Source organism: Pelodiscus sinensis, chromosome 11 (assembly GCF_052426305.1).
Source record: "Pelodiscus sinensis isolate ZL-2025 chromosome 11, ASM5242630v1, whole genome shotgun sequence".
Taxonomy (NCBI): domain Eukaryota; kingdom Metazoa; phylum Chordata; order Testudines; family Trionychidae; genus Pelodiscus; species Pelodiscus sinensis.
This window is the reverse complement of record NC_143062.1, coordinates 43,088,492-43,376,849: the sequence shown is the minus strand read 5'-3', so window position 1 is coordinate 43,376,849 and position 288,358 is coordinate 43,088,492. Positions and strand designations below refer to the sequence as shown.

Sequence of the window (288,358 nt, the reverse complement as noted above, 5' to 3'; positions counted from 1 at the left end):
TCGCGGGTGCTCTGCTGGTCATCTGGGTGACATTTGAATCTCTTTCTTGAGCAGCTGCATAAATGTACAGCTTACAGAGCTCACAGGTCACAACCTTTGATTCCTGTACAGCCTCTCCCCCATTTCATTGTTCTTCTGATCCTGGGCATGGGTTCTGGCCCTTCTCTAAATTACAATGGCCTGTTGAGCTCATGCCATTTCATGTCAGTGTTCAAATCTTCGTGTGTCTTATTTGATGTAGCCGAATAGCTTCTTTGCCAGGTTTATCCTTCACATCTATACCAGGCGTGGGCTGGTCAAAGCAGCATCTTTGAGATGCACCATTTCAGAGCCTTAGGGTCACTGCATGATATTTACCGTGACTGTCCTTTATTAGTTCCTCCTCCTGTGCTTGATGTACCACTGGGAAGACAAATCAGCTTGCCAGGGGCGGATATAGGGCAGGGCAAGCGGGCTGTGGCACCACCACGCATGCGCTGTTTCAAAGGGGGGGCCCCGCGAAATTGTACTGCCCTGGGCCCCACAAAATCCTCATCTGCCCCTGCAGCTCGCTATCCAGGTAGTGTGTGTGATCACACAAGCACTACACCCTTTTGAGTGCAATAGCTACTAGCCTGAGTTCCTGCTAGCTCTCATCTACTTACCTCACTTATTCCCTGTACTGATTAGTCAGTTTCTTCTTTACTTGTAGGTGGTTCCATTCTTATTAGATTCCCCCAGGACTGCAATATCACTCCTAGATGCATCATCTCCTGGCTACAGAGGTTGGATCATGATGGCTTTAGACTTCCTTGTGTTAATATTCCAATTGTTTGTCTAGTTTGTGACATACTTTAATTTGACCATAATCTTTACCAATACAGTGCAGCTCTTGATTTTGTGCTCTCACGTAACACGCGGTTGCTTAACTAAATGACTCACAGCTCCTAAGAACAATCAACTCCAGTGATGGGCAACCAAGACTAGTGAGTAGGCTGCATGAGTGACCTTCCTGTGTCTCAGTGGGCCGCATGATTGCCTGACACTAGGATTCTAGAGTGCCAAACATCCTACCCTGACTCCTCTCCCTCCCTCCCTCTCAGTACTTTCAGGGCGCAAATCAGCAGATTCATGGCACTCTGAAAGTGCTGGGAGGCAGGAGGTGAAGTAGGAAGTGTGGGGCTCCCAAGCCCCAGTGTACAAAAAGGCATGTAGGGGAAGGGCCACACGGGGGGTTTGTGGGCTCCTGGTGGAACCTCAGTGGGTCACACGAGGCCAGTGGCCCACAGGTTGCCCACCAGTGATCTGCTCAAAGCACTGCACCCATGCGGAACAGAAACTCCCCTTTTCCGAAGGTGTGGAGATACCTGGAATGCTGCCGAAAGACCGAGCCATCTGTTCCCTGAATGTTTGTATGTTTTAGGCCTCATTTCCAGCTAAGGAAAGGAACTACAGATCACAGACATTCAAGTGAGATGGAGATAAAAATCTCTCGGGAATCATCGTTTTGATGAGCTCTGCTTTCCCCCCATGATGCCAGCTGTAGTCTAACGCTGACCAAATCTCTGTGCAAACTCCCTTCATTGCCAAGGAGGAATAGTAATGATAAAAAAATGCTTTGCCTCTCTGCTGAGACCTACATCCCAGGTTTTAATTTAAACAGATTGCTGGGGTAGGTGGTGTCTGTTATTTGGAAATTCACATGCACAGGATAGAATGGACCTAAGTTCAGATCCTCAAAAGGATCTAGGTCAGTGTTTCTTAAACATTTTAAGACCGAGGAATGCCAAACAATAATTTTTTTTATGAGGAACACCAAGTATTTTTTTTGTTAAGCAAAAAAAAAAAAAAACGTTGCCTGCCCCTTTAAGGGTGGCCATTTTTAACTCTGTTGTTCTCCGCAGCACAACAGGTGGTGGGAAGCTTCCACCACACCTACTGAGGGCATCCCTTTTTGGTGGGTAAATAAAGAACTGGCTTTTAAGTGTTCTCGTGTGACCCCTTGTTGATCACTAAGGGTATGTCTACACTACCACCCTAGTTCGAACTAGGGTGGTTAATGTAGTCAACCGGAGTTGCAAATGAAGCCCATGATTTGAATTTCCCAGGCTTCATTTGCATGTTGCCGGGCGCCGTCATTTTTAAATGTCTGCTAGTTCAGACTCCATGCCCGCGGCTACACGCGGCATGAACTAGGTAGTTCGGACTAGGCTTCCTATTCCGATCTACCTGTACTCCTCGTGGAAGCCTAGTCCGAACTACCTAGTTCATGCCGCGTGTAGCCGCGGGCACGGAGTCCGAACTAGCGGACATTTAAAAATGACGGCGCCTGGCAACATGCAAATGAAGCCCGGGAAATTCAAATCACGGGCTTCATTTGCAACTCTGGTTGACTACATTACCACCCTAGTTCGAACTGTGTGAAGGCAGGTCAGCCTAAATTCTGTGTGAAGGCAGGTCAGCACCAGTGTTAGGGATAGCAAAGCCCTGATTGCTCTTCAGGAAGCTATTGTGCCCTCACTGCTCAAGAACGGCTTGATGCAGATAAGCTGGTTGTTGTCTAGTACACTATCATCTGTTCTATTATAGGAGCAGCTGAATGCCACGCAGTTTGGAAACCTAATTTCCTTCTTCCTCCTTCTCCAAAATAGCCTGGATCTGCTTGTGGCTGATATTACAACTGTATGAAGTATTTTGGGGAGGCCATGCTGTCTTGAATTCAGGGATCCCTGTCGGATAGGGATTGTCCGTCTCATTGTCCTCTGTTTAGTAGGGGAGGGTTACCATAGCTGCTTCATAAACAATGAGAAGTCCTGTGGCACCTTATAGACTAACAGATTTATTGGAGCATAAGCTTTCATGGGCAAAGACCCACTTCGTCAGATGCACATAGTGGAAATTCCATAGGCAGGTATAAATATACAGGCATATGAAAAGTACCAATCAAGAATAAAGCCAGAGATAACGAGGTCAATTCTGTCAGGGAGGATGAGGCCCGCTTCTAGCAGCTGATGTGGAGGTGTACACTACATGCAACTGAGAAAGTGGGTCTTTGCCCATGAAAGCTTATGCTCCAATACATCTGTTGGTCTATAAGGTGCCACAGGACTTCTCATGCAGATTCAGACTAACACGGCTACCCCTCTGATACATAGCTCCTTCAGGAGCTTAAAACAGTGTGCAGGGAGTGGGAGGAGTTAAGATTCACATCTACTGATTGAAACTGGGTTTCCAGAGGCTCAGAAAACAAAGCAAGGACTTTTACCTTTAAAAGTCCGCATTTGAACCGACACAGGGCCTTCTTTCTGCTCCACCAAGTAGATAGGACCTTCTGCCCACAAGGATCCGAACCTTCGGGGAGTGTTGGAAAGACTTTGCCCCTCTTGAAACTAGAGCCCCATAAGACTGATGGTAAGCTTTAGCATGCATGTAGGGCCTTATATTGTTTTTATGTTTTCTCTGTAATGCTATTACCTTAAGAATAAAAGTGCTTGCTTAGAAAGAGCTGTACAGTAACACATAGCTGCTGCCAACACTGTGTCGCCACCCCTGGGAGAGAAAATTTAGGCAGATGAGCTTTACCGGGATGTTACAATGTGAGGAAGAGAGCAGCGCAGCCTTAACTCCTCTTCCCTCTGCCCCAGATGAGAAGACAGTGGAACAAGGGTCCCTAACAAGAAATAGGTGATAGCAGGAGTTCTGAAACCTCATTGGGCGCTACTGGAGTAGACTGGGGGGTGCTACTGTACAAATGCACTTGCCCCGGAAATGGTGACAGTTAACTTTCATAGCATGCTGCAAAGATTCTCTATTAATTTGGGAGGGCTGGTGGTGGAATGGGAGGCTATGGTAAGCTGAGGTTTTGTGCATGTGGTCAGGGTGGAGTGCGAGTGTTGTGGTGAGGTAGTGGGGTCAACTTTTTGGTTGTAGTTTGTTTGTTTAATGTTGTTGTTGCCAGAGGTGCCTGCAGTGCTACATGAGCACCTTTTGTACATTTGTAGGAAAGGAATTAGGAAAACAAAATAAAATGGTGGAAAAGAGGGGAAATTCAATGATTTTGCCAAATTTTATATTGTCAGTCCCCTCCCCGACTCCTGGCTATGAACATAAAACTCAGTGGCAGATTTAAACCCTAGGGCTGCGTCTACACTGGCATGATTTTGCGCAAATGCTTTTAACGGAAGAGTTTTTCCGTTAAAAGTATTTGCGCAAGAGAGCGTCTATACTGGCATGTGCCTTTGCGCAAAGATTTGCTTTTGTGCAAAAGCATCCGTGCTAGTGTAGACGCTCTCTTGCGCAAGAAAGCTCCAATGGGCATTTTAGCCATCGAGCTTTCTTGCGCAAGAAATTGATGTTACCTGTCTACACTCGCCTCTTGTGCAAGAACACTTGCGCAAGAGGACTTATCCCTGAGCGGGAGTGTCAGAGTATTTGCACAAGAAGCACTGATTTTGTACATTACAACATCAGTGTTCTTGCGCAAATACTCGCGGCCAGTGTAGACAGGCGGCAAGATTTTGTGCAAAAGCAGTCACTTTTGCACAAAACCTTGCCAATGTAGACACAGCCTAGAAGCCAGGTAGGTAGTTGATGAAAGTGAGAATTCAAGTCTCAGGCACTCATTCAGCAAACATGTTCATACCTGTTTAATTTTTTCCCATTGGATTGGGGGGGGAGGGGAGAGAGGGGCAGCATTGAAGCTGTTATACAGTGCTGAAGTCCCGTCTCTCTGTTCTTCCATATCTGTTACAAATGTGCTATATTTTGTATTCCATTGTCATTTTGACTCTTCCAACATAATCAGCTGTGGTTTCCTCTCTAATTGGCTGCCTTCAGCCTGGCTAGAGAGGGTAGTGAAGTTTAAGCAAAGAATGGGTGTGAAAGGAACTTAATAGTTTGTGTTTCTACGTAACAGAAAACTTCTAATATCAGCACTGCTTCTAAGTATGGTTTTCTCTTCCATTTTCTTGCCAATGTGGTTGGGTAGTAGGTTTTTCGAGGTGGCAATTTTTTTTTTTCCAGCAAAGCCAACTCTGTGTTCCCCTCATTAGTTTCAATAATACATGCTGTGATTGCCTTTAGCCAGAAGAAGTGCCTAAGCAATAGATGATTAACAACATGACATGAAAGACCTGCTGCCATGGCAAGACATGGCATATATAGATTAGGGAGATGTCTTGCCAGTACTTGCACTTTAGCAATGATCTCATGGACTGAAAATGTAGGAACTTTTTAAAGGCAAAACAGCTTTGTTCCAAAAAAATTAAACGTCCCTCCAGAGATGCCATTCCACGAAGCTAATGTGCAATGTGATTCTGGTGTGGGAAAAAATAGCCTCACTAATTGTATCTCATCAAAAAGTAATCTCTTAGATAATATTGGTTTGCAATGATCTTTTTTCCCCCTTTAAATGTGGCCTTGTCAATTGCTAGTCTCATAAAAGAATATTAATGCTAATGGAGTTGATAATGATTGCAGACTCCTCTGGTGTTGATAATCTTTCCTTTTTATTTCCTGCACTACATGTGGGTGAATTGAATGCTGATGAGTCCTGTTTCCTGCTCTGTTGCAGATTCCCTGTGAAACATCCGTCCACTGCCCTCCCATTACTGTAGTTTCTGAGCACTTCATAATCTTTCATGCATTTATTTTCACAAGTGCCTGACGAGGCTGGGAAATGACATTTTCTCCACTTTGTTGATAGGGACCTGAGGTACAGCTGGATGAAGTAATGTGCCCAAGGTCATACAGAAAGCCTGTGGCAAATAGGGAACTGCATCGAGGTCTCCTAAGTATCATGCTAATGCCCCAACCAATGAAACCTCTTTCTCCTCTACACTATAGATCTGTGCTGGGGAAGCTGCAGCTGACGGTCCACATGCAGCCCATTGGGGTTCTGCGTGTGGCCTATGAGACATTTTGTTTAGTTTTGCCCAAATGCAGGGCTGCCAGATTCCACTGGTTTTCATCTGCAGGGGCGTTTTTTCCTACCCGGTATTACTAACGTGGTACACCCGTAAAGCAAGGGCACAGGAAGTGAGGTGTGTGCTGATTGCACACAGCACTGACTGTGAGAGCCGTGTGCTCCCTCTGCATCCAGTTAAAGTGCTACTCTATGATTCAGCTGGCACATCCCGCAAATTCTAGGTACGCAGGTGCAGTTAGCAAAACGACCCTGTCCCAGGGTCATCTTGTGGCTCACTGGAGGGCCTCTCCTGAGGCCCACTCACTAGCCTAGCTTGCCCATCGCTGCTATAGATGAAGTTGCTCAATCCTTCACTTTCCTCAGCTGCAAAATGGAAGAAAATCTTCCTTTCCCCATTTAGAATGTAAGTGCTGCCGGGCATGGGATTGTCTCTTATTACGTGTGCAGGCAGCGCCTAGCAAACAGGCCTCAGCATGAGAGAGAAATAATAACAGGTACAACCTACTACTGCAACAGCTTGGGCAAGCAGGCGGGAGCACTGAACGACCCTGAGCAGGAGCAGGCAGGAGATGAAGAAGGGATCAGGAGGACATGGGTAAGGATCACGTCCTGCATTCCTCATGCACCCTGTAATCAGCGGGTGTTTTACTGGGTAATTAAACAGGCATGCAGCGCCAGGCCTTAAAGGCAGTCTCAGAGAACTTCCCTTCTTTCACCCCATGTAGATGTCCACCAGTAACAACAAGGAACCAGCCTAAAACTCTCGCAACTCTCCTGGCAATGGAGGGGTTGATAGTACAATAGTCTCTGCTTCGTTATAGTTCATGTTCTTGTTCAGTGTGTTCAGGAGGCATAAAGCCAATGACAAACCACAGATTCATAGAAATGTAAATTCCAAATGGACCATTATGGTCCTCTGCTCTCCTGAATTGCACAGGCCACCAAATTTCACCCTCTGATCTCTGCTTCAGGAGTAACTTCTTCTTGAGCTACAGCAAGGGTCTCAAACTCCTGGCTCGTGGGCCATCCACGACCAGCATAATTGTGCAATCCGGCCCAGAATTCCCAGGGGGAGAGTTCTGTTTGTTACCATTCACCAAGCCCCACCCTTCCTGCCACTGCTCCCCTTCCCCACCATGGCACCTCATCCCCTGAGGATGTGGCTTTGGGATTTACCAGGGGGTCTGGCACAGCAGCAGTAGTTGGGACCGCCCCTGCACTCCAGGCAGCGGCGGGAGCCATGGGGAAGTGGAGCGCAGCAAGCAAGTGTGGGAATGTGTGGGGGGGGGGCGATTGCTGCTGCCATCCTGCAACAAATTCCGCCCCCACCCCAATAATCCCCAAGGCTGCATCCCTTGAGAGATGGGGTGCCATGGGGAAGGAGTGGGGCTTGGGGAATGATAATGGATAGTCCTCTGCCCCTGGCCTGCTGAGACTCCCAGGCCAAATTGTGCAATTGCTCCGGCTCAGGCTAGTCCATGGGCCAGGAGTTTGAAACTCCGGAGCTACAGCCTAGATTTTAGAAAGACACCCAGTCTTAAAATAGTTTGTCTTGTTGAGATTTGGAGGGAACCCCACTTTTCCATTACCTGTGCTTGTTTCTGGAGGCCTGTTTGCTCCTACTTCAACGCAGATGTTTTCACTCTGCCATGTCCCTGCCTCCCAAAACTATTAGGGCCTGACCATATTGTAATACTAATAATACCTACCACTTTTCACTGGTAGAGCTCAAAGCACATGACAAAGGAGGTCCGTATCATTTTTTTACTGGTGGAGAAACCGAGGCACAGAGGGATGAAGTGACTTACGTACGCTCACCCAGCAAGTCAGTAACTGGTCTAGAAGTAAAATCCTGGTCTTCTGAGCTCCAGGATAGTGTGCTGGCCACTAGGCAGCAGTCAGCATTGTATTAATTGCCTAAACTTTGGGCAATTTAAAATAAATTCATATCAAATAGAATTTTAAACAACTTCTTATTTCTGGAAAAGGTGTTGCTAAACACGTCCACTCAACTCCAGCTTGGACACAAACAGCAAGCACAAATGATGGAGTCCCCAGCAACTGCCAGCCTGGAGAAGCTGTGTTGTCTCTGGTTGAAATGCCCCCAGTGGCATGAGAGCTGTAAACAGCTCTGCCTTGCCGTGGGTAACTCCTTCCACCCATCTGAGCTCTACTCCAGATATGCATAGGCCAGCATTAGGCAAGGACATGGACCCGATAAGGGTCAAAGGAAGTGTATGCATGACTGCATGGAACCAGTGACCATAAGGCTACGTCTACACTGGCCCCTAATCACGGAAAAGCTATGCAAAAGAGGTAAGTCAGGATAGGGAAATCCGCGGGGGAAGTAGGAATAAGACATCCTCCGGAAAAGGGCTTTATTCCGGAGGATCGCGCCAGTCTAGACGCTTTTTTTCCGGCTTTTCTCCAAGCCAGAAAAAAAGCGGCGGACATCTTTATTTAAATCCATGGGGGATATTTAAATCGCCCGCGGATTTCCCTATCCTGACTTACCTCTTTTGCATAGCTTTTCCGTGATTAGGGGCCAGTGTAGACGTAGCCTAAATGTAGGGGTCACAGGAAGGCCTGGAAGGTATAGCTCCTATCACGAGCTATTCAAGTCAACAGAAATGTTGCCATTCACTCAGCTGGAGGAAAAAAAAAAGAGGTTTACAGGATCTTTCGAAAAAGGCTTCTATTTTCAAAAGAACCGCGTCTAGACTGCGGTTTTACTTTTGAAATAGTGCTTTTTCGAAAGAGTGCCATGATGCGATTATGCAAATGAAGGGCGGGAAATTCAAATCCTGGCTTCATTTGCAATTTCGAAGTGCCTAATTTACATCCCTCTGCCGACAGAGGCACTCAGAGGAACTCATTGAATTGATAAGTGCTCTCAGCTTTCAGAACTCTCCTCATGTGTAATGAGTTCTGGTGACTGAGAGAACGATAGCGTTTACATTTATCGAGAGCTTTAGCCTGCGAATCAGGAGCAGACCCTAAAAGAGCATATTCTGGGGTTCAATGAACAAGGTCCTTTATACCCATGGGCTGCGTCTACACTGGCCCCCTTTTCCGGAAATGCTTAAAACGGAACAGTTTTCCCTTATAAATATTTCCGGAAAAAGTGCTTCTACATTGGCAGGATGCTTTTCCGGAAAAAACCCTGATCGTCATTTTCGCGATTGGGGCTTTTTTGTGGAAAAGTCTACTGGGCTGTCTACACTGGCCCTTTTCTGGAACAGTTTTTCCGGAAAAGGACTTTTGCCCGAACGGGAGCAGCATAGTTTTTCCGGAAAAACACTGACAATTTTACAGTAGATCGTCATTGCTTTTCTGGAAAAGCAAGCGGCCAGTGTAGACAGCTGGCAAGTTATTCCGGAAAAGTGGCTGCTTTTCCGGAATAAGTGGCCCAGTGTAGACACAGCCGTGAAGTCTTATATGATAATACAGGTTGAAACCCTCTTAACCAGGATTCTCTGAACCGGCAACATCCATGGTCTGATAGGACCACAGATGTAACAGGACTAGATTGTCCCATTGGAGGGCTAGAACCTAGGAGAGGCCAAAAAACTGGCCTGCCAGAGGATTACTAAGTAGAGTACAAAAGTTTAGCAGTTGGGATCCTATTTAAATACATATTTAAATAAAGAAGACTCTCTCTCTTCAGGTAATCAGACATTAAACAAATAGGAAGTGACTAAACGTTGTGATAGTTTTGTTCCTGTGATGAATGATACGTCATACTCTAAGAATGACTAGTGAATTCCTTTAGCTGATACGTTACCCAAACAGACCTATGAACCAACATGATACTACAGAAGGCAAGTTGACTGCTATTCTATAGTTTGGATGATTCTTTTGCACTCAGCTAAGAAGACAAAGGTTAAAAAAAATGTTTAAAAGTGACGTGAATGGGTTTGGCCTTCAGAATCCATGAATCATTCTGTAGGAGAGAGGGCCATGTCATCTATGCGAAAGCTGAGTCCAGTAAACCTGACGCATTCCCATTTTTCATCATTCTCTTGCAAGACTCTGCAATTTCACCTCCTGTTGCTGCCATGATGGCTAGCTCAGCTCCATGCACAATACCGTGAGGCCTATTCCTGCTATCCATTCCAGCTGCATCGTATTTTATGCGGTTGATTTATCTATCCATTCTCACCGACTTATTGAACTTAAATTGGCTTGCCTGCTTGTGCTTCCCCCAGCCATATACTAAATTCTCCAACAGGTCATTTTTCACTTTGCGTTCTCTGGTCACACAAACATAACTCTCCACTTACACTTTTCTGGCTTAACTCCTCAAGTTCCAACAGACGCCCAGTCATCACTCAGTGAAGTACTTGCTCATACAAGACTCCACTATGTACTGTTCCTAAAATGTATCCTCCCTGAAAAATATACCTATAACACATGGGCTGTGTTTAGACTGGCAAGTTTTTCTGCAAAAGCAAGTGCTTTTGCGGAAAAACTTGCCAGCTGTCTACACTGGCCGCTTGAATTTCCGCAAGAACACTGACGATCTCATGTAAGAAATCAGTGCTTCTTGCGGAAATACTATGCTGCTCCCGTTCGGGCAAAAGTCCTTTTGTGCAAAAGCTTTTGTTCAAAAGGGCCAGCGTAGACAGCTCAGATTTGTTTTGCGCAAAAGCGCATCTAGATTGGCACGGACACATTTCTGCAAAAAGTGCTTTTGTGGAAAAGTGTCCGTGCCAATCTAGACGCTCTTTTCCGCAAATGCTTTTAACGGAAAACTTTTCCGTTAACAGCATTTGCGGAAAATCATGCCAGTCTAGACGTAGCCATGCAGTAAACTGTCTAATTTTTCCCCCTGGTGCTAAGAAGCACTCAGCCTGTAGTAAGGCCCTTGTAAAGGTTATGTCCTTTGTTGAGACTGTTCTCTGGAACAGGATTTTATCATTTCACAAGAGCCCCTTGATTTTCATTGTGGTTTGTAAAGGAGGACTTGGAGTGCTGAGCAGCCAAGTGACTGGAGTGCTTGACTTCCAGCCCTGTGCTTGGTCGTGGTGCCTCAGTCTTTAAGGTTGGGGGGAGGGTGCCCAGGCCTTCCCACTCCACTGGGTCCCAGTCTCTGGGCCTGTGTATGCATCAGCTCCTGAGTAGGAAACCTCCCAGCAGGGAGTGTATATCTGCTGCCCTGGGCTACTTGCTACCATGTCCCTTCAGTTTGGAGCATGGTCCCAGGGCCGGCCCACAACATTTGGGCACCTGAGGTGGGGAGCTCAAATGACACCCCCTGGACTCCTCGCTGCATCAGCAGCAGACACAATTTTCTACACTCTGGGTCCTAGTGGCACCTCCCCACAGTCTGGCACCTGAGGCGGCTTCCTCAGTTGGCCCCCTATAGTCCTTGTCTCTTGTAGCACTCCCTTGAGTTGTGGACCTTGGCCTGTGGCACTGGAACGAGGGGGGGCACTTTTTGCTGTCCAGAAGGGTGAGTGAGGTGGGGAGGAGCAGGGAAGAGCAAGGCGAGGCCGGACCTCGGGAGAAGGGACAGCGCAGGAGATGTGTGTGGTGCGGGGCGGGGGGCTCAGCCATGGTTTGAGCACCCATGGGGCTCTCCCACTGTGAGGGCCCTTTTGCCACTTCTGCCTTCGGCTCCTCCATGCCGGGCAGCCATAAGTTTGGTGGGGTCAGATCCCCACAAGGTCTCTGTGCTCTACGTCACTTCCTCAGACTTGTTTAGCACAGGCGGTGATTCTTATTCCTGGTGACTGCTTTGGCTACAAGGCTAGTGCAGGGGCAGCTGGCTCCAGCCTCTGCACCAGTCAGCTTGTCTCCTTTTCTCCCTCCTCCAGGCCTGCCATTGGCCGCAGGTGTCGCAAGATAGGGTGAGCTGGGCCCAAAGGTTCTCTTTAACCTCATCTGCACCAGCTTCATTGCACTATTGCTGACTTTCCTGGCAGTTTTATTTGCAACCCGACTCCATGGGTGCTTGTAGCCAGACACAAACCCCATCTTGTTCCCCCCCCCCAGAGAGCAAGAGAAAGGCAGTCAGCCTTTGATGCCCTGGGAACGCAGGTGTGGTGCCTGTCCCTGACTCTACCATAAACAGAAACCAGACAGTAAATGGGCTAGCTGACGACTGGGAGGCCTCCCGTCGCCGTGATGGCTAGTATCAGTAATTGACACGCCTGCACTGTCTCAGGAGAGGAATCTTCGCCCATCACATACCAGAGGTGCCCATTGTCTGCATCTTCCCAGGTGTGAATTATGCTTTGCACCCTTCGTGGGAAACTTGGCATTCAAAGCCATTTTTTCCCTAATTGGCCACTTGAAACCAGGAAGAAGCCCATGTGACCCAAGGGGTATAAAGAGGGTTGAGTTGCCCACCCAATTTGAGCTCCAATCACCTACACCTGCTGGCAGGTATTGATTGTCTCCCGAGGTCCGTGGGAGTAGCCCAACCTCGCCCTACTTCTTCCCGAGGGATTGAGAGAAAGACGCTGGCTATGCCAAGTCTGGAACGCAGGGGTGAGAATTGTACTTGCAATGTGTTTTCTTTATGTGTACACTCTAATTGTCTCTCTGTTGTAAGTTAGTTACTTTATTATAGTTTTCTTAAGTCAAACTGCTTCATTTCTATTGTAAACTGCCTTTGGTAAGGTGATTTAGCTATAAACTTTGGGAATAAGTGGGGTGCCCCCATTCACTTATAAATATATATATATATATATATATACACTGAACCAAGTTTCTTTATTTCTTTTTCTCTTTCTTTCTCCTATAAATAAGCCAGTGCGTGTCAAGCTTCTGACTTGAACCCGTGCTGCTGTACCCGAACCGAACACAAACAAAAGAACTTCAGCCGGTCATAAAGGGACAGTTATAGGAAGAGCTTGGGCGTTTGGATCTGTGTCACTCCCAGGTGACAGGGTCCACTGGGGCACTTCTCAGCCTTTCCTGGCTGCCCGCTGCGAAGGAATTATGAATTATAGCAGCTAAAATCTGAAGTGTAATAAGCTCTTCCTGTACACACTGGGGCGTCTGTTAGCCTGTTTGGCTACCCTCTGCGACAGGACCTCGGTCCTAGCAGTAAAGTCACGGACGTTAAACTACTTTTCGGGGTGCCCTCCAGTCTCCTAGGCTGCCCGCTGCAACAAGACTTTGTGTCTCAGCAGTTGAAGACTTGGGTGTAACACACACGCACACACTGCCCTGACCGTCGGCTGACAGTGCTCCAGTTAGGTTTGTGTTTCTACTGGTGGTGCACGTTCACACATGCCTCAGTGCACATAACATTTATTCTGCACGTGTGTGGAAAAAATCTGTACATGCATGGGAACAATTAGCCGGAACATTGGGTGGGGGTAGGAGTGGGACAGAGCTGAGCAGGAAGAGGCAGAGCATGGTGAGGGCTTGAGGGAAGAGGTATGGTGGGGGTGGTGGCTGGGGCAGACCAGGGAAGGATGTTAAGGACACCCAGGTCCGCAGGAATCCGGCACTTCTGGATACACTGTCCAAATAAGATATTTCTCTGTTGATCATGGTTAATGGTCCAAAACAACAATATAGATGTTAAATAGGGTGGGCCGCTAAATAAAATCCACAGCAAGATTCCTAACGGGCTTGGTTCAGTAATCACTGAGACTTAATAGGATTTGTAGCACTTTTAAGGGAACGTTAGCTCAGATCACTACCTGCTGCAACCTGAGCCTTTCCTTTCAGCGTTTTTCCTCTTGAATTACATGGACCACGATAACTAGCTGTATTGAAAACACATATCCCACCTCGTTCCCTGCTAAAAGATTTATGCTACAATTCACTGATCACTTGGGATGACAACTGTTTTTGAGAACCAGGGCAGTTTGTTACGTTTGTCGCTGTAATAAATACTTTGCTGGGATAAACATCTCAGTCATGGGACTTGTCCACCACTGACCATCCCTCCAACACCACTTCTCCCCAAAGGGTTTAGAGACAATGGGCCAGATCCTTAACTGGTGTGGAGTGGAACGGAGCAGGATTAGTTAACAATGCTAGAGAATCTGGCCTGGTGTGTGTGCATTGGACGTGTCTGTTATCTAGTATCTGAAAAGAATTAAAAAACCCATGAGTGGTCCTGTAGCACCTGAGAGTATGTCTACACTATGCGCTGATTTCAAAATAAACTACATTGGAATAATAACTCCTAAAATAAGGTGCCACAGGACTCCTCGCCGCTATTTCGGAATAATAACTCCTAACATAGCTATTTTGAAATAATGCGTCCACACTACAAATGCTCATCAAAATAGCACAGATCTGTATCGAAACAGCGCGTCCACACTGATGGGAGGCTGAATCGCATTTAAGGCCCACCGGAAGTAGTCCAGGCAGGGCATCAGGACAGCAGCCGCTTCCTGTAGCTGCTGCCTGAGGCTAGCTGAGGCTCCTGACTCAGGCTCTTCACCTTTGCCTAGCTCCTCGAGGGACAACAAACTCATCTCACTGCCTGCTCTGGCAGGAGCGGCCTGAGGCCGGCTGCGGCAGCTGGCGCCCCGGGTGGAAGGCGCGATGGGCGCCCCCACCTGCACGGCCGTCAATGGCTGTGACATCATCATCGGGTGCCCAGGCTGGCGGCGCCCTAGGCAACTGCCTAGTTTGCCTAGGCTCACGGGCCACCCCGGTGCTCTGGTTGCCTTTGCGGACCCCGCAGCACTCCAGCCATGGTGCCAGACCTGCTGCAAAAGACTCGCCCACTCTTAGACCTCATGCCGCACCTCCTGGTGCAGTCACTGCAGGCTGCTCATGTGGCCCTGCAGGAAAAAACCTGCCGCTCATTGCAAGGCAGCTCCTCACCTTTCTCCTCTGGCAGGTTCCCATGCAGGGACTCGGTGTCCTCCACCTTGCCACACTTGCCTGGTAGTGGATGATGCCTGAGAATGCAGGGATACGCCTGTGCTGTGTGTGTCCATGACCCCATCCTCCTTCGTGGTGGCTTGTGGTGTCCCACCAGGGGTGGGGAGTAAGGCAGACCTGATGGGCCTTCCCTGCCTTGTCCAAGCTCTGGGTGACATCCTGGGGGGAGAGAGGGGTACTAGCTCCAGGGACAGGCTGACCTCCTGGCTGGTCTCATTTTCCACCTCCTCCTCCTCCTTGTCTTCCTCATCCACAGTCCTCCCCTCCAGGAGGCTGATGACAGGCATCTCCAATCCAGAGTCCACAATCAGGAATGGGGGGGAAAAGATTGACCCCACCCCCGGGAAGCGGTGGAGCTGTTCATAATAGGGGCACGAATGGGGTGTCGCCCCTGAATGGGAGCTCTGCTGCCTGTCCTTTGTGTAGGACTGCCTCAGCTCCCACTTTCATGTGCCCCTGCTCCTGTGTGCGCATGTGCCCCTTCCGGCCCAGGCTGTCAGCTATCCAGCTGTAAATATCAGCGTTTCTGTGCCTGGTGCAGAGATCCTGGAGGTTTGCCTCCTCTCTCCAGACTTCAGTGAGATCCAGGATCTCTGCACCAACCCAGGATGGTGCCCTCCTTTTCCACCTCCAGCCAAGGGGTTGCGAGCTGGCTACCGGCTCACAGCCATGGAGAGCTCGGTAGGATCGTGGGGCTCTGCCATGTCAGCAGGGAAGGCAGAGCAGGGCTCGCATTGTGCCACAAGCTGTTTCCCCTGTGGCTGCAGCTTTAAAGGCAGCAGAGGAAGAGGAACTATAGAGTTCTGATGGGTATGGACAGAGTGCTTACCCATGAGAAGGCCTGGAGGCCAGTTATTTCAAAATAACCACAGCTGTGCCGTCTACACACACCCGATTTCAAAATAACTATTTCAAAATAGGCATTATTCCTTGTGAAATGAGGGTTTACTGTTCCAGAATAAGAAGCCCATTATTTCAAAATTATTTAGAAATAACAGGCTTGCGGTGTAGACACTTACCTTGTTATTTCAAAATAACATTAGTTATTTTGAAATAATGCTGTAGTGTAGACATCCATTTCACGAGGCATACCGGGGCGGTCGACAAAGGCTTCCCTTGTCGACTGTGGCACGTCCAGACTGCCCCGCTGTGCCGCCAAACAGCTGATCCGCACAGTGCGGTGGCCATTTTGATGTAAATGAAGTGGTGATTATTTAAATCACCGCTTCATTTCCCTATGGCTAGTAAACTCATCTACATGGCTCTGTTGATGGAGCCATGTAGTCTAGACATACCCTCAGAGATTAACTGTGTGTGTGTGTGTGTGTGTGTGTGTGTGTGTGTGTGTGTGTGTGTACAGGGCTCGCCGAGCCACGGTGAGCCCCGCTCGCCAGCAGCGCTGTCCGGTGATCTGCGCATATGCAGATCACCCGAACCCGGCTCTTCCGGGTTGCAATCTGCTTGCCATGGGCAAGTAGATTGCATTATTTGTCGAGCCCTGTGTGTGTATATACATATATATATTTGTGACCGTCCCACTCCCACATTTTATGAAATTGACTTATGGATACCAATATGCATAACTTGAAGATGCTTTGGACAAAATACCTCATGTATCCTATCAATCTTAATGTCTCCGTCTTCTGGATCTGTATATCTTATTTTGGTGTGTGTATCATTCCTGTGTGGAAAGTTAGACATATAGAGCATGGAGTGGTTTATGGTTTTAAATGTGCAAATGAAAGCCATCGAGGGTGTTTCCCTCAATGTCTGGGTGATCACCTGTAAACATTCTCTTTTATCCTTTGAGTCTAAGCAGTGATTGGTCTTAGGAAGTCATGTGACCACCCCAACTGGTAGGATCTGACCAGGTAATTTTCCCTGGAAGGGTGGAATGTAGAAACAGAATTTCTGCCTTAAGTGGAATCTATAAATTAAACAAGGAGAAGCGAGCAGTCTCTTTGTCTTTGGCTGGCAAGTCACTCCCAGGAGAATGAACCACAGATCCCAGGGAAAAAGGAACTTCATGGTTTGGAGGCTTAGCTGGAATAAGAATAGTTTTAAGGTAAGTTTGTAATACGTGTGAGCACTAGCGATGTGTTTTTTGTTGTTTTAAATTTGTAATCCACTTTGCTCTGCCTGTTTTCACTTGCAACCACTTAAATCCTACTTCTTGTTCTTAATAAGATACTTTCATTTACTATCAAGCCTAGTGTAAATAAGTGTTACCTTTTGGGAGCAATCAGTGTGTACATTTTCCTTGCATTGTTAAAGGGGGCTTACCTGAATAATTTATTTGGGGCTCTGATTCCATTTGGGGAGTGATATCTCTGGGCCCCAAACTGCAATTTCCTCAAACCTGAAGCAAAATGCAGGACAATGTAGCACTTTAAAGACTTAACAAGATGGTTTATTAGATGATGAGCTTTCGTGGGCCAGACCCACTTCCTCAGACCTGAAGACTTTCAGTGTCTATATTGCTCCCCGGGGGGAGGGGCAGAGGCAGGGAGTGGGTGATCTTAGATCTGTGTCTTGGCCGAGGGACACCAGGAGATCTGGCCCAGCAGAACAGGGTGGTGAAAAGCCCCAAGGAGCAAAAAGGCAAGTGTCAGTGGCTTTGTCAGCTCTCTGGAAAGCACACGTAAGGAGTTTTTTGTGATCACCCCCCATCACAATAATATCCTGAGCTTTCCTGGGCATTACAGTGGGTTGTGCCCTATGGCGGCGCATCGGGGTTCCCCAACTCCTGCCCCCCGTAGTGGCACGAACAGACTCTGCCAGCCAATAGAATAGAGGGCGTTTATTGCTTCTCCAGGATAGAGCACAGCATAGATGTAATCTGGTTACAGGGCAGGCCTAGGATGCCTCAGCCCCCCTTGAGATGGGGGAGACGGGGCCCTTAAATCCCAGCCCCCTTGCTTAGGCTGCTTCCTCCATGATTCCAGACAGAAACTAAAAACTCTCTTCCTGCCCTCCCCCCCAGCCAGGTGTTGGTCTCCGCCCTCCTTCCTTTGTCTCCCTCCCTGGGAGGCTGAGCCTGGGTGTCTGGGTTAATACACATTTGGGAGAGTCAGTGAGAATCTCCCATCACAGTGCAGGGGACCCCAGGTCACAGAGCAGACAGCCCCCCACTACACCACATGCCCACGAAAGCTCATGAAACTATATATATGTTAGTCTCTACAAGACCACTCCTTTGAGTTACAGACTAACACAACTACCTCTCTAGTATCTGCTTAGCAAAATATCTGGCTAGAAATCCATGATAGGGCTCCAGCTGTCATGCCTCCATTCCTCTCATTCATCCATGAAACACTGTTTTCAAGGTGGTTTAGGAGCTCTGTTATCTCCTTTGCTTTCACTTTCTTACTCATTCTTGATAGAAATGTAGCCGTGTTAGTCTGGGGTAGTTGAAGCAAAATGCAGCTACATTGTCCTGCATTTTACTCATTCTTATCTGCCTCAGCGCCAGCTGTCTCACTTCCTTGACAGTCCCGCAAGCTTTTGTTAATATAATTTAAACACTCACCCACTCCAGTCTGTTTTCTATCTTCAGTTGCTGTCTTCTGTCTTATCGCCAAAGCCTTTTCATTCCACCCTTATTTCCTCACTCTCTGCTTCTATAATTCAGTTAGCGCAAAGGCTTTGTGTGACTGCCATTTGCAGTTTGCTCTGTAGATAGTACCAATATTTTTATTCCTTCACCCAGAGCACCAGCCAATATCTTTCCTTCCTCACGGCCCAACTTTATCCAGGACATGTCATCATGTCCTATTTCAGACCTTCTCTATTTCCCTTCTCCTCCCCCACACGCCCTCCTTTCTTTTGTTCAAGGCAGTTGAAAGGCTTTGCTAAGAGTGCACTCCAATTTCTTTCCAAGAGAGAATCTTTGTTGTGATTTGCAGCACTTTCCAGATTAAGTGCTTGAATCAAAAGTAGCCTGACTGCCTTTTACCAATGAAAACCAAACACTTGAGAGGGTAAACATGCTGAACAGCATAACAGCTACCAGGTTTCATCCTGTTCTGGGTTTTGCTTTTAAAAAAACTGCAATTCGGACTAGTGAACAGAATTCCAAGAATGGGTCAAAAAGATACAAAGGAGGAATTTCTAGGTCCAATAGCAAACTGCACAATTCAAACCTTTTAAAACCAGGTCTGTTTAATGTGTTGATTTGAGGCAACTTGAAAGTCTGATGCTGTACACAGACTTCCTAGAGAACCCTGATTGGCACTTGCTAATTAAAGTGTCTTTACAAGGACACAGACTATAGCCACACATCAAATATTAGGGGGTTTCATTCAAAACAAAGTTCAAAATGTACTTGTCATTTCAAGTTTTTTCCTCCTCCAAATTTAACTCCCTAGCTACAAAGAATGCTGATGTAAGGCAAGGAGACTACATGGATGTAGGAAAGAGAGCTGAAGTAGTTCTGATGTCGTATAATGACAATCCGCTTTCCTTTTCAGTAATGCATTAACAACAACTGTTTGCTAGCTTGGTAGGCACAAAGACTGGAACATCTGGTAGTAGCAGCGGTGTGATGAATGCTTAAATGGCACTGTGTGTTATGCTCACTGGCTTTTTGCAAACTGTATATATGACAGGCGAGCTGGGTGAATACTGTGAGAGGTACAATCATGAATATTCATTTGAATTTTTAAAACAATTTTTCTTTTATTGTGTTGTATCCCTTTGGGCTTGCTGTTGAGGGAATGCTTTAGCAAATGAGTTTCTTGACAGGATTGTTTTCTTTAACAGTGCACATTATTGCAGAATATTGAGGGGAAATGAACTTCAAGTGTATGACTGTGAACATTTGCACCAGAAACTCGGCGCTAAGAGTTATGCTCATCCAATCTGGAAACAAGAACATACATGGGATCTCCGTCCAAGGAAAACAGCACCAAATTTGAATGTCAAATATTAAGTAGTTGCATCTGTTCAGAAGAAATCTAGAGACCAAGAAAGATTTGCAGTAAGTTTTTGGCATGAATGGTTGGTAAATTTGAGATCTGAAGAAGAACTGTTATAAGTCTAAAAGCTTGTCGCTTTCACCAACACAGATGGGTTCAATAATATCTCACCCACTTTGACTCTCTAATAGCCTGAGATAAACACAACTACAATGATGCTGCAAACAGTAAATTTGAGTAAAAAAAAATATTTTCCTGGACACTTTGCAAACAGAAAGATAAAATCTGAATAAATTACTTATTGTGTATTATTTACCTTGCACTAGCAGACAGCAACTTAGCTGAATTCTCAAACCCCTGATTTTAACATCCTACACACGCACAAAAATACCCAAGTCAGCACGGCTGTCACTAGAATGTATGCTATATGATCTGCCACTTTACTGGAAAGACTGTGATTTGCCTTCTGTGCATGGTCTTAGACATGATAAGTAGTGCTGCTTCCCAGCTAAAACTACTGCATCCCCCCTACTGACATAAACAGCAGTTTCCTAATTATAAGAAGCCCGGGGAAGAATTTTGCTTGAATGGTATATGTGTGGGGTTAGCAAACTGGTGATGGATTTTTTTTATCTGCACCAAACCCTTTTCTTCCAGTAATACTTGTTATTTAGAAGGTCTTGAAAGAAGCAATTATTTAATACAGTCACAAAGAGGAAGGGGCCAACGACTGACAGAGTGGAAATTTCCACCGTAAGTAAGACCTAGTCAGGGTCCGAGGGACAGCACAGAAGATGGCAACGTGAGGGTGTGATTTGTGGCTTGCTGAACCGGGAGGCATCATTAAAGCTTTTAGCTTGCATGCTCCTGGAGCTGAAACTCCCTCTGTACATTGTAAGTGTTTAATTTAAAAGGTCCTCAAGGGGTCTGGCCTCTGGCAGCATGACTAAAACGAAATGTTCTGGATTAAACCGAATGGGGAGGGGCAATAAACAAAGCACCTAAAACCCCCCTGAGGGGACGTACACCCGATCTGTCTGTCACCACTGCAGCCTGAAGAACTCCGGCAACTAATTAACAGTCGACTCAAATAATTAACGTCTGTGAAAACAGGCAGCTTTGCCTTAGGACCATTGAGAAACAAATTCAAAGCAGAATGGTACAGTGTGTAAGCCGCCGACAAATGCTCATTATCAAATGATTAAGCTCAGTTATTATGCATGTGGGTATTTATTTCACCTTTGGATACCAGTGTGATTTTTTTTTTTTTTAAACATTGCCATCAGATAAAATCTGAGACGTTCTGTTGAGGATGCTAGTAAGTATTTCAGGCCACCAATTAATAACAAAGAGATGAGTGTTACTCTGTGTTGACTTCTGTTGTGTAAACAGAACTGGATTCTGATGATCGCGTGGAAACACAACGTGCAGCAGAAGTGACTCGCAGAAAGCAAACAGTCATTGTACATAAATATGTATGTAGGAAGTTTATTTAAAGGACTCCTCACTGCTGCATCTGGGACTTCCCAGGGAATAATCAATAGTAATCAATATAACCGTTTGCTCCATTGGATTAATGGTTTAACCCACATGGTCAATCGCCTTGCCACCTCTGTGGATCCAATCCTGAACTTGCACAAAACTCACATTGGGACTGGGCTGTTCATTAAGAAAAGCCTGATAAGAAACATGCGTAGCTTATGCTGTGCCAGAAGTCTGTCAAAAGTGGACTCTAGTGAGTGCAGGGATATGCGGTATGTAGCTCTGTTTAGTCTACCTCAGCACGTTACTGTGAGGAGATCCTACCGCTATGCTGATGGGTGATTTAGATATTGGGAGTCAGTAAAATCCCTGAAAGGGGACAAAGCAGAAGGAAAACCCCAAGTTCTCCCCCATAGAATTCCTCCTGAATCATTCTGTCAAGGGATGAGGTTTCTTTCCACAAAACACGTCCTAAATCTAGTTCCCGGACCTGGCAGATTACAGAGAACTGTGCGGTGGCCTAGTAACCTCATGACAATTCTCAGACCTCAGCGCTTCTCTTCACTTCCTAGAGGGGTGGCTCTGGCGGTCTTTGCAATTCCCCACGTCCAGAGGGTGAGGGGTGCCACAGGAATGGTTCGTATTCCCAGGCGCACTCTGTGGGGTGGTGAGAGGATGAGTTGCCTCCCTAGCTCAAGCACAGCCCTGCTCCCCTCCCCACTTCTGCTGCACAGGTCCCAGCCCTGACAAAAGTGCAAGGGATGTGCCCGTGTGATGGATAGAGGAGTGCTGGCCAGCACCTGGTGACCAAGGGGTTAAACTCAGGTAGCTACAAGAGTGTTGGCCGGGGCGGGGGGGGGGGGGGGGGGGGGGAGGAGAACCAATCGAGATAGAGGGTTGAAACTTGAATTGGATATACCTTGCCTGCTTTCTTTGTGTGTGTTGGTTAACTCAGGAATTGAGAGACACAGAATATTTAAACCCAGGCAGGACTACCATGCCTCCAAGGAATTCAGGGCATGGAAGTGGCCTGAATAAAAAGAAAATCATGAGTAAATAAAGGGAAGCAAAGTGAATCTAGTTGCGATCAGGGTATTTTTCTTTATTTTGTGGTTTGGTTTGAACTGCTCTGTGTAAATCTATGTCTCCCCTCCCCGTTTACCATCTAAGCATTGTGCCCAGAGATTTTCTGTGTTTTAATTTTTTTCCTTAGTTGCTCTGTAACATCTAGCAACCAAGTATGCTTTATCAAGTATATCTTTTGTTTTGTATTAAAAATCACTTTTTTAAGGTGATGATTTGATTCTTGTGTCCTGGAAGGTACAGGAGGTCTGTCTGTATGTATGTGTCTTCATGCCTCAGACTGAGAGGTCAGCTACCAAGACTGCAGCTTGTTTTTCTCTTTTATTTTTTCAAGCTTTCTTGTGGCAGAGGAGCTTGAGGTACCTCTAGGGAAGGAAGTCCAAATGTTTTCTTCCTGGGTACAAAAAGAAAGGGGGTTGTTTCACTTGGTGGTGGCAGCTTTTTTTTGTTTATTTCTCAGAGCCAGTGTATCTGTGACTCTGGGGTGGGGGGTGGGGTTTGTAAGCAGAGCCTGAAGAGGCAAGGTATTTAAACTCTTTGTGGGTCCCCACTTTTTGCACTCAGAGTGCCAGAGTGGGGAATTGAGCCCTGACACCCTGAAACAATGCCTGCCACAGAGCCATCAGCCTCCTTGTCCAAAAAGTGGACACACCTCAAGGGGCGCTAATGGCTCTCAGAGGCATGAACTCTGCGTGCCCCAAGACAGGCAGCTAAACTAGCAGCTTGTTTTTCTGTGCTGCTGTGCACCGGTGCCAGGACTTGCATGAGGTTTTAATGAAAGAGAGGAAGCTTAAAAAATAATAGATTTTAACTGGACAAGAAACTACTACTTTAAGAAATGTCCTGAGATTAATTTAAACTATGGGCGTCTTCTTTCATTTAAGAGCAACATGGCAAGCCAGGAGATAATCTACCCAATGAGGAAGCAGTGTTCACGCCTTCATGATCTAGCCTGAGCCAAGAACGGTAGACATGACTCTTGTAGCAGGTACAACTGGATATTGAGTCTCAGAGAATATCCATATTAGTCTGTATCTTCAAAAACAATAAGGAATCTGGTGGCACCTTAATGACTAAGGCTATGTCTAAACAATTCTACATCTTTAAACACTCCCATTAGTTCAAAATATATCCCGTGTGGGTTAAGGGACTTTTCAGAATTGCACTTTATTTCAAAATTTGGTGCTGCCAAATTTCGAAATAAGCTATTTTGAAATAACCTTGAAATATGCTATGCAATTTACTTAATGCAAATTGCGTAGCTTATTTTGAGGTAAGGGTGCTGTGTAGATTTGTTTGGGCATAAGCTTTTGCATAAAACACTTCGTCATATGCATGGAGTCTACATGCCTCTGTTGTATCCATGCACCTGATGAAGTGGTTAGTCTTTAAAGTGCCACATTGTTTTTCATGGGTTCTGAGTCTCACAGAGGGTATGTCTAATTAAGCTACTCAATTTCATCTTAAATTGAAATTGCTTAATTTGGCTTTTGGTGCTGTCTACACATCAGGAAATATAAGGAAGAACACTCTTCCTTTAACTTCCCTTACTCCTCGTGAAATGAAGATTACCATGATCAGAGTAAGAAGTCTTCCAGCTTAACATTATTTATGTTATTTTGGAATAACGGCTGTATAGACGTATCCAGAATGAGTAGGTCTGAAAAATAAAGCCTTTAAATCTTAAACTTTAACTACAGAGTAGACTAGTAGAAGTACAAATTGCTCTTCGCATGCCTCATGATCGTGTAACTCAGAGTTTATTTTCATTAGTTTCTAAGTGGTTTATGAGATTAGACAAATCATTGTTTTTTCCTTAGCATAGGGAACACTTCAAATGTTTGCATAGTTAGGTAATGACGCTACTTTTTTATTCTGGAGACTTGCTGGGGAGGGGGGGAGGACGGGAGGAGCAGGTTAACAATTTATAATAAGCTTCATCACCTTATGGTCCTCCCAAAATGCAACGTTCTTCATTTTTTAAAGTCATGTGCGTGCATCTGCAATTCATTCACATAACACGTTTTCCATCTCCTAGTAGCTGTCTGCGTATGACCTGTTTGGTCTGATGACTCAAACATTTTTAATAAAGTATTAACAATAAGCCTGTGAGACTGCTTTACTGCGAGCAGAGCTCTGTAAATAGTCGAAAATTAATTTGAAACTGGGGTGTGAAAGGTCTTTAGAATTCTGAGTAGGGGACTTACAAGCTGTAGTGACAAGAAAACATCTCCAGAGAAAGGAAGGCAGATTGTTTCCAATCAGAAACAAGACTAAAAGATTGTTGATGATAATTCATTTTGCAGATTTTAGCAGCCATTTATTTCCCACTTAGCCTTACCCCTGTCCAGAATGGTGCAGTCAATACTACGCTGTACCAGGCACTGGGGAACCTGTTTCTGCCACCAACTTGCTCTGTGACCATAAGCAAGTAACATTGTGTCTTTGCATTTCCGTTTCCCATGTGTGAAATGGGCATACTTTTCCTGTGTGAAGCACTTTGGGATTGGCAATGCTGGGGGCTGTACACGTGTTAGGTATTATTTGTTTAAACAGTGATATGCCTGAGATACATCAATGATACTTTCCTCCTATAGATAAATGATTTAAACTCCTTCATAGATTTCCACCGCAATTTCTGCAATCCCCAACCATCCATTACACTTGTTACCGCCCCACGCTAGTAGGACTATTCCTAGAGGGGTGGGGTCCTGGAGCAAACCCCTCCCTGTCCCAGGCCTACCTCCACCACACTTCTTTCTGCCCCCACTCCATCCCTTTGCTCAAGTCCCACCCCTGCTCCACCCCACCCCACCTCTTCCCACCCCTACTCTGCCCTGTTGCACCCCTTGCTCAAAGCCCCCTCCCCTGAGAAACACAACCTGGGGAATTACTGGGGGGCCTGGTGTGGGGCGGCACCAGAGGTTGTCACCCTGCACTCACTACTCTGCTCTGCTGCCGTGTCCCAGCGGGGTTGCTCTGCTTCACTGTGGTGGCGGAAAGTGGGGGTGTCCTGCCTGGCCCCAGCTCGCTCCACTCCCGCGAGCTACACATACTTTCTCCTTCGTCCAGAGTAGTCTTCTTCACCATTATGGAGCTTTTGTGGGCTCTTCAAGCGTAACACAGCTCAGTCGCTTGAATCAAGCCTAGTGGGTATATTTGGGAAGGGAAAAATAAACCACCATAATCCAGTAATTCTATGGATGTATTCAGAAATGTCTTGGATTCAGTCACACTCATTCACCATAGCTATTCTGTGGCCTAGTGTGGGGGAAATCTCGTTCCCCTGGGGTACAGAGCCCCCAGAAGGGTCCGAGGCCGGAGGTCAAATCAGTGAGGCAGGAGAGAAACCTAGAAGGAAAAACTTTATGATGCATGCATGCAGGCTGTCACACCAAGAGTGAAAGCAGCCCTGAGAGACAGATTCAGGGATTCTTTATACAGTATGTTCAGACAGTTCAGTTGTTGATTGTTTTTCTTTAACATATCAAAGTCTCAGCAGAAGTACTCTGAGATGTTTCTGTTCACACCAGGAGTGCTAGAAGTAAGTTTTACAGTACAAAGCCACATCAGAACTTGAGTGGAGAAGTCTACAAGGCAAACTGTGACAAAGATAAGGGTTTACATGACAAATTGTGACAGACTAGGAGTATCCATGAACTTGAGATAGGCATTGTAAGGGTCTTGATTAGAGTTAATTTGATTTCTCTCTGTTACAGGGAGAGAGGCCTGGAAAACTTTTTAACCCTTACAGCAGTTTTCTTTTAGAGAATTTTGATTTCCTGCACAGTCCCCCCTATAGACACAATTGGAGTTATTTGATTTTTCTCCCACACTAGCAACGTGTCTTCTGATGGCAGCAGAACCAGGCTTCTCCATTCTTTGAGGTGGAAGGGATAAATTGGCCAACACCGCAACATAAAAAATATATTTGAAAGGTTAATAACAAAAATATCCCAGAATTACTAAATTTACCTTTGACCTTCCAGATCTATGACATTGGTCTGTCTCTGGGCCTCAGTATATGTAAATAGTGACTATAAAAGGTTCCAGAAGATGAGGCTCGTGAATAAATCACACATTTACGAGTTCAGTAGGCACAATAAAGTTCATTATTGTTGCACTGCTTAAGGCCATCTCTTTGCAGCTCTCTACCCAAGCTCTGAACAGCTGTATTTCATGAGCACTCCAATATTTACAACAGGAAAAGGAAGTTTTGGCACTGTACATCAGTTGCTTATTGAGGAAATAATAATAAATAGCTTGTGGGATGAAGGGGGATTCTGTTTGCTCTGTTATGTGGCGTGGGAGTCTGCTGTCCTGCAGTGACCTTGTGTGGGTGCCTCAATTTCCCTGGGCACTGCAACAATAGTGAGATGATGGTGGGAATTTGATGTGATAGCCTCCTGCATGTACAAAATGGCTGATGCTTTCTGTAACCTGAACCTGGGAGGGAGAGTGTGACCAGGTGACACTGTTTGCCCAGAAAGTAGGACAAAGTCAGAAGGCGGGGCTGCTAGGTGAGTGAATGAGTCTCGTTGGCATGGAGGTGCAGAAATGGGGGAGCAGGGCCCTTGGCTCTGAGCCCCCTCTCCCCAAGGTGGATGGTACTGGCTGCTTCGGGTTCCTGTGCTAACAAGGCTGTTCTACCCTGTATCCCTGGGGACTAATCAACCTTCCATTTTACCTACTGGCTGAGAGTCCCATCTGGCTGCGGATGGGGGTGAAGGGCCCGGGGACTCCCCACACCTCGGTGACACCTTGCATAAATAAAGCAGGCATTTCTGATTACCAGCTGTGATGGCTAGTTCAATGATAATGGATCTGTGATCTGAGCAATTCTCCTATTAGCATGGTCAGCTACTACACTAAGGCTACGTCTACACTGCAGGCTTCTTGCGCAAGAAGGCTCCATCTAGACTGGCAAGTTTAGCTGTCTACACTGGCCGCTTGATTTTGCACAAAAGCACTGACGTTCTACTGTCCGAAATCAGTGCTTCTTGTGCAAATGCTTTGACGTTTCCGTTCGGGCAAAAGCCCTTTTCCAGAAATGTTTTTGCGCTAGAGGGCCAGTGTAGACAGCTAAAAACTGTTTTGCGCAAAAAAGCCCCGATAGCGAAAATGGCGATCGGGGCTTTCTTGCGCAAAACCGCATCTAGATTGGCACGGACGCTTTTCTGCTTTTGCAGAAAAGCGTCCGTGCCAATCTAGACCCTCCTTTCCACAAATGCTTTTAATGGAAAAACTTTTCCGTTAAAAACACTTGCAGAAAATCATGCCAGTCTAGACGTAGCCAAACTGTTTTGCACAAAAGATCTTGCGCAAGAGCGTGTCCACACTGCCATCTGCTTTTGTGCAAGAGATGTGCTTTTGCACAAGAGCATCCATGGCAGTGTGGACGCTCTCTTGTGCAAGAAAGCTCTGATGGCCATTTTAGCCATAGGGATTTCTTGCGCAAGAAACGCCTGTTGCCCATCCACACTACCTTCTTGTGCAAGAGCTCTTGCGCAAGAGGGCTTATTTCTTGTGGGGAGAGGAATAACTCTTGCACAAGAAGCCCTCTTTTCTGATGCTTTACTGTAAATTTACTTGTGCAAGAATGCATGTGCAGTGTAGACACTCCTCAAGTTTTTGTGCAAGAACAGCTATTCTTGCGCAAAAAGCCTGCAGTGTAGACATAGCCTCTGGAAAAGGCAAGTAGCATGGTGACCACATATGCCTAATGGTGTATGTCCTATTTAATGTTCCAGTATTTTAACATTTTATATAGTTTGGGCCTTTCCGCTATCTCCTGGCAGAGTTCTACAAGTTGACCGTGAAAAAATAATTTATTTTGTTTGTTTTACATTTTCTGCCTATAAATTTAATTGGGTCATCTTCTTGTGTTATGTTAGTGAACAAATGAATAACATTTCCTTATTCTATTTTTCCACACCATTCATGATTTTCTAGACTTCTAACATATCCCCAATGGTCCTTCTAGCCCTGACAGTGGCCAATACCAGGTACTTCAGAAAGCATAAACAGATGAGGCAATCATCATGATACATCCCCTGTCACCTATTTGTTTTAAATCTGCTGCCTATACATTTAAATGTGTCATCTTCTTTATGTTATGTTGGTGAAGGAAAGAATAACATTTCCTTATTCTATGTTTCCATGTCATTCATGCTTTTCTAGACCTCTAACATATTCTCCCTACCCTTTAGTCATTTCTTTTCCAAGCTGAAAAGTCCCAGTCTTGTTAATCTCTCCTCATATGGAAGTTGTACCTTGTCCCTAATCATTTCTGTTGCCCTTTCTGTGGGTGTGTCTAGACTACCTAGTTTTGTCAACAAAAGTGGACTTTTGTTGACAAAACTCTACCAGCGTCTACACTACCACTGAGTTCTGTCGACATAACGTCGACAGAACTCAGCAGTTTTGTCGACGCTGGTATACCTCATTTTATGAGGCATAACACCTTCTGTCGACAGAACTCTGTCGACAGAAGGTGTTATTGCCTGTAACATTGCGTCCAGACTACGGAGTTCTGTCGACAAAGCAGCTTGCTTTGTTGACAGAACTCAATGTGTCTGGACGCTCTTTGTCGACGGAAGTTTTGTCGACAGTATCTGTCGACAAAATTTCCGTCGACAAAACGCGGTAGTCTAGACGTTCCCTGTACCTTTTTCCAAATCCAATATATCTTTTTTTTTAGATGGGGTGACCAGATCTGCATACGGCATTCAAGATGTGTACGTACAATGATTTTATATAGTGGCAATATGGTATTTTGTCTTATTATCTATTACTTTTCCTAACGATTCCCAATATTCGGTTAGCTTTTTAGTTTTCAAACTGCCACTACACGTTGAGCAGATGTTTTCAAGGAACTATCCACAAGGATTCCAAAATCTCTTTCTTGAGCGGTAACAGCTATTTTAGACTCCATCGTTTTGGGTTCTATAGTTAGGGTTGTATTTTCCCATGTGCATTACTTTGCACTTATTGACATTGAATTCCATCTGCCTTTGTATTGTCCAATCACCCAGTTTTATGAGATCCCTTTGTAACTCTTTGCAGTCACTGAAGAAGTGGGCTGTGCCCACGAAAGCTAATGGTACCATCTACATGTTTTATTAGTCTTTAAAGTGCTACCAGACTATTGGTTGTTTTTTAAGTTTTTCCTGTTACAGACTAACTGGGCTACCCTCTGAAGCTTTGGAGTAGTCACTCTTTACCCCTTTTCCAAGAACATTTATGAGAAGTTTAACAGCAGTGATCTAAATGCAGACCCCTGCAGCTCAACACTTTCCCCCTTCTGTCTTTTAAGTGGAGTACCCGGCACTGTTTTCATGATGATCTAAGGATCCTTCAATTACCTGAATAACCAGCCTTTTGTTGTTCTTAATCCTCTTCCCCTTCCCACTTTCTATAACAAACTCCCTGCCCCAAAGGCAAAGCTGCAAGTAGCCTGAACTGTTGCATTTGAGAACTGCCTCTGGAGTCAGGGCGCGGCTTTAAGCAGACCCCAAGCATGAAATCCAGGGGTCCAAACTTGGAAGCGGGGGCTACTGCTCCCCCAATACCCTCTCTAAATGATGCCCCTGATGGTTACTGCTTTATCATTTGGTTTGTTTTAGGAGTTAGTGCTTTGCCAGCCTTTCCTAATTCACAGGGTAGTGGCCTCTGAAAAGGCTGTGCTGCATGCACAATTCCTGTTGAAATTATTGGGAGCGCCAAATATTGAACAAGTGCCAATACGGATGCGCAGAGAACCTATTAGTTGCAGTGAAGAAGATGAATTAGGTTTTCAGGTTCATCTCTGTACTAGGCTGAGGTTATTCCCTATGGTATATTTTCTTCCGCTTTGCCTTGTTCAGTTAAGTATACGCGAATATACTTGGTTTCAGAGACCCATCTTAAAACAAATCAGTTGCTCTTCAGTCTTAAACAAATAAAATATAATTAGTGTTCTGATACATGGTAACGAGTGTTGCAGACAAAGCATCTTCTTCTAATTCATGGAGGGTCCTGGTTTCAATCATATTTGTTACTTTCATAGCACTCTTAGCTTTTTTCTATACTATGTAATGGCATTTTAATCAATACAGTGAAATATTACAGGATTCCTTGCCCATAATTAATAGCTTGCATGACTTACAGTCTTGCATTCTGAGATTTATGCAAATGATTACATTCAGGAAACAGCCATGCTCATGTTTCTGAGAGACCTTCACTATGAGGCTCATGATTTATTTGTGATAGTATCGCTCTACTATGCAGTTGCTGCACCCTTTAGCACCTAGTGAGGGCAGTGAAGTGTTACGTCCATTTTCCAGATGGGAAAATTGAAGCAAAGATTAAGAACAGCATTTTACAAAGTGTCCACTACTTTCGGATGACTTTCTTGGGTGTCCAACTTCAGATATCTGTGTCTAGGTCAGTTCTCAAAGGTATTTAGGCATTTAATGAGCATTCGATACTGAGATGGGGTGGATTAGACCCTGCGGCCCTCTGCTGGAAGCCTTGTGGTCCTGCCACACCTTGCCCCAGAAAAGGGCAGTAGATAGGTCCGCCAACCTGTCTAGAGCAGTTCTTTGGGAAGCAGCCAATCAGGGTCCAGAAAGCTAATATAAAGTGAGTTGCTGGGCCAGAGTATGTTTAGTTTTTTGCTGGAGTGGGAGGAGACTAGGTGGTGTTCTGGGCTAGCTGCTGGCATGCCACCAGGACAAGGGCCTGAGAGCAGGGTGAAGAAGGTGCTAGAGCCCAGGAGATGTAGCCCAGGGAATTATAGTAGCAATGCAGTTATTGAAAGAGACATTGCAGACAGCTGTTATCTATAGGGTTCCTGGGCTAGGACCTGGACTAAAGAGTGGCCTGGGTCCCTGCAATCCCCCATTAACTACGGGGCTGAAATGAGGGAGAAGAATGGCCTAGATAGTGAAGCACCCCAGAATGGGGAACTGAATTATAGTGACTCAGTTGAAGGGATGGGATCAAAAAGGCCCTAAGAGGGCAAAGATTTTGCTTCCAGAGAAGAAGCCTTAGGGCACTGCTCTATCCAGAGCAGGAGCAAACAAGGAGAGACATTACCAAGGGCATGGAGAGAGGCCCCTGTTGGACTTGTACCCTGGAAGGAGTTTGCCTTGTTCTAATCCCGATTGTAGGTGTCTTGGCCAGAGCGCCGTGTGTCTGAGGAGCTGCCAGAGTAACAGAGGGCAGGCACAAGCCGTCCCATAGGGGGCACTTGCAAGAGGGGAGGGCTTCCTGTTACACTGGTACCTAAATACCTTTGAGGGTCTAGGCCAGGGGTTGATCCTGGAGCCTCTGCCAGTGGATTGCAATCTATGGGCCGTTAAAAGTCCAGCAGCACAGCAGGGCTCAGGCAGGTTGCCTGCATGTCACAACTCCACGCCTCTCCTGAAAACAGCCGGCTGCCGGCTCATCTCTACGCACCCCTGGCAGAGGTGGAGGTGGCTCTGTGCACTGTCCCCGCCGCCCCCAGCACCATCTTCACAGCTTCCATTGGCTGGGTGGTGCTTGCGACATGGCTCTGTCAACGGAGCCATGTAGATGAGTTTACTAGTCATAGGAAAATGAAGCGGTGATTTAAATAATCACCGCTTCATTTACATCAAAATGGCCACCGCACTGTGCCGATCTGCTGTTTGGCGGCACAGCGGGGAAGTCTGGACGTGCCAAGGTCGACAAGGGAAACCTTTGTCAACCATTCCAGTATGCCTCGTGAAATGAGGTTTACTGGAGCGGTCGACAAAGGCTTCTCTTGTCAACCACGGCGCGTCCAGACTGCCCTGCTGTGCCACCAAACAGCTGATCGGCACAGCGCGGCGGCCATTTTGATGTAAATGAAGTGACGATTATTTAAATCACCTTCATTTTCCTATGTCTAGTAAACTCATCTACATGGCTCCGTCGACGGAGCCATGTAGTCTAGACATACCCAGAGTGTAGAAAATTGTGTCTGCTGCTGGTGCATATGTATTCTCTCTGCTCTAGATGCACAGAGATGGTGGAGTGCCATGAGAGGAGTAGAACAGGAAGAAGGCAGAATTGAGACCTTTCAAAGTTTTGGCCCAAGCAAGGGAGCATGGGGGCATCATTTGAGCTCCCCGCCTTAGCTGCCAAAATGCTGTGGGCCGGCCCTGACCCAGAAGCTTTTGAGCTTTTTGGATTTGATATTTGGAGACTGAGAAATACATATACAAGGTCCAGTGTTAGCTATATGTGTTTTGAAGAATGATAGTTGGACAGAAGAGTAAATGTATGTAATCTACTGATATGAGTGAGAGCCACTTGCCTCCAAGAACAGCACTCGGTCTTAAATCCATACTTTTGTTTCCTGAGCCCTGGTTTGACAAACCCTTATGCACATAAGGTACCTTAAATGTATGTTAAGTATCAGAGGGGTAGCCGTGTTAGTCTGGATCTGCAAAAGCAACAAGGAGTCTTTTGGCATCTTATAGACTCACAGATTTATAGGAGCATAAGCTTTTGTGGGCAAAGGCCCACTTGGTGAGATGCATGTAGTGGAAATACCAGGGGCAGGTATAAATATACAGGCATAAAAAAAGAGTTCCAATCAAGAGCAAGGCTGGAGATAACGAGGTCAATTCAGTAAGGGAAGATGAGGCCCACTTCTAGCAGTTGATGTGGAGGTGTGAACACCAAGAGAGGAGAAACTGCTTTTGTATTTGGCTAGCCATTCACAGTCTTTGTTTAATCCTAAACTAATCGTGTCAAATTTGCAGATGAATTGTAGCTCAGCAGTTAATGTAGCTCAGCACATTAAATGTATGTTGTTATCAAACATCATGGGGAAAATCTTGGCCCAGATCAAGTTTGTGGGGGTGTTGCTGTTTCACCCCATAAACGAAAATGATTGCACGGACCATGGTTTTTCCTGTGCAGAAAAGCTTCGATTTGGTACAAAAAAATTAATCATGTAGTTTCAGGAAGGGGCCCTTCACGTCTTCAGAACATGATAATACGAGTCAGTGTTTGGAGGATATGTACCAAACAGTGCCATTATTCTGATGATCTGATTTAGTTCTGGAAATGTCCAGTGTCACCACGTAACAAAGCAATCCATCATTATGAGCTATACAACATCTTCATGTCCTGCTCTAAAAACTCCTCGGCTACGTCTACACTGGCCCCTTCTCTGGAAGAGGCATGCTAATTTCTAACTTTGGAATAGAGAAATCCGCGGGGGATTTAAATATCCCCCGCGGGATTTAAATAAATATGGCCGCCGCTTTTTTTTCCGGCTTGGGGAAAAGCCGGAAAAGAGCGTCTAGACTGGCTCGATCCTCCGGAATAAAGCCCTTTTCCGGAGGATCTCTTATTCCTACTTCCAAGTAGAATGTAGGCGTCATTGACTGCTTTGATATAGGATAAACTTAGTAAGTTTTTCCAGTTACAGACTAACTGGGCTCTCCCTCTGCAGCTTTTGCTATAGACTATGCTGACATTACTACAGTATTTTAAAGCCTTCAATGAAAGCTATATAGCTCCCGTATTTCTTCTGTTTGTATGCTGGTGTTTCATTTTTGAAAGGAATGCTGGTACTTACTCCTCATCGAGTAAACAAAAATCTCTGTTGTAAAGGGGATGCACATTAGCCTACCGCCTTAGGGTCCTTACTGCAAATGACTATAATTCATGCTGCATCATATGGCACGGAGACTGCATTTATAGTAGGAAAAATGTCCATGGTATTTTGGTCTTAAAAGATTGCCTCTCAGAATGTTCTGGGGAAGTTTAAAGGCAGACCTCAAAGCTAGGGCTGGTCAAATAATTTCCATCAAAATTACTTTTCAGTAAAAGAACTGAATTTTCAACTTAAACTTTTTTTTGCCGAAGTGTCTCCCCTTTCTGCAGAGAATTTCAATTTTGCTTTAATACTCCAAATCATTTCAGCTGAAAACCCAACTATTTGGATCCTGTAATGCACCCACAGTGCCTCGTAGGTTGTTGTTTGAGGGAGCTTGTGTTCTCATTTTCTTCTGTGAGCCAACCTTCCCCACCAGAGTTCGTCGCAGCTGCATTTCAGAATCAAAATATTTCTGATTTGGGCCAACATATTTCAATGTTCAACTTTTTGCAGAAAACCCAACATTTTCCACTCATGGGTTTGGGTGGTGTCATGATCATGAGCGTTAGCCAGCAGCCTGGGGACTAAGAGGTTAACTATGTCCCTTACCTAGCCAGGTGGAGTGGCCAATAGGAATATAGGTAGGAATTTCAAACTGGGACAAAGGCATTTTTGGTTTTTCCCTCCTTTGTTTTGAGAGTTCTCTCCAGCTTCTGAGGGAGACAGACATGTCTCTTTCTCTCCAAGGAACAATTCTTCACTTTCTGTAAGTAGGGTAAAGTTTAGATAAATCCGTTAAGTTTTATTGTTTTATGGGGTGGGTTTGGGATCTGCTGTCTGTGCACTTTTTAAAAGACGTTTGGCTTTTCTTTGTAACTAAGTTCTAGGCCCATGGAGTTTCTCTATGGCTGTGTCTAGACCGCATCCCTTTTCCGCAAAAGGGATGCAAATTAGACACATCGCAATTGCAAATGAAGCGGAGATTTAAATCCTTCCCGCTTCATTTGCATAAACATGGCCGCTGCTTTTTTTCCGGCTCGGAGCTTTGCCGGAAAAAAGCGCCAGTCTAGAAGCAGATCTTTCGGAAAATAAAGCCTTTTCCGAAAGATCCCTTATTCCGTATTTTAAGAGGAATAAGGGATCTTTCGGAAAAGGGTTTATTTTTCGAAAGATCCACGTCTAGATTGGCGCTTTTTTCCGGCAAAGCTCCGAGCCGGAAAAAAGCGGTGGCCATGTTTATGCAAATGAAGCGGGAAGGATTTAAATCTCCGCTTCATTTGCAATTGCGATGTGTCTAATTTGCATCCCTTTTGCGGAAAAGGGATGCGGTCTAGACACAGCCTATGAGCATATTATTTGTTACTTTTCCATCTAGTTATTATGCTTGCAACAGGAATATTGTGGTGATAATAAACGTTTTCTCTTTTCTTTTCTTAACCTGGTATTGTCCTGCTTTGTACTTTAGGGCTGAGATTTCCCAAGTGATCTCTCCCTTGATTTTTCACATCAATACTTGGATGGTGACAGCGGAAGTTTTATTCCCAAAATCTAGGGTTTTAAGATTTTGGGGGGAAGTTTTGTACCAAAGCCTAGTAGATAAGGTTTTGGGGTACTTGCTGGCCCCCACTTCTGCATTTATCATGCCAGAGTGGGGAAGGAGCCATGACAGGTGGGAAGGAATTTCTTATGTTTGGCCTCTGCTGGAAATCTCTGAACTTTTCACCAACCACGAAAAGTTGTGCTTGACAGTGGGATGCCATTGTTACACTTCTTAATGTGTTACAACATCATCTTGCTTCAGCTTCTTTTCAAACTACATTTTACTCTCTGATACGTAAGGTCCCCTCCACTCCCATTGGCCTCACTGATAGCAGCATGTACATGGCAAAATCAATGTTCCCTTTCATTTTTCCCACCCCGTAAGTGGAATGAATTTTCTTATGTGCACCAACATGGAGGTGATCTGCCACAAAGGAGATGTGCAACACATCACCTTCATATTGGTGCACATAACAAAATTAATGTGGTGGGGGTGGGGCCAAGGGGCTCGTAGTGTGGGAGGAGGCTCAGACCTGAGGCAGGAGGTTGGGTTGCCAGGCTGTGAGGACTCTGGCTTGGGTTGGGACAGTGAATGAGGAACTCAGAGCTGGGGCAGAGGGTTGGGGTGCAAGGGCTCTGACTGGAGGTGCGAGGATCTAGGGTGGGGGCTAAGGATGAGGGGCTTTGGGCTGGAGCAGAAGGTTGGGAGGCAGGGGTGTGAGGGCTCCCGCTGGGATACAGGCTATGGGGTGGGACTGAGTTTGGGGTGAAGGAGGGTGCTTCGGGGCTACTGCAAGGAGAGAGGACCCCCCCTCCCAGCTCGCTGTCTCCTCACAGCCACACCTGAGTATGGGGGAACACCCAGGAGCTGGATGGGGGCCAGGCCAGGATGGAATGGGGGCCATGGCCAGATGGGGGCCAGAGATGAGGCTGGATGGTTGTTAAGGCTGGCTGGGGAGTCAAGCCAGATGGCTGGGGCTGGGCTGTGGGGTGTGCTGCAGGATCAGGGCCGGGGACAGGCTGTGGCAGCCAGATGGCGATGGGCAGCCACGGTCAGACAGGGGCCCAAGCCTAGAGGGTCCGATTCTACACCCTCCCCTGCAGTCGCAGCCCGAGTGAGGCTGGGACCAGGCTGCCACAGCCAAATGGCCGGGCCCACAGTGGGGCAGCCATGACCAGATGGGGGCTGGGGCCAGGCCCCCACAGGAGGACTGGGTTGGGCTGTTGTGGCAGGAGCCAGTTCAGGGCTACACTGCTTGTGTCAGGGTCCATTCTGGAGCCCAGCGGCCCAGCTGGTTGGAGGGTGGGCTAGTTGATGCTGGGGGGAGAGGGCAGCCCTTCCCTGGCTGCCATAGAACCCTGGCCTGTGCGGCTTAATTAAATGCCTACACAGCGCTAAATAGGCAGCCGTGTGACTGCCCAACCATGCAGCTTACAGGATCTTAGAGCAGATTGCACAGTTTGACTCAGCCCTGCAAAAGGCAGGAATGGACTAGTTCAAATGCCTTGATAAAGGATGTGCTGGCAGCTCTGTATCAACAAATGGAATCTGGTGGCGGATCTTACATCCGGCATAGCTTTTAACTGAACCGAAGTTGTCAGTTCGTTGTGCTCCCTTGGAAACAGCCAGTGGTTCAAATGTGCTATTCTGCAAACTCAGCAATGATAATTTAAGCCAGGGGCACCACACAACACCCACAGAAATCAATGTTGCAATTGATGGGTAGCGAAAGGCCTTTTTGGTTTACAACATTATTTTAAATCCTGTCAAATGGAGTCAAAAAAAATGTAAAGGATTGCAGAGACGTGTCATAAGGCTGCGATTTGCAACCCAGCCGATTGTATACCACCTATTTCATTTTGGTTATATATTATTCATTGCTTTACGATTATTCTAGCCTGTTGGCATTTGGGCAAATTTTATATTTAAGCAAAAGGGTATATTTTATATTCGGACTTTGTAGGCTTTGACATATGAAGAGAAAATTGTGTCATTTTAAGGGCTCTTGCATAATGCGACAACCCAGATGAAAAATGAGCCAGCTTGTCACGACGTAGTCAGCAGATTCATGTTTTGCTCTGAAAACCAATTGTGTGGCTAATTTTAAAGTAAATTGCCCTGGCTTCTGATGAGAAGATATTTTGACATTTACACCAGCATGTCCCCACTGAGATGGGACAATTTTGGTGGTATTTGAGGGTAAACCAACCCAAGGATTTCAATGGCCTTCGAAATCTAATTTCCACTAACATGTTTTTTTACACAGCTAGTGTGGTTCTTTCATCTTTGGGCATCGACCCAGAAGTAACTCATTAGTTTTGGATTAGTCTGCTTCCAATACCAACATCAGCTTGTGGAGTTGCCAGAGGCAGAATGTAACGTGCCTCATAAAAAAAATTAGATACCCTTGGAGAAAAGGTTTTTTGCGTTGACTATAATCTTTTTTGCTATTGACAAAAGACGATTCTTAAACACTTGAGGGGGAATTTTCAAAAGCTCATCACTGACCTAAATCTGCTCCCATTGACGTCAATAGGGGGCTTTGCCCTTGACTTAAATGGGAGCACAGTTAGAGGCTGCTTTAGAAATTCCTACCCTCCTGTTGTTGTTGTTGGGTTTTTTTTGTCAACCCATAGCATTGAATGGAGACCTGAGTTCAAATGAGTTTTGACTTTGAAGTATAGACACTAGTGTGGAATCTGACAAACCACAAAATAAAACCGTGGTGATGGCAATGGGAGGTTTATTCTCTTAGACTAGGGCTACTCAACTTTGGAAGCCCCGGGGGCCACAACGATACTCACAGCACATGCCGAGGGCTTAAGTGTGGTTGCTTATATATGCAAATATGTGCAAATAGCTTCTTTCACACTAATGGGCATGAATACAAAGATTAAGGCAAGCCTATACGACACACAGGCCCCATTTAAGTCAGTTCTGCTGATATTAATAAAATGCAATATTTACCTGATTTCCACCCATAGGACAGCACTTTTAATGAGCAATGACAGTCCAGGAATTTAACTACTATAATGCATCTCAATAAAAGACCATTACCTTGAATCACTGTTGTGGAGCTTGTTCCGAGTGGAGGCCATGTTGAAAGGATCCCACCTGCGAGCTGCGTGTTGAGCACCGCATAAACCCAAACTGCAATGCGGGCCGCAAACAAACGGGCCGCATGTTGAATAACCCTGTCTTAGACCAAGACTGAATTTGTCCTGTGCATTGTAAGATTCATAGCGTCAATCTGCATTCCAGAGATAATTGGCTGTATTAAAGGAAGGGTTGGTCTTCAGATTTTGCACTTGATTCTGCCTTGTCTCCCTACGAGGCTGTTGCTTCTGTTTTCAAAAAAGAGAGTTCTTAGGTTTGTGTGGGAAATACGTGCACACAACCGGCACTAACAAAGGCTGTCTCCTGTGAGACTGTTGTGAAAATGTACCTGGCAATACTCACACAACTTTGGTGTCTCCTTAATGAGCATGGTCCCGCTTTTTGACTGAACTATAACAATAGACGGAATGTTATTTTATGTGAGCGACAACTACCAGGAAAAAAAATCTGGTTCATGTTCTCTTTCTCCTTCAAACAGCAAGGTATATATGCATGGCTCAATGAAAGTTAATTTAGTAGCCTGCTTCGCTGTCGTGAAGCAGGCTATTGGTCCACTGTTGCCTGGAAGGTGATATTCAAGGCACGCTGCAGGTCTGTGTCATGCTTTGTACACGTTTGCAGGGTCAGGTGTGAGGTAAATCTCACTCAGCTACAGTGACTCGCCCGTCACACAAAGCCTGCAGTGACCCATCCCTCAGGCAATGCTGCAGCAGCCTATCCCAGGCAGCACCCAGGTCAGGTGACCCCAGCCACACGTATTTCACTCTGAGCACCAGCACCACGTGGCTAGAAACTTTCTGCAGCCTAGCGGTGTTACAGACTCCCTAGGCTTCCTGCCCCTGCTCCTGTCCTTGTTCCTGCTTTGGTTGTTCCAGCCCACTCCAGCCTAGTCTGTACTTTATGCTGACCTTACTCCAGCCCTATTCCTTCTCTCTCCAGCCCTGAACTCACCTCCTGACCTCAGACCCTTGGACTGATTCCAAACTGGCTTGAACCTTCAGTCTGCTCTTGGGCTCTAGTTCTGACCCTGATTTGGTTTATCTACAGACTCTGACCCAGAATATGAGCCACAGTCTGGCCCAGGATACAGCACTGCCCTTGACCCAGTCCTGCATCCACATCAGGGGTGGGCAGTAATTTTTAATGGGAGGCTACTCCAAAATTTTGGCAAGTGGTTAAGGGCTGTACTTCTATGGAGGGGATTCATGGTCCGGGATGGAAATTAGGTGCAGAAGGGAGCTTGGAGTAGGGGACTGGGGTGCAGGAGGAGGTGTGGGGTCTAAGAGGGAAGGAGTTTGGGTGAAGGAGAGGTTTGTGATCTGGGGCAGAGGCTTGGGGGGCAGGGGCAGGGAGGGAGCATGGTTGCAGGAGAGGATTCTGGCCTGAACAAGGGGTATAGAACTGGGTGCAAGGTCTGGGAGGGAACTGTGACCTCATAGACTCATAGACTCATAGACTTTAAGGTCAGAAGGGACCATTATGATCATCTAGTCTGACCCCCTGCACAGTGCAGGCCACAGAATCTCGCCCACCCCTCTTAGAATAATCCTCTCACCTATCTCTCAGATATTGAAGCCTTCAAATACTTTGAAGGCCCCAACATGCAGAGAGTCCTCCAGCTGTGATCTGTGCCCAATGCTACAGAGGAAGGCGAAAAACCTCCAGGGCCTCTGCCAATCTACCCTGGAGGAAAATTCCTTCCTGGCCCCAAATATGGCGATCTGCTAAATCCTGAGCATGTGGGCAAGACTCACCAGCCAGACACCCAGAAAGTTCCCTATAGCAACTCCTATCATCCCTCCATTGACCTATTTCCAACTGGTAATGAATGGTCAATTAGTTACCAAGATCATGTTATTTCATCCAACCATCCCCTTATCATAGAATCATAGAACTGGAAGAGACTTCAGAAGGTCGTCAAGTCCAGCCCCCCGCTCTAGGCAGGACCAATCCCTTCTAAATCAACCCGGCCAGGGCTTTGTCAAGCCGAGACTTAAACACCTCTAGGGATGGAGACTCCACTACTTCCCTAGGTAACCCATTCCAATGCTTCACCACCCTCCTAGTGAAATAGTTTTTCCTAATATCCAATCTGGACCTCTCCCACCACAACTTGAGACCATTGCTCCTTGTTCTGCCATCTGTCACTACTGAGAACAGCCTCTCTCCATCCTCTTTGGAACCTCCCTTCAGGAAGTTGAAGGCTGCTATCAAATCCCCCCTCACTCTTCGCTTCTGCAGACTAAACAGACCCAAGTCCCTCAGCCTCTCCTCGTAGGTCATATGCTCCAGACCCCTAATCATTTTGGTTGCCCTCCGCTGGACCCTCTCCAATGCTTCCGCATCCTTTTTGTAGTGGGGGGCCCAGAACTGGACACAATACTCCAGATGTGGCCTCACCAAAGCTGAATAAAGGGGAATAATGACATCTCTGGATCTGCTGGCAATGCTCCTCTTAATGCATCCTAATATGCCATTAGCCTTCTTGGCAACAAGGGCACACTGTTGACTCATATCTAGCTTCTCATCCACTGTAACCCCCAGGTCCTTTTCTGCAGAACTACTACTTAACTGGTTGGTCCCCAGCCTGTAACTATGCTTGGGATTCTTCCGTCCCAAGTGCAGGACTCTACACTTGTCTTTGTTGAATCTCATGAGATTTCTAGTGGCCCAATCCTCCAATTTGTCTAAGTCACTCTGGACCCTATCTCTGCCCTTAAGCGTATCTACCTCTCCCCCTAGCTTAGTGTCATCTGCAAACTTGCTGAGGGTGCAATCTATCCCCTCATCCAGGTCATTAATAAAGATATTGAACAAAACCAGTCCTAGAACCGAACCTTGGGGCACTCCACTAGAAACCGACCGCCATCCTGACATCGAACCGTTGATCACTACCCACTGGGCCCGGCCTTCTAGCCATCTTTCTATCCATCTTACCGTCCATTTATCCAATCCACATTCCCTTAACTTGCTGGCAAGAATAGTGTGGGAGACCGTATCAAAAGCCTTGCTAAAGTCAAGGTATATAACATCCACTGACTTTCCCATGTCCACCGAGCCAGTTACCTCATCATAGAAGCTAATCAGATTGGTCAAGCACGACTTGCCCTTTGTGAATCCATGCTGACTATTCCTGATCACTTTCCTCTCATCCAAGTGTCTCAAAATGGATTCCTTTAGGATCCCTTCCATGATTTTTCCAGGAACCGAGGTAAGACTGACCGGCCTATAGTTCCCTGGATCGTCCTTCTTCCCTTTTTTCGTCCTTCTTCCCTTCCCTGGAAGAAGGGGGGGAAGGGGTACAAAGGGTTTGGGTGATAGCTTGGGGTAGGTAGTTGGGGGGGAAAGAAAGGGTGGGGGGGCCAGAGGCAGGCTCTGGCTGGGAGGCACTTACCTAGGCAGCTCTGAGCCAGCAGCCCTGAAGGAACCTGAGACAGGCTGTGTGCTGCAGTCCCATGCTGGCTGGCTGCTACACATGGCTCTGCTCCAGGCATGGGGGAATGGGGGAGGCTCTGCTTGCTGCCCCTACCTCCAGAAAAATTTCTCAGCTTCTATTGGCCAGAAACTGGCCAATGGGAGCTGAGAGATTTTACTGGTGAGGGGGCAGGACAGCACAGAGCAGCCAGCCTTTAAAGTGTCTACAGCTGCTCTCTGGTAAGGATCCTGATGAGATGACCGTGGGCCAGATCCGGCGGCGTGGTAGGCTGGAACCGGCCTTCTGGCCACCTTTTGCCCACCCCTCATCTACATCCAGCTTCAACCCTTATTCCCTGTTCTCTACCACTGCTCCAAGCCCCAGGCCTGACTGCCTTGATCCCAGAGCCTGACATGAGGGCCTTAGTATGCGGATGTTTCACATTGTGCAGTTAATTACCATACAGTCTGATGTTAAATATTCATAACAAACAGTTTGTGAGCAACTCAGCAGACAAGAAATACTTTCTGAAGATTTTCATGCATCAGACAATAAATTATTTGTGTTATTTGTATGGAAATAGCACCCGCCAATCCCACTATGCAAACAGGTAAGAGACCGTGCATCAGAGTTAACATTCTAAACAGAAATGGCAGATAAAGATGGGAAACAGGAAACACTGGCCTTGTTTTACAGAGGATTGGGGCATGGAAAGATCAAGAACCTTGCCCATGGCTACACATGGAGTCTGGGTACAGCTGGGACCTAAACTCAGGTCTCCTGAGTCCTACTCCAGTGCCTTAGCCACAACATCCTTCCCCTCAGTCAAGTTTGCAATCTCTCAGGCCAGGCTTACACTAAAGGGGAAGGGCAAATCAAAATATGCAACATTCCTTGATTTGAGTTTCCCAGCCGTCCCCACAGCGGGAGGCCGATGGGAGCAAACACTCCTGACGGTTTCCCTTGCTCCTTGCAGGGACCCTGGGGGCACCTTCTCGGTTCGATTTAGTGAGTCTTAACTAGACCCTCTAAGTTGAACTCTGGAAGATCGATCATGGCAGCGTTGATCTTCCCCATAGTGTAGACATATTCTCAGTGAATAATTCACAACCAAAGCCAACATTCATCAAAAGACAGTGCTTCACCTGCTATGCTCTGTTATCAGGGTTTTCAATATTGTCTCCTTTCTGTATTTTTTGGTTTCTTGAGGGCACTTTCGTATGAGAGCTACATAAGGGACTTGACCTTTCAGAGACACATTTGTGCCGAAAGTACCTCCTGATGCAGATTAGAGCACTTAATTTCTAATTTAGCAAAGACCCATTACAACTCTGGATGAAACATATGTTTTTCATTTGGCTTCATTTGCCAGCATTAATGAGGCAACAGTTAAAGGCTTGCTGCTGTGTCTGCTGGGAATATGTGGTAATGTGAAGACTCAATTTTCCTGCTGAACTGATGGATTGTGGATGCTTGTCCTGGTCAGTTAAGCCATTAACATTAAATCTGAGAGACTGGAGTGGAGGGGGAAGTAGCAAAAAATCTAGAGCCCTGGATTAAGATGTTTCCTGCTGCAACTTTTACTGAAGAGCTGCTCCCGTCAATTAGGGCCAAATTCTCTCAACTCCCCCCACCCCATATAAAGGCTGAGTAAACATGCTGAGCATGGAAGAGCTACAATCTACATAGAAGCTGGTAGAGATGAAATCGCCTCTCCCAGTCTGGAGATAATATAGTACACAACAGCCTCTGGGCTAGAAGGACCATGGTCTGCTACACTATTGGCACTGCAGTTTGGCCTGTGGATCTTTATAGTTTATGGATCCCCCTCATAATGAAAGAACTGTCCTGGAGCAATGCTTCTTGGTACACAGATAAATAGAACCTCCCCCACTTGCCCCTGCATTGCCTTTCTTTGCTGTGCCTCACCTAAATGCAGGGAAAATGCAACAGAAATGTTTCTAAGGGCTTTTCTTCATGACACAGAAGATCTCTGCTGTTGCAATTGATTTTCCAGTGTTCAACTTAGTGAGTCTAGTTAAGACTTGCTAAATCAAACTCAGAGGGCGCCCTCACCGGCATCTGGTACTCCTTTTGCAAGGAATAAGAGAAACCGATGGGAGCATTTGCTGCTGTTGGCCTCCCACTGTGGGGATGCCGGCAAGCTTGGCTTAAGATAAGCCAACTCCAGCTACATATTCAACCTGGCCTAAGTATAGATTGGAATCTGGTTCTTTGAGTTCTAATGCTTGCTGTACAGTTAACTTCCTAGGTGACCATGGGCAGGATGTCTGTGTGTGCCATTTCCTGCTCTCTAAAATGAGGGTAATAATGCTTCCCTATCTCAGGGAGAACTTGATTGGTGTCACTGGTGTTTATAAGATCCTCGAGTGGAAGGTGCTGTTCGAGTGCAAGAACCAGAAAGAGAGCTGGTTAGTCTCAAAAGCTTGTCTCTCACGCCAGCCGAACTTGAGTCCATAAAAGACATTACCTCGTCCGCCTGGTCTCATACAGCTGCAAGACATTTTATGGAGGAGGGGAAGGAGCACATATATATTTATATGCAAGAGGAGGCAAAATCTGTGCCTGAATTTGAAATTCCTTTGATACACTCAGATCACTCTTTGACCTCCTGAAGAATGTGTAGAGAAAGCTCAAAGACGATTTAACAATCCACTGTTGAATGGCAAGGAATGGACTAAACCTTGTCAGGCTTTTGCCCCATTGGGTTAACATTTTACTGATATTAAATCTATAATGCTGTGAGCCTTTCACATTCAGGTATTAATCGTCAACACTTTTCCATAAACAAGAGACGTTCCTGGAAGGGCTATATGTCTGCTGATCTCTCTAATCACTTCTTGGAGCTACTCCAACTTGCTTTTCTACAGTAATGTCACCCAGAGTAAATAGCATCATCCACAGAAGAACAAAGGCAAGGATGAACAAATAATGTACTATTTAAAACAGGTGAGAGAAGTTGTTGTTTTTTCCTTGGCATGTTAAAACAGTCAGATCCTTTAGGGAATCTATGGGTACGTCTAGACTACAGGCTTTTGTCAACAGAAGTTTTGTCGACAGATACTGTCGACAAAGCTTCTGTCGACAAAGAGCGTCTAGACTACATTCAGTTCTGTAGACAAAGCAAGCTGTTTTGTCGACAAAACCCTGTAGTCTAGACACAACCCTAGATGCAATAACACCTTCTGTCGACAGAACTCTGTCGACAAAAGGTGTTATGCCTCGTAAAATGAGGTTTACCAGCATCGACAAAACTGCTGAGTTCTGTCGACGTTATGTCGACAGAACTCAGCGGTAGTGTAGACGCAGGTATAGTTTTGTCGACAAAACTCCACTTTTGTCGACAAAACTCTGTAGTCTAGACACACCCTATCAGTCCACCAGTCTTAATCGAAACCTTTTTGTATATAAAATGAAAATATAAGACCTTGTCATCACAAAGATCTGAGATGGTTCTATACATGACAAACTGAGACCTAGCTCCTTAAGCGTATTTATGTGCCTAACTCCCGCTGCAGATGAACAGGGTTGTACGACAGGAAGGTATTAGTGTGAGTAATGATTGCGCAGTCTGACCCCCAAACTTTGGGCCCAAATTGACAAGACATAAAGTCTCTTCACCAGGGTGATAATGGGGAGGTGCAAAGATTAGTCACAGTTGTGCTAGAGGAGGCAACGGTGCATGGTAATGGTAGGAACAGTCAGAGCTATTCCAGCTGAGGAGGAGGAATCAGACACAAGGCCTCCAGGAGCCTGTGGCCAGAGAGCCTGAGGAAGAAACCCTGAGATGGGCCAGGAGGAAATATTGACCAATCAGGAGTCAGCAGGCTGATTAAAAAGGCTTGCTTGTTTCTTCTCAGTGACAGAGATTAGGAAGTCTGGGAGGGACCAGAACTTCCAACTCAAGTGCCTCAGCGTTAGGCAAGAATCTGGACAGGGCTTTGCCTTTAAGCTTCATTTCTGGTTGTTTATTTTAAGGCGCAGACAGCCGAGCTCTGAGTGTTTTGTGTCATCTCTCTGTTTCGAGACTGACTCTGAGCTTACAGCTCAGTCCACCCTGTTTCAAGCAAGCAGCTCAAAATCTACAGAGTAAGGCAGGAAATGCCCACTGTCCAAACTTGCTCCCAGAGAGTCCCACCACCTGCCCCATGAGAGCAAAAAGAGTGTTGCTAGAGTAAGGGAGATACAATCAGCTCTATCCTGCCAAGTAACTGAACTTGGCAAAACCTGTCCATGTTGAGACTTTTAAATCTGCTACTAAGTTCCAAGAACAGGCAAGAATGGAAAAGAAAAGGAAGAGGATGAAGGTGGGGAAGGGGAATTAACTACAAAAATGAGCAAGTGGCCAAATGGATGACAAAATTATACTGTAAAAAGCAACACATGGCAAAGGCTAATTCATAGCTTTCGATATTGTTTTCATTTCTATGGAAGCCCTCCATCATTTATCTTAACTGGATCATATCTTCTTTCAAGCCATTCTGTCTTAGCAATGCTGCCCAAGGTAACTGGAATACTTCTGGCAGAAGTACAATGTAATGAAATGGCAAATATTGCATTAGTAACCCCAATAATGGAAGAAAACATATTTCTCTTGTGCAAGCAGAAAGCAATATAACACAGAAATTTCCCCCTAGGAATAGCTCACCTTTTTGCAATGCAAAGTATTTTGAAAGCATTCATTTTGATCTCCAGGGATTTTTTTGTGGCACAAAACGTAAATCAGACACTTAGCAGAGTCTGTATATCTGTTTAATATTGGTTATTTTAATAGAGTCTGAATTTTTAAAAAATTGCAACATTTTGAAAAACACAAACCTTACATATTTTTAAGAAAAGTAAACAGAGATTTGCAGCATGTTCACAAAATACATATTTTGGGGTCTAATCCAGCAGCACTTTAATTTGGTGGAAAACCTCTAATTTACTTCAACTGCAGTTGGAATTTTTTTGAAAGACTTTAATAGCCTTAACCCTCTTTTGACAAGGGGATGTAGGATCCTAACTCACTTAGGAACTTTTGGAAATTATCCTGTGCCATTTAACTTGATGATTACCAGTGTCTGCTATGTACTCCAGGGTAGGGTAACCATATTTCCCTAGGCTGAATACAGGACACCTAGTAAAATGACTCATATTCAGGTGAGTTCAATGGCAATCACCAGTAGCTCAGTTAAGAGAGAGGCTCCGAGTAAGTGTGAGGGTATGTCTACACTACAGTTTTGTTGGAAAAACAGCCGTTTTTCCAACAAAACCTGAGTAACATCCACGCTGCAATCGCGTTCTTTTGAAAGTAAATTGAAAGCACAGAGGGGTTTTTCTGGTGTTGGTAAACCTCTTTCTATGAGGAAGAAGCCTTTCTTTCAGAAATAGGCGTGTGTGGATGGGGAAGAGGGAGTTTTTGCAAGAAGAGGAAAGGGGAAAAAGCACAGGTGTCCTGGTGGCTATTCCACCCATAGTAATCACAGCTTACATGCGAGATAGCGAGATAGCATCCATTCAATGTGGCCGCTATCTGTTGAAAAAGCAGAACACTTTTTTTATGCGCTTTTGCTGTGTAGACACTCTCTTTCGGAAGAAGTTTTTTTGGAAGATCTCTTCCGGAAAAGCTTTTTCTGAAAGAAGCCTGCAGTCTCGACACAGCCTGAGTGGTGCCCTAGTTCCCCAGCACACGGTCTGAGGAAGGAGATAAGCAGGTGCCAGCTGGGGATGCTACCCCTGAGGGATCTTGGATAGAGGGTTTATCGGTGAAGCTGGAGGAAGGTTTGTGGAAGAAGAGGACTTGCTTTGGGGTAAGCCAAAGCACAGGGCAAGGGCTTAGGGTGCTATTTGTCAGATAGCTGGGGTGGATCCCTAGTGGAGTGCGATGTTTTGTTTCTTTATCTTTCGGTGCAGACGTTCAAGCTCTGAGTTTGTTATTTTATTATCTCTGTTTAGAGGCGAACTCTGAGGAATTCTGTTGACAGGGGGATGCAGAGTAGTTGGAGCCCAGAAGGCTGAAAGGCTGAGCCGAGAGGAAGGTCTGGAAAAGCTTAACATGGAAGATAATTGACTTGTATCCCTTGATCTGTGCACAACGCTTGTGCTACTATTTATTCAGCTCCCAGAGAACTGAACTCTGTTGGCTGGAGGGAGGGCTAAGTCACTTCAGCGATGTACCACACTGATGGCTCCTGTATAAGAGCACCAGAGGCCTATCATCCTGGGATCGAGATGCTGAATGAGGGAATTTGGGGCAACAATAGATCTGCTGCCAGTCAAGGCAAGTCCTGTTGCTCTCCACACAATCAGCAGGAAATCGGCTTATGTTGTCTCTGTAGGAAATGTGCCGTGTTTCCATGTTTATACCTGTACGGCACATTAATAAAAGATGATCAAGCTGAGTGATCACATTTTTAAACACTGCTCTTGCAGCTACTTCCCTAGGACTCACCAGGCCTGAGTTTGATTCCTGACTCTGTCAAATTCCCTGACTGATTTTAGGCTAGGATTTTCAAAGGAGCCTAAGGGAGTTAGGTCAGCAACCCCCACTGAATGGCAATGGGAGTTGGGTGCCTAACTCCTTCTAATCTTTCTAGCCCCAGCACAAAAGCGCAATGAAGCATATACTTAAACCCATCACTATTCAGGGCGGCACATGAGCACATCTCTAACTTTCATGCAACATGAAAGTTAGACCTGATTAGTGTTATGTCCATGAATCAATTTATGAGGAGAGGCTGAGGGATTTGGGTCTGTTTAGTCTGCAGAAGAGAAGAGTGAGGGGGGATTTGATAGAAGCCTTCAACTTCCTGAAGGGAGGTTCCAAAGAGGATGGAGAGAGGCTGTTCTCAGTAGTGACGGATGGCAGAACAAGGAGCAATGGTCTCAAGTTGTGGTGGGAGAGGTCCAGGTTGGATATTAGGAAAAACTATTTCACTGGGAGAGTAGTGAAGCACTAGAATGGGTTACCTAGGGAAGTAGTGGAGTCTCCATCCTTAGAGGTGTTTAAGTCTCTGCTTGACAAAGCCCTGGCTGGGTTGATTTAGTTGGAATTGGTCCTGCCTAGAGCAGGAGGCTGGACTTGATGACCTTCTGAGGTCTCTTCCAGCTCTATGATTCTATGATCAGGGCCTTAGTGCCTCAATTTCCATGTAAAAGCGGGACGATAGAACTCTCCGACATCACTGCAGAATCATGAGTACAGGAAACCCTCGCCATTCATGGCGGATGCATTCCTGGCACCACTGCAAATGGCGAAATTCACAAATATGGGAGCTTCAGCTCCTGGCCCCCTGCAGTGAGTTCTCCATGGCTCCCAAACACACTGCGGGACTATGAGGACCAGTAGCCATGGGGAACTCACTGCAGCTGCCCGGAGCTGTGGGGAACTCACTGCAGCTCTTGGTAGCCGTGGTAAGTTCTCCACAGATCCTGGCAGCCACGGTGAACTCACCATGGCTTGGGCAGCCACAGGGCACTCACCGTCGCTGATGGGAGCTCCTGGCAGCTGCAGTGAGTTCCCTGTGGCTCCTGGCCCTTGCTGCCCATGCCAGGTTGGGACAGGAGACCCCCACAAATACACAGAACCATGAATAGTGATTCTGCAAAGCACAGAGTTCCCCTGTATATATTCACGCATGATTGTGAGATGCTCAGATCTGGCAGAACTAGGAGCTCTGACAAGTACCTAGGTTAACCTAGTTTCCTTGCTGTGGAAAGATCATAGACCAGACATCTGTAAAACACTTAGAACTGGGGATTTGCCTGAATAGAAAAAGATGAATGAGGACACTAATGTCGATACATAGAGTTAAATGTCATTCATCTACAGCGATTACACTTGTCATGCCAGGTTTTGCTCTTTCCTTTAAGAGCACAATTGTTGAGAGGGATATTTTATAACTAGCAGTGCAATGGTGATTACATGTATTAGCTCACAATGTGCAAGGCCTGGAAGTCATAGAGGTTATGAACGATTCCTGACAAGATTCCTGAACTCAAGTGAGGCATTTCGAGCACACAAAGACCTACCAGTTTGAACACATCCCCTTGCGAATACACCCATCAATGAATGGGATGGCAAAGAAGGCTAGTAAGACAATGACTAATGTCCTAAAGAAAGCACAATATGATAAAGATTCATATCCAGACCGATTAGATATTGGAAATATATTAAGAGATGAATTGCTAATGGACAGTTGGGCATGAACTTTCTTTCCCTATACCTTAGAAACTCAAACCTAAGCAAATACCAGACTTAAGCATCACTGGAGGAAAGGCAAAACAACAAGACAGACATACTGACAGCCAGGTAGCCAGAATCCCTGAGACCTGGCTCCCATCTGGAAGGAAGCCTGCATTATTACCAGCATAGCCTGGATTTAGAGTGTGGATGTAGTCACAGCGGTACCGAGAAATAACTGAGATTTAATTGAGGGATCCCAGATTCCTGCTGATAGAGGGGTAAAAGGTGAAAATTCCACTAATGAAGAAGACGATGAGGGAGCAAAGGCTTTTGGGTCTGTGCCAGCAGAATCACCACAGGCAATCATGGTGACCAGCTTTCACGATGTGCATAAACAGAACTAGTAAAACTCAGGTCACCCAAATCCAGTAGCCCAATTACTGAAACCACAAAACAATTGCTCTCTTGAGTGGGATAGACAGAGACAAGGATCTAGCATATTCTTTCCAATGGAGATATTGCTTCCTTTAAGAAACTAGGATATGGTGACAAAATATCTTTGGGATCTGTGGTAGAGCAGATGACCACAATGGCAGAAGAAATGTTAAAGCAGCCTTAGGGAGGCTGCACAGAATTCAGCCAATTATAAGCGGGCTTACTGAATCAACCAATAGGGGAAGATTTACTGAAGCAGCCAATCAGGGCCAGGTTGGCCCATATAAAAAGGGTTGCTGAGCAGAGCAGGGTCAGTCTCTCCCTGGAGCTCAAGGGAGGAGACTGGTCTACTCTGTAGGGGGGGTTCAGAGAGACAACATCATAGACCAAACAGTGTTAGGCAGTGTCCAGGGAGCAAGAGGCAGCTACAGCCTGACAGCTGCCAGATGGAGGCCCTCATATCAAAGCAGAGGTGGTACGGTGGGGGTTGGAGGTGATTCTCATTCCCTGGTTTGGAACCTGGCATAGTGGGTGGCTATGGAGCCCCCCCCTTTTACCCTCACTTGCCATTGAGGGAATGGCTAGTGCATGGACTGCAGTTTGCCACCACGGCAAGTGGCTGGACTGAGGACTGTCAGGTGCCTGGAAGAAGGGAGAGAACTGAGTGGAGCACAGCCAGAGGGCTATATCCAAAGGAGGATGCCATGGTCCGGGCAGTGCCATGGGTCCTAGAGGGAGCGTGACGATGGCTGAGACACCACTAGTTGAGGGAATCAAGAGAAAATTCCCAACAAGGCCAGCAAAGGTGCCCTGGTGGTGAGTCACACCCCACTTAAAGGTCCCCAAAGGCCTGTCCTACTTGCAAAGCTAGTGAGTGTAACTGTGATGTTAAATCTCAGACAGCACATACTTATAACCCAGTAATAAAGTACTCCAGAGGGAGGATGCAAGGATAGGGCTGCTTTTGCTCGTTTGGTCATTACTATGCTAATGCATGTTTTGTGCCCCTGGGCGTGTTCACTGTGAAGAAGGGATCCGATTCCCCACAAGACACAGCCGCCCCAGGAAGGGGGCAGAAGTGGATTTACTCCTCCTCCATTTCTGGGTTGTTCTGGGAGGCTGGCAGCTCCTATTTTTGCATCCTAGTCCAGAATCAGCACACCAGCAATCACTGCATCCATTCCACCTTTCACACATGCTGCTCTGGGAGGCAGGGTAGGGCTGTTTGTGCACAGAGCAAGTACTCTGGCCACAGGTGGCTTTTGGCCATCCCATCCCAGTACTCTGGCCAGAGGTGGGGTACAAACAGCTCCTATAAGCTGCTGGAGCAAGTGGCATTATCTATCCGTCAATGATTCTGGAAGCCGGGAGAGACTTCTATCTAGCTGAGTGATCACACAGTTAATTAGAAAGGGCCGTGCCTTCTCTCCTGATAAAACTGATACCCAATTGCTTATTAAATACCCCAGAGAACAGCAAGGCAGACAGTCAGCAGGCTACATAGCAATACGTCAGGCCTTCGGGGCAAAGACCCACAGCACAGAGCGGATTTTCTTATTTCCAGCAAAACTGCATGGAGCTCACTAATGTGTCTTGGAAGGGGAAAGTGAGTGCAGAAGATGAGCTAAGTAGATCGAGCTGGTATTCCAGCCCTTGTGCCCAGGCAGGGGTTGTCTCAAAGCCAGCACTCAGACTGCAAAACCAGCCCCTGAAGTGGCAGCATTTCTCTATTAATAGCACTGACTTAACTGTAATGAGGAGATGGTGAACAATCTGGTTTTTAACTCTCTGGGGCCTGGCCATTGTATGAACCTTGCCAATGTTAGCAGGAGACAAAGGACACTTTCCCAAATCGCAGTGATGATTTAAAATATCACAGCTCCCTCAGTTCTGAGAAATTCTAACCCAAGGACCTGGAGAGCTGGCTTTGTCAAACATGACATATGACATGAGGATAGTTTTCTTGTCCTATTGTTTACACAGCCATTTTACTTCTTAGCCCCCTTCTCCCTTAGGCTACGTCTAGACTGCAGAGTTAAACTGGAAAAAGATACACAATTTGCGTGCCGATTTACTTTAGAATGAGGCTTTTCCAAAATTTGGCGCATCTACATGGAGCCAGATTTTGGAAAAGAGTGCTTTTTTGACACATCCCTTAGGCCTTGTGGAATGATGTTGACCGGGATGGCAAAAGAGCGCATCCGCTTTTTCTACATTTTTTTCAGAAAAGTGACTCATTCCTTGGAAGTGGCATTGCTTTTCTGGGATACCTCTGGCAACTCAGACATACCTCTGGTATCCCAGAAAAACAATGCAGTCTAGACATACCCTAACTCCTGCCTTTCCTTGGGGCTTGGGACAAAGCCTGCTCAAGTCAATGAGAACCTTTCCACTGCTCCAAAGGGTTTTGGATAAGGTCCTTAGTCTATGATATCCTGAAGCCAGCAATTGTGTTGTCTTCTGTTTAGAGAACACCCAACTCACAAGGGTATTACAGGAAATAATTAATGACCTACACTGCCTGTATCAGTTCCACACTTCTCAGCGTCCTGCTGGAAACGACTCAGTTTTTGTAAGTTTTCACATGGCATGTCCCAATAAATACCTTTCTGATCCCATATTTAACAATAAAAAATGTCTGCCTCATTTCTGTCAGGAAGATTTAGAACCTCCATTACCAGGGTTTGACAAATGGTGGTGAAATCTACTTGCCAGCTGTGCATGCGCAAGACCTGCATTGCGCATGCGCGTGCAGCTAGTGAACGGGGCAACCAACTGAAATCTACTCACCACGAGCAAGTAGAAACAGCGATTTGTTGAGCCCTGTCCATGACATTAACACCTTCCCCCAGCATACGATCTTGTCTCCATAAATGTCACCTCCCTACATATCAGCATCCCTCATCAGCACAGCATTGCTGCTTGCCCTACAGTACCTATGAGATAATGAACAATGCTTGGAAATCCGTTCTAAACTCACCCATTTCCTCACCCACAAAAGCTCCACATTTAACTATAAACACTTTGGCCAAACCATGGGAATTTTTGGCAAATGCAGCACAAAACCAGCGATATTTACCTGAGGCACACCAATGGTGTTTTTATCCTCTGGACAGATGAGCTAAATTCTTTCAAAGATTTCCACCACAACTTCAGCAACTTCCCTCAAACTCTCCCTAGAACACTTCCACAGAACCATCCATTTCTTGGACACCACGATTAACTTTATAGTGACTTTATACAGATGACTATATACATGCCCCTCCACAGTTCCAGCAACAACTCAGATGTACCAAAAAGTTGGTTATCTTCAGCCCGGCACTGAGATCCCACTGAATTTGCTCTGAAGAGAAAAATCTAGGATACACATAAACACTCTTAAAACCACCATCACTTAACAAGGACACTCCACCACACAAGTAGGATTACCTTATAGAACAGATCACTCAAATACTTTGGGAAAAGATTCTTCAGTACAGAAACCCTCCCCTCCCCTGTCACTCCTTGTCACCTTCTGGCCCACACTAGAACAGGGTACCATCAAATAATTAAAACCCACACTTGATAGGGGGCACATCTTGAAAGAAACCCCCTCTTCTGGCCTTCAAACAACCCCCCTCACCTCACTCAGCTCATCAACAGAAGCAAGCTCCAAACTGATCAGGACATATCAACTCAAAGCAGCATCAGACCCTGTCAGAACAGCCAATGTAAATCCTGAAGACATATCTCTATTGCCTTAACTATCAACAGACCCCTGGTGGTCCTCTGCCACTATAATTACCTTTACCTCCACTGGCATGGGTGATCGCAGCTCCCATTGGCTGGGAATGGTGACCCATGGCCAATGGGAGCTATGATCCCTATACCTTTGGAGGCACAGGTAAATACAGCAGTGTGGTGGCCTGCCAGAGACTAGCCCCGGCAGACCGGATCCAGCTCATTGGCTGATATTTGCCCACTCCTGCTCTAATGCTTAACAATCTCTCCTGCCTTGTATTTAGCTTGGATGCTCTGGCCAGAACGGAGGAAGCGTTCTATAAAGCCCAAAAGCGCCTCCTTTCCACCAACAAAGTTAGGCTTATAAAATAAATAAATATATCTTGTCTCTCTCTTATGTGTCAGTCAGTTTATTTCCATGACACTGTCTAAGATAATTGCAGATAGCTGCATATGTTCTGTGCCTTATCTCTCTCGCTAATAACCACCGTGCTCTGATGATTTAAATTTTCCAGGATGAATGGCATGGAGCTAGGACTCGTTAGAAGTGCCATCTATAGTGTTGTTCTGACCATCAATAGGTTTGTACTGTGCTCACAGGGGGCTTCATCTTGTAGAGTGCTGAACCTCTTAACTCCCATTGTAGTAAGGGAATTCTCCCATTGATCTTGTTGGCAAGATCGCTGTGGCTGATCTCTTCTCCCTGACAGAGCAGAAAGTCATCCTTTATCACAAGTACTAAAGGCATCTTTGTTATATGTAAGAGGGAACATTGACTCTTTCTACCCCTTTTCATAATATTGTTCAGTTTGCTTTTACAAATAATAGTTTTGTGGACTTAAACATGGTGTCAACATCGTGAAACTTATCAGCTACACCATACACAAACACAGGCGACCAGACATCCCACTGTTATTGGGACAGTCTCAATATTAGGGGTGGGTTTTGTGTTATAGAAAACTCTGTTCTTCCTTGTCCCACCCCATCCCAATTTTTCATCTTTGCTCTCTAGTCACCTTAAAACTTCCCTACCTCCTGGGACTCAGAATGGAATAGCATATACCAGCTGAGTTAACAAACTATGGGGATTTAGACTTTGTTAAGCTATAGGCCATACTCAGGAAATTACCTTGCAAACAGCTCAGTGAGTATTTCCATATTTGGTATTTTATAATTGTTGCAACGAATGAATTCATGAGAAATTTAATTAAGTTCTCAAAATGAAACAAATGGCTTTTTATCTATTAAGCACAGTGACCAAGTTTATTTCTGGCATATTTCCTCATTGCGTAAAGGTTTTCAGTATATTGTTTGACCCTGAATAATCTTGTTACTAAATTAAGCTTGAAGTCTACATTAGCTCACTGTGTACCATAGAAAATGTTGATAACTTGCCTTGCACCTGCTACAAGGGATGCTTTAAATAATAAAGGCCTGGTTCTCAAATAACAGTTGCAGAGAGAAATCTATCTATCTATCTATCTATCCAATCATCTACACACTGAAATAGATTTATCTGAATTATGCAGCCAGAAACATGCATCTGGGCAGCTTCTTCTGTATACAAAATGTTCTTGGAAAGAAATTCCTGAAATAAAGTTTGGACTAGAATGGAACAAGTAACAATAACTATCAATAAGACAGGGCAAGACAAGACACATCAATTGGCCATAGAATGCATACTATCTCCTTATGCAATACAGTGACATGTAAAAAAGTATCATACAAGATACAGGATAGGATGGACCTATTTTGATAATATGTTCACTTCTCTTCTGCTTATTTAGGTATGGATAGAGCACAGTCAGGAATCTAGAAGAGTTGAGTTGTTTGGGAAAGACAAGCAAGAGTGATACATCTAATGCTTTTTAAAACATCTTTGTGCATATGCATACAGTATATAATCTGACTGGAAGAGACAAGAGGTTAATTTGATTTAGTAACATCAAAGTGTATGATTTAGTTTGATTTAGTGTATTAAAGTTTGATTTAGTGTATCAAGATGGCACTATACACTCAAAGAGGAGTCCTGTGGCACCTTAAAGATTAACAAATTTAGTTGGCCATAAGCTTTCATGAACTAGATGAAAGCTTTGTACCCAAATACATTTGTTAGTCTTTAAGGTGCCACAGGACTCTGTTGTTTTTTGCAGATACAGATTAACATGGCTATCCCTCTGAAACTGTACACACAGGGAATATTGCTGCACAGTTCTAATGCGGGCCAACAATGTCCTGTTCCTTTGATCATACAAACGAAGCCCTAATATTGCTAGCTGCTCTGCATGGGAAAATCCCCCTGGGGTTCCACAAGAGCCATAGAAGTTCACACACAGAGAGATCAGCTTGCTGGGTTGCGACTTACTTTAGCACAGCTTTACCCCAAATGAATGCTGGTCTGGTATGTAAAGTTGTAACGTTGTGTAATGGATGGGAACTGGTCAATTTCAGAGTGTCTTCTGGGAGAAGAGGCTCCTGATAATACTATGTGTGCTGCACCTGACACCTTTAAAACCACACAGAAACTAAAGGCATGATGGTTGGACAGTATCAGATACTGGTCCCTCACAGGCACTCTTCCCAGTCACATAAAATGGCTGCCTGCTTGGTGGGTGGAGTATCCTGCTCTGAGTATGTTAAACCAGTGTCCTATGACCTGTGTTGGCTGCTGCTGAGCTTCCAAGTGCATTTTAAGGTGCAAGATTTGACCATTATAACCCTCAATGGCTTAGGTCCTTACTAATTGAGACCTGTGCAAACAGCCACAGCTGAGACCAGGGGATGTGCCTGAGTTGAAGTCCTATTACTGTAGTGTAAATAAAGGAGCTTCTGCCGGGGGATATTTTTGTTTGCTTATTGTTAGGGCCTTGCTGAATGGCAATTCAATCCCTACCCTTCATCCTTTTGGTCTAAAATAGCCCCAAACTGATGATCTTTCAGGGACTTTGCAAAGCACATCCTTCTCCTCAGGCAATTCAGAATGAAAGAGAAAAGGGCTGTTTTAGACAAATGCACTGTATCACCAGGTCATGTCATCATATGATTGTATCAGAGGTCTCGTGGAATGAGCAGTAACGGTAGTTCGAACTAGGAAGCCTAGTTCGAACTACCTAGTTCATGCCGTGTGTAGCCGCGCGGCATGGGGTTCGAACGAGCGGGGATTTAAAAATGGCGGCGCCCCGCTTATGCAAATGAAGCCTGGGAAATTCAAATCCCGGGCTTCATTTGCAATTGCGGTATGCCTACATTACCCTCCTATTTCGAAATAGGAGGGTAGTGTAGACATACCCTAAAGGACTAGCAGAACAGTAGATGTTTGAAAATATATACCCTTACAGAATTTTGGAAGGCCCTGTTAAGTTCAGAACTATCTGACAGACTCTGAGCTATTTACTGAAAGCTAAGATTCCTTCTACGAATTCAGTAGTTCTTGTTAATTCCCAGTGGGCATTCCCATGTTTTACTTCTTTGGTTTTTCCAACACAGATATATGTTTTTGACCCATCTATTGTTCATAGTTAAAGTGTTGCTTTGTGTGGTGAGGACTTCATGCTAAAAGTAACTGACTTGGCCTAAATCATGGCTATTTTTATTGTTTCTATTTAAGTGTGGATAAATTAGCCAAACATCAGCTGTACAGCCTTTACCAGGCAGGCAGCTTGATTCAGAACAAGGCCTTACAATGAAGATAATGACACAGCTGAAAAGATCAGGGTACAACAAGGCTAATTCCTGGCAGAGAAGGAGCTCCTCTAACATTTCTGGTCCATTTAAGTCCTTGCTCTTTTAGGACAAAATAATTACCTATTGAAATGGGAATGTGAACTCCTGGTAAAAATCTCAGATTATAGACTATGATTTGGAAAATGCTAAACCAACACTGATTGTGAGGCTAGCTCCCAATATATTCAGTCACATGCAAGAAAATCCAGTGTTGGGCTGCCCACAATCTATCATATGTAATTATTTTTGCAAACATCTGGAAGATAATAAGGTGATAAGTAACAGCCAGCATAGATTTGTAAAGAATAAATCATGTCAAACTAACCTGATTGGGTTTTTTTTGATAGGATAACAACCCTTGTGAATAAGGCAGAAGCGGTAGACATGCTATATCTAGACTTTAGTAAAGCATTTGATATAGTCTTGCATGACCTTCTTATAAATAAGGAGGGAAATACAACCTAGATGGGGCTACTATAATGATGGGTGCATAACTGGTTGGATAACCATTCCCAGAGAGTAGTTATTAATGGTTTACAGTCATACTGGAAGGGGTTCCACAAGGATCAGTTTTAGGACCAGCTTTGTTTAGTATCTTCACCAACAATGTAGATAATGGCATAGAGACTACACTTATAAAGTTTGTGGATGATACCAAGCTGGGAGGGGTTTCAAGTTTTTATCCTCTATTGGAGGATAGAACTAAAATTCAAAATGATCTGGACAAACTGGAGAAATGATCTGGGATAAATAGGATAAAATTCAATAAGGACAAATGCGAAGTACTCCACTTAGGAAGAAAGAATTGTTTCACACATACAGAACAGGAAGTGACTGACTAGGAAGGAGTACTGCAGAAAGGGATCTAGGGGTCATAGTGAATCACAAGCTAAATATGAGTCAACCGTGTGACACTGTTGCAAAAAAGCAAATATCATTCTGGGATGTATTAACAGGAGTGTTGTAAGCAAGATATGAGAAGTCATTCTTCCACTTTACTCTGCACTGATTAGGCCTCAATAAGAGTTTTGTGTCCATTTTTGGGCACCACATTCCAGGAAAGATGTGGAGAAATTGGAGAAGGTCTAGAGAAGAGGAACAAAATGATTAAAGGTCCAGAAAACATGACCTATGAGGGAAGACAGAAAGAACTGAGTTTGTTTAATCTAGAAAAGAGAAGACTGAGAGGGGTCATGATAACAATTTTCAAGAACCTAATAGGTTGTTACAGAGAGGAGGAAAATAAATTATTCTCCTTATCCTATGAGGATAGGACAAGAAGCAATGGGCTTAAATTGCAGCAAGGAGGTTTAGACTGTACATGAGGAAAAACTTTCTGCCTGTCAGGGTGGTTAAACACTGGAATAAATTGCCTAGGGAGTTTGTTGAATCCTACCGTGAGTGCAGGAGACTGGACTTATTGATTTCTTGAGGTCCCTTCCAGTTCCAGTATTCTCTGATTTATGATTACTTAGTTTGAAAACATTTTGTTTGACGTTCCATTCTGTCACTCTCTTGGTTATTTTACACATTAGTTGATATTTTCAAAACTATTTGCTCAGAGCTGGAAAACTGTTTGAAAAGTGATTTAGACAGAAAGCAAAGGGTGCAAATATGTTGGGCTTTGTTTTGTTTTTCTGTTTTTTTAACCTGAAATCACTGGTAGATATTGCGGATAGATTTTTCCTGAGCTGTGCCCTACTGACAGAGTAGTCACACTGAACAAATCTTTAGTATGTGCTGCCCTCTGCTGCTACTATCTCCACATGGCAATTATTTCCATGGATGTAATGTAGATTACATGTTTTTCACGACTCCTTGCCGCTTTTGCAGATTCAGACTAACAAGACTACCTCTCTTATATCCAGAACAGTGGTTCCTAGATTATCGGGTGGGGCACATTTGTTGGCTGGCTATATTGTGCTGGCTACGTCTATGTGTTTGCATTAGAAGTCAGCTAAAATGATATTGAATACGTTCCTACTATACTTTTCCAAGTAGTTGACATATGGATGTCACTCCGTCATCCTTGGGAATGGAGGTAGTCATGCAATCCCAAATGAGAGGAAGGAGAGGCAGCTGCTGGCAAACAGTCCGTTCAGTGACTGTGACCTGTGAAAAGCTTGGGAAACCCAGGCATAGAACATACATGATATTAGTATTTAAGTGATCATGTTCTAATTTAAGGCAGGTGAAAGATAGAATCTAAGGCCAAATCTTAACTACCAGTGGCAGTCTGGGCTAACTAAGGACTATAGGATTTGTACGCTGATATACAAACGACGTCCCAAATCCTGCAAACATTTAGATTACGAATACACAGAACATAAAACCCCTGTAGCCACAAGTCTCAGGGCTTGGGGCAACCGACTCAGGTTTGTGGGTCTTGGATTATAGAGTTAATAAAGCCATGGAGAGGTTTTATCGCAGACTGGAATCCATGCTCTGAAACCTGGGGACAGTGAAAGGGTCTCAAAACCCTGGATCCAGCCCCAGTGGGAACATCTACATGGCTATTTTTAGCCCTGTAGCTTGAGTCCTGTGAACCCAAGTCGGTCGTTGAATGGAGCCAGGCTCATTTGCATGTGTGTGTGCACATGGTGTGTCTTGAAGAACTGAGACTTATCTCCTTTCCGTGTACTCTTTGTGGCACTTTTAGTGCAAGGAAGGGATGGGGTGGGGTGGTGTGTGGAGGGGTAACATCTAAAGAGAGAACTTAAAACCTCAGCACTGAGTAGCCTAGAAAGTAGGCCAGTTCAGACATGAACCTCTGGATTTGTTACGCTGTAGGTCCTCTAATGGCCCTTGAAATGGTTCTAACTGAAAAGAATGGTATTTCTGTATTTGAGTTGAAAGTCATTTTCGAGCCCCTACACAACCCGGCTCTGCCCTTTAATTGTCTGGTTTTATTCAGAAGAGTAGAAAATTGAGCAATTCAGTGAGGGCCAGACCCAAAGCCCGTTGACTTCAAAAGCCTGATTTGATTTTACCCGGCTTTGGATCAGAGATATCTGCACCTGAAATGACTGCACCCAAATCCATCTTTCAGTAAAGAGAATCAGCTGCCACAGGACTGGGATGCTAATTTTTTAACTACACACGGGCAATTTGGGGATGGAGCCTGGGACAAATACAAACAAAAGTAAATGTGATGTGGAGATGATTAGGGGGCTGGAGCACATGACCTATGAGGAGAGGCTGAGGGATTTGGGTTTGTTTAGTCTGCAGAAGAGAAGAGTGAGGGGGGATTTGACAGCAGCCTTCAATTTCCTGAAGGGAAGTTCCAAAGAGGATGGAGAGAGGCTGTTCACAGTAGTGACGGATGGCAGAACAAGGAGCAATGGTCTCAAGTTACAGTGGGGGAGATCTAGATTGGATATTAGGAAAAAACTATTTCGCTAGGAGGGTGGTGAAGCTCTGGAATTGGTTACCTAGAGAGGTGGTGGAATCTCCATCCCTAGAGGTTTTTAACTCTCAGCTTGACAAAGCCCTGGCTGGGTTGATTTAGTTGGGATTGGTCCTGCCTTGGGTAGGGGCTTGACTTGATGACTTTCTCAGCTCTATGATTCTATGATGCCTTGGGAAAGAAATGGGGCCATTTATATAAATCAGAGCTTCAGGCACATGACAAATCTTAAAAACTGCAGACAGGGTTCCTCTAAAGACCAATAAAAGGAGAAATGTTAAAAAGGGGATGGCACGTGAAAGAGATCCAAGTCCAACCCTCTCTTAGAAGAATAAACAGCAGTGAACATCTGATGATGAATTGCACATGAATAGAGAAATGTTTTCTGTGTGGTTGCCAAGGTTTTCATGCTCTCTTGCACACATTCTCTTTGATATGAACAGCCCGGTTATTCCTCTAGGAGCAGAATGGGTTCTGTGTTTGGGTTACTCCTCAGCTACCGAACAGATCAAGTGCTTGTGGTAAACTATCTTCCTGGCAGGCTGGCAGCCCCAAAACTGCAGGCACTCAAATGCACTTGGCCCAAATCCATTATGCATGTTGCCTGACATTGATAGTGGAGCTTGCTTCAAGCGTTTTCCCCCAAAGCTTGTGCAGCAAACACACCTGCCAGTCTGGTGACTGTTTAGTGTTGCTCTTTACCTTGGACTGTTTAGGAACAGTCTTTCCAAGGAGTGTCCCCATGGAACGAGGTCTTGGGATCTTGTTTCTTCATCTCTCAGCAATAACTCTCATTCTAGGATTTTTGTCAGACGCCATGAGGTAGACAGAGGATGTTGGGAATGTAGGATATTGTGGGGCACGACTTCATCAGATCCTAGAAGGCAGGGTGGGTAAAGCCAACTAAGTACCAGCAGGGGAAAGTCCTAGCCCCCAGCACCCTAGGAAAAAGCAACAAGAAAGGGGTTTTTAAACAGGCTGTTCTTCCAACTCAGCTGTTCTCAAAATTCACTGCACTGTGACCCCCTTCTGGCAACAAAAATGACGGCCTGACCCTGCAGGAGAGACGCCCTGGGCTGAAGTCCTTGAGCTTCAGCTTTAGCCTCAGGTGGTGGGGCTCAAGCGTGGGCTTCAGCCGCAGGCCCCAGTGGGTTTAACGCTGAGGTGGGTGGCCTCGTTAAAACGGGGTTGTGACCCACTCTTCTTGTCCAGTTGTTCTAATATTTAGAAAGATGTAGGCAATAAATGTCTGCTATCGAAGGACCTGCGGTTAAGTGTACAATTCTGCCCTCGCTTACCTTCTCTGCAACCTCATTGATTTCAGAGGACAGTTTTAGCCCATCATGTTTCCCTTCTACCTGCATCTTGGTCTGCCCCAGCGAGCCTGCTAGACAATCGAGCCTGGGCAGGCCTGCCGATGGGGGAGGGAGCAAAGGGAACAATTGCCCTGGGGTCCACTAATTCAAAGGGGCTTGGGGCTCCACTGTTGCTGCTGTATCTGGAGCCCAGAGCCCCAGGTGGCATGTTGGGGGGCGCTCTTACAGCTGCCTGGGGAGGCAGGGGTGCTGACCTTGGCCCCAAGCCTTCCACCTGTGGCCCTGCCCCTTCTGGGAACATGGAGCCGGGTCTTCCCCCAACTTGCCCAGGGGCCTGGCATGGCTGTCAGCTCCCCTGAGCACGGGGACTCTGCCTGTCACCTTTTGAACGCTCGTAGCACTTTGTGGGTGCAACCCAACTCCCCTCCCCCAATTGTACCTAGTCATAATGTTTACTTTTGTGGGCACTGTAGAAAGAGGAGCTAGTGTGCTGACCTACTGTTACATCAGCTTGTTCAGCTTCAGCCCCCAGAGCATGTGGATATTAGTAATCTGGTGAACAACAAAACAAAGTTTGCTTAAAAATAAAAAAAAGGAAGTGCAAGAAATAAACTGCCTGGGAAGAAGGCAATAAAAGATCTCTGGTTGGAATCAGTGCTCAGTTTAAAAACAAGTGGGTCCAAAACGGGACATATTTAATATTTTCCTTAATCTGTTGTGCCCTTAAAGCTTCCCTGGAGGAAAGCTGTAGGAAAGCAAAATGATTGCAATAAAAGAGCACATCATTAGACAAGAAATCTCAACGTAGTGTCACCTCATTGCTTCTGCCCACACGACTTCCCTTTCTTAAGTCACAATGTTGATGGAGATTTTTTTTCTTCCACTTTCTCAATAGGTCATAGTGAGCTCATGAACAGGAGATTTTGCTCTGGTGGACTATGGACATTTGAACACAAGCGAGACTTGATGTGTGTCTTCATTTGTGCTTCCTTCAACAGGTTCCACAAAGAGTGTCCCTCTCTGCGAAGCTAATCTATACCGGTTTACAATTCTCCTTGCTGGAAAAGTTGTTACGCTGGAGGCTGGTCATGAAAAACACAGCCCTCACTAAAAGTCCTTACTCATATGAGTAATCACATTGGCTTCACTGAACTCCAGGGAGATCAGCAGCTCGCAAGATCAGGCTGAAAATTTGGAATGATTTTGTGTTGTATTGAAAATTGTGTGAAATAAGAGAAGATAATGCCAAAAGCCCAGAAGGCTGTTTATAGCAACAATCATATCCATACCTGCTTAGAAGCTCCTCCTTTGGAATAAAAGAGCCCAAGCAGAACTTTCTATATCCAATGAAGAGATATGAGTCAGAGACTCCATGAAGTCCCCAAATGTTGCAATGGCCAATCTATTAGTCGGAGGTTGCCCAGAGGCAGTTAATAAACAAACCGTAAGAGAATGTCTATGCTAGGAAATGACTTCAAAATAACCGATATTGAAATAACTCCCAAAATAACTTTTTCAAAATAGTGTGTCCACACTACATGGTAACCTTGAAATTAGTCTGAGCCAGGTTCTTTTAATGTAGATCCTCTACCTCTCCTTAGAGCTCATGAAGCATTGGGGAATACTTACTTTGAAGACTCTCTGGGGAGTAGTTATTTCAAAATAGCAGCAGCGGAGTGTCTACACTACCACTATTTGGAAATAACATTTCAAAATAAGCGTTATTCCGTGTGGCAAGCAGGAGTTATTATTTCAAAATAACCATCCCCTTACTTCAAAATAACAGGCTCAGTATTGCGGATGCTCTGCTTGTTATTTCAAAATAAGGGGAGTTATTTTGAAATAATGCCTTGGTGTAGACCAGGGCTAAGAGAGAACTTGCCAAGGACAGATTCTTTCAGGACAAGATTCCAGATAATTCCCCACATATCATTCATCACCTCTAATTTTTCTGATGTCCTTAGAAATGCCAGAATGGAGAGGATATGAGGTATCACATCACAGATGTCTCCAAGTGAAAAAGTAGAGCAGTTTAGTCCAAAATATGACTGGTGGGAGAGCCAGAATAAACTTGACTCAGAAAGGAAATTCTCTAAATGAATCTCTTAAAGATGCTGGAAAAAACATCCAAACATATAGAACGTCAGTATGAATGAGAACATGGACAATTAAACGGAGCTGTTATGGCCATCAAAGAAAATATTTATGAAATGGAAGAAAATGAAAGTCAGATGAGCTAAACTGCTAAGCAAACCAATACACAACTCATAAAAACAGAAAAAAACAGAGAAACATCCAAATAAAACAAGTTTCACCACCTTCGGGCTCATTCCAATGTGTAAATTCATGGCTTTTCAACCCACTCACAATAGCTGCAGGTTCTGAATACTAGCTTCATGGCAGGCTGGCCTCATTCCGTAGAAAAGTCTGCTTGCCACAAAAGGCAAAGAGGCTTTTTTTGTTTGTTTTCTTTTTAAAGCTCCAATGGGGAGACACAGGGCTGCTATGAGGAGATATTCATCGAATGGGGTGCTCCTGCAGGTCCTGATTCTTGGCTTCTCCAGATACCGCCTCACCTATGCTGTTGATGCCATGCAGTCTAGGAATTACACCAGTTCTAAGGTTTTTATGTGGCGGGAGGGGCTGGACTGAATGCTCAGAAACTAATTTGATAATCCCTTATGAAGCCTGAGAGCTCTGAAACAAACTGGGAATTTGGGAAAAGGAAAACTTAAGTTGTGGTGGTGGGAATTCTTGTTCTCTATTCATCATCCAGCAGCGTCTGGAGGTTGTGCCCTGCATTATTGTGATGTTCATGAGGCTGCCAGTCTCACATTACTCCTGTTTGGAGGTTCTCTGGTGTTAAAATCTGGAGGGACACCCATCTCTCCATCCTCAGTGACCTTATTGTGGTGGGCCAAGTAACCTTTTAGAAAACACAGCATTCTACTTCCATCTGCCTGCTCTTGAAATAGAGCTATGAGCCAGTGAGATCCTGGAACCTTCAGGTTGGGACCTATTTTAGAATTCTTCCCAGCGTCACTGAAGGTCCTATCCTTGGTGGAAGTTTCTTCTGTCAGTCCCAAGAAGTTACTCTTGTAAGGACTGTTACTGCAGGTATAAAGAGATTGGCTATAATTCCACCTCTTGGAAGGGAGCCATAACAGCCTTCCACTGGTGCTAGAGGGAAATGTCTCCCCTCGCCCTCTAAGAATATAAAGCAGTCACAGGCAAGCGTTCAGGGACCAGAAGCCACAAGCATGATAGAATCATAGAAAGGTAAGGCTGGAAAGGATCTGGAAAAGTCATCAAGTCAAGCCCCCTGCACTGGGCAGGGCTATGTAAATCTAAATCATCCCAGACAGGTGTTCAACTTCTTTTGAAAAGCTTCTAATGATGGAGATGCCATGACCACCCAGGAAAGTCTATTCCAAAGTTTAATGACTCCTATAGTTAGAAAGCTTTTCCTAATATCTAACCTAAATCTCCCTTTCAGCAGATTAAGCCCATTACTTCTTGTCCTCCCTTTGGGGGACATGGAGAACGACTGATCAATCTTCTGTATAACTACCCTTAATGTATTGGAAGACTGTTACCAGGTGATTAGCAGGGCCGACAGCCTCATTGGGCTCCTAGGCAAGGCAGGACGGGGGAGGGGAAGTGTCCTGATTCACACCTGCAGAAGGGGCGTGGCCTCAGGCAGAAGGGGCAGGGCTGTGGCCTGGCGGCTCACAGTGCCACCCAGAGAACACTGCACCTCCCCCAGACTGCCCAGAGTACACGACCTAGTGCTCTGCCAGTGAGTTAAGGGCCTGGGACTCTATCTGTGAAAGATGCTGCAGAATTGACGGTGAAAGCAGGGAGCTCCGGGCCCTTTTGTATTGCCAGCCCCTGGGACAATTGCTCCCTTGACCCCACAGTCAGAAGGCTCACATGTGATCTTACATAGCATATCCCGGCTGTAATTCCTGCAAGTAATATTGACTGTGAATTTCCTTGCTTCTGTGTTCTTGTACCGTAGCTAGATGGGGATTTGAAGACGGCGCTGCTAGAGATGTAAGCAAGCTTACTGGATAGTCGACTAGTGATGTGACTAGTCGCTTCCCCATCCTTGCTGCCTCTATCAGACAGAGGCAGCAAGGGGAGGAGCAGGAGCCAGTGTTGGCAGAGAGCTTGCTTAAAAGCCAGTTCTCCCCTGCACCATCTCCGTGGGGGGGGCAGGGGAGGTAAACTCACAGCAGGAAACAGTGCCAGCGGGGACTGAAGCCGTCTCCGCTCCTGCCGCTTCTGCTGTGATTCTGCTTTTGAAATGTACAAGAGCCCCAGTGGGGAGCCCCAGGGAGCAGGAGGCCAATGGGGACTGCTGGCCCCATGTTCCCTGCAGGGCTTCCTTTTGAAATGTACAAGAGTCCCATGGGGGCTCTTGTACATTTCAAAGGCCGAGGTGCCACCATGAGTGCTGGCTCTGTGCTTCTTGCCAGGCTTCTGCCTTTGAAACGTATAAGAGCACCACGGAGGTTCTTGTACATTTCAAAGGCTCAGGCACTGCAGGGAGTATGGGGCCAGTCCCCCGCTGGGCCTGCGCTCCATGCGGGGCTTCTGCTTTTGAACTGTAGCAAGAGTCGGACAGGGCTCTTGCTACAGTGCAAAGGCGGAGGTGCCCTTATAGACTAATCAAATAGTTGATGGAAATCCCATCAACTATTCTATTAGTTAATGAATCTAAATTTAACATCCCTTGTCACTGAACTGTGAAATGGGTACAATACACTATGATCTATGGAAGAGTCTAATGTCCTCAAGGACTGCATGTAGTATAGACTATCAACACATCAAAGCACTTACATTTAATTTGTGTTTTTATACTATTATAATGCAATTGCTTATACAAATCCACACCAGTTTTTAGGAGAAGAAAATTCTACTTGTCTTTTTTTCTACTGTTTGGTTATTACTGGGTTATATTAAAAAACACTTTAATTTATCCAAGTAATGTCATAGCAAAAGTGATGCATCAATGTAAGGAATATGTTGTGGAGGTGGTAGGGATGATGTCTAATGGGATGTAATAATGCATCTGAAACAGCTTAATGTTTGGTAGGTTAAAGTGATCTGCAAGTGGTAAGACATTTAAAAATAAAGCTGAAATAATATCTCCAAAATATCTACGGCAATCAATTATTTATTTATTTTGTCACGGTCCAAATTTCTTGCCCAAGGTACAGTCCAGATCCAGACTCCAGAGAAAATAATTTAAAAATTAACAGTTATAATAATAAGCAAATAAAAAGATTTCTGAGTCCATTCAAATGCGTCTGGTGGTCTGGAATTGGCCTGGGGTCCACCTAGCGACTACCCCTAGTCCGGGGGGGAATTTGATCCTATATGATTTGCCCTCATTAATTGCAGATGGAAACACTCCAGTTCATCTTCCTACAATGTGACATTGCATAACTAGAGGCTGGCGTCAATCCGTGTCACATGAATTGTATTTAAACAGGGCAATATCTGGCAACGAGGACTGCAAGCCTCCTGATCAAAAACTCAGCGTAAAGAGGAAACGGAGTGGTTTTGTTGTCTCCTCAGTGCCTTCTTAAAAAAAACCCAGAGACTATGACTCAGGAACAAACTATTTCTTTAATAAGTGCTGCGCAAGCTTTCCAATGTTCACACTTTGCAATGATCTCAGTAAGACTCTCCCCTGGGCTCTTTAGTGGGGTTTAAAGTGTATTTATAGTCAGCATAGGACCATGAGCCTAATCTGGCAAAAACCCCACTGACTTGGAAGGGAGTAAGACTGGCCCAGTGGTTTCCATTCAGCAAAGTATTTAAGCAAGTGTTTAACTGTAAAATGCATTGAAATGTCTGAAACCCATAGGATATGAGCACATGTTGAAAGTTAACCATATGCTTAAATGTTTGTCTGAATAAAGATGAGCTGCTCATTTGGGGCCAATAAGAATAATAGGGCAAGCTTCCATGTTTTCATTCAGTTATTTCTGGGTCGCATGTATTGATTTATTTTTCCCTAAGGTGTCTGAGGATCTGAAGTCCACCAATGCCATGCCTCCTTATGCCATAGTTATTAATGAAAAACCGGTAATCAGTTTTGTTGATTACTTGTTGGTAATGCAGGAACCAGAAAATAATTCTGCTCACTCCTTATTAATGGGCCTATGTGTTACTGTAATAGAAATAATTGATAATCATAGTTTGTTTCTCCACTGTATGAAAAAGGTGCCATTTTTACATTAGTTTAATTTTCTGGCCATACCTATGTTTTTAACAGAAAATAAATTTGTGGGTTTTTTTTGCATTTGGGGTTTTGTATCATTTTCAGTAGAAAAGTGACGTTGCCAACACTTTTCTGCTGTTATGAGCCCTTGGACGAATAGAGTGAAAAGTTCTGATTATTTGCTGTGTGTCTTATGCAGAGTTTTTGTACCAATTCAATGAAACCATTTAGAACACAAGTGTGATACCTAGATGGTTATCTGAATCCCAAGAAGTGCCAACCACAGCAAAGTTTGCAAAGTATGCACAGTGCATAGAATTTCGTTTATTTTCTACTGGTCTAAAATGTGACATAATCTCTTCAGGACCTCTACAACAGCCCCTACAATAGCTCATGGACCTATGTTGACTATCAATATAGTTAGTAACCACTACATCTGTTACCCCAATACGCACAGTCAGCACGCTGGGATCGGGAGCACTCAGGCAATTAATGTGTAGTCCTGTTTCCCACTGTAACCAACTGGTAAAAAGAAAATACAGGGATAGGAGGATGGAGGAAAAAGGTTGCAGCTGGATTCAATGCCTTATTATGGAAATGGCTGTTGTATATTTTCTATGATCTCTAGCTTTCATTCACAGTGTACTCTTTTATCCCGTCCTGCTATGTTAATGGTGTTAACTTATTGGAGACCAAACAGCATAAACCCCAAAAGTTCTTTACTCATGTAGCTCCTGAAGATAATTCACCTTATCCCACATATCCAAACAAGCTACCAAGTCAAACAATCCAGCCCATTCCAAGCATTTTGATTGTCTCATTTTCACAGGCTGCCTCATCAAGACAGGTGTGGACGGTGACTCATGTACACTTATTTACTGTATTCATTCAGCTATTCAAAATCTTGCCTGTGATGTGCTCTTCTTTAGTGTGCAAAAAGAAGCCTTCATAGCAGGGCTTATATTTCTGCCAAAGAAAATCGGATAGGCTAAGCCAGTGTTCCTCAAATTGGGCCACAGGCCTGCTTTGGGAAAGCCACTTGCAGGCCTGTTCCACTTTGTTTACCTAAAGAGTCCATCGTCATGGCGCCTCATGGCTCCCATTGGCTCTGTGGTTTGCCATTTCCAACCAAGGAGAGCCAGGAGAAGCGGCGTGCCAGAGCCAATGGGAGCTGTGAGCTTCTGTGTCTATGGACTCTTTAGGTAAACAAAGTGGTGCAGGCCTGCTAGTGGGTTTGCTAACGCAGGTCTGCGGCCCAATTTAAGAAACACTGGTCTAAGCAAGCGAGAGAGATAATTGGTCATCAGAGCTAAGTTTATATTAGCCATTGTCCAAGGTTTGGAGAGACCTTTACATACTAGATGACAGGATAAGAAGCAGTAGCTTCATTCTCAAAATACCCAAAGGCTCTGCAGCAAATATTGTGAAAATTAGGGTTCAAACCCCAGTGTGGAAACTCAGGCTATGTCTAAACTACATCCCGCTTTCAAAAGAGGGATGTAAATTAGCCAGATCGAAAGTGCAAATGAAGCGAGGATTTAAATATCCTGCGCTTCATTTGCATAATCACGTCATGGCGTTCTTTTAAAAAAGGGTATTTTGAAAGTAAAACTGCCATCTAGAAATACTCCAAAATAGCTTATTTTGATATAGTGCGTCTACACTACAGGGAAGGCTTGAAATTAGTCCGAGGCAGGCTCCCCGAATGTGGATGATCTACCCCAATTTAGAGCCCCAGGAAGCACTAGGCAGCAATTACTTTGAATGGCCCTTGGGAAGAGCTATTTTGAAATAGCAGCAGTAGAGCGTCCACAGGTATTTTTAAATAGCAATTTCAGAAGAGATGTTATTCCTCATGAAATGAGGTTTACAGAAGTCGGAATAAGCTGTCCATTTATTTGAATTTATTTTGAAATAATGGAATTGCTGTGTAGACGCTCACATTGTTATTTCAGAATAACAGCCGTTATTCTGAAATAATGCTGCTGTATAGACGCACCCTCGGAGACTGCATTTTAGGCTCCGTTCAGTTTCTAACTAAGCTGCAGCTGAGTACTGTTACTATTTTTATTTATTATTTGTTTTGCAGTAGCTTCTTGGAGCCCTAGTCATGGTCCAAGACACTATTGCACTAGGCGCGATACAAACAGAGAAAATAAAGACAGTCTCTGCCCCAAAGAACTTACTAAGTATAAGACAAAGGACGGCAAATAGATACAGACAGACAGAGGAGTTCTAGGAAAACGTGGTCTAGGTGCACCTGCTGTCTAGCTGTTGGCAGGAGTTTTGTAGGCACATTTTTGTACTGAATATTCAAACTCATCACTAGAGATTGAGGAAAGGAGTGTTCTTTATTCATGGCATTGTGAATTCTCCCACTTGTATTCTGGTTCACTGGACTGGTACCACACAAATGGATCTGCCTTGTGAAACTGGTGCCTTCCTTCACAAATTGCTGTGGGGATAACATAAAGCTACCTCTAGTATTCAAGTAGCCTGTAAGTCTCTCATTGTTTTTTTTTTCTTTCTTACTGTCAAATCCTTTTGTCTTAGAAACAAAACTCTTGTAAATATTTCATTCCAGGTAGACAGAATTGCCAGAGGCTTCTATCACCGCCTGTCAGATCAAACAGAAGCCTGCTGAGAGGAGAGTAAATATGTGTTCAATCTAGACATTTTCCTGACCTAGAAATGTATTATAAGTAAAAACACTCCCTTGACCCCTTTGAAAATAATTCTCTGTATAGATAATTGCACTTATAAATCTTGGGCCAGAGCCTTGCCATTGTATGCTCGTTTACACCCAAGCAATGTGAATGTAAAATGCTACTAGCCTCTTCTTTTGGGTCTCATTTGCAGCTTTAAAAAATACCCAAATGTACGGAGCTGTGACTGGGGTCCCTGGGGAGCTAACTGAGGTGACTTAATTGGGGCCAAACTGCAAAGAATGGGACAGGTAACCTCCAAATCTGGTGGTTATTTCAATACTTAGATTTACCAAGCTAGAGCAAAATAGCTTCTGTAATATGTTACTGGTTACCTAGCAGTCAACAGCAAAGTTCCCTTAAAGAAAACCAGCCTTAGTTCTCTACCAAGACACCTGAGTCAATTATGATGAGGATCACTACATTTTTTTGTTAGTCTCTAAGGTGCTATAGGACTGTTCGCTATTTAAATTTTTTTTCAGTTACAGACTAACATGGCTACCCCTCTAAAACAGAAGATCTTATTAATCATATGAGAAAGTTCTACCAATCCCCAGGGATCGGACACATCACCTCCCAGGTTAATGAATATTTTAGATCGTACCTCAAATTCACACTCACAGCCAATTCTTATTAATTACACTAAAATGTGTTTTAAAAAGAGAAGAAAGTGCAAATTGGTTAAAAGATCAGTATACATACAAACATGAGTACAGCGCTGAGACCGGATTCATAGTAGAGCTGGTGAGTTTTGTAGTTCCAAGAGTTCTTTCAGAATTAGTCCATAGGTTATAGTCTGATGTCTATATTCAGGGAAAATACAAATCTTGCAATTCAAACTTCCCCCGATGAAGCTTAGACAGATCTGAGAGAGAAAGAATCAAGTTCCCAGGGTCTTTATATAGTTGCATGATTCCCTTCACAGTTCAGAATCTTTAGGTGAACAGTAGACAATCCTGCAGACTTCCAAACAGACCTAGTTCCAAAGCATCACTGGTAATTATATACAGACTAACATAAGGTAATTGATTTCTAGCATTCATAGATAATTTGCTATATGCTTCAAAGAGAGCTAACTACAACGTACACAGGAACCATTTGGTTAAATTGTTGACCTCTAACAATATTTGTAAGCACACAACAACACAAATATTATCTACTAGTATGTCCCTAACGGTCGAATTTGGGCCATTTGTCCTGCAGATTGCTTAATCTGCTTAATTGCTTAATGGCCAGGTATCACAGGATTGTTGTATCTTAGGATTTCTGCTGCCCTTCCTGTGTACCTCTCATCTCAAGGTAAATTCCTTGGGTGGTGACATCACAATGAGTTGCTGTGGAGATTTTGAAGAGAGAACAATGAATGGGATTATGACTGCAGGTGTGCAATGAGGATCTTGATCTATAGAGACCCTCAAAGCTATTTGGGCACCTAACTTCCATTGATTTCAATGTGTGTAGGTGTCTAAATACCTTTGAGGATCTAGGCCTTAGACTTTTAGGAAGGGTTCAGCTTCAGTCTGTGCATGTACAAGACAATGCTCAGTGGGGACCTGCAATCCAAAGAATATAGTTATTATTTATTATTTCAAATGCAAATAAACAAAAATGCTGTTTACCTCTGTCACTAGTAATGAAACACAAGTTATGAAGCACAGAGCATATACACTCTATGCAAAACACTGCTTCTAAGTAGAAGCCTTTTCAAAGTTTTCACTGAAAACATCCTTGGTTCTTCATCCAAAACTGTACTGGAGCGGGTCTCACCTTCTGCAAATAGATTTTCAGGTACAGATTTAGACCTAAGTGTTGTTGATGTTAAAATGACACAGTTTATCATGAGAGCTAAGAATAAATCATTTGAGAAAAGAACTCCATAGGATGATTGGGATAAACCTGATACAGCTGGCTGCTGTTGGCATGTTGCTATAAAACAGCTGGCCAGTCAGCTCTGTCATTGGAAACACTGAGTTAAAGCTTCATTTCTCTGTGCACTTTGCTTGTTACTTGGAGTTCTTACAGTTTATGAAGGCCTTTCTTCTGTTTTACTTACACTGGTTTAATGCAATGAATTTAAAATTGGCAGAATTGTATTGCTGTTTGCTTATTTAATCCACATAAAATAGTGCAAACACATAATATAGACACACTTAACTTAGTTTATCTCTTTCTTAAATTGGTTTATCTTAAATTGGTAAGTTTCAGAGCTAGCAAGACCAACTTAAGCAAGGGTTAAACAGTGTTAAATGTGTATATGCTAGACATATACACCAGTTTAATTAGAATGGTTTGAAAACAAGTAATAGCAATGAATAGGATAAAAACCGTTATAGCAGAGTTGTATGGCTATCTGTGTTTCAGAGCCTGAAGAAGTCTCTTCTCCTTGGATAATGGCTTACAGGCAGAGATTCTCTATATTTTCAATATAGATATCTCTTTTTACGCTGGGAACTTGGTTCCCTCATCAGGATCTAGCTCTGGAACCCACTTCTTTAAGTATAATTGGAAGAGCAGAGAACAAACTCAAAGATTCTCTCTCTCATTACAGTCAGAATATAATCCTTTATGTTACTCTGGCTAATACAGTAGAACCTCAGAGTTACAAACCCTAGAATTATGAACTGACCAGTCAACCACACACCGCGGGTGCATCTAGACTGGCATGATTTTCCGCAAATGCTTTTAACGGAAAAGTTTTTCCGTTAAAAGCATTTGCAGAAAAGAGCGTCTAGATTGGCACGGATGCTTTTCCGCAAAAGCACTTTTTACGGAAAAGTATCCGTGCCAATCTAGACGCGGTTTTGCACAAGAAAGCCCCGATCGCCATTTTCGCCATCGGGGCCTTTTTGCACAAAACAGTTTTTAGCTGTCTACACTGGTCCTCTTGCGCAAAAACATTTCTGGAAAAGGGCTTTTGCCCGAACGGGAACGTCAAAGCATTTGCACAAGAAGCACTGATTTCGGACAGTAGAACGTCAGTGCTTTTGCGCAAAATCAAGCGGCCAGAGTAGACAAAACTTGCCAGTCTAGACGCAGCCCTCATGTGGAACTGAAAGTATGTAATTATCAACAGCAGAGGCAACTAAAAACCTACAGTACTATGTTAAATGTAAACTATGAAAAAGAGAAAGTTTAAACAAAAAGATTTGACAAGGCAAGTGTTTCTGTTTTTATTTCATTTAAACAAAGGTGGTTAAAAGCAGCAATTTTCTTCTTCATAGTGAAGATTCAAAGCTGGATTAAGTCAGTGTTCATTTGTGAACTTTTGAAAGAACAACCACAATGTTTCGTTCAGTATTACAAACATTTCAGAGTTACGGATAACCTTCACTCCCGGGGTGTTCGTAACTCTGCGGTTCTGCTATATTTGTTTGAAATCAATAATGATTTTGAGGCCAGTCAAAAAGCAACCAATTGTCTCACTCATGTCCATGAATCTGTTCAGGTGGAGACACAAGTAACTAAAGAATTAACCCTGGCTCCAGCTAGCACGTAGTCTTTAAACATGGCTGCAGGAACAGTAGTGAAGATGTTTATTTTTACACCGGACGATATGCAAGTTTTTCGGGGGGGATGCAAGCTGTGGGAGGAGATGGTGGCTGTCCTGCCCCCATAGTCCAGACCCACCCACGGCCTCGCTCCTGGGTGGGAGAGGGCAGCAATATGCCCGGAGCATGGGAGGAGGGAGGCTGGGGCAATACACCGCCCCAGTCTGATGCTTACTTGGAGGACCGGGGGGATGCTTTCACAACCTTCACCTCCCCTCCCCCATGTATGTGCCTGTTACATATGACATTCCATGTATACAATGCAGGATTGATACAATTTCTACATAAAACTTGACAACGATCTGTTGATACCACTATTTATCACGCTAACCAGTGTTGTCTCATTGTTCCTTTGTGGTCCCCAGTTCGTCCGTCTGTTTCCACTTGTCCAATAGATTGTAAGGTCTTGAGGTGAGGACTGTCTGTTTGTTCTCTGAGCACCACGGGGTCCGGGTTGAGCCATAAGCTGGGCTCCTAGGCACTGATGCATTTCATTTAACACTGTAATGCCTGGGGTGCTGGTACAATTTTTACAGTGGGGGTGCTAAGAGCCATTGAACCAAACTGTAAACTGTATATAGTGGAAACTACATCAAGCCAGGAAGTGCTGCAGCACCCCTCCCCCTAGCTCCAGCATCTATGCTAATACTGCAACAGCCTCAAAGATGCTTTTATTTTTTATGCAGCAGATGTCCCCTCCTCCCCTGGACCACTGGAAAAGGACATGGTCTTGTGGGCTGACCATTGAACTCAGAGCCAAGAATACCACAGGCCTTTATGATGCCTCTGACGATGACTCTCTTTAATGGCCTTGAACAATTGGATGCACTTCTGTCTTGGTTTCCCCATTGGGAAAATGCTTCACAGACTGTTGTGAGAATTATTCTTTGTAACACACTTTAGCCCAAGCCTGCGAACAGTTAAGCATGTTCGCTACTTGGGAGCATGGCTATTGTTTTCAGTTGGGGACTTATGCAATTAAAATAGCACACAGGCTTAAGTGTTTACAGGGTCGGGTCTATAGTGCAACCTCTGCATTAAGCATCAGGGCTATGTCTACACTGCATCATTTCTGCAGAAGAGGAAATGCAAATGAAGTGCTCATTAGCATTTCTCGTGCTCTGATTTGCATAGTCTCTACTGATCCTTTTTGCAGATGAGGATTTTGAGGAAAAAAATACAGTGTGGATGAGGCCATTTTTTGCAAAAAAAAAACAAAAACCCTTTTGTGCAAGATCCCTTATTCCTCAAAAAATGAAGTTTACAGGATCTTGCACAAAAGGGGTTTTTTTTTAGAAAAATGGCCCTGTCTACACTGTGTTTTTTCCGCCAAAACCTCTTCTACAAAAAGGATTGGAAAAGACTATGCAAATGAGAGCTTGAGAAATGCTAATGAGCGCTTTGTTTGCATTTCCTCTTCTGCAAAAATGATACAGTGTAGATGTAGCCCAAGAGATTAGTGTTTTATTCCCAGTTAGGGCACTGATTTACTGCTAGACACTGGGCAAATCAAGTATACTCCTGGTTCCTTTCTGTCCATTTAGGGTAATAATTCACCTTCATAAACATTTTGAGATCTATGGCTGATAAGCCCTCAGCATTAGATTGTGACGAGTACATCCAATTAATAACAATATGTCAATAGTTAATTCTTTGCATCTGTATCACCACCTACTATATACCTATTGTTAAAAATAATTCCAGGTATTTTATGCATCTAACTGCATTGTTGTCAGAGCATATAATTCAGTGTTTGTTCAGTGGTCTGCTCAGGTGTAAACAACCCGCTCGGACACAGGAGAAGCATTGTGCCTTTCCCCTGAAGGCTAACTACAAGCGAACTCTAAAACAAATAACACCTGCTAGATGAAGGAACACGACTCAGCAAAACAGCACAGAGATTTCTGATTATCCAGGTGCAATGAAAAATTGCCACGTCTTCTGAAGGTAAAATCGAAACCACTGTATTATAAGTAGCAGAGAAGAACATCCTGTTTGTGCACCTGAGTATATAAGAATACGCTTCCTATGGCATTATGAAGAGTCCTGATTGTTTCCTTACCACGGCATGGAGCCTCTTCTCCCCTGGAACAACAGTGACGTAGAAACTGTTGATAAAATGAACCAGCACTCTCTGGGTGACTCAGATGGTAAATGTTACGCGTGGTTCAATAATAGGCTGTGTTGTATGTGTTGGAATGTTTTTGTGTTCTTTGCACTTTTTGTGGAAAAGCGTCCATGCCAATCTAGAAGCGGTTTTGTGCAAGAAAGCCCTGATTGTCATTTTCACCATCGGGGCTTTTTTGCGCAAAACGGTTCTCAGCTGTCTACACTGGCCCTCTTGTGCAAAAGCATTTGTGCAAGAGGGCTTTTTCCCGAACGGGAGAGTCATTGTATTTGCGGAAGAACACTGACAATCTTACATTAGATCATCAGTGTTCTTGTGCAAATTCAAAGTGGCCAGTGTAGACAGCTGGCAAGTTTTTCCACAAAAGCGGCCGTTTTTGCAGAAAAACTTGCCAGTCTAGACGCAGCCTATGAGTTTTCTTGACAAAAAATATGCTAATGAGGAACTTATTTGCAAGAGTCGATATTTCATTTGCATATTTTCTGCCGATCTGTTTTTTTGCTAGGGTTTTTGCTCAAAAACAAGCAGTGTGGACGTTTTCTTTTTGCGCAAAAACCCCTTTTTCTGCAAAATCGGTAACCTCCTTTTCGGGAACAAAGGGATCTTTCCGGAAAAGGGGTTTTTGCGCAAAAAGGAAATGTCCAACCAACCAATCATATTACTAATGTGGGAAAGCTCTTTTAGACGGTCTTGTAGCATGCTCAATCGTGGCCAAGCTGATATCCACTTTCCTCTGGAAACCTTTTTCACAGCTAGCCACTTGAGTGAGAATGTTTCGTCTCTGCTCTCACATACGATATCATGATCATTGTAAGCTACAAAGAAGCAGCAGAAGGCAGCTTTCTTGGAGATTCATGAATGGAGATGTGTAGGGCCCTACCAAATTCACAGTCCGTTTTGGTCAATTTCACGTTTAAGATTTATAAAATCTAGTCTATGTAGATTGTAAGCGCATTGGGAAAGGGACCTTGTTTTCATACATGTATAGCACTATACACACCACCACCACCGTTATATAAAAGAAAACCAGTCATTATGTTGGGCCTCAGTAGGTTGACAGTGTGAAAATAGGTAGCATGAAAAATATCCACTCTAAATAATGAAAAGCTAGTTGTTTCCCAAAGGTTTATGTAATTTTAAAGCACTGCTCTTAAAACTATGGCAAGCTTTGGTTTCAATCTACACCTGTGGTCACCAACCAGTAGATTGCGAGCTACCGGTAGATCTCAGGGGCTCTAAGAGTAGCTCTTGAGCCCTCTCTGAACTGCGCACTTGCGCAGTACATTTACATTAGATTTCCTCATTTGAGGAGCAGCTACTCACCGAGCAACAACACAGGTGAGTAGCTGCGAGGAATGGTGGGAGCTGGGAGGTCGGGAGGGCTGAAACACCCCAGCCACCTGACTGTGGCTTTCAGCTGAAAGAGGCTGCTCTGCGCTCCAGCTCATCGGGCAGCTTCCCCTCCGCGCCTGCCCACATGGAGCTTGGTGCACCCTGGCTGAGCGCCATGGCCAGCTGGCAGGGCAGCCGCTTCTCTTCACTCCAGCCTGGCTGCCCTGCAGTCAGTCCGGAGGGAGCGCGGGTCGGAGGCTTCCCTCCATGGCTGGTGTAGGGAACTCCCTGCCCTCAACCTTGTTCCCTCTCCTCTGCAAAACCTGTCCCCTGCCCTCCTGGCCCCTTGTTCCCTCTCCCTTGCCCCCCACCCCGCTGCACAAACCTGCCCCCCCTCTGCAGAAACCTGCCCCCTGGCACCCTGCTTCCCCCTGCAGAAACCAGTTCCCTCTGGCACCCTGTCTCCTATTGCAGAAACCTGTTCCCCTGCGTTCCCCACTACAGAAACCTGTCCCTCTGCTCCCCTCTGCAGAAATCTGTCCCCGCCAGCACCCTGTCCCCTGCTGCAGAAACCTGTCCTGGCACCCTGCCCCCTCTTCCCTGCCCCCCACTGGCATCCTGTTCCCTGCCCCAGAACCCACTAGCACCCCTCCTCAGTACTGTGTCCCCTGCTCCCAAATGTCTTTTTTATGGGTCAGTGACCCCTGACTCAAGGCAGGTTCCCTGCCATTCTCATAAATAAAGACAATGCAGAAACTTTTTGTGTTTAACATAGTATTTTATTAAAAAATGAAGCCTGGCCAACAAACCCCCAATTGGGGCCAATCCCCCATCTGGCCACAACCACTCCTGCACTCCCCCTTCCCCAGACCCTAGATCTGAGCCTATCAAACACTGGAACCCCCGCCCTGAGCCCCTCACATACCCCAACCCAAATTCCTGCACCCTCACATCCACAAGCCTGTGGCTTGCTTAGTATCCCAACACTGCCCAGCCTGGAGCCCCCTCCCCGAACCAGTGTTCCCTTCTCCACCTCCTCCTGCATCCAGATTTCCTCCCAGAGCTTGCACCTCTCACCCCTTCCCACACCCAAATCCCTCATTCCCACCCCAGAGACTAGACATCCTGTCTCAACACAGGAAGGGTCCAGCTAGACTGCAGGAGTTTTTCAGGATTCTGGAGAGATCCCAGAAAAACTCTTCTGCATCCAGGGTTGCGTTTGTTCTTCCGCTTTTTTAGTGGAAGAGCAAACAGGCTCATTCGGTCACCCCTAAATTCCTCTTTCCACAAGGAATAAGGTGGCTTCCAAAAGAAGGGTTTTTTTTCTGACATTTGGTCCAGTCTAGACAGGCCAAATGTTGGAAAAACCTCTTCCTACAGAAGAATTAAAAAAAGCAGCAGTATAAGGATTGGGGATAGCAAGTGATGGAGAGGAGGAGCATAGAGAGGGCGGGGCTTCAAGGAAGGGGCGGGGCTTCAAGGAAGGGGTGGGGCGGTAGATCTTGGCTTGGTCTGTCATTTAAAAAGTGATCTTGGGTGTAAAAAGGTTGGAGACCACTGCTCTACACGTATGTGAGCTGTTATACTGTTTTTTATGAGGAATTTCTCAACTGTGTAAACTTTATTATTGACCCTATCATGGCAACCACAAACACTTGTGCTATGTTTACACTGCCCCCATTTTGTGCAAAAGATATGCAAATGAGGCAAAGCATGGAATATCGCCGTGCCTCATTTGCATAATAAACAAGGCTCCGTTTTTGCACAAGAGGCTTTTGCGCAAAAATGGAGCCTCGTTAATTATGCAAATGAGGCACGGCGATATTCCATGCTTCTCCTCATTTGCATGTTTTTTGGGTGCAAAATGGGGGCACGTAGACATAGCCTTGCTGAGAAAGGTAACTTACACCTTGTTCTGAACAAGCCTCAGGACCTCTGGGGGGCATAAGCGAGTTTCAGAGGGCTGCCAAAATAAACCAGAGAGCAGGGCCAGTGTTAGACTCATTGAGGCTGAATCTTGAGCAACTTAGCTTAGTGGGGTCCCTGTGGTGTGAGACCCTTGGCAATTGTCCAGCTTGCTAGCCCCTAATGCGGGCCAGTCAGAAAAAACCAGTTGCTGTGGCACAGGTGGGCTGTGGAATTTTTATAGCATGTTGAGGTGGAGGGAAGGCTCGGAAAGAACAGGGTCGAGAACTCCTGACCTACACTATAGACAAATTTGTTACTGCATACAATTTAGCTGTCATCACCTCCCGCTTTCCTTTCTTGTTTTATGCCTTTGTTCAGTTAGGACTTTGGCTATTACACCCCCATCATATCCACCAACAAGCTCCTATAAACTAGCATGCCTGATAAAGGAGATTTCCTGTAGTCCAGCAGGAGCTACTGGACTCACTCTTCCTGGATGCCACAGCTCACAAGGGAACATTGACAGTTGTAGTTGCAACTTACAGCTGAATCACAGCCTGAACAGCAGGAAGCAAGAAAGATGCTTAAAAGTACCTTTACCCCAGTCTCCATTTCTTCCCTGAATGTACTTTGGTCGGAGGGAAGAGCTAGGCAGCTAGCCATCACACACGAATAGCCCTTTTTTCTTCATCATTTACAATTGTTGACACTTGTGCTAGGGTGGCATTGCATGCAATGAAAGCCACTGGGAGAACTTTTGTGAGCCTGAAATGAGTGTTTCATTGAGCTTAATTGAACATTAACCACATTGTACTGCAACACAATGCTTTATTTTTGATCAAAACCCCTTGCTAAGCTAGCTAACTAGGTATGCACCTGACATACGGATTTTGCCTTTCGTTTTTGCTAGCCCATTCATGATCTCAGTGTGATATGCTGTACATTTTTGCCTAAAAATCCAGATAAAATATTTTACAAAATTCTAACAGCTTAAAACCCAAGAAGTTTGTGCATTAGCCTGGCTGTAGCGCACACAACCTAAAAGCCAGAATGAATGCATGCAATACAGGTTCTAATGGCATATTGTTTAGGATGACATAGGTAGCTCATTGGTGCTTGCACTCCTCATGACTAAAGGAAGGCCCCCAAAATCCCAGGGATCTGACCTTTATAACAACACCAGAAGGCGCAGTCAGTTGCTGGCCAACAGGCCAGGCTAGGGTGCCATAAGTAGGCAACTTGAAACTGCCTTGGACTAATGTCGAAGCTTTTCTGTGATGTGGGCATGCTCTTTCAAAATACAGTAGACTTCCAATAATCCAGCACCTTTGGGACCTAGGTGATGCCAGATTATTGGATATGCCGGAGTACCAGGAGGTACTGTAAGAGGGCATACTCCCAACCCAATTCCCCTCTCCCCCCCACACCTTATGCTTGGGTGCTGGAGCTGCTGGTATAGCCGCACGTCTCCCGCCAGGCGCTGGGGCACGTGCGCTGAGTGGCCGACTTTTCAATGAGTTGGCCAGGATGCCGTGTGCAACTCAATACCCCTCCTCGCCCCTCCCCTGCCCCAGAGCCAAACACCTCCCCTCCCTGCTGTCACCCAATCCCCCTTCTCCCCCAAATTTACATCCGGGTTCCGAAGCAGCTGCCAGTGCTCAGCACCGGCTGTTAGCATGTGCAGGCTGGACGCTGTGTGCGCTGGGGACCGTGAGCAGAACGGTGCAGGCTGTGAGCATGCATGCAGCTCCCAGCAGCCCGACCATGAGAGCGGCTGACCTGAGCAGTTCCAGGTTCCAGCTGATGCCAGACTATCTGGAGTGCCGGACAACTGGATGCTGGACTATTGGAGTTTTATTGTAGTTGTTTCGGGAGTTATTATTTCAAAATAAGTTATTTTGAAATAATTTCCAAGTGTAGATATGCCCTTAGTCTCTTAAGGGTACATCTACATAGCAGTGCAAAAGTCGAATTAAGCTACGCAACTTCAGCTATGTCAACTGTGTAGCTGAAATCAAACTACCTTAATTCGGCTGTTGGCGCTGTCTACACAGTGGGAAGTGGAAGGAAGAACATTCTTCCTTCGCCTTCCCTTACGCCTGGGCTGTGTCTAGACTGGCCAGTTTTTCCGGAAAATCAGCCGCTTTTCCGGAAAAACTTGCCAGCTGTCTACACTGGCCGCTTGAATTTCCGCAAAAGCACTGACGATCTCATGTAAGATTGTCACTGCTTTTGCGGAAATACTATGCTGATCCCGTTCGGGCAAAAGTCTTTTTCCGAAAAACTTTTGCACAAAAGGGCCAGTGTAGACAGCAGAGATTTATTTTCTGCAAAAAAGCCCCGATCGTGAAAATGGCGATCGGGGCTTTTTTGTGGAAAAGTGCTTCTAGATTGGCCATGGATGCTTTTCCGCAAAAAGTGCTTTTGCGGAAAAGCATCCTGCCAATCTAGACGCGCTTTTCCGAAAATGCTTTTAACGGAAAACTTTTCCGTTAAAAGCATTTCCGGAAAATCATGCCAGTGTAGACGTAGCCCTGGTAAGATGAGAGTTACAGGAGTTGGAGAAAAAAGTCCTCCAGCTCGCCATTATTTTGAAACGAAGGCTTGCTGTGCTGACCCGCACTGTGTTATTTCGGAACGTCAGTTATTCCGCACTAACGCTGCTGCGGGGACGTACCCACAGGCCTCCGCCTTGCTTTGGCAGCTCCAGACCCCTCTGCGGCTTTTTCCCCAAGACCTTTTGTGGCATCACCATCCCAGCTGGGCACCCTCGCCTCCCACCCCTTAGCACCCTTGTCTTGTGAGGCAAGGACAACCCCCTCAGGGGTAAGGCTGCCAGACGGTTTCCACAAAACTAGGGGACACACTTGACATGACGTCACAATCGACATTCCATCTGAGTTGGAGAACACCGGACATTTCTATTGTCTCCCTTTGTTTCCCGAAGAGAAAGATCGAATACTGGACTCAAAACCAGACACCAGGCAACCCTACTCAGGGGTCTTTTCCAGGGGCCCCCCAATGCGACCGGGGCATCCCTCCCCATCCAGGGCAGACCACCCCATGGGTCCTGGGGGGTGTCAGTGACTTGGGGGGCCGGTGACTGGGGGGGCAGCACATGGTGATCTAGGGGGCCGTCCCAGGACACTTGGTTTGCCCAGCGCTGAAGGGCTTCGGGGGGACGCGCCCCTGGTCCAGCGGCTGCGGAGCGGCCGGGGCTGGGGGGCGCAGACACGTTGCCCGAACGGGGGCTCCCCGCCCCGGCAGCCGCCCGCCGCTTCCTCCTGCCGGGCCTGGCGGGAGTTGTAGTGCGCCGGCCGGGCGGAGGCGGGCAGCCCGGCCCCCTGGCGGACTACAAGTCCCAGGCAGGGCGCGGGGCGGCGGCCGGGGGGCGCTGCGGGCCGCGCACTCGCACACGCCGACGGGGGGGACGCGGCGCCGCTCGCTGCCGGAGTCGGGGACGATGCAGGCGGAGTCGGGGATCGTGCCGGACTTCGAGGTGGGCGAGGAGTTCCACGAGGAGCCCAAGACCTACTATGAGCTGAAGAGCCAGCCCCTGAAAAGCAGGTGGGTCCGGGGGCACTGCCAGGGCAGCGCGGTGCCCCTTCCTCCGCCGCCCGGCTCCCTGCCCTGCCCCCTGGCATGTCCCCCGCTCTCTGCCCCTGCGCCTCCTGGCCTTTGCCCCCGTTCTAGTCTCCCTACCCCTCTCCCTTCCTCTGCCCCATCTCCGTTCCTTGCCCCTGCCTCCTGCCCCCGCTCCTTGCCCCCTTCATCAGTCTCCTGTCTCCTTTCCGTTCCCTTTCCTCTGCCTCCTGCCCCCTTTCCTTTGCCCCCTTCATCAGTCTCCTGTCTCCTTTCCGTTCCCTTTCCTCTGCCTCCTTCCCCCTTTCCTTTGCCCCCTTCATCAGTCTCCTGTCTCCTTTCCGTTCCCTTTCCTCTGCCTCCTTCCCCCTTTCCTTTGCCCCCTTCATCAGTCTCCTGTCTCCTTTCCGTTCCCTTTCCTCTGCCTCCTGCCCCCTTTCCTTTGCCCCCTTCATCAGTCTCCTGTCTCCTTTCCATTCCCTTTCCTCTGCCTCCTGCCCCCTTTCCTTTGCCCCCTTCATCAGTCTCCTGTCTCCTTTCCATTCCCTTTCCTCTGCCTCCTGCCCCCTTTCCTTTGCCCCCTTCATCAGTCTCCTGTCTCCTTTCCATTCCCTTTCCTCTGCCTCCTGCCCCCTTTCCTTTGCCCCCTTCATCAGTCTCCTGTCTCCTGTCTCCTTTCTATTCTTTTCCCTCTGCCTCCCTCCCCCTTTCCTTTGCCCCCTTCATTAGCCTCCTGCCTCCTTTCCATTCCCTTTCCTCTGCCTCCTTTGCCCCCCTCCATTCCCCATTCATCAGCTTCCTGCCCCCTTTCGATTCCCCTGCCCTTCTTCCGTCCTTTGCCCCTTTTCCATCCGTCCCCTTCTTTGCCCCTGCTCTTCTGTCATTCTGTCCCTCTTTTATTCTCCTCTCCTCCCATCCTTCCCTCTGCATCTTTCCTGTCTTCCCTACTTTTAGGAGAGGACCCTTTCCTCCCCCCTGCCCTGGTCCAGATAGGAATGGGGAAAGTCTTTCCCTTCCTCACCCCTGGCAGTGGCACTCTGATGCTGCCTGTGCCCTGAAGCCACAGGGCCTGCCCACGTTTGGGCGCACAGGAGCTGGGGGCAGGAATGCGTAGGCTGTCACTGACACACAGCATGGAACAGTGTGTCAAAGCAGGGGAAATGTTGCAAAGAGCAGCCTGGTAACTTAGGGGCAAAGAGGGTTGGTTGGTGTCACAATCTGAGGAGGCTGTTTGGTATGGGGTGATGGTGATGGGGGTTTGCCGGTGCTTAAACCATGTCTTTGATTGAAAAAAAATGCTACAGAGGGAATAATAGGGCGGCCATGTGTCTGCTGTTTGTATTCTGTACTGCTGAATCAGCCCATTTGTAAACGTTAAACAAAATATATTGAAAGGCAACATCCTATGCAGTTGGGGACCATAAAAGCAGCCATTTAGTTAGTGTTTCCTGTAATAATAGCAGTTTTGTTTGACGTGTGTTTGGGGGAGAGGGGGGGCCCAAGTTCTGTGTGGTATTATATAAAGGGTATTGTTGGGTATTATCCAGCCTTGGCCAAAGGCTATTGCCGTCCTTCTTGGAGAGGCCCAGACTACAACTAATGCTTGACTGTGCATAAAGACTATAGAAAACAAAGTGAGAGAGACCAGCACCTTTTCATTCAGGGAATGCAGTGCTCTAAATGTGTGACTAAGCTGGATCCGTAGAGTGTTCTGATGAGCTCACCTACATAAAATTGGATTAGTTGTGGAAAAATGAGGGGAAACTCCATCAGGTAAAATCAATGATCACACACAATGATGATGGAGAATAGCTGTTTCTGCTGTTTTAAAATTTGCAATATCTATTTTTGGGGTGTGAAAGCCATCGTGCTAGCTGGATAAATGCTAGCTAGTCAAAAAACCCTTTTTGTATTTTGTAATACACCGTTTTACACTTTTACATGGAAACAGGTGCAGGGCAGAATCTGGGAGTTAATTAATGCTAAATTAAACAAGTGTTGGAATACTTTATGGTTTTGTTGTCATTTTTAGCAGGACCATGATACCTGAAATCAATGAATGAATTAAAAGTTGTGAATTGATATGTCAAGTTCTTGCAGTGGGGTTTAGCACAGTTACCTGCTATATTATACTCTCAATCTGCTGTTATTTAGACAGGTTGCCAGCTTGTTCAGCGTATTTCCAGTCCTCTTAGACTGTATTAGAACATTTGTTTCTTTTGGGAACTGCAGGAAGAAGAAAGCAAATGCATTTAGCAGTTAAAGTCATCTGTGTCTTGTAAGCCCTGCATGTTTTTACTCTGTCAGCAAAGTCGTCTTGTTTCTTCTCTGGACTTTCTTCCAAGGTGCTTTGTCAACAACAAACCTTCCATCCTCATCACAATGCTCCCTAATGAAATGTTTTTGCCATCTGTATCTCACTTATAATAAAACCTGTTGATAGCGTATCTTGTTTTAAGTTGTTTTCAGATTTTAGGCATATGTACCTAATTTAAAAGAGCACACGGTGAATTTGGCAAATATTAAGTAAATTCATCGCAACTTTAGTAAGTCTATAAATATGTTCCCCAGACCTCAAACAGAAGTCAAAGTATATGTTAGATATTGTACTTTGCCCTTCTGGCTTCAGAAAAAAATCAAGCTCTTTCAGATCGGTGAAGGCCCTACTACTAACACCCAAGCTTTCAAATCTGGGGATGCTTAGGGCTTGTGTTCATTGCAGTTAATTTGAGTTGTAACTCAATTGTTGCCCTGTCTACACACAATCCCGTAACTCAGTGTGATGATGCTTTTAAATCTTGTTGACTTGCCTGTCAGAGGATACATGCAGTAGCTTGAGTTAGCCTAACATCCTCAACTGCTAATTCATCCACTGTGTGCAGCTTCTGTTATTTTGCAGTGTAGCTGCTTTCAGTTGAGCTAAGCGAACTAGAGAGGAGTGTTCGCTCTGCAGTGAAGTTGTACCTGTCGGGCAAGCACTTTGGCGTAGATCCACTGCAGTCGTAGTGCGTGTGGAGAGAAGTGTTTCTCGTGTAGCTAGAACCCAAACAATGTAGGGAGTCAAAGTTCAATGTCCACACTTTAAATTGCACCTGGAAACTGTGCGGCCTGTACGGACCTGGTGTTTCTTATGGTCCGTCTTCTTCAGCAATCAAATACCCAGCTGTAGATTCTGGTTGGTTGTCATGAGTTCTGTTCTGTGTGCTTTACAGTAATGTAGTCCATACGAGCAAGGAGACTAGGATCCAGGCCCTCATTTGAGGTGAATGATTGTCACCACCCCATCTTACTCCCCCAGGCACAGATAAAAATCCTTTAGGGATCTAAATGCACCCCTATGTCGTGAAGCTCTGTGAAGCTGAAGTGGGCAAACCTACACAAGAATGATAACCATATTCAGGGTCTTCCTGAAACAAACCAGCATTATTTCCAGCATACCTGCACTGAGCCACAGCCAGCTTGCTGTCACCTGAGTACTTACGTCATCTGAGCCAAGCACCCAGAATGCAAACACAGGCTCTTTTCATGTCCAAAGTAACAGAGCTCGAGTCATCAGATTGCAGTCTGGACCACATCCCCATGTTCCCCAGCAGTTTCATGTCCATATCAAGCAGGAAGAGTCTCTTACACCCACTCTACATCCCTCCAGTAAGAGAGCCCCCTGAGGTAGAATAACAATTCCCTAAACTGCTTAGGATCTTTCTGACAGAAGAGAATAGATACTGTTGACATTGATGTAACTGGCCCAGCATGTGTAGTCCTTGATTTCTGCAATGTGCTGAGTCCACAGCAGACTGGGCTGAGGCAGGGAGCCCATTTCCTGGTGGACTAAAAGTACAGCCCAGTAGGGTTCACAGCCAGGTTAATGAAACTTAGTGGATGATAGCAACAAGGGCTGCTGCTATCATGGGTGGAGACCTGACCTATTTCCATCAATAGAGGGAGATCAGCCAATGGGATACTGTACTGTTGCTCTACTCGGCTTCTGCTTGAAACTTGGCTTGTGGGTGTCAAGAATATCTGAGAACGACAAGGGTCCGATTCTGTTTTCTTGATCATATTGGTGTAAATCAGGAGTAACTGCCCCTTCCTGGAGCTTCTCAGCCACCATACCCCAAAAGGCATTTGAGGAACCGAGTGGTAATGAGATGATGATAAACATCAGGAGCTGGTTTGTTGAACAAGGATCTACATGGCCACTTGGTTGAGCAGTGCTGGCATGCTGCCTTTCCTTGCTAATCTCCACTAGCGGGACTCAATTTCTTCTGTAATTTTTATTTATTTTTTTTACCAGCAATGAGGGGCACAGAATACTTTCAACCTGTAAGCAATCTGAAGTTCCCCTGGCACAATTGGAGGAGTGAAATAATAATGCTTTTCAGTGAGTCGATTTCAAAGCTTCTGCCAAAGGAGGCATTATCCACATCTTAAAGATGGGGAAACCAAGGCACAGAAAGCGATAAAAATAAAATATCACCAATAACCCACTTCTTGGTTGTTTAGTTTAGCTCAGTAATTGCAATATTGATCTCCCTTCTTAAGAGCCTCCTTTTCTACTGCCTCTTCCACCCAATTCACCTTTTCCCCAGCTTATGACATCTAGTTAATATATCTTTTTTTAATGCACACTCCCATTTGATAATTGGACTAAGATGCATTTGATTCCAACCTAAAGTCTTAGGGGAACTCATAAGAACTTAGCCTCTCACAGTGGGAAGTGCTAGACATGTTTTAATGGTTCTCTAGAATTTGCTGTGGTTGATCGTAAGCCTTTGAAAACAAAATAGGTCTTGCATGCCCCAGAGTTTCTGCACAGACACTTTTAAGTGAGAGGGGGAGACCTGGAAGCTGTGAATAAATATGACAAAGGTTTTTTTTCATAGCTTTCATTTTATTTATTACTGAGTAGCTACTAAACTACAGAATGCAAGATGAAATCCTGTCCTCCTAGCATATACACAAACCCTGTCAGTGAGCATTACACATGCATTACTGAAAACAGATTTGACCATTTACTGTCACTGGGAGGCTCTGCATTTAAATTGACTCCCTTGGCATGGTAGTCTAAGTTTACTGTTAATACAGAGGTGCTAAGAACAGCAAAAATTGTTTGGGTTGCTCTATTTGCTTCTCCTTTTTCCTCCCAGTTAAAATAAACCCATTTGGCTTGTACCCATTTAATGTAGTAAAGCACTGCAAATTGTCAACTATATTGTAGCTGACCATTTTAATTTTACAAAAACTGCATTCAGCAAGAATTACAAGCTATTTTTATTTACCATTTATGCTACTGCACTGCTGATCTTTTTCAGCTTAAATTTAATATCCCATGAATGACTCTGCCATGAAAGTTGTATTTTAAATGGAAAAAGTTAATAGAAACTGTGTGCATGATACTTTTAAAAAAGAAGCTTATGGTTATTTTATTAGTAATAACTTTGACATGTAATTTGTAACATCACTGAAGTAGTTTCTACAAAACTCATTGCTCTAGATATTCAAGGCTATATATACGATTTAGTCCTATATATTTCACTAATGCAAATCAGTATCGCGTATATAGCCAGCACTCAAATCTTCACTTGTTTTATGTCATCGTGTGCTGATCTAAGTGTTGGCAGTTGGTGACTGGTTACATTAATTTTCCTTCTCTTAGAAGACCATATATTAACAAGGATAGTAACTAATGGGGAAAAAATGGGTGCATAAGCTTTTTTGCAGAGAATACTAAGTCTCAGACCAAACTGGACTGTTATAAAGTTCTTTACCATTCCTATAATCAGCTCCAGTTTTGTAAAATCATTTTGCAGTGTGATTTAGATGTAAACTCCATTATATTAGTATTTTCAATATTGTGTTTATTCTTTTTTCAGATTACTGCTATTTATGGAATTTATTCAAATGTTTTATATTATCATTGAGTTCTGCAGTGCAGTTTGTTCAGACTGTTTATATCTGTTCCAGTTGTGCAAGAAGTGGAAAATATCCTTTATTTAGAACAAGTCACATGTGCTTACATCCAGGAGCAGTCTCAGTGTTGAAAAAAAATGTATCTTAGAGGAACAAATTTAAAACAGTTTCTGAAAGATTTTTTCCTTCTCTAAAAGATAAACATTAACATAGTTTTAACAACAAGAAAATATAGCAACTGAGTAAGTATAGTAAAACACCCAGGGTGAGATTTTGAAAGCACTGAACATTGGAGTAACTGGTCGTATTGATCTTAATGGGAGTGGAGTTATGCCAGTACTATGTATCTTTGCAGATCCATCCCATAACATTTTTGTGAGTGAATAAACTATCTGCTGTGTGTTGCTGTGTTCTTATAATTTTTTATGGAAATGTATTTTTGAATATGCATCACTAAAATGTTTTATGCAAATTGGGGCAAGTAACCTATCCTTTGTAGAACTTGTAATCCCCCTGAATGTGCATATTCTGTTTGTGTGCCTGTATCATTCTTGTATATGAAGCTAGACTTATGAAGTATAAGCCTATTTATATAACTAGATGTGCTAATGAAGGCCATTAGCAGTGCTCAAGGAACTGCATGGCCCGGTGCTCAAGGCGATGATCTGTGAATAGTCTTGTTTTTCCTGTAAGCCTGCATTGCTTTTGGTTCTGCAAAGACAGGTGACTATGTCACCTGGTGCTGGAATCAATCTTGAATTTTATACTTCTCCACAGGGGTGGGGAGAATGGATCAAAGACTATCTACCCTGGGGAAATTCTAGAACAGGAATGGAAAGCAAACGATGGTCTTCAGCTGGCTTCACAGACTGCACCCCACCCCGAGAGGATACATGAAAACACTTGAAACAAAAAGAACTCTAAGGACAGGGGTGGAGAGAAGCCAGTAGACCCAGGTCAGAAAAAAAATCAGCTCTGGTCTGAGAAGTACTTTACCTGAAATAAGAACTAGGGTGAGAAATTATGATTTGTATCAACTTTTCTTAGTGTATTAGGATTTGCTGGTGTGTTTTGTTTTACTTTAGCTTAATAACGTACTTTGATCTGTGTCTTGTCACTTGCACCCACTTTATATCTAATAAAAACACTTTTGTTTATTATCAAGTCTAGTTGTATATAATTATCGGGGTGGGGAGGGAACAGCAGCTGTGCATATCTTTCATCGATAAAGGGAGTGAACATCTTACGAGCTCATTCTGTATAAACTTTCTGCAGCGAGACAGATTTATTTGGGGTTTTGGTCCCATTGGGGCCATGCACCAGTGTGCTGTGTCATGTTGCTGTGACTGAGCCTTCCCAAAGCTGAGCTTTTCAGCCAGTGTTGCCTTGCTGGGGACTGTTACTCCAATTCTTGTTCTTTGCTGGGGGAGATCAGAGCTTGTAGCTCAGCAGGACAGGGTGGTGGGGCACCCCACAGAGCAGGCAGGTAGCCTCCGTGGTTTAATCAACCCACCAGGTGACAGCCTTAAGGGAATTTCTATGACCCAACCCATCACATGATGTTTATACTACATCTCAAATTCACATTACTACAGAGAGAACCCTAGCTACAGATAATTGCCTGAAATATTACTTATTTGTTATGTAAACCCAACAAAATAAATGTACTCTAATAATAATAATAATAATAACAATATAGTGCCTAGTTTTATATAGTGCTTTTCATCAGTAGATCTCAAAATGATTTACAAAGATGAGTGATGGTAATTGGGATATGAAAATGTGGCGGAAAATAAATATTCAAAATATTTCCTGTATAGAGAGCTGATGGTCACACTTCTGTTTAAGTTGCCTAATATTTTCCATTGTCAAAGATTCCTGGCCTTCTTTCTGAGAAACTCTCAGACCTCCATTGTTTGTTGCAGCCCTTGATATTTGGCAGGGGGAACACCTTTGGGATACTAAAGTGCCTTTTCTTTTTCCCGTGAAATTCTATTCAGATTTTTCCATGATGTAACTCTTAAAGATCAACATTTCATTTCTCTTACTTGCATTTCTCAGGCAGCCTGCCAAATTAGTGACAAAATATTTTAAGAACAGGCTGATACCCCAGAGCTAGTAGGAGAGAGAATCGGGCAGGGCTTTATATTATGTAAGATAGTCTTTAATTAATGTCCACATCCTGGTTCCCTCCCCCTCCCCCCCCCCCCGCCCAGATACTAATAACTTGCACAGAATCTTAAATTTTCATAAAACCCCCTCAACCAAACAAACATTCCCCTGATAAGAATCTGGTCTGATGTATCAGAAAGTTTCTATTACTCTTCCTTGCCTCTATTTGGATTCCAATCAAGTAGCAGCAACATGAAATCGACCAGATTCTAGTCGATTTCACAGCAGCCAAGGGGCTTTTGCCCAGTCTTGACAATGTCTAAAGCTGCTGAGGAAGATCTGAGTGGAAGCAATGGCACTACAGCTGTTTGCGTATTGCAGAGTGCATCAGTTTATGTTCGCTCACATTATAGAAAGTCATGTTCACCACCCATGGGGGGGGATGAAATTTTTTTAAAGTTTTTGTTTATATTTGACATATAAATATGGCTTCTCATCAGACGCTCCTGTAATTAAAACTTTAATAGGGAAAAGGTTAGAGACTTGTAGAGCACCTCTGTTCAAAATATACCTGCTCTTTGGATGTGAATAATAGAGAGAGAAAGCTATAGGTTTTGAATAGGACAGTTTGAATATAACTTTTTGGGGGAAATGCTACGTTTGTCGCTGCATTTCAGAGCAAAATTTTGGAAAAAAAATGAGCCAGTTGTTTTTCATTTATTATTTTTTAAATTCCAAAACACTGGATTTGCATGTTCATTGACGACAGACATTTTAATTACTAGTTTGACATTTCAATGCTAGAAAGAACATTAGAACTTGTTTACAGCTCCCCATCAGCACCTTGTCCATAGGTGGTGCTTTTTCCTACTTTAGATTTTAACACGCTTTAACATGCAAAGTAATGGCTTTACTCATTTATCTTTGTTGATTTAAACTCATGCTGACTAAAGTATTTTTGCCAGAATAAAGCTGAATGCTGTAACAGAAGTAACTGTACACTGAAACCTGTCACCTTACATTATATTATTATTCTACTTGATTATTGACTTTTTCTTTCTTACTGGTTAACATGGTAAAACCAGAATGATTACAGGGCAATAAATACCATGCATACTCTTGTGGTTTCCATTTTATATTTGAAGTATAGGAGCAATGCAAGTAAACTGAAAACATTTTGTTTTGCTCTGCTGTGTATTCATAGCGTACTATTGCTTGGTTTGCATATATCCATGGGTTACTGAGCTAAGCATCTGGTTTGAAATATGTAGACTCTCTGGAATCAAAGAAGAGATCCTGGCAGAGTCAGTGCAGCCTGTCATCCTTTTCTGGTAGTTAAAATGAGTGTTTTGCAATTTACTGTTAGCAGGTCTTTCAGACAACTCCCTGAGGGTGCGTCTACACTGCAACACTATTTCGGGATACTTGAGTATCCCCAATAGCTATCCTGCATCCTCACAGCAAGCCTGTTATTTCAAAATATAACAGGCTCGCTGCTCTGATGTCCCTGTAAACCTCATTCCATGATATGTAAGAGACATTTTGGAATAGCGGATTATTTTGAAATTTGGCACTGTGCCAAATTATGGAATAAGCTATTTTGAAATAAGATGGAAATAAGATACACAATTTGCAATACCAGATGTAGCTTATTTTGAGCTACGGTGCAGAGTAGATGCACCCTAAAAGACCGACAGCGTATCTGCATTGGGAAAGCATTAAAGATTCCAAGGGGCCTTTTGTCTGTGTCCGTGGCCAGATTTTCACCTTTTGCCTCACACCAATGTTGTGAAGGATTCTCCACCCAAAAGTGTGTGCATGGAGAAGTGATTCTTTTACATGTACAGACCCAGTCCTGTGAAGAAGTTCAGGACCATAAATTGGTCATTGAGTCCTAGAGACATAATTGAATCAGATTTTGCGCTTATAAATTCCTCTCCTTTTCAGAACATTTTAGGATCCTTTTGGGTGAAAGGCTCTATTCTGCTAAGGAGAGATGTATCCTCAGTCTAAACTTTGTTCCTTTTACTGTAATAGTACTGCTAGGTGTGTGAACTAATATTAGAACATTCTCATGTGTAATGCTAGATGCCACAGGAGTTCAGCTGCCCTTTAATATCTTCACTAACCAGCTTTAATAGCTTGTTATCTCTAGTTTGTTATTGCCATAAATGGTGTCTTTACTGTGTAACTTTTTCTCATATTTGTATCTTTCCAACCATCTTTCTGACAAAGATTCAAGATGGAGTCCAGTAGTTTGTATTTGTCTTAATTGATAACTAATTATACAGAAACAGTCTATAGAACTTTTTACCACATCGCAAGCTGCCACTGTGACAGGTCGAGGGACAGAAATGTGTTGCTGCCTGATCAAATTACTTTTTCAAGCATGAACCAACAGGAATGGGTGAGATTGTTACATTTAACACAGTGTAAAGGAAAATAGAAGTTTACTATAGGAGTTCGCATTAGTATTTTAATACAGCTTAAATCTCTGAAGTCTGACACTCTCTGGTCTGGCAACATCCAGGGTCCGGCATGATTTTAGTTTGCCAGATGTCCACTTATCATGGATACAGGCTCTGTATCAGAGGCATCAAGGCTGGGAGGAGGTAGGAGCTGGTGTTGAGGTAGCGTCACAGGGGGGATGCTGCTGCAAAGCAACCCCTGTCTGCGGTGGCCCGGGCTGGTCACAAACCCAGGCTGCTCCCAGCTCCCCGCTGGTATCTCTCTGTGGTCAAGGCATAAGCTGGGACTGAGCAATTCCAGTTCAGTCCCAGCTCGTGCCAGGCCTGGGAACTATCCCCGCTGTGGCTCTGCATTTTAAATGTAATAATAGCCGGAGGGCTCTTACTACATTTACAATGCAAAGCTGCAGCAGGAGCAGATTCTGCACCTGGTGCGAGTTGGGACACAGCGCCTTCCCTTACCGACTAATCATGTAGTGGATACAAATTGCATCGACTATTCGATTAGCCAGTTACCTGCCTCTTAACATCCTTATCTCCTGCAGTCCCAAAGTTTGTTTATGGCCACTAGTCCTGCCTCTGTGTTCTGTGCTGTATTTAGCACTACTTTACCCCTAAATGTCTTCTAAGAGTCCAGCAAGCAGTGGAAGTGTTGGTAATGCTGCTAGACGATACTGACCTTCCGTGGTTTGGCAAATCATAGAATCATAGAATACTAGGACTGGAAGCGACCTCGAGGGGTCATCGAGTCCAGTCCCCTGCCCTCATGGCAGGACCAAATACTGTCTAGACCATCCCTGATAGACATTTATCTAACCTATTCTTAAATATCTCCAGAGGTGGGGATTCCACAACCTCCCTGGGCAATTTATTCCAGTGTTTGACTACCCTGACAGTTAGGAACTTTTTCCTAATGTCCAACCTAAACCTCCCTTGCTGCAGTTTAAGCCCACTGCTTCTTGTTCTATCCTCAGAGGCCAAGATGAACACGTTTTCTCCCTCCTCCTTATGACACCCTCTGGTTCAGCACAGGTCAGGTCCCAAGAGTGTCAGACTAGAGAGGTTCAACCTATACTGCAATTAGCAGCCTTTAACAGTAAGATTTTTTTTTTAAAACCCAATTCCTATCAAGAATTTGCCTGTAAGGTATAACCAGACAGTAGGACAAAGATGGGTTCATGTAAGTATATACTGTAATATGTTATGCTGGGAAAATAACATGGAGGAAAAACCCAAACACCCCACGAGGTGGAGGGGCAGGGGAGTATCAAACACAGTGTGGCACTATGGGTTGGATACAATTTAAAGGTTCGAACCTGCAACTCGTATTCCACATAAATAGTCTTTGCTCACATGAACAGTCACGTTCAAGTCAATGCGACTGTTCTCTGAGCAGGGACTGCTGGATCCCATCTCAGTTTTGAAAAGCCTTTCATAATATCCATGAGCCAGGTTATCAGTCTGCTCTGGTGACTCAACATAGCTGCAAACTTGGTTTAACCAGCTAGTTAGGTTGGCTGTATGGGTACTTTGCACAGGTGTGATAATGCACATCAGCCAGTACATGCTGGGGAATCTGGCTCTGTTACCAATCACTCCAGAGAATTAAACCGAATAACAGAGCTAATTAATGGAACTGGGAGAAAGAAATAGAGATATGGACCAGGAAGAAAGCTCATATCGGGCCAAATGTTCAAAGGCACCTGTAGTGACCCTTAACTTGTATATATGCAAAGGTGCATGCACAATTTTTGTTGGCCCAGTCTCACTTTCACAAAGAATGATAGTTTATACGCACAGAAATCCTATTTAAATGTGTCGATTTAGGGAAATGGGCCTTACATGTGCAAATGCAGCATTTTATGTGCAGGGAAATCTTTGACAAACTCTGTCAGGCTTCTGTTTGTCTTGACGTCATTCAAGGACACATCTGTTTTAGTCTTTGATGGCTGCCAAGGTGCCATGCGTATCACTAGGGATTAGTTAAAAATCTTGTCTATTTATGTGTCAATCTATCAAAACTCACCTGTCAGACTTGGGATGGTGAGGCAGCTTTTACCTGATCATCTATACTGATCCACATTGCTACGTAAACAACAAGGAGACTTGAGGCATGTTAAAGACTAACAACTTTATTAGGGCAATGTTTCCCCATTTTATTTGGCCATGGAACCCTTTTAAACTTGAAAGAATTTTGCGGAATCCCTAATAACAATCTTGCACATGGAGCTGAAAAAGTAGACCACACATAAATAAGGAGAATAATAAACAATTGCTAAACAAGGTCATGAGATCGACGTTTAGTTTAACTGCACATATTTAAAAACAAAAATCACATTTAACGTGTACAAACTGTTAACAGTGGTATATAACAGGCGATCGCACAACTGACTGCGTGCGCAGCGCTGAGTAGTCATATCATCGTCCCCGCTCTCTGGCTAAGCTGGCATTACACAGGGACACTTATCGTGGCAAACACAAATGAAAATTGTTTTCAATAAAATTCATAAATGCTTAAATATTTATTCGTTTTGTATATCATAAAACGTCGTTGTAATGGAATTTTCTCACAAAACCCTTATTTTCACTAGCGGAATCCCGGTGTGCCGCAGAACACCATTTGAGAGATGCTGTATTAGGGCATAAGCTTTCATGAGCTGCTACCCACAAAAGCTTATAACCTTATAAAATTGTTAGTCTTTAAGGTGCCAGACGACTCCTAGTCTGTTTCTGTAAAACCCATGAAAAGGGCTACCTCTCTGAAAATTGCTACATAGCAAGTCTCAGTCTAGCCAAGTATAGTGTGGTTCAAGTTGGGACACTGGGGAATTGTGGATCTGATAGGCAGGAATGGAAGCCAGTTGATTGGAGGAATGCAGCTGGAATAAAGACATAGGAACGTTGGAATGTCCTGGATTAAGGAGACAGAAGACTAGGAAAGGAATTAATATTTACTGTATGTGTTATAGTAGTGCCTAAAGGGCTCATCCAACACAGAACCCTGATGTTCTTGCTATTGTAAAGTCGTATGGAAATGGGAATGGTAGATATTCCCTCTTGGGGTGGGTGGGGAAGCACACCAAAGGAGGTGGGGTGGAACCAAAGCAAACAGGGAGTTGTTTCAGAGCAGGAAGACTGCAGCAGGAGCTGGGACCATACGGCTTTGTGGGGTCAGGAGGAAAGGGGGTATAGGAATTCTTGGTGGTTTCAAGCTAAGGGGAGAAGCAATAATGCTAGTGGGGGAGATAAAAGGTTTGTGTTTTCGGCAGAAAGGGAATGATTGAAGCAGCACAGCCTGGCTAAACCTGTCTCATGCGTTGTATGTATTTTAGTATCTTGACTTTCCTTTCCTTTGAAAGTTTTTTTTTTTTAAATGAAGAAAGAACATTTTTACATGAGTGCTCAACCCAAGGAAAATTTCCAAAGCAAATAGCCTTGAAGAACACTATAATGCAATATACAGCAGAAATTCAGAACAGAAAACAATACCACCCCAACTCCTTTGTTTGTCAAAAAAGTTCAGCCTGCCCTAATCAAACAGATACAACCGGCGAGAGTTTTGATGTGAAACAGGGTGACCAAGAGGGTGCTGGATTGTACAGAAGAGCAAAAATGCTTTCTTTTTAGGCTGCTCATTTGCAGCCTTCACCTTACAGGAGGTCAGTGGGAACACAGTAGCCCAGTAATATGATTCCCTGGATAAGTAACTTTTTTTTTTTATTTCTGCTCACTCTAGAGGGCATACTTGTGTTCTTTATTCATTGAGACTAGGGAATTTGCCTTTCGGAAAACCTTAGCCAGACTAGGGGCACACCCTTGCTGTCAGTTTATCTGATGAAGATATTGTTAAGAACAGTTTCTGGGTATTTTTTTGCTTGTAAAAAGCAGCCTGCAGTGTGATATTTTTTTTCAGCTCTGAAAAAGGCAAGGTATTAATCCACTATGCTGCTGCTTCTCTTTGTTAAACTTGTGCAGAGTGGCTTTGGAATTCAAGCTAACCAGTGTGATGTGTAGCTATTAATTTTGTTTCCTTATATTCCCAGACCTCTGTCTGTGTTGTCCACTTGTCTGACACTTAGACTGTGAGGGCGCATCTACCCACTGCACCCTTACCTCAAAATAAGCTATTGCATAGCTTTGTTTCAAGTTAATGTCAAAATAAAGTGCTATTCCAAAATGTCTCTTAAACCTCATGGGAACGAGGTTTACAGGGACGTCGGAATAGTGAGCCTGTTATATTTCGAAATAACGGGTGAGCTCAAAAGATGCGGAATAGTTATTTCAGGATACTTCCGGTATCCCAAAATAGCTCTGCAATGCAGACATAGCCTAAGTGAGGAGCTGTTCATCTGTATAGCTCGTAGCACAATGAAGCTCTGAATGCGTGTGAACAATACCAAGAAAAACGATTGTAATTGCCAGAGGTCTCTCTTATGCACAAGAAGAGTCCTAAAAAAGATGAATGAAGCAGTGCTTCTCTCTCTGAAGTAACTGGTGAGCCAAAAGGATATTTCTTCCTTGCAGTACAGTTTTCTCCCAGATTAGATTAGATCTTGTGGAGCAGGTGACTTTTTCAGTCGCATGGAGTACGGGTCATTTGCTAGAATTTTTTGGGTACATCGCACTTAACCAGTTCCCTGCTATTGCCTTTGGTGCACATTGTCTCTCCTGTTTTTTGCCTGTGCCATGTTGATTTAATCTCCAGTGGGCTGTACAATTTTGGGCTGATTTTGATTGTTGGGTTCAATGTTGATTGTGGGATGGGTTGGTGATGGTCAGGCTAGATCAGGGCTGGGCAAGATGTGGCCCAGGAGGTTAGCTCTGGCCTGCTTAACACTTTGATCCAGCGTGTGGACTGCATCTGGCCGCTTTCTATTTAAATAGTGCTGCCCATGCTGCCGAATTCGCAGGTGGCGGCTTAGGCAGCAGGATCCCATTTAAAGGGTTCACAGTCACGGCACTACCCCAGCAGGGTCCAGAACTGTGAGCCTTTTGACGGTAACACGGTAGCAACAGGGCTGGGAGCTTCAAGCCCTTGGCTGTGTTTTTAATTCAGAACCTCTGGCCCAGGCAACCCTGGGGGAAGGCTAGTCCCCAGCCCTTCCTTCCCAAGCCCTGTCCTTCCCAGGGGTAGAGCTGGCTGGTGACCATGTACCAAAATTCATTAAGTGGCTTCACTGCAAAAATGATTGCCCACTCCTGGACTAGATGATTTGGTGTTGCCTTCTGATCTTAAACTCTTTGACCATCTGTTATAAAAAGGCAACTGTCCAGAACAGGTGGGTAACGTATGGCTTGTGGGCTGGATCCGACCACCATCTTACTGTGACGTGACCCGCAGCAAGACTCAGGCCTTTCCCCCACAGCGGGACAAGCTGGCACTTGTGCTCCAGCCATGCAGTAAGTCTCTGAGCCTTGGTGTTCTCCCTGCAGGGCTGGCGAGTGAGCGAAGCCTCAGTTCTCTGAGTCACAGGTGAGTGAGATGAGTGTCTCTTTTTTGTGCCTCTCACTTCTGTGTGGCCCCCAACCAAGGTTCCCTCTAATCTTCCAGCCATTTGTGGATATTTTTCCATCCATGTTCAGAATAATTTTTTTTATGTGCACTGAGGCATATGTGAATGTGCACCACCAGTAGGAACCACAGTAGCTGTGGGTGCTCTGCTAATCATCTGGGTGGCATTTTAGTCTCTCCTGAGCAAGCACGCAGCTTACAGGGAACGCTGCCCTGACTGATAATGTTTTTATATGTCTCAGTGGCCCCCAGCTGAAAAAAGTTTCCTCACCTCTGGATCCAGAACTTTGAGGATGCCCTCTAGGAGGTGCAGTAAATGATGGGTTCCCTCTTGAAATAAGAATTCAAATATTTGAGGGTCAAGTTTGCCCAAGGAACCGAGAGCCAAGAGGCCTAAATGGTGTTGAGGAGAAGGTAAGTTGTGTTAGTGCAGGTGTGAATTTTGACACATCCACTATTTGGCAATCAACGGTTCTTTCCAGCATAGTGAATGTAAATCCAGGAAGCCATCGAGAGGAAAGAAAATCTAAAAGCTGGTGAAGGGTTTAAATTTGCTCTTTGAGAGGACTTCATTTTTAGTGATGTGGAATGCTAGAGAGTTGGATAGAATAAGAGAGGCTTAGGATGCCCAGAGGTGAGTGGATTATTTCTGCTGAGTTGCTGCCATTACATTCCAAAGATGGGATTGAAGTAGAAGAGGGTCTTGAACTTTTGTAAATGAAAGAAATCTTCTTTCATGCTTGAAGTGTGACTGTGAAGAGCATTGGTTGGTATCAAATGTTATTTTGAAACTAATATAATGACTGGTTTGATGCTGATGGTTAAACAAATTACAATTTCAGCACAGCTGTAACACTGCACTGCCAGTGATAAGCTGGTACCTGGGTACTGTGGTGGCACCTTGATGCTGTGGCAGTGAATGTGTTAGCATTGTACAGAGAGCCCAATCTGTAGTTGATTGCAATCGACGAATCCCATTGACTTGAAAGGGCTTTGGTCATGGCCACAGAGAGGCAATTTATTTTACAGCAAAAAGCTGTATAGTCAGACCCATTCATCTGAATCTCTGTAAAGCAGGGATGTGAAAGGTTAACCAGGTAACTGGTAAGCATCACCTTAAATAGGTAATGCTTACTGGCTCTGGTTAACCACATGGGACTGGAGCAGCTCCCCAGGTAGGGGACTGTGCTAGCCCCCTGGGGGCCACCGCCACTCCCGGGGCAGCCAACTATAGAGCCCGCAGCAAAGCCTCCCAGGGAGAGGGACTGGCAGCCCTTGTCAAATACGCTCCCGGGGAAGCGGCAGCAAAGGAGATGAGTAAACGAGCTCATCTCATGAACCAGGTCCTGCCTGACGGCCCCACCCTTGGGGACTATAGAACAGTTGACTAACCGATAAGAATTCATGAGGTTATGCGACTATTCAGTTAACCGATATTTAACATCCCTAGTCTGTCCCGTGGACGGAAGTTCTTTTTCTGAGATGTTTCAAACTCTTTTTCTGAGATGTTTCATGTCTTTGATGCAGGCCATGTTGGCTCTGCAATGGTGAGTGTGTGCATTGACCTCGGTCTGCCTCACTGACTCTGGCATGGTGTCTGTTCTAATTTAGTTAGACCTCCAGTGACTTGGGTTTGATACTGTTGGTCAAATGATCTTTAGCCTCACTTGAACCTTCCAGGTGCAGAGTTAAATTAGTCTGTCAATAGACCAGTAGCGAAACAGATCCAGCCATCGTGTGATTCTAAACGCTGTGGTTGGTTCAGTGTGTTGAACTGAACATGTCATAGTAAGTTATGGGGGATCCTCAGAGATTGGTTTTGTGCCCCATTCCCTTCATCACACTTCAGTGTCAAGTCTTACATGCTTTCTTTTGGAAACAGCTTGGTAGATATGGGCCAAAGCCAAGGCTCTTTGACATTCAGATTTGTATTTTGTCCCTCCTTCCTTTTCTGTGCCCTTTTACTTATCAGGATGTTTTGTTCTCATGTGTGGCATTGCAGTCTAGTCTCAGTGAAGGGAAGATGGTGCAAAAAGAGAAAGCACAATGCAAGTGCTCATTCTGAAAGTCTGAAGATGTCTTTGGTGTATCCTCTTCCCTCCCCCTTTTCCCCTGTCCCCTGAAGAGTTGCACCTTTGCATCCCTGTTGCATTGGTCTTTCATGATGTGGTATAGAAAAAGAGGCTTTCTTCAAGATCTGAAGTTTGATTCCTGCTGTTAGTAGCCACATAAATGTATGGTCTTCTATGAGATGATCTGCCTTGGCTCTGTCATCTTGACTAGCTGAAATGCAAAGCTGAATCTGAAGCGGAAATGAACAGAATTGCTTCATGACTTCGGAAAGGTTCCTCTCTATTACAGGCTATTTTGGTCATCACTTTTTCTCATCTGTTACCCCCAAGTTCGCAAGCTACGAGGGAGGTAGAAGAGGAAGAGAGATGTGCCACTTTACACTGAAGGTACTAATACTATTGTTCTTTCCCTTTTGCTTTCTTGTAGCTATTGCCTGACTGCTGTAAAATGTTTCCACGTGAATTGTCATGTAAACTGGTGAAATATATACTTGTATCCTTGAGGGTGTTTTATTGTAGCTCTTATCTGACTGGCCGTTCTAGGCAGGGTTTCTGGTAGGGGTATTAAATATCAGTCAATTGAATAGTTGATTACCTCATGAATTCTTATCATTTGCTCGACTATTCTGTAGTCCCTGGGGGTGGGGCCAGCAGCCAGTGTACTCCAGCCCTGCTCCCGAGGAGCAGTGTGGGGTGCCAGGTGGGAACTGGTCCATGAGGGGAGCCAGTCTTAAAAACCTGCTCCTCTTGTGGACCAGCTGCCTGTCGCCCCACGCTGCTGCCCCTGATACAGAGGCAGCAGTGTGGAATGGCAGCAGCCTCTGGCCAGTGGGGTAGGGGTGGTCTGAACTCCTACACCCAATGCAAGCCAGAACTGAGCTGGGCTGCCTACCTGCCTGGCTCCTAATACACTTGAAATGCAGAGCCGCAGCAGGGGTAGGTCCCAGACCTGGCGCAAGCCGGGACTGAGCTGGGCTGTTGGCCAGCCTGCTAAAAAATGTCCGGGCAAGTGTGGGGTGGTGGTGGTGTGTGTAGTTGATAGCATTAACCTATAAGCTTTTGCTTGCAAGTTAATCGACTACACTATGACATCCCTGGTGTCTGGTATCTATCAATGTGAATTGAATGCTCAGGTGAGGTTCTTACATTGACATCATTATCTGACCAATATTCTCCCCCCCTCTCCTCCCCAGCACCCTGCCCAACCTGCCATGGACTCTCACACTTCCCTGACTTTCTGCTGAGGAATAACATGTTGGTAAAATAGCTCCATTTATACAATTTCAGTACCTCTCTTTGCTCTCCATTTCTCAATGGGTTAATTTGCTCAATGTGTACCTTTTTAAAAGCTCTTTCTGGAAATCTCAATTCTGGAGCCCTTAATTGGTCAGAGTTTTGTCTTCACATAGGAGCTTTGCTTGAGGAAATGCTACCGAACCCAAAGCCTGAGCTGTTAAGTCAGGGGTGGGGAATCTCAGGCTTGCTTGGATCTGGTTCCTTCAGGCTCAGGACACCCCCTACCCCCACATTGGGGAAACTACATTTGTGTTCCAGCCCCACCACTGCCTCACTGCAGGACTGGAGCATACAAAATCTGCTAGATTGGGCCCCCCGGTTTCTGGTGTGCGAGGGGATTGTGGGGAGTGTCTTTCTCCTTTTCAGTGGGCGGCCACGTTAGTGAAGGTTTTTCTTCTCACTTGTGTGCGGTCCCCGGCTGATTTTTTTTTCCTGAGAATTAGTGGCCCCTGACCTGCATAATTTTGCTTAATGCAGCAAGAACTGTTTGGACTGCTGGGACTTTGAAATGGAAAATTAATTGGTAGTTTCTCCTTTTTTTTTTTAAAGTGATGCTTTTAGGAACTATGTGCATATAAGTGTTTGTTTGGACTCATAACTGCAGAGGACCTTGGGCGGTATAAGGAAGATGCTAAGAAATGCAAGATTGTACTAATTGTATTTCAGTTCTGTTGGATCAAAAATATGTGCTCAGCATTTGTACTTGTGTATTGTTTTCTCATTTATTTTGCGTATTTAGAAAATGCCATGCTCTGCAAACTGCTGACTCTGTGTTTTCTGTGGAATGAAAACCATCTGGACAACTTGACTGAATTTTATCTAAGTTCGTAGTACTGTGACAAGCTCTGTTTTGTTTTCTAGTTAGATCAAGATCAGAATTTCAACGTAATTTTATGAAGTGACCACAAATTTAAATATTGCCTAGTCTCTAGAATTTTAATAGCAACTTGAAAGTTTTAGTGAGCTTTTAAAAAATAGATGTTGATGTCCCATAAACATTTGTCTTTTCAATAGCATTTATAATTTGCCATTACTATACAATTAGTCTGAGTTGCCCCAGTTCAGCAAAGTATTTAAGCACATGCTTAAGTCTCGTTGAAATTTATGGGATTTAAACACTTACTTAAAATTAAGCAACACTTAAAGCCTTTCCTGGATCAAATCCTAAGGGTGAATCAGATCCCAGTCCATCAAAGGACTTAAACAGGTTCTTAACTTTAAGCAAGTGAGTAGTAGCATTGTTTTAGTGAGACTATTCATTGGTTTAATGTTAAAGTGTGCTTAAATATTTTGCTGGATTGTGTCCTTAGGGTTAGATTCTGCAATGTGCTGAGCACTCTGTCATTGATCCAGCAAGAACTGAAACATATACGTCACTCTTAAGTGGATAAAATGTCTTCCTCATGTATTTAACTTTAAGCATGTATTTGAGGGCTTTGTTAGTTTGGGGTAGGGATAGTTGACTAGTTGAGTAGTTGACTACCCGATAAGCATGTGCTTATTAGGTAGTTAAGCGACTACTCAATTAGTCGCTTCCCTCCCATCTTGCTGCCTCTGTCAGCCTCTTTTCAAGCAGAGGTGCAGCATCTGAGACCGGGAATGAGCTGGGACAGTTGATTCCCAGTTTGCACCAGGTCCCCTGCTGCACCTCTGCATTTTAAATGTATTAAGAGCCAGACAGCTGTTACTACATTTAAAAGGCATGGCCTCAGCGGGGTTAGCTCCTGGAGCTGGGAGCTAACCCCGTTGTGGCTCTGCAGTTCCCCCTAATCGACGAATCAAGTAATTGATGGAAATTCCATCGACTATTCAATTAGCTGATTAAATGAAATTTAACATCTCTCATCTGAGGCAGGCATGTTTTCGGTACTTGCCAGAAAAGAATAAGAAATACTATTGAAGTTGACCTTTCTGACTCTAGAATATTCCATTTTCACTGATGCATTCGAATTCAAATTCAAAACAAAATTGCTTTTGAATGACCGTGAGATTTAAAAAAAGAAAAGGTAAGAAATTCTTCCAAAACCACGGAAGTGTAATCTTTTACTAACACTGGATACAAATATAACAGAGCATTTGTTCAGTCTGTTTTAGGACAGCCAGTGTGCTACAAACCAACTGTTCAAAAACCCTTTGAGCCTCAGTAGTCTTCAGTGAGGAAAGTATCTTTTGCTTTGATTGAGGGAAGAAAAAGTAGTCGAAGAGGGTGCATTCTCAACACGGGGGAGTTTCATATATTCTGGAGAAGTGTAATTAGATTTGTGCATACTAAAATTGGTAAACTCTGATTCTCTGGCCTGCTAATAAGCGTATAAAATGGACAGTGCATTTATTCTTTGCAGTCTTGTGCTGTTATTTTCAAAGTCAAAAGCTATGTTAGCAATAGGACATTAGGCTTGATGGTATAGCTGTGCAAAGGTCAGGAAATTCAAAGTCAAGTTTCCCAAGGCAATTTTAACTTTTGTCCCACTTTGAATATGTATTGCTATTTATGTCTTCCATTCAGAGAGATCGTAACACAGAATGATTCAGGACAGTCTCTTTTGCTGTTGAAATATAACAGTACAGAACTGTGTTGCTCGGTTTTCATGATTGCTCTTCTAAGAAGGCTGTTTCAGTAAGTTGATTTTTCTATGGTTTCTTGTCAAAACTGCAGTCGTCTGTCTGAAAAATTGGATATTAGCCAGATATTACATGGGCTCTTTCAGGACAGGGTCTTGATATATATACATAGTAGGCAGGAGATTTTTCTTGAAGCCTGTCTCACCTTTTCTCTGTGCTTGCAGAGATTCCCTTGTTTTTTGACATTTACCTATGGCTTCAAATCTTTCTGCTCCAGATGGTAGTTCAGGGCTTGCCAAACTGATTAGTTTGTTGCTCTAGTGTCTCACATTGTGATAGAAAGTGTGACACAATATGTGTGACCCTTTTAGTGCATTGTGGAGGACAGTGCTTCAATGCTTTGTTCAATTTCTTTGCCAAAACCTTATTATTTGTGATCTTATCTTCCTGCTCAGTATGTATAATAACTCAACGCTGTTGATTAAAATGTTGCAGTTGTTTGATGCACCAGTGCTACCTTGTCTGTTACACATCTGTACAGGAAAGCAGGAATTGCTTTTAAAACAACCAACATGGAGGTTGGCCATTTGTGTCTAGTGTTAGATCTAGACCGGTGATGCTCAGGAGCCAAATCAGCAATTAACATTACCCAGGAAGACCTACTCTAGAGTGAATTCAGAAGGGGTGGGGCCTAAACAGGAAGGGGCTGGGCTACTCCACCCCCAGACCATGATTAGTCTGGGGGTGGGGGAGCCCCTTTGCCCTGGAAAAGGCACCCATGTCCTGGAAAAGGCTTGGCACATTCCCACACCCCCAGGCCAATCGGGGGCTAGGGAGCACGAGAAGCCTCCTCTTGCCCTGCGAGGAGCATGTAGTACTTTGAAGTGCTGTGGGCTCCTTGCAGGGCTGGGGCAGGTGAAGGAAGCTTCATGCAGCTCCCCCACCCCCAGGCCCTGATTGGCCTGGGGGGTGGGGGAGCACACAAAGCCTCCTCCGCTCTCCACCCCGCCCTGTGAGCAGCGCGCGGCCCTTCGAAGTGCAACATGCTCCTGGCAGGGCAGGAGGAGGTTTCATGCGCTCCCCCGCCCCTAGGCCCTAATTGGCTTGAGCAGGGCCTCCGCGGGCTGGATCCACCCACTTGGCGGGCCGAATCCGGCCCATGGAGGTCATTTTGCCCCCCAACCCCCCGTTCTAGTCTCAGTATGGCAGTGTAGTGTCAACAAAACATGCCTCTTTGTAACTCAGGCAACAATTTCTAAGTCAGATGGGACAATGTGTGACAAAGCTGCTTTGAGTTAGCAAAATCCATCCCCACAGCACTAGAGTAGGACCAGTCTTACACATTTTTTTCCCCACGTGCAGACCTACACAGGACTTCACCTCAACTTTTTTCAGACTGAGGGTAAATTTCTAGTTTTCTGCTGCTTCAATGCGGTGTGAACTAGAGGCTGTCCAGCACGTGTTCAAAAAAAAATTGTTCAGTTACTTTTGGGGTGGCTTCAGTCTTTCCAAGTAACATCACGTGCCAGATCTTAGAAATTCAATACAGATTTCTGGTGGCTTTCTCTGTTATTCCTGCAAAGAAAAATCCAAAGAAACTCTATGCCAAAGTGCAGTCTTGTTTGATACTAGAAATGAATATGAAAGTAGGGATCTGCCTGGCATTCTGTTAGATATCTCATTGATCAGCACGAATTTTTCTGTATAATCAAGCTCTGACATGTTTTTTTGATAGTCCTGGTCAGCTGACTAGTGTCTGCTATGGAAAACAAGCATCATATACAGATCCAAGGTTTTGTTCCCTAAGGTTTGCCAATAACTATTGAGAAACAAGCAGAAAGCTAAAGGCATTTTGTTTTCTCCTTTAACACAGTTCTGTTTTGGGGAGGACTTAACTCGTCATCGAGAAACTCCCAGCAACAGTTGAGGACAGTGGGGATTCTGCAATCTTTCTTCGTTTTGTGTTTCTACCGTGTGTCAGTCCTTGATCTGCTGGACTGTTTCCTTTGCCTATGTTTCTAAACAGTAGTGTAGCTGTGGATGGTAAGCATAAAGCCACAGGATCTGTAGGTTCTACTTCCTACTCACAGGAGTATTGTGGGCCTTAGTTGTAAGGTGCATTGGAGATGTAAAGTCCTGCTATATACATGATAAACACTAGAAATAGGCTATTATGTTGTATCCTTCCTGCACGTCATTAGATTTAATGAGGATCTTGTTTTCTCTGAGTTGTGCTTCTAGTCTCTCTCCCCATAGCCCCAGCCTCAGCAATATGTATAAAAGAGATGGTGTTTGAATGTTCAAACACACTGCAAGGCCCTTGATGGGTGCCACCCAGGAGCACTTCTCTCTAAACAAAAGGCTTTGGGACTCAGGAGTTCATGGGACTGTCTGGACTCTAATGTTCTCTACCTAAAGGAAGTTATGAATCTATGCCACAATGGGCGTGTGGCTGGCAGGTCTGAGGGAACATCCATGCGTGTAATGGAGAGTCTGTGTGTTGCGTGCATCTCCAGGGTCCAGTGATCCTCTGAGATTCCCTACACTTTACCTAATCCTGCCAGAGAGCTCTCTCGCTTTCCAAACTGTGAGGGGGCACTATCCGGACCCCTCTCCTCTGACCACTGACATGGCTGCAGGCCTAGCTGGAAGCAACCAACCTTTCTGTTAGGGGATTATGAACAGCTTTCCTGTTTAAATTCTCATTGAATTTGAGTTGCTGCTCCAAACTAGCACCTTATGAACTACAGAATAAAAGTGACATTAATTACATCACCATTTGTGTTTATTATCAAGCCCAGTGTAAATAATTGCTACCTGGGGGAGCAACCACTGTGCATCTCTCTTTCATTGATAAAGGGGGCTGCCCTTATGAGCTTTCCCTGCGTAAAAGATTTACACAGAGTAAGATGGATTTGTTTGGGGTTCTGGTCCCTTTTGGGGGTTGGTTCCCTGGGTGCTGAGCCCTTGTAACTGAGCTAGTTCAGTGTCTGTGTTGCTGTGAAAGGGGGTACTAATCTCACCTCTGTACCTTGGCTGGGAGAAACAAGAGAATTGGGCCCAGCAGGACAGGATGGTGGGAAACCCCAGAGAGTAGACCAAGGGACATCCTTAAGGGGACTTTTGTGATTCAGCCCATAACAAGGGGTATATGCATGTAAAGGCCTGTTTTTGTTTTTATTCTTTACTGTTCCATCTTCATTCCTCAGGGGAGTGAATAAATATTGTTTTGTTTTCAAGGTGGAAGTTTTAAATTGCTTTAAGCAGATTGCTGGTCACTGGCCTGCAGAGCGAAAGAGTTGTCAAGTGCTTACCACACTTGGGGCTGTTGTGTTAACAGGGTAGAGCCCAGAGATCTACTTGGAGGGTTGGACCGTACGGTTCCACCTTGAGGAGGTGCAGGGAGCCAAGCCAAGGGCCTGAGAGGAACTAAGACGATTCTGAACTGCCGTTGGCCCTCGATCTGCAACACAGAGCAACTTGTGCTTGCACATTTGTGTGATGTTTGCCTGTAGCGCACTGTAAGCTTTTCAGTTTCTTTTCCTTGAGTGGACAGTAATTCCCTAGCTAGAGACCTGCAAATTTGACTAGTGCTTTACAGATCAATAAAAGTTCATGGGTGAAATTCTGGTTCCCCTGAAGGGAATTGTGCTGTTGATATTAGCTTCAAATGACCAGGATTTCACTCCATATCCTAAGAGCTTAAAATTTCCTGATCCTACATAATTGCAAGTCAATTGCAATGCATGTAGGTGTAGAGAGCCATGCTAGCAGATCCTAATGCAGGACTGGGGCTTACATTAAGATGCAACATGACAAGAGAGTAGTGTCCTCGGTAGTAGAGAAGAGACAAGAGTCCATTGTAATGAAGATAAAGAAGAATCTTTATGGAAACTGCTGGACATAGACAGGGCCTTTGAGCTTCCTCTGATTTCAAAGCTCCCAAACTATCTGAACATAACAACTGTCTAGTGTTGCCTCATGGATCTCCCTGAATCCAAAGAGAGCACAAGGCTTACAGAAATATGATCACGTTGTTTGTGCTCATTACTCATGTACGTGACTGAGGATTGAGGGGAAAAAAATAAGGTAGTGTTACTATGATGGGAAGACTAAGGCTTATTCTGTTGTCAAATATACTGTTTTGTATGTTTTGTTCTGCCCAGATGCGGTATGATGGAGGAAAAATTATAAAACGAAAAGCAATGAAAAAAGAATAATTTGTTAAAAACATTCAGTATGTTAAGGGGTGGATTTTCAGGCATGAACCTGCATTGGGTGTGTCTAGCCCAAATGCTTGCCCACAATGGAATCCCATTTTCCACCTGCAATCCATTTGGGATGGACACAGTGCTGTATGAAATCAACAAGAGCTGCAAGAGATCCGCAGCCTTCAGGGATACAGTCCCAAAAGTGTAATCGGGAGAGAGAAACTATACAGAATATATCAGTGCTTGTACCCGCACATCAGATATCTTATGACAACAGCACAGCAAGTTTTATAAACTTTTCCCAACCCATTTGTTCTTTCCCAGATGGAAAATTCATGGCAAGCAGTGGTTATATATCTTACTGGAGAACTATTAAATGTAGGATAGCTTTTAGGAGATACTTAAGTCAGACTATACAGTAGTCCATTGATATTAAATGTAAGTTGCCCCAAAAAACCCCAACCCCCCTCCAGACACATTGCACAACTCTCCCCCCCCCTTCAAAATCCACCCACTTGGAGGGTGGGGACAGGGAGGGCATCCCACAACAGAAAACAGTATTCATTTTAAAGGAAATAGAAAACATCTTGGATTTGTTAAATACAAAAAAAAAAAAAAAAAAAAAAGAGCGAGAGAGTGAAATGATGGCAAGGTTTTTAGTAATTAAAGTTAGGATAGGATTGAATATAGATGTTAAAACATACAGAAAACAAGAACAGACAAGATATCTGCTTTAAGACCTATAGATGACAATCATGATATAATATATAGATATTATCATCATTCTTATTTCCTTGATTCAGCTGGTACAGGTTGAACCTCTCTAGTCTGTCACTCTCTGGTGCAGCAGCATCCATAGTTTGGCATGATTTTAGTTAGCTGGATGACCACTTGTCATGGGTGTGGCCAAGTTTCCCGTGGTCCCATCAAGTTTGTTTTCAGCCACCAGTCCTGGCTCTCAGTGTTCTGTGCTTCTGTTTAGCTCGAATTTACCTCTAAATATCTTTGAAGAGCTCAGTAAGCAGTGGAAGTGTTGGTAATGCTGCTAAGCAATGTTGATCTCCTAAGGTCTGGCAAATACTCTGGTTCTGCACCAGTCAGGTCCTGAGGATGCTGGACTTAGAGAGGTACTACCTGTGAGTTGTATTCTGTCCTCCCCACCCGATCTCATTTCTTTAGATAAAGTGTGTGTGAAGATTGGAAGCTCTTTGGAGCAATGACAAAATGCAGGACTATGTAGCACTTTAAAGACTAACAAGATGGTTTATTAGGTGATGAGCTTTCGTGGGCCAGACCCACTTCCTCAGATCAAATAGTGGCCCACGAAAGCTCATCATCTAATAAACCATCTTGTTAGTCTTTAAAGTGCTACATAGTCCTGCATTTTGTTTCAGCTACACCAGACTAACACGGCTACATTTCTATCACTTTGGAGCAATGGACTGTCTTACTCCGTCTCTTTCTATAGTACCTAGTGCTAGCACAAAGGAGCTTCTTGCTGAAAGGGACATTTGGATGGTAGCTTAATAAAAATAACAAGGAAGTTAGGGCGGATTTGACACATCTAGATCCTTCTCATTATTCTGGTTTTAAAGCCAGATCTTGAATAGGTTTTATTAGACCTTTGAACAGCTCCTCGGGGCTAGGGTAATGAATCATAGCAAATGCTCAGTGTGTTGGCAGCAACATGACAACCTGTTTCACATTCTGTTCTCCTGCCATACATTTAAGAAACTATTGGGACGGTGCCTGCAGAATCTTTCCAAGATTCTTGGGAACTGATATATAACTGTCCGTCTCTCTGTTTACGTGTGTTGGGTTATTTGGATGGTCTTTTGATATGCACTGTAGTTGCAAAGCAGGTTTTCATTAAGAAATCTAAAGCTATATGCACTTGCGCTGTTGGGGTAAATGAGCCATCTAATGCAAAGCTGATGGAAGAATTGACATTAGTGGGAAGTGTTGTTCTAAGAAATGTAACTCAGTTTTGAAGGAATGTGAAAGAATTATATGATAGCTCACTTCAGATGTGCCATTAGTTACCCTGTCATAGCTGCTTGCTTTGATCTGGCATTTGTCTAGGTATGTCACATGCCAAAATCACCATTAATTGTTCTTTACATGCAATAGGAAGATTTTTAGTGCATACAACTCAACATACAAAAGTATTAAGTATTTGTTAAGTAATTTGTACCTTCATCCAACATTCATGATCTTTCTTGGGCTCAGGAAGGTGTTTTGTTTTGGATTAAGTGATTTTCTTTTTCTTACCCCCATACTCATGGAACTTTTTTTAAAGTGCTTTTCTTCCTTTTTGAGCTGGAGGAGGGAACAGCGTTACAGGGAGTACCTCCAAAATCTGGGACTCTCTGGTCTGGACCATGGATACTCCTGTAGCAGAGAACTTGGGAGCCAAAGGGCAGGAGGGCCAGCTGGGTGGGACATCAGAGTTGGCAAGCCAGCTGGGGGCAGCATGGGACCAGGGCTGGAGCCCTCCAGCAGCCCCCAGGAGCACAGGGCCGGAGCCCCACAACTTTCCCTGGCTGCACAGGAATGGGGCCAGAGCCCCGCGGCTTCCCCGGCTGTGTGGGGCTGGAGCTGCGCTGGCCCAGGACTGGAGCCCTGCAGCTTCCCTTGGTTGTGTGGGAACGGGGCTGGAGCCCTTTGGCTTCCTCGGGCTTTGCGGCTGCTCCCGGCTGCACAGGAACGGAGCCCCACAGCAGGAGCCAGAGACTGGGCTGCCCAGGGAGCCAGCAGTAGCTGGGCAAGCAGCCCAGCCAGGTTGTGGGTGGGGAGGAAGATAAGGCAGGGTTGCCTGCTGGGGCTACCTGCCAGCAGCGGGTTATGGGCTTGGGGGCCTTTGGCAGGAAGCCTCCGCTGGTCCGGCAAATTCTCTTGTTCGGGACTGGGTCAGGTCCTGATGATGCTGGACTAGAGAAGTCCAACCTGTATTTACAAGCACTGTCTGATCTTTTCAGTGCTCCTCTGTGGCAGATGGTGGGTAATATTCAAATTGTTTTATGGGGGAAACTGAGGCAGAAGATACCTAACTTGGTTGATTCCATAAAGGGAAGTCAGTCTGAGCTGTGATAACTGTAGCTCCTGGCTCCCGGTCTTGGCTCAGATGACTTGAACATGTCTTTCTCCTTACCCTTCATTAATGTTGTCTTAATCTAATGACTGGGTGAAAACAAAGGAAAGTTAGAGAGTAAACAGAACCCCTCTTACGACGCTCTGGAAATGTTCCTTCATGTCCACGATAATGTACAAACATTCCATGAAACATAACATTCCGTTTGTCCGAGATCCTCAGTCCTTTATTGACATAACCAAGTTAAAGCTCACAAACATGTGATCTTGGTATGTTACAGCATTTACGCTTAAGGGAGAGGGGAGGGGAGGGAAGCACAGAGCAGAGTGATTTTTAGCATAGAATCCTAAACCAAGCCCTTCCTCTCAGTACGAGGATACTCTCCCATCTTCCAAGAACATAACCTTTTCCATTGTTTCATTTTTGACAGGCTGCCTGATGGTCTATGGTAATACAGCTTTTTTTAATTTGTGCAGTGTCAGGAAGAAAAAGGTAAATCTGTAACCCAAGTAATGCTCTAAATTTAGAAGTGTTAAGTTTCCAATGTGAAAGATTTCTGAGGGCTCTAACGTTGGTTTTGTAATCAAAGAAAATGTATTTGCCAGAATGTGCTATCCCGCCAGAGGCTTGTGAAATAACTGTTACACCAAACATTCTGGGCTGAAATGAAGCTTGCTGACACATGCGGGTTATTGAAGGGTATTTTTGACTGTTGTCATGAGGATGGATTAGCGGGAGGAAATATTTTCTGTTTCCCTGATACAGGACGATATTGGTGCCATGAGCTTTTAAACAGAACTCAACGCTGACTGTGGTGGGTTTTGTGCTCAGAAGTGGGTGCTGTGATGCGGCTTACAGGCTCCAGAGAAGGACATGAATGTTCTCTGTTCTACATGACAGTGGACTGTTGAATTGACTAGAAGAGTGTGTTTCTTCAGTTCCCTGAGACATGCAGGCTGCCGCAAGCTAGTAGAGTGGAGGAGAACGCCTGCGTTCAAATGAGTAGGATCTGGCCAGTCCATGAGAATTAATCCTTTCAAGCCAGGAACAGCCTCCTCATCAGACTGGTTCTTCTCCAGACCACTCAGTTTTTAAGACATTAGCAGAGCTGTCCTGTCCATAGGATGATTCAGGGTGGCTGCCCCAGGCCTTGTGATGGAGGGGCCTTCAGCAGCTGCCTGAAGCATCCTATGGATGCAAGGGACCGGAGGATTACGGGGCCCTGGTGCGGGTCTGCACTCACCGCAGTGGAGGGGCTTGGTGTACCTCCGCCACAGCAAGTGCAGGAGGTAACACCTGCTGCCAACACGCCAGGCAGTTGTAATTCCCTGGATGCATTGCTCTGGGGAGGGGGCCAGAGGGCGATGCAGAGACTAGGCCGGGGCAGAGCCTGTGCCAGAGGTGTTGCCCTGGATCCTGCACCTAGGGCACTGGGGGGAGAGGGTTGCCCCCAGGCCCCGTGCATTTCCCCTCGCCCCGGGATGGCCCTGGACATTAGTTACAGTTTCAGGGCAATTATTAAAACATTAATTAGTGATGGTGAAAGCTGGGTTGCCAGAACAGTAAGTTCTGTCTCTGTGCCTAGAACTTGTGTATCTTGGACACAGCAGTGGTGTCTTCAGGCTTGATCATCGGTAGGGATGAGAGTAGTTCATCCTCCATGTCCAACCCCTTCTTGGCTTCTCTGATGCTGTGCCAGGCATGCTAGTGGTTTTCTGAGGTGGATGCCTGTCTGCTAGGGGTTAGACTGAAATTCACTGATATTGTAAATAATGATAAATAAATGTTGAGTCACTGAAAGTTAGGTCTGAACCATTGATCTAAGTGTGAAAGTCTCCTTTACTACGGTGAGCTGTTTTTTATTATACTCTTATCAAGCATTGCATATTGTTGTGTGCTGTAGGCAGCATCCTTCCTCTGTTTGGCATGACTGTTTGCACTAAAATAGTTCTGTTACGGTTGTACCCAAAGGTCTCAGTCGAGACTGGGGCCCAGTGTGCTTGGTGCTGTACATATTTAGCCGTGATAAGTTTACCATCCAAAGAATGTGCTTTTCCATTGATGGCTGAGCCTAGCTAGTGCCTTAGGTCACTGACAGTGCTTCCAGAGTGCTCTGAGGAACCCCAGGGTCACATAGTAGCATTTTCTCTTTGGGATGAGAGTCTTTTTTTATAACCTTTTAAAACTCTTGTGTCTACACTTGGCTATCATGTAAATTGGTCTCTCTAAGGTTTGCTAATATTTGATCTATGTACCAAGTCTTTGGCCTCCACTGTGGTCATATTTCGTCTAGGGTTATCAGTGGTTAATCAGTAAGCATCACCCTTTCTGGTGATGCTTACTTTTTAGTGGTTAATGGATGGCCAGGGCAACACCCCTCTTGACATGGGTGGGGGAGCTGCTCCAGCACAGCCGGGCTTGCCATGCTGCAGCTGGGCTGAAGCAGCACTCCACCCACCCCACTTGTGGAAAAGAGCGTCTAGATTGGCACGGACGCTTTTGCACAAAAGCACATTTTGCAGAAAAGCGTCTGTGCCAATCTAGACGCGGTTTTGCGCAAGAAAGCCCTGATCGCCATTTTCTCCATCGGGGCTTTTTTGCGCAAAATGGTTCTCAGCATTTGCGCAAGAGGGGTTTTCCCGAATGGGAGAGTCATTGTATTTGCGGAAGAACACTGACAATCTTACATTAGATCGTCAGGGTTCTTTCGCAAATTCAAAGCGGCCAGTGTAGACAGCTGGCAAGTTTTTCCGCAAAAACTTGCCAGTCTAGACGCAGCCAAAGTGTAGCCAGTAAACTGATTAAATGGGATTTTACATCCCTCATTCCATCCATAATCTTTGCAAGGGCCCTCGTATTGATGTAGCTCTCTGGTCTCCTCTGAGCATGTCCATACTGGTGTGACCTTATCTTCCCTCGTCTTGTCTTCAGTTGACGTAATACACAGTAGGCCCCATACAACTTCATGGAGTGTCCAGCCATTTGGCCATTACAACATCTTTATTTCCATAGTGGAAAGCATACTGATTTATGTTTTTGTGAGTGGCCTAATCTGTGTTCAGTACGTTAGCATGGGTCAAATTACAATTTTATGTATTCTACCTTTTAATTTGATGGGCATCTTTTTATCGCAGCTTTGGTTTGTTTGAGCACCATTGTTAGCAACCACTGATTCCAGGTATTTAAAGTCTTTCACTCTTCTAAGCTCTCTACCGATAATATCCTTGATGTTGGGTCTTTCTCCCTCACAGCCTCAGTCTTACCAATGTTCATACTAAATCCTGCCTGCTCAAAATTCAGTTGCCACTGTTCAGAGTTGGTTGGGAGGGTCTCATAATCTTCCATACGTATCACTAAATCATCAGTTAACGTCAGTCTAAGGCAGCTTACTCATAAGTGCTCCCTTATCACACCCATGTTGATGACAGTCATAAAAAGGTTCACTGCTGATCCATGATTCAGGTAAAAATTTAGTGGAAATTCTCTGCTGGAGCCCCATATCGTTTTGATGAAGGTGGGCATTCCATTATACATATCTTGGTTAAGATGAATATGTACTTCTGGCATACTTTTAGTTTGGTGGAACTTGGAGTCTCAGCTTTCTCCAGGTCCACAAATACCATACCAGTTACCACCTCTTTGTTCTCTGATCTTCTTTCTGAGGATCTGTAGAGTAACTATCACATCAGTTGTACTCCTTCCCAGCATAAATCCATACTGACCTTTCCAAATTCCAGCAGTCCCCTGCAGATGCTCTTCAGTGATCTGTCATACTTTCCTAACATGCAATGTCCATTTTATTGGGCAATAATTAGCACATAGTATAATCTCCTTTATGTTTAAAAATGGGAACCACAAACTTTTTACACCAATAACATTTATCAAATTTTTCATTTCAAAATCTACCTTCCTCAAAATATTTTACACAACAGTTGAAAGTAACTGTAGCAAGGAAACAATAACATAAGAAAGATAGAAAGTATGGCAGGAGACCGCCTTGGATCAACCAGGATATCTTACATGAGCTAAAAATCAAAAAGGAGTCGTATAAAAAGTGGAAAGTAGGTCAAATTACAAAGGATGAATCTAAGCAATCAATACAGGTATGCAGGGGCAAGATTAGAAAGACAAAGGCACAAAACGAGCTCAAACTAGCTACAGACATAAAGGGTAACAAAAAGCCTTTCTATAAATATAATAAAAGCAAAAGGAAGACTGAGGACAGGGTAGGCCCATTGCTTAGTGAGGAGGGAGAAACAATAACAGAAAACTTGGAAATAGCAGAGGTGCTTGTTTTGGTCTTCACCAAGAAGTCTGATAATGAAGGAATGCCTAATATAGTGAATACTAGGGGGAATGGGGTAGGTTTAGAAGATAAAATGCAAAAAGAATAAGTTAAAAATTATGTAGAAAAGTTAAATGTCTGCAAGTCACCAAGGCCTGATGAAATGCATCCTAGAATACTCAAGGAGCTGGTAGCTAAAGGCTCAGATACCTACTCTATCATCTTTGAAAAGTCATGGAAGTCAGGAGAGATTCGAAAAGACTGTAAAAGGGCAAATATAGTGCCCATCTATAAAAAGGGAAATAAGAACAACCCAGGAAACTACAGACCAGTCAGTTTAACTTCTGTGCCAGGGAAGATAATAGAACAAGTAATTAAGGAAATCATCTGCAAACATCTGGCAGATAATAGTGATAGGTAACAGCCAGCTTTGGATATTTAAAGAACAAATCATGTCAAACCAATCTGATAGCTTTCTTTGATAGGATATCAAGCCTTGTGGGTAAGGGAGAAGCAGTGGATGTACCTAGACTTCAGTAGGGCATTTGACATGGTCTCACATGACCTTCTTATCAATAAAGTAGGGAAATACAACCTAGATGGGGCTACTATAAAGCGGGTAAATAACCAGATGGACAACCATTCTCAGAGAGTAGTTATTAATGGTTCACGATTATGCTGTAAAGGCATAACAAGTGGGGTTCCACAGGGGTCTGTTTTGGGACTGGTTCTGTTCACTATCTTCATCAACAATTTAGATGATGGCATAGAGAGAATGATTATTAAGTTTGCAGATGATACGAAGCTGGGAGGGGTTGCAAGTGCTTTGTAGGATAGGGTCAAAATTCAAAATGATCTGTACAAACCAGAGAAATGGTCTGAGGTAAACAGGATGGTGTTTAATAAAGTCAAATGCAAAGTACTCCTCTTAGGAAGGAACACTCAGTTTCACACATAAAGAATGGGAAGTGACTGTCTAGGAAGGAGTACTGCAGAAGGGAATGTAGGGGTTGTAGTGGACTTCAAGTTAAATTTGAGTCAACAGTGTGACACACTGTTGGAAAAAAAAGCAAACATGATTCTGGGATGCATTAACAGGAGTGTTGTGAGCAAGACACGAGAAGTCATTCTTCTGCTCTACTCTGCACTGATTAGGCCTCAATTGGAGTATTGTGTCCAGTTTTGGGCACCACATTTCAAGAAGGATGTGGAGAAATGGGAGAAGGTCCAGAGAAGAGCAAAAAAATGATTCAAGGTCTAGAAAATAAGATCTATGAGGGAAGACTGGAAGAACTGGGCTTGCTTAGTTTAGAAAAGAGAAGACTGAGAGGGGACATGATAGTGGTTTTTAAGTATCTAAAAGGGCGTTACAAGGAGGAGGGAGAAAAATTGTTGTCCTTGGCCTCTGATGATAGGACAAGAAGCAATGGGCATAAATTGCAGGAGGGGAGGTTTAGATTGGACATGAGGAAGAACTTCCTGTCAGGGTGGTTAAACACTGGAATAAATTGCCTAGGGAGGTTGTAGAATCTCCATCTCTGGAAATACTTAAGAGCAGGTTGGATAGAAATCTATGAGGGATGATCTAGACAGTGCTTGGTCCTGCTGTGAGGGCAGGGGACTGGACTCGATGACTTCTCGAGATCCCTTCCAGTTCTAGTATTCTATGATTCTATAACAGCATGCATTAAAATTATTTTACATTTAGAATGCCTTAGCTCAGGCAACTGCTAGCTGTTTCACTCCATTTTGACTAAGGAAACTTCTTATCCCATTCACCAAAACATACTTACAGATAGCTATGCTGTGTTTTATACTTTCCAGCTAACGGCTGCTAAGTACTTTACTGTCCTTTAATGAGTTACCTGTGTTGAAATAGCAGTATTATCCACATTTGCACATGGAAAAATGGAGGCACAGTGAGGTTGTGTTTCATCCACAGGCATGTAGGTTCCATTCTGGTACAGCATTTAAGAGCAGTATTAACTTCAACCAAATCTTAAATTCTAGTGAAACCCAATCCCTGAATTTCAAACATGTGCTTAAGTGCTTTGCTAACTAAGGATATACATCTGAATTAAGGTCTTGGTGGTTTAGTAACACAACCAGCAAAGAAACTGTTGACCCCTGATCTGTTTCTGTGCCTAACTTTTTCAGACCCTATTTCTTCCCTTCTATGCATGGTAAGCTGTGTAAATTTCAGAATTTCCTTGGGCTGGTTGAGAGTTTTCCTCCTTTTAACTGAAATGTTGTTTTAATAAAAGAGTACCAAAAGGATAGCTACATACATCTTGCGAGAACTACTTTGGTTATGTTAAAACTAGAGTCAAAATAATATTATTTTGCAACTTTAGAGCATGTATAAGTCAAGGTTCCTTTTAAGTGCAGTGCCAGGGAAATAAAACAACCAGAAACTACTGCTAAGGATAGTTTTGTGTTGTTATCTCTCCACAAAAATTTTCTCCACAATCACTTGCTGTATGTTTATCTACCCTGCTAAAGATCATATGTCTCTTCAGTTCTTACAGGAAACAATACATAACCCTTCTTTTTTTTAAGACATTTATCAAAAAGCATGCTGCACAGTGAGTTTAAACGAATGAGCCAAACTCTTTCTGGAGGCAGGGCCGGATGATATGGAACAGAACAGTGAAACCGAACAGTATTCTTGCTTCATCATTTTTAGCTTTTCTACTGGTAAAGAGCAACCCTTGCTGGTAAGAATGAGAATAACAGAATATTCATTTTTTCTCTGTATTAGCTTTTGCTGAACTCTAATGATCTTTTTTTTTTTTTTTTTTTTTAAATAATCCTTTCCTTTTATGGTTAACTGCTTCCCAACACTATATTGTTTCGGAGGGAAAGCGTTAATATTTTCAACTGGAACCTGGTAGCAAGTCTTAAGAAAACTGCTCAGGAACAAGCTTACTTGGTGAGCATTGAGCCGCAGAAAAATATAGGTCCAGAGCTTGTTTGCTTTAACTGAGTTGTGTTCAGTTGAGTTGTTCCATTGAAACCCATATGTACAGTGTTAACACAAGTGAAACAAGCAAGATTTGGGCATCACTTAATGTTCACATTCTTACAGAGCTTTTTAAAAACAACAGATTGACTGAGTGGAGCATTTGAAAGTCCCTGCCAGTTCCATACATGTTGAGGAGCAGTAATTCTGTTTGGAATAGGAGAGGCAGACCCCACAGAGAATGGAGTATAGTAGATTGGTGCAGAGCTAGCCTACAAAAACTAAGCCACTCCGCAGTGAACAGGGAAAGATGGAAGGAAATAGTGAGGGAAGTATCGGATACCAACAGGTGTTGAGCCCATGGTTGTTGATGATGATGATGACAATGAATTCTATAATCCATTAAACACTATATTACACTTAATAATGATTGTCCCATTTTTTATTACCCTACATTCTTGTTGCTCTGTTTATTATCTCTTATTTGGGCAGAACGCCCATTGACTGTTATGATGGGAGTTTTGCTTGAGTAAGAAGTGATGAACAGAGCTTTGAGTATTATTGGTCAAACAAGAAAATATAAACTTAAAAAAACCTATATTGACTGTGCCAAAACAGTTGTAAGCTGAACAAGCCAAAGCAATTCACAAGGGAGGGGGTTATCTGTACAGCAAACCAAAACTATTTATCCTCTTCCACTGAGAAGAAGAGTCTCGCTTGAGAAGGGGAAATAGGGGTAAGAAACTGGTACAAAAATATACTTTTTTAAAGGCATCTTCAGAACATTGGTGGATCTAGGCTCGGGTTTGTTTTGACTCATCCCTGAGTGGATTATGGTTTCCTAGCATTCTGTAGATGTCAAATGCAAACAGAGACTGGAACATAGATGTGGCTGTTATACTTTATTGCTCTGTAAATTTCAATAAAAACATACGGGAAAGAGGGCTCTCACCACACATAGGTAAGTAGAGCAATAGAGATTAGAGCATGACCTGAATCATCTACTTTCAGTTAGACTTTGGGAATTTCTTCAGACGGAGTCCTGCTCCTACTAAGTATATGCCTAGACATGTTGCTTACACGTTGTTTACATCTATATGTATAGAAAGATCTTTGGCTACTTATTTTGAAGTAGCAAAGTCTTAAATAAGCCATAAGTTGCTCAGGAGAGCCTCTATAACTGTCAGCCCAAAGTACCCCTTAATTACGAAGGGCTGGAAAAATTCTACTGCTATGGTGGAGCAACAGGGAAATTGCCAGCTAAAGGCTATCCTATTGCAGTGTCTTGTGCACCCTGTCTGTGGGAGAACCCCAGAAGTCAGAAAGGGGGATGTGATCAATGGATATATGGGCTCAATTGGGAATGTGCAAAGTGCTCTGTGTGTTATATTTGAAAAATGTGCTCATTCTTCACATTGCAAATGCTGCTTTAAACAGCAGTGATTAGCTCCATGTGGTGTTTTTTACAGAAGTGTAATGTATGCTTCCATAGTTTTGAGAAACACGTGGATCAACAAATTGGTGTGTTGTGGCTCCAAGGACAGCTGAATGCTAGAACTCTGTTCACTTCAGCCTAGCTGGTAGCTATCGCACATGCAGAATGACAGCAGAACGTACTGATACCACAGAATGTCTGAGCATCTGGGGGTTTGATCATTGCTTTTTTGGCTCTCTCTGCTGTGGTTTTCAATCATGTGGATTATCAATGGATGTCATGGCATATTTCTCTGTGTTGTGGGGTTTTTTATTGCATTTTTGTCCGTTGGCAGTTTTCTTTCTTCTGTGCTCTTTTATACAAGATAATGTTGTAGGTCCATAAACCCAATTAGTTGAAGTGTGTAAATGTCTGAGTACAGAAATATGAGCTAGCTTTTGAGGGCTGCATTTCCCAGCCTCGAGAGCTGGTTTTTATGACTTCAGCTTCTAGTTATTTTCCTATTAGCTTCTATGTTAAAAAGGATCATTCTGGGTATGTATGTATGGTTTTTGATTACTCTGACGTACATCAAAGTTCAGTTTAATTGTTCAGATGAGCTTCTACTACAAAGATGTTCAAAATATTGCAGTAATACAGAATGTTATCCTCTTTAAGATCTCTACAGCAGGGATTATCTTTTACATATGCGTTTGGTGCCTAACACAATGGGGCCCTGATCCTCGCTCTGCAAATACTTTGTAATAAAAGTGTTCTTGCAATTCTGGAATCTGACAAAGATTTTTTTGTTTTATTTTGTTTTGTTTTTAAGAGCACAAATGAAATAAAGTGCATGCATTTCTTGAAGAGAACATCTGTTATTAGGCAGCAGTCAGAATGCTACCCAAGCTTCTAAATATCACAAACTTGAAGTCTGAGAAGGTTGTTCGAGTGCAAAAATACTTACGTATATTGTTCTCTAAACTAAACAGATCATGATTTAAAAAGTGGGAACATAAGACGTGCACAAAATAGTGGATGTTGCTTCTTTTATCCTTTGTATTAAAAGAAAACATAAGATAAGACACTGCATGATATTAAAGGGAAATTTTGGATCAATGGATCAATCTTGCCATATGTGAAAGCATTTTTTTCATGTGTGGAATTCACTGCTACTAGATATTGAGACCAATAGACTAATAGAATTGTCACTATTTAAAGGTGTAATGCCACAGCTACAGGAGCCGAGACAGAATATTTTTTCTATAAAGTGCAAATTTGCACTTGAGTTCCAAGTCCAATCAATATGCAATTGGGGTGGAGAGGAGTGCTGGGAAGATGCTTCCTCTCTAGATGAATCACTCTATAATAGTTTACAGTACTATGTAGTTTCTGGAGCTTGTTTATTTTTGTTTTGTTTGAAGCATTTGGCACTGGCCCTGGTCAGAGGGAGAATACTAGACTACGTGTTGCTGTAGCAGTTCCTATGTTCTTAATCTAGATGTTCTAATTCCTAATCCTATTTCACATCATGACCCTTTACCAAGTTTTTTTTATTAATATATAATCTGTGTGTATATCTTACTATATATTTTAGAAATGTGTGTTTGTCAGTCAGTCCGTTTGTTCAAGAACTCCTTCTAAATGGTAAGAGGTAGGATCACCAAATTTGGCTTCCTTTCAGCCTCACTTAAAACAAGGTAAGGGTTGTGCTATGACAATGGATTGTGCCTTGAATTTGATTGTTTCTCATTAAATGAAAAGGGAGAGGTCTGGTAAGAGGGACAGTTATATCGCAGACTGACCACTGGGGGTAGCAACGGGCCAGATATGGGGACTGGGACAGCTATAACCCATTGGGCTGGCAGGGGTGGAGAAAGGGACAGCTATCTACTATATATTTCAGAGAGTTTGTGTGTCTGTGTCGGTCTGTCCCCCAGCTGGGGGACATGGACCCCTTCCCTGGCTGTGCCTGCTGCAGCGGCCATGGACAGGTGCTTCTCACCTCACCCCAGGGTGCTGTGGTGAGAGAGGGCTGAGGTTGTCCTCTTTCCCCAGGGCTGCCTGCATACTGAACCCCTAATTTCCAACCCTGTACAGTGATTTAAATGAAGAAAAACAAAATTTATATGAGTGAGACCTGAGCTATACCAGGTAAATCTAGTGTATAAATAGAGCTATAATTACAAAGACCTCAAATAGCACTCTGGTTGCCTTACTGGCCCAATGGACTTAGTACCAAAATTTATCTCTTTGACTTAACTGTAGCCAGAATTTTGCCCTTTATCCTGCATTCCTCACAGTTCTTCATATTCAAAAGAAAGGCCCTTTGTGCCTCCAACTGTTGTACCATGCCATGAAATCATTTGCTGTACAGTTAAACATTGTATGTTATCCCAAATTTTCAAAAGTCTTCCTTCAGGTTACAACAAATCAGAACCTGTTGAGGCGTGAGGGAGACCAGAGATTGGGACCCAAATCCAGTCCAGCTCTGACTGTTTTCCCAGGTGTTGAGTATCACATAGATAGATCTGCTCTTCATAAATGTCGCAAAGTGGTGTTTAGGAAAGAACTATTGGCTAAAGGGATAACATCTAAACCAAGGTTCTCACATAGACTTAATAGATTTAAATAGAGTTGCATATGTGTAACTGGAAGCAAAAATTGTCCCTAATATGTTATGGGATTTTCCCCCATCTGAAAGGGTGGAAGAATATTGGAAGACATAGGAAAGCCTAAGATGTTTCTATGCTCTTGTGCCTAATTTACATCACCAGTTTAGACAGGCTAGATCAGTAGTTTTGAGACACAAAGTGGGTGAGGTAATATCTTTTACAGTTCAGTTACAATATAGGCATTTTCTTTTCTTGTACCAACTATTTAGAAGTAAATGAGGCAAGAGGGGATAATACAAACAATCTTGTGTGTTTTATAAACTCCTTTAGTCCTTAGGACAGCTTGCAAGGTTAACTGAAGGCCTTTAACTGTACACTATATGGATTACAAATACGGAACAAACAGAAGCAATATTTTATCAAAAACTGCATTATAGGTAAAGTCTAACTTTTTTCTTTTTAGAACAGCAGTAGCTGACTAACATCCATCTCTCTAGGTAACTTAGATATTTTTGATCTCCAACAGAAGGCTGTTTATCTGTTTTGTTCTGTCAGTAACTGTGGTGACACATAGTGATATTGATCGTTTGGCCTGCATGCTGTAGGTCCAAGATAATTGTTTAAAATCTGCACATTATTTCTGAAACATGACACAAATGTAATAATTTATGAAGAGCGGTCCTAGATTAGCGATTTCTTGGTGAGTCACAAATTCCTCTAGCAGCTCTTTCTCTCTCTCTTTTTAACATGTCATAAATATTTAGGAAGCTCAGTCATACCATATAGTTTGATTTCATGGATATGTTACATAGGGAAGCAGTTTATGAAGTGGAAACAAAAAGGCAGCTTCATGGAACGCCTGCTGTTATGCTCTTATCAAAAGCCTAAGGCGTGGGAGGAGGAGGGAGAAAAGTCTGTTCTGCCATGATTTCTGGCTGAAAGATGCTTTGAAAATTATAAATCTCTTTGTGTACAACATGCATTAGTTACATGTGGCCAAAAGAGCCATGAATAGCAGCTCTGTTGTCTGGATAGAAAGAGGACCAGGCGGCTGAATGACACAGAGAGGTGAAGTGTCCTGTGGGAGGTTTGTTGGCACAGGTGAGCATCTGGTGTGCTGGAAGGGGGAGGCAGGGCAGACAAGAGGTTGGCTTTGCAGAAATGAAGGCTAGGCCACATTGTCTAGGGCAGAAGTGGAAGTGATAGAGAAGCAACATAAAGGAGAGTTGTTCTGTCCCTTCTTCTTGTTTTTGCTTCCTTCTATCAGCAACCCCCCCACCCCCACCATTTCTCTCCGTCGCATACCCTCCTCCTTTTTCTGGGATCACCTCTTTGGTCCCTGTACTCCTGGGTTAAATAAATGTTGAGAGCCACCATTCCTCTCTCTTGGGCTGAAAGCCAAAAGGCATGGCATGAGCTCCCCCTTGTGTCCCAACCTGCTTTAACCTATACCTGTTTTTCTGTCTCAAAACAAGCCTTGTTACTTTTAGTCTTCAGCACCTTTCTATCTCCTTATTGTCATCGGTCTTGTTTTTTTCTCTTAAGAACCCACCCATCTCTTCACTTCGCCATCTTTTCCTCCTCACTGTCTGCCATTCCTTCAGCAGCCCTATTCCTCTGTCCTTTAGCAGTGTCTTCCTTGATTCTTTCCTTCAGTAAAGTTGCTTCTCACTACCATGATTTTCCTCTTTTCTTTCTTTCTTTCTTGGCCACTCCTAGGACACTGACTCAGATCTCTGTGATTGTTATGACAGATCCCTTCTCTCCTCTCTCTCCCCCTCCCCCTCCCCCTCCAAGCCATGACAGTCTGTGTGCATCTTGTTCATATCAAATAAAGAACCATTTTGGGAGACAAGATTTCCCTTCATAGAAGCATAATATTCATGCTATGCCTGAGAAATCGGGGAATTGATTGCGAATCTGGATCATATCCTTGGCTTCCGGTCTGGCTTCTTTGTGCTATTCCAGTGTCACAGAGGAGCAGGAATGCTGGAGGTTCTCCTTGTGCAGGGGAATTCCTGTTGGTCCTCAGTCTGCATAGTGCTGGCTAAGCTGGTTGGAGCTAGCATCTTGGTGGAACTACCTTGGGCAGGGGGAGGGGTTGTTGTTGCAGCCAATGTTCCCTCTAACATTTTCTATCCTTGTGTGGGTTGAAATTTCTTATGTGCACCCACCAATATTGTGGTGGCTGTGTGTGTGGATGTGCACCACCAATACCAACAAAATACACATGTAATTTTAAGCAATCCATATGCATGGAAGAAAATATATTACAAGAAGGGATATTTAACAATACTGGAGCAATGCATACAATATTTAATATGAAATTAAATAAAAAAGAAAATTAACACTACCCTTGGAGTACATGTATCAACCTTTCTAACAGCTAAAGCTAGTACTTCCTACTTCTGACTTGTAAGAGCCAGAACTCTACCAAATAGCAAACACATGGCCTTAATGCAATACAATATACCATGTATTATTAGTAACACAGATTTTTACAAAAATCATTAAGTTCAGAGTTTTAGATATCTGCAGTGCTTCAAAAACATTCTGTTAAAAGAATCTTTTTCTTTCTTATCTTAAGCCATTAACACCTATGTAAACTTTGTTTGAAATGCAATCATGCAAATGTCCTGGCACAAGCACTACCCAGTGCAACCTGCTCCCTGCCTCAACCCAGTCAGATAAAGGACTGTAGCTAGTCAGACTCCTGAAACAAACTGCCTCCTGCCTCCACCTCACTGCACAGATGCCAGCACCCTTCCCAGGAGGCTTAAGTGTGCCGAGTTTCTGCCTCTCTCTTCTCCTGCAGAAGGTCTCTAAACTCCCCTCCCCTCTGAATCCTCATCAGCCAATTAATTACTCCCTCCCCATCCCCCCAGCCACTAATTGTCTCCTTATCTCCCTTTTTACCAGCTCTCAGAGTGCCTCAATTCAAGCAGACAGCTAGCACTATTTAGCTGGGTTGAGTGAGATACCCCTCCTCCTGCAAATCAGCTGAGCTCCCTGCCTACAGCGGGACTTTTAAACTTCTGAGCAGAGCTCACAAAACTGCTGTGTGAGCACGCAGTCATGTACCTTACAGGGAGCCTTGACTTTGGCCTGTGTAATTTCTAACAGTCCTAAGGCTCTTCAATCTTATATCAGCAGCCATACTGTTCTCTGACGGCTCCCATAATTGAAGGCAGGGGGAAGAAGTAGTGCCAGCTCACTTTTACTCTGCCTCACACACATTCCCCTCAGGTCCTGTGCTGAGCATAGGTCTCAGTCAGACCAAACGACCTGGCCCTTAGACTTCATCACCTTAACTGAGCATTTTGTACCAGTCTTTCTTGCTTCTTCTGCTTGCCATTTTGCTCTCAATTGCTTTATTTTCTTTGCTGTCTCTTCACTCTTCGTCATCTTCCTCATAATTTTTTTCACTTTCTGTGCCCCTTTCTGGGAGTACCAATCTTTTTCTGTCAGTCTCCTCCAGATCCCTTTCATACTCTCCACTCTCTTCTCCGTTTCTTCTACAAAGTTCGTATCCCCAGTAATTGAACTGTATGATGATGATCTTAATCAAGATAGTGTTTCATAATGTAGACTTTTTCTTCAATGAGCTTTACCTACAGATCACTTCAAGGGGAAAGTCCTTCTGAGGAAAAGAATGGGACTCAGTGTAACTTGTCCTTTAGATGCAAACACTTCAGTAAAGGCTGCAGATGGATGTGTCCCAAAGTCATCTTCATGAGAAAAAGCTTGCAGCTGCCTTTTGGCTCCCTCTTAGTTGAAATAGCAAATTTACTACTCACTAAATTTGGGGATCTGCAGTCTGGTTTCTCATGACCACATGCTTCACCAAGGGAAGGAGACAGAGGTATAACAATAGTAGACTTCTTAGACTTTTGTATACATTACCACGTTTGTTGGGCAGAGGTATGAAAAAATGTCCCCCTGCCAACATAGCCAGTGCAGCTACATGAGACCTTACAGCAGTACAGCTGTGCCACTGTAAGGTAAATAGTGTATACATAGCCTTAGTTTGTACAAAAAAATTACCAATAAAATATTACTAATACTCTTACTACTGGACACAGACTAGCAAATTAAGCAGAAAACTTAATTTCTGAATGCACGCTACATAAAGAGCAGCTCCACTTACAGCATGTTAAGTCATTGTTATCTGATCTCTCCTGAAAGATGGCAAAATATTGTAGCCATTGACATGCCCTGGTGATCAAGATGAAGTTTTTGGTCTGTGACAATCAACATTTTTTTCAAGTGATTTTTCTTTTCTAAGTGCTTTGCCAACACTAAACCTCTCAGTTCCCATCTGGGGTAAGTATATACAGGCAGTCCCCGGGTTACACGGATCTGACTCACATTGGATCCCTACCTACAAACAGGGTGAGGCAACCCCACACTAGCTGCCTCCCCCCAGCAGACCAGGGAGACACGAAGCTAGCGCCCCCTCCTCCAGCAGACCAGGGAGACGCGGAGCGGCTTTTCTCAGCAGACACCTCAGCTTGAGAATAAAGGACTGAGGGAAGTGAGGTGTGGGAGAATAAAACTGAGCTCTGGAGAAATGTTTGGCTAGAGTTTCCCCTACAATATGTACCAGTTATGACTTACATACAAATTCAACTTAAGAACAAACCTACAGTCCCTATCTTGTATGTAACCCGGGGACTGCCTGTATTGTAAACTCATATGATATGGATAGTTGGGGAGAAATGAGATAAGGGGATGTTAAATGACTTGCCAAGGGCACCTTTGGAGCAAGTGTCAGTGCAAAGAAAGGAAGTAGAGTTTTTCAGTCCCTAGATCTGACTACTAGATCATGTCTCCTTTTTGGGAGGCTTTATCTTGTGGAGCAAGAAATAAGACAGGTGTAAGGCTGGTAGACCCAGGTCCAGCATGTAGCATTGAACCTGGAACCTTAGGGGCTAAAGCCATGTGTGTCTACTTCATGAGTTTACATAAGTGTGTGCTTGTTTCTGCATTTGTACAAGCATAACTTGGGGGAGATATATGACCAGAGCCATCCACTACAACTAAGAGTCCTAGCATATCCCAGGAATAAACGCTATTGGAGCTGAAAGAGAAACCAAACTTTAGGCAAAATATTCAGTCAGGTTAGAGGGAATTTGGAATACAGTAATTCCTTATTTATCACTGTAGATATCTTTCAGAAAACAATCGTATTAAGTGAAAATTGTTGAGTGGGGTTAATTTTCCCATTTAAAATAATGGAAAAGGTGGGGGTTGTGTTTCAAGCAGTGGTGTCTGTTGGGACTGGGACATAACGTTGGGGGAGAAAGGGGACTGGGTTACAGCAGGGAAGGGAGGTGTTAGGCTCCGGGGAAGGGTAGGGGAGGAGAGGGGAGGGGGATTGGGTTGGGAGTATGCCCCTGTGACGGGTCTGCAGGGACCTGCACTGAGTCCGGCGAGAGGGAGTCTCCAGGGGGGGGCGAACCTTCCGTCGCTTTGCAGGGATGCCGGGGAAGCCCTGCGCAGCTGCCGGCAATGGACCGGCTGGGAAAACCCAGGCGCCGGCCTGCAAGTGGGGGCAGAGGAGAGGGGGCAAGGCATCGGGCGTGGGGGAGTCAGTGGGGAATGGCGCGGGGAGCGGCGAACCCTCTGCCGCTTTACAGGGAGGCGGGGGATGCCCCACGCAGCCGCCAGCAACAGGCTGACTGGGGAAATAGTGTTATTCCAGGGGCAGTCGAGTAATTCAAATAACGTTCCCTAAAAAAAAAATCGTGCTGTCGCGAAAATGTGTTAAGCGGGCACGTGTTAAATGAGGAATTACTGTAAATTCATTTTCAGTGGAACAACTCCAAATTCTCTCTCATATAACTGAGAGCAGAATCTTACTTGTATGGGACTTGAAATGTTTCAGCATTGTTTTATTAGTATTTACATATGAAATGGGGCATAAAAGACCTGAGCTGCATACAAGCTAGCTATTGTATGATAAATACTCTATTTTCAGTTCAGTGAGATTTACCATATTTTTGGGTCAGAACATTATAATAAGGATTCTGTCAATGAGAAGGTAGCAAAATATTAATGGATACCTGAATGTTCTTGATTGGTCTTAGTTTGCTGGCATCTATTATAAAACCCCAAAGCAACTAGCAATCACTTATTTATCAACAGGTGTGTTGTAAGCAAAACTCGTGAAGTCATTCTGCCGCTCTACTCTGCACTAGTTAGGCCTCAGCTGGAGTACTGTGTCCAGTTCTGGGCGCCACATTTCAAGAAAGATGTGGAGAAATTGGAAAGGGTACAGAGAAGAGCGACAAGAATGATTAAAGGTCTAGAGAACATGACCTATGAAGCCAGGCTTCATGAACTGGGCTTGTTTAGTTTGGAAAAAAGAAGATTAAGGGGGGACATGATAGCGGTTTTCAAATATCTAAAAGGGTGTCACAAGGAGGAAGGCGAAAATTTGTTCCTCTTGGTTTCTGAGGACAGGACAAGGAGTAATGGGCTTAAAGTGCAGCAGGGGAGGTTTAGATTGGACATTAGGAAAAAATTCCTAACTGTCAGGGTGGTCAAATATTGGAATAAATTGCCAAGGGAGGTGGTGGAATCTCCCTCTCTGGAGATATTTAAGAACAGGTTAGATAGACATCTGTCAGGGATGGTGTAGACGGAGCTTGATCCTGCCTTGAGGGCGGGGGGCTGGACTGGATGACCTCTCGAGGTCCCTTCCAGGCCTATTATTCTATGATTCTATGATTCTATTTCTAAAACTTTTCTCATGTTTAACACAAGATGGCTGTCATCACACAGTTAAGCACTGTCACATGCATTTCTCTCTCATACTTGTAATAAATGAGTTTTTAATGCTTTTTGTTGACCAGGCCTAAAAGCAAAAGTAAGTAAGATATAGCTCAGCAATAAGACACAAGTTATGGCTTCTGCCTCTTTACTTAGCTGTTGCATTTCTGTGGTGGGAAAAATGTATAATTTTACACCATAAATAGGAGCAGCTGTGTCAGGAGAACATATAAAGTTTCCTTGGTGGGGGTTTTCTAATAGCATCTCAACTGCCTCGGTACACTTCTGACTAATGCTACATCGGGGTGGGGAACCTAAGGCCTAGGGGCTGGATGCAGTCCCCAGCTTGCCTGGATCTGGCCCCTGAAGCTTGGAGATCTTCCCCCCCGCCCCAGCATTGGGGAGCCCATACTGGTGCTCCAGCTCCCCCACCATTCCTCTGAGGGGCTGGAGCACATGAAATCTACTAACCTGGCCCCCCTCCGAGACTCGGGTGTGTGAGGGAAATGTGGGGAGTGTTTTTCTCCTCAGTCGGGGGCCGCATCAGTGAGGGTGGGGTTTTTTTGCTTCTCGCTTGTGTGTGGCCTTCGACTGATTTTTCTGTGGGTCAGCATCCCTGGACCCAAAAAAGGTTCCCCACATAGTGATTGATGAGGGTATTGAAGGTACTCCAATCCATGTTTATTTTTATCGTAAGTGAGTAATTGTTACTCAGAGAGGGTGAGTGTTATTTTCTTGGGAAGTACCTCATTAGAAACTCTGTATCATTAAGGGTGATCTGTTTTTACTTAACTAGTTTCATTTCATGTCTGGACCAGCACTAGAGGAAACATTGCAGGTTATATTTGTCCTTGCACTATAAATAAGAAAGCAAATGTCTCAGCATTTTAGACAGAGCTTTTATAATGGTCTAGTGCAAATGGTCTGAATTGTAAATCTCATCTAATAATGATTAACCCTTCTCTCCACAAGCCATTAAGTGCATGGCAGTTTTTGTGCTCCAAACAGCACAAAGCGCCAAGACAAAACAAAGAAAAAAGCCCAAACTCTCAGCCTCATATTTTCTAATCTGTTAATGCCATTGGGTAGTAGAGTAGTATTTTCTTCAGCCCACTTCAGATGTTGAGTGAAATTCTCTACTGATGTAATTCCATTGTGGTAAATCAACCTATGCCAGCTTATACCATATGAGAAATTGTCCTCTTAGTTTAGACCAAAAGCTCTTCCTCATAGGGATTACCTTTGTTGCCTGTAGAGGACCAAGCATGATGGGAGCAGTGAACCAGCATAAGGTCTCCTAGATGACACAGCCATACCAAACACATAATGATGGTAGCGCAAAGCCTTTGATGTGTCAGGTAGAACTGAGATTTTAAGCCCATCAAAAAAAAATGCTATCCCCAATGTGAGTTGTACAGGATACTGAGAATATTTGGCGAGTGGGCAAATTAAGTTGCTATACTAATACTAGTAAATACACTGCAAAGCCATAGGGAACGGGTTCTCCTGTGTCCAACTGACATACAGGTTTCCCAAGAAACCTCATCTCCTTTGCCCACAGTCCCATTTGCTGAGGCTGAGAGCAAGAACTCATGCTTTCACTTCCTTCTGGAAATGGTCCCCTTTCCCCCTCCCCCCACTCTCCATGTGGAGAACGTAAATAAGGAAGTGCTAATTACGCCTTCTCATAACACAAGAATTCAGGGTGTCACCAAAAGAAATGAGTAGGCAGCAGGTTTAAAACAAACAAAAGGAAGTATTTCTTCACACAACACGCAGTCAACCTGTGGAACTCTTCACCAGAAGATGTTGTGAAGGCCCAGTCTATAACAGGATTGAAAAAAGAACTAAATAAATTCATGGAGGATAGGTCCGTCAGTGGCTGTTAGCCAGGGTAGGCAGGATGGAGTTTCTAGCCTGTATACCAGAAGCTAGGAACGGGCAACAAAAGATGGCTCACTTGATGATTTTCTGTTTTTTTGTTATTCCCTCTGGGGCACCTGGCATTGGCCACCGTCAGCAGACAGTATACTGGGCTAGATGGACCTTTGGTCTGACCCAGTATGGTCGTTCTTACATACCACCCTCTGGCTTCCCTTCCCTTTCTCCTCCATTCATCTGAATATCCATTTTGCCCCCTGTGATGCTGAATGAACATGAGAACTTCCAGTTGCACCTTGCTACCTCACTTCCATCACCTTCATGCTGCAGAGTCTTTTCTCTCATACAGTCCCTGCAAACTCCCCCAAACAACCTCTCTCCAGCAAGTCCTCTCTCCATCTTATTCTCCTTCCCTACTGCCGGTATCCTTGTCCTTCAAACTCTTCCCCTCTTTCACTCTCTGCCCCTCGCAGTGCCAGGATGTGGCAGGCTCATCTCCTCCTGTACACCCATCCCCTCTTCATGTGAGTATGCCTCCGCATTGCTTTCTCCTTCTGCCTCACAGTATTGGAGTTAAAGAAGAGAAGGATTTTCCTTTTGCTTAGTGCTGAGAGTTGGACCCTGCCATCGATGGAGGCTGGTAAGGGCCTCTCTCCTCCAGTGCCAGTGCTTTACTGGACCAGGTTGTAAGAACTGTTTTAAATGCAACACCTACACAAGCAACAACGCACGGCACTTCCTTTGCACACAGCAGAGCATTGGCGTGGGCCTGGCTTCTGGTTCCTGTTCCTCAGCCCGAATAGGGGTGTGGTGTGTTGGCTAGAAGGCATGGCTGAGCCCTAAGCCAGCCAGGCCCTCTGACATGAGGGGCCGGGGAGTGGGGAGGAAAAGGGGACGCTTGACCTGGGTGATGTAGAAAGACCCGGGGTTCCTGGACTGCAGTGTGCGTAGGTGTAGGAGCTGGGTGAGCACCCAGCAGTGAGCCTCTTGTCCTGCCAGCAGTAGGCCCTGCAGGCTGGATCATTCGCCCTCCCTCATGTCCCCTGCCGGCCACCGTCATCTGTTCTGTGGTGTGCTGGAGGTGCCAGGGGAAGGGGAGCGATGATGCATGGGCCAGATGCCAGAGGTGGAAGGGGCGGGACCAGCCCTTTCCAGGGGTTGAGATACTGCTCTGCAGCCCTGTATGGAGCCTGTCCGAGAGAGCCTGGCTGGGGAGGTGACTTCAGGTCCTTGCCTGGGCGTGGGTGCTGGGGTTCCCAGCAGCTGAGCCAGTGGGGAGCGGTGGCCGCCTCCTCCCCTACAAGACTCTCTCAGGCAGCAGTTGGGCAGGGCTGCAGAGCAGCAATTGGGAGGAGCTGGCGTTAAGTATCTCTCTTGTGCTCCCTGACTCTGTTCCTGTCCACTAGGGAGAGCAGCAGAATGTGCCGGGTGGGGGAGCAGGTGCAGCAGGAGGATGAAGTACCCCGCTCCCCCACAGGTAACATGAAGTGGGAAAGACATGCCCAGCCCCGTACCAAAACATTCTTTCTGCTCCCTGTTACCTGCGGGGAGGGAGGGCGCTTTGTCATCCTCCTGCACCTGCTACCCCTTTTTGACCATGCCCCCCCACCAGGAGGAGGTACCAGTTGTACTTGGGGTGCCCTTGGGGGGAGGGGGCAGAACAGGGGTGGGACACTGGAGGAAGAGTCCTAGGATGTTGTGGGGCATGAAGCACCCTCAGGGAAATCTGGAAGTTGGTGCCTATGCCCGTAGCCACGCACAGGGTGGTACCCGCATTGGCAAAGGCAGCCGGTTGGGCATGTGGAAGACCTAGCTGTGCGGGAAGAGTAAGCCCAGCAGCATAGCTGGCAGCATGCTGGGCAACAGCGAAGGCCCATTGTCTGTTCTGCCTCGGGGCCTGTAGTTGCTGTCGTGGGCCTGAAGCCAGCTCATGCACACGCCGCACTTAGCAGCACGCAGTAAGCAAAGGCGCACCCCACTTCGCTGTATTTACCTTGAGCCTCCAAAGAATCATTCAGGCCTGTGCTTGGGAGCAGGATGACTTGCCCCAAATGGGAAGCCGACCCCACTATGCACCTTTGCTTTTGGTGCCACCCGCTGTGTGCCTCCATCAGGGGAGGGGAAGGACTCCAGCCAGAGTGACTCGCTTTTACTGCGTTGCCATGATACAATAAAGGAAAATTTGCCAACCGAATTAGAAGCGGGAGCTTAACTACATGGAATTTTTCTTTCTTGTTAATAAAGGCTTCATTATTTTCCCTCTGAAGCAATAAGCATAACTAAGCGGAGTCTGTGCGGCTTTTAAGAGCTGGACCTTTGTAATATGTAGTGAAAAACAGCCTATTAATGTTTCCATGGTTAAAATAACTGTTTAGATGAAAGCCTAATTGCTCTGTAACAGCAAGGATTTTCTTGATTATAGAGCCACTGTAAAAATCCTTATCTTTTGCACTGCTGACACTGTATCTTGATGTGCTACTAGAACATGCATGCAAATGTTTCTCTAGATGGGCCCTACTGCAAAACTATGCCAGTGCAACATGGGCTCTCTTTATGGTACTGACTTTTTAATTTAATGTGAAGAAACTGTCAAAGTTGGAAGGCTTAGAATGTGACCGGACTTCTTTTTACATCTTTGTAATGCTCGTAATTGTGTGCTGTCTTTCCAAGCCACGCAGTAAAGCAACAAACCAGTGTATGTGTGGAAATGGAAAGACTGGTGTCAGAAAGGAAAAAAGATTACAGTTTAGAGCTTTCAAAGGATAAATAAGTGGTTGATGGGGCTTTTAGAGGAAATGGACCAATGTATGGAAAAAATGCCTCAACACCGTGCCCTGTTAAAACTGAAGGGTATAGTATGTGGCCTTACAATGATCAGGAAATCAGCTCGCATGACAGTAGAAATAGGAAACTCAATAAGGTAGCATTAAGTTGTAACTTACACGCAGGTTGGTAGAGACTGATATACTGAAGAAGCGCTGCAATAATGCTGTAGTGTAAGAGTAACCATTCTGACTTCAGTCAAATGGTTTTGTTCCATGGTTCTCGGGGTTTGTACCATACACCCTTGCATGGTGCTTTGTGGCTGCATCCTGCAATCTTTTGTTCTGATATCACCTTCCTGGTGAGAAACAGGCATCAGTTAGTAGGCTAGATCTACAACCTGCATGTCCACAGTGGGGTGATGCTTCGAGATTGGCTAAGGTTTTACTCTTCTTGTGGCAGGCAGGCATATTAGAGTCTTTCCTGTAACCCATATTCGTTGACTTATTAATTTGACACCATGGATTGTGACAGATGGGCTCTCCAACGTTCTTAATGCATTTACATGGTGCAGTTAGAAGAAAACTCTGTGGCCTAATTTGTGTGTCATTAGCAAAGCAGAGAGCTGTTGTTCATGTTGTACTGTAAACATTCTGTACTTTAGCAATTTTTTCTTTTAATGCTTATGAATGTCACAGCTCACGGCTGTTGCTATCCCTTATTTAGCAGTTGCTGGAGCATGCTGCATGTGACTGGCATTTCTTTTGGGCATGTCTGTTACAAATGGTGGTCAACAGAAGTGGTGTTGGTGGGTACATGGCTGCCAAAGTTGGTATATTGCTCAGGAGGGTGCATTCCTGGCTGCTTGCATTGGTACTGTGTGACGGGGTGTCGGAGCCCCACATGGCAGAGCTCCCTGAACCCTGCACTAGCAAGCGGAGAGCGGAGGCACCCTGGGCTCATGGAGCCGCTCCCATGCAGCAGTGCCAGGGCTGTTCTATGGCCAGTGCATGCATAGAAGTGCCTGGGGCCGGCTTGCTGGCCAGTGGGATGGCGCCTGCACCAGCATCTCAAAGGGATGGCCCCAGCTTTGAAAAGGGGTCAGCCCCCACAGCAAGGGGCGGACAGCAGGTGAGGACTGCGGACCGTTGGCCTCGGCAGGATGCGGGCTGTTTGGAGTGGAGAGACGGGCAGTGGACTGGCGACTCCCTCACAATGGGCGAGACGTGGCCAGCAGTATAAAGACGGACCATCGTGATGAAGGGGGTAGGAAGCAACCCAGGACGGGTGGAAAATGGATGTCGGGCCACGGGTAAGGCCTCGTTGATGCCCGCGGGTTGGTGTGTTGCAGGACAAGTCCCCACCAACCGAGCAGTGGACCAGAATCCCTGCTCTTAGGGTCCTGGGTTGGGGACTGGAGTGGGAGTGGGACCAATCCCCCCTACCCTCTGCGAGTGGGCCAAGTAAACATTTAGGACTATTGACTTTGTCCAAGAGACTTGAGACTTGATTGTGTGGGGTGCGGGATTTGTGGGGAGCCCATAGGGTCATTGGCGATGGGAAAGGAGGGAGGGCGGTGCCCGAAAATGGTATATATCCACTCACAACGATGAGGTACACAGGTGCCTGAGTGAGCATTGATCGAGGGGTGGGGGCGGGAAATAGCCCTGCACTGGGACATATACTGCTTGTGTCAATGTAAAGCATTTTGCCCCCGGGGAGACATCCCATGCATTGACCATCTATCTGGAGCCTGCAGAGCTCCATACTGGACTCATGAATGTTGCAAATACAGGATACATGGTTCTCCGATAATTTCAGATACTTAAGAAGTACCACAACAATGAAAAGGACTGATAATTTTTTGAGTATAGTTTGCTGAGGGATGTAATGCAAAAAAATCAGGGTTGTTTGTGGCATTCACAGAGCAGCTGTGGATTGGTGGAGTACCACTTGTGGTTTCAAGAATTGAAAGGCAACTGGTGAGCTGCCACTAATGCAGGTTTTGAGCGTTGAGCAGTGTCTGCAGAACCTTTGGATGCAAAAGGCCACGTTCCTGAACCTGTGTCCTGATTGCATCCCTCTAGTGCAGGACACCAGAATGAGAGGTGATTACACTTAAGGAAGTGTGCGGTGCCAGATATCTGTTGATCAGTTGGAACTCATTTTGGAAAAATCACAGTAGAGGTCATTGTCATTCAAATGCGCAGGGCCATGAATTGTCTTCTGCTACATAGGACTGTGACTCTTGGCGATATGTAGGAAAGAGTGGATGGATTAGCAGCAATGAAGCTCCCAAACAATGGTGGGATGCTAAATGTTCTCCATTATGTGCAAGTCCCTAATCTCTGACTGCCAGATGCTGGGACTTGGTGATGGATGGAGCTCTCGAAATCGCCCTGTTCTGTAAGTTTCTTCTGAAGCATTTGGCATCAGCCACTGTTGGAAAACAAGGTTCTGGTATTAAACGGACCACTGGTCTGACCCCATATGGTCATTCTTATGGTAGATACATCCCAATTCAGGCACCAACCTATCCACCTTACCGGAGTAGATCAATAGAGTTACAGTTACTATGGTTATGCAAGCATTGGTGGATCGTTAGGTATGTTTCACCAATATCAACAGGGACTGATCAGGAAAACTGTCTAACACTTACACCCTTAAGGACACTGGACTGCTCAGATAGCTGCATGCAGAGACATTTCTTTCCTAACTGACAGATTACCATTGGTGATAGTGAAATACCAGTAGAGATTCTGGGGGATCCAGTCTGTCCCTGGCTCATGGAGCTAGGTGCTAGCCACCTCAGCAGCACCAAAGAAAGATTCAGCTACAGCTCAGCAGATGTAGAATGACTGGCTATGGGAATGTGCTTTTGGCTGATTGAAGGGTTGCTGAAATTTGTTTACTGAGTAAATTGGAAGATTTTTTTTCCCTCACTGAGATCCAATGGCTATAGCTGCCTATTGTGTCTTGCATAATATCTGAGAGGCATGGGGTAGGGGAGGGGGTGGGTGATGGTGCCACCAGGGTGGAGGCAGAGATGGACGCCAAACACCTAGACACAGAGGCCTTCCCACCAGAGCCCAACATGGGGAGGGAGGCTTTGAAAAAGCACTTTAAAGATTAGTCACAGTAGTACTGCCATCTGGAGCATTCTCTGGGCCTGGAGATTTGGCTGCTGCTAAGAGTTGTGTGGTGCTTGCTATACACATATCATATAGCTGTGTGTTTACCCGAAGTTATGAACTCTGTGGTTCTTTATCTGCATTTACAACTACTGCTTGTTTTGATTACCACTATGCATTCTGAAATAGGAATGTAATAGTGTAGTCAATTAACTGATTAACGCATTTCCCTCCCCCTTCCCTTGCCAATACATTTTTTAGCAAGCTGAACAGCTGCCCGGCTTAGTCCTTAGGGACCTACCCCTGCTGTGGCTCTGCATTTAAAGTGTATTAGGAGCCAGGTGGGAAGGCAGCCCGGCTTAGTTCTGGCTTTTGCCAGGTCCAGGAGCTCATATCCACCTTAGACAGGGGTTGCTGCCTCCCTGCGCTGCTGCCTCTTTATCAGAGGCAGCAGCACAAGGCGACAGACAGCTGGTTCACACGGGGAGCTGGGTTGTAAACTGGCTCCCCTCACGGACCAGCTCCCGCCTGGCACTCCGCACTGCTGCCTTTGATACAGAGGCGGCAGAGCGGAGTGGCAGGGGACTCCCCAGGAGTGAGGCCAGAATGCACTGCCTGCTGGCCCCACCCCCGGGGACTACAGAATAGTCAACTAACCGATTAATTCATGAGTTTACTCGACTGGTCAATTAACCAATATTGAACATCCCCATTTCGAAATACTTGTTTTCAGTTAAAAAAGATCATTTCTCTCCCCCCCCCCCCAGTAGAAGTTTGAGTGTACAGAACCATTTTAAAAATCAGTGTGTGGAGGGGGAAGAACACACACAATGGTATGTCAATGATTTGTATAACTTAATGGGGTGGAAACTGAAGATGAGAAAGGGAGATAAATATTTATGTGCATTTGGATAAACAGATGTGGCCTGTGACTACGTATGCTGACCAATAACAACCACAATTGCTATGTGTGAAGCCGTGGCTGCCCCCAGTGTAGAGTGGAAGGGATAACGATGAGGCCCAGAAAGCCAGATGAAATGTTAAGGGACGAGCTGCTTGCATTTCCCCCTGGATGCATTTCACCCTCCTTGTACTGCTTGGAGTCTTGGGCCTCTTTTCCTGTTCTCTCTTCTTCCATGCTGTCAGTTATTTTGGCCCTCAAAGCTATTTGTTCACAGTCCAGTGCAGCGCTTGCGTGATGTTGATGAACATGTCTTCTTGCAGCCTTTCCTTTCACCTTGTTTCAGAGGGTGATGCATTTTGTGGGTGGAGAGGGGGCACCCCTAAAGAGGGCCATGCCAGAAGCTGCTGATAAAAACTGGATTTACAGCACAAGGGAAAGATATGTTTCAAAACTCCCTTCCCTTATTTACATAGGCAGTCTCTTAATAAGATCAAGTAACCCTCCAGTGCTGCTTACAAATAAAGAGACCGGTTGAGAAATTCTTTGGCTAAGCCTGTGTGTTTAACTTTCCTGCCATGTTGTCCCTGAAGGGATTAGATTAAAAGTCATAGGTGTAATTCTGGAGGAGTGGAGGGTGTTGGCAGGTCTGAGGCTGTGATTGCAATCTTACCACCCCAGACCAGGGAGAGTCCCATATCCCAAGAAAGGACTCAGAGAGAAGGTTGGAATCTGGGATTGTGCTTTACATACCATCACAGAATAGTGCCCAATCTCTGCCCAGACCTTGTTGACTTGGAAGCCCGTGGATCCACTTGTGACCCTCCAAGTAGAAACTGGGCCTAGTTGTGACAAAGACCACTAAATAATTTGAGTCTCTCTAATGCATACACATATAGATTCAGTTGTGGTCTCTCTAAGGAAGGACATATTGAAAGTCCACCATTAAGTGATATCTAAAGAAGGTAATTGATACCCGAAGTCAGTCTCTCTCTGCCTCTCTCTCATCTGAATTTATGGGATCAGTAAGAAAATGGAGAGGGTATGGAATGGGTGGAGTGGGGGCATAGCAAGACTTTATGGATACCCTTTCTAATTTTTTTTGCTTGCTGATGTTTTCATTAACAAGTGCAGCAAGAAATATCCAGTAGCAATTCTATGTGGCTCATATCATGAATGGAACTTTTCTCAAATTCCTGAATGTCATTTTTTTCCAGCAGGAGTGAAACTAATTCTTCAAAGACACAATTTCCTAAGCCATTAGCTAGGCTCATTTTCAGAGTGCTTTGAAATGTCACTCAGAATTTGATTATTTATGCTCTAAAAGATGGCGGCGCCTCCCTTTTAATATTCCCCATTGATGCAAAGGACCATGCAACCAGGCAGACTGCGCTGGCTTGGTATTATGATCTTTCTGGTGATGGGCTTGTATTTTCTGGTAAGACTTAAAAATTAGTCAGAATAGTTGAACACAATAATAGTGGAATAATTGTGATCATCTGCTAACCGGGTTCTGTTGCGTCAAAGTGACGTTAAAAAAATGAAACCCTGCTCCGGTCACTCGGAACTTTTATGCATCTTGTAAATTTAGGGGCAGAAATTTTTTTTCAGTACTTGATCTCTGCCTGAAGATGAGTTCTTTGGAATGGCCAAGCCATCTGAAGGAAAGGACTGTGTTTTGAACAGTCTTATAGGCAAACTGCTTCTTCTTGAAAGGTGTCTTTTGGCATGGAAATAGCCACCACTGAAGAACAAGCCTTTCCTTCTGTAGGGAATTTTGCTTGGTTTGACCTGAGCTCTGAACCTCTGAAGTTGTTGCAGTGAGCGTGCTTGCTTTTCATGTGGGACTGGTCATAAGGTACAGCTAAGAAGAGTACCTTATGACCAGGAGAAGAGCCTTTGTGGCTCACAGATGGTCACAAACTTAATAATGTTGTACTGTCAAGCGCTCAGAAGTGAAGCAATGGCAGAACGATGATGGCCTGTGCAGTGTTCAGTGAGTTGATGCCATGTTGTGTTTTCCACCAACTCTCTTCTTCACTCCGGGCTCTGGATGGTGTTGCCTTGGATTGAATTAGGGCTGTGTGGTGATGGAAACTTTTGTCTGGGAGTTTCCCTGCCTCATTTGTTGCAGAAATTGAAAAGGGGGCGTAGGGAGCAAGGCAACGATTGCAATGAAAGAGGAGGGTTTCATGGCTGTGTCAGCTGAATGTAATGGATTTTCTCTCTGCATCTGCCAGTGTTCTTTGTCATGATAGCCAAGCCACTTACAGCAGACTTTTCACAGGTAAAAATATCTGAGGGGTAGCCAGGTTATTCTGTAACTTTAAAAACAAGAAGTTCTGTGGCACCTTGGGGTATGTCTCGACTACATGCCTCTGCTGGCAGAGGCATGTAAATTAGACTACCCGACATAGTCAATGAAGCAGGGATTTAAATATCCCCCACTTCATTAAAATAAAAATGGCCATCGCACTGTGCTGGCTCAGTTGATTGTTGGCACAACGCGGCAGTCAAGATGCGGATCGGTCAACGAGGAAAGCCTTTGCTGACCGATCCCTTATGCCTCCTGAAACAAGGTTTACAGGATCGGTTGGCAAAGGCTTTCCTTGTCAACTGATCCGTGTCTTGACTGCCATGTTGTGCCGACGATCAGCTGAGCTGGCACAGCATGGCGGCCATTTTTATTTTAATGAAGCAGGGGATATTTAAATCCCCGTTTCATTGACTATGTCGGGTAGCCTATTTTACATGCCTCTGCCGGCAGAGGTATGTTATCTAGACGTACTCTTAGAGACTAACCGAAATATGTAGAATCCATATAGAATCATGAGCTTTCGTGGGCAAAACCCACTTCATCAGATGAATTGGAGTGAAAGTAACAGAAACCAAGGGATATGTATCAGCAGAAGTAGTACCTGTCAAATGTAGGGTCCTTGTTAATGAGGGTAATTAATATTATCTCTCTCTCTTGCTTTCTGTTATTTCCACTCCAATTCATCTGATGAAGTGGGTTTTGCTCACGAAAGCTCCTGATTTTATATTTTTGGTTAGTCTCCAAGGTGCCACAAGACTACTCGTTTTCACAGGTAGTTACTAGTAGGCCCCCAGAAGTGAGGGACTCAATCCAGTTCTCTGGGCTCTGATTTGCAGCAGTACTGAGTGTCCACTATTGCAGGCTGAAGTTGGTGGGAGCTGCGCTTTGAACATATAAAGCGCTATAAACAACGTACTCTGAAAAATCAGATTGTACGTGGCTCAAAGTTGGCATCCAAAATTGACTACTTTGACCTTAATCAGTCTTTGCCTAAATTCCCTGCGCTCGCTCATCTCACAGGAGCATTGTGAGACTAGACTCATTAATATTTGTGAAGAGCTCAGACACCAGAGTGATGAGCTCCGTCAAAAATCCAATAAGGAAATTAGTTCTGTCTTCAGAGCATGGTTTGAATCGGGTGCAGTAAGTCAGGCCTGGGGCCACACATTGCACAATGAAAAGAGCAAATACTGAATAGATGTTAACTCAGTGAGTTTTGTCCATTTTGTGCACATGAGACAGGCACCCAGTGGGAAATATATGTGATCATGTAATTAAAGATTGTATCACACTGCATATGTGTAATGGGGATAAATTAATGTTGCCCAGGCAACTGTTGTTCTTGCAGTTCATAACTTTTGAGCGCCTATGTTTGCAACTGTAATGCTCTTTTAATGTGTTTGTTTTTTGTGTGTAATTTCCTAGTTTTATCCTTGCCTCTCCTGGAGGAAAAAGGATACCATTATCTGGCATCCGATGACACCCACATGGCTCTTTAGTAGAACTGGAACCTTTATATCCAAAACAGAGACATCTGCCACTTGAACGAATGAACTGAGAGCAGTAGTAGGTTGTCTCCTCTGTGTGCGCTAGCTCTCGAGGGGAATGAGATGCTTTGCTGATGTGTTTAGCAGATGTTGGCTGACAGCACAGGAATGATGAGACAAGGACCCTGGCTTCCATTCCAGACTCTGTAGGTTAATGTGCTCTGATAAGCACACATCCTTTTGTCCATTTCCCCTCCACCTTGATCTCTTCTGTCACAGTTCTGTGCTCTATTTCACCATTGTCTCTTCATCTCAGTCCCAATATCTTCACCTAATTAGTCACTACTCAGTCTCCCTGTCCAATGAGTCCTAATCTTACCCCATCGGGTTCTTAGTCTCTTCCACTCCATTCTGACCTGTGGCTCCTTCTCTTCAGTCCCCATTCTCTCCCCCATTCCTTGATGCTCCCTCTCCCCCCGATGTTTCTTGTTATTACTGGCTCAGTCCCAGTCTCCTTCTCTGGACTTGTCAGAGTACTTGTTTCCACCAGCTCCTTGTCTTGAGCCTTTCCCAAGACAGCTTCACTTCTGTTTCATACTTGAGCTCCTTGTTAGATGTTTCCTCTTTCCCCCTGCTCCTCTGGTTCACAGTCCCCCATCCACCTCCCTGCTAAGGTGCCTCAGTCTCTGTCCCGGAATGCCTCCTTTCCCCTACACCTTCTTCCATTCTAATCCCCTAATTCTCTTCTGCAGAGCTGGTCTGGCTCTTATCCTTTCTACATTTGAATCAGACGGCTTCCTCCTCCCAGGCTGCCTGTTGGCTGGGCAAGAGGAACATTGAGAGCCCAGCAGAGATGGGTTCCCTGCTGTCAGTTCCAGTACCTGGCCTGGAGCAGCCATTAGAGCAAGTGCAGCTTCACCCTGGAGCTTGGGGCTACAGGCAACACACTCAGTTTGCTCTGTGGGGCTGGAACATGCAGAGTTTGTTCAATTCAGGAGCTATTAGAGACTTAGTCATGGTTTGTGAGGATGGACTCTTGGGAGAGTTTAGCTATTTCTAGCAAGTCTCTACTGAGCACGTGCAACCTGCATACTTTCATAGGCTAATAACTTGAGTGGATTTTCACTGGGATGCCAAAAAGGCTCATCCCTGACAAAGGCCGCCTCTGCCCACAACATAGGGGCACTAAAGGTTTCCAGTGTAAAGGTGGAGAGAGAACGGAAAGATATGTCGTTTTTTCACCAATCTTATTTTGAGAAATGGCCGAAAGGTTTTGACTGAATTTTTCCAACAAAATAGCCAGAGATAGACTTGTGGCATGGAACAAGTCAGCTGAAATGGTTAATGTTTGGCAAAAGTATAAGCAAATGAAAGCAGGGGCTTATAATGGAAAGTATTGGGCAGCCTTAATAACATGCCCAGTTACCTAAAGGATCGCCAAAGACTCTAGCATACGACAGTCAAAGTGAATGTTACAGTACTTAAACATATATTTCCAAACACAAATCAGACATTAGAAATGGTAACACACATGAAACCTGTAGGGGAACCTTTTAACTTGCCTGGGCACTTAATCATGGATTTGAAAGTAGCCATTCTTCTACCAAGGAATTGCAGAGAGAGTATGGAATTGACTGTAATATGCAGATTCGACACGGTTTCCCTTGTTCTGAATAAAGACATGAACTGGACGGCCCATTATAAAACCAGCTTCCCTTACAATTAACACTTCATTGACATAAAAAGCTAAGTATGGGGACTCTTCCAGCCACTCAGTTAGCCTCATTAGCACCAGCACTACAATTAACAGATACTTCCCCCTTCCGCCCTTCTTTTTCTGTTATAATTCTGAGAGTTTCCCTTTTTTCTCCACTCAAGCTCATCTCAAGAAATGTGTTTTGCCCACAAAAGCTCATGATACGATATATAATTTTGTTAGTCTCTTATGTGCCACAGGAGTACTTGTTTCCATTGGAATGCTTAACTCTGCAATGTCTAGTCTATTAATTTTGTCGATGGGTCTCTAGGTTGCTGTTGTATGTATGTTGTCCAGCCAGCAGCAATACTACTAAAACAGCGAGAGATCAGTAGTTGTCTTTTATCTGGCTTACACTTTATCTGACAGTGTGGTGAGCTGGGTTCTGTGCAGAAGTGTTGCAGAGACTTGCTGTCAAGATGGCTGTATTGCAGTAGTTGATATTTTGAGTGACGTTGCCACATGGACTGTACGCTCAAGTGGCTCTGACTCCTGGCTGGGTAATCACATAACTAAAGACTGAGTCACCTTTGGGATTAAGTGTGTGTTTGGGAGTTCATTTTTCTTCCTTTTAGTTTCCAGACCAGCCCCCCTGAACTACTATTAAAATATTGCTTGTTCTTTTAGCGTCATAAAACAGGTCAGTGACAATTGTCAGACAAGAGTGTGCCTTGAGAAGTGATCCCCTTGTGTTGTCCTCAGATTGCTTGTTCGTTCTTCTGCTCACACATACTAGCCAAGCCTAGTCTTGAACCGAAGTATGTAATTTAATACACACATTAAAAGAGTGTGCTGGAGAGGAAAATGGTTCATTTGTTTGTTTCAAAATGCCAAAGGATACACAAGGCAGGAATATCCAAGCTAGCGTCATCATCAAAAATATACGTGACATTATTATGTTAGACGTGCTTGCAGTTGTGACTCAGATTGTATAAGCCAAATGATTAAAACATAGACTCGCTAAGAGTATCTGTAGATTATTTTAGTGTTGTTACAGACGTTTAGGAACTGAGCGTTACGCTGCTTCCCTGGTTAAGTATAATCGTAGGCCATTCAGAGTCTTTGCTGGGGAGCTTATATTTATCTTTTCATCTTTTCTTTTCTACCCCTAAAGCGAAGACACTCCTATTCTTATGTTCACGTATGGAAAACACGCATGATCGGTTAGCACAAGTACACTCAATTAGCACCTCCATTAGGCATATCAGGATTGCAGCAGGAGCAGGTAGGTGACACCTCACAGTTTCCACTGTAAAAGATTTTTTGAGAGGTCCCTAACATCTCCATTGTCTGCAGCAGGCCTTTGAAATTCACCAGGGTCAAATCCCCAGGGTAAAAGAGGCCTTTAATTTGTCTCAGGAAATTCTGTTCAAGTTTTGCTGAGTTATAAACTGTTGAAAATTGCCATTTCCCTTCTCCTGCTTGCGTTCCTCCGGGAAAAATGTTGGCAACATGCCAAAATATTAACTGACCAGAGACAACATACTGTGGGGGAAGGGCACATGGGGTCATGTGCTTCCTCCCCCTTCCCCCCTCCCCCAGCTACTGTACTTGGCAGGTACTGAGCATGCTCCCGTGGACCACATGCTGTCCTAGTAAAACCTGTTTTTTTACTGAAGCAACTCTGTTAGATGTTGGCAAATGAGGTGAGGGGCAGGTAAAGGTGGGCTGCTGGGGCTGGAGCTGGAACCTCGTCTCTCTCCCAACCCCTCCCCCCAAAAAAGAAATGAAAAAACCCAAGTTTTATGATGTACATCAGTCACTTATACATGTTTTCTGTATATGGACATAAAGTACATTGAAAGAACACTTTGGCTTTCCAGCCTAACACCTGGAAAAAAAATAGGAAATACCCGATTTAAGTTTATCCATGAAACCTTAATTCTGATCTCTTGTACTTTATAATACGGGCTCTAATAATTACAGAATGACCTTTTCTCCTTGGTATCCTGGCTTCATTCAGTGCATAGTATGGCTACACAAGCGGTCAGAATTAAGGTTCAGTAGATACCTAGGTATCTCGTCTATCCTAGCTGTAGTTCTTGACTTTGCAAACTAAATAACATACTTTTAATAGACTTTTGTGTATAAGGAAAAACATTTTACACACAACCTTTTAAAAGAAGTGTGTGTACATCATTGTTCCCTCTAATCTTTTCCATACAGGTGTGGACTTTTTCCCATGTACATGTGGAATAATTTTGATGTGCACTGAAGCATGTGCAAATGTGCACTGCCATTAGAAACAAAACCTAGCTGTGAGCACTCTGCTAATCAGTTGGGTGGCATTTGAATCTCTCCTGAGCGACCGCACAAGCGCCTAACTTACCGGGAACACTGGTATGTACAGACTCTGACGTGGACCTGAGACTTGTTTCTGGACCCACATTTATTAGGATGCTTCAACTAATTTTTATTTTATTGAAATTAACTGTTCGGGTTTACTGGTTAGCCTGACCTTTGCTTCTAAAGCTGTTCTTCCTTTTTCTGCCTTTTAGAGAATAGGCTGTAGTCTGGATCTGTATTTTGCTGCACATACTTCTGTTGCAAAACAAATATCTTCACAAATTATGAGAGACTGGAAATGACTTGGTAGTCATACATGGTATTTTATTTTAACTTCTGCATTTGACTATGTATTGAGTTCATCTCTGTAGATATACTGAAACATGGAGCCATATGTGCAAATTTGCATCTCTGTTTCTAGTGTGGGATCATTTCTCGGCAAAATGTTTGAGAAGATACTTGAGTGCAGAAATACAAAGAATTGATTTCATTCTTTCTAGTCTTGTGTTTCTTCCTAAGAACAGTAATTTCATGCAATTTTCTCCTAAATTGCTTCTGGCACTTTTTTTTTAAGAGATGGCTGTTGCCTACTGTTCTCTCTTCCATGTTTACTCCTGATTATACAAAGCAACATCTAGCATATCTGTCCATGTGACTAGAGGAGTTCTAGAAAAGCCCCTGGAACACATTCTTAGCCTACTGAAAAGACACATCAGGTGTCGTGTTCTTGTTTCCTTGCTTCTTTCTGCACACACAAGAGTGAGCAACATGTTCTGTGGGTAATCATTGATCTTCTGCAATAGAGTTTTAAAGTGAATTTAAAATCATGAAAGGTGGAAGATTGATAATTGAGAAGATCATTAACCCTCTTCTTGACCCTAGAATATGGACAGAATGAGCAGCAGTAATGTGCTGATGGGATGCTACTTCCAGGGAAAATTTGTGATAAGTAACTGCAAGGCAGAAGGAAAGGTCATTAGTGTTGTTCTCACGTGTTGGCCCAAGTCTTCCTTTGTTTCTCAGTTGACTTCAGTGCACTTGAATATAGGTAATTCATAGTAAAAGGGGAAGACCCATCTTCTTTCCTGATACCGCTGCGTGATACCTAGCGATGTCGTCGTCCTTCATGAGGAAGTGCTGTCACCTCATCTGAACATTCTGAATCTCCTTACTAGTTGGTGGGGCTGCAGTGAGAAAACAAGCAGTCCTAACTGAACTGTTGAGCCTTGGGTGCTCTTTTAGGAAGTGGGTCTGTGGTGTTGGTTACAATTATAGCATTGTAAAAGCAAGATGGATGACGTAGTTTGGCTGAGGCCCTTCAGGGTAAATAATTCCTGCAGCAAGTGACGTTTGAGGGCTGAATGGTCTTTCAGAGATCCTGTGCTATGGACAAAACTTCCAGTAAGAAACGTGGGAACTTTCAGAGTTTGTGAATGGGGAATTTTTTCTGGTGATGGTCACTCTAGTTGTGGGTTTACCTTCCTAGATTGTAAGTCATCTCATTAGGGTTGCCAGATGGTTTCAACAAAAATACTGGACACACTTGACATTACATCACAAGCTTCATTACATCTTATTTAGAAAATACCAGACATTTATATTTTCTCAATTTGTTTCCTGAACAGAAAGCTCAAATACTGGACTGTCTGATTCAAAACCAGACACCTGGTAACCCTATAACTCATCCTGGTGAAAAGTCTGCTTTCTGTTTTCTTAGGTCTTCTAGAGGTTTTCCAGGTCATGAAATACACTCTTGATGAAATCTTGTCAAGCAAAGCCTACATGAGCAATTCAGCATGGGAGAGGCCTCATTTCTTGTAAAGTGGGATTAGGAAGGTAACTGCATCAGTAGGCTGAAATAGAGTATTTATGCTACAATAAAAGCTCTGAAAACTAACAGGCAGAATGTCTGAGCTAGCTAAAATAAGAGGGAAGACGCCCAGGAAAACATTTACTGAGAACAAAATAAAAGTGGATAAGAGAAGTAGGGAGCATAAGGATGATATGAAGAGTAAAGTCAGACATGGACAGTGTATGCTGTACAGGGCCTGCTTCCTGAAGTGTAATCAAACCAACCCTAAACTACGTAATCCAGTATTTAATAAAGAGAACATGATGGTGTGTAGATGTTTCTAAAGGAAAGGGATCTGTGTTAAAATTTGGTTCTGTGATGTACGCTGCATCCACCCCAGAGCTTTTGAATATGATGAACTCCGCATAGCATTGCTGTATGGCAAATAAAGATACCCGAGCAACAGTCTGGAGTAGGGATGTTAAAATGCATGTAATTAAGTAATTGCTGAAAAAAATTCAGCTTTTAGACTGGCTCCTCGCATGTACCGGCTCTTGCCTGCCACCCTGCACTGCTGCCTTTGAGACAGAGGCAGCAGTGTGGGGTGGCAGTTGGCCCTTCAGGAGCCAGTGCATGGTGGGAGCCGGCTTTTAAGCCAGCTCCCTGCCTATAACCGTGATCATTAACCGATGAACAGGCTCATCAGTTAACCATTTATACAGTTACACTTTCACATTCCTAGTCTGGAGTTGAACTGAGTTCTTTGGAAGCTGAGTAGAAAGAGATTTTTTGAAGGGAATCTGACACACCTGGCAGAGAGAAGCAACTTTGTAGAACTCTGGATATATAATTAGTTTCTGAGAGGCAGGTTACCTGTGATTGTGCATTGTGGTGTGTGTGTGTGGAGGGAGTTATTTGTTTTTTGTATGAAAGGAGGTAATTTCTCTCTTTGTTAGGGATGGAGACGGGAACAAAGTTCAAAACCAATATATTTTATGGCTAAGACGAATAATCACAATTATGCCTTGCAATACAGGGTGTTCTTAAATTGGATTTACTTGTCACCAGTGGAATCTTCTTGGCAAAAGAAGTGTCCCACTCTGCTTTTTGCATCTCTTTGAGACTGGTAGACAATGTTGTGGTTGACCACTCTTCCAACATAACAGGTGGGAATGATTCCCTCTTTTAAATAGCTTGCTACAGAACTACTGATTGAACTTCTCTAGTCTGGCACCAGTGCCAAACAAGAGAATTTGCCAGGCCACAGAAGGTCAGTGTTGTCTAACAGCATTATCAACCCTTCCACTGTTTATTGGGCCCTTAGAAGACATTTAGGGGTAAATTAGAGTTAAATAATGGCACAGAACACTGGCAGCCAGGATTAGTGGCTGTAAACAAACTTTTCTACCTCTCTGAGACTTTTATGGTACCGTGGGAAACTTGACCACATCCATGATAAGTGGACATCCGGCTAACTAAAATCATGCCGGATCCCAGTTGTTGCCGGATCAGATTGTGCCAGACTAATGTGGTTCAACCTGTATTTACTTTGGGTTTGATAATAAACAAAAGTGTTTTTGTTAAGTATAAAAAGTAGGATTTAAGTAGTTGTAAGTGAAAACAGGGAGATCAAAGTACTACATTAAAATAAACAAAACAAGACAGCTAATCCTAATCCTCTATGAAACTTGTTGCATGCAAATTCTTACCCTAAAGAGTTGTTCTAAACATCTTTCATAAGCTAAGCAGCCTCCTAGTTTGAACACAATCCTTCCCTCTGTTCAGTCTTAAATGTTTCCAGCAAGCATCTGAGCTAGTAAGAGAGAGGTCTTCTAGTGTCTGGCAACTGCTCCTGTTGTTTGGATTTCCTCCCTTATATCCCTTTTGTTCAAGGTGGGAATTCTTTGTACTCAGTTCAGATTTATCTTACCTCAAGTGGAAAAGTACAGTATCCAAATCCTGGCCATGTATCTTTCAAAGATCAACCACAGTTCAGGCTTACAGGACAAACAAGACTGTTGACAGGTTGTTGGTTTCAGTATTGAGTCATTAAGTTCCTAATGACTTTCATTAGCACATTTAGAATAAAAACCTGCGTCACGCTTCATATTTCTAACTTGACATACAGGAATGACACGTGAACGAAAATAGGATACACAGCAGATTCAGCAAATTGTAATCTTTAAAATTAAACATCACATGATGCATTTTACATAAAACTTCAAGTTATGCATATTCATAAGCCAATTGCCATAAAGATTTTGATAGTTTTGATTGTTTTTGTTTACCTAGAGATTTGCTACGGGGCTTTAATGTAATTGGCTGAATTGCACTAATAGGTTTTGCGTGGTGGTAAAGAAGGCCAGATCTATAAGTCTGAAAATGATTCGTACTTCTAGAGAGAAACTTAACTATCAGGCATAAATAAGAATATTTAGCACGATGCCTGAAGGTTTGGCCATGTGAGTGACTGTCATGTGCCCATAATATTTGATATCTGTATGGCGCTAAGTAAACATACGTTATTGACTTGCTACTAGTCGACAGTCTTTGTACAACTAAAACTCATTGCTGAGTAGCTGAAGCCTTTTACATTTGAATTTGTGAAATCTTCATCTTCTGGGCGTTAGGAGAATTTTTAAATATCTCATTACAGAATCCTGTATGTTTAGACTGAACAGGCTTCCAAAACCAAATTTTCTTCACTAGCCCAATGGGTTGGGCTAGTGGAGAAAATTTGGTTTTAGAAGTCTGTTCCCCTCTTCTTAACCCATTCTCTTCCCCTCTTAACCCATTCTCATGTCTTTTGCAAAAATATGAGGGGACTGAGCAGAGGCCCTTGCAGTATGGCCTGAAGGTCAACAGTTTTTGGGATCTGACCCGCCTAGTGAAGAATCAGTTTCTGAAGCAGAGGACCATTAGCTTTTGATTTTGTCTGAGCATTTTTCTAGTTCCCCAGGGTGTGGATGGTCTTATAACCAGGGAAAACTTGCTTGCAATCTCAGCAGATCTGATAAATCTTGGTGGAGAAGAAAAATTATTTTGGCTCCTTCCCAGGAGCTGAGTTTAGGTAATGTGATTATGCTTGAGAATCCTTAGTAATCAATCACTGCAAAGCATGTGCTTCACTTCCAAGCTCTACAGTATTATTGGGCAGGATGAAATGAAAAATGGAGCCACAGCTGTGTAGCCTGCAAAATACAGGGCATGTACAACTGAGACCATATTCTGATATGTATGTGTACAATAAGGTTCAGTATAGTCTGTGTCCTTTTGAATAACTTATCTGCTATGTAATTTTCCATGTTCTTCTTCTGGAGATTTGTCACTGAATATTTTCCAGGACCAATTTTTTCCAGTAACACTTTTGGTTTAAAAAAAAAAAAAAAAGGGTTGTTTTTTATTGAAGCTGAGTCAAAAATAGGAGTTTTATCCTCCAAAAAGGAAACAGATTTCCACAAACTATGAAAACTGAAGATTAGTTTTTCAGCTCCAAAGATAGCACTTTAAAGGTCTAATAAACCCCACTTATATATTTGTTTGTTTAATACAGTGCATGTGCTAACTCTATGCTATTGGATTTTGGATGCATTGGAACAAATGAGCTATAAATAATGCTGACAGTGATGGAATTTTCTTTAGATCTTGGAAACAAGAATTTTTTCTTAACCTTAAAATCTAATTGGTGGAATCTATGTTCTAACAGATTGCAGATGACAGTCTGAGACTTTGCAAAGCAGGTTACAAGCTCTACAACTAACTCATTTGGTAATCTCTCTTTGTTGGGCTGTTTGCTGTGACATTTTCTGCGTTGGTTGAAGTTAATTACTTTCAAAATTAAATATGCCAAACTGTAGCTGAGACAGTTGTCATAGGCAACAGTTGACAAAATCTTTCCTTTTTTTTTTCAACCTGCAAAAGTTTTTCCAGTGAGTATAAATTATCCCCCAATGCATGGGTCTCCGTTATTTCATGCAGATAATCAGTTTGTGGCTGACTGTTGAATGGAGGAGCATGGTTTGTGACTATTGCAATAAAACCTGTGTGTTTAGTATTTCCCTCACTGGATGAAATTCTGGTTCCACTGAGGTCAGTGATAAAACTTCCATTGATTTCATCAGGGCTAAAAACTCACACTGATTGTGAAAAAGCTCCGTGGAGTTGCTACTCCTGAGCTCCTCTCTGACCTTCTACCACCTACTCTCACCCTTATACACACTTCCTCCTAGTCTGTGTCTTGTCCATTTACTCAGTGTGGGCAGCTCTTGTACTTATGCAATTTACCTCTGAGTCACTCTGTTTCTTTAAAAATCTTGCTCTGTCACCCGCCTACAGTCGAATCTAGCACCCCAGCCCCTTCATTGTAGCTAGTCTCCGAGCATATTTACCAGCCTTTTGATTCTGAGTATGTTTCAGCTTTCTCTTTTTAATTTACTTGATCTTCCTCTATTGTCTTTTTTCCCTTTCTGCCTCTCGGAGTCTCTTTAGTCAGCTCAGTAAATATTCCATCAGTGCTTTACATTGTCCCTTTGAAAAATGTTTTCAAGAAAGCTGGTCCAAAACACCAAAATAACAGAATGGCCTTCTGTCAAAATGCAGGTTCGTCAACGTCCACAGTATTTCCTGGGAGCAGCTTTTGAAAGGAAAAGACACCAATATTTTTTTGGTTTAGACTTTATTTAAAATATTTGCAAACTATTCAATATAAAAGTTTTTGTTAAACAAAACATTGTGGGTCTTGAATAAAAGCTTTTTGGAGTTTTCATTTTGCAGGAGATTTCTACATTTCAGGTTTTCGTTCTGATATGCAAAAACAAAACTGGAAATGCTGAAATTTCCCGTGGAATGTAAATTTAAGTTCCTGACCTAACTTTCATGAGAAATGTATGGAAGGCTGCAGCTTTTTTGAGGTATTTTTTTTTTCAGAAGTATGCTTAATTTTTTCCTCAATTTTCAATTGGGAAGCGTATAACCAAAAGAAGGCTCTGAATGTCAGTTCAGATTTCCTGATGTCTTGTTTTTCTAAAGCCTAACATAAAACATTGAGATAATAGACCGAAAGGCACTAGCTATGGTAGGAGAATGAGGATGGATGTGGAAACCCTCATCTATGGATCAAGATGTTCACTGGAGTTACGATCAGACAGGGGTCGAGCCTTTGTAGAATGATTTCTATACCTATTGAGCAAACAGGCTGGTTGTATCTCTGAGAAGAACATCCTTGGTAAGAGGAACGTGTGTAATTTTATTCCAAATACTATGATGATTTCTCTCCATTACCTTGTAGGGATGTGAAAGTTTAACAGTGTAAATAGTTAAGCAATAAGCCAGGTGTTGGGAGGTGCACCGCGGGTGCCCCTTTTATCCACCCCCGCACGGGGGAGCGAGGGGTCTCCCCTCAGGGTTACGTCACCCTTTTGCTCTGGCCCGCGGGAGGGATGTCCTGGGGGGAGGACGCAGGAAGCCAGTGCTTCCGTCCTGCCAGCCCTCCCCCCTTGGGCGTACCTGCTCCTGATCTGATCCTTCAGACCCACTCACCCCTCGTGACTTCCTTCAGCCTCTCCCCACTTCGGGGTCACAGTCTACCCCAAGTATCCCTCAGGGGTTCCTAGTTCCAGTCCAGTGCCCTCCTTTGGGGCGGCTGGGTATTAAATCAATGTCGAGCCGCTACACCCGGTGAAGCTTTGGCCCGTTCCGGGCAGATTCCACCCAATCCCGCGGGGGATAGGGTAGGGGGACCCAGGTCCGCCCTCACCTCCGGGTTCCAGCCCAGGGCCCTATGAGTCGGCAACGTCGACCCTTTAAGGCCGGAGAGGGGTTCTGTTCTGCAACCCTCCAACCGCACGGGCTCCTGCTTGCCCTGGGCTGCTTCCTACGACCCCCACTCAGCACTGTGTGCCTGAGTCCCGATCGTCTCCTTCCAGGACGCCGACTGTTTCCCTGGGTGATGACTCGCCGGGTTGTCACGCTGCTGCAGGCTGGTCTTCCTCTGGCCAAGGGGCCCGTCTTCTCCCCTCCAGGAGCAGCCCCTTCAGTTCCCCACCTGGCAGCAGGGACAGGTTCTCCCCAGCACCCGGCTCCCCCTCACCCTACAATTCGGAGGACCTTCTCCCCCCTCCCCCACTTATCGCACCGCCGGTGTTTAAAGCACCCGGTATGAGCATGCGCCGCAGGGACATGGGGGCGGGGCTAGGCGGCCACGACTCCCCGCTGCGGCGCCCGCCCAGTGGCGGGGTGTTTGTGCTCCGTCACACCAGGGTTTATCTGTTAATGTTCACAGTTAAATGTAATCTCCTGGTATGCGTGAGGAGCCAGCTTAAAAGCCGGCTCCCTGCATTCACCGGCTTCTGGGGAATGGCCTGCTTCCCCACACGGAGTGGCAGGTGGGAACCCAATAGCCCCCCTCCCTCTGTAACTGTATGTAGCTTCTTAATTACACACATTTTACATCTCTATTACTTTGTTCATTTAACAAGTTTTTAGATTAAATCTGACTGGTCAATGTCATTACGTTCCTCTTTCCTTTTTACATTGTATGTTGAGTTGTGATGATTGTGTTGTTATTCATATTGTTGACTGTTCCCTTTTTTTCTTTTTTAGACACAAATCTTTCCCGCACTAGTTCTGTTTCCAGAGTGAATAATGGAAGTGTCTCTCTTGTTAGTGATTCATTTTTAGATTCTTGCACTACCATAGCTCTGGTTTTGTTGATCCCATTTTGGTCAGTATTCTTAAAACTAACACCTGAATCAGATTTTCATAGCAGAGAGAGTTCTGTCTAGTACATATGTTAAAATATATACTGGCTACATCGTTGGTGCCCCTGCATCTTCTCTCTATTGTCACCAAGTTTCAGAGAGTTCATTCAGATGAATTATCTCCATTCATTTAAAGAAGTGGGTTGTGCCCATGAAAGCTCATGGTACCATCTACGTTTTTTGTTAGTCTCTAAGGGCACGTCTACACAGCAGGGCTAAATTTGAAATAAGCTGCGCAACTTGAGCTACGCTAATTGTGTAGCTTAAGTCAAAATAGCTTATTTCAACTTTTGGCACTGTCTACACAGTAGTTATTTCGAGAGAGAGCATTCTTCTCCTGACTTCCCTTACTCCTCAGACAATGAGAGTTACGGGAGATACAGGAGTCAGAGTAAGCAATCCTCCAGCTCAAGATTATTTTGACATTAAGTCGAAATAACTGCTTGTATGTAGATGAGGACTTTATTTCAGAAGACACTGAGAGTCAGTGTCCAATCTGTGCTGAGAGGCTAAGGAGGGAACCTAGGGGATCCAGAGAATGGAGGCTTGGATTCTCCTCACAGAAGTCCTAGAAGGAGGCCAGGAGAGGTTGCTTGCGAGCATCTGAGACAAATAGTGGGAACATAATTAACTTTTAATGAAAGATAAAGGCCAAGATGAACAATAAGGCCAAGGAGGACAATGACACATGATTCTGGGTGCCTCCATTTCCAAGTGTCCAGTTGGAAACCCTTAATGTAGCCTGATTTTTTTTTTTTTCAGAAAGTGGTGAGCATGCGTCCTCTCACAATCAGCCCCTTTTATAAAGTGTCAGTTTGGGTATCAAAAATGAGTAGTTGCTCTTACTTTCATCTTGTCCAAGGGCCTGAGGCCAAAGCCATTGGTGTCAATGGCTCTGGTGACTTCAGGCAGCTTAGAACTGGACCTTAAAACCATGGTGGAACACCTATGGACTGCATGCAGCTTGTCAGGGTCTGGCAGCCTGCCAGCGGCTTACAAGTTATTATCTTGCATCCACAGGTATGTCCGCTCGCAGCTCCCATTGCTCGTGGTTTGCCATTAGTAGGAGCTTGTCAATATACCAGCAGTAAGGATGCAGACTTGTCAGGAAAAAGGATTGCTTGTAAGACACCTCCCTTTGTCCTGCCCAGGAGTTCCTATAACTGATTTGTGGATAATGTGTGGATTTAATGAAATGTTTGTTACAATTGATGAATCACATCAAATGTGTGAGCAAGCAAAGCTTTTGCTGTGGTTTCCCCAGTGTCATTTCACAGCTTCTCTTCTCCCCTGCCACGCCCAGTCCACCCACTTTTGGCTTGCTGGCTCACTCAGTATGATGATGTTTGGCAGGTGGGCTTAGTCACTTCAGTCCCTATGATTGTGTAGCTGGACGAGGTGCGTGCGCTAACTGTTGTGTTCTGGGGTGCAATCCAGAATGGTGAACAGTTGTCACCTCTTACCTTAATGATTCTAAGAGCCTTAAAGCTTTGCTATGTAGCTCTTAGCTTGGGATGATCGCAGTATGTAACAAGCATACACTTTGTGTATTGGGCAGCCCTGTTCCAACTGTTTTTGGATCCAGGAGCCTGTCTATGATGGCACCTACATCCACTGATCTTAACTAGCCTTAGTAGGATGATATTAGCCTGCCCCCACCCTCTCTGTGAGATATTTTAGGACCAACACAGTGAGAAAACCACTGCATGTGTAGTTTGGTTGGAGAGTTAAGCATGCCTATCATGAGCAGGCTGGCTGAGTCACTTAAAATCATGCCTTTACTTTCCTTTTAAAATTCATTATTACCATTTGTTTGTATTATCATAGTGCCTACGAGTCCCAGATCTGGGCCAGAACTGTATTTTGGTAGTGCTGTGTAATCTTTCTGAGATTCCAAATACCAGAGGTGCCTGAGCTGGCGAGCTCAGATCTGGGGTGAGATTGAGACTTTCTCCCCATGAAATTCAGGAATCACTAATAGGATGAAAAAAGAGTTTAAGCACAGCCTTGTTTTTCTCTCATGTCATCCCTTTTATGTGAGGAGCAACTCCTAGTCAATGATCCAATGAATATGTGTGAAATTAAGCATATACATGACTATTTGATGGGTTAGGGCCTAGTATGGTACAGGAAAACATTACTGAATCTGTGCAAACAAATGTGTTTCATGCGAGCATTTCAACTTCTAAACATTCTTAGTAGCAGAAGGAACAGAGCTATTATTAGTGATGTTGAGTGTGGGACTTTTCATAAAGCAGCAATCATTACTCATCTGTTTTCATTTGCAGAAGTTTTCTAACAAAAGCAGGCACAAATGTAATAGCAGGGGCTAGGAGGTGGATAGTAGGAGGGGAAAAGTGCTATCAGTTTTTGAAAGCTAGTGCTTAGTAAGACCTTTCTGCGTAGCTTTGGTTTTGTGGCCATCAGAAACACAGTTAATTGGGAACTCTTGCTTCGCTGGGTCAAAAAGTAAAAAATGAATCCACAGGGTAAGTTTTTTTTTTTTTAATTCTTTTTGTTTTATTAGTTTAAAATCTAATCGTTTTGTATCAACAGTTTCTTTGGTTTTGGGGGAAGCCATTCCTGCATGGGGGTGTGATTACATATTCCTCATTCTTTGCAGTTGGTTTGCTTGAAGTGGAATCTGGCCTTTACTGTGTATGGAATTCAGATAAGGAAGTTTGGTATATGAACTTACTCAAAAGCAGTTTCTGAATGGAAAGATAAGGGTGATAAAACTCTTGGAGGCTCTTATCATTGAATTGCTGGTGGTTCATAAGCAATTTGATTAAACTGTAAATCTCCTTGCCCTTTTTCTAAAATTGAAGAGCTCAACAAGTTTGCACAAGACTATATATGATCTTTAATGGTCAGCTGTTTGAGTTCCATGTTTGACTAAACCATCCATTATTGTTTCCTTGGCTGTGTAATGATGCATATTTGGAGTGATGCTGCAGTGGATTCGCCTTTCTGTGTAAACTTGTCCGTTGTATTAACTGAGCATTTGCATGCTGTGCTAGTCAGCGTGCATGTGCGTGCGTGCACACTGATGGGCATTGGTCCATATTAAGGAAAAGGTGAAATACTTCCATTGATTTCAGTGCACTTGGGCGTGGATCTTGAGTTATTAGGTTATTTGCTGGATAAAAGTTAGTTGTAAACCTTCCATGGAGTTTCCAATATAACACGTGTACGCCAAATAAAATCAAGAAACCGCACTTTTTTCTTTCCCAATAGGATTAACATTTATCTTTCAAATTAGCATAACCAATAGGGTTAGTATGCTTCTCCTAGTGACAAATTTACTCACCTTACCTGGGCAACATGAATTGTGTGAATTAATTCTTTGCGTTCAAAATGTCTGTTAAATTTTTGCAGTGGGACAGGGGTATGAGCAGAGAAATGTTTAAGCTAGAAAAACAAACTGAACGAAACTCTAATAGAAGAAACTCTGGAAACAATTGTAACAGCTTTACAGGTTGCAGTTACTATGTTGGATGTCAAAAGTACACTACTTTTTCTGATAAAGGATGAGACGGAGGAAAACAAATCCACATGTAAATCAGTGGGACTACTCACACAAATTAGAAGGGCAAGATTTGCCCCATTTTTATTGTACAAAAGCCTCTTCCTGCTCCTACTGAAATCAGTAACAAAACTAATATTGACTTTTTAATGGTGCTGGTTAAAACACTAACTAGTTACATTTCACTTGATTGCCACTTTCTGACATTTTCTCAGTCTTAAATTTGTTTACTCCAGTTTTAGATATGTATTTTTTTTTAAACTCAACGGACACACTCACTTCCAAACTCTTAGTTATTTCATAGTCAGATAATGTCTTGCTGTCTTCCTGCTTGCTAAGCTGTAAGGAGAATGATTGAATGGTACAGATGTATCACACTGTGACTTATCTACATATTCATGTATTTAACAAAAAAAAAACTTTTTTTTCTGTATTCACAGCACTGACTTTATGGCAGATAAAATTTTTAATAAGTCCAGGTCAGAGTAAAAAGTTCAAAATGACCTGGCACCAGAACGAACAAACAAATCCCCACCCTTTGGAAACAGGAGTCTACAGTAGAAAATTTTAATTTGCTTGTTTTTCTCTATGGCAAACATTTAATTTCTTTAATGTTAACTCAGTAATATAGCTTGTGCAAGCAGGATGTCAAATGAGAAGGGAGGGGGCTATTCCTAAGTAATATACTGTCAATTCCATTTTCCTGGGCATTATGTTAACTTTCAACACAACAGTGTTCATCTATATTTTTTCCCCTAGACGTATTCTTCTCATTGTGGTTGTAAATAGTTAAAATTCAACTTTAGTGGATAGGATTGAAAAAATGTGCCTAATACTGTATATAATGTAGGACCTAGTTTGAAGAATTCAGGTGCTCCTTCGAGTATATTGTTTCTTTGTCACTACTTGCATAAAAATGTTCCTGTGCCTCCACATTTGCAGATCTGAGCCCTTATTTTCCATCTTGCCTTTGTATTTTGCATTCATTAGTCTCAATGAACAAAAGGCTTTTAGGACTTTTTTCTGACTTTTCAGAGGAACTTAGTTTCTTTGCATTTTAATCCTTCATTCCAAAATGCTTCTGATGTGCAAAAATTTCCCGCCTATACTAATTTCCGCTCTACTGCTGCTAGGTGGGGAAAAAGCATTATTACAGAAAGCTCTTCAAGCCATAGCTTCTTTTTCAGAAGGGAGTGTTTTGATTGGAATGTTATTGATGAGTGGATTCATTATTACTGTACTAATGGAGAACTGAGAAGACCCTTGAAAAAAATAAAGATAAGTAAATAATAGGCGAGAAGCTGTTCTAGCCTCTAGGGCTGAACCGGAACAGGTAACCCTCTCCTATGAAGGCTGTGAAAAAGGGAGGTTTTAAGGGTTTTTAAAAAATTACTTTTTGGGCTTTTAGGCTTTAGGCCCTAAAGTTTAGGGGATGCTCTTGGTTTTGGAGAAAAAGCTTGAATTTTTTTTTAGTGAAAACTGAGAGTTCTTCATATCACTTGTCTCCAGGAACTAATGATTTCAGTAAACGCTAGATATCACAGGAGTAAAAAAATGTTGCCAATTACTTGTGTCCGTGTGTTTTAAAAGCATTCCCAGAACAGTTTGTGTCCGTGTGTTTTAAAAGCATTCCCAGAACAGTTTTTTACCTTTTTTCTGTGAACATTATTTGTTCAATCTCTAACTCTGCAAAGACGGAAATGTATTCTTAGCTTTAAGGAAACGGGACCTGATTTTACTCTCTTTGAACTTGGTAGAAAGACGCCCATTGACTGCAGTAGTAACTGAATCTAGCAAAATGGGTAGTATCTATGAACTAAGCAAGTCAGCTCACATGTATAAAAATGTGTGCCAAAGTGCTTTCTGGCCCTAAAAGATTACATGTTCCTTATTGTAGAATGACCTTTCATCACTTCTGTTTTACTGACGTATTCTTCTGTTTCACTTACAGTCTAGATGGAGAAGCATATAAAATTCCTAATGAATTAAGATAAGATTAATGAGATGTAATCTTTGCTTCGAATACCAAACATTTTAAAAGAGCTGCTGTGCAATTAGTACTAGCCCGGCTGCTATCATAGTTTTCTGCATCTCTGTTGCTAGCACTTGCTAACGCTTCACATGTAATTCTTTTCAAGGCCATTGCCTCATCATAGTCTTTGGCCCATAAAAAATGCTTTGGCACGTGAACTGTATTTTTCTGGCTGCTGCTGATGTTGCAATATCCATTTACATAGAGCTGCTGCTGCCGCTGTTTTACCTAGAGCTTTTGCTCTTTTCTTTGTTTGAGGGAAAATTTTGCTTTCAGTATTTCAGCCTTTCCAGACTTCACATTCAATGCCCAGGTTATAGTCGTAGGAAATACTTTCAGTTTTGTGTTTTTTAAACAATCCACATATGTATGGTATTGATTAAACATTCGGTATGCAAAGTAAGGAACTAGAACATAGTTCCTGTAAGCAATTGGTTTGTATTATTTGATCGTTTAAAAGCTTACGATCCATACCACTGGGTATCATTATTGCTCTACGTGTAGTATTCTCATTGAAACACTTTTTAAAAGGTGAATGTTGTTTCTTTTCCATGTGAAAATGATTTCCTAGAATAATCAAAATGTCTTTACAAAGCTCTGAGTCCAGTAGGCAAGATTTTCCAGTACTGCTTGGGGTGGTGGGCTGGTTTTAGACTGCAGTTGTTTCTTCAGTCACTGACTTCTAAGCCCTCATCTAAAAGCGCTGGAGACTAAATGTCTGGGGATTGAGTACTGCTCAGGCGGTGAAGGCTTCCCCTTTGTGCTCTACTAGTGTGTCAGAATGTGCTTCCGAGAAGCTTAAAGGTGAGAGGAGAGCTCTGGATAGAAGGGGCTCGGCTCGGCCACTCACCGATTAACTGGTTCTCCTGGTAAGCATACTGGTAAGGCAGTACTTACCAGGTAACCAGCTAACCACTTACCCCTTTTCATCCCTGCTGATAACTAGGGATGTAAAATCCTGTTGAATTGTTGATTGGTAAAACATTATGTTTAGCCAGTTAATCAATTAAAGGGGAGGTGGCTGGAGAGGTCCCCACACCATAGACAAGGGTTGCTCTGGCTGGTTGGAGCAGCCCCTTCCTGCAGTGGGCCCCACAGGGATGGGGCAACTCCCTTGCCCGTGGTAGGTGAGGAGCTGTTCTTGCCCATACTGGTTAACCGGAACCAGTAACCCTCTCCCATTAAGGCTGTTAAATAGTTCTGCTCTGTGGCTACGAGGCTGCTTAATTACACTATTTGAGCCTGTCATGGCTCCTTCCCCACTCTGGCATGATAAATGCAGAAGTGGGGGCCAGCAAGTGTACCCCAAAGCCTTATCTACCAGGCTTTGGTATAAAACTTCCCCCCAAGATCTTAAAAACCTAGATCTTGGGAATAAAACTTCCGCTGCCACCACCCAAATGTTGATAAAGAAATCAGGGGAAAGATCATTTGGGAAATCTTACCCCTAAAATAAAAATCAAGGCACACAATTAACCACTGCCAGGTTAATAAAAAGAAAAGAAAGAACTTTTATTATTACAACAATATTCTGGTTGCAAGTATAATGACTAGAGAGGAAGGTAACAAAATATACTCATGGAGAAACTCCATGGGCCTAGAACTTAGTTACAAAGAAAAGCCAAAACATCTTTTAAGCAGTGCCAGATCTCAGATCCCATACCCAATCCATAACACAATAAAACCTAACGAAACTACCTAAACTTTACCCTACTTACAGAAAATGAAGAATGGTGTCTTGGAGAGAGAGAGAGACATGCTTGTCCCTCTCTGTAGCTGCAGAGAACTCTCTCAGAGACAAAAGGGAGAAGAGAAAAAACCCCAAATTCCTTTGTCCCAGTTTGAAAAGTCCCACCTACATTCTTATTGGTCACTCCACCTGGCTAGGTGTAGTTAACCCCTTAATCCCCAGGCTGCTGGCTAATCCTCATAATCATGACAGAGCCTTGTTATAGTTTGGGCCTTTCCACCATCTCCTGACAAGAGTTCCACAGGCTGACTGTGAAGAAATAATTTGTTTTAAATCTGCTGCCTGTAAATTTAGTTGGGTGAGCTTCTTGTGCTATATTAGTGAAGGAATAAATAACATTTCCTTATTCTATTTTTCCACACCATTCATGATTTTCTAGACAACTAACATATCTCCCCATCCTTTAGTCATTTCTTTCCCAAGTTGAAAAGTCCCAGTCTTGTTAATCTCTCCTCAAATGGAAGCTGTTCCTTACACCTAATCACTTATTGCCCTTTCTGTACCTTTTCCAAATCCAATAGATCTTTTTTTAGATTGGGTGACCAGATGTGCATGCAGTAATCAAGGTGTGGGTATACAGTGACTTTATATATAGGGAATATGAATATGTGTATTAAAAATGTAACATTAATTGTGAGTTTCCACTGCAAGCAAAACTCTTCATTTTAAGAATGCTTTTCTGGCTTTGTTGTGTGCAAACTCATTTATAATTGAAGAAAAATCTAATTTATGTGCAACATCACTATTAATGTTAAGCATTGTGAGCCCATTCAAATGCTCTTGTCCCAGCGTGGAAAGATTATAGTTCATTACTTGTTTTAACACATGGAATGTGCATTCACCTGAAGTCACTGATTCAGAGAGACTGACAAAAATACATAATGCAATTATAATATTAGGAAATACAGTTGACAGGAATTTTCTGTCTTATCTATTCCTTTCCTAATGATTCCCAATATTCTATTAGTTTTTTAGTTTTTAGACTGCTGCTGCATATTCAACAGATGTTTTCAGGGAACTATCCACAATGAGTCCAAGATCTTTCTTGAGAGGTGACTGCTAATTTAGACGCCATCCTTTATGTATGTATAGTTGGGATTATATTTTTCCACGTGCATTACTTCACATTTATCAATACTGAATTCTATCTTCCTTTGTGTTGTCCAGTCACCTGGTTTTGAGAGATCCCTTTGTAACTCTGCAGTCACCATTGGACTTAATGCAATTTTGCAGTATCTGCAAATTTCGCCAGCTCCCTATTTCTCCCTTCCTCAAGAATGTTTATAAGTTTAACAGTACTGGTTCAAATGCAAATCCCAGAAGCACAACACTTATTGCTAGTCACCCCTCACCCACATCTTTTAAGTACCTGGCATGATGAGCTTGAATTACTTGAACGATCAGTCTTTTTTATTCTTAATCACCTGCCTCCCTCTTTTTATAACAAACTCCCTGCCCCAAAGTCAAAGCTGCAACAGCTCAAACTCTGTTGCTTTTAAGAACTGCTTCTGGAGCCAGGGCATGCATCTTTAACCAGACCACAGGTATGAAATCCGTGGGTTCAAACTTGAGGATGGGCTACTGCCTCTAATACCTCCCTAAATGGTGCCCTTGAATGGGAGGGGGGAGCAGGAGTGGGGTGAGGGTCTGGCTAGAAGGGAGGGTACAGGAGTGGAGGGTTGTGTGGTCTGGGTGGGAGGGGGATGCAGGAGCGGGATGAGGGGTCCAAGTGCTGGGGAGCTCTTACCTGGCCCAGCTCCTAGGGGCCACACATAGCTCTTGTGTCCCCCAGCGCTCCCAGACATTGCCCCTTGCTGCTCCTATTAGCCATGGTTAGGGCTAATCGGGGTGGAAAGGAGAAAGCTTCCAGGCAGTGCTTTGCTGTGCGGCTGTTTTTCCAGATGAGGAGAAAGGGAAGGGGAGCAGAATCACGCGGAGCCGCTTCCACCCCTCCTCCCCGCCCCGCTCCCCCCCCGCCAGGCATAGTTTGTGAGTCGGAACCGGCCCTGGTTTGCTTGACTCTGGCCCGTGACGCTCAGTGCTTCCCCTGCCCTGCAGTGCGGAGCTGGTGTTGGTGCTCCAGCCCCATGGATTGTGGGGGGGCAGGGTTGTGCAGGGGCCACATGCTTGGAGCCCTGAGCCTCTGGGGCCAGATCCATGCACGCCAGGGGCTGAATCTGGTTCGTGAGCCATAGGTTCCTCAACCTTGTGCTAAGCATTATAAGACAGGTAGTAAATGTACGTGTGTCTGGATTGCCACGACACCATGCAATGCGGTGACGAGGAAAAATGTCAGAGCAAAGGTCTTTCACAGCTATGGATGTGTAAAAGGAGATGGATTACTAGCAAGACTTGATGGAGGTGGGATCGGAGCAGAAAAGGACTGGGTGGCGCTTGCTCACTGTGAGGGCCTGCTCTGGGTCCAGCCACGTTCCAGCTGGACCTTCCTCTACTTCCTCCCAAATGGGAGCACCCCAAAGTTTGGGGACTTCCGCACTCAAGTCCCTGGGGACTCGAGAAAATCTTGAGCTTTCGTATATAAATATACAGTTGTTAACGGCACAGACAATTCAAGCCTGGAAAATCAGTGTCCACTTGATAATATGGGACCCTCTGTCTTAATGGAGGGGCAGTGAACAAAAATCATACGTCAGCAGTAATTGAGGCAGAAGTATTTTGGTGATGAGGACATAATGAAAAGGGCTAACTCCTTTATTTTCCAAGGAAGAAGGAGGCCTTTTAGACTGTGTGGAGGCTTGGAGAGAAAATGTATCCAAGATGGCAAATTATAGTGACAGAAAGGGTAGTGTTGATGCCAGCTTCAGTGGAGTATTTTTAAAACATTAAATTCAGTATCTTATGGCCAGAAATATTATTGTATGTGGAAATATTCAGGCACTGAATGACAGAAAAAGAGTATAGATGATTCAGTTTCTTCCACAAACTTATTCTTTGGTTATTTCTAGGGAAAGTTACAGAAATATAAGAAGCTTAAAGGTGCATTATAAACCATAATTGTCTCATTGTCTAATGCTGTTTTATAAACTCTTCTTGTTGTGAGAGGAATTCAAATCACCTAATAAAATTTGGGAATCTTGGTAAAATAGATAATCTTCATGATTTATTTCATTCGGTGTTTATTACTTTGCAAGTTGTGTAATGTTTTAAGACTTCTAGATGTTTGATATTAAATGAATACATACACAGACCTAACACCCTAAAGACTAACAGAACCACCATCATCAAATATTAGAGCAAATAAATATTGGCATGGCTAAAAGTGAGTGATTAGGCGCTGTACATAGCCTTATCTGCCTTCGAGTGTGTGTGTGTGTGCGTGTGTGTGTGTGTGTGTGAGAGATACAGTCTAGGACAAACATATGGTTGATGAGAATATATGATGCTAGCTTGTTCCAACTGAGCTGTCCTCACGTGATTGAAATTTTGCTCTAGTATCTGTTTCCTAGTAAAATGAAGTTGCTCGTTGTGATTGAGAGTACCAAACCAATTTAACCTCTTCTGCCTCAGTAATATTCAGGAGTAGATCTCCACTTTGGAATGGATGTGTTGACATTATTTGCTGCTTTAAAAACAAACAAACCAACTCACTGCACGTATCCTCAGAGAATTACTGGTGATAGATCCACAGTTAAGTGCGTAGGTTGGATGGTTCAGATAAGTTACATGTTTTTGCTTGTGTTCCCTGATTGGAATAGGAATACAAGCATTTTAGTCTCTGACCTTGAATTATTTTTCTAGCTCTGTTTTCCTTTCTATTCATATTCTGGCAACATCAATCATAAATCACTTTAATCATATGAAACTCTCATTAAAGATAGTTCTTTGTACAGAAAATAATGTCAGTACTCTTGTGCGGTTTTGTTACAGGTTTAATTTTTCTCATCTTCTAACTTGATTACTCAGTCTGAGTTTGCAGCTGCGTAAACAAATTTTTCAAAATAGGCAGGTTTTAACCCTCCAGAAAGACCCCACTGATAATGAGAGTGGGGAAGAAGTAAAACCTTAGTGTGGTTACTGAAACACTCATAGCAATGGAATTGTGAACATCTTTAGGCATGGAAAACACAGGAAGTGTGCTTTGCCCCTTTGCGCACTGGCTATATTTGTTGTGTGCCTAAATGAGAGCTGATATTTCTTGAAAGTCTTACCCCAAATGGTTAAGTCAATAAGAGATGTTCTCTTCGAAATGCTGTTGGCAATGAATACAGTGACTCTTTTTGTCTAGATTCCTCCAAAGGAACATCCTCAGTTCTGCATATTGTTCTCAGTATAAATTGCAGAAATCTCAGGTATACTCTTGACAAAGTAAGTCAAAAAGAAAAGGGAGAAACAGCCCAAACCCAGTAATTATTTATGAAACACTGACTAATGGATTCATAGCAATCTAGGCACTGAAGTGTATTTGTAAAATGGTTAAGAACAAGGGGTCATATTGGAGCTATTTTCTTCTTTGCTGTTTCAGTTCAGTGCTTTTGAACTTTGGTTCACTCAGATGGACTAATACACAGCAGTAAATGGGGCAGCCAGAGAGTTGAGTCAGAAAAAGTTCCAAGAAATTGCAGTACTGTAGATGTTGACATTTACTTCCCAGACAATGTATTGTGTCAAATTCTAAGTAAAATTTATTCTTATAATCTTTCCATATTAACATTTTACAAGTAAATCCACATTTATTGCGCAGCAGCCTAGAGCAAAAGTACATTCAAGTATTACTCAGTTATACTCCCTTTCCCAAGGCCAGAGTTTCATGAAACTGTAGAATACTTGAACTGGAAGGAACCTGTAGAGATCATCAAGTCCAGCCTGCTGCTCTCATGGCAGGACCAAGCGCCATATAAACCATCCTTGACAGTCGTTTGTCTAACCTGCTCTTAAAAAATCTCCAGTGATGGAGATTCCACAGTGTTTCTAGGCAATTTATTCCAGTCCTTAAAAATCCTGATAGGAAGCATTTCCTAATTTCCAACCTAAAACTTCCCTGCAGCAAGTCAAGCCCATTGCTTCTTGTCCTATCATCAGAGGCCAAGAAGAACAATTTCTCTTCCTCCTTGTAAGACCCTTTTAGATATTTGAAAACCGCTATCATGTCCCCTCTCAGACTTCTCTTTTCTAAACTAAACAAGCCCAGTTCTTTCAGCCTTCCCTCATAGGTCATGTTTTCTAGACCTTTAATAATTTTTGTTGCTCTTCTCTGGACCTTCTCCAATTTCTCCACATCTTTCTTGAAATGTGCCCAGAACTGGACACACTACTTCAGTTGGGGCCTGATCCGTGCAGAGTAAAGCAGAAGAAAGACTTCTCGTGTCTTGCTCACAACACTCCTGTTAATGCATCCCAGAATCAAGTTTGCTTTTTTTTGCAACAGTGTCACACTGTTGACGCAAGCTTAACTTGTGGTCCACTATGACCCCCTAGATCCCTTTCAGCAGTACTCCTTCCTAGGCAGTCACTCCCCATTCTGTATGTGTGAAACTGATTTTTCCTTCCTAAGTAGGGTACTTTGCCTTTGTCTGTATTGAATTTCATCTTATTTACCTTGGACCATTTTCGCCAGTTTGTCCAGATCACTTTGAATTTTAATCCTACCCTCCAAAGTGTTTACTACTCATAGACTCATAGACTTTAAGGTCAGAAGGGACCATTATGATCATCTAGTGTGACCCCCTGCACAGTGCAGGCCACAGAATCTCACCCACCCCTCCCAGAATAATCCTCTCACCTATATCTCAGATATTGAAGCCTTCAAATACTTTGAAGATCCCAAGATGCAGAGAATCCTCTAGCTGTGATCTGTACCCCATGCTACAGAGGAAGGCGAAAAACCTCCAGGGCCTCTGCCAATCTACCCTGGAGGAAAATTCCTTCCCGACCCCAAATATGGTGATCAGCTAAACCCTGAGCATGTGGGCAAGACTCATCAGCCAGACACCCAGAAAGTTCTCTATAGCAACTCCTATCATCCCTCCATTGACCTATTCCCACTGATAATGAATGGTCAATTAGTTACCAAGATCATGTTATCTCATCAAACCATCCCCTTCATAAACCCATCTAGTTTATGAAACCAGATAGATCTTTTGCCCCCACTACTTCCCGTGGAAGGCCGTTCCAGAACCTCACTCCTCTAATGGCTAGAAACCTTCGTCTCATCTCAAGTCTAAACTTCCAACTAGCCAGCTTATATCCATTTGTTCTTGTGTCCACATTGGTTTTATGCTTAAATAATTCCTCTCCCTCCCTGGTATTTATCCCTCTAATATATTTAAAAAGTGCAATCATGTCCCCCCTCAGCCTCCTTTTGGTTAAGGTAAACAAGCCAAGCTCCTTGAGTCTCCTTTCATAAGACAGGTTTTCCATTCCTCGGATCATCCTAGTGGCCCTTCTTTGTACCTGTATTCCTTCCAGCACAGTATCATTCGTAAACTTTGAGAGTACTTTCTATGCCAATATCTAAAATTAGGGGTCTCAAACTCCCAGTCCCGGCCTAAGTGATTGCACAATCTGGACCAGGACTCCTGGCAGGCTGGGGCAGAGGTATGTGTCTTGTACTGGCCCCCAAGCTCTGCCCCTTCCAGTCACCACCCTGCTTTCTTGCCTCAATGGCACCTCATTCCCTGAGAACCCGGGTTCAGGAACTGGGGGGAGTCTGATGCCACAAGGCAGCAGCAGTCGCTGCCCTTTTCCCCGGACTCTTCACATTTTTAAAGCATATTTTCTATGCCAGTATCTATGTAACTGATGAAGATATTGAACAGAATCCATCCCAGAACTGATCCCTGTGGAACCCCAGTCTTTATGCCCTTCAAGCATGACCGTAACCATAGATAACCACTCTCTGAGAATGGTAAACCTGCCAGTTATTCCCCCACCTTCATCTAGGTTTTATTTACCTAGTTGCTAATGAGAAGGTTGTACAGTAAAATTCCATTGGTCCGGCATCCAGTGCTCCGGCACTCCTGATGGTCCAGCACCATCGGGAACCTGGAAGTGCTCCGGGCAGCCGGACAATTGGAGCTGCTCTGTGCCCGGCTTCCCCGATTCAGCTGCTGCTGAAACTGACCAGCAGCTGAATCGGGGAAGCTGGGGTCAGAGCAGCTGGGGTTCTGCTGGGTTGGTCTGGTAGCGCCACCCCTCGGGGCTGCGGGCAGCACCCCAGCTGCTCTTGGGAACGCCTGGGGCAGAGCACTGGAGTGCTGCCGGGTTGGTCCCGCAGCGCTGGGGGGAGGGCAGCGCTACAGGACCAACCTGGCAGCACCCCAGCTGTTCTGCCCCAGGCATCCCTGATTCAGCCGCTGCTGAAACTGACCAGTGGCTGATTCCAGGAAGCCCGGGATAGGGCTGCCGCTGCTGAAACTGACCAGCAGCGGCTGTATCGGATGCCTGGGGCAGAGCCAGACTATCGGAAGGGGGGCTATGAGGGGTCTGGGGTGGCATCCTCCCCCCCCACCCCAGACCCTCATAGCCTCCCCTTCTGATAGTCCGGCATATCTGACAATCCGGCACCCCCTGGGTCCTAAAGGTGCCGGATTTTCAGACGTTTACTGTACAAGAGTGTACCAAAAATCTAGGTAGACCTCATCTACCACTCCTATCAAAGAAAGCTATGAAGTTGATTTGACATGATTTGTTCCTTACAAATCCATTCTGACTATTACTTCTCACCTGGCCGATCTTCCAGATGTTTGCAAATGGATTCTTTCATTATTTTCTCTACTAGAGGATTAACCCCTTGTTGCTTAGGTCCTTAACTCCCTGTTGTGGGGTTGGGGATGAGCACTTCAGTATGCAAGTTGCCCCAGAGAGATAGGATAACCTCAGCCCTCTCACCTCAGCAGCTTGTGTTCAGGTGAGATGCACCCATCCTTAGCCGCTACAGCGGGCACAGCCAGCAGAGGGGTGCATGTCCCCCAGCTGGAGGACAGACACACAGACTGAGAGATGGAGAGGCACACAAACAGACAAACCCTCTGAAATCCACATGAGGAAAGATAATCTAATATATAAATTAAGGTGATTGGTCTATAATTCCCTGGATTGTCCTTATTTCCCTTTTTAAAGATGGGCACTATATTTGCCCTCTTCCAGTCTTCTGGAATGTTTCCTGCCTTCCATGACTTTTCAAAGATAATAACTTAATGGATCAGATGTCCTCTAGTATGCACTTCATCAGGCCCTGTTGTCTTGAAGACTTCTAACTCATTTAAGTAATTTTTAATTTGTTTTTTTTTTCTCCTATTTTAGCTTCTAAATCTACCCCATTTTTACTGGCATTCAACTATATTAGGCGTCCAATCACCAACACCCTTCTTGGTGAAAACAGAAACCAAGAAATCGTTATCCATCTCTACCACTTCCACATGTTCTATTATTATTTTCTCCTCTTCATTGTGTAATGGGCCTACCCTGTCCTTGGTCTTCCTCTTGCTTCTAATGTATTTGTAGAATCTTTTCTTGTTTCCTCTTATGTCTAGTTAGTTTGATCTTGTTTGTACCTTGGACTTACACACTTGTGTAATCTGTTTGTATTTGACCTAGTTTCCACATTTGTAGGACTCTGATTTAACTGTAGATCATTCAAGATTTCCTGGTTAAGCCAAGGTGGTCTCTTGTCAGATTTCCTAACTTTCCTATGCAGTGGAATAGTTTGCTCTTGGGTCCTTAATAATATCTCTTTGAAAAACTGCCAGGTGTCTTCAGTTGTTTACCAGCTCCCTGAGTTTGCTCATGTCTGCCTTCTTAAAATCCATTGCCTTTTGATTTTGCTGTTCTCCCTCCTACCATTCCTTAGACTCATGAACTCTATCGTTTCATGACCACTTTCGCCCACGCTGCCTTCTTCCACTTTCAGATTCTCAACCAGTTCCTCCCTATTTGTTAAAATCGAATTTAGAAAAGCCTCCCCACTAGTTTCACTGTACTGATAGTTGATTCTAATTTTAAATGATTCTGCCATTCCATATTGGCTACGTTAACATGTGTGTTTTTTCAGGGCCTACTCCAAAGCTCATCCAAAGCAATAGCAATCCTTTAAAATTTCAAGTCACTTTCCCTGTACCCGGATGAGAGAATGTGGACCAAGTACATCATTAACTTGTAACGGGCTTTGATTTGTTTGCACCCTGAATTTTCATGTGCAGGTGTGGGGGTAGCATTTTGCCTGCGGTATCAGTTAATTCAGATGACTTTTCAGATGTAGGGTACAGCTGCATCGCAGCTGGGACTGTGAATGGCAGTTTGTGTAACTGTACCCGTGCTAGTTGTCGAAAAATACAATGTGAGGATATGGCAGCTCCAGCTTCAGCTCAGGCTGTACATGGAAGAATGCATCTGGAGGATTCAAATGGGATTGTGCCATTTGCACTGATGTGCTGTGCAGTGTGCGCCCATCTGTTTTCAGCAAGCACTGCAATGAGCCCAGGTCCGTCTACATGGGCTGCACGTTGTATCTCGACTTACAATGCGAATGTGTCCTTAACGTTTTCAGTAGGTTGTTAGAAACATTTCATTAACAGAGAAATTAATAACCCAGCCTCAGTACAATTTTTTCTTGAGGAACAATCCAGGTTTCATGGGTCAGTGTTTTAAATTGTTGCCAGCTCTCAAACTGTTCTTCAATGTTTAATTTGTTAAACGAATCAGCTTGCTCCTTTAGGCAGTCTTTTCCCCTACTGCGCTTATTTCTCCTTATTTCCACACCCACTCTCTGGCACAGTATCCTGTTGCATATTGAAAAATCCTAGTGGGAAAGTGCCAACTTGCCACAAGTTAGGTTGGCTTTGTTCTGCCATCATCTCATTAAAATTATGAGACTCCAGTTTGCATAGAGTGATTGTTTGGCTTGTTAATTACAGGGTTTTTTTTCCCTCCAAACATGACTCAGGGAAGATTAAGAAACTGTTTGAGCAGTTTCAGTTAAATTCTTCATTTTTCACGTGAGCAAAATTCCCATTGACTTTAACCATAGCTTTTGGCCATAAATTATTTATCTCTGGGTATGTAAATTAGCAGAGTCAAGAGAATCTCAATTGAGAAACTGAGGAATAATCAATCCTTTAATACTAATTCTTTTCAATTCAGTGGACAAAGGCAGAGATAGCAGTGTTTGAAGGAAACCAAATTATTAGCCCTATTGAAAAATGACAGCCAGGAAATTACGAAGCTGTTTAACTCTTTCTTGGATGAAAGATTAGGACAAATAGTAAAAGAATTAAGATTTCTAATGTACTTAGAGGAATAGAGAGAGATGCAAACACAGATTAACAAAGCACAAGCTAACTATTAAGTTCGCCAACATGTACTCAACCTAGGATGGTTTGTAGATGCAGTAAAAGCTAGCTAGCAGAGTAGGTTTCAGTGTGGTCGAGATCTTGGAGTATTCAGTAACTTTAATTGGGATCTGATGTTGGATGCTGTGAAGCCTACAGAACAGTGTTATATTAAGAGTGATTTTCGGAGTAATTTTTTTTAAGATTGCAGTTTGTTGGTTGTTAGCTTGCTTTTTAAAAAAGATCACCCGAGCTGAAATCCTACCCCAGGAAGGTAAATTGGCGTTTACCCAACTGATGGTTTTCATCGAGGCAAGGTTTTTACCCTCTTTTTTTTCTTTTAGCCACGGCTCCAGTGCCCCTCACCTATCTTACCCTTGAAATCTAATTCCTTGTGCAAAGGGATCTGAGAATAGCTAAATGAAGTTTGACAGGCATCAAATTGATGAAATTTGAGATGAGGCTACATCTACTGTATGAGAGTATGCAGTTAGACTTTGTTTTAGGTCTTTTAGCTTAGTACAGAAAAACACAAAATAGGCAGGGCCCCCCTCTCAGTTTGCCAAACAGGATTAACTCTGGGCATCTAGTACGAAGCATCAGCAAGTATGTGCACAAGCATATATTAACAGAGTAGCTTTGGTTATGCTACTTGTTCAGTAAACATGTATTCTACACCATAGCACGTTTCATGTTCACTTTACATCAGTTCCACCTGTAAATAGTTTATAATAGCTTAGTTAATAAAACAAGCAAGTTTTGTTATGAAAGTTGTCACCAGGATACCAAAAATACTACCTATAGCAATAAACAGAAGGCAGAGTAGCAACGTTTTAAGAGTAGGCAGAATTAAGTGCGTGAAAGTAGACACGTAGGCCTTCCCTAAAGAGTGCATGTGTGTGTGTTTACGTGAGTATAGTCTAAACTAGAATGAAAGGTGGTGGAATGGAATTCCTCCACTTCATTTGCACTGTTGCTATCATGGTGAGTGTGTTTGTATTTTGCTATGTTAGGGGATGCTTGGTATTCAAGAAGTGGCATACAAGGGGGGAAATGTTGTGGAGGTACACTTACCGGCGTGAGAGAGAGACAGCACTCTATCACCTTAAACTCTGAGCCACCAGATACATCCATTATTAGAAGCACTTCCTTGAATAGTTACGTAGTGAATAACACAAACTGACAACAACCGCGACAGTGTCACAGGAACAGCTTTTCTATAAGGATGAACAGTTTCAACACTGTATTAGGCACGGCTAGACTGTGACGCTTCAGGCACATAAAAATTCTAATTTCTTGAACAAATATTCATAAATTGAAAGGCCAAAAGGGACCAGCACTGTGATGAATGACCTGGTCTGGCCGCCTGCATTTTTGTACACAATTCAAGGAAATGTAATCTAATTAGGCTTAAATTCTTTGTCCCACCTACAGTGTCCCTTCCCAGTCACGTAATGCAGGATTCTGTTATAAAAACATGCCTTTTTTTTTTTCAGAAGCTCTGTGCCAAAGAGCAACTTGTGTTATTTGGTGACTGATCTTCTCTAGGGGACAATCTGGGCTGTTGAACAGCTGTCCTATGGATTCTCCAGCCTGGGGTACCTTTTATGCTGCTCGCTGTGAGATTAGGTCTGTTCACACACAGCCTCCAGTGTTTCTGCCAGGTATAATCTGAGTGTTATGGCTGGCCACTTTTGCATTACACTGGAGAGCAGCACCAGCAAATTTCCAGACCCGGACTTTCCCCAAGAAATATACATCCTGTACTGCAGTTTTCTCCTGGACAACACAAGCTCATACAAAGTCTGTCATTTCATTAATAGAAAAATAATACGCACAGATCCTGTTATCTCAGATGGAGGTTTCCAAATTCTTTAATCCAAGCACATTGTGATGGAAGGATAAAAAAGTAGGATTTCAGTGATGAGAGACAGAAAAAAACAAGTTACTAAGCTAAAATAAAAGAAAATATCCCAGCTAAGCGTAATACACTAAGAGACATTGTTATACATCATAATTTCTCATCTTAGCTCTTATTTCAGGTGAATTCTCTTTAGGCCAGAGCTGTTCTTTCTGACCTGGGTCCAGCAGCTCATCTCCACCCTTGTTGTTTTATTTCCAGGTGCTTTCATGTATCCTCTCCAGCTGGCTGCACAGACAGGCTCTCCAGCCTAAGACCATCATCATTTGCTTCCCCTTTTTGATATAGAATTTCCTCAAGGCATATAGTCTTTGTTCCATTCTCCCACACTATGTGGTATGGTCACCTGTCTTTGTAGGACCAGCAGCAATCCAGGAAAAACAGGATGATTCACAGATCATCTTGAATACCAGGCCATGAAGTGCCTTAAGTACCACTAATGGCTTTCACTAGAAGATCTACATTAATAAACAGGTTTCCACGTCATATTTCTAACTTCACATAAAAGGTGATACATGCACACAAATAGAATGGACGTGTTTAGTGAATTACAATCTGCTCAGTGAGGATGTCTACACTAGCCACCCTAGTTCTAACTAGGGTGGCTAATGTAGTCTTTCGAACTTGCAAATGGAGCCCAGGATTTAAATATCCCGGGCTTTATTTGCATGTTCCCGGGCGCCGCCATTTTTAAATGCCCCGTAGTTCGAACAAATCCTGTTATCTCAGATGGAAGTTTCCAAACACTTTAATCCAAGCACATTGTGATGGAAGGATAAAAAAGTAGGATTTCAGTGATGAGAGACAGAAAAAAATAAGTTACTAAGCTAAAATAAAAGAAAATATCCCAGCTCATTGCAGGAGGAGTAACGGTAGTTCGAATTAGGAGCTTTATTTCGAACTACCTAGCCCGTTCCGCGTGTAGCTGCGGGCAGGTAGTTCGAACTACGGCGCATTTAAAAATGGCGGCGCCCGGGAACATGCAAATAAAGCCTGGGATATTTAAATCCCGGGCTTCATTTGCAAGTTCGAATGACATTAGCCACCCTAGTTCAAACTAGGGTGGCAGTGTAGACATACCCTGAGAGGTTACTTACTAGGGATGTTAAATATGGGTTAATTGAATTCTTATTGGTTACTCGACTATTCTGTAGTCCCCAGGGGTAGGGCCAGCAGCCAATGCACTTTGGCCCCACTCCTGAGAAGCCTCTTTGCACTCCACGCTGCTTCCTCTGTATCAGAGGCAGCAGTGTGGGGTGCCTGGCAGGAGCTGGTCCGTGAGGGGTGTCAGTTTAAAAACCAGCTCCCCTCATGGACCAGCTGCCTGTTGTCCTGCGCTGCTGCCTGTAATACAGAGGCAGTGGGGTCTGAGCTCCTGGACCCAGTGCGAGCTGGAACTGATACGTTTAAAATGCAGAGCCACAGTAGGGGTTGGTCCTGGACCCAGCGCAAGTTAGGACAGAGCTGGGCTGCTGGCCAGCCTGTTAAAAAATGTACTGGCAAGTGGAGGAGGGAAATGCGTGTAGTCTATAGCATTAACCAATAAGCTATTTCTTATAGGTTAATCAGTTAATAGACTATGGTGTTACATCCCTATTCAATAGTGCATTTTGCATAAAGCATATCTGAGTTATGCATATTCATAGGGCTCAACAAATAATGTAATCTACTCACCCGTGGCGAGTAGATTGCAACCTGGAAGAGCCGGGTTCGGGTGATCTGCGCATATGCAGAATGATCTGCACATGCGCAGATCGCCAGATAGCACGGCTGGTGAGCGGGGCTTGCGGCGGTTCAGCGAACCCTGCATATTCATATTCAAAAACACATCTCTATAAAAGAGATGGGGACGCAGCATCACACCCGTTGTTTAGATAAAAGAATACAAGAAGTTTATTGACTACAGAAAGGTTTTTAAATTATTCCAAATGTTAAGGTATAAAAGAATTGGAAGTAAAAAGGTAAAATGCAACTAATATCTACGTTAACAAGCTGAGTGAATTCCAAGCAAGAGTCTGTCACTGCATGCTTCAGTAGTCCTACAGGCTGAACTGCTTTCCAACAGGATCCCTCGCTCAGCCAAAAGCAGTGTCTTTGCTTGTCAGGTGTTGTGGCTGCGTGGGTAGAGAGGGAGGAAGAAGTGGGGGCATTTTGTTCCCCATTCTTTATTCTTTTTCCTCTTTGAGTAATCTCCACTGAGGTTCTTGCTCATGCCCCTTTTTCCTGCCAAAGAATGGCCGCTTAACCAGGTGAGGGTCCAAGATTTCATCGCCACCTGACTGAAGCCTTAGTTTGCTTTTTGTCTCTGTATGGCTAAACTTGAAACGTGTCAGCAATGTCATGCATTAGAATTTTATAATTTTGTAGACCTCACAAATTCAACCAGGACAGTTATGATCAGCAAATCCTGAGTTTTCAGATGATATCTCAAGGCACAGTGTGTACAGAATGTCACAGTCTTGAAAAAGGGATAGGCATAGGGTTACAGATGATCCCAGGGACCATGTGCAGCGTTAGTGTCACATGTATGCTCACTGAGAGAATATGAGGGGATCCCAATTCTATCCTTTACTGCTCCTCCTTGAGTGAAGGTGAGATCCGGATCTTGGATACCACAGTGATGGGCGCAGTACATATAGTAAGAAGATGACACCTAGCTCTCCTCTTAGAAGGATAGAAGGTGATGGAGAAGCCATGGGCCTTTCTGACCTTTTCATGTGTTTGCACAGAAATTTGAGGTGTTGCAAACCTGAGTCTGAGAGCCAATGCGGTTTTGTGAATGCGCCTGCAGGTAATGTGCCTTTGTTCCAAGAGCCAAATCAACAAGATGAAAATGATTTTAAGCCAGTTAATCCTGAACTCTCACGACAAGAGTTTTGTGAAGAAGTCCTTGCAGGTTTTATAGATTATAAACTATGCCCGCCTTCACCTTTTGTCCCACTAACTAAGGCAGAAGTGAACTTCAGAGTGCAATGAAATGTTTTCTGGCTTTCATTTCTGTTTACATGATTCAGGAGTTGGCAACCTTTCCCTAGCAAATATACCTCTAACACGGAGTAGAAATAGTCATTCAAAGGTGATAGTCAACCATCAGGGAGGATTAAATACTGAACAATAGACTTGTAAATACATTTTGTCAATGTGGCTGCTTTTTAAAAATGTCAGTAGCTTCATGCACTTTGAAGACAGTTAAGGAGAGATGGTCCTACTCCACATCTGCTTCAGTCTATGTCGGGCTGAGCAAGATATTAAGAAAGTCTGAAATCTGAGGTCTTCACGTTTAGTTAATACTCCATGAAACTGAATCAACAGGATACCAAAAATACTAGAAGCGGTACAGGATGCACCTCGCTAAATGGGGACTCTCTAGTCCAGCAAAATCCATGGTCCGGAAAGACCATGGATGTTCCAGGATCAGTGTGTCCTGGTGCGCTGCTGGGAGTGTGTGTGTGGGGGAGGTGGGGGAAGCATGTAGCTCAGCTGGGCTATGGGGGGAACCAGAAAGCCTGGAGGCAGAAGTGTGTGGGAGGAGCCAGAAAGCCTGAGTGGCGGTTGATGGGGGGGCGGTAGCAGGAGGGACTGAAATGACCTCCCCTGATCCAGAAATATCCCTCATCCAGGACCAGTCAGGTCCCGAAGGTGCTGGACCAGGGAGGTCCAACCTGGTTTTTTGGTTTGTTTTTGCTTGAAAGCAAGCCTCTTTTTGAGATCATCAGGAGTTTTTGCTCCTAAATGTGTTCTAAAGGTCATGTATCAGAGGGGTAGCCGTGTTAGTCTGAATCTGCAAGTTATTTCTCTGTTTCATTCTAGGTCTCCCGCAGCACAAAAACAAACAGGTCAGTTTCAGATCATGTGTGAAATGACAGCTTTGCATATTAGAACACATGATCTTTAGAAGCGGCGAGGAGTCCTGTGGCACCTTATAGACTAACTGAAGTGTAGGAGCATAAGCTTTCGTGGGCAAAGACCCACTTCGTCAGATGCTTCGTCATGCATCTGACGAAGTGGGTCTTTGCCCACGAAAGCTTATGCTCCTACACTTCAGTTTGTCTATAAGGTGCCACAGGACTCCTCGCCGCTTCTAAAGATCATGTGTTCTAATATGCAAAGCTGTCATTTCACACATGATCTGAAACTGACCTGTTTGTTTTTGTGCTGCGGGAGACCTAGAATGAAACAGAGAAATTACTTACATAGAGCCCTATTTCTGCTTTATGGACGAATGAGTATTTTTTTATTTAAAGGGGTATCCGTATATAATCTTATTTTCTTGGTATTAACAAGAAGCATAATTCAGAAACCTTCATATATTTATTTAAGTGGGAGATTTCATTTAATTCATTGAGCCACATGTGATTTAAAATATCATTTTTATTTTTTCATTGGGTGTAGCGGTCTGCAGATTTAGTATCCATGTTCCCACATGTGCATGTAACTAGGCAAATCCAAGCTAGAAGCTAAGAGCAGAGTTTTAAATGAGGATGATTAACTATTAGAATAACTTTTCTGGGATTTTGGTGAGCTCTCTGTTACTTGCAACCTTTTACATGAAGATTGGAAGATATACTTTAGTTTAGGGTATGATGCAGAACTTATTGGGTGAGCTGTGTTTATGCACAAAATCATCTGATCGTCCGGGTAGATAATCATAATGGTCCTTTTAGCCCTTACGGTGTGTACTGTATATAGTTTATAAGTTAGTATGGTATTAGGCCACATAGCTACTGTATACTTCCCATGTATTTCTCTAAATTCACAGACTTCTGCTAATACAGAGCATCCAGTCAAACTTCCACGGACGTAATTGGGAGCCTCTCCACTGATTCGAATGGGAATTGGTTAAAGCTCATAATTTACTTCCTGTTGCTAGCTTTCTGTCCTCTGTGCTTCATTTCCTTACTAACTCAGTATAAAAAGAATCCGAATTTAAATGGTTAATCTTCATAATTACATGCAGGCCTCCTCAGGCCCCCCCACAGCAGCATGGCGGTGGGGCAGGTGGCTCTCCAGGAGCTGATATGCATGGGGAGCCATCTTAAAAGCCAATTCCCCGTGCATACCGGCTTCTGCGGAGCCGCCTCCCCCTCCCTGTATGTATATGCATAACCGCTGAGAGCGGTTACGCATTTACCAAAACCCCCTCATTTTAACATCTCTACTGTTAATAAAGTACACACATTAATGGGAAAATAGACCTAAGTGTTCCAGAACACGGAATTTTTGTTGTGACTTTTTTCATTTATCTTAGTTGTTTGTGATTCTTTAATGAAGTCTTATGTAAGTATTTTCTTTTTTTACTTTTAAAAGTCCTGTTGATTCAACACAACTGAACCAGGATGTTGTTTGTATAAAGAGATGAGATGTAGGGAACCTTTGAATTCTCTAGAAATGATTATTAAACACAATTGTAACAAGTTAAGTCAGTAAACACAGAATCCAGGATGAACAGAAGAATTTAGTTCCTGAATTACTACACCACTGTAAACTGTCCCTCCCCCCTTTTGAAGAGGTTCCGATAAATAAAAAGTAAGAGCAGAAACTGGGAAAACTCAACTTGAGTTATTCCTGTTTGTGTTCAATAAGGCTGCTCACACGAGTGAGTTTACAGGTCCCAGGAGTCAAGTGATAATTAACATAACTTTCATTATTCTTTTAACTAAATGACATGAGGTCAGATTTTAGGGCCAGCTGATTGTAAAGCTGCGCTGTAGTGAAATTAACAAACGTTTTGTCTACCTCCTTGGCGACAGCATTATCTTCCTATTTATTTACCTAGATAAAGAATGCAAATTTTACATTAGAAAATTCCTAAACTGTAGAGATTATTGGGTTGGTGTTATCTCCTCAGTGCTCCATTTTTACCACCTTTGGCTTTTATGGTAGTGTGTAGTCTGTTCATTGCAAACATGGTTTTTATCAGTAAGTACTGATAACAGGAAAGTAGTGTCTGAATTGCTTGGAAAAGTTTTTAACAAGGTGACTAATAAGACTTTCATGTGAAAGGCAAATCTTTAAGGCTAGCTCATAGCAGACACCTGTGAAAGAAAAGCCTAAGTTTGTTCTCATAGTGCATGGCTTTGTGAGCTTATTGGAGAATATTAACTGAATTTTTAAACTATTTTTGACACCTTGCAAACTGGAAGTCAGCCATGCGTTTATCCTCTGCTTTTCTGGGATTCTGCCTTTTTGTGCCTCTCAAACACAGCTGAAAATAGGTTTTGTAACAGTGCTGATAAAGTCAACTAATGACCTCTGTATAGCTTTTACTATAATGTTTGTTACAGCTGTTTCCTTGTTGCGACCTGATTTCTTCTCTTAAACTTGGTGAAAATGGCTTACACTTTAAAGAAGATATATCTTTAAAGGCAGTCTTCCCACGCCCAGGCTGCCTCTGCCTTATGTTTCCGTAAGTTGTTCTAGTGGATAGCAGAGTTTCTCCTATGATAGAGCCTTCGCCCAGAAGTCGGCAGAGATAGAGATCACTTCCTGTAGCAGTCTCTTAGGTGCATCTACACTGCTCCCAGAGCTCAAAATAAGCTACGCAATTCGAGCTACGCAAATTGCGTAGCTTATTTCGAGTTAATTTCGAAATAGATTATTTCGAAATTTGGCGCTGTCTATGCAACACTGATTTCTAAATAAATCGCTATTCCGAAACATCCCTTACTCTTTGTGGAATGAGGTTTACAGGGACGTTGGAATACAAGCCCGTTATATTTTGAAATAATGGGTGCACTCAAAAGATGCAGAACAGCTATTTTGGGATCCCTCTGGGATCCCGAAATAGCACTGCAGTGTAGATGTAGCCTTGTGGCCCCATCTGCTTCTCTGGGCTCTTCAGTTGTTCAGTTCCTGAGAAAATCTTGGTTTCTCAGGGGAGCCTTTGCTAGCCTGTGCTCTCTGACAGCACAGTATTAATGCTTTGTGACCAGACCATTAACATGTGAGTGGGATTGCTGCTTTCAGCAGCATCATTTCTCTCTCTCCCGTCCTACCCCTAATATCTGGACAAAGTTTAATTCATTCAGTTACTAGCAGTATAATTACTCGTGTGCAGGTCTCTGCAGGATTGGGACCTAAAGCTACATCCGCCTGCCCCCGCACTGTTGCCTCTGATACAAAAGCGATATCTCCTTAGGAGCCAGTGCGTGCCAGGAGCCTGCATGTAACCGTGAACATTAACCAACAAGCCTGTGTACACGGTTACACTTTAATATCCCTAGTATCTACTGCTCTGGGATGCTCTGACCAAACACTTTGTGTGCACAGCTTAACATCTTGTATATCACACACTGTGAAACCCTGACCCTGAATTTCTTCCCATTCACTTTAAAATGAGGCTTTTCACATTATCTTAATATTGCATTTTGCTATGACAAACAGCACTTCCCCCCAGGTAGGTGCTGGATTAAACAGGTCTGTCGATGCAGACAGACACTAGGGCACCATTCTGGCACAGAGCTGTGCTTGGATTGGAGTTGCCAGGGCCTTATCTGGAGCCACCCCTAGTGACATATCCACTGCCAGGACTTAGTTTGACTTTCACTCTTCTCCAAGGGCTTGCAGAGCACCTTAAAGAGGTGGGGGGAAGATGGAAACTCTTAGAGTTCAGATGTTCATGCCATGCTCCTTTGAAAGCTTCTATCTGTAAGTGACACTTTATTTGAGAAACAGCACTCTGAACAAATTGTACGATTGATTTATTGTGATGGAGGTTTTGTCCTGAGAGTTAAAAATACTGTGCTTGTTAACTTGTCGTCCTCACCTCGCTTGTAGCTACGACAGCTGTGTCTGACTGGCTAGGACAGAGATAGTAACTTTTGGGGGGGGGGGAAGAACATAGAAATGCTTTAATTATTTTTAATTACTTTTGAAATTTGTTTAACAAAATATGCTGGTTGGGCTAAAGCAGGTGTCGGTATAGGATATAAATGTATTGTGCACGTTGGGATAACATGACTGGTTTTGTTTCTGATTTATTACACTGACGCTCATTTCTTAATGCATCAATACAGGGACACATGTAGGGCAAATTTTCCTTTGCAGAAATTCTTGGTTTTGCGTCTCTAAGCTTTTTTTACTGACATCTCCTGGCTAAATTGGGGTATACAACATAGATCCACATTACATTGTTAGAGTGATCATTTTTAACCATTATATCTGAAAGTCTTTTAAATGTATTTTGAACTTACACTTATCCTCTGAGCTTTTAACAGACAAAGTGTAAAATCCTTTATTATGGTGACCTTTGCAACTTCTAGATATTGCCTCTTTACATACTGCTGGCTACTTAGAGATACAGTGATAAAACTTTCTAAACAATACTGAAAGCTGTGTCCTCAAATGAATAGGCATTCAAGCAAATCAACTTACGGCATTTTATTAAGTCAAGACACATGCAAAAGCCACCACCAGAGCTTAATAATTATTTACTGAATGCGCTCAGGTCATGAGAGAGGTTTTCATTAAGATGGAAAAGCATTATGTTCAGCAGCTTGTGAAGGTGTAGAGACTGGAAGGGAAAAATGGAAAAATACCAAATAGGACACCACTATTTAATAGAATTTTTAATTTTCAAAAATCCATATTTAACTGTAGATTCAAGACAATTGCATCCTGTAATGTCCATCCGCTGCGTCAACAATTAATTATTTATTTGTGAGACTCTTTGTCTCTTTATAAAAACTCATTTTGATTCACCTACAGATTTTTCCCTCTTCTCTGAACTGGCTTTTTGAAAGATTCTTTAATCCGGCAACTGCTGACAAAACTCCCAGGTGCACCCACCTAAGAACACACCAGTTTTGCTGTATGCAGAGGGGCCCTCCAGCCATTTGATGGAATTTAAATGTACTGGAAGGTGAGCAGCTCAGAGCAAGTGCAGTGAACAGAGAAAACATGGGCTTGAAGGGTAGTGCGGGAGGAGGTTATGTTCCTGTCAGACTGCCTGCTATTGCACTTGCTTTGCTGCTATCTCCATAATCGTGTGTCACTTTCAAATGTGGAAAATTTCAGTTTCCTGCATCAAAGAAGCAGGAAATGTATGGTGTGTGGACTTATATCACCATTATAAGAGTAATTTTATCAGGTTTACTCCTCTGTCCTTGGCAGGAAAGGACGTAGTAGAGTGCCAAGATTTTTTTTTCCGGGTTGGTACGTTGAGCCATGAGAGCCAATAGAATTGTGGAGTGAAGTGTCACTATAACCCACGATCTTGTATTAAGTTTTTTAAATGAAGTACAAAGTGCTACAGAGGTAGGTGGGAACCTGTAGTAACTGGTTGTATGTAAACTCATTCTCCTAATTAAATCTTTTCTCCCTTATTTTAACTTTCATAATGCACTTCCTTATCTTTTTTCCATGGGATAGCCTTCTGTATAGTGACCAGCAACATTCGCTGGCATTTGCCACCATCAGAAGTTTCACTATTATCAAGAGAGTAAGGAATGGGAGGGAAGGAACACTGGTGTGAATGTAGGGTTAGTAGTGCAAATTCGGTCTGGAACATTAATTCTGGATTTTTTTTCCCTTTTGTGTAGAGAGACTGAAACCTGAATCAATATAAATTCATCTGTGGTGTTGACATTTTTAATTAATCAAAAACAGACCTCTCAGAGCCACAGGAATGGGAAAGGTTTTGTCAGTTCTCTTCTGATGACACCTGGGGCTCAAACAAAATAATAACTGTTTTCATCTGGAAATCTTTGTATGTTTTAAATTGTTGTGTATATCTTGAATCTCAATATGAGTATCTACTATGTGCTGTACTGACTAGGAATGTAAGTCAGTGTGGGTTAGCTAAATGCAAGACCTTCTACACAAGTTTTTCTAATTATGCGTTCTCTTACCTTTGGGCCCAGAAGGAAACACATTTCAGTAGATTTCTTGGAACGTTGAGTCTTTGTGTTTGACCATATCTGTAGCTTTGGTTGGCTTGATCTCTTAAACCGGGGTGGGGATGGAAGGGTCAGGGGCCCAATGTGGCCCCTGGCTTGCCTGGATTTGGCCCCCGAGGCTCAGGGTTCCCCCCAGCATTGGGAAGTCTGTGCCTACTGTGGGACTGGAGCACGCCAAATTTACTAGCCTGGGCTCCACGAGGCTCTGGTGTGCGAAGGAAATGTAGAAAATGACTTTCTTCTTCTCAATCAAGGGCCACTCAGGTTTTCTCACTTGTGTGCGGCCCCCAACTGATTTTTCTGTGGGTTAATGGCCCCCACAAACCAAAAAAGCGAACCAAAAAAGGTTCCCCACCCGTCTTATATGCTAACAATTTTGGCTAGGCTGACATCTTGACTAAACTTTTAATTCTGGACTGTGTCAAGTCATCACAAGAACATAGTGTGGTAAGTAGCCTCCCTTGTGTGTGCTCTTGCTCCTTAAATAGCTGGGCGTTAGTAAGATTTTCTCAGAGCATCTTTTGTCTCAAGATTTTCTTCACTAAACAGAAGATTGATGCTGCCACATTTGATCTTCCAGAGTTAGATTTGGAGTGAGTCTAGTTAAGACCCGCTAAATCGAACTCAGAGAGCGGCTGGTACTCCTTCTCCTCCGAGGAGTAAGGGAAGCAGACAGAAGCATTTTCTCCTGTTGGCCTCCTGCTGTGGGAACGGTGGGGAAATGTGAAACAAGGTACGTTGAATCCAGCTATGTAATTAATGTCACTGGAGTTGAATATCTTGGGGTACGTCTAGACTACAGGCTTCTGTCGACAGAAGTTTTGTCGACAGTATCTGTCGACAAAACTTCTGTCGACAAAGAGCGTCTAGACTACATTCAGTTCTGTCGACAAAGCAAGCTGCTTTGTCGACATGGTAGTGTAGACGCAAAGGACAGTTTACATGCAATAACACCTTCTGTCGACAGAAACTCTGTCAACAGAAGGCATTATGCCTCATAAAATGAGGTTTACCAGCGTCGACAAAACTGCTGAGTTCTGTCGACGTTAGGTCAACAGAACTCAGCAGTAGTGTGGACGCAGGTATAGTTTTGTCGACAAAAGTCCACTTTTGTCAACAAAACCCTGTAGTCTAGACACACCCTTGATTACACCTTCCCCTTTGGTGTAAACCTGGCCTCAAAGACACTTGGGGTTCTTGAAAACCCTATCATTACTGTCTAGGCAATAATTGTACATGTGGGGCCACTTCAGAAATTTTTGAAGTGGCCCTGGGCTGTCCAGGAAGGCATGGGACCTCTGGTGGAAGCGGTGGGGCCAGAATGCTTCCATGATTCCTCACCCACAGACTCAGTCTGGCCTGGGGGTGGGAGGAGCACGTGAAGTCTTTGCCCCCCGCTCCAGAGAGTTCCTTCTAGGCACCTTTGCCCCTTGTGGAAGGAGGAGGCTGCGTGTACTCCTCTACCCCCACGTCAATCAGGGCCTGGGTGGGAGCGCACGAAGTTTCCTCCCATCTTGCTCCTGTCCTACAAGGGGCGCACAGCACTGAGTCAACCCTTTACTCTAAGCGCCACGTGCCCCTGGTGTGGGAAGAGACTTTGCACGGGCCCCGTCCCCAGGCCTTGACTGATCTAGAAACGGGGGAGCAGCAGGGCATCTGCGGGCCGGATCAACCCTCTTGGAGGGCTGCATCTGGCCCACAGAGGCCCTTTTGCCCATCCCTGGTCTGGGATTAAAAAGGAGCAATATCTTCCTGGTAAGCAAAAATTTGTCAGATTTTTATCCCCGACTGTGCTAACGATTGGTCTACCTGTGCTTATTTTCTGAACTGTTGTCCTCTCCAGGCTTCTCCCTTGGTAGAATACAATGGCAGTGATAATCGTTTAGCATTTTTAAGACTCTCGTTTAAAGCTCTATCCCTTCTTTTATCCAGAAGAGTGTGGAGTAACATTGCAGAATGGAAACACACTCAAATTAGAGATATTAAATTTCATTGAATCAGCTAATTGAGTAGTCAATGGAATTTCCATTGACTGCTTGATTAGTCGATCAAGGGGAGAAACTGCAGAGCTGCAGTGGGGTTAGCTCCTGACTCTGGGACTGGCATCTGGGACTGGGAGTGAGCTGGGACAGTTGATTCCTGGCTTGTGCCCAGTCCCCTGCTATGCTTCTGCTTCCCCTGTCCCCCTGGAGAGACGGTGCTGGGGGGACCTGGCTTTTAAGCTGGTTGCCCTCCGTACCGGCCCCTGCTCCGGCTCCTTGATAGAGGCAGCAAGAGGAGGGAAGCGACTGTCAAGTAGCCACTCAATTAGTTGCTTTCATCCCAAACTCAAATATACCGTTTTTAATGAGGGACTCATTTGCATGAGTCACAATCTCATTTGTATATTTTCTGCCGATCCATTTTTGCGCTAGAGGTTTTTGCGCAAAAACAAGCAGTGTGGATGTTTTCTTTTTGCATAAAACTCCCTTTTTCCGCAAGATCCTTATGCCCCAAAAAAGGAAGTGTACTGATATTGTGGCAAAAGGGGTTTTTGCACAAAAAGGAAACGTTCACACTGCTTGTTTTTTGCACACACATGGATCGGCAGAAAATATGCAAATGAGACGTGACTCATGCAAATGAGTATCTCATTAGCATATTTTTTTGCCAAGAAAACTCGTAGGGTAGACGTAGGCTTAAGGTTCACAGTTCTTTGTTTTTATCAATTAGTTGCTTGTCTGAAGAACTGTGGACCCCGAGAACTAGCCTGTCTGGAGCTATCACAAAACAGAGGACTGTACAGGATAAAGATTTCATCCCATACATTCCAAACACATCGAGTGCTTGGACACTGTAGCAAGAATAAGTTGTATTTTAATTCCTTGGTTTAGAACATCTTAAGCCAGGTTGCTCCAAATTTTAAATAGGAAAGGATATTGTAAATTTCATCCTTGCAGGGGCCAGGAGGAGCCCTTCCAAAGCTCATGTGCTCTAGCACTTTTGACACCAAACCTTCTGCTTGCTTGGCTTTGTGTTCAATTACAAACTCAAAACTCTGTGCCTGTTTGCCTAGAAGTTTAAGGAAACTAGTGGACCTGTTTTGAGCTGGAAAGCAGCCTAGATTATTGTTGCATGGGAGGGTTCAACTTGGAAAAGGGGAAACCTTGATGCTGTGTGTGGGGAGTACAAATCCAAAGCTAAATATAAGTATTCGCATGTGTTACAAATATAAGGGAAAAATTACTGCGACCCGGTGAATGGTGACCACTGAATTTCATGTGAATGTGCTTCAAAAATTAATAGGATCAGAAAAAGTACTGAGAAAAGGAATAGTGAAGAAGGAATTTGGGCTTGTGACTTCCCCGCTAGTCAAAAATTGTGGGACAACTTGGAAAACAAAAGTGTATTACTTCAGTTTAGATCTTTACCACATTCATGAGACAGAAATATTTTATAGAGACTATATTCCCATTTTCCATACGTCATCCAGAGGTGATGGCTGCAGTTTGAACCTCCTGTACTATCAGAATTCTTGAATGGTAGTTACATTTATGAAGGACATCTTTGCGTTTCTTGACCATGTTTTCAGGAATTCAGTGAATATCTCCCATCTTTCTGTGACATACATGCACTGTAATCTGATGGTTCAATATAAATGCTTCAGGTTCTCAGCACAAGAGGCTTTATGTCACATAAACACGGAAAACGAACTGGATATGAGTACCTGATTTTTCAAGAGTTAGATTTATTTAGTTAATGATTTGTATTACTGTAGCACCTCTGACTCCTAGTCATGGACCAGGACTGCTTTATGGTAGGTGCTGTACACATGGAAAACAATAAGATGTCAATCTATATTTTTTAAACATAATCACTGTATGTCTTCATAAAAAGTTTTAGATTGAAAAGACATAGCTGAGTAAAACTTGGCCCATAGTTTAGTTTTGTAGCAATACGTTTTTTGTAAAATCTAAGGCCTATAGGAATATTTTTGTTTCTTTTGGAAATGTTTTAAACCAACAGAATCCAACCTAAATTAGTGTTTGCAACCAAAAGATTGAGGAGAGATTAATAAGACTGGGGCTTTCCAGCTTGGGAAAAAGATGACAAAAGGGGGATATGATAGAAGTCTATAAAATCATGACTGGTGTGGAGAAAGTAAATAAGGAAGAGTTATTTACTCCTTCCCATACCACAGGAACTAGGGGTCACCAAATGAAATTAATAGGTAGCAGGTTGAAAACAAACAATAAGAAGTATTTCTTCACACCATGCACAGCCAACCTGTAGAACTCCCTGCCAGAAGTCCAAGACTGCAACACGTTTGAAAAAAGGACTGGATAAATTCATGGAGCCTAGGTCCATCATTAGTTATTTGCAAGTATGGGCATGAATTGTGTTACGAGATAGCCTGGGCATTGTATTGTACCAACCCTCCTCCCCCCCCCCCCACAAAACTGAACTTAACCCACTAATAGTGGGCACTCATGGAAGGATTGATGGGAGGAGCCAAAGCATCTACTCAAAATTGTCCCTCTCTTCACTAGCTGCCCCATTTGCCTGGCTGCGACAATTCAGGGAAGGGAAAACTCTGCCTCTTTGTACTGATGAAGAAAAGGGAACAAATGAGAATGTCAACCATCCCCTTTTAAAAGCTCTTCTCCTTCTCCCTACCGCATGACCGTCTAGGGGGCCAAAGGAAGTCCTCATTCCATGTAGCCCCTACCAGCTGCATCTGTCACTGACGTCTCCTCTTTGCAGAAGGAAGAACAGCTGATTCCCTGATGTAATTTTTCCTTCCATGGGTACACATCACCTGTGTGGATGCAGAGGATCTATGAGGTCCTGTGGAGCCCTGAAGGATGATAAAGCAATTGTAATGCAACAAGGCAGAGGCAAGAACCTCTAGTCTGTAAACTCTAGGTTTGACCAGTTTTAGTCCCTTTTTTGTGAGTACATAACTGTCTGTAGAACAAATGCGAGGAGGGCAAGTGTGTGTTCCTCTCGCCACAGCTCCCCCTAACTCCCAAACTGTCACTCGTTTTACTAAAGAAAGTAGACTTAAAATGGAGTATTTTTCTCTCGTAAGTTTCATGCTGGCCCATGTTACTCAACTGCAAAAGGGGGTCAGAGCAGAAAGCGTCTCAACTTGAGAGCTTCCATTTCAGTGAGAGGGGTATGGTGTTTGCTCGCTAACAGAATATTGTCAGTTTTAGGAGCAACTAAACTATACTGACTGTCTCCATTATGTAACCAGTTTGTGCATGAATAAAAACTGAGCTACACCTCTGCTTAGCCCACTGAATTCTTTTGCTGCTAAATAATTTGTTTCTGGCTTCTTCTAAGTATTAAAGCTGAACAGAACGTTCTGTAATATCAGAAGTTTATTCTTTCCCTCTCGTCCAGCTCCCCCCAGATCTGGTATTTTGGATGTGTAAAAGGTCAGGCTCCTTTTTTTACTTTATGGCATTTGTGTGAGGAGTGTACTCTTAGATCTTCTATTGCCAAGTCAATCGCACCCAACTCTGTACTTTCAGCAGACCAGAACGTTGAAAAGACCTGTAAGATCAACAGGCTTATAGTCCGAGATCGGCTAAGTTAGATAGCAGGTGATCTTTCTGAGGAAAAACTCAATATTAAAAAAAAAACAAAAAAACACAAATTCATAGGATCGTAGAATCGCTGGATTTGAAGGGAACTTGAGAGTTTGTGTAGTCCAGTCTTCTGCACTCATGGCAGAGGAATATTGAAGAGTTGTTAAATGAATTGCCATTAAAGACAGTGGGCCTGCTCTTCTACCCATTGAAAAAAATGTCAAAGTAGAGACTGTCTCCCCACATGGCAGGGTGCCATACCTGAGAGCAGTGCAGGTCCTAGGGCTAGCCTCGTTGCCATAAATGAGGAGAAGTTGCTGTCAGGGCTTCTTTATGAAAACGCCCTACTGTGCTGATCTTCACGTAGCCCTGATCTGTACTTGAGGGCTCCTTTATTGCCTCCCCCACCCCCCAGACCCTCTAGTGGCATTTGAAAATAGAGGGATAACTTATTTGAGGAGGGATTGGGCTGGATTATCAATTCTCTAAACTTCATGTGTACTGTTAATCTCTGCCGAGCATGTCTGTAAACCTTAATAAAACTTCCTTTGGCTTGAGTGGGAGTGGGAATGATCTGTTTTGTTTCTTTTTGCAGGAAGTTAACAAATGATATTTCAGCTCTAACCTATAGCTATTTTAGTAAGCAGCCATTTGAATAGAACATCTCTGCAGTTTGGAAACGTGTGAATGTCTTTTATAAGCTCTTCCAAACTTCAGCAAAGTTAGAGAACACTGGGATGGGTTTAGGATGTGAGAATACTTCACTGTTAATTGAAAGACTCTTTTTTGTGAGTATCACAGTCAATGACTTGTCTTGAGCAGCTAATTAGTACGATTATTCCACAGCTGCATTAGTTTCACCACAAAGGTTTTCTCTTGTTTTATCAAAAGGATCAGTCTCTCTGGGAATGTTTCAACCTGACAGGCCTTAAATAGCAAGACAGTCTCTTTCCCCCACCTACCGCCTTGTTTTAAAGGAAAATAAGATTGTGTGTTCTGGAAAATCTGGGTTGGATTTTTTTTTTCAAACACAATATCCCCTTTCTCTTTTTATTCCTACTGTGAACAATTTAATTGTAACATGCCTGTTCTGAGCATGACTCGCCAGATTTGCTAAAGAGCTCAACTCCTATGGCGAGCCAAAGGAATTATTGGGTGTTGATCATCAGATTTTTCAATGGGAGTGGTTAGGTGCTGAGCCATTCTGAAAATGTGCCCCTTTACCTGTGCAACCGTGCCACTTTACTGGAATGGATTCACTTTACCATGTTAATGTAGTTCCTGTCACATGAACACAAGCATCCTATATTTAAATTTGAATAGGCATAATGCCATTTACTTTTTATGTGATTAATGCTGTTTAACATGTAATCTAATAAGAAAGATGCGTTTTGCAGCAGAGATTTCTGTTGGGAGGTGTTGGGGGAAGTCAGACACAACTGATGTGGTGCTCTTTGGCTATGTCTACACTACAGGCTTCTTGTGCAAGAAGCTTTTTGCGGAAGAGATCTTTCGCAAAAACTTCTTGTGCAAGAGAACATCCACACTGCAAAAGCACATTGAAAAAGCAATGCGCTTTTGCACAAGAGAGCGTCCAGACTGCTCTCAAAAGAAAGCACTAATAGCCATTCACAGACTGGCCACCAGGGCACCTGTGCTTTTTAAGATAGGGGTTTTTTTGCGCAAAAAGAGGCAGTTCCCCATCCCCACACACCTTTTTTGTGTAAGAGCTCTTGCACAAAAAGGAGTTATTCCTCGTAGAAAGAGGAATAACTCTTGTGCAAAACTCCCTCCATTCTGTCGATTTACTTGCTCCAAAACACGCTTGAGGTGTGGACGCTCCACGAGTTTTTGCTCAAAAACAGTTGTTTTTGTGCAAAAACTCTGCAGTCTAGATGTAGCCTTTGTTTCTGACGTCAATAGGAGAAGAGTTATGGCTTTTGAAAGTCTGCCCTACTGTATGAACTCAGCATACGTTGTGAGTTTGATTCTACACCGATCAGCTGAAAGTTGCAGGTTTCAGCAACACATAGCCTTGTCGGTGCTCAGGGTGTGTGTCTTGCGTGGGGGCATTTTTTTCTGTAACGTTTTTTTCATTATCTGTTCTGAGTAGTTTTAACCATCTACAAAATGCACTTGCCTACATTGTCCAGATGTGCTGCTCAGTGGTTTAAAATTATTTTGGGTGGTTCTTGGATGAAAGACCATAGAAATAATGGTCATTTTTATAATTAAGGTGCTGATTTTAATGAATGATTAATAGGCTAGTGTAGATTGTTGTAGCATGCAGGAGGACATTAGGTGGCCTATAACCACTTTAAACAGATTTAATCATCTGTACCCACATACTACTTAAGCTACTGCTGCAAAATGCACATAATCTACTTCAGATTGGACCACCCTGGTCCAGCACTCTTGGGACCTCATTCGTCCCGAACGAGAGAGTTTGCTGGATCGGAGGAGTTCAATGCCAGCACCCCTGTCTCTGACCCACTACTGTTGAACTGAGAAGGTTTCTGGTCCTAGCAGGGCTGCTCGCTTTGCTGCTGCCATCCTGGCAGGGCTGCCTGCCATTGGCCATGCTGGGCTCCCAGCTGCTGTCTCTCCTGCTACCAGGGCTCTTTGGTCCAGGAACACTTGTGGGCCAGACCATGGATGCTGCTGGACCAGAGAGTCCCAGTTTAGAAGGGTATTAACTCTTCAGTGTGACTGTAGTAACTGTAGCGCATCCTAAATATACAGGACAATAGTTAGAAAAAATCTGCTCAAATAAAAATATTTTGTATTACATTTTGTTTGATTATTTTAAAAAGTAGCATCTATGAAGTGATCAAAATGGGAGCAAACCAAAAACGTTCTTATCCTCCGCCAAAGCTGTCCTTGGTCAAGTATCTGTTGGACTATCGCAGCCTCTAGTAGACGGGATATAAAATGAACAGGTTATGTAATGTTAACCTGCACTGAGTCTTCCTTTTTACACTTCTGATTGTGCCACTTGTTAAGGAAAAAAAGTAATAGTGTGTCCTCTTCAAATAGCTCCTCCCACATACTCTGCTCTGCCCTGCCTAGCATGGGTCCTTTACAAGCTATTGGTTGCCCTCCCTGCACCCACATCCCATGCCTTCTAGTGCTCTTAAAAGTGAGTTGATGTTGTCAGGCATGAAGTTTGCCCTGAACAAAGTGCTGCTAACAGATCTGCTAGAAATCTGATGTGGTGCAAAAGGCCACTCTTGGACACCAAGTTAGAGTGGAGGGGTTTCCATGTGCTGTCAGGGAAAAGGGGATATGTAGGGGAACTCTAGCCTCAGGATTCAGCCTCAGTAATGCTGGGACTCCCTCCGACCCCCACCCCCAAAGCCTACATAAAGGGTTTTATAGAGCCCTGTTAGACCTAAGAAGATATTTCAATGTATTCTTTTAATTTTTAATTAATAAAAGCGTGGCCGCTATAAATGGGACTCTGAAAGAAATACAGCATCCTGCTGAGCCCTGTGGTAGCAGCATCGTAATTCTATTAGATGTTAATGAGCATTAACCTTAAAGATTCCCCCTCTTGCTCTTAGAGAGCAACATTAAAAACAATGGCTAGATGTAATCAGGTTCATTTAGCTTCTAAGGATCTAAAGCAGCTCAGCTCCAAATTCCAATTTACCCTGGGCAGCGTATCACTCCTCACTTTCTTATGTGCGAGAGCTACTTAGTTTCACACTTAGTGTAGCTCTGAAAAATGTAGGAAATAATTATTCTAACCAGGGAAACTGAGATGTCTGTGGCTTTGGTCTCCCCACAGCAGTTCCGAGCATCCTGGAGCTTCCAAGCCTCCCTTAAGCTCCTCCAGTATGACATCACGGATTTTGTTACGACAGCAGCTCATGCGTGAGCAGATGCAGGAGCAAGAGCGTCGAGAGCAGCAACAGAAGCAGCAAGCAGCCCAGTTCATGCAGCAGAGAGTACCGATCAGTCAGACGCCAGCCATCAACGTCAGCGTCCCTTCTAACCTGCCCCCTGCCACCCAGGTACCAATGGAAGTCCTCAAGGTAAGTGAGTGTGACTTTGTTCAGTTTATTGGCTCTCCTACATGTCTAAACTTAATCGAAGTAATAGTGACACCGTTACTGATGTGCACGGCAACTAAACTTCACAACTGAGCTGCAGGTCTGGTTTCGTTTTTATCTTCCTGTCCCAGTACAAGGGAAGAATGAGAAATTTTTAACTTGATCTCAGAAGGTAGCTTTACTTGCAAAATTAACGCGTTTTTCATTTGAAAATCTTTCATGTATTTGAAGATTCCCTCTTAAAATAATTACTATTTAAACTAGCTTTCCAATTAAAAACCAGTTAGTTTCTGATCGATAATTGGTTTAAATACTGAATCAAAATCCATTACAAAAGATCGACTCAAAAGGACTTAATCTGAAATACGGGTGAATTTCCAGCCTTTTGCAACTAGCCATTGTAATCCTTTTTTTTGCTCAAATGCTTTGACTGCTATTAGTAGCTCTGGGTTCCTCGTTAGACTAGAAACTGTAGGAGCTTGTTAGTATCTTGCTGCCAGAGACTATGTAGCTTGCTAATTACCGAGGAAAAACTGTAACAAGAACAGTCTTAGTTTCACACATGTAGGTAAAGTAAAGATAGAGTAGTGTAGCGTGAAATGCCTTGTTAAAAGAACATAAAATCATTGAAGAGATGAATGAAATAATGTGACATCAAAGTAAAATTCAGTTTTTGCATATTTATAATGCTTTATCTACCATATGCAACTCCTCCTTTATCTTTTTATTACAATGTGAAGGTTTAGTAACTCTATCTGGACAGTAAGCGAACCATCAACAAGTAAATCCAACTGAAGTTGGTTACTATAGAGTATTTTCAGAATGTGGTGTAGTGCCGGCATTTTTGTGTATCAACTTCATTTTTAAGATTTGTTTTAAGATTAGTTTGACAGATTTAAAATCTATCTTAAAGGAAACTGTGTATGCTTGGGTTATCCTGAAAGTTTTGTATCGGACTTTTTCTTTATTGTTATTACATTATCATGTATAATAGTGTTAGTATTGTCTTGTTAAATAAAAAGAACGGTAAAAATGCCATAAAAGCAAATAGGATCAGATTTGAGAACAGCATTTACACGTTTTAACCAGGAGGGGGAAGGACATTAAAGAAGACACCTGATTTTTTATTCAGGTTCTAATTTTCTTCCTAATACAGAAGCTGTTAAAATGGACAAAGGATAGTTTTGTTGGAAAATAAATATTTGTGATGAAGAAACTTACTGAATTTCTTGCCTATGTGCTATGGTGTGGTTATAATGCACACCTCGCTGACAGGTGTAGACTGTAACACGAAATATTCTCCTATTCAGTGTACACTTGAATTAACAAGAGAATGATGGTGCAAAGTCTTAATGAAAGCTTTGTTTCAGAATTTACACTGGGCATGTATAATGTTTTATACTACTTTGGGCATTTTATTATAGCACCATATGTGGCTTATTTATAGTAAATTTGATCGCTACAGGAAATATATAATGCCCTGTTTGTTAGGCAACTTCCAGAATCACAGCAGTAGTATATTAGTAATCTGCTACTGGTAGAATGCTTATTTTGTAGCTGCCTTCTTCCACGAGAGATGGGGCAGTCTCTTCTTTTTTGACAGTGCCTCAAGTTATAGCAGAGGCTCCAGTAGAAAGAAGCTAATTGGTGGTACCTGAAAGGCAGTTATTTAATAACCTAAAATTTTAAGGAGGCAGTTTTTGTTTGGTGCTCACACATATGTACAGTTGCATGAGGATTGCTAGGCATGATGCTTAGGGATCAGGTAGAAGTGAGCTCCTTGTGCTCGGAAAGTCCCCTCTCTACTTCCCTAAGGAAGACTGTGCTGCAAAAATGGCGGGAGGAGGAGGAGCCAGTTCCATCCTCTTCAGTAGTTCAAGTGGAGTGTGACCCAGCCCTATAAAGGGAAGTAGTCGTAGTGAGCTCCCACTGTGAACCAGGAGGTATTTTTCTTCTCAGAGGCAGACTGCTTCCTGGTGATCCATGTGGTGCAGGGCATTCTACAGCATGCCTTACTTTGGGCTGTGCCTTGAAAGCACAGTAAATCCCCAAATCGGTACAGGCAGTGGAGGAGGAAACCGGTGTCCACCAGTGACTGATTTACATCTTGGAGCAAAATTAATATCTGTACTAGTGCCATCTTTGTCAGCGAGTGAAACCATTATGCAAACACCTGCACTCTGAGCATCATAGTTAGTGAAAGACTGATGTTCTGCAGTAAGTCAAACGATTTATAATTTTGCTTTTTTCCATTCATGGAAGCTGCTAGAATCTTATCCGTTTCCTTTAACTTTAATGTGGCTTAGCTTCTATTAAAAAAATTGTCTCACACACAAAAATTCAAGGATGACATGGTAACTCCATGGAAGACAAGAAATTCATGACAGAAGTGTACCTATAGTTTCATGAAGTAGTCAGATTTTAATGTGGAATTGACACCGGGATATCTTTTTAGGTAAGAGAAACAGACAGCCAACTGTGTATTGAGGAACGTTTTTCTTTGCTACCTATCAGCTCATCAGAGTTGACATTTTACACTTCATCTGTTTTGAGATGTGGACTAACTTCCATAAAGATTGGACATAAGCTTTAATTAGATGAGTAGGGCATTATGATAGGCAAGTTTATTATCCGGATAGTCTGGGTGTAATGACCGAACAAAACACGAGACTAAAATGGGACTTGTGCTTTCACTTTATCTGCAAAGAGGCTTTTTAAAAGCATAGTTGCTGAATATTATAGTGTAAACAAATAGAATGTTGGGTATGCAATATTTTTTGGAAAAAACACATTTTTGAAAAGTAAGGGGTTTTTTTTGGTCACAACATACATTAAAAACATGAAAATTAGCTTCAGAACACATGTTCAATAAATTATTTGCCTATCAGTTTTATAGTGAAGTGTGCCTTCATCTAAGTCAACAATATTTTAAATAGAGAGTCAGGGTAAAAATATTTTAAATAAATAAATTAAATAGAATGTCACATACCACTTATGCTTCATTCACCTACTGTACAAGGACAATGATATTTCAAAGTCGCACATAGTGCTTTGAAATGGATGATTTTTTTAACAAAACTTCATAAACAATAGTTTATATTAACGATATATATTAATGTCTCCTATGAAAGTATTTAATACAGCACAGGAAGAGAAATTCACGTTAGCCCACTTCATATACTGTCGCACTCTCAAAATTGCATAATAAAATGTGATGTGTTCTTTATGGCTATATGAGTAAATATGAAGTAATGTGCCTAAATTATGATCTACTAATTACAGGTTTGATCTCTGAAGTGGGATAACTTATTGTAGTAAGAAAACACCCATCAGAATGAAAATTTCTATTGCTTGGTGAAGGGTAATTAACTGATATTCTCTGGGAGATGTAATGCCGCTGTGGCAATATCTGTTAGGATCCTGTATTATAATAGGATTTGTTGTAACATTCCATTATGCTCCTGCAAAGCTGAATCTGGCTGCACAGAATAGATGCAGGCTGCTTTAAATTTTCATGAGGAATGCATCCGATTAACTACATCCCACTATCCATTTCCCACTGGCCTGAATTAACACTGAGTGCTAAGACTGCAGAGACGTCACAGAGTGACTTGAGACTGATGCAAAATGATTTAGACGTACTGTGTGTCGAAAATAGGACAAAAATAATTTAAAATGTGTTAATTAAATACCTCGTTTACTGGAGAATTTCCAAGGCCCCGAATTCCATACTATGTTAATGTCAGATCTGAAGCCTTTTATAAAGTGAGAAACTCAAACTATATATATAAATAAAATGGAGGAATTTAGCATTTCCGTAAGTAAGTCTAACTTCTTAAAATGGTGTCAATGTATTTTGGCTAAATGGTGTGGACTTTCTTTTTTAAACACAATCTCTTTCATCCCCATGTTCTTTACTTTTGGATACTTTTTGATCTTTGAGTGATTGCTCATGTGCATTTCAAGATGTGCAAGTGTGCACTGTATGCATAATTGCCAGAAGATTTTTCCTAGTGGTACCTGTTGGGTTGGCTGTAGAGACCCCTAGAGTGACTTCTCCATGGAACGGTATATAATCCCTTGCTCACTTGCCGCCTATCCGTTCCCTTTTTCCATCAGTGAGCTTCTGACTTCTTACTTCGCAAGTCATTCATTTTTGTGTGAACAGTGGTTCTTTTCTAGTGTAGTTGTTAGTAGTACTGGAGTTAGAAAGTCAGTCGTGGAGGGTTCCCTCCTGTTCCGGCACCGTTTACTCCAACCGTCGCCTGCGACACCGACCTATGCACCTCATGTCGTGTCCTCAGCATTGCCGTCCACAGCATCGCTGTCTCTTCCTGTACCTCTTGTGGCACAAATCTTGCCTCCCCCGATCGCTTCAGCACCGGCACTGCCCCCATTATCATTACTCCCATCAAGCTTGCTCCCAGTGAAGGGCATCACCAGGGAACCTGAGGGTCAGGAAGCCCTCATCCCACCCTTGTCTTTTCTGAATGAAGCTGTGGCTGGTACATCCTTGTTGTCTGCATCCTTGGATTCCAGTGCTCACCAGCATCTGCTGTGGTGTATGCCCTCTGAAGAAGTCATGGAAGACTCTGATCCCATGGTGGACATATTAACCCCTGAAGGGCCTGCAAGAGAGTCCTTACCACTTATTAAGACCATCTAGACCACTAATAAGATGCTGTGGTAGACTTCAGCCTCTATTAAACCTATGTCTGAGTGGACAAGAGGTGCTACTTTGTCCTTCAAAAAGATTATGAGCATTTGTTCACTCACAACCAGGAATGCTAGTGATTGAAACGGTCAACCATAAAGAGTGTCAAAGCCAGCCAGGGCCAGAGCCAAAAGTTAAGGAAATAAAGATGCTTGATCTCTTTGGTTGCAGTGTCTACTTGACTGCTCCAACTCTGCATCTCCAACCAGCATGCAGTACTGTGCTGTTATGTGTTTAATTCCAGGAGGGGCTCCCATCTGAGGCAAGGCAGGAGTTCACAGCCATCCTGTGAGAAGGATGGGTAGTCGCCAGAACCTTTCTGCAGATGACCTTGAATTTGGCTGACTTAGTAGCAAAGTCATTGGCCACAGACACTATGCAGTGCACTCATGGCTGCAGGTGTCTGAACTGCTGTCAGAGCTCCAATCTACTATACAGGTCTATTCACAGAGGGAAAAAAATGATTTGAGGCTACACAGCCTGAACGACTCCTTGTCAAGATTAAAATCCCTGGGAATCCGTACCAGCCAAACCTGATGTCTTTCTTTGCTAGGATAACAAGCTTTGTGAGTAAGAGGGAAGCAGTAGATCTGGTATATCTAGACTTTGGTTAGTCTCACATGACCTTCTCATTAATAAACGAGAGAAATACAATCTAGATGGAGCTATGATAAGGTGGGTGCGTAACTGGCTGTATAACCATTCCTGGAGAATAATGGTTCTGTCATGATGGAAGAGCATAACAAGTGGGGTTCTGCAGGGATCAGTTTTGGGACACTGCTCCCTATATCTGTTAGGGATGTGAATGTTTATCCAGTTAACCGCAGATGGTTTGTGCACAGGTGCTCTTTGCCAAACCTCAGCCGACTGACTGTATTTATGGTCACAGACACATCAAACACAGGGAGCTCAGGGCATTTGTCTGGCCTGCCAGATGTGCCCCAGCTTCAAAGCAAGTGCACCTTGGTACTGACAGACAACACTTCAGTGTTGTTCTATATAAACTGACATGATGGTTTTCATTCTTCTCCCCTCAGCCAGGAAGCTCTCCTCTTATGGGACTTCTGCATAGAGTTGCAAGCCACATATCTGCCAGGGATGCAAAAGGACCTAAGAGATCACCTCAGCGACACTTTCAACCCTCTTGAGTGGTCACTCTGGGTGGGTGTAGCTCTTTCCATTTCTCCCTCTGTCAACCTCGCATCCCAGCACAATAGAAAGTGCAGCTGGTTCTGCTTTTTTCAGAACCACAGCCACAGTTCCATAGTGGATCCTTTTCATTTCTTGTGGTTGGACCAACTCTAGTATGTATTTCCCCTCTTTCCATTGATCCACAAGGCCCTCTTCAAAATCTGACAGGAGAAGGCGGCACTCAGCTGTATGGTCTAGGCAGCACTGGTTCACCATGCTTCTGACCCGATCTGTGGACTGGCTGGTGACCCTTCCTCTTCTCCCAGACTTCATAACTCAGGATCATGGCCAACTGCAGCACCCAAACCTGGAGTCCTTCCACTTCCTGGCACCAAAGCCCCGTGGTTGAGCAAGCTTGATATGCAATGCTTGGACTTGCGCAGGGAAGTCTTATTAGGCATCCGTAAGCTTCCCACCTACACAACCTACCTGGCAAATTGGAAACACTTCTCAGATTGGCTCCTTCAACATGGTACGTCTCTACAGCAAGTGTCTGCCCCCTTGCTACTTGATTATCTTCTGTACCCACAAAACCAAGGCCTAGCTATGTCATTGATTAAAATCCATCTAGCAGCCATCTCTGCATTCCATCCGAGCTTGGATATGACTCAGACATAAGAACATAACACCAGCCATACTAGGTCAGACCAAAGGTCCATCTAGCCTCGTATCCTGTCTGCCAAGAGTGACCAATGCCAGATGCCCCAGAGGGAGTCAACACAACAGGAAACACCCAGTACCAGAGTGGGATCTTAATCTGGTCCTTTCTAGGCTCATGGAACACCCATATGAGCCCCTGGCTACCTGCCTCCTATCCTAACAAGGGGTATGTCTACACTAGAAAGTTAGTTCGAACTAACGGACGTTAGTTCGAACTAACTTTCCTATGCGCTACACTAGCGCTCCGCTAGTTCGAATTTGAATCGAACTAGCGGAGCGCTTAGTTCGAACTAGGAAAACCTCATTTTACGAGGACTAACGCCTAGTTCGAACTAGCTAGTTCGAACTAAGGGCTGTGTAGCCCTTTAGTTCGAACTAGTGGGAGGCTAGCCCTCCCCAGGTTTCCCTGGTGGCCACTCTGGCCAACACCAGGGAAACTCTATGCCCCCCTCCGGCCCCGGACCCCTTAAAGGGGCACGGGCTGGCTACGGTGCCCGTGCCAGGTGCAAGCCTGCCAGCACCCAGCTAGCAGACCCTGCACCTGGCACGGCACAGAGCCACCCACCCGATGCTCCCAGCCCACCCCCTCTTGCCGGGACCAGGCTGGCGGCTCCCGGGAGCTTGCCCTGGACCGCAAGAGGCGGGCACCTTCCTGGGCTAGTGCGGACATCGTGGACCTCGTCCACGATCTCCGCACTAGGCACAGGAAAGTGGCCGGCTAGGGCAGGAGAGCTGCCAGCCTGGCCACCCAGGAGCAGGTGTGCATGAAAATCAAGGGGGTCCACTGAGACCCCCGACCCTGAGCCCTGAGCTTACAATGGCCGTCCTGGGTCAGACCAAAGGTCCATCTAGCCCAGTAGCCTCTCTGCCAACAGCGGCCAACCCTAGGGACCCTGGAGGGGATGGACCGAAGACAATGACCAAGCCATTTGTCTCGTGCCATCCCTCTCCAGCCTTCCACAAACTTTGGGCAGGGACACCACTCCTACCCTCTGGCTAATAGGACTCCATGGACCCAACCTCCATCACTTGATCTCACTTCCCTTTAAACTCTGTTCTAGTTCTAGCCTTCACAGCCTCCTGCAGCAAGGAGTTCCACAGGTTAACTATTTGCTTTGGGAAGAACAACAACTTTCTCTTACTAGTTTGAAGCCTGCTACCCATTCCTTTCCTTTGGTGTCCTCTAGTCCTTCTTTATGGGAACTCATGAAGAACTTTTCTGAATGCACCCTCTCCACCCAACCCCTGCTTTTAGAGACCTCTATCCTGTCCCCCCTCCGTCTCCTCTTTTCTAAGCTGAACAGTCCCAGTCTCTGTAGCCTCTCTTCATCTGGGACCTGTTCCCAACCCCTGATCATGTTAGTTGCCCTCCCCTCTCCCAGCCTTTCTCTTCCCCTCTCCCACCTCCTTTTCCCAGTCTCCCCCAGTTTTTTTCAATAAAGACAGAGTCAATGTTGGAAGAAACGTTATCTTTATTTTGTACATCAATAAGAAGGGGGGCTAGGGAAGGGCAAGTGGAAGAAGGTGAGGGAGGAATGGGGCACGAGCCCCCGATGGGGAGGACTGGGCTGGCTCTGCGGGCTTCTGGGGGTGGAAGCTCTCCTGCAGCCCCCCAATTACTCCCTCTCCCCAGATGGCAGCCTGCGGCAAGTGCAGCCGGGCTGATGGCCGAGTGGTGTGATGTGCCCAGTGTGGGCACTCAGGGCACTCCAAGCCAGAACTTCTTTGCAAGCGGGGCACCCCTTAGAACTGTGTGTCCGGGGTGGGGGTCAGGACCCTTTAAGCGCAGCCCTCGGCTAGCCTGAGACAGTATCTCCACGCTCTAAGTCCTCCTTTTATGCCCTGCCGGCACTGCTTCCGGCCATCATTAAGCCCTGTTCAGAGTCCACTCAATGTGGACTTACTAGTTCGAACTAGCAAAACGCTAGTTCGAACTAGTTTTTAGTTCTAGATGCGTTAGTTCGAACTAGCTTAGCTAATTCGAACTAAGTTAGTTCGAACTAGCGCTGTAGTGTAGACGTACCCAAGTAGCTTTCCTGGTAGCCATAACATTTGCCAGGTGGGTGGAGGAGCTCCAAGTACTCCCTTTGAGTGCCAGTGCACAGTCTTTTACAAGGAGAAGGTGCAGCTGTGCCTTCACTTTGCATTCCTACCAAAAACAGTGTTGTCTTTCCACATCAACCAGGACAGCTTTCTGCTTGTTTTCCTCCTAAAACTCCAGGCCACCAACAGGGAGTGAGTGTTCCATTCCCTGGACATTAGGCATGAGATGTCCTAGATTTGGCCTTTTCCACTGAGTGTACCAAGCCATTCTGAAAATTGCCACAGCTCTTTTTAGCTATAGCTGAGAGGATGAAGGGGCTCCTGATTACTTCCCAATGTGTCTCATCCTGGATGACACCATGTATTAAAACCCGCTATGACCTGACTACAATCTCAGCCCCGGCATTGACAGCCCTCCGCACCAGAGTCTAGGTTTCCTCTGCAGTGTTCCTGTCCAGGACATCTGCAGAGCAACAACATTGTCCTGTCTATGTAAACACATTTACATCCCATTATACCATCACCAGCAGGCACAGGACGGCATGGCATTCAGTAGGGCAGTTATGCAATCAGCGGCTCATTGAAGTCCAACCCCTTCTCTGTACAAACTGTTGGTAAGTCACATCTTAGAATGTACCTGAGCCATCACTCGAAGAAAAAACGGTTACCTGCCTGTCGTAACTGTTGTTCTTCCACAACTTTCACCTGCTGTCTGTTGGAATTTTCTGGCAAGAAGGAACTGAGTAGGTAGCGAATCAGCAGGGGATTATATACCGTGACATGGAGGTACTACTCCAGGGGCCTCCACAACCATGTGGATGAGTACTGCTAGGGAAAATATTCTGGCAACTGTGCACACAGTTTGCACACACAAATCTTGGAATGGACCTGAGAAGCATATCATGAAGAACAACAGTTACAACAGGTAGGTAATTGTTGTTTTTTGGGAGACGGGCAGGAAAAAGGGGTTTAATATTTTGTTAAGACTGAATATTTGTTCCTTGAGTTGTTCTCCAGGTGACATAATTTTGTTCTAGGCAACATGCAAGTTTAAGGCTCTCATTTGTGTGTAATTTATTATTATTAATCAGTACCGTTATGTCTGGAGGCCCTTACACTGAAGAAACTGCAGCAATTGTACTTCGAAAGGATTATCTTGAAGGTGTTCTCCTCTGCTTATGTTCTTTATGTAGTGAGAAGGTTAAGAAACCCTACTCGTCCGTTCATGTAGTAAATCTTTAAATCATATTGGATACCAAATACTAACCTGGGTAAAGTCTCACTGCTTACTGCTGCCTTGTCTTGAAGATTGCCATGAATTCTTATGTAAAGCTAATCTAATTATATCTCCATTTCTTGTGTGTCTTATTCCAGTCAGTTTGGATTTAGGCCTTTTCTTCGTATAAAAACCACTATTTGTGTTGGTGGCCGATCTCTTAGCTGTGAATGAAAGGAGTTCTAAAAGACTGCTTCTCCTCTGCTTTTGAAGTCATTAGCGCACCTGTAGAGTCTAGACCAGGCATGTCAAACTCGAAGCCTACTGAGGGCCACACAAACAAAAACTGATAGCTTTCAGGGCCACCTAGGGTTCCCAGATGGTTTTTCGAGCGAAAAAATAAAAGAAAAAATTTTAGGTGCCAGTGACACCTGGCAGCGACCCTTGGGCCACCAAAGAAAAAGTCAGAAAGTTGTTCATTATTATAGATTATGTTTTAGGGATATTTTATAATAATACAATAATTTGATATGTAAAATTATTTGCTCATATTAAATAAATTTTAAATTAATTTTACATAATTTTTAATGTAAATATAAATTTAGGTACTTTTAAATTTTGTATATGATACATAACTTGCTTTGTTGAAATAAAAACAAGTATAGACCATGGTTAATCCAATAGAACAGGCTTCTGTGAAAATTTCAGATATTTTGTAAGTTTGAGATTTTGCATAAAGATATAATTATTCATGCAATTGCAACAAATTGACATATTTATTGATATAAAATTAATGAACATTTTGTGAATTTATTTGGGAATAAATAAATAACAAAATATTAACAAAATATCTTCTTCCTCTCCCTCAGAGCCAGCCCCTCCCCCCCACCTAATGCCTCCCTCTCCGCCCAGAGCCAGCCCCCTCAACCTAATGCCTCCCTCCTCGCCCAGTGCCAGGCTCTCTCAGTGCCCTCCCCCCACAACCTAATACCTGGGTCCCAGAGTCGACTTTGCCACCTGAGGCGCTGGGGTGGCGTGAGAACAGTGGCCAACTGTGAGCACCTGCTGGAGCGCCCAGCGCAGAGCACTCGGCCGGCCGTGAGTGCGTGCGCAGAGCAGCCAGGCCGGCTGTGAGCAGGCACTCGGCCACGTGCTCCAAGCGGCCAGTGGGATGCACTTCATTATTTAGTAAAAATGTTCTGGCAGGCTGCAAAAATGTTGATCGGGCCGCAGGCGGCCCGCCAAATGCCAGTTTGACGTGCGTGGTCTAGACCCTCTCTGGAATTGATACATTCCACTTGAATGGCTCTGCACTGGCTTCTGGGCAAAATTGAAGGTGTTAATTTTGACCTAAGAACTTCCCTATTGGGTCAGACCAATGGTCCATCTACCCCCGTATACTGTCTTCTGATAGTGGCCAGTGCCAGAGCTTTGAAGGCAACAGTACAGAGCAAGTGATCCATCCCCTTTTGCCCAATCCCAGCTCCTGAGTGGCTGTCTCTTTTCCATGACATCACAGAGGCTGATTGAGTTACTCAAGCTAATGAGCCTGTGGCTTAAATGTGGAGGAGCTGGCCCTGTCCTGGTCATTCTCAGCCAGGAATCTCTGGCTTCAGACCTTGCTTTTTCTACCTTAGCTCAGAAGTGCCTGAATCTGGGGACTTTGAAGCCGCCTCCTGGTTTTTGTAGGATGTTGTTTGGCAGCCGGGTGTTATTGGGATGATATAGGATGGAAGCGATAGGATGGAAGCCAAGCAGATGGCTGCATGTATATGTGAGATGAATATGGTGTTATTACGGCCTGAGATGAGTAAGAAATGACAATGTGATGCAAGCGAATATAATCAGGTGAGGCAGATGAGGAGATACTTACTTTACTTTACTTTAATTTAGGATGCATTATCCCAGTCTTTATTAGTAATTCAGACATTGCATGTCCAGCAGAATATGGTTTAAACAAGGACACTAGATGCCAAAGTAGAGCACAAACGTCCAGTTAGATAAAATACTCCTCCTCTTATTCTTACTCTCTCTTAAACTGATTTTATCCTGATGTAACTGCAGGTAAAGCCCATTGCTTTACACCAATTGGATCCATCATAGAAGCCTTTGATTCTATGATGCCATAGCTGACACGAGCTGCTTACCCTTCCCAATGCATGATTTCTGTCCAGTTCCATCTATGGCATGGTAATAAAATTTTGGTCTTTTTACTGCATGTTCAGGGGCTTCAGGGGGTAGCTGAGTTAGTCTTTTACAGAAAAAAACAGCAAGCAAATGGTCTGGTAGCACTTTATAGATTAACAAAACATGTAGATGGTATCATAAGCTTTCGTGGGCACAAGTGGGCTGTGCCCATGTAAGCTTATGATACCATCTACATGTTTTGTTAGTCTATAAAGTGCTACCAGACCATTTGCTTGCTGTTTTTTTGTTACTGCATGTTTGTCTCAGTTTTTTTGCTCAGTGTCAGGGAATTGAGAATGAAGCTTCCCCACTGTACAGCTGCATATGTGTATGCTGGACGTAACTGGTTTCAGACTCCACATCCCAATAAACTGGGTCCCAGGCAGTTTCAAGGGTTAATGGAGTTTCTTTGCTACTTAAAATCCCTCTTGCAAGAGTCCTGGTGTTCTTGTTCTTGATTTGTGTATTGATTGGTTTGGCAATGCACAAAAGGAAATTGCTCTCTTCATGGCGTTTGTGGAACGTTCACTCCTGTCTTTGGCTTCAGGAGAGCGTGTGCTCTTCCTCATCAAAGAGAGCGGTCACACCTCTGATCACAGCCTGGACATACCTTAAATGAACCTCACTCCAAGGGCCCTCCTTTTTATGCATCCTGCTTCAGGCAGTTACTCTGAGGTAGGACACTAGGGCTGCAGCTAGACTGGCATGATTTTGCACAAATACTTTTAATGGAAAAGTTTTTCCGTTAAAAGTATTTGCGCAAGAGAGCGTCTATACTGGCATGTGCCTTTGCGCAAAAGATTTGCTTTTGCGCAAAAGCATCCGTGCCAGTGTAGATGCTCTCTTGCGCAAGAAAGCACCGATGGCGGGCTTTCTTGAGCAAGAAATTAATGTTGCTGTCTACACTGGCCCTCTTGCGCAAGAATACTTGCGCAAGAGGGCTTATCCCTCAGCAGGAGCATCAGAGTGTTTGCGCAAGAACCACTGATTTTGTACATTACAAAGTCAGTGTTCTTGCGCAAATACTCGCGGCCAGTGTAGACAGGCGGCAAGATTTTGCGCAAAATCATGCTAGTCTAGATGCAGCCTAGCTTTTTCTCTTTGCTTATGGTCCCTGTGGCCTGAAGGAAACTCCTTCCAGCAAGCAACTGAGTGCAAGGTGCACGTTCCACCTTTTCCCCTTTTTTAGACGGGCCCAAATCAGCACTTCTAGGTGGCAAACACATCCCAATTGTGCTCTTCAGAGCCTAGAGCTAAAGTATGTGGGTTGGTGTCTAGGGATGTAAAAACCACCCAGAATAGTTAGATCATTTAACCAATTGTTTAACTGATTCACCAGCAGCTCCCTGTGGGCAGCAGAGGCTGTTCAGGCTCCAGCTTGCAGTGAGTGGCTCCAGGTAACCAGTTAGCCTTTACCATCCTGTTGACATCCTCTTGCCAGCCCTTTTCACTGTTGGTCACTGCGGATGCTTCAGTAGGTTACTCTGTTGCCTATCCTAGCCGAACACATTCTGTGTCCTAGTATGAACAGTTGCACTGCAAACTTCAAATAGGTATGAATGCTCACTGAATGCCCAGCTGCTTGGTTATGCTCCTTCCTGACACTGCCTGCAGTAAATTATTATGTAGCGTCTAGACTTACTTTCTCTTCTAGTTACTTGGAACGTAATTATTTATGTGCACTGGGATTCAATAATTATTTCCCAAATAGCTGTCCTTCCTTCTCATCTCTCATCTCCCCTTAGTTTCTATACCTGCATGCATTTGTGTTGCATTTAAAAATTAATCAGTTCTTTGGCTAAGACACCATGTCTGTCTGTCTTTTGCCATTTATACACAGTCAGCACGTCTATTGGGTGGTATGAATTAACTGTTGCAAGCAGCTGTCTGGAAATTGTCTATGTCTCTCAGGCTATATCTACGCTACCAGGTGATGTCAAACTAAGTTATTTTGAAATAATAACTCCCGAATAAGCTTATTCCTCTTCACGAGTAAGAGTTATTTTGAAATAACAAGCCCATTGTTTTGAAATACTTTGTAGTGTGGACACTCACCTTGTTATTTCGAAACAACTCCCGAGTGTAGACATGCCCTTACTTTTCCCACAGTAATATGCTCTGCTTCCGAGAAATTCTGTGTGTGCACTTGATATAGTATCTCTACTTAGAGTAGACCATTGTCTGTTCAGTTAGAAACTATCAGGAGTGGGAAACCTACGGCCCAGGGGCCGAATCCAGCCTGTGGATTGGGGCTCTCTCTCCCCCCCAATCGGGGAGATGGGATGATGCTCCAGTCCTGTGGCCCTCCCTCTTGCCCAGATCTACGCAACCTCACTCCACCCTAGCACCCTATTGTCTGACCAGCTCTCCCACCCTCAGCCCGCTCTTGCACCCAACCACCCCCTCAGACCTCCCAAACCCCAACCAACTCCTGCACCTACCCTCCTGTCCAGACCCCACACCCAAGCCCACTCCCTGACAACCCCCTGCCCCTGAATCCCTCATTTTTGTACCCACTCCAGAGCCTATGGAGGCCTACTTAATCTACTAGTCTGGGTACCTGTAGGCTCTGGTGTGTAAGGGGAATGTGGGGAGTATCTTTCTGTTTTTCAGTTGGAGTTTGTTTTTGTTTCTCACTTTGTGTGGCCCCTGACAGATTTTTCTGTGGGTCAACAGCCCCCAACCCAAAAACGGTTCTCCACCCCTGCACATGATCTGTTTACTTAGGAGAGATCGATTTTTGCAACTCTGAACAGGAACAGTAACTTTTTAGCACCTACCACAGTATCCATGTGTAATCTACCTAAAAAGTTATTTCTTGTGTGTAAACATCTATCTGTAAAGACTCTGCTGCAGGCTTAACTTAAATAAAAGTACCTGTCCGAGTAGCTGTGGCCTGATATACTTGAGTGCTTGTATCTTCGACCAAAAGTAATGTAATCAGTGAAGACTTAGAATTAGAACTTCAGGATAATCTTTAACTTTGCTTTGGAGACTGCTTGCACTGGGCTTCCTCGGTCAAGCAGTAGAGAGAAAGCATAGAAATTCTATGTGGGCAAGTGGACGCTATTGATCAAAATACACAGTACTTGAATGCAAAAGTGAAATCCTACCCACGAGTAGCTGTTTGCTGAAACCCTGACTGTGTATAATACACTTGACCTGGATCATTTTCCCCTCTTTTGAACTGCAATTTTAAGAAAAAAACTACTGCTAACCCAAGACTGAATCTCCCCATTCCGGAGGAGCAGTCGGAGTCACTTAGGGTACGTCTAGACTACATGGCTCCGTCAACGGAGCCATGTAGATTTGTTTGTTCGGCAAAGGGAAATGAAGCTGCGATTTAAATAATCGCGGCTTCATTTAAATTTAAATGGCTGCCCCGCTCTGCCGATCAGCTGTTTGTCGGCAGATCGGGGCAGTCTGGACGCTCCCCCTGTCGACGAGCCCTTTATCGACCTCCCCAGTAAACCTCATCCTACGAGGCATAACAGGGAGGTCGATAAAGGGTTTTCAGGTCGGCGCGGGAGTGTCCAGACTAGTGCGCTGAGCCGAAAAACAGCCGATCAGCTGTTTTTCAGCTCAGCGTGGCAGCCATTTAAATTTAAATGAAGTCGCGCTTATTTAAATCGCGGCTTCATTTCCCTCTGCTGATCAGCCTAATCTACATGGCTCCATTGACGGAGCCATGTAGTTTAGACACACCCTTAGAGGAAAACTCCACTTTTGGGTGGTATTGAGAAAGAAAAAAGGAGAAAATAAATCATTGGCAGTATGATTGGTGCTTCTGTAGGGGTTAATGTGTTAGGATAAATCTGGGGAGAAATGGTTTAATGGGCAAAAAGCAGATGAGGCGATTAAAGGTTGCATGATAATTCCCATCACTTGTCGCATAAGTGTGTAATCTGATGCTAAATTATAGTAAACTCATGCTGAGGATTCACTGGATCTACTCAGTACAACCTTGCAGTTCCAAATTTATATGTGATCTCAGAATAACGTCCAGCAGGGAATAGAGAGATTTCATGTTCTCACAAAGAACTGCTTAGTCATCTGGAAGCAAGAGCAGCTCATGCTGCTAAAATGCCCCTATTCCCAGATTCTTGGGTTGGGCAGCCACAACGCCTGTTGTAATCAATCCAATTCTAAGTCAGTCCAATCACCTGTTGTCATGCTGAGACATCCTCCAGGGAGAGCCCAATAATAATCTGGCTGTGTGAAAGCTTTGAGCACACTCAATGGAGTCTGAAGCATTAGACCTTGGGAAAGGGGTGGTGCAGTTTGTCTCGGTATCTATTTCATAGATGTAGAAGAGGAGATCATCCACATCAGAATTGGAAGTATCCTCTGAAACTGTGGCTCGTAGAAGCATTGCCAAGCTTCTCTGGCCCAGTGACTAAAGAAACGAACTATGACTGCAACAAGGCTTTCCTTCAGTCAGCTCTGATGCATAAACAGACCAGTGCACTTCCCTGGCTGAGCTGACGATGGATGCGGCGTGTTAATGCATGTTATAGCAGATGCACTCACTGCTTGTTTCCTTTTGGACTGAATTTGAACATGCACTTCCAGAAAAATCGGATCCCATCATAAAAGGCCAGGATGAGGTTGCAGAAGCAACAGGAATATGAACACTAAGTAGAACAAATAATACAGCATGTAGTTTAGGGATGTAAGCAACTAATCGATTAGTCGACTATCTGATAAGCAAAAGCTTATCAAATAGTCGATACACTAGTCGACTACTCACTTCCCCCCCCCCCTTGCTGCGTCTATCAGAAAGAGGGAACGGGGGTAGGGGGGAAGCAGAGGGAGGTGCTGGGGAGAGCCGGCTTAAAAGCCGATTTACCCCCAGCTACAGCTCCGTGGGAGGAGGCAGAGACATGGGTACAGTGATGCAGCAGTGGCCTTCCACATCTGAAATGTACAAGAGTCCCCACTGAGAATCCCCTGCTGGCCCTGGGCTCCATGTGGCATTTCAATCTTTGAAATGCACAAGAGCTCCTTCTGGGTCTCTTGTACATTTTCAAAGGCAGAACACCATGTGGCACTTCTGCCTTTGAAATGTAGCAACAGACTCTTGCTACATTTCAGAGTGGAAGCTCCCTTGTCAACTAATTGAATAGTTGATGGAAATTCTATCGACTAGTTGATTAATCTAATTTTAACATCCCTAATGTGGTGGTGTGAGCCACAGAATAACAAGCACGGGAGGAGGGAAGAGAATGTGAGGACAGTAAGGATGCTGGTATGTCCAAGGAATAGAATGTGCCTATTGAACAAGGAGAAGACTAGCAAGGAGGGTGTCACTGAAACACTTTTTTTCTGCTCCAGTGCAACAAAAAAGGGAGTTAAAGCTTAAGTAGTGGGGGGGAAAATCCTGTGCCAACCAATGAAAGGAAACAAGGCTTGAGACTTGCATCCTGCAGGTGTCTCTTTGCAAAGGAATCCAAGTTGCAAGAAACTTTGTACACCTTAATGTCCCCTTGAATTGTATGTTCCCTGGCTGAGTCCATTGATAAACTCCAGTAAGTTGCTCGTTGCTTTAAAAGGGCCTTATTAGACGGTTGGATTAAATGTTTCTTGCTATGTACTTTTCACCTTCCCTTCTTTCTTTTTTTAATCCAAATTTTTACGGGCTGGAACCAATTCATTTGTATTTGTGCTCAATACAATGAGAGCTATTTCAACAGTGCAGTGTATCTACCAAATAATTTCTAGCCACAGCTCAGCAAAGTAGAGCATTTTGGGAACAGAGCTCAATGCCAGAGTTTCAACTGAAAAAGGAAAGATTTAATATCTAGACAAGCCTAGCAGGGACTAGTGCATTTAAATACAGTCAGCCACAATTGTGTGCGCGCGTCGTTATTTAATATTGTATTACTAGAAGATTTACCTCGCATTGCTCAGGTATTTAAATTCTTTTTGGACAAGAAAATGAAAATGTCCATGCTTCATTTGAATCGTTCTTCTGGGGTGGGTGCAGTCTGCAGGCTGCTCCAGGGAGAGAGGACTATCCCAGCCCTCTACTGCGGCAGCTTGGGGCCAGATGAGAAGTACCTGCCCATGCCACTCTCTAGAAGCAGGCACAGCTGGGAGAAGGGGGCATGTACCCTGGCTGTGGAAGGTCCAGGTTTGGCTGCCCCCATGCTCCCCAGCCAGAGTGAGGAATGCAGCAAACTGTGCACGTTCTCCTCACTCCCTGGCAAAGGGGAACTGACAAAAATGTTTCTGTATGGATGGAAGGGGGAGTGCGGAAGCTTCAGTCCCTTCTCCTTCCCTAACATGGTTGGCAGGCTCAGGGCTGGGGCAGCTCCTTTCACCTGCTGGCTGGGGATGCTCCACTCTGCCAATCCAGCACTTCCCCAGCCCTGAGCCTCCCAACCACTTGTTAGGGAAGGAGAGGGGACTGAAACTTCCCTTTTCTGTATGGTTTTATGAGAAGCAATCACATTTTCCTGCACAGCTAAACCCTTACCTTGCTTTGTTATGATAAGGAGAAGTTGTTTATTGAATGTGATGGTCCTAGCTCTTGCTGTTTGGGAGTTCTTGAACAGACAGACAAACTCAAATATATATTGGATATTAAATATATAGTTGATATAAAAATATACTAGCTAGCTGAATTTACATGCTTCTGTTTTAAGACTAAACGGAGCTGGTGGTCATTTGGCCAGTAGATTTTTCAGTGCTGTGGTACTAGACAGTGTATTCAGGGATTTGCGGTAGACCATCTCCTAGCCTTATATGGCAAACTCCTGCCTTGTTTCATGCTGGTGAAGTGAGAGAAATGGAGTACAAGAAGCTTTGCTTCCCTGTTCCTATTGCCCATGTGCTAGCCAAGGAAGTATCAGGCTAGAATCTTGCTTAAGCTCTAACTGCTTCTATGTCCTAACCAGCCTGAAGTGATGGCTGGACATGTGGGTGCACATGCAGGTTGCTTGCTCCTTCATGGAGCAGTGATCAGATGCTCAATACGGCACATTCCCCTTTCCCCAAGCCATCTTACAACTTATGCATTCTTTGCCTCTGACTGGCAACATGGTGAGGCCAATTCCCCTATCACCAGCACTGTTCCTCTTTGCTGTGGGTTAGACCCACAAGAATAAGATTTTGCCCACTGTCTGCTGCTTATGATGAATGATGGCTCTTAAATTACTATGTGGTTTTTAAACCAGCCATATTTAAATAAATCGGCTTTCAAATGTTGGTGCTTAAAATAGGCATCCAAATACTTACAAGAAAATGGGTACCTAGCTTTTAGTAGTGCTGAGCCCATACTCACAAGCTAGTTGGTAAAATTTAGGTCCCAAACATTTTACTACCAGTCCTTGCCTTTTCTCGTTCTCTTTGGCAAACATGAGTACCTTGGCTCATCACAAGTGAAGATGAAATGGACATCTCTGATGTGCTCCATTATTTCCTATGCCAGGTGGTGGAACCAAACTCTGGGATTGGCGCATGTGACTTTTGCTTACTTCAGAATACAGTCTGCAGACAAGGGCTGGTGATCAGTTAAATGTTGCTAAAGATGGAGCCAAGAACACACAAAAAATATAGACCTCAGGATATTGGTGGCTTAGTTAACTTGGCAATGGGACAGTAGCTTTCAAAAGGGCTGTCAGATTGTAAGAACTTTAACATGAGATTGCTTTTTAAAATGTGAAATTTAGGACTGACTCAAGTACTTTTAGAACCTATGCAGCCTCACAAATTTGATGTATTTGCTTCAGTTACATAGCTGGTTTGGAAGCATTAATTTCTTAAACCTGAACCTGTAGAGGGAATAAATTGAAACTGACAAGCTGAAGACATTCCTGCCATTCAAGAGCGGCTTAAGGAATTTCTTACTGGCTGAATTTCAAATATGTAGCTTTTTGCCCAGCACTGCATGGCAATTTCAACCTGCCTGACCGTGACAAGATTAGTTTTTTCCTCCCCCTTCCTAGCAGTAGTATAAAAAAAAATTAGATTAAGAAGTACCAGGCAGAGATGCAAAAGCCTAAAAGTGTTTTTTAACCCCTCCCCACAAACGCTCAACCTTACCTTGAATGATTCTGTCTGTCATTTGATTGGTGCCTTAATTAGCCCCATGTCCTTTAACCTCTTGGGAAATAAGTAAGGGATAAATTTGGGGATAAAGACAAAAACGTACAGAGATTTACCACACACCACTAGGTAATTCATCAAGGAATGTTGTTAATTAGCCCTGCCTCTTTCATTTCTGGCTCATTTAATAAAACTGGTTGATTTAAAATAATGCCTGCTGGTTCATGATCAACGAGTTTCAAAAGTCCATAACTTGGCTCTTAAACAAAAACAATATTGTGCAGTTTCTGTAAGGGGGCCTGGTATTTTGATTTGTGCTTTTTCCATTTCAGAAGAACAATTTCCAATTTTGTCCTTAGAGACTAATTATTGCATTTCTTGTTGAGGATCATCTGGGTCTTTTTTTAATTTGTCATTTCTTGTGTCTCCACAAAAGAGGGTGAGGGACAGAAAAGAGAGAAAAACCCCAATACGTCATTTGGAGAGCTACCTGTCGGGTTTTATTTATTAAGCATGGTTTGAGAGAATTTAACTGACCACTTTGGTGAAGTAATAGGCATGTGGAGGTAATGATTAGTCTCTTTAATGCATCTGAAGACGTGGGCTGTGCCCACAAAAGCTCATGATACCATCTACATGTTTTGTTAGTCTATAAAGTGCTACCAGATCATTTGCTTGCTGTTTTTTTTATTATTCAGAAATTGGGTGGCAGCTACATGTGCGACTTGTAGTTTTAATTTCATTCTGTAAATGATGTGGTATATGCTATTACTGAATCATCTGGTTCGCTCAATAGAAGTTATGCCTATGCAATCAAGAAGAAATGCTCCATTTCATGTTCTGATAATGTCTTGCATACACATAGTGTTGTTCATCTGAAGAGCTCCAAGTACTTTCTGAAGATGGGAAAACCTCTCCATCTCTCTTTCAGTTTATCCATCTCTACAACTCTCAGCTGTTAAATGGTCAATATCAGGGGCAGTGTTGAAATCAAAACACCTGGGATTTAATCCCGATTCCACTCTCCCTTTTTGCCTGTTGGAGACTGGGGAGATGTGTGTAGTGGAGCATCAGACCCCAAATAGCTGTCTGGACCCTACTGCCATAGATTCCAGTGAGTGTAATCACTGCCCCATCATGGGATTGCTAGAATTCTGTTAGAATCACTCCTTTCAGTGGTGCATAATATAGAAACATTCTCCCTTTTGTGATGACTTTCTTTGACTGGTCTTAGCCCACCTATGGCCTCCGTGGCATCACTGTGGCTCTACTAGTTGTGATATTTGCATTGTAGATCATGACTAACTCCTTGTGTAGTAAACTCCATTAGAATTCACATGTTAAGTGGGGCTGGACAGTAGTCCTGGTTTAGATGAGTGATCTCCAAGGAATCCCATTGCAGGAACTGGCATCTGGGTCACTCATTTAGCATCTAACTCTCTGAATACGTTCCAGAATTAATTGTTGAGGAGGACACAGCAGCAGCAGCAGGTTAACGTTTGATATGAGATTTAAAAACTGAAGTTGTGTGATGAAAGTAACAACAGAATTTAGCCAGGAAGAGATTTATGTTGGGTGATTACAGTACTGTTTGTCTACATAAATGTCCCATGCTGTTTTAGTTGATATTCCGTATTTCTAGACTTGACACATAGCGTTGTACAATACAGGTTGAAGTTCTCTAGTACAGCACTTTGGTCTGGCAACATCCATGGTCTGGCATGATTTTCGTTAGTCGGATGTCCACTTATCATGGGTGTGGGCAAGTTTCCCACGGTCCCATAAAGTTTGTTTACAACCACCAGTCCTGGCTCTCAGTGTTCTGTGCTGTTATTTAGCTCTAATTTACCCTTCAGTGTCTTCTGATAGCCCAGTAAGCAGTGGAAGAATTGGTAATGCTGGTAGACAATAATGACCTCCCATGATGCAGCAAATTCTCTGGTTCGGCACTGGTCAGGTCCTGAAGGTGCCAGACTAGAGAGGTTCAACCTGTATTGCTCTCAGTGGTTACTCTCCTTCCCTGCAGACATAGATGCTTTTCAGTAATACAAATAACCACAATAATTGGGTGTGAAGCACTCTTTGTGTACAAGGTTGTGTACCATGTTGTCAGATACTTTGGACTCCTGTAGCCTGAAAGGCAAATTGATAGATTTTTATGGTCAGATGGGCTAACCTGCTCATTTAGTCTGGCTTTCTGCACAACACCGACAGTACCATTTCACCAAGTGGTTCCAACAATCACACCCATAATGTCTGCCTGAGCTGCAACGCTCCTTGTACAGAGACATTCAGTATTGACTTGAAAATGTCAAGTGATGGTGAATTCACTACTTTGTGAGGTCTTAGTCCACTAATTACTTACCCTTGCAGTTAGAAACTTGCACCTTATTTTTAGACTGTCATTACTTCAGCGTCCAGCTATTGGAACTTGTTCCATGGTTGTCTGCTAGATTTAAAGAGCCCTCAAAAGTCTTCTTCCTAGGCAGGTACAGGTTGGACCTCCATGGTTGGGCACCCTTGGGACCTGGCCGGTCTCAAACAAGGGAATTCGCCGGATCAGGGGAAGTCCCCTGTCACTGGCCTCTCTGGCACCTGCCGACTCTGCTTCTGGCCCCAGCCAGCTGTGCTGTCGGCCCTGGCTGGACCCCTCAGCCCTGGGACTCCCAGCTGCGCTGCCTAAGCCCCCTGCTGCATGGCTCCAAGCCAGGCCGTGGGGTACCCTGAGCTGCCTAACCCCTGCTACGCTCCTGGCTGCCCTGCCAAAGCTCCCCGCAATGGCCGAGTCCCCTGCCGTGGGACTCCCCCCTGCACTGCGGGACTCCCCACGCTGCCTGAGCCCCCTTCTGTGCTCCTGGCAGCACCACTGGTGGCTCGTGCAGAGTTGCTCCCTGTAGTGATGTGCTACTGGCCGGACCCTAAGTTCTCCCTACGTAGCACAGGGAGCAGGGAGCAGCTCTGTACAAACCACCGGAGTTCCCCATGCCGCCTGAACCCCCTGCGCCGTGGGACTCCCTGCACCACCTGAGCCCCTCCCATGGGACTCCTGGCTATGCCAGGACTCTCTGCCGCAGGGCTCCTTATACTGCCAGAGCCTCCTGCCGAACTGCAGGATTCCCTGCACCGCCTGAGCCCTCTGGCACCGTGCTCCCCACATTGCCTGAGCCTCCTGCACACCACCGGCCTCCCAGCCTCTCGACTCTCTGGTCCAGGAACATCCATGGTCCTGCCTAACTGTGGATGTTTCTGGACAGAGTCTTGGTTTAGCGAGGTACAACCTGTACTACAGATCACATCATCCTTAACCTTCTGTTGGATAAAAACGAAACAGATTGCATTTCTTAGTCTCTCTCTCACTCAGTGCAAGGCAGATTTTTTTTCCAGTGCCTTAATTTTATTTTGATCATTTTTTGAATCCTTTCCAGTTTCTCAGCTTCCTTTTAGAAGTGTGTACAGCAGAACTGGAGGTAGTAGTGGTCTGTCTAATGCTGTATGCGTTAATAATAGCACCTCTCTACTTCCACGTGATAATGTCCTGTTTAAATATCAAAGGATCATATTTATTCTTTATCAGTGCATCACATTGGGAGCTCATGTCCTGTTGGTTATCCACCATGACCCTTCAAATTCTTGTGGGTGCTTAATTTCAGTATAGTTGGCCACAGCGGTTTTGTACATTCGCGGTACCTACATTACCTTGCGTTTTATCTGTATTAAAATGCATGTTGTACAAATTAACCCTGATTGTCTTGTGGAGCAGACCTGTCCATTTAATTTACCATTGTACTATTGTGTCATTTCCAAATTTCTTCCAGGTTATTGATAAAGATATTGACTAGGGTTTGGACAAGAATTGATTAGTTTGAGACCCTACTAGGAATGCTTCCTTGGTTGATGATTCACTACTTGCTGTTTCTTTATAAGGTATTAGTAATGTTTTAATCTATTTAATATGTGCCACTTTCATTTTATTTGTATTATCTACATTTTAATCATTGTGAAAAATTGAGTCAAGTGTCTTACAGAAATCTAAATATACTATTGTTAATACAGCTGCCTTTGCCAGTCAAACTTGTCAAAGTGGATATCGTTTTGATGATATTACAAGACCTGTTTTCATTAAAATCAGGTTGATTTGCATTAATTATACTGATATCCCTTAATATATTACTAATTGCATCGCTTGTCAGCTTTTGACTGCATTTAGCAAAGACTGATGTCAAGTTAACTTGACTGTAGTTATCCAGGTCATCTCATTTACCTTATTAAATACTGGAACATAATTATCTTTTCCCACTCTGTGGGACTTCCAACATTGCAAAAATTCATGAAGATACGCCTTCATAACTATGAGTTGCTAAGCCAATTCTTTTTAGACTCTTGATGAAAGGTTTTTGGACTTGCAGATTTAAAATCTTCCAAATATAGCATTTAAAAACAGGTTGATGTTAATCCAACACCTTTGTTAAGCCATGTAACATATTCTTGTTACACGTAGGATGAACATATATTGATGCAAATATTGCATTGCATTTTCCTAAAATATCACCAGATGGCACTACAGTTTCCAGAAGAAAAAATCTGCTTAATAAAGCTTTCATTTGTTGGTGCAAACAGTATTGGGGACTGTTGTTTTCTCTTTAACCCACAGAAGTTAGAACAGCATGCCATTATTGTTGAATTACAATTTAGAAACTGCCATATAAACGTATCTCAACTAGGGATGTTAAAAAGCATGTTTTAGTAAACTTCTAATCACTGAAATTTTCAGTAGTTACATGTTTACATGTGTCGGGGAGCGGGGGTGGGCCGGCTCCCCGCATGCACTGGCTCAGAACAGCAATGAAGTGGGGGGAAGCTTCTGGGAGCTGGTGTTTGTGGGGAGCCGGCTTAAAAGCTGGCTCCCTGCAAGCACCAGCTCCCGCCTGCTCCCCCCAACCTCTGTGTTGCTGCCTTTGATACAGATGCTCAGGCTGCTACTTGTTGCATGCTGGATGCCATATGAAATCAGATAGTACTTGTGTATTACACTCATTACATGAAGAAAGCTGTGATAGGCAGGTAAACCGAAACATATACAAAGGTTCCAAAGATATTGTTTGGATGGTTGTGGGGAGTGTCAATGGAAGAGGGGGGGTTGTTTTTTCACCTTCCCACATTTTTGCATTGGAGGCATGAGAGAGAAATGATAATGACTTCCTGAGTCTAGAGTCCAGAGGGAACTGGTGCATGGAAGTACGGAGAAGCGGTAGCGGGTATCCTTCCTGCAGGAGCCATCTTGCAATGGCTGTGGTATTGTTGCGTGGTGCGTATAGTTCCAACTTGGACATGGTGACTGAGTGAATGACTGGTTACTACATTTGGATAATGGTGTCCAGAACTCTCTGCTAGGGAAGACTCCCTGAATAAACACAGTGACACAGTGGTGCACGTTCGGCAGCGCTTCCTGTGCACAGAGGTCTGCTGAGCGTGCTGCGCCATTGAACTGGCTGCAGCTCAACCAGAAGTGATAGGATTGATTTCAGGAATCCCTGGGTGAAATTCTCTGGCCTGTGCTAGCCAAGAGGTCAGACTAGATTATCATAACAGGCCCATCTGCCTTTAAAATCAATGACGTGGCACATGGGAATAACGAGGTGTCAGCCGAAATGGTCAGGGCAGAGTGTGCGTGTGTGTTACACCCAAGTCTTCAACTGCTGAGACGCAAAGTTACAGCCGAGTTTTTGTTACTGACTTATTTTGGAATCTGTGTCAGGCCTTTAAAATGACCACACTGACATCAGCAGAAATGGGTTGTGTTTTTTTTAAACAAACCAGCATTTCAAAGAGATGCTTTTCTCCCTTGGGGCAATGTACCCAATACATCTAGCTAACCTTTCCCCGTTGAAAGGAGAGGGGGAAAGGGAGGAAATGGGTTGTCTGCTGTTGCTTTCAAGTACCTTGATGATTCTGTGACTTCCTCACACCATTGGAACGCTTACCGTAAAGCAGGTTTTGGTAGATCCTAAAGTCTAGCACAGAAGTGACAGGGCTCAGTTGGATGGGAAGGTCAGGCTTAGTGATCTAACATCTCATTTTTAATGGGACAGTCCTGGATTTAGGCCCTACTGCAGATGTCCTAACTTTTTCTTAAAAACAGGCAAATTGTCCCTTGCTTTCCACCTGTCCCTAGTCAGTACCAGCAGGTCCTGCTGTAGTCTGGATCCCCGGGTGCCAGCTGTCTGCTTGGTCATCAGTGGTGAGTGGGTGTCAGTGGCCAAAGATGGAGGTGGGTGCACAAGTCTGATGTTGAGTTGCCGCTGCCGGGCTGGCTGCTCCCCGGTGGCCTGTCAGCACAGCCCCTTCCGGGTGCTAGCTCTCAGCCAGCACATCCCTGCCCCTGTTCAATTTCTGGTGGGCACCGACTGTGCGCTGCAAGCTGCAGAGGCTGGTGTGTGCAGAGGGGTGCCAGGCAGCAGCTGGCTGCATGTTACTTCTGCTGCCCATCTGTCAGCCCTTGACATGCTCCTGTTGTAAAGGGCTTTCGCTCTCCTCTCCCTGCTTCACCCCTTTGCACACCCAGCCCTGCTAAGCTCTGGCATGAGGAGGAAAGCTGATTTCCAACCTGTTCATATCCCGACCCTATAGGCTCCACCGCAGCCCTCTGGGTAGCTGCTCACTCCCTTCCCCCCCCCCCAGGTCCTGCTCTGGGGAATGTAGGGCTGCTTTATCTTTTGGGTACCTTCTCCTTCTAAGCCACTGCCCTGGCCAGGCAGCAGGACTGCTGGAGCCTCTGCAGTCAGGTTCCCTGGGCTGTGGTGCTCAGTTCGTCCTTAGGACTTGTCTCCTTCATGCCCATGCTGCACCTGGGGTATAGGAGGTGGCTGGGTTATGTTGACAAGTATCAGGGAGTAGCCATGTTAGTCTGAATCTGCAAGAACGAGAAGTCCTGTGGTTACCAATGTCATATACACTACCATGTGCCAGCAGTGCCCCTCTGCCATATACATTGGCCAAACTGGACAGTCCCTACGTAAAAGAATAAACGGACACAAATCAGGAATGGCAATACACAAAAACCTGTAGGAGAACACTTCAGTCTCCCTGGACACACAGTAGCAGATTTAAAAGGAGCCATCCTGAAACAAAAAAACTTTAATAACAGACTTCAGAGAGAAACTGCAGAGCTACAATTCATCAGTTTAGGATTAAATAAAGACTGTGAATGGCTAACCAACTACAAAAGCAGTTTCTCCTCTCTTGGTGTTCACGCCTCCACATCAGCTGCTAGAAGTGGGCCTCATCCTTCCTGACTGAATTGACCTCGTTATCTCTAGCCTTACTCTTGATTGGTACTCTTTTCTTATGCCTGCCTCTGGAATTTCTACTACATGCATCTGACGAAGTGGGTCTTTGCCCACGAAAGCTTATGCGCCAATAAATCTGTTAGGGTATGTCTACACTAGCCCCCTAGTTCGAACTAGGGAGGCTAATGTAGGCATTTGAAGTTGCAAATCAAGCCCGGGATTTAAGTATCCCACGCTTGATTTGCATCTTCCCCTCCAGTCGCCATTTTTTGAAATTTACAAGTCCGGACTAACTGCCCGTGTCTACACATGGCAGGGACCCGGTATTTCAAATTAAAGCCCCTACATCGAACTACCTGTTAAACCTCCTTGTAGACGCGGGCAGACTTAGTCCAGACTTGTAAATTTCAAAAATGGCAACCGTCTGGGAAGATGCAAATCAATCGCAGGATATTTAAATCCCGGGCTTGATTTGGAACTTTGAATGCCTACATTAGCCTCCCTAGTTCGAACTAGGGGGCTAGTGTAGACATACCCTTAGTGTATAAGGTGCCACAGGACTTCTTGTTGTTCTTGAGTTATATTGGTGTCCAGCAGCTGCCTTGCGGTGTTAACTGCCTTTCCACACAGCCGCAGCGGTGGGGAGGGACGGGCTCGATGAAGACATGGGCCAGGTCATTCACTCCTGCTCCACTGTGGATGGAAGGAGTTCCCGTCCTTTCCCTCCATACAGTACTGAAAGGATGCTGCTGGCTGCATTCTAGGAATATAAATGGTTAACCAATTACCTGATAGGAGCTGGAGGAGCTCCCTGCCCACCCTTCCGTTAAGGACTAGGTATGATCTGAAAACATTCAAGAGCCATGGAAGTCACACAAGTCTCTGAAGTCTGCTCCCTGAGCACATTTCAGGAAGACCCTGAGGGTGCTCAGTCTCTTACTGTTCCATGATTGGGTAACATAAGCATGTCGTCAGGAGGCACCATATTCAGCGCAATATAGCATCATCTTATGACAGGAGCTAGAAAGGCAGACCTGTTCTGAGACCTCGAGATAAAGTTCTACCAGCTCTAGCATGGAGTATGAAAGGGAGCTACAATTCCATTTCTGATAGGGAGGGAGAAAATAAGAGCTAAGGAGCCTCCCAAGGACAAACCATGGGTACAAGGTGACATGCAAATCTTGCCTGAGGTTTGTTTTATTTTCATTAACCAACAAAGAGAAAAGAAGGAAAGGGGTTTGAATGCTAGCCAGGAATGCGTGAGCATTTTCCTCGTGTGTTACCACGTGACTGAATTTCAAGTTCCTTCTCCACCTAAAACGCACTTTACTTGATTCACTTATTCATGCCTTATAAAGAAGAAATGCACTTTTATGTGATGGAGCTGATCAATGCCAGCAGGGTGAGTGCTAACTCCAGTTCCAGGCCTTTTTTAAAGAGTAAGAATGGAACTCTCACAGTAAGCAGAGTGAGTGACTGCTCTTGTTTTGACACATTTCTCCTGACGCTTTCCTACCTGTCTATGACTCTGACTTCTAATGGCATGTCAAATCAGGACAGTGCAGTCTTTGGGACTGGGGGCATCTCGTTATGAAGTTGCCTGTTGCATCATTTTGGGCTCAAAATATTACTCTACCAAAATCTAAACCGAAGGAAGCAAGAAGAATGAATTTTCAAGACTCATTTGAATAGGAGGATTTGAAATCTCATCCTAAAATTAGGGTTACCAGATTTCAAAAAAATACCGGACACACTTGATCTCAGATGGGGAGTGGGGTGGGAGGTAAGCGGGGCCGGTTGTGGGGAGCGGGGCTGGCCAGGGAAGATGGGGGGAGGGGGAGGAAAATGGTGGGCGGGAAGCAGGGCTGGCCAGGAGAGAACTGCGGGGGAGTGGGGCTGGCTGGGGGGGAACTGGCTGGGAGAAGGTCAAGGGGAGTGGGGCTGACTGGGGGAGATTGGGAGAAGGAACCGGCTGGCGGGGAGGGGGGTTGGGAGGAGTGGGGCTGGCTGGGGGCAATTGGGTGAGGGGGAACAAGCCAGCAGGAAGCAGGGCTGGCTGGGAGGGGTTGGGGAGAGTGGGGCTGGCCAGAGGGGAAGAGCAGAGGGGAAGCAGGGCTGGCCGGAAGAGGGTCAGGGGGAGCTGGGCTGGCCAGGAGAGAGCGGGGAGAACTGGCTGGCAGAAAGCGGGGCTGGCCCAGGCGCACGCAGATCTCGGGGTCCTGCCCGTCCCACTCACGGGGAGCACAGGCGAGTCCAGCCCCGGGGATTCCATCTGGCCCTGCTCCCCCTTCCCCCCCACTCCTCTCTACTGTGTAGTTGCGTACCGCCTGACTGGTAGACATGTTCACGCAGTATGAGCATGTCTACCAGTCAGGCAGTACGCAACTACGTACGGATACTCATGATAATAATAAAACTTACTTAATTAGAAAATACTGGACATTTATATGTCTGGTATTTTCTCAATTTGTTTCCCGGACAGAAAGCTCAAATACCGAACTGTCCGGTTCAAAACTGTACACATGGCAACCCTACCTAAAATATCCCTTCTGGAAGAGATCTCTAAATTAAAGTGAAAAATCAAATTTCCTATAGGTTTTTTGGATTGCTCTGCGGCATTATATCCCTATTAAATACTGTAGGATGGTCCAAAATACCTATAGGGAAAACAGTTAATCCGTTAAATTCTACCAGTTTTTAGGGTAATTTCTATTGAAAACTATTAGTTTTCTGATGGTTTCGCCCCTATTAAATTGCAAAAGGGTAGGGCTTTTGATTTAAAAGTGTGAAAATATTGTACTACAAATGAACATGGTTGCAGTTTGTGCTTAAATCTCATTTTCTGTGGAAGTCCTTTTCTTTTGATTAACCCTTTCTATGCTAACCTAATCCACATCTATGGGTAACTCATTTTAAAGGGAACAGGAATTGGTTGAAGACCTTGGATGTTCATCAGCTTTCCTCTCAGATCAGAGCAATAGGTATTTTGATGACCAGATGTAATATAGCTCATGCACTTTTCTACATAACGTTCATGTTAAAACACAATAAATATTCGTGATATCCTGATCACCGCAATATTCTCGTCTCTATAACATTTAATACAGTGGGGAGACAGATCTTGCACTGCATGAAATGTACTGGTTTTTTCTCTCTCTCGGTTGTTTTTCTCTTTTAGCCTCATTTTTATCTGTGGATATGGTTGAAATCCAGCCCCTGCTGCCTTTTTAAAATAAATATTCAGTGAATATCATAGCTCCTCCTCCCTCCCCCCAAAATCAGGGAAGCTAGGGTTTGGAGAGAATACAACAGATGAAAAGAATCAGAACCAGGAAAGTATAAGGGGAAATCCCCCAGAAGTCCCAGAAATCATTCAGATAACTCCAGTCATCTGAAGAAGTGGGCTGTGCCCACGAAAGCTCATGATACCATCTACATGTTTTGTTAGTCTCTAAAGTGCTACCAGACCATTTGTTGTTTTTTTTCCTGTAACAGACTAACTCGGCTACCTCCTGAAGCTCCAGAAATCATTTGACAGTCAGGTCACCAGGGTCTCCTGAGACTTGTTTAACTCTAATTCTAGAAGGGTTTGTAAAATAAAGCTGTTCAGTACATTTGATGGTTGTTGTGGTGGCCTATGTGAAATCAGTTTTGTAAGGTCACTTCAGTTCCCAGTATACCAGTATCCCCACATGCACGACACCCTGCCCAGTGGCGCTCAATCTTTCCAGGCTGCTGTGCTCTTTTCAGGAATCGGGTTTGTCTTGCACGCTTCCAAGTTTCACCTCTCTAAAAAAACTACTTGCTTACAAAGTCAGATGTAAAAATACAAAAGTATTACAGTACACAGTTACTGAAACTTTGCTTATTGTCTCATTTTTGCCATTTAATCATAAAATAAATTAATTGGAATACAAACATCATATTCTATATCAGTGGATGGTATATAGAGCAGTATAAACAAGTCATTGTCGGCACAAAATTTTATTTTGTACTGACCTAACCCATGCTTTTTATGTAGCCGGTTGTAAAACTAGGGCAATGGTTTGATGAATGGATGTATCCCCTGAAAGATCTCTGTGCACCCCAGGGGTACACATCCCCCTGGTTGAGAACCACTGGGGCAGCGGCATGCTACCTCAGAGATGAGCTGTGGATTCAAACATCTTCAGCTCTAAAAGACAGGTTGCCCACTGAGGCACATCAATAGGGCAGCAAGGGGCATGCCAGACATATTTTCTGGACAGGGCGTTCAAGTGTCCAGCAATATCAACCCAGCACTTTTTAATACCTCTCAAATTAATAAGATCCCATATTGGTTCAGTCCTTGTTTCTGTTCCTGCCAGTGTCACAGGAGTCTCTGCTGTGAAGCAGATAAAGGCATCCTGAAACAGCTGCATCCAAGCCCTCTTTCTAGCAGAGCACAGCAAACCCGAACTTCTTCCATTGCTAGACTATTTCAAATAGGCAAAAAGATCCACATTTACACAACCCTCCTCCCCTCCCCCACAAAGATCCCCAAACAGCATCCTGCCTTTTTCCTCTTATGCTCCCTTTGCTACTAGAAGGCCCATGTTTTCGTAAGGGCTTTTTCTCCATCCCAGTCTAACTTCCTCTGCTTCCTCATCCCTCAGGTATAGTCACACACATATGGCTATGCCATCTTGGTTTGGTCTAGAAGATAAAAACCTTGCAAACTGAGGACTCAGTAGGACGGACCACTGAGGCATGTGCCAAAAATCCCATTAATGTGAGAAATGCCGGCATCTTCCAGAGACAGGGGATGATCATTGCTGCAAAAGCGGAGGATGTTGTGACCTGTGGCATGGAAGAAGAGCAGTTTAGGGGAAGTGAAAGGTCTTGGTTAGGAGAGTAATGATTAGAGAGGCATGGAGTGATCAAGATTGTCAGTTTTCATACACGGGCTTTTTGGCCACGAAATCTGTGAATGTCGTTTTTTTGTAAAATGACCCTCCTAAGTCTGTTTAGCTGCTTAAACAGGCAGGCAAGACCCAGCTTTCCTCAGGTATGTCTGTGCTGCAGCTGGATGGGCACTTCCCAGCAAGCACATAATGGGGATTTCCTTCAGAGCATGGACAGGCACCAGCTGCTTTGCTCTGCTAGCATGCTAACAGCAGGGTAAGCTGCAGCAGCTTTGGCAATGGCTTGGACACCCATGGCAGCAGGTGGAATGGCACCCCCTTGGCTAGACCAAGCCACTGCCCATGCTGCTGCAGCTATACCGCTGTTAGCGTGCTAGCTTGAGCTGAGGGGCTAGTGTCTATGGGTCCATGCTGCAAAGGAAATCCCCATTATGTGCCTGCTTGCATGTTACTCACCCCTTTGGAAAGCGGGCAGAGTGAGTGTCTCCCCCATGTACCCGCACGAGTTCTATGTGCTGTGAACGTTGCCTCACTGTGGTGGCATTGACTTTGTGTTCTTACTGTTTCTCTGGGCAATTGTCAAAAGATGTTCTATGAACTTCTTACAAAGGTGATTTGTCTGGTTCTAGATACTAAATCCTGTGACCCACATGCTGCAAAGAGATCAAGAGGCATAACCCTGACAGCATGGGCAGAGGGTGCAGGCCCAGCTGGGGAAGGCAAGCCCAAGTCCCGCCCCTTCCACCTGAGACCACGCCCCTTCCACCTGAGACCACGCCCTGTCCCACCCAACCCCTGCCCTCAAGCCTATTCCTTCCCGGGCACCTGAATCAGCCAGACAGTGTAGGCAATTTTGGGAAGGCAATGCCTTCTCTTGCCTGCATTATCCACTGTACATGCCTGACACTCTTGGCACTCGGCACAGCAATAAAAACCTCCCATGCATGTATCTCTTTGCATGATCAAGGTCTTATTTTGTAGTTAAATGCTCAAAATCGTGTCTAGATATCATGATCGGGGGTAGGAGAAGGGAGCAGGAGAAGTGCTAATTTCAGTGCATTTTTATCTTCTTTTTAACCCTTTTGGAGTAGCAGCTCTCTAACTATATATTTGTGCAGCACCTAGTATAGTGGGATCCTGATTAGAGCCTATTGAGTCAATAGAAGTGTAAACCAACAGCATTATTGGCTGCTAATAGTATTACACCAGAACAGAGAATGAGTAGGTATTGCTGAAATATTTTTTAGGAGAAAGATTAGCCCTATTCTCTATGGATAAGCATCTACCCTAGTTTTTTGGGTACCTTAATTAGCTCCTCTGCATGCAGGGAAGTGTTTAATTAAGTTTCTGTGTTGCTATAATTAGGTGTTTCTATTGGTTTAATGAGTAATATGACTAAAGGAGTTAAGAGCAGTTCTTATTTGTAACATGGGGAAGGGCAGGTGAGATAATCACAGCACATCATTATTGAAAAGTGATTCTCTGGCTTGTGGAGCAAACAGAAGACGCTTTTGCCTTTCTAAATGTCTCCGTTTCTTATGATTCAGCTTTGTTCTGCTACTTCTAGAACGGGGGTGGCCAAACTGCTTCCTGGGGGCTGTGTCCATCTTGTTGACTTGTAATCCAACCCTCGAGCTCCATTCCCTGCTCCAGTCAGGGAGTGGGGTCTGGGGTTTGCCTCGCTCCGTGGCCTGCCATATAGGTGGCTCTGTGCACTTGTGTGGCCACTCCGGAAAGATTCAAATTCCACCCAGCTGATTAGCAGATGCGCACAGCTAGGTTTTTTTGTTTCTACGGGTGGTGCACATCCGCACACGGCTCGACACACATAACATTTATTCCACACATGGATGGAAAAGATTAGAGGGAACCTTGGTCCTCAGTTCAAAAAGGTTGCCCACCCCTGTTCTAGAACAAGTCTCCTTAATTGAGTTTGGATCATATAATGCTCTGTGTTCTGCGTGGTAGCATTTGATTCTCTTGTTGTCCAACTAGTAAAACATTCTGCTGCTGAGACTTTAGATCAGAGCTTCTTTGTTACTCCACAGTATGTAGTGCTTGCATTGTAGGCACTGGAAAACTCATGTTATTTCTGTGCTATTTTAATCCGTTCAGAGTTTAAAAGTTTACTCTTGTTTTGAGAGGCATTGTCTTTATTGTCCTTTTTGTTGAAGCACCCCATGCCACTAGAATTAAAGAGCACATTAATGACTTCAATCTAAGGCATGTTAGGGAGAAATCAGTTACTCACTTGCAATCCTGTTTGTTGTAGGCCAGTTCTATAGTGTGTTAAGTTGATCAACGTGTCATTGTAGAATGTTGGGCAACTCTAGACTCTCCCTAAGTCTTTTCTTTCCTCTGTCATTTTTAAAGTGAGAGAGAGAGAGAGAGAGAGAGAGGACTTGACTTGAATGGAGGTAAGATGACATCTGTGAGACAAGGGGAAAAAACATTTCCTGGCAGTAGACGCTGTGGAGAAGGCCCTTGGAAGACCTGGTCAGCCTGTATGAAGGGACAGAAGATGGAAGAGAGAGAGGCGATACAGAATACTTGAGTTAGATTGGAGCAAGTCCACGGAGGGAATAAAGAGGGTAATTGTGAATTTCATCAGGCAGGGATAGACGGTTGGGGCACAGGCTCTGGTCTCGGGCTAAGGGATTTGGAGTGTGAGAAGGGCTCTGAGCTGAGCCTGGGGCAGGAGTTGGGGTTCAGGGTACAGGATCTATAAGGGATTTTGAGTCTAGGGGTGCTCAGGGCTAGGACGGGGTTGAGGTGCAGGCGTGTGTACAAAACTGAGACAGGGATTTAGGCTGCAGGCTCCAGGTAGACACTACTTACCACAGGTGGCTCCTGTGTGGTGGTGCAGGAGGCTAAGGCAGGCTCACCGCTGCCCTGGCTCTGCACCACTCTCAAAAGCAGCCAGCATGATGCTCCCTCCATCCCAAACCCTGTTGTGCCCCCCCCCACACTATTCTGTAATATAAAATACAGAGTGGGAGAGGGAAACCACTCCAAGGCAAAGGGCAGGAGATGTGCAGCAGTAGGGGGAGGGACAGCTGAAGTGTTGCACTTGATAGCTTCTTGGCCAAATCAGTCAAGATCACCTGTCAGAGACTCCAGATCTACCAGCAGATCCTGATCTACTGGTTGGTGACCACTGTCCTAGAGGAAAGATTGACTTTTATATATAGCTGGGAGTCTCAGGGCTGGGCCCTTGAAAGATACTGAAAACCTCCTGGCATGAAGTGAAAACCCTCAACTTGACTGCCATGAGAATAGGATAAGGCTGTGGTAGGAGTTGAGGGCATTTTCAGCACTCAGCAAAGTTTGGCCCCTAACTGTCTCATTCCAATAAAGCTATCTGCCCTTCATGCATTACTAGAACCAAGTCTGACTCACTGGAGTGCAATTTTCTTTATCGTTAAAGGAAATCAGAAATAAAATTACAGACGCAATGTTCTTACTCTCTTAATACTCTCTTTTAACAGCATGTCTATAGCCTTCTATTGTCCACTGTGCTGCAAAGTGTAACGCAGTAATAAAATTCATGAAATGGCGCTTACACAATGATGACTAGTCTAATCCCATTGCAGAATAATGCGGGTGTTTTGGATGTGGTATTTAATTAAAAGCCTCAGGGGTGTAATGACATGACTTACTTTCACCGCAAAATGTGATCTCCAATAAAAGTTACAGTAATACAGGCAAGTTTTGGTTTTGATGTTTTAAAGCATTATTTAAGCCTATAGGATAACTTTATCCTTTTGGAGCAGTGGTTCACTTTTTTGCATCATGTTATTTTTGTCTGTTTTCTGTTTTTGCTTTTTTTGGTTTACCAGAAGAAAAACAATAGCATTTAATAGAGCAGTTTAGAAAGCGGATAGTTGAGTTTGCATGACGGTGACTTGGATACTCGTACTTTTAAATGCTGGATCATCATGTTGAGTGGTTTTGAAACTGTTTTATTGTAACTCAGTAGGTTTAACGTAGACATAAATAATCTCATGGCTCACTGAGGAAAAGGATAAAATCAAGCAATTCGGTTGGAAGCCAGCCTGTCTCCTTGATGTGAACTAAGTCAGTGACTTTTTTAAAGGCTGTTTCTAATGATCATGTTAATAGCTTGATAAAATGAACGCCTTTACATTGTTTTTACACTACGGCTTATTCAACCTTTCAATATTCAGGCTGACATAAAAGCCATTATAGGCTGTAGCCAAAGAAGTATAGATTCCGGCTTACTCTTTTTTTTATTAACTATGACGTCTAATAGCTCTGGGCACTTAAACTGCACAGAACTATTTTGAATTAACAAAATCTTCATTCTTTGCTAAATTGTTCCCGTGGCACTCAGTATTCATTGCAAAGTATGTAGCCTGAAAACAGACATATTTTAAAACAAGTGTTCTTTGTGCTGTGACCAGTGTTAGTGAAACATTTTTGTTAAAGTAAAATAAACGGTATTTCTGAAATATATTAATTTTTGTATTATACTTGAATATTTCTTTAAAATGTTCCATTACTGAGGCTTTTTAATAAATATGCCAAAACATTCCTAAGCGTGAGGAGGTTTTTTATAGACCTTGAGAATTTGATTTCTATGTTCTGTTCCAACTCCACATGTGATCTTGGGGAAAGTCTTCCAATGTGTTTGTTCCTTAGTTTATCCATGTGTATGGTGGTTATAGTAGTACTTTACTGGGTTTTGTAAAACTTAATTCATTGTAAAATATTCTCAGATTTTCAGAAAGAAGTTTCAGTGTAATCACAAAAAGCTTGATTTACCACTAATGCCAAAGTATTGTTTGGTTTTTGGGTCACAAAACCTTTGGGTTGGAATTGGGAGGCAGCATGGGTTATAATAGAGATAAAGGAGGGACAAGGCAGATCTGGAGAGCAAAATCAATTCAGTATCTTAGATGCCTGCATACAAATGCAAAAAATATGGGAAATAAGCAGGAAGAACTTGAAGTGCTAATAAACAAACACAACTATGACACAATTGGTATCACAAAGACCTGGTGGGAAATACACACAATTGAAATATTGGTATAGAAGGATACAGCTTGCTCAGGAAAGATAGGCAGGGGAAAAAGGTGGAGGTGTTGCCTTATATGTTAAAAATAAATACATTTGGACTGAGGTTAAGATGGACATAGGAGACAGACTTGTTGAGATTGTCTGGGTTAGGTTAAAAGGGGTGGGGAAAAAAGGGTGATGTCATGCTCAGGGTGTACTGCAGACCACCGACCAAGGTGGATGAGGCTTTTTTTTAAACAACTAACAAAACCAACCAAAGCACAGGACTTGGCGTTGATGAAGGACTTCAACTATCGAGACATATGTTGAGAAAGTAACACAGCAGGGCACAGGTTATCCAGCAAGTTATTGACCTGCATTGGAGACATTTTTTTATTAGAGAAAGTTGAGAGAGCTACTGGGGGGGAAGCTGTTCTAGATTTGATTTTAACATATAGGGAGGAATTGGTTGAGAATTTGAAAGTGGAAAGCCACTTGGGTGAACATGACCATGAAATCATAGAGTTCATGATTCTAAGGAATGGTAGAAACGAGAACAGCAAAATAGAAACAATGGATTTCAGGAAGGCAGATTGTAGTAAACTCAGAGAACTAGTAGGTAAGGTCCCATGGGAAGCAAGACTAAGAGGAAAAACAACTGAAGAGAGTTGGCAGTTTTTCAAAGGGACCTTTTAAAGGGCTCAAAAGCAAACTACAGTAATTCCTCGCTTAACACGTGCCCGCTTAACACGTTTTCACGATAGCAAGATTTTTGGGGGGACACATTTTTCGAACAACACGACCCATCCTCGCAATAACACAATTTCCTCTAGGGCCGGCCGGTGGCCGGCAGCTGTGCGAGGCTTTCCCTGCAAAGCGGCAGAGGTCTCTGATCACCGTGCTGTTCCCTGGCGACCCCCTCTGGCCGAGTGCTTCGCTCCCTCTCTTCTGCCCCCCACTTGCAGCAGGTGGCCGCGTTTCCCCAGCTGGCCGGTCACCTGCCTCTGGAGGTTCTCCGCTGCCTCTGGAGGTTCTCCGCTCGCTGCGCCATTCCCCAGCGACCCGCTCTGGCCAGATGCCTTGCTCCCTCTCCTCCGCCCCCCGCTTGCAGCTGGCGCCTGGGTTTCCCCAGCTCACCGGTCACCAACAGCTGCACGGGACTTCGTCTGCCTCCTTACAAAGCGGTGGAGGTTCTCCACTCACCACGCAGTTCCCCAGTGACCCCCTCTTTGAAAGTGAAAGTGCGCTTGCTCATTTTTGGAGGAGTAACATTTGTTCGAACCAAGGGGTTTGGTTCAAACTAATGCATCCCAGCACGCACTTTCACTTTCGAAACAGCTGGCATTCGGAGTAATGCGCTGGCGAGATCATGCTAATGAAGCGTGGGATATTTAAATCCCTGCTTCATTAGCAATTTCGAATGCATCCCTAGTTCAAACTAGGGTGCAAGTGTAGACATACCCTATGAGAAGTAGCCATGCCAGTCAGTCTTTTTTTCTTTTCAGCATCTGAAGAAGTGAATTGTAGCTCACAAAAGCTTATGCTCAAATACCCTATTAAATCTGTTAGTCCAGTAGCACTTTCAAGACTCTTTGTTGTTTTTTTTACAGAGGTCTGTACAATCGTGACTGGTGTGGAGAAAGTGAATAATGAAAAGTTATTTCATAACTTTTCCATAGCACAAGAACGAAGGGGTCACCAAATAAAATGAATAGGCAGCAGGTTTAAAACAAACAAAAGGAAACATTTCTTCACATGACAGTCAAACTGGTAGAGCTCCCTGCTAGAGGAGTTTGTGAAGGCCAAGACTACAACAGGGTTTAAAAAGGAACTAGATAAATTCATGGAAGATAAATTAATGGCTGTTAGCCCGAATGGGCAGGGACGATGTCCCTAGCCTCTGTTTGTCAGAAGCTGGGAATGAGCTACAGGGGATGGATCACTTGATGATTCCCTGCTTTGTTCATTCCCTCTGGGGCACCTGGCCTTTGACCACTATCATAAGACAGGATTCTAGGTTAATGAGACCTTTGGTCTGACTCAGTATGGCCATTCTGGTGGTTCCTTTAGGACACAGTGTTGACTGGAACCTCCACAGTACTGTGGTCTTGCTCCAACATACCTTCCTGCCCTCAGCTCTCTCTACGACATGTCCTCTAGCCAGGGCTTGCATGGAAAGGCAGTTGAGGGGTGGATGTGTTTTAATCTAGACTTAAGCTGATCACACCGCTTAAGGGTTGGTCTTCAGCACCAACCGTTCCAAACACTCAGACTTCTCGATGAGTTATTTTGTGTCCCATTGTCTCTGCCTCTTTTTAGGAATAAGAGAATGACAAATATTGTTGCCAGTTGTTTATAAATATTTATTTTGATTCTGTTTGGATGCGTATCCTTAAAACAACTGCAAGAAGGGCTAGTCCAGAATCTTGCATGTGGCCAAATACTCTCTTCCCTTCCAAACTACTGCAATATTTTGAAAAACTTCTTGGATTATTTCAGTCCTTAGCTTCCCAATGTGTGTGTTCTCTTAATGGCAGACTGTTCAGAAGGCCCTGATTTCTGTTCAAGGACTGGGTGGAGGGTCAGGGGAGGCAGCCACAGCCCGGGCAATGGAGATGAGTGGGAGAAGCAGCGGGCGCGGTGGGAGGAGGGGAGTTGGTGTCAAGCATGCTGGGGCTGAATAAGACTGTTATGGAATGTGTTACTGGCATATTTATTGATGTTGCTTTATAGACTTGCTAGCTAGCAGTAAATAAATTACAGTGATTTAGGAATGTGTATGTGCGTATATACAGTATTAGACTTTCCTAAAGCTGCTTACATATTTTAGGAACAAATTTGAGAGCGGCCACCAGCAAAAATTTGGTGGCCTCATTTTGAGGCCACCAAAAACTTGTCCTGAGAATGCTTATTCCAGGGTGAGCAAGATTAATTAAAACTCAAATGCACACAGTGCTTTATCTCTAAGGTTAGGCAGGCATGGGTTAATTGAGATCATGAAGCTCTAAGGGGCTTCTCTATTACAGAACATTAATAGCCTGAAGTTGCATTTTCTTTAGCTAGTCAAAGTTCTAGGGAAACAATGTTGCTCTGTTTGAATATTTACATCTGAGATTTTTCCAGAGATTAGGTAAAGTCTTTGTCACAACACCATTTGAATTACTCAAGCTCAGTTTGATGGTACGAAGATTCTTGTCCTGAAATAAGAGTTCAGTTCTTCTATACAATAAGATCATGACGTTTCAGATAACATTCAGGGATTCTTGGCCTAGTAGATGGAGCTGCAATGAATCACCCTTTGAGGATTTTGTATTGCTGTTAGAAACAATGTTAGATTTGAAATCTGACTTAGTCTTAAAAGTAATATGTATGGGTTTTGAGTTTTTTTTTACATTTTCCAGTTTCAGAGCATGCTTAATCATTTTTAGCTACTCCTGTTATTACATCTGGATGCTGTTTCTATTAGGTCCACTGGGAAAGAGTTAAGGTCCTGGCAAACCTTGGGTCAAGAAGTGGCTATTAAAGTCCAATAATTAAAAACGGTCCACGGAGGGATTTTTCTAATGAGAGGTTTTTAGAGTTTTGAAACTAATCTGTGTTTGCCACCTGCCTGAGACTGAATTGTATACGCTAGCCTGTGATACAAAGGTAATTTCTTGTAACATCATTTTCTTAGCTTCACAAATGCAACTAAACAGGACTTTCTTTTTAAAGGAGAGCCCAGGAGTGGGGCTAGCCATGGCAAAAAGTTAATAAGTATATATGACAATCCATTAATTGTCTGGTCCCTCCCCCCAAAATAGGTAAAACCGTTATTGTGGCTAAAATTTGTCACTGAAATCCTGTGTCTATGATATTTTGCTTCTCTGAACCAGTTTTCCAATGAAGTAGAGTTTCAGTGTGTAGCGCCCCCTCTCCACCTGGTTACCTTCTTTTAGAGCCAATCTCCTTTCAGGTTCGGATGGATAGGTCTGGGTTCTTCTGGATCCCGCCACCTACTCAATTTTATTCTTTCTGATTGATGTACTTGGCGGTGCCTCCACCCCCCTCACTCCTTCCTAGCAGGGTTGCCAGGGCAGCTTGGGAGGAAAATTCTAGCCCAGGATAATCCCCACGTATTCGCCAGATAGTTGGAGACTCCCAGAAAATAACACAAACACATACACTATAATAAACACAATTATATTAAACAGGAGACAATTATAACAGAACAGGGTAAAACATCATTTTTAGGGTCACCAGTGCCCTGCAACTGTGAAGTTAGTGTCCCGTTGGTACGCGTACTTTGTTGGGGCCCTTGATGACTGTTGACCACACAATCCTTCTCTGCAGAGGTTTAGCAGTGGGGCTGACTAGGTCCAGTACAGCCCAAAGGACTCACACATGGGAGAAGGCAGCAAATCCCTCCACAGTTTAATAGGCTGCAGGTAATAAAATCCCCAAACAAATTCCCTGACTTACTAACTAAAAATTGGTGCACTCACACACTCCATGAATGAGCCTCAGGTTGAGAGATGACTCAGTCTCTGCAAAGGGGCTGCTCTCTTCTCACAGGGGTCCTCTTCAAGCAGGAACCAGGCTGCTTCGGTCCCAGAATTTCCCCTTACCGTGAAGGGGTGCAGGGCTCAAGATGCAGACCACACAACTGCACCAAAATTCAAAACTATAGCCTCCCAGGCCAGCCTCCAGACCCACACGGCAGGCAGCAGCCCTGAACTTGCTGCTAGAGCCCAGCTGACCATGCAGTGACTCCCTCACCCAGGGAGCTGGAGAGCCAACTCCGCCTGGCTGGGGAAGCCTCCCAGCAAACTCCACAACTGGGAATCAACAGTGGAGACATAAACCCAGCTGAGGGATCCTGCCTTCAGGTCCCTAGAGGCTAGCTCTCAGGGGGAACCCTGCATGCAGGCCTGGGGCTTACTAGCTCCCACACACTCAGTCCTCCCCTTTTCCTGGCTGGCTCCAGACTCCCCTCAACAATGGTCTCTCCTTCCCCCTGGGAGGGGCATCTCACTCCCCATGGGTTGCCGGGCAGACTCTGGCCCTGGTAGGGAGGGGGAGCCAAGGCAAACTCAGAGTGCCTCTCCCTGAGCTGCCAGCAGACAAAGCCCCAGGAATCCAAGCAATCTCCTTGGGGGTTACAAGTGGATGTGGGCTTGCATGGCTTATATTTTGGTATCATTAATTGTTAAATGATGTGGTATTTTAACCTTTCTTTAAAATCCCATGACATTTAGCTGTTTGACCAACAAAAAGTGCTATTGAGCTCAGAAAGCTAATGCGCAAGTATTTTATCCATAATTACAATCTGCAACTCCTAGGGCAATTTAAATGAAACAAATGCTCATTTTTTGGGGGCCTGTTTATTTATTTTATTTTTTTCACTTGGTTAATAACTCTCCTCTGAATCTCTGGTATGTTCCACTGCCCCATCTTGCCTCTGATGTCCAGAGAGATTTCGTTTAGTTTTTATGAGCAAATTATTTTCTCTGTGTAATGCATGGCGCTCACATTTCTCCTTTCTTTGACCATGGAGGCCACAAATGTAAGCCAAGACAGTTGAAGCAGAAAATCACATGACTCGCATAGCATTGCCTGTTGTCAGTTGTCAACACCCAAAGGTCTGAATGAGAATCAGGACACTCTTTGTGGTGCTAGATTCTCTACAGGCAGTGGTAGATGTGGTCCTTACCCTGAAGAGCTTTCGAGTCTTCGAATTTTGTGCATCAGTTAAATATCTATGAATGAGCTATCATCACAGCAACTCAGGTTAAAATGGGAAGGGGAAAGAGAAAGGCGGTATATTGGTTGGAGGTTTCAAATCCTCCAGTTCCTCGCTTATGTACAGCTGGTCCCCGACTTACGAACGAGTTACGTACCAAACAGTAGGTCGTAACTTGATCTGTTCGTAAGTCGGATTACATTCAGTTTGCATGTGTCTGCGCTGTTCGTAAGTGCGGATTTTGTTCGTAACTTTGGGACCGGCTGTATAGGAGATTGGTTGTAAATACAAATGGTTGTAAATCGATGCGTTCGTAACTCAGGGACCAGTTGTAATTGCACTTAAATGTGGAAGTTCAGGGCATGTTCTGCCCTCTGTTTTGTTATGTTGCCTCTTGATTTGTTATGGAATATATGTGGTGGTCTTTCCATATTTTAGCCTCAGATCATATCTCATTTCCCCTGCCACACTATGTACAATGTTCAGTCACTACTGGGCTCTCGGGTGAAAGCAGAAAGTCATTGAGCGCTTCTCCCCTTTCCACATTTTCTATTATTGTTTTTCCCCCTTCATTGAGTAACAGGCCTCGCCCTTCATTGGTCTTTCTCTTGCTCCTGAGGTATTTATAGAATGGTTTGTTGTTGCTCGTTTTCTGTCTCTGGCTAGTTTAATCTTGTTTTGTCCCTTGACTTTTCTAATTTTATCGCTCCATGCTTGTGTATGTTTTTTATTCATCTTTTGTAATTTGACCTAGTTTCCACTTTGTGTTGGACTCTTTTTAAAAATGTATTATCATAGAAGATCTTCCAGTTAAGTCACGGTGGTCTTTTGCTATGCTTCCTATCTTTCCTACGCAGAGGAATAGTTTTCTCTTGTTCTCTTTATAATTTAGTCTTCTTGAAAAATTGCCAACTTTCTGGGAGTATTTTTAAACTTGCTTCCCCTTTAGACGTGCATTATTAATTGTTATCCAGAATTCAAACTCCATTGGTTAGTTTTAATTGGGCACATAAGTCACATGGTATTGTGGTGGTGGTTTCTGAATGGACAAGTATTATTCAGAGAATTAGGTCTGGGTGAATATTTGAATTCAGAATTTGCTTTCTGGGAGCAAAATTTGCTTAACTTCCTGTTTCCCTGAATGTTCTTTCTGGTCAAATTGTTTGCAAGAACATTCATGGAAAGTGAGCACAGAAAAAGTGGAAATGTATCCAAATTCAATATTTCCCTGATTCCCTAAGGTTTCCATACACTGACAGACTCGGCAAGTTTTTTGGGGTTTAATAAAGAGATAGTCATAATGCAGAAATCTCTTACCCTGGAAAGTGGAAACATCTATAAAAATGTGTTAGTGAGTAGTCCTACATTTCATTGGTAGTAATTATGTCAGTGGTACTGAATGGAATGTAACGTGACAAACCGTTGCAGAAAAACAGCCAGTCAATAAATCAATTCTGAATCACTTAAGAGTAGAGTTGTGCAAATAATAGATTTTTGGGTCAGTGGCTAAACCAAAAAAATGGGACTAGGAGGAAGAAACTTTTTCAAACTTTTGAGAACAAAAAAACGATTGATTTTTAGGTAAAACAAAACATTCATTTTTGAGTCTTTTTTATTTCAGTTTTAATAAAAAAATTAATAAAAGTTAAATGAATTAATTTTGAATTGAAAAGTCAAAATATTGTGTTTCATAAAGAACAAAACAAAGCACTGATTACTTTTGGAAGGAGAGGGGATAAGTAGGAGGAGTGATGTGGCTAAACATTTTGGCAAATTTAGCACTAATTCGCAATACGTTTGACTCATCTATATTATTTTTTGGCAAAAATGTTTTTTGTTGAAAAATAGTCACTCAGCCCTATAGTTTGCAGAATTTAATTTTGGAAATTAAAATGGGATGTGCAAGTGTAACTCACTCACCTATGGGGAGGGCTCGACAAACTGCTGAATCTACTTGCCCGGGACGAATAGATTTCAGCCAGTCGCTCCATGCGCCCCATTCACCAGTCTGGCAAGTAGCTCGTGCCAGAGTTTGTCAAGCCCTGCCTATGGGGTATGATTCACTGTCCTAAGTAGTCGTATTTAGACCACTTATAGGAAAAGATAAGAATGAGTAAACTCTACAGCCTAAGCCGAGAAGCCAGTTGACTTTATAACTCAAGCTGTAGAGGCTCCTACATTAAGCTCCAGAGGTCCTAGGTTCAAATCCACCTGGTGGTGGTAACATAAGGATCACAATGTGATGCACCATACATATTATGCTTATCTTCAATCCCATCTTGCATCATACTACATCATAAATTCATTCACTGAAGTATTCTACCAAAAGAAACAACCTACAAGTACGTATGCTAAAAGAATTATGATTAACAATACAAGATATACTAGACCTATGCCTTTCATTTTAACATTCTCCCCAAAACATACTGAACCCTTTTACACTTTTGGCTTTGTGTAGCTACCAATAGCACAGTACAGCCAGTTTATAAATAAACCACTCTTTCAGCATTCTCTCCAAAATTAGACATTGGTGCAAGCTAGAGTATTTATTGCAAAGAGTAGATTGACTTGGAGTGTTCCCAATGGCCTCTAAGCCAATAAAAACCACAACTAATGGCTGATCTAATTAACTCCAGCATCTTAACTACTAGTAATTTTTAGCCACTTAGCTGTTGGATTAAATTATTGTGGAAAAACACATCTAACAAATCAGCATTTTGTCTTTCAAATGCTGGAGGCTATTTTATGAACAACCTGAATTTTGGGGAAGAAGGGATGAAGAGCGACATTCAGAAGCTATCTCTTTCCTTGTTCCCTCTAGCAGATGCCCCTAATACTAGAGAAAATAAAATTTCAAGCAAGAATACTTTTAATCAAGGTCCTTGTCTGGTCTTTATGTGGGCATTTCATTTAATGACGGTCTTCATCCTGGCTATTACAAGTATCTGTGATGTCTCTCGACCTTCAGTTTGTAATTTCAGCATTTTTGCACCCACGCCCATTTATCCATGTCCAAAATAGCTTTAATCTCGTATGTTTACTCCAATTCATTATTTTAGTAACTGTCTTACTTTAAGGTTACCACATTAAATAAATCACTCTTACACCTGGGATGAGAGAGCTTCCTCGCTGTCTTGAAAATTCATTTAGATTTGGCCAAGTTACCAGTTACTTCTATTGTTCAGTATAGAACCCTGATGCTAAAATCTCTCTCTGATCCGTCTGTACTGAGCATGCTCCTCAGAGCCCACTGAGAGGTGTCCCAAAATGGGGTTCGCAATACGGATTCCGTTACAGCAGATTCTAGTTCCAGTCATTTGGCCACGTTGCCTTCTAGAGGGAATTGTACAAATATGTTTGGGGATGCATATCTAACATGAGGTTAGTCATTAATACACAAGTCAGTACTATGCCCATACTGAACAGAAAATAGCCTACTCTTGCAGCCAGCTCTAGTGCTTAATCCTTTAGTTGGGACCGTGCTGCAGGGCTGCGGGGACCAACCCGGCAGCACCCCAGCTGCTCTACCCCAGGTGTCCCCAAGTCAGCTGCTGCTGAAACTGATCAGCGGCTGATTCCAGGAATCCGGGGCAGAGCAACTCTGCCTCGGGCTTCCTGTAGTCAGCCACTGGTCAGTTTCAGCAGCGGCTGACTTGGGGACACCTGGGGCAGAGCAGCTGGGATGCTGCCAGGTTGGTCCAGTAGCGCCGAGGAGCAGCGGTGCGGGACCAACTCGGCAGCGCCCCAGCTGCTCTACCCCAGGCGTCATCGGCGAGAAAAGCCTGGTCTGCTGGGGGGGGGTGCACCCTCTCCCCCCCAGCAGACCAGGGAGACGCGGAGCAGCTTTTCTCGCCCCGGAGGACGCGGGCGGCGGGACTGCGGCGCATCTGGGCGTCCCGCTGCTCCCGTCCTCCGGGGCGAGAAAAGCCCCGTTCGTAACTGCGGATCCAACATAAGTCGGATCCGCGTAACTCGGGGACTGCCTGTATTCATGAGAGAACTGCCTGCACACTCCCATACAAGCAACTGGTTTGACAACTGAAGCTTTGACTTTGTCTGACGCGGTGCTAGTATACTCGTATTGAGTCACCCACGTGATCCACGCTCCCTGAGAGTGAGTACGGGGATTTACGGTGGTATATAACATGCAGTTGCACCACTGGTTGACTGCACGCGCAGCGCTAAGTAGTGACATCATCATCCCCTCTCTCTGGCTAAGCTGGCTTTACACAGGGACACTTATCGTGGTGCAAACAAATGTAAATTGTTTTCAGTAAAATTCATAAATGCTTAAATATATTTTTTTTAAATCATAAAATGTGATTGTAATGGAATTTTCTCATAGAAACCTTATTTTCACCTCACCATTTGGGAAACACTGCCCTTCTCCAACATTTTGTATGCCTTATGTGTAATAAAAATAACATACAGCAGAACAGACTGCTATCTTACTATAAAACTATGCTCCCTTTTTTACACTGAAATTGAAACACATCTGTCTTGGAATCCTTTACAAATATAGTATGCTTCACAGATACTTAGATAAGACTCTAAGATAGATAAGACTCTACAGTAGAACTTTTCTTGCAGATAGAACTGTGATATGTAAGCCACGAGCAAGTAAATGGTGTTGAGTCACAGACCTTGTTTTGTCTTATACCAGCATTTCTCAAACTGGGATACATGATGGTACTCTTGGGGATTTGCCAATCCCACTCAGCAGCTCTCCCCCATTCCTCCCTGTGCTTTGTTTACACTAGGGAACAGCTGTTCAGCTACATGCAGACAGTATTGGGTGCAGATGAAGGAGCTGGAACATCCTGAAAAATGTTCCCTCATATTTTTTCTATCCATGTGTGGAATACATTTTGTTATATGCACCAAGACATGTGCAGATGTGCACCACCAGTAGGAACACATGCTGCCAGCTGTGGACACTCTGCTTATCAGCTAGGTAGCATTTGAATCTCTCCTGGGTGGCCACCTTAGTGCTCGATTTACAAGGAGCACTGGTCCCAAGAGTGCCGGACCAGGGAGGTGCAATCTATAATTCATAGTTCACTGAAATCAATAGTTTTACCTCTGTGATGTTTAAACTAGGAATGTCACCCCAATGACAGATCACAGGGGATTTGTGTAAGGAAGTTGCTTGTGGATCTACCATTTTCTAATAAATACCTGCTAGCCCTACATAATACTGCCCACTTCCATTCATGGAAATGTTTTAAGGTGGCTTTTGCCAGGAAATTGTAATTGAGTAGGTTGCTTGATACATATTTGTAGCAGGTAATGTCCAATACTGAAGTAACATTTCTCAACCGAATCAAGAGTGAAGAAAAAGAACGTAAAGGGGCAAGAGACGAAGGGAGCAGACAGAGAACTGGGAAGAGATGGTAGCATGCCCAAAATATTTCAGTAAAAAATGCTATCCCTTTGCATCAGTTTTTCTGCTGATACAGCATCAGTAGGCATAAAACTCCTGAGGAAAGCGGTTGACATGCTGTGACTTCTGCAGCTATTTGACACCATCTGAGATAAAAGGGCCCTCCCACTTCCTTCATGAGGGAGGAGGGAGCTAGGAAAGTCAGGCCAGAAGGAATTTGGGGTGCAGGGTCATACAAACAGTCTATTGAAATCAATTTCTTTTTTCAGAAGTTCCCTGTCACTCACTATGAAGTAGCTCTGTTACAGTCAAGGTTTGCCCTTTCATATCCTTGTGAATTGGCTGCCCCTTTCCCTGCTGTATGTGCGTTTTGAGGCAGGAAGTGTCTTTTCCTACATTTCTGTAGTACAGCATTGCATGAGTGTCCTGATTCCTTACTGTGGCCTGACCTACTGTAATTTCATGTGTGCTAATAATGTTTACAGGTGGGCAAAGAATTTTATGGGTTTTGTTATGTTAAGAATTAGAAATTTGTCTGTAAAGCTAGGAAATTTGTCATGGTAAACTTATCCAGTCAGAATAAGTTTAGGAACCTAACTACTGTAGTCTTTTGCATCAGTAGATAATGCATGATCTGCTTTAGTAGATTTCCTATTCATTGACACAACAAATGAATTTATGTGGAAAGTGTGTTTTCAAGTAAAGAGCTATTTTTTCCAGCCATGAAAATTCTGTTTCGCTTGGGCTACGGTTGTAGAGGAAGTTGGTTATAAAGTTAATTTGGTTGCATACAAAATCATGGAAACAATATAATTAAATGGCACAAATAACTATACAAATATTCTTGTAAGGTCTATGAGCTTCAAACAGAGGAGGCTGTCTTCTGTGTTTGTTAGTATGGTGTTAGCACATGCTAAGTTTTTAATGTTTACAGAAATAGGAAACATTTTCAACCCAAACTTTATGATGACAAACGCAGAAACATGTCAGTTTTTCAGTTCAGAATGATTTTGTTTCAAACATTTCCTTCAGTTTTATTTTGTAAAAAGTTCATACGTGTTGAACTGCTCAAAATCAAAAGTGAACTTTCTTGAGATCAATATATATTTTTCAGAATAGCCAGCAAATTGAAAATTCCATTATTTTCACAGCTCGTTACAGACCTTCCATGCCGTTTTCTTACAGATAAGTGTATTTCTGTTCTGAGAAACGGTGTACATAATCATGGCACACACATGTTAAAGTGGAAAACCTGGAGCTGCTACGACCACCACAACTGATCTGAATTATTCAAGTGCAACAAAGTATCGTTCTGGTTAATAATTTATACAAAAATCCCACTTTCAATGGAAGTTATACAGGAACAGTTTGACATGTTTCCTTAACTTTCTGAACACAGACAAACTCATTGCCCCTGTTTATATTCCAAACAGTTTTGGGTGAAGGTTGTTTTTAATTATAGATTGTAAAATTATGTTGGGACTTTTCTGGTAATTTGTAGTCTCCATGCCAGAAGTTAGCTATATACAATCACAGATGAAGATTATCTCATCTGAAGAAGTGGGTTGTGCACATGAAAGCTCGTGATACTATACATAAATTTTTATTAGTCTCTAAGGGTGCATCTACACAGCAGGGTTTAATGCAAAATAAGCTACACAAATTGAGCTACATCAATTGCGTAGCTTATTTTGAAATAGCTTCTTTCGAAATTGGGAGCATCTACACAGCACTTATTTCAAAACAGAGCACTCTTCCTTTGGCTTCCCTTACTCCTCGTATAATGAGGGTTACAGGAGTCCGAGTAAGAAGTCCTCCAGCTTGACACATTTCAACATTATTTCAAAATAACTGCCTTCTGCGTATGCACAGACTAAATTATTTCAGTGATTTTGAAATAATATTGCTGTGTAGACATACCCTAAGGTGCTACAGGACTGCTTGTTGTTTTTTTAAAAGTTGTTTTTAAAATTACAGACTAACACGGCTACCCCTCTGAGATCAATTTAGAGACCTTTATCAGGGTTGGGTCTGCATTAACTTACTCTGGTATTCCCTAGGAGTTTGGTGAGGAAGGATAAGGATGACTGTGTGGAGAATGTATGTTTTTCCTTAGCTCACATCCTCCCAATTCAGATAGAGGTAGGTAAGGATGGAAGAGTGTGACAATATACAATAAACATGGGAACTTGGCCTAGAACTAGACAACCACATAAGTTTGTTCAGTGTACACCACTGCCAATGAATACTGCATCAGACTTGTAGCATTTTCTTGCAGCTTCCGCTTCTTACTTGGGACGTACAACTCTTAACCTTACTGCTAAAGAAAACTACCATTGTCTGTTAGTATGACTGGAACGAAAGATGAATAGCAATTTGGCCTTGAGCGAACTGTCAATCTGACTTTGAAAGCCCATCACTTAAAAGGTCCTTTTATGTTTATGAAAAAGCATGACGTCAAAGCTATAGAAAAAAATTAATACCAATATTTAGGGCTAAACTTTCATGGCTTCCAATCAAAGCCCCTTGTGTGACTGTTTATTTCTCAACGTGCGTAACTAATTAGCTTGGCTTATTATAAGCCTGAGCTGTTTGTAGTAAAATTTCTTTCACCATTTCAGGATAGCTTGTTTATGGTGCATCTGTATGTGAGCCTTTGAATAGCAGGAAAATAAAGGATAAATGCTAAACCATCTCCCTGGCTAAGCTAGGAACATATAAACATTATGCTGGAAATGCTTGAATATAATCATTATCAGGTGAGTTATCTTACGCTCACTTTACCTGTTAAAATAATTTGCTGCAGAGGTAGTCAATGGATGGACCATGGGCCAAATCTAGAGAGTCAGATCCTTTTGAATGGAGCCCCATAGGCTTTTTATGTATTTCCTTGTTTGTTACCACTTTTTAAAATTAGTTTCTTTAGTGTCTGGACCTTGACAAAAAATAATTGACGCCTGTGTGTGTATGTATATGCAATCCTTTTCATCTCTGTTATCTGACACATATTTCTTTGTTCCACAAAAAATAGAGAGATGATACCTTTTTAGTAGCTGTTCAGCAACTGAAAATAATTTTCACAACTAACATATAAAAGTAACGAGCCTTTTCAATATGATGTTGTGTTTTAATTAATCTTCTGCTTTCTGCTGGTAAAAGCAATACGGTTAAGTGTCTGATGGTACAGAATTGCTCAAACGGTGGTGAACATTTTGCTCAGAAGACTGTTGCTTTTCTTTTATTGTCTACATGGTTCGTTTTAGAATGAGTGATTTCATTTAAAAAAATTCTTAATATTAGAGCAGCCTTTTAACATAACATTTACTATTAATGAAAATGTCTAATGTACTGAATAGAAAACTAGTTTAACTTAGATTTTCCACATTGAAATATTTCTGTTCTATCATCTGTTATTTCCAGCACGTGTTTTAGAGGCTATCCTACTCTCTTTAAATCAATGCTACAAATATATAAGCCTTAAGTTGCTATTTACAAAGGAAAATGTAATTATTAATTTGCTTAATTTTGTTTACATCTGTTATTTGGACTAAAACTATTTTTACTCTCTTTTTTTCCCCAAAAAACTTGTTAGCTATTTTTGAGATCAAACCAAATAACTTAATTTTATCACTTAAAGCCAACAGAATATTGAGAAACCATCAGATCAGGAATCCTGAATTAAGCTTGTGAACAGCAATTACTGTACTAGTGCATTAGGAGACAAATGGATGTTTCTTTGGTTATTTTAATTTGCCAAAATGCAGTTGACTTCAGCAGAGCCAACACACTGGCTGAGGATCTGACCTACGAAGTATATTTAGGATTAACATGCATCTAAAAAATGTTATAATGGCTCCACAAAGCACTAAAGCACTACTTTTACTGTATGCTTGCAGGTGCAGACTCACCTTGAAAATCCAACCAAGTACCACATTCAGCAAGCCCAACGGCAGCAGGTAAAGCAGTACCTTTCTACCACTCTGGCAAATAAACATGCCAACCAAGCTCTGAGCTTGCCCTGTCCAAACCAGCCTGGTGATCATGTCATGCCACCTGGAACTGGAAGCAGCGCACCCAACAGTCCAATGGCTATGCTCACACTTAACTCCAACTGTGAAAAAGAGGTAAATAATAGTGTCTGTACCCTATTGTGATTTCATCTTATACTTAGTATCATTCTCACTGGTCTTCTGTGCATAATATTTGTCATAGTAATAATAGTCACTCATGGTAAAGAACTTCAGTTTATCTATTATTGTCAAGTGTTGACTTGAAAAAATTTGGGTGACTTTTAATGTATATCAAATACACGTGGGATGAAAAATCTGTGGGCAGTTGAGGTTTTTTTTTAACTTGGTGCTACTGTACTCAGTTTATATATCTTATTAAAGCCTCTTTTGTGCCTAATCAGTGCACAAAGCAGTGAGTAATTGACCTTTGGAGAATGCAAGGCCATTTTTGTTTGTTGGCTGTAACTTTCTGGAATCACAATTTTGTGGCTCATTCAGAGTGCAGAGAGGAAATGGTGTTGGTGCTTGTTTTTTAAAAAAAAGAAAACTGCAAACCATTGTGAAGAGTGAATTTTTAAAGGACAATAAAATTTGAAATAACTTTTCACAAAAGTGATTGCTCAATAAATGATTGGTCAGGTTTCCTTTGAGGAGAAGGACTGCCCAGTACTTTCAAAAGTCAAGCTTGTCCGCTTAAAATAATACTTTTTAAGACTGTGATTTTTTTTAGCATCTAGCAAAGTCACTGGATTTATGTTAGTAACCCACTACCTTCCCCCTTTTGTCATATGACTGTAGGGGCCTTATTAAGCCACTTTGCCTTGAACAGGCCCTTGAAATATGTTAATTGCTTATGCTCTTCCATCATATATTTAGCTGGGACACTGAGTACCTTTCCCAGATTTGAAGAAGAGCTTTGTGTAAACTCGAATGCTTGTCTCTCTCACTAACAAGTTGGGGCAGTCAAAGATATTAGCTTACCCACTGTGCCTGTCTTTCGAGTGATGAATTAGTTTCCCAAAATATCCCCATTTTTATTCTTTTTCAAATATTACTGCCTGAGATTTCACTATCCACCCTCCTTTGTAAAATGTCACTTGGGTGATGTCTGGAAATCTTCTGCAGCAGTATTCACAGCCAAAATGTACATTGGCACTGTTGAACTTGTGTGCGGCTGCTAATGCTTGTGTACAGCTATAAGAATACCCAATGCAGATAAGCAGGTGTAGATTAGTGCATTTGCATAAGGAAGAGGCCAATTAAGAAGACTTTTTATAAAAAGCAAATGTATCCCCACTTTGATAGCATGGAAATACTGCGGTGTGCATGTCTTGGCAGATTTGCTTTTTGCAGTAATCACTTTGCATGTGCCAAGATTGCTGAGTGTTCCCTGTTCCTTTATCCCATTGTTTCAGTACTTTAAAACAAATTAAAATAAAGTAGTTCTGTTCCATTATCATGATCACACCAATGTTTTGCTTTTTCCTCGCGAGAGCTAAAGCGTCGCATTGCTGTGTCATCAGGCACTTGTGTGCATGACACTGTCTCAATCATGCCTGTCCAGAGGAAAGACTGTGCTGCAAATTCAGGTCCATGCTTTGCTTTTTTCCCCTTTTTTATATTCACAGGGATTTTATAAATATGAAGAGCAAAGCAGGGTAGAAGGCGAGTGCCCCGCTCTGAACACACACTCGCGAGCATCATGCATGCAGGTACTGGATGGCACAGGAGTTGGGGAGTACAGAATCCATTATAAACAGTGCCGGTGTTTCTCCATGACTTGTTGGTTTTCTTTAAGGAAAAGAGCGGCAGAAATACTCTGAAGAAAAGTACATTGCAGATTTGGTTTTGATGAGTTTATTTCAGAAGTTCATTAAAAGTATATCTGAAAAGGGTTGGCCCTTCTTCCACTCTCCAATTTTATGCTGTGAAAAACTTATACAGTCTAAATAAGTCTTGGGAAGATTGCATGTTATAAAGAATGCTCCTGTATGTTGTTCTTTTCTTAGGATTTCAGGGGAAATGCGAAATGCATTCCTATTCTGTTCTGCCTTTTTATTTAGGATGCTGGTATGACCCTCTTTCTGTGGCAATTAGGTTCAGATTTCATAATGTGAGATGAAATAGTTTAATATTTCCTTACAAGCATAGGGATGGTATGCATCAAGGGTATGAATTCTCACTCCCCTGCAAAAATGGCATCTCGTATATAGTCTGTGAGTGCTACAGTTTCTCTTACTATATTTTCCTCTCCAGACTCCCTCTCTGTTGAGCTGAAAGGGAAACTGCATCTCCTATGAGTCGCCCATAGAAACAGCTACTCAGAGAGATTTTACCAGAGATGGTATCCACCATTTCAAGGACAAACTTTCGAAATCCTTGGCAATGGTGATGGGCAAGAGAGTGAAACGCAAGGGTTAGGAGAGGAGAAAAGGAAAGGCGAGGGGAGGAGGTTGGAAAGAAGAGACAGATGAGGCCCAGGAAGGAAGGTTCAGAGAGGTCTGATAACTCTTTCATAAAGTTATATGCCAGTGTTTAAAACGCACAGAAGCTAGTCTCAAATTATGTTTGTGTTTGAATAGACTTATGTTTCCATCCTCTGCAATGAACATGCAGTCGCTCTTTACTGCGATCCCTGATTTTATAGTACTTTAAGGAAAATAAAAGCGCTTGTGGGGCCATCTGCTACAAAGCTGCAATTCAAACCTCAGTCCGACCCAACTCCCAGCCTGTATACAAGAATGGGCTCTCTGAATTTGCACCAGAAACCATTCTGAAATGTGTAAAACTGCCCGGCTGGCTGGTTGTACACCAGTCACACCCACACAATTGCGGTATAGTTGGTCTTGAGTTTCCTACAACTCATTATTGACTCCTCCTGCCAATTAAAGAAGGGCATTGATGATAGCTGAAGGCAGAAGAAGACCCACTCCTGGGTCAGGAGAGTGGTGATTACTAAGGAGGGGCAGAAGTGGAGTACGGCAAAAATGCTTAGGTTTCTGAGGTCCAATAGAGACAGCACTAATAAGGGGGGACAGTGCATTTTGGAATCTTTTTAAAAATGTATTTATTTTTAATATTACTACTACAGGCCTGTTACCAACTCAGTTGGAAACTCAGGCAAGTTTCAAGTAACTTGCATTTTTCCCCATTCACCTTTCTGTTGCAGATGGATGATGTAATTGATGACATCATTAGCTTGGAATCAAGTTATAATGAAGAAATCCTCGGCCTGATGGATCCTGCCCTGCAAATGGCAAATACGGTACAATGGTCATTTCTTTTCCATCGTACTGACTCTTGTCTGTCTTGTCTAGCCACGTCTAAATCACCTCTGCTTTCCAATAGCTTTCATGTGAAATCCGAGCACAGCATGTTTTGCTAGCAGCTGTCTGCATTGGTTTAGGAGATGATATAAAGAGCATTAAGAATTTACAGTGGAAAGCCACAGTGTGGAACTTGGTTTAAAAAAATGAGCAATTGCTGAGGTTGGATTTGGGTCTGGCCATGACCATCTGCCTTTGAAGTCTGACTTGGGGTCTTGCAACGCTAGTTGCAAGGGGAGGAGATTTTTCCCAGCCCTAGTCTTCATGGTAACATGGCCCAGCCTCCAGTTAGCAACTATTAGGGAAATCTAATGTAGGTATAAAACTTCCCATTAAAATCTCTTCTGTTTTTGGAGTTATTTTCCATAGAATCCTGTTGGATTAATCCCTACTATTTTTCTGTAAGAGATTCCTACATTTCTTCTCCCCTTTTCCTTTCCCAGGAACCCTAGATGTGGGAATTCTGTATCCCCAGTGCTTTTCTGTGCTGCTTTAGTGGGGGACTCTTTCCATTACCCCCATGTGTACACATGCTCCCAGTAACAGCACTATAGGCACATATTCTAGCAACTCACTGTAACAACTAACTAGTTTACAACTATAATAGAGATCTCCAAACTCTCCTGTGCTCTGATCTGCCAGTCACTTCCTTCTGCTCCTGCGGGTGGACTTTCCTTCTCAGCTGCTAAGACCTATGATTTAAGTGAAATGGAAGTGAACTTTAAAGACCAACACTACTGCATATCATTCATTGTTTTGTTTTCAGTTTCCAGCATAAGTAGCTTTAAATACCGCTAGGAAAGACTGTACTTTGGATTAATCCAATCAGTTATTAAAAAAAAAAAAAGATGCCGGGTTTCTGCCCTTCACTGTGTACTTAGATTATAACAAGATTGGTAACATTAGGGCTTCTTCGTGAATGTCACCAAAATAAAACTGCATTGACTAGGAAACTTAACATAGTCTCCACAGTAAACCTCAAGCCAGTGCTCTTCTGAGGCAATAAGAAAAATCGTATCCCGTATTTTGCTGTAATTACTGTTGTTTAAGTTGATCCCCCCTCCATGAAGTGATGGGAATTTTGCCATCAGGAGCAGGATTGTGTCCTTAGAAGATACTCTATATTGCTGTAACATTGTAAAACATCTGTAAACTTACTGTTGATTTAACTAGAAGGTGAAAGAACATGGAAAGGAAGCAGTCCTCAGAGACTCTCAGTCTATAAATAGCTCAGTTTAGCTTAGACCGTAACAAGGACTTTATTGTTCTGATATAAACAAAAAAGAAAAGGCCCAGTTTGCTGCATGTGCTAACAGTGCTTACTTGAGATTCAAAATAGGAGATCTATATTGAGCGAGAGCTAATGAGAGGTTCAAGCGCCACTTAATTGAAAAGCATCGCAATAAATTACAGTACTTGCGCTTTGCTGCCGAAGACCTGTCTTCTCACTTGTGACCAAAACTCAAGTATGATCTATTTGATCTGACAGTAGGAAATATAACAAAAGCCATCATGCTACTTGTAGTCTGTGCATGGGAGTGACCCAGCCGCAGAGTAGCTGGGGTATTGTACATAATACTCAGCTCTTATACACATTAGGTTTAAACAGCAGAGCCAGGTTGGGGAAGTTTAACTGTTGATTCACCAAAACCAACTAAGTTTAAGAACAACTCCAAAATGGAATGTTTAGCCAGGTGTCCTTCCAATCTGTCTTTCCTGAAGGGGGGTTCACGTTAATCATGGAATGATGTTAATAAGTCAGTAGGAATTTTAAAAATCCAGGGCTGTCTTTGCAGCTGTTGATGCTTTTTTCTTGTATGCCTCATTTTTCCTCGTTTTTCCTGTATGCCTTTTACAGGTTAAAGCTGTCAGTTTTCAAGCAAATCAATGGAAGTTGGACTCAACTTCTCTTAGGCTCCTTAGTTCCTTTCAAAGGTGGATACGCCCAAAGTTTTCCTAGACACATTGCATTTTATTTTCAAAACTTTCCTAACTTTTGAATGTTTGACTTACCAACCATAGCTTTTTTTTAGATCTGTCAACACATTTAAAAAATGATAGGAATTAATCATGAGATTAAAAATAGTTGATTAATTACGGTTTAAACCACAATGCTAATGTTAATAGAATACCAGTTTAAATTTATCATGGAAGCATGTCCTTTGAGATGGTGACCAAAGCATGAAGAGGCATATCTGCCACTTAAATTCCTTGTGGCGTTGGTAGAAAAGTGCTATACAAATGCATTTTTCTTACTTGCAGGTGACCTTGTAAATGAGAAGCAGGTAGCATTATCTCCTAGAAATGTAAACACACTTATTTGTCTTGGCAATTAGCTGAACAAGAAGTAGGACTGAGTGGGCTTCTATATGGTTGTATTTCTGAGTGCAGTTCTATTTTTAAAAAATCTACATTTTTAAATTGCACTTCCGTGATTAATACATTGCATTGCAATACATGTATGAAGGTAATGAAAAATATTTTCTTACCTTTTTTACAGTGCAGATATTTGTAATCAGGAATAATATAAAATGAGCACTGCACCCTTTGTATTCTGTTTAACTGAAATCAGTATACTTGAAAATATAGACTAGCCAAAATATTTATAAAAAATGTAAATTATTTCACAGAGTAATTATGAATCATGACTATTTTTAATCTAGTGAATTTGTTTTGCATTAATCACTAGCATTAATGTGATTCACTGGCAGAAAATACATTAAAAGACAATAGGCTAAGTGGTTTTTTCCCTCGGGAAATTTTAAATATATCAATCGTGAAATCATGTTGACTCCCCCATATGTGGTGTTCGCAGACCTGGGGGACCTTTGGATCCAGAGCGTTACCACTTGAGCTACAGAGTATTTTGTTACCCTCTAGGTGGAAGAGTGTAGAGGAAAAAGCACCTCTCCTTTTATCAGTGGGATTCACAAATGTACTTGGTAGTTGTCAGAGGAGTTTTAATGCATGAGAACCTAGGCTTCAATGTCTGTCTATGGAGGGTGGTGTACTCAGGGAGCTATTGCCTTTCTGCTGCCATCCTTGCAGATTCTCCCTGTCACTTTGGGCCCCTCTTCACTCTTTTTCAATCCTGCACTCTCATCTCATCGCACTTGGATCTGGCTCCTCCTCTATGCTGCCTCGTCACTAGAAGGGAGGGATTGAGAGCATGGGGGAAAGGACTTCTGGTGCTCAGTTATGATGCTTCATGCCCCTGAAATCCTCTTCTAGGCTGGCAGAGCAATTGCAGGAATTGCTCAGACCCTATAGTCACCTTGCTGGAGCATACCCAGTTGTCCTGTGGGACGAGCTTATGCGCTGTCTCATCAGCATGTAGGAGCTGTGTAGGGATGGAGCATGCCCAGTGCAGATCAGTTCTTGGAACCCTCTAATACAGTGTTTCTTAAACTTTTTGCTTTGGAACTTTTTACTGTGGAACACCAAACAATCTTTTTTTTTAATGCGGAACACTGAGGGAAGGTGGTTGAGCCAAAAAAAAAAAAAAAAGGTGGCGGTCCCTTTAATTGCACGTGTTGTCCCAACTGAGCTTCCGTCTCCTCCGGTGGCGGGGACGGGAGGACAGGAGGAGTTAAAAGAGGCTGCAGTACACCTCCAACTGTCTCTGCCACGGCACACGTTTTAAGAAACACTTCTCTTACAAATCTCTGCTCAGCATGTGCGCTGATGTTTTTCAGAGGCTTGTAACTTGGCCAAATGTGAGCAGAGCACTGCAGAAGACACATCCCTGACATTAGAGACCCAGCTGTCAAATTTCAAGTCTGCCAGTCAAAGCCATTGAGGCACTACAGCATCACGTTCCTTCCGAAACAGTCGTCCGAGTTTTTTAATATGAGCAAACCAACATATTTCCCCTCCTATTCTTTTACTTTCCTAACAAATTCAGCCTGAGGCAGACACCTGGCATTGAAAGTTGGAGCCTAAACCGTGGGAAGTTTGTAAAGTTTTATAAGCAACAGAAAACATGGTTGTATAATAGGAAGCACTCGGCACTCTTAAATCGAGGCATTGCTGCTGCGGTGCACATGTAATAAGTATCTCCTGTTTGCCTGTAATAAGCACTTTCTGCTCTATGTTTTAGCTGAATGATCTTTTCCTTGTTTACAGTGCTGCCTGCAGGTTACTCAGCTGTAACTGAGAGTAGAAACAGGCAGAAATAACTAGGTGTACTACAGTTCTACCTTCCTCACTCATGTGTATCTCACTGCATGTAAGGACAGCTTGTGCACTATGTAGTCCCTGTGTCCCTGCACTAGGGATACTAACTTGGTAATCATACAAAACCGAACTCGCTTTGTCCCGCTCCTTTCTCAAGTCCCATCCCCCACTCACTTCACACACACACACACACACACACACCCTTCTGTCACTTGCTCTCTGCCCCTCTTACTGGCTTTCACTGGGCTGGGGCAAAGGGTTGGGGTGTGGCAGGGAGTTCAGACTCTGGGTGGGAGTGTGAGTGTGGAAGGGGGCTCAGACAAAAGACAGGACTATGCGGATTAGGGGTATGGGAAGGGTGAGGCTGCCAGTGGGAGCTGCAGGGTTGGTGCCTGTGGGGCCAGACAGTGCACAGAGCTGCCTGGTAGCCCCTGCACCAAGGAGCCAGGCATAGGAGCCGCGTGGAGCTGGGACAGTCAGAGAGCCTGTCTTAGCCCTGCTGACCAGAGCTGCCAAGATCCCTTTTCGACCAGGTTCTCCCGTCGAAAATTGGACACCTGGGAACCCTACCCTGCATGCTGAGGGGACTTGGATGTAGTTGAGTTGAGATGCTTGATGTCGCTCTTACTGTATTTCTCTGATAAGCACCTGAGCCCCAACATTTCAGTCACACAATGAGTGCAGCCTGTCCCATGTTGACGTCACATGATTAACGTGAGCTCATGTGACCACAAGGCTTAATTATTGCAGAGACCTTCTCCTGTAGTTGGAACTCACGCAAAATGCAACACCCCCTTCACTCCGTGACTTGAGACACTTTGGCCCATATAATTAGAACCCTGCAAATCCACAGATACCTGCTTTATATCCGTGGGTATCCACGGCTCATTGTTGCGGATGCAGATACCAATTTTGTATCTATATATAATGCAAAAAAGTGTGGATTGCCCCCTTCCGCTCCCAAAATGTGTTTTTCATGTGAGAGCAGGAAAATCCCAATAAGTCTATGTTATGTAGGCAGTTGTCTGATCAACTAAATTCAATTGCTTTAAACACATCCATGGTATGTGGATGTGTAATTAATTTCTATTGGGCTATTTCACTCTTAAACGTTTATGGGAGAGCTTGAGCTCCCTCTTATGGTTGTACTTTAAACTTTGCAGGCTTCCCTCCCCCTCATACAAGTATAGTGAGTTGTTTTTTTTTAATAACCACACAGGAACCATAGCATAATGTATGAAAATTCTACTTCGCTCTGAGGCAGAGGCCGTTTGTGGAGTGAAATTCCTGGGTTTCCTTGTGCTTTGTCCTTATTAAAAATGCATTGTCTGTATAATCCATAGCATCCTTTGGTTTGGGGAAAGGATTTCAGCATTTTCTCCCGGAGTCGTGTTTCATGTCCTTGCTGTTGAGAGCCGTATTGGCACAGGGAGCAGAGAGCAGCGTTCTTAGCAAATGTTGGCTTTGTTCTAGTGTGTCAGATGGGACATAACAAGTGATCGTTTTCCACTTTCGATTTTCCAGTTACCGGTATCCGGCAATTTGATTGACCTTTATGGCAACCAAAGCATGCCTCCTTCAGGGTTGAACATCAGCAACTCGTGTCCGGCGAACCTTCCCAATATCAAGAGGGAGCTCACAGGTAAATGCTCTTGCAACATTGTCACTTAATGATCGGACAAGAGGGTTTTCTTTTTTCAGGTGTGTTTTTAAAAAAATCCCTTCTGACGAGGGAAATTTGGAGGAGTTCTGTCCTCCAGTTTGCTGCGTGTTTCCGAGCAGGTCTGTTAGCAGGAGCGGCGCTGTTAACGTGGTGTCTGTTTCCTTTGCATAGATGAGTAATCACTTGGTTTTATAACAAGGACAGAACCATAGGGTGTGGAAACTCCAGGGTTTTCATACGCAACCTGCAGCACAAAACCCTGCAGCATTTTAAAGATAAAAATTTGTCTCTCTACTTCTTTTATGTAGCTACTCTCTAAATTGGACCTATTGTATGCTGCTCTGGCTAGAACCGTAATAGCAACTTGAATTAATATGATGCTTCTCAGGAGACTTTGCCAGTGGGACTCTGCCAATAGGAGTGATTATTCATGGTGAAAAAATAATTTGTAATACTGTCAGGCTAGGAATGTGGGATGCTTTAACAAGTGTCCAGTTACTCCTGGATGCTGCATTTAAGTGGTCGGGTGTTGTGCAAAGAATGGCTATTTATTCATTTCTATCATAATCAAGGTTGAGAATCTTCCAAAAATCTTCTCACCCAAGTCCTAAAAGAGCCTTACCTTTCATATGAACAGCGTTCTGATCCCAAACTTTGAGACATTAGAAAGTAATAGCTTGAGAGAATCACTTTCCATCACAGCTCCAAGAGATAAAACATAAAAACAAACTCCAGAAACCTATTCTGCTGTTTAAAATACAAACCTATGCGAACAGCGCCATAACTAGGTATTTTTGCACCCAGGGCAAAATATTACTTATCCTCTCCTTAGGTTAGGATGCGTCACGCTCTTTACTTTTGCAGCCTATTATTTTTACTTATTGCATCTTTGTGTCCCTGATTATGATGCGCCCAGGGCAGGCACCCTGTTTGCCTCGCCCTTGTTACGGCCCTTGTTTGCAAAAGCAAACTAGAGTGAAGCTTTAAGACGCTGAATGTTTTTGGAAGGAAGGAAGGAAAAGTTGCCATTCTCTTGCTGGCTCAGTCCCACTTTCAATAACATTTTAGGGGATATTCAGGGCTCGTGACAGACTGCACCAGGCCCTGGGCAGTGTGGTGATGGGAGGTGGGCCTCAGGTGAAAGAAGTAGCCAGCCCTCAGCACCGGCCGGACTTTGCCACACAGGGCTCCGGCAGTGGTCTAAAAGGGCCCAGGGCTCTGGCCACTGCTGCTGCAGTAGTGTCTTAGAGCCCCGGGCTCTTTTAAATTCCCAGGTCCCGGGACAACTTCCTCCCCCTTCCCCATTGGTGGCCATGGGCATAGTTCAACCCATTTGTTAACCTTCTGCACATGTAAACCAAGGGAGGCTTTGGAAAACTGGAGGAGGGAGAAAAATTCTTCTCCTTGGCCTCTGAGGATAGGACAAGAAGCAATGGGCTTAAACTGCAGCAAGGGAGGTTTAGGTTGGACGTTAGGAAAAACTTCCTGTCAGGATGGTTAAACACTGGAATAAATTTCCTGGGGAGGTTGTAGAATCTCCATACCTGGAGATATTGAAGAGCAGGTTGGATAGACATTTATCAGGGATGATCTAGACGAGGGGTGGGCAAAAGGGCCTCCATGGGCTGGATTGGCCTGGGGGCAGAAGAGGGAGCATGCAAAGTCTCCTCCTGCCACCAGGGGCATGGGTGCCTAGGGGGAACTTTTTTTTTTGGTGGGGGGACTCCCCCAACTCCAGACCATTCATGGGCCATACTCTAGACCATTCTGCAGTATAGCCGTCCCTCCTGCCAGACCTCTCCCTTTCCATTTTATGAGAAACAATTGAATTCCAGGTGCATCCCATTGAATTCCAGGTGCATCCCATTGTCCCAAACCCTGACCTTGTATTAAGTTAGGATAAGAGGAAGCTGCCTACCAACCAAATCTGAGGCTCCTAACTCTTACTCTTTAAGACATGGGTGGGCAAAGGGGCCTCCAAGGGCCGGATCAGGCCTACCAAGGAGGTGGATCTGGCCCACATGTGCCCTGCCACTCCCCCACCCCCAGGCCAATCAGAGCCTAGGGGCAGGAGGGGCGTGCAAAATCTCTCGCTCCCTGCCCCTGCCCTGCAAGCACCATGTGCTCCTTTCAGGGCAGGTGCGGGGAGCGAGAGACTTCATGCACTCCTCCCACCCCCAGTCCTGATTGGCTTGGGGACAGTGGAGTGCACAAAGTCTCCGCCTGTCCTGCAAGGGGCATGCAGCGCTTAGAGAGAAAGCTCCGCACGCTTCTTGCAGGGCAGGGAGCAGGAGACCTCATGCATTCCTGGCCCCCCCGCCCTACAAGGAGCATGCGGAGCTTTCGCTCTAAGCGCTGCGTGCCCCTTGCAGGGTGGGGGCAGGGAGCGAGAGACTTCACGTTCTCCTTCTGCCCCCAGGCCCTGATTGGCCTGTGGGTGGGGAGAGGTTGCAAAGTCTTCTCCTGCCCTGCGAGGGGACGGGTGCCTAGGAGGAACCGCCAGCTATTCAGAACAGCTGGCAGCTCTCTCCAGGCAGGGGAAGGGCGGGGACAAAGCAAAGAGGCCTCCCATCTAAAATGATTGCCCACCCCCGGTTTAAAAGGAGTTCTTGAAGAAACAGGCTCCTGACGGACAGAAAGACGGACACATTTCTAAAATATATAATAAGATGGAAATAGATGAAGAATTTCCTTTAAAAAACAATAGTCTTGATGTAGCATGAGATGAGGGCGTATCAGTCCAAATCAGGAAGTGGTGTTTTACTTGAGCGCTTCTGATCCTGTAAATAAGAATTTCATTGTCCCTAGTGTGGACACAGAATCTGAATTCTGATCTCTGCCTCCTCGGGGTAGAAGAGCCTTTTGCTGTCCCGTGACTAAGGTCTGGAGGTACTGTGATGGGGAGAACATGTGATTACATTACATTTCCTTGGCATTTGCGTGTTTCAGTCTTCATGCCTCTTGCCACTCATTCATGAAGATGAGCAAGTGCCATGTAAAATCAGGTCTATGAATATCGCACTTCCCTGTGGCAGGAACGATCACCTTAATTGGTGAAGCAGCATTCACCTGTATGTTCATTCACAAGTCCACTCCCTACAGTTTTGACCTCACTGACCTTATGCTTGTTTCATGCTCCAGCTACAATAAATCCAGGTCTGGGTCAGGCCTCTGGAAGCCTTCTGTAGCCTTTTGAGCTTTCAGTCAACCCCTCTGGGATCCAGCACAGAACAAGAAGTACCATGCTACTCCTCTGCCCGCTATGTTAGTCCAAATTAAGAGCGGTAAAATGGTCAACTCCAGAGGAAACCCTTATTCTTAACACTTGTGGGCTGGACTTGAAATCTACAACCCATATAAGGAAAGGACACAGCAAAGACCCTTTGGGGAAACTGACTTTGTAACTGAACTTGTGATTAAAAAGTCACATGTTAAGACCTCTCCGTTGAGCAGCCCCAGAGCTGAACAAAGCACATTGATTTTGAGTTTAGCCTGTGCCATGTTGTGTTAGAACGAATCTCCAAAACCAGTGTGGAAGGATGGAAAAGTATCCGCCCCCATGGGAAATGAAATCAGCAAGTTCTGCACCACTCCAGGTGTAAGCATCTTATTGTGTCTTAGCGTTGTGCTAGATCAGTCCAGGGTGTGAAAAACCACAGCTCTGACTGCTATTATTATGTTGGCCTAACCCCTAGTATAGGCACAACTGTGTCAATGGAAGTGTGTTTCCATCTATGTAGTTACCATCTTTTGGAGAGATGGTATTCCCACGTGGATGGAAACCCCCCTTTCTATCTCTGGAGGTCCCCTCTACGCCAGGTGTTCTCAAACTTTTTTCTCTGGGCTCCTTTTTGAAAATATTTCAGGCTATGATAATCCCTCCTCCACCCCCCCACCCCAAAAAGGGGGAGAATAGCAAATTACAGTACATACTCCCAGGAGCACTAAATGAAGCATGTAATCATTATCCCTGCAGTCAAAGGCAGTGAAGCCTCTCAAAAAGTATAAAGCAACAGTAGGATATCACCACACTTACTTCTGGTACTTATACATGGTCATCAGAGTTATGTAACCAGAGACCAACAGCTGCTGTGCCCACCCCCTTCCAGCTTCCCTCCTGGCCTGTCAGTCTCCTCTATTTGGGAACTTGAAGTATGGTAACCTGAGCAAAGGAGCTAAAGGTTATCACAATTTTTTTTGTGATCTGGTGACCCCCGTACAATAGCCTTGTCATCCCCTTTTGGGTCAGGACTGCCAGTCTGAGAAACGTGGGATGAGGTTATGTCAGCAAAGCTCTGACGATGTAGCTGTGTTAGTATGGTCTCCGTAGTGAGATGTATCTAGAACTCCTTGCCAGAGGAGGCTGTGAAGGCTAGGACTATAACAGAGCTTAAATAGAAGCTAGATAATTTCATGGAGGTTAGGTCCATAAAAGGCTATTAGCCAGGGGGTAAAGAATGGTGTCCCTGGCCTCTGTCTGTCAGAGGCTGGAGATGGATGGCAGGAGACAAATCGCTTGATCATTGTCTTTGGTCCACCCCCTCCGGGGCACCTGGTGCTGACCACAGTTGGGAGACAGGCTACTGGGCTAGATGGACCTTTGATCTGACCCAGTATGGCCGTTCTTATGTTCTCATGTATCCCTAGTGATCAGTGAACAACATCAGAAATATATATGTGCCTTATAAATTGCTATGTTGTGTTCCTTGAATTTCCAAAATTCTAATTACTTCATTCACGTGCACAGCGTGTATTTTTCCTACAGAGTCTGAAGCAAGGGCATTGGCTAAAGAGAGGCAGAAGAAAGACAATCACAATTTAAGTAAGTTTTAATTATGCTCAGTGTATAGTATTTGCTTAATATTTTAATGGATAGCTCACAGTGATGAGTAAGTTACACGGATGATTATTAAGGACTTAATTATTTTTATAAATCTGCTGGCATGCAGGCTTTTGAAAAGTTTAAGAAACAACAAATAGTCTAGCAGCACCTTAAAGACTAACAAAACATGTGGATGGTATCATTTCGTTAGTCTTTAAGGTGCTGCTAGACTATTCATTGTTTAAGTTTTTCCAGTTACAGACTAAGTTGGCTACCCCCTGAAGCTTTTGAAAAGTTTGTTGTTAGCCACAATTTGGTATATCCCAAATTCTCTCATAATGATTTCTTAGACCTGCTATTGAATTAAAATATTAAAATAGCTGTTTGAATGAGAACAGTTTTTTAAATGTATTAGAATGTGATCCAAATTCTGAATTCAAAGGGGTTTCCTTGCACTGGTATAACTGAGAGTAGAATTTGGCCAGTTACCTTTACATATATATCATACAAGATTTTAGCAGAAAAATCATTGTGATTTAATCTGAAACGTAATGTGTGCAATCAGTTCATTTATCTCATCTTTAAACTTCTGGGCGTAAGTATAAGCGTATCTGTATCTTTTTTTAAGGCTCATACGTTTATATTTAACCAGCCATGAATCCAAGCCAGTCAGAAAAGTTTTACTAACTTTAAAATTCTAAACGGACCCTTAAGAAACCTTTATTTAATGTCTGAAAACAAGAAGTAATCTCATGCCTATGGTTAAAAAGCAGAACTCCCTGTTGGTTTCAGTAGTGACTTTTCCTTAATAGCATAGTATGGTTTCAGATGTTAACATTTGATCAGGAAGTAAGGCAAATTACATAAAGAATGAGACCAGGACTCCAAACGTTAGGTCATTTTCTGCCTTTCCACTGACAAACTGGATGCCTTTGGGCAATCACTCCACTTCTATGCCTCAATTTATCCAGTTGAAAAGTGGGTATAAGACTGATCTGTATTACAAATATGCTTAAGTAATGTGTACAAGTATAAAGCAAAAAGTGGTTTTGAAATCTTTAAAGGGGTTGTATTCTGTAAGCAGAAAGGATTTTTTTAACTACTGTGTATTTCTTGGTTGTTTTCCTAAAGTTGAACGAAGGAGAAGATTTAATATTAACGACCGCATTAAAGAACTAGGCACCTTGATACCTAAATCCAATGACCCGTAAGTATGATATGGTCTCTTCAGTAATATTGATACGAGGGACTTTTTGTTGAAATGTCTTTCCCAAAATAAAATCTGTTCTCCTCAGTGTGCCCTTGTGCTCAGGAGCTTACTATTCTTTCAGAGTCCATTAAGCTATATCACATGGATGCTCTTCCTGAGTGCTCGGAGCACCTTTGGGGAGATAGTTAGTTAGCATGGGGTAGCTAATATGCTTAGGATTCACTCCCTAACTTTTGATGTGCTCACTTCCCTCTGTAGATAAACCCCTGCAAGGTCATACCACCAAGTCTCTTGAGAGCAACTGGAAACTTGAAAAATGTTGACTCATTTCTGTTGACTCCTCCTGGAAAATTGTGTAGAAGGGATAGCTTAATGAACCTTTTCAGGCAATGAGCTAGCCGTTGCAGACGCCCTCCTCTGGCCTGCAGGAACTTAGCAGCGGTCGTATCAGTGATCGCAAAGTGTCCTGCGCCACCCTTTCAGAAAAAAGAAATGTTGCTTCATCCTGGTTCCCCAGATCATTGGCTGCAAACTTGCCAAAAGCACGCGCAGGCTTGCACATCCATGCAAAAGTAGCTTTACTAAGTAATTGACTGTAGTTATTTTGTCACGGCTGGGATAAAAGTCTATAAGGGATATGAAACCGTCATGTTCCAGGATGACAGCCAATCACTAAAGGCCTGAACTGGAGTCTGTTGAATCCTGTGGGAGTATTGTCATTGATTCTGTGCATGTCTGATCATGAACTTGATATTAACTGCCTTGGGTAGGGGGAGACTTTCCTTCCGGCTTATGGGGATATAAATGTTCCCCATGGAGGTTTTATATATTCCTCTGATACTGGCCAAAAAAGGGAAACAAGGCTGTTGCTCATCTCCTTTTCTAGTGCATGAACTGGGTGTCCCGGATGTAGAACCAAGAACAGGGTTCCTGCTGCCTTCTGAGCTGTGCCAGGTGCTTTCCATGTTCCAGTGGACCTAAATCTTATCTGGATGTGTTGATTCTCTCACTGTCCACAGAAGGGCAAACTCCCATCACTACTGTCATGATGGGCTTGAGCATGGGGATAACTGCATGCTTCACACAGCCACAGATGCAGACACACCCAGGGTAACCCACTCCACACTAGCCAGTGCATGATGGTCCAAAGGGAAGTGATCTGCTGATCAGGAGGTGCGCACGTTCCAGACAGATGACTGCAATGCAAGGCCAGGTTTGCACTAGACCTGGAAGGTCGGATTAAGGTACGCACCTCCAGCTACGTAAAATACGTAGCTGGAGTCGGCTTACCTTGAGCCGAGTAGTGGAGCTGCCCTCAGCATTCAGTGTAGCAGGTCTTAACTAGATCTGCTAAATCAAACGCTAGAAGATGGAGCTCCAGCACGGCAAGTAAAAATGTGGTCAGATACCAACTCTCTTGCAAGGACCAGGCACCAACGAATGCCTCTAGTAGGCTAAGTCTACACTGGCACTTTCCAGTGCTGTAACTTGCTGTGCTCGGGGGAATGAAGATGTTTTTTCACACCCCTGAGCCAGAAAGTTACAGTGCTGTAAAGTGCCAGTGTGAACCCAGCGAGAGCGCTGGGAGCCATGCTCCCACTACTGTTAGCTACTCCCCTCACAAAGGTGGTTTACATAGGATACTGGGAGAGCTCTCTGCCAGCGGTTCAGTTAAAGCGCTGCCACAGCTGCACTTTACGTTTTTAAGTGTAGACAGAGTGTTAATGAGGTCTTGTCTACATGGGTGAACTGACTGGCATTGCTTCCTCCAAGTGGACACTACTCCCAAATTAAAGTGATTTTATTCCAGAATAATTACTCCACTTAAGGAGCAGAATAACTATTCTAGATCAAAAGCATCGCTCTTCTGGACAGGTGTCTGCTCAGGGAGCTGTTCTGAAGTTTATTCAGCAGTAGCTATGCCGGTGAGTGTCGCCATGTAAAGAAACCCTTATGCAGTCTCCTGCAGTTGTTAGGAGAGTATTGTGAGGAACATCCCTTACAGAAAGGACTCAATTGTGAGCACTGCCAGCATATTCACCTACATCAGCAAATGGATGTGAACTTGAAGAGAAGTCACTTGCTTCAATTCCTCGTCCACACATTTAGAAAGAGAAATCTTTGGGGCAGCTGCCTTTCCTCTAATTAGCTTATCCTTGCATTGAAATAGCTGGTAGATTTTTCAAGTGGTACATGGAAAGCAAAGATCTGATCCATTGGGCTCATTAATGATCCCAGAGCATTTTCTGTAAGGGTGTAGGCGTTAATCCTAGGCTACATCTAGACTGGCAAGATTTAGCGCTAATATTCTAAACGCAAGAGTTTTTGCATTAGAGTATTTGAGCAAGAGAGCGTCTATACTGGCATGTGCCTTTGCGCAAAAGCATCCGTGCCAGTGTAGACGCTGTCTTGCGCAAGAAAGCTCCGATGCCTATTTTAGCCATTGGGCTTTCTTGCACAAGAAATTGATGTTACCTGTCTACATTGGCCTCTTGCGCAAGAGGACTTATCCCTGAGCGGGAGCGTCAGAGTATTTGCGCAAGAAGCACTGATTTTATACATTAGAACGTCAGTGTTCTTGCGCAAATACTCGCGGCCAGTGTAGACAGGCGGCAAGATTTTGCACAAAAGCAGCCGCTTTTGCACTAAATCTTGCCAGTCTAGATGTAGCCGTAGTGTCTTAACCAAACTCCAGTTGGGGTGATTGAAGTGTGTGGAGGCATATTGATGGAGTCACTTGATTAAGCCGTGTCTCTTGAGATGATAACCTACATCCATTTTACATCGCCTCAGAAACTCGCTATACATGACAGCGTTTGAACCTTGGATGAATGATCACCGAGAGAATGTGTCAGTTCACATTTCACTATTTACATTCCTGGTACAGAGATGGGATAATCTAGAGTCAGCTCATTTATTTTCAGTCTCCTGGACAGCAGAAGCACTGTTCTATATTTCACTCTTCGTAGCAGTTTCTCAGGGCCCTGGAGTACGTTGATAAAGCAGGCGGTAGGTCTGGGCATTAGCGACACAAGCATTCATCAAGTGGTTAGATATATTGCTGGAGACCAAGTGATTGCCATATTAATCAACAGAGCAAAGATCAGTACTCAGAAGTTCTTAAAGGATGTGCATGCTGAACCGCATAGCAGGAATATATATAGTTGTCTGTCTCTTCAACAGCTTGGGGGGGAAAAAAAGCAAACACATTCCTTCCAGTGCTGTTAATTGACATTTGTCCCCCACATTACACAAAATGTCTCTTCCCTCTCCCCTGCTAGGGAAACCCTGGAAAATGCACCCTTAGTTGTGTGTGTGATTCGGTGCCAGATCTGAGCCATATTGCTGTGCATACATTTCAGTGACTTGATAGTGTGATGAGACTCTACTCGGGGGGGGAACTGGGCCCTAATCAGGGTAAACGAGAGCAGTGATACTTTTCAACGTCACCTTGATTGGAGGGTCTTGCCAGGCAAGGTTGGAGTCCATGGGGGAGGCTGTTTGTGCCCACATGCTTCTCCCACAAGCAGTTGCTGCACTCCCACCCAGCACAGCTATAAACAGCAGTGTAGATGATGTGCTTCAGCGAGTGGAGTGGAATGCCCGAACTCTGGAATCCCCCAGGTGTTTATACCCTACCTGTGCCTCCCGTCTCCCTACTGCTAGCATCCCACTATCTCACTGTCGCTAAAGCCTTTTCCTGCCACAGTGGGAGGCTCTTGTAGTGGGGAAAGGCCCTTCCAGCCGGAAGGCACAGTGAAAGGCTCTGGCCAGGGGGAAGGCTGTGCCCTGCCAGACCCTTTCCTTGCTTTGTGTAGTCACACACCACAGTGACAGGTGGGGACACAGCCTGCCTTTCTCTGCTGTGCATAACCACACGTGTAGGGCCTGTACTCTGCACAGTGCTGCAAATGTGGTCGTAGCCTCTGAGTGAGTGTGAGGGCTCAAGAGGAAAAGAATCTTGCCCTGATATGGCATAGTAGGGTCCCCCCGAGTGAGAGGCAGGAGGGGCAGGAGAAGTAAAAGCAAGCGAGAGAGAGAGAGACCTGAAAATCCTGTCTTATGACTTGGCTTATGTATGGGCTAATTGGCTAGTTCCTAAATAATGCTGCTGTGTAGACATACCTTCAGAGAGTGTATGACGCTTTTGCTCTTAATCAAGCGGCCTCTCAGATATTGAAAAATGAACGAGTCCTGTCGTCTTCAGCAGTTTTGTCCTTTGGCACTAATGCACTAAAACAGAGCTACTCAACTTTGGAGGACCCAGGATCCACAATGATACCCACAGCACATGCCAAGGACCGCAACTTAAGTGTGGTTGCATATACATGCAAATATATATGCAAATAGCTTCTTTCACACTGATGGGCATGAATACAAAGATTAAGGCAAGACTACACAACACTTAGGCCTCATTTAAGTCAGTTCTGCTGATATTAATAAAATGCAATGTTTACCAGATTTCCACCCATATGACATCACTTTTAATGAGCAATGACAGTCCAGGAATTTAACTGCTACAATGCATATCAACAGAAAATAAAATGCATGTCAGCCATTATATTGACTACTTTTTGTTTGGGCTCCCACCCACGGGCTGCGTGTTGAGCGTCATGTAAAACCCAACTGCACAGCGGGCCGCAGACAAACAGGCCGTGGACCGCATGCAGCCCACGCGCCGCGTGTTGAGTAGCCCTGCCCTAGAATGAGATCTTGGCAAAGTTCGACTCCTTGAGTTATGTAATTTCCCATCCCTGCAGTTTCATTCCTGTGAGAAAGCAACGGTGAACATATGTCCTCTTCAGTAATTACTTGTATCCAAATCCCATACAGTAGGCTGCCTGCTAATGAGTTGTCCTCTGGCTCCCCCTAGAGTATTACACAGAGCTCTTTTCAAAGCCTGGAATTTTGTGATTCTAATCGAGTATGTTAAACGTTAACAGTTGCTGCAGCTCTGCCAAACGTTAACAGTTGCTGCAGCTCTGCCATGCATTTTGGCAGGGGTGTGTTAGTGATAAGCGTGCTTGGACAAGAGAGTGATTGTTTTTTCAATACTACTTTTGCAGGGACATGCGCTGGAATAAGGGTACTATTTTAAAAGCCTCAGTGGACTATATCCGCAAACTGCAGCGAGAACAACAGCGCACAAAAGAACTCGAGAACAGGCAGAAGAAACTAGAACATGCCAACAGACATCTATTGCTCAGAATACAGGTTTGCTGATAAATACATTATGAATTAATGATACACACACATGCAGCTGTTAAATTGACATCCCTTGCCTACAAGAAAACACCAGTTTACTGTGTAACTTGGAGGGAGCTGTTGGGTTATCCTTGCAATACCTCTGATTAGTGCTGAGTTAAATTTGTAGAGTTCTTGGTCCTCCGTTTACCAGAAAAGACAGGCTATGTTGTAGGAGGAACTTAAAAAAAATGAGATTTGCTAGATAGGAGAGAATTCTCTAGCTGTTTACTAAATCTTGGTGTGTCTCTGTGCCCACTACAGTCTCTCTGCTCTCGCCACATAACTCTAAGCCATGGGTAGGGAACCTAAGGCCTGGAAGCCGGATCCAGCTCCCAGCTTGCCAGGATCCGGCCCCCTCGGCTCAGCCACCCCCTCCTAGCGTTATGATGTTGCGCATACAAATAAGGAGTCCAGTCCTTGTAGGTAGAGAAAGATTTGCTGTTGACTTCGGAATGAGACCCAGTGTGATGTATTATAGGTTGAACCTCTCTAATCCCGCACTCTGGTCTGGCATTATTTGTGGTCCAGCATGATTTTAGTTACCCTAAAGTCTGCTTATTGTGGGTGACGCCAAGTTACCTCTCTGTCCCATAAAGTTTTACAGCCACCAGTCCTGGCTGTCAGTGTTCTCCAAGCCCAGTAAGCAGCGGAAGTGTTGGTAACGCTGCTATGCGTCAGCATGGTTTTTATGCTTTATCTACTTATACCCTCACAATAAGATTGTGTAACAGCACTAATACTTTGTTATGAAGAGCACTGATAAGCCTTGGCTAGGCTTATATAGGGTGTATCAGTACAGCCCTACATTATTATGCAGCACTGCAAGCGTCGTTCCATTTGTTCACCCCAGCAAAATAAACATCAGGGGTGTGTCTAGACTACAGGGTTTTGTCGACAAAAGTGGACTTTTGTCAACAAAACTATACCTGCGTCTACACTACCGCCGAGTTCTGTCGACATAACATCGACAGAACTCAGCAGTTTTGTCGACGGTGGTAAACCTCATTCTATGAGGAATAACGCCTTTTGTCGACAGTTCTGTTGACAGAAGGCGTTATTGCATCTACACTGTCCTTTGCATCTACACTCTCATGTCGACAAAGCGGCTTGCTTTGTCGACAGAACTGGATGTCGTCTAGACGCTCTTTGTTGACAGAAGCTTTGTCGGCAGTATCTGTCGACAAAGCCTCTGTCGACAAAAGCCTGTAGTCTAGACGTACCCTTAGAGACCCACTCGCTACAATATGAACCTCCTGTGGCTTGGCAAATTCTGTGGTTCAGCACCAGTCTGGTCCCAAGGGTGCTGGTCTAGAGAGAGTCAACCTGTAAATCGGAAGCAATTGCCACTATGGCCCAGTTTGGTTCAGTGGCTTTTTGGCTCGAGGCTGCTAATGGCTTCCCATGCATGTGACGCTGCTTCCTAAGCAGAGCAGTCGAGCAGAATGATGATGCGTAAAGCTTCTGCAGGTTCACACAGAGTGCCAGCGCTGGGCACAGACTGTCCCCCAGATCTGCAGCTAGAGGGAGTCCTCCATGGAAGGTCTCCTGCAAGAGAGAAGGGAATGAAGCTGCACGGTCAGGTTCCTCCCTGGTAGTCTGCAGGATGCTCAGAGTGAGCTCAGTGGGGCTTGGAGGGCAGTGCTGAGGATGGATAAGAGAGGAGCGGGACAGCAGCCCAGTTCTGCAGCACTCTCCCTGAAAGCCACCAACCTGGCAGCTCTGCTTATCTGCTTTGGGCATCCCCTTTGTGTCTAGTATTGGGCTGATGCAGGGAGACCCAGCAAATGGCGCTGTGTCTATTAAAGATACACTGAACTGTAAAGTAAATAATGTACTGATGAAAGCCAGGAAGATTTTTCTCTCAAGGAAGTAAAATATCATGATGGTTTCTTTTTCCTGAAGAACTCCTCAGTTCTCCCTAGGACAGGAGTGGGCAAAAGGGCCTCCGCGGGCCGGATCCGGCCTGCCAAGTGGGTGGATCCGGCCCGCGGAGGCCCTGCCGCTCCCCTGCCCCCAGGCCAATTAGGGCGCGGGGGCAGGGGGGAGCACTAGAAGCTTCTTCCTGCCCTGCCAGGAGCACGTGGTACATTGAAGCACCATGTGCTGCTCACAGGGTGGGAGGAGGCGTCACGTGCTCCCCCGCCCCCAAGCTCTGATTGGCCGGTGGGTGGGGGCGTGTGGGAAGCCTCTTCCCACCCTACCAGGGGCATGGGTGCTTAGTGGGAAGGGGGGGCAAATAGGCTCCCCCATTCCCAGACCAGTCATGGTCTGGGGATGGGATAGCCCAGAAGCATCCTGGCCCTGCCCCTTCCGTTTTAGGCCCAGCCCCTTCTGGGGCAGCCTGGCCCCACTTCAAAATTTTTTGAAATGGCCCCCGGCCAAAAATTATTTCCCGCCCCTGCCCTAGGAATAGCCGGTTTATTTTGGGTGGTTCTATTTACGGTAATTATGCATTCAAATAATACGAAAGAATCTGGTGTCGTTGGCATTATGTCTCTGGAAAGCTTTGCTGTGGTTGCTTTGCTGTGGTTGCTGTCTGCACTGTTGATCTCGGTAGCCATTGAGGAACTTGAGATGCTGGTGGGCTTGGAAACATCTTGATCCTATTGCCTATGAAATTAGTTTTTGGCAATGAGATGGTTCTCCCTGGAAAGTCTGGCTGTGGTCTGCCACCACTGACGCCCTGCAGACTTTTCATTAAGAGGACATTGCTTTACGTAGCAATCTTGGGTGGAACGGAGGGAGGTGTGATAGCTGTTCCAAGTCCAATTTTTGCAGCAGTTACGGCTTGCATGAGAATAAGAGCTGCTCGAGAGGGTGATGCAGTTTATAAGTGTCCATCAGCCATTGCACATCAAAGATGTATCGAGAACAGCTTCCTCTTTGCTTTCAGGTTTTATTTCTGTCTGTTACCTTCTTTACAGGAACTCGAGATGCAGGCTCGAGCACACGGACTTTCCCTTGTCCCATCGACAGGCCTGTGCTCACCAGATGTGGTCAGCCGGGTCATCAAGCAAGAACCTGTCCTGGACAATTGCAACCAAGAAGTTTTGCAGCGCCACTCAGATTTATCTTGCACTACTACCCTCGATCTTACTGATGGCACCATAACATTCAGTGATAACCTAGGCCCCTACAGCGTCCCCACCAAAGTGGGATCCAAACTTGAAGATATATTGATGGACGATACTCTCTCCCCTGTCGGAGTTAGTGATCCTCTCCTTTCCTCTGTGTCTCCTGGAGCTTCCAAAACAAGTAGCAGAAGAAGCAGCATGAGCATGGAAGAGACCGATCATGCTTGTTAGCAGATACTTGGCATGGCCTCTCATAAACTGCTTCATTTCTTAATCAGTAGATGAAATAATTTACAATTTTAGGTTTTTTTGATTTTCTTTTAATATTAATCTACTTGTGCTTCATCAGTAGCCCAGTGTGTGTGTGTGTGTGTGTGTGTGTGTGTGTGTGTGTGTATATATGTATGTATGTGTGTATGTGTGTGTATGTATATATACACACACACACACGTGTGTGTGTGTGTGTGTGTGTGTGTGTGTGTGTATATATATATATATATAGTTTGTGTGTATATATATATATATAATATTTTTGAATTTTGTGAAAAGACTTGTATATTCTATTTTAAAAGTACCAATGCCACTGGAATATTGTACAGTCTATGTACAGTATTTGCAAACTGGATTTGCCAAGAACTTTGAACTGGTCAAATCTACTCAGAGCAATAGAATTACAAAATCAAAGCAAGAGTCTGTTTTTATTCAGGGGAAACGTACAAGTTATTTACTTGGAAAATGCAGAGTGGAAAATTTACTAAAAAAAAAGTGAATGTGAAGAAACCAAAAATACCCACTTTGTAACCATGTTGTGTTGATTTAATAGTGCTGCCTTAAAGATACAGTATCCTTCAAACTTAGTTTAGTCTTTATATCACAAGATGTTTAAAATAAATCACTATTCTACTGTAATAATAAAACTAGTGTAAACACATACTGATGGTATTGATTCCAATGTAAAATGTTCCTGATATTGTTGCTAGAAATGAAGGAGAATGTGTAGGGAGCCATGCATCTGTTTGAGTTCTTTGGAGTGTTATTTTTACTCCCAGCGGAGAGAGTTTTGCGTCTGCTCCTACTTCAAGCTTTTTTAAAAGGCTTTTATTTTGAAAAGGAGACTTAGTCATTTATCAACAATAAAATAGGCAGGAGCGCTGTAAGATAGTATATATTTTCAGACAAAATTCAATCCATTTTATCAACTGGGCACATTTTGTTGTATATTTCTAACTGGCCTTACTTTTTTTAAGTGTTGTACAGGTTTTTCATTTGCATGGATTCTTTAGTTACCTTCATTTTTTTGTTTTGTTTTAAATATAGTTGTATTTCATTTATAAGAATATGCCTCTTTAATGTAATGATTTTTTGACATGTTTAAAACTCACTGGAAGTTTTCTGCATTCTTTGTAAACACTTGAAAGGAAGCTTTTATGGAGGATACTGTGTACTGAGAGATTTTGAGAATATTTTGTATATTACAGTCTCACTTTGAAAATATTTTTAAACACAATTTAAAGTGTACAAATTTAGACTATGTTACAAAACAAAGCTCTGTAGAGAAACTGAACTTACATATTTATTTTTAGTGATACTGAAAGAATAGTAATATGCTTTGAAGCCTAATAACTATATAGTTAATATGCCCATTAGAATAATTAAATTGGTGTTTTATTTCAGCAATATGGCTGGTTTAAAAAGAGTAAAATTACTGTATCTTCAAGTAACTGTTACTTTATAACCATTGTATTAATTTAACTTGCAACAATGTTGTAAAAGTAGTTTGGTGCATTATCTACACAAGTGTAGCCCTATGCAATAACAGTAGTTAGAAGTGTATTATTCAAACCTAGATGTTTCACAAAGATGACAGATGGTATTTGAGCCAGACTGACTGGATTTCTCAGTAGCAACCTACAGTTGAAATGTGTCAGAAAAGCATCTTGTTCAGAATGAAGTGCCTTACATTCTAGTAGTAATCTTCTTGGACTAGCACGGACTGAAGTGTGGCATAGGAGAAAATGGGGGGGGGGGTGATATTTATAGGAAATCTAAGTGCAGCCTGGTGTCCTATGTAGAAAATAAGAGCTTCCCTTCCTTTGTGCTGTGCTGCAAAGAGATGTATAATATATAAAATGTAAATCTTTAATAATTGGAGTGCCAAAATGGGCAGACTTGATCAAGAAAACTTGGTCATGGCGGTTGAATGGTGTTCAGAAATCCAATGTGAATATTGTGATGAAGGCAGAGGACAAAAGGTCAGGCGTTTTAGGGGAAGGGTCATACAGATGGATGCTGCATCTTTCACATAGACATTTGGTTATGAAAAATCCTGGAAAGAAACCACTGGGCCTGCTCTCAGTGAAGTCAGTACGAGTTTTCCATTTGACAGTGGGGTTGCCTGACGGGGCCTGTCATCAGCTCGGCTGCTTTCTATTCTGGTGCTTGGGGTGGATTGGGGTTTAGAGTCGGGATGTGAATGGTAAACCAGTAAGTTTCACCTTTAACGGGTGATGCTTTCCGATTTGGTAAACCAGCGGGGGCGGAAGCTGTCCCTCTCCCACCATGGGCAGGGGGCTGCCCCAGTCCTGTGGAGCCCACAACAGGCAGGAGTTCCTCCAGACCGGCTGGAGCAGCCCTTTTCTGCTTCCATTTAATCTATTAACTGATTAAACATAAGGTTTAACCGGTGAACTAATTAAATAGGATTTTACATCCCTAGTTTAGAGCAGGAATTCTCCTATGGGGCAGATGTGGAAGAATGTTCTAGTTTACTGTGTAGTCCTGCCCCGAGTACAGGGGACTGGACTAAATGACCTCTCAAGGTCCCTTCCAGTCCTATGCTTTATGATTCTATATTTTTGACATTTTCTTATATTTATATCACCAGCTTTCTCACCGGTTAGTTATGCCGTTATTTGTTTCTGCTTGAAGAGCTAACTGTGTCTTAGCTTTGATAATCACCAGCTGTGTCACGTTGGTGGAGGGGCAGAAGTCAGCTCTCAGTGTTACAACAAATGCCTGTTTTTCCTAGCACATTTTGGACTCTTTTCGCCCAGTGGTTGAAACAGACCAGTGGTTTCCAAACTGGCCCGGAGGCCACTGCACATGGGTCTCCAACACCTCTTGCTACAGCCGACCACCACAGTCAGCAAGGCAGTGGTGTGGTTCTTTGCACAGCTGTTGTGCCACAGTTTAGCGACCGTGCATGCGATCGCTTGCTCCTGTTGTTGCAATGTGCTAATGGTGACCGATGAAGGAAATCTATAGCTATAGCTTATACACAGGGTCATGTACTTCTCTTTGAAGTAAAAGGGTGAGCAAAGGCCAGAGAGGTGCTGCAATCTGACAAAAATGGGATGCACAAGGTTGTTAGGATGTAGTAACCAGAAAAATCCATTCAAGATGGTCCAAAACTGGATACCATCATGGGTAGCACACTCGAAAACCTTTAGAAGAGGGCCTGAATATAAGATATGCAAATAGGAATCATGCGTATTTGATCCCTGTGTGGACTAAAAGGAAATCCTGATTCTCTGCCCCCGCGCAATTTGTAAATAGTCCTCATATGCTTAGATTTGCCAAATATCGGATTTCTTCCCAAGCTCTGGATTTCTCTGGATAAACATCCCTGTGCCCCCCAGCAGCCATCTCGTACTACATGTTGGCTGCAGTAAGGATGTAAAATCCCAGATAATTGGTGAAAGGTGAGGTTTGTCTAGCGTTTAACCGGTTAACCGACTGAAGCGGGATCCCAGGTGGGGAACTGCTCCAGCAGCCTTCAGCACCACACTAGGGTTGAAGCTGCTGCTGGTTCCCAGCCCCCTGCCAGAGCAGCCCTTGCCTGCGGGGTGCCTAGGCTCCCTGCAGACAGAGGCTGTTCTGGACAAGAGTAGTCCCTGTCCATAGTGGGCCCCCAATGGGGCTGGAAAAGCCTCCTGCCCGCAGCAGAAGGGGAGCTGCTCCAGTCTCCTTCCCCTGGCTTCCCCTGTTACCGGTTAACCAGAACCTGTAAGCATTACCCATTTAGGGTGATACTTACCAGGTAATCAGTTAACCTTTCGCATCGCTGGTCTGCAGAGCTGTGCATAGTTTGTATTGTAGCTCCAAAATAGCACGCTGTACACAACAGTCAACATTGGTTTCTTTCCTCAGGTCCTGCTATAGGTTGCAGCTCTAATTTGATATGCCAGTAGGAGGTGCGGGCTTTTCAGACAGTTAATTTCTGATGCTCTTATTCTCTCTGTGGTACGTGCACCATGGAGCTTATGACCCCTAGGTTGTGTCTACATTGGCATGATTTTGTGCAAAAGCACGCGCTTTTGTGCAAAAACATGCTGCCTGTCTACACAGGCGGGGAGTTCTTGAGCAAGAACACTGGCGTTCTAATGTGCAAAATCAGTGCTTCTTGCGCAAGAACTATGATGCTCCCGCTCAGGAATAAGCCCTCTTGCGCAACTGTTCTTGCGCAAGAGGCCAGTGTAGACAGGCAACATGAATTTCTTGTGCAAGGAAGCCCGATGGCTAAAATGGCCATCGGAGCTTTCTTGCACAAGAGAGCGTCTACACTGACATGGATGCTCTTGTGCAAAAGCACATCACTTGCGCAAAAGCACATGCCAGTGTAGACACTCTCTTGCGCAAATACTTTAACGCAAAAACTCTTGCATTAAAAGTATTTGCGCAAAATCTTGCCAATGTAGACGTAGCCCTTATGTTTTACATGTGGAGTAACTACAGACCAGGCCAAGAGTCAGCGGCTTGAGGCAAGACACTGCACCAGCAAGATGGAGTAGGCAAGCAGCCCTAGGACGGTTATTGCCCCAAGCTTCAATCTGTAATGACTGCGTGGTCCACATGCCAATAATGTGAGCCAGGACTGGCTTACCTGGCCATAGCCATGGACTGCCAAACAATTCTTGCTTTGCCAAAACCGTGCAACAGATGTGAACCTATAGAATACAATGATTTCTTTATTGTTTTTTAGACTATAAAGCAATATTAACTCTGCAGCCTATAAATGCAAATAGGAAGTATACAACGAAAAGAAAAGAAAAGCACAAAATAATGCACTTACATTGAGGTTTTTGACAAAAAAATGCACTGGGGAGAAGCAGATGTTGACAATGATATAAAATACCTATATTTCTTGAAAAAGTGACATTAATTACTGCCTCTTGCTATGATGCTTGGTACTGTAATGTTGTTGATATTCACCTGCTGTTGACTGCAGCAATAATTTGTGTATGGTCCATAGCACTGTAAATTATGGATCAATAGTTATGTATCCAATGAAATACTTTCAACTGTTGTTCTTGATAGATGAATTAAAGCATTTGGTTTTTCACATCCTTTGTGTAAGCCACTTGTGTTCAGTGTTAATGTATTGTGGTTATAAAAGTCGCGGATGTAGTGTCCTGACAAGTCTCTTGCTCTGTCAACAATAACTGTTCGGCTGCATGTTTGGCCCCTCTGTGTGTCATGTTGTCTTGTGCAAGGAGCCAACATTGCAGACTCTGGGAGAGCCCCCAAGGCCACAAAATCAGATAAGGACCAAAGGCACCAGGAAGAAGCACCTGTGGCCTGCAAAGATCACGTCCTTCAAGTCAAGGGCAGCATACCCATCTCCTGGATACAGGGAAGGAATATGACGGTGGCTCAAGAGAGCATCTGGTTCTTCAACTTCTGTAGTTATTTACTGAGGCCTCACAGGTCCAGAATGGGCTGCAGCTCAAAACAGAACCTTTTGTTCCAATACTTGTGAGGAACCTTTTCCACCACCCCAGCTGCACCAACCCTTCTACCTCCTTCAAGAGGAGGCTCTCACAAGAGGGGTCCCTGAAGGGGGATGAGGAATAGGGGTGGAAGGAGAGAGAAATTGAAGGGTGCATCCCAGAGACACTGGGTGGGAGGATGCGTTGGCCCAAAGTTGTATGGGTCCATGCAGGGATGAAATGGGAAAGGCGGCTGGAAAAAATGGGGAAGATGGATCCGGAGAATAGATTGATAGGCCATCCTTGTAGCCTAGAAATGATTGCTTTGGTCCCTGCTTAGTGTGAGTTGAGCCTGACTGGGCAGAGGGTGGAGGAGGATGACTTGGGCGAGGTTTGTAGCCCTTGCTGTTCTTGGGGTGGGGGAAGGGCAGTTCTTGCTGGGCTTGGCTCTCTTGGCCTTAGGGTAGCAGCAGTTTAAATTCCTTCTGCATTGGGGCAGGAACCACTGGTTGTGCAGGAGTCCCTTAGCCTATGGAGCTTTTACCGTCTGTCAAATGGGAGATCCTGCATCAACTGCTGAGCCTCTGTTGACAAGCCAGATGGCAACATCCAGGACACCAGAGACTGAGGCCAGAGATTAGGCTGCAGAGTCAGCTACATCTGAAGTTGCCTGTAGGGCCACCCTCACTGCCACCCTGTCCTCGAGGATCACCCAGAATTCCTTCCTGGACCTGTCAGGAAGCAAAGCCTCAAATTTACCTATGGTTGGCTGCAGCATATTGTAGACTGAATGGCCAACGAAGGCTTAGGGGCTAGCTACTCTGAGTTATAAGCTAGAAGATGAATATACTTTTCACTTGCTTAAATCTAGTCTTTTTTTGAGGGGGAAGGGGTAGCTCCAGGTTGGCCCTGTCTCTCCCTCTGGTTGACGGCTTCAACATATTCAAGAGTTCATGGCCGGGTGGGTGCAGAGATACTTATGGCTGACGACTGTGTCATGAAACTGAATGCTCAGATCAGGATGAGTCCCTGGCATGGAAAACCAGTGTTCATTGGTGATTGGTGACCGTAGACCAGCGTTCTATGCCTCACGCTCTTCTCTTGGTATTGAGCTCTAGAACAAGACTGGAACTGGAGCGTACCAGCGACCCCCAGAGCGTCTCTGTGATCAGTTTCTATGGGTACGTCTACACTTGCTCCCTAGTTCGACCTCGTTTTTTGAGTAATGTTAGTTCGAACAAAGGGGTTTGGTTCGAACTAACGCATCCCGGTGCACACTTCCTGGTTCAAATCAGCTGTTGAGTGGAGTAATGCGCCGGCGAGATCGTGCTAATGAAGCGTGGGATATTTAAATCCGTGCTTCATTAGCAATTTCAGTCACCTTGTGATGGGTCGCCCCCGACCCGCATGGGGGACGGCTGGGGACGCTGCGCCGCGGAAAGCGGCGGGCAGACCCAGGCCCCTCCCCCACCCTCGGTGCCTGTAGGGAACGCCGGCGGGGCTGCGTTCAGCCTCCATGCCTCCGCCGGCAGGGAGACAGTGGCCCCTCCCTGGTGGCTGTGTTGGACGGGGTTGGGGCGGGGCTAGGAGGCTGAGCCACGGCCGGGAACACCGGCACATGGCCAGAAGGGGAGGAGCCCCAGGCGGCGTCTGGCGCGGCGGGCCTGTTTAAAAAGGCCCGTCGCCAGCGGGGAAAGAGGGCAGCCTCCTCGCAGGGAGGGAGGAGAACCCCCAGTCCCAGGACGGACCCCGAGCGGCACCAAGGCTGGCAGTCGGCCCGGCCTCGTCCACGGGATTCCCGGGACAGCCACCACAGCTGGCGACCAGCGGATTGGACCCCGCTCTGGCAGCCTTGGAGAGGGCAGCCTGGTCGGGAGCGGACCCAGTGGTGGGAGTGGACTCTGGAGGTATCATCGAGACGACCACAGACCCGGACGCCTGAACCAGGGTAGGTCTCGGAGGTTGGGACAACGACTCGAAGGAACTTGGGAAGGGAGGAAGGAGCCTGGGGTGGGGCACTTTTGGTGGCTGTGGGTAGACGGGTTGCGGCTGGAGTGACCCCCGTCTACCGCGTCAGGGCGCGAGCAAGCCCCGACGCTTAGGCCCCTGGGCTGGGACCCGGAAAGAGGGCGGGACTGGGTCCTCCTCCCTCCCCCAAAGGAGCATTCAGCTCAGGACGACTTTGACTTAGACTTGCTAGAGAACTAGGGCCCCCGAGCAGGGGGCGCTTGGACTGTGGGCTCAAGCCCCTCCCGCAGGGACGAGTGACATCTGTGGGGTTTGCTGACCCACCCCCTTCCCCTCCGGGGAGGGGATGATCGCACCCTATTGCCTGGACTCCTGAGCAGGGGTCCGGGGCAGGAGAAAGGTGAAAAGAGGGCAAAGGGGTTCACCGAGCCCCCCTCTCATGCCAGGAGGGGGTGATCGCACCCCGAATCCCTCACACACCTACATTTGCATCCCTAGCTCGAACTAGGGAGCACGTGTACACGTATCCTATGAGATAGCAGACAGCAACTGCCATCACTGGAGCCTCCATATGATCAGTGCAGAGGCAAGGCAGAAACAAAGTTTCAGTACTGAGGTTCTTGCAGGGCAGCACCTACCTCCAGGGGTCTCTGCCAGGTAACTGGCGAACTGCACCCAGCTCCGGAGACCGCAGAAGGCTTTTGTGAGCTTGCCTCCGTCAGAGGCATGATAGCTCTGTGTGGGTGGGTGCTAGTGGAATGCCCCCTCCTCCCATGATGCTGAGGCATGGCTCTACACAAGGGTCTCAAGATGGTGGTGTGCCCTTAGACCCGGAAACCACCAGAGCTCACGTGAGTGGCACTGGTAGCATCAGGATTTCCTGCACTGCGTGCAAGACCTCAGGTGTTGACAGGACTTCCAGTCGGTGGAGGCCCTCAACGCTGTGTGGGCGGGCTGCATTGTTTGACTTGAGCTGATGCCTGACTCCCTGAGGGAGGAGTTGAACTGCCTAGAATGGGTCTTGGCTCTCCTCTGGCCCTTACCTTGTCCTTCCAGGAGCTGTGAGCTCTTCCCCTCACAAGTGTCTTAAGGTTCTTGGATGATGCTGGGGGAAGGGCGACTGGTGCTGCTCCGCATTGATACAGCACTCTTTAGAATCATAGAATACTAGGACTGGAAGGGACCTCGAGCGGTCATCAAGTCCAGTCCTCTGCCCTCATGGCAGGACCCAGTACTGTCTAGACCATCCCTGACAGACATTTATCTAACCTACTCTTAAATATCTCCAGAGATGGGGATTCCCCAACCTCCCTGGGCAATTTATTCCAGTGTTTGACTACCCTGACAGTTAGGAACTTTTTCCTAATGTCCAACCTCCCTTGCTGCAGTTTAAGCCCACTGCTTCTTGTTCTATCCTCAGAGGCCAAGATGAACAAGTTTTCTCCCTCCTCATGACACCCTTTTAGATACCTGAAAACCGCTATCGTGTTCCCTCTCAGTCATCTCTTTTCCAAGAGAAGGACCAGTCCAGATCTCCATTCTGGTGCCAGAATTAATGCCAGCTCCATAAGGAGCCCCCGAGACCGATGACACACTCCCCCCTTGTCCGGGGTTTGAACGGCTTGCAGATGTGACACTTGTCACTTGTGTCCTTCACCTGGACACCTCAAATAGCTGCTGTGAGGATCACTGCGGGGCACCGGGTGCTTACAGCAATTGCATGGTTTGAAACCTGGTGGTCAGGGCATGTACCATCCCTAGACAAAGTCCCGTCTGGGCCCAGCTATTTAATTCTAACACACACTACTCTGCTAAGGGATAACTATTCACTGTAGCGCAAGTAGAAGTTCATCAAACTGAGTGACATGAACAGAGCTAGCACAAGGTAGCAGAACATGCCAACACCATCCTGGGAAGCAAGAAGGAACTCCGGGTGGGGGAGAGGGTGATGTCCCTTCTACCATGTCATGAGGGCACCATTCCAGAGAATGCCAGAGCTGCTTCTCTACAGATACTGCTAAGGCAGGGGTGGGGAACCCTTTTTGGGTCAGGGGCCACTGACTGACCCACAGAAAACCCCTCACTGACCTGGCCTGCAAAGAGAAGAAAAAGAGGGGACCCCTGGTTTGTGTGCGCCATGGTGGGATAAAGGACAGTTTCCAGGTCACTTTCTCTATGCCAATCGTGATTGTATAGACATTCTCATATGCCCCACATTGTATCTCTGCCAGGCTGAACTAGCCCAGTCTTACGTCACTCCTTACATGGAAGCTGTTCCATACCCCTGCCTGTTTTGTTGCCCTTCTTTGTATTTTCCCCCAATTCTAATCTATGGAGATGGGGTGACAGAGCTGCACACAGCAGGCAACATGAGGGTGTGCAATGGATTTGTATAGTGGCATTATGATATTGACTGTCTTATCGATCCCTTTCCTAATGGTTCCTACTATTGTTAGTGTTTTTGGCTGCCTCTGCACACTGAGGCTGTGTCCAGACTCCATGCCTCCGTCGACGGAGGCATGTAGATTAGCCAGATCGGAAGAGGGAAATGAAGCCGCGATTAAAATAATCGCGGCTTCATTTAAATTTAAATGGCTGCCCCGATCTGCCGATCAGCTGTTTGTCGGCAGATCGGGAGAGTCTGGACGCGATGCCCCGACAAAGAAGCCTTTCTTCATCGACACAGGTAAGCCTCGTGAAACCAGGTTTACCTGTGTCGATGAAGAAAGGCTTCTTTGTCGGGGCATCGCGTCCAGACTCTCCCGATCTGCCGACAAACAGCTGATCGGCAGATCGGGGCAGCCATTTAAATTTAAATGAAGCCGCGATTATTTTAATCGCGGCTTCATTTCCCTCTTCCGATCTGGCTAATCTACATGCCTCCGTCGACGGAGGCATGGAGTCTGGACACAGCCTGAATGGCTGTTTTCAGAGAACTAGTCACGATGACTCCAAGATCTCGCGCTAACAGTGAACTCTGTAGATCTAGTTGGGATTTTGTTTTCTCATGTGTGTTACTTGGCATTTGTCAACACTGACTTTCGTCTGACATTTTGTTGCCCAGTCACCTAGTTTTGAGAGATCTCTTTGTAATTCTGCACAGATGCAGCAAATCCTCATTAACAGATCCTCCCCCAGAAGGATGTGTCTGTCTGACCCGGGTGCGCCTCTGCTTCTGTCAGCTTTCCCCCAGCCCCTACTTTAAAAACTCTGAGCTTTTAAATGTAACATGCCAGCAGTCTGGTTCTATTTTGGTGTAGGTGGAGCCCATCCTTCCTGTAGAAGTGCCACCTTTTCCAAAAGGATTCCCCAGTTCCTAATAAATCAGAGCCCCTCCTCACTAGGCTGTTGTCTCATCCATGCATTGAGACCCCGCAGTTTGGCCTGTTTAACTGGTCCTGTGTTTAAAACTGAGAAAGCTTCCATGGAGGTGCTGACCTAAATTGGACTTCCAGGATCTCTCTCCTACCTTTCCCTATGCCAGTGGTACCTACATGAGCCATGAACGCTGGCTCGGCCTCAGCACTGCACATATGTCTGTCTAGATGTCTTGAGTGATCTGCAGAGATGTACCATGCAGTTCTCCAGGTGCCCAACCATCTCTGTTTCTAGGATAGAACCCTCCTATTGCAATAGGCCCCAAACTAGGGGTGACTCCCACCTAGGAGTGTGCAGAAGAATGTTTGGGGGGCAAGCTCTCCTGGAGATAAGGAGCAGGAGCCACACCCAGCCCTGCTCTTCCCCCAGCTCTGTTCTGAGCCCGACTCCAGCTGCAGCCCCAGCTCCTGCCCCCAGCCTTGGCACCTGTCCTGAGCCTCAACTCCAACTGTGGTCTGGCTGCAGCTCCTCGCCCAGACCTATCCTCAGCCAGAGCCCCGGGGATCCCTGGTTCCCAGCTCAGTTGTGGCTCCAGCTCAGCCTCCCTGGCTCCCAACCACAGGTCCCAGGAGTGGGGGGAAGTTTGGGCAGGAGCCGAGGGAAGGCATTACATGAAAAAGTTTAGGAATTGCAGCTCTGTTGCTGTTACCTGTGTCATCCTAACAACTGTGGTTTCCTCCCCTAGTGGCATCTCCTGTGTGTGAAGCCTGTACGTGGTTTATTACAAGGACAACGTCCAGCTGTGGCCCCACCTGGCCTTCTTGCCAAAGGTGGTATCTTCCTACCATATCAACCAGAACATCTTCCTGCCAGCGTTCTGTTCTGAGCACCACACTCGGGCTGAGTAGAGGTGTCTGCAGGTGCTGGACATCTGGAGGACCATGGCTTTTTACCAGGAACATACAAGCCTTTCTGTAAATCAATCCAGCTCTTCATCGCAATAGTGGATAGGATGAAGTGCCTCCTGGTTTCTTCACAGAGGAGTTCCAACTGGATAGCTCCTTGCATAAAGACTTGTTATGAGCTGGCAAAGATCCCTGCCAGCTGCTGATTGTCAGAGCCCACTCGACAAGAGCACGGGAGTTTTTGGCGGCCTTCCTGGTGCACATCCCCATCCACAACATCTGTGGCACCATGATACAGTCCTCTGGCTGCACGTAGATGTCTCATTATGCCATCACTCAGCGGGCCAGAGACAATGCTAGGCTCATCAGAGCTGTGCTACAATTTTCATTGCCATCAGCTCCTACCTTCCTCTGAGGGCATTGCTTGGTAGGGTTGCCAGGTGTCCAGTATTGAACCGTGACTGCGTTTCGGTGGCCCAGCACTTTTTTGTTTTGTTTTTTTGCTCAACAAAATTTTCCCGGTGCTTCTTTTCTGAGGGGGTACAGTATTTTTGGTGAAACCATCTGGCAACCCTATTGTTGGGGGTCCCCTAATGCGGTGCGGACATGAGCAATCACTAGAAGAAAAGACAGTTACCTGTACCGGGGGGCGGTATTTTGTGATGTCTACTCCATGACCCGGCCTCCTTCCCCATTATTGGAGTTTTCAGCCAGAAGGAACTGAGGTGAGTGTTGCACCTTATACCACGCCATGAGAGCACCACTCCAGAGGGCGCCAGAGCAACTCCCCTATGGATCCAACTAAAGGAAAAATTTCTGGTACCAGGTCATGTGGCAAGCGCAGACACCTGAGATGGAATGGATCTGAGCAATGCATCTTGAAAAAGCCAGTTCCAGGAAGAGGTCATTCTTTTCACACAATCCTCAGTCAACTTTGTGGAGCTTGTTGCCAGGAGATATTGTGAAGGCCAAAAGTATAACTGGGGTCAAACAAGAATGAAGTAAGTTCATGGAAGATAGGCCCATTAATGGCTCTTAGCCAGGATGGCTGATGATGCAACCCCATGGTCTGTGTGTCCACAAACCTCTGACTTCCAAAAGTTGAGCCTGCATCATTGGGTGGATCATGCAGTAATTACACTGTGGGTTTCCAGGCTTAGTAATGACCCCTTTCTGGGCTGGTGTAAAGGCACAGATCTGTGGGAGGTGACAGGCTGGAAGCTCTAGGCTGATACTGGAGCAGAGGCCTCTGCCAGAGTGGGGAGAGGGGTTTGTGGGCTCAGTACATCCAGACGCAGGTCTCTGGCTCAGCAGGTCTAGCTTCCCAGGTGGAGCAGAAGGCAGGGGCCTTGTGTGATCATGGAGCTGAATTTCTACACACTCAGGCGGCGTGGGGCCACTTGTGCATGTGCTCCCTCCTAGCTTATAACGTCCGATTGCTGTGCTGAGTCTAAACCCACAGAATACGTGTTTTCAAAGAGTTCCACAGTTCTCGCTCTTGGAAATACCTCAGAAATCAGGGGGGACAGTAAGTACAGCAGACTTCCGATAATCCGGCACCTTTTGGACCTAGGTGGTGCCGGATTATCCGATTTGCTGGAGAATCGGGAGGTCCGGTACAGCTGCATGGCTTAACAGCTGGCCAGGACACAATCTCCCTCCCTCTCCCCTCCCCTTCCCTCTTCGCATCTCCTCCCTGCTGTAACCTGAACCTCCTCTCCCTCCCCTCCCCTTTCCCCATCGCAAAACGCTCTTCTCTATACTGTAACACGATCTCCCCCCCCCCTCCAACCTTATGCTCCCTCTGGTTACAGCCAGCACGTGTGCTGAGCGACAGGCTTTTTAATCATCTGGTCAGGAGCGCTTGGCATTTTGATGCCAGAGTATCGGGAGTGCTGAACAGTTGGATGCCGGACTATCGGAGTTTTACTGTACTGGGACTTACCAGCACACGCTTGAGGCCACCAGGGTCCTGGGCAAGGTGAGGTAGCTCTGGGGCCCCTTGCAGAGATGGGGCCTCAGGCAGAAAGGTTGGGACTAAGGACCAGACGCCCCAAGCCAGCTCTTCATGGTGGCGATGGCAGCTAGGAGACCGGGACTCCAGTGGCAATTTGAAGGGCCCCAGTCTTCCACCTTCAGCCCCAGCTGCTGCTGCAATAGCAATGGCTGGGGCCCCCAGGCCTATTGAAATCACCAGACCCTGGGGGTAGCTGCCACTCTTGTTAGCGACTGTTGGCAGCCCTGCTAAACCCTACCGGTAGGGCCATTTATGGGTGGGGAGCAAAAGGGGTAGCGATCATCAGCTATGTATGGGCTGAGACCTGTGACGGCTTCTTGCTACAGGCCCGTACGTGGGGGGAGGGGGAGGAAGCACCCCCCATGATTCTTCAAGTGTGAGGCTGGGGCAGTGTGTTGCCTCCTCCCCCCGTGCTCCAGCTGCTGGGGAAAGCTGGGGCTGATTTCCCCCTCCCCACTTAGGAGTGAGGCTATGGGCAGGGCTGGGCCAAGAGAGAAGGGCAGCCACCAGCCCCTCCCACAGCTTGCACCCCTCCCCGGAAATTCCTGCGAACGGACCTGTGCCAGGATGCTGTAGCAGCCTGTGTTGGTCCACTTGAACCTCTGCTAGAAATTCCCAGGCATGGTTTGAAAAAGACCTCTCTGGGCCTCTCCAAAGCAGCATCCACGCTTCAACTTTCTGCTTCACCGACAGAAAAGGATGCATATTGATGTGCCGGTTCATTTGCCCTCTGGTGGATGTAGGCTCTTACTGCACCCGCAATTTTAATCACCTCCTCGCTGGATATTCCATGTTGTTGTGATTTAGGAGGGCCCGATAGGGTATGTCTACATGACAGGTTCAACCTCTCTCATCCGGGACTCCCTGATCCGGCAGGACCGCAGATGTTGCTAGACCAGAGAATCCCAGCTGCGGAGGTTGAGAGCGGCTGGGAGCGAAGCAAGTTTGGTGGCAGTGCCCTGGGGGTAGAAAGCTGCCGCACAGCCGCTGCGGGAAACCCTGGGAGCAACTGTCTCACCGCCACCACACATGTGGTGCCGAGGGATCCCGGGAGCAGCTGCCCCACCACCGCCAGCATCACTGGGGAGTAATTCCTTTGGCCCTGGGGAAGAGCTATTTGGAAATAGCAGCAGTGAAGCAACCACATCACAGCTATTTTGAAATAGGTGGTGTTCCTTGTGAAATGAGGGGTTATTATTCCGGAATAAGAAACCGGTTATTTTGAAATACTTTTGAAATAACGGGCTGTCTGTGTGGACTCTCGCCTTGTTGTTTTGAAATAATGCTGTAGTATAGGCGTGCCCATACAGGGCACTAGGTTGGGCATCAGGTGACCTGGGCCCTATTCCCAACTCTGAAGATCACTGGCTTGGTGACACTAGGCAAACCTTCCCCTAGTCCTTTGCCCAGCTTTAGACTGAAAGCTCTTCAGGTCTAGGGCAGTCTTGCCTATCTCACTGAGCACAATAGGGTCTCTGGTGCAAATACTTACTGAGAGTTTACACGATTTTGCCTCACCTCATGGAGTGGAAACCCCTCCGGTAAATACCAGATGCTGAGGGCAACAGCCCTGTGTGTGGATGTTCTGTTTTCTGAGTTCAGCTGAGACTGTCAAGAACCACTGGCCTCCTCCCGATTGCACTAATTCCATGTTGTCCAATTAGATCTGAAGCCACTATAGCGAACTAGTCACATTATTCTGAAAATTTAAATGATTTTTGAAAGCCAACTAGTGGCTAGTATGTTGGACACCATGGCACCAATTCCTGGAAGACCCAGTCAGATTCAGGAAATCCTTGTGTTAGGCTCTGTACACGTAATTAGAGAAAAGAGGCCCCCAAGGGTGTGAGTGGAATCCATTACTTACTGGTAATGGGGGAAGACACGCAATAGCAGCTAAAATAGACCATGTGACCTCCTCCACATGGCTCCCCCTCACCCCAATGTTCTCCTCATCCCCTCCCTGTGATGTGACATCCACACACAACATTACACTAGCTTCGTACCATCAGGTCTATTCCAGTGAAGACTCAGAAAATTCATGGTGCTCTAATGTGAGTCATGATTTAATGCCCTAATTGATCAGTAGTTTTGTCTGAATGTAGCGTGTAATTTACATCAGCAGTAGCAGCTTAAGACAGACACCAAATAAATGGTTAGCAGTCTGTTACACAATACATGGGCTAATCCACATGTTCTCTGTGCAAGTTCTGGTTAAATTCCATTTAAATATTTTAAACAAATATTTTCTAGCACCTGCCACAGTTAAAGAGCTCTGGCCTGGTTCTCATTTTCCCCCAAGATACCTTTAGCACTGTAAATGTAGGACTATAACAGAGTTTAAAGAGAAGCTAGATAATTTCATGGAGGTTAGGTCCATAAAAGGCTATTAGCCAGGGGATAGAAATGGTGTCCCTGGCCTCTGTTTGTCAGAGGCTGGAGAAGGATGGCAGGAGACCAATCGCTTGATCATTGTCTTCGGTCCACCCTCTCTGGGGCACCTGGTGTTGGCCACTGTCGGCAGACAGGATACTGGGCTAGATGGACCTTTGGTCTGACCCAGTACGGCCGTTCTTATGTTCTTATGTTCACCCACTCTACAGCCACCTTATACTGCTTGAATTTTGTAAAGGGGCCTGGTTGTAGAGACTTATAGCTTGTAATTTTCCTCCTTATTTGGGAAGAATTTCCTCGAGTGCAGTTGCTGTTTGTAGACCAGACAGTTGGAGAAGGAGAAATTGTTTAACTACACTACATTTACATTTCAAAACAATCTCACTCTTTACAGAAATAATGTAGTACAAACAAATATGTAAAGAATTTACAGCTGATTAACACCTTGATGGAGCCTAAGCATACTTCCTTGCATTTTCTCTTTGGTTTAATATTTCATTGAAGGTAAGTAATAAGGAAGTGAGCGAGATTTTTAGGTATAGTAGTGATAATAGCTCCATTTGAAAAGCAAGGAATAAAATCAAAGTTTAACACATGGAAAAAGAATTAAATTGGTGGTAGTTT

General features: G+C 44.2%; 1 protein-coding gene across 10 annotated transcripts; it reads left to right on the top strand.

The window, feature by feature from the left end:
• Nucleotides 1-83,798: 83,798 nt before the first annotated feature.
• On the top strand, nucleotides 83,799-276,765 carry MITF (melanocyte inducing transcription factor). 10 transcript variants are annotated; one of them, XM_075938575.2, is made up of 10 exons: nucleotides 83,799-84,130; nucleotides 195,279-195,525; nucleotides 247,793-248,020; nucleotides 249,535-249,618; nucleotides 251,076-251,171; nucleotides 256,933-257,050; nucleotides 261,819-261,893; nucleotides 263,025-263,100; nucleotides 268,170-268,317; nucleotides 271,275-276,765. In XM_075938575.2, the coding sequence occupies exons 1-10, from the start codon at nucleotides 84,027-84,029 to the stop codon at nucleotides 271,653-271,655; spliced, it is 1,557 nt and encodes a 518-aa protein (XP_075794690.1). In that variant the 5' UTR covers nucleotides 83,799-84,026; the 3' UTR covers nucleotides 271,656-276,765. The 10 variants fall into 10 exon arrangements, with proteins under 10 accessions (XP_075794690.1, XP_006120079.2, XP_075794695.1 ...); XM_006120017.5 differs by having other exon boundaries at nucleotides 83,886-84,130; nucleotides 261,837-261,893; XM_075938580.2 differs by lacking the exon at nucleotides 83,799-84,130 and adding an exon at nucleotides 101,618-102,606.
• The last annotated feature ends 11,593 nt before the right edge of the window (nucleotides 276,766-288,358 follow it).

Excerpts from the sequence above, each read along its gene's own strand:
- MITF (XM_075938575.2), top strand. The coding sequence starts at position 84,027 with ATGCAGGCGGAGTCGGGGATCGTGCCGGACTTCGAGGTGGGCGAGGAG. Across the intron at positions 248,021-249,534 it reads ACTCCAACTGTGAAAAAGAG|GGATTTTATAAATATGAAGA; the intron begins GTAAATAATAGT and ends TTATATTCACAG. Across the intron at positions 263,101-268,169 it reads ATACCTAAATCCAATGACCC|GGACATGCGCTGGAATAAGG; the intron begins GTAAGTATGATA and ends CTACTTTTGCAG.